Genomic DNA, 288,358 nt, shown 5'->3' with positions numbered 1-288,358 from the left:
CCAACTGGTTTCAGGAGGAAAGGGACGTTTCTGCATTGTGGCTCTTGCAAAATATTATTGTTTTGTCAATGTGGCTCCTGAGCATAGGGCAAGGTTGACCACTAAACACTTTATACAATGTACATTCTAAAGGATTTCACATTTTCCAAAATTATAACACTGAATTAGGCCTAATTTAGTTATTAAAATTATATTTCTTTCTTATTTAGCAGATTATAAAATGTGTTATCTCTTTTAAAAAGCATACTAATGTTAGTAATAGTGCAAAATAAATTCTGAAGGGAGCAACATTTGATTGCCGCCGAACAGTTTTTTTTCTAATGTTGGCCGTTTGAAGCCAGATTTAGAGCAATATCTCATTTTAAATTAGCATTAGGATTAGACTGTTGTCATGTCATTATTCAGTTTTAGCCATCAATAGTTGCTCCTTTTCTGATTAGGGTAAATAAATACTGTATATTTATTGAAAGATTTTTTTGTCAATTATTTGTGCTGTTACAGTATATTATTATCTTAGCCACTCACTTCTACACTAGCTTCTACACTGCTGCCACTTTTCTTGAAATATAGCTATATTAAATGAAGCTAAATATTGCTTCACCCTTTCTCCCTTTTATATAATTCCTAAGCTTGGCCGCTGCGTGGCCTCGCCCGCCCTGCAGCTCGACCGCTGTGTGGGCTCGCACATGCAGCTCAGCCACTGATGACATCACAATTGCTCTCATGACATCACGCAGCAGCCGAGCTGCGGGCGAGGCCGAGCTGAACAAAGTTGAACAATTGTGTGCTGAGTGACATCACTCGAGCACTCCATGATGTGATCAGTGATGGTCACTCGAACAATTGTGATGTCATCAGTGATGCAAAGTTGAGCAAATGTGTGCTGCGCGGGCGCAGGCGCTGCAGGGCGGGCAAGCCCGCGCAGTGGGCGGGCCTAGGAATCGAGGATGCGTAGCCGTAGCGTGCTCAATTTCTAGCATATATATATACATACATACATAATATACATGCATGCATACATACATACATACATACATACATACATACATACATACATACATACACAAACACACACACACGCACGCACACACACACACACACACACACACACACACACACACACACACACACACACACACACTAAAAACTGAGACAAAGGGAAAAAAGTCACCTGCAAGTTTATGGTGTCTGAGTTTCCCCTGGTGTTCGAACCTGTGAACAGACAATACAAAGGTTGTGTGTGTGTGTGTGTGTGTGTGTGTGTGTCTGTCTGTCTGTCTGTCTGTCTGTCTGTCTGTCTGTCTGTCTGTCTGCGTAGGAGTAAATACTGGAAGTGAGATAGATAGAGTGAGTGAATGCGTGGGTGGGTGGGTGACAGGGTGTGAAGGTAGCTCACCATCACTGTCCCTCTGTGTCTTGCATTTGTAGAGCAGCAGCAGACTGACAGCCAGCATCCCAATAACAATGACCACAGTCACACATACAGGTACAACTACAACCAGAACATCTCCTGGGTGAGAGAGAGAGGCTGTAGAGGGACAGTGGGGAAGAGGGGAGAGAGAGAGATTTATAATATTATAAATGAGAAAAATCATCCTAAATAATTTGGTCAGATCAACTCAAGGGAAACAAACAGGAAATCGTGGTGAGATGAGCAGACGTTGGCTGACTTAACTACATTCATCAATAGCTCATACCTCATGTGATTTAAGAATCCCCCCTCACTCACACACACACACACACACACACACACACACACACACGTCTGTGTTGTTCCTGAGGAGAAGTGGCACAATTGTAACACTTTTTTTGTTTACGCTAAATTACTCAGAGACTGTCGCTTTCAGACATAAAACAATAAGTTACACCGAAAATGAGGGTCTCCCACAGTGGGCTCTGAGTTGAAATAAAGGCTTGAAATGAAAATGGAATTAAAAATTGATCTTCCGTCTGAAAACGTGACAAACAAACAAAAGAAATGTAACCACGGGCCTTTTAGGATTGACAAACTACAGGCGACTAAACATCTTGTAGTCTCGCTAGCCAGACTATCTCCGTTTCACGCTGTACCAGTGCAGGAGAGAGTCTGGCTCCTCCTACCCTAACTCTGAAGCGGGGAAAAAGGTTGCCGTTATCTTTACAGCCATCCACTGAAAGTACCAAGCAGGCCTGCTTTATTACACAATCCAAATCTTCATCAAAACTTGTCATTTTCAGCATGTAGGTTGGTTGCTCGTGGAGCAGAAGGAGATTTCCCTTCGCTCTGACTGAAATGGTCGGAGCCAATGGCAGAGCTTATCCCCGCAGCCTGCTTCCAGTAAGTCACACTACTAAACATCCAGTAGCCTACTGGAAAGCTCTATAGTCTATAGTGAACCATGCAATGGTGTTTACTATGAACCTTTATGATTAAAATGTCATATAGGCCTAGTGTGGATGTAATTCAACGTGGTTGCTAAGAGTTGCATGTTGAGCAATTTCCGTAATTAGCATAATGATCTAATTGCTAAAACACAGGAAATGCTATAATTGTGCTTCTTCTAATTAACTTATAAATGTGATATAAGAGTCTATTGTGATGAGGTCAAAATCAGGAAATGGCATTTTTAGTAAACTTAGATAGATGCTCTTAGAGTCTCTTAGATTATTAGAATCTAAATCTGTTTTGATGTCCAGAAATTCATCTCTTGCAATAACCAAACTAATGTAACATTTCTTCATTAGCATAATTTGCATAAATTAGGTAATACCACAAATACCCAATTAGGATACAAATAGAAATATAAAATCAACTGAACAAAAGTTATAGCTTTATTCATTCCAATGATCATGAATGCATGTTATTTTATCATAAAACAAACTCACCACGTTTGGTTATATTGATTGCATCACTGTCCTGTGTGAAGAAAACCGGGTCTCCTCTCCCTCCTCTGCACCTGTAGAGTCCTCCGTCTGAGACTCTGATAGCTCTGTTTAGGTTGGGTGCACCATTCTCCAGGATCCGTGTGTGAGAGTCTGTGGTTAGTCTGTGCCAGTAGTACTTCCAGACAGAAGAGCCCTCCACAGAGCAGGTCAGCATCACACTGCCCCCTACTGGTATTGTTGTTGCGTCAGCACTCATTGTGGCCTTTGGTTTAACTGCTGTTTGGTTTAGAAGGAACACATTTTAAAGTAAAGTCACCATATGAAGACAAACACAGCTATACAGTATGCACACACTGTACAAGTTGAATTCTGCCGACAGCTCCAAACTCAGTGATGGGAACTTAAGTTTTTGACTTGCAAATCCAGTCACACGTACAATTGACTTCAGAGTCAGACTCACCTCAAAATCTTAAAATTGTACGTAGTCCGAATGAATGATTAATTGCATGAAGTCAGTTAATGATTTTTTGTAACGATTTGAACATTTTCTAAATCTATGTGTGACATTTGGAGGGGGTGGGCTGTGGCATTTACAACAATTTACAGTACTTTAGTTTGGGTATTGTATGTTCTAGTATTCGTTCTGCATTGTGATTTTAAAAAGATGCGCTCGATTCCTGCGTTGGAGACTCTGGAGATGATGCGCCATGGCTGCAGTTATGGAAATTGCCCTCACCACGGGCTCCCAAAATTGTGATTGACAGACAGACAGACAGACACCGCCCACCCATCTAGGCTACATCGTGTAACTGTGCGCCATCGGCTCACAGTTGCTCGAGTGACATCACTGATGACATCACATCTGCCTGAGTGACATCACAGTTGCACAATCACAGTTGCTCAAGTCAAGTCAAGTCAAGTCAAATTTTATTTATATAGCACCTTTCATACACAAGGCAATTCAAGGTGCTTCAAGTGACATCATTCACCTCGGAATGAGATGTTTGGAGCGGGGGAGTCTGGTGCAGCGCACAGGTCCTAGACCTAGTGAGATGAAGGAGGAGCCCGGCCGGGTGGCAACCCACAGAGCCCGGTCCCTCTACGTACCAGAGCCCCCCCCCCCCCCCCCCCCCTTCCGCAATTCACTTCATCGTTCATCTTGAAAGGCACACGATCGGAAGAGGATTCACCACAAAAAGCAGCATTAACTCGTCTTCTCTCTCTCTCTCTCTCTCTCTCTCTATGTCTCTCTCTTTGTCTTATCCCTCATGGTTGTGTGTGATGGTGAGTTCCTTACACCAAAGAATATGACGTTGGATCACACCATCTGCTTAGCTTTAGACCTACAGTACTAAACACACATTTTCAGTTGGGAAGTTACAGCTTGCTACTCTGGTCAACTTCTAAGAGGTATGAAACTAAATGTTGTTACACTTTAAGTTTAAAATCATAATTCCATTTATACCTTACAAAGCACAGTACCAAACAGGGTTATTATCGTATCTCCATGGGTTGAACAACATCCTTAATGAGTGATAAAGAATTGCTATAGGTGATGGTAAACAATATGGTAATAAGTGCATTGACTTACCTGATACAGTCAGAGTGACTTTATTGCTCTGTTTTGTATAGTTTGTGTCATGTTTGAGGTAACCAAGACACTGGTATTCACCACTGTGGCCTGTTACTAGAGATGGGTATGTGAAGCGTTTAGACTCGCTATCTCCATCAAATTCGTGACCATCATGGATTAATCTGTACCACCAGTCAGACTCCTCTCCTTCCTTCATGTCACATATGAATGTAACAGACTCTCCAGTAAATAGATGGACCCGGTTGGGTTCAAGGGTCAGCACAGCATCTGTTCTCCCAACACAAAACACATACAGCACTACACAGTTAGAAGGAACAACTAAAGCTTTGTTTTGAGCAATATACAATTTGACAAACTTAGTCATAAGTTGTGCAGAAACATACAGTAAAATGATATGTATGGAAAACTGTAGAGATAGTAAGATGAAGCAATAAAGTATAGGTGGAGATTAATCTTCCCTGAATGAATAGATAAAGAGAATAGAGAACATTCTGTCATCACCTTGAGCGTGTCCATGGTCCAGGAGACTCAGCACTAAAATAAAGATGGAGAGCTCATCAGACACTATCAAACAACATGACAATCAACAAAGGCAAACAACATTATACTTGAAGGCAAAACAGCTGGGTTTCATCAGTAGATTGAAACATATTGATTATACACACAAGACTCTGTTCTATTCAAACTGTCAGTGACAAAGACATTAGACAAAACACTGATGCTCTGTTCTTCTCATTATTCTGTAGCATTGGAAGACAGGGAGTCAGTGTTGTACTCACAGAATAACAGCAGCACACAGAGCCAGGTGCACCCCATCATCCTCATGTCAGCTCAGCTCAGCCACTCTGTCTCTCTGCTTCTGACAGAGTGACCTCACAAGCTGCAGCGCAGGAAGAGAGACAGAGAACAGCGGGGAGAAAGAAACCACATTTCGTGCGAGTATGAGTTTGTCAAACCTCTTCTGAATTATGAGGTTAGACCATCGCTGCTTCCTTCCCCTTTATTGGACGAGCTCACAAAACACATAGTTTGACCTCAACTAGACATATTTTTATATGTAGCATGCACCTTGCATCAGTCATCCAAATCTAAGTATACAAAAGTTAATCACATCCTTGAAGTCTGATTGCATTTGATATTTCTACCTTCATGGCAGCATTGCACAGCAGCCTAAGTGGAACATTAATTGAAGCAGATAGCAGTGTGACGTCAAGATGGTGGTCCAGTGAAGATGCAGTGAAGTTGCTTTGTATTATCTTGACCTCTGGTGTTCCTAGACTGAAGGCTGAACAAATGAAGGAGGTGCAAAAGAGGAGGGAGACACGGTGAGAAAGGAGTAAAGCAGAGCAGGATGAGTTGACAGGAAGTGGATAAGGAGGAAGAGAGGAGACGACTTTGACTGATGTCAGATCAGATCATGGAGGGTCAGAGAACAAGGTGCAGACAGGAATAGTCTCTTCACACATTTTGAGTGGTGAGCTTCAAGTGGAGCGCTTTAAGGGGAAGTGCAGGGGCACCATTTCCCCTCAAAGCGCTCACCTCAAGCTAACAGTGTTATTTCCAAATATGGTATTTCTCCCTTAGATTTGAACATTGTAAAAAAAAAAAAAACACACACACAGTCATGCACATTAACATATGGACCTGCCCAGTAGATGAATGGACCGTTGTTGGCCTCTGAACTGAACAGGTTTATTGGAGTAATGCAGGCATTATGTGTCTTGCTCAAGGTTCACAGTGGTTGTTGGCGCAGAGGAGACGATCACGGAGTTCAAACCTTCCATTCACATCATACAGTATATCTGAAATGACTGGCGTACTTACCTTTATAAGCCAGCTGATGGCTTATAGGTTACTGCTGCTGTCCTGAATTTCAGTGCAGGCACATTGGAAGATCACTTTTCAATCTAACATTTCTCTTAAACAGAGATGATCACACATTGACTTACACAATCGAAATGACTCGTTTAGTTGGTTTTATCAATTTAAGAAACCACTTCAATGAACAAGTTTATTATTGGACATTTTATCATTTTATGCACCAGACAGCAAATGGCAGAGAAATTGGAATCTATTAGGTTCATAGGACATAAAGCTTGAACAATCCTTGAATTGAACTGAAACCATCACCTCAAATTCAAGTACAGACGCGATGTGCAAAATGATTGTGCTATCTCCAAGGATGTATCCTCTACTTAGAATAGTGAATATTATTATTTGTTTTCATGCCCTCTTAGACCAGTCGCTAACAGTGTTGGGCAAGTTACTTTCAAAATGTAATATAGGCTACTACATATTACTGTTACTCTCATTTGGAAGTAATAAGTTACTTTACAATATTACTGTCTGTGTAGAGTAGTCTCGCTGGCCAGCCTCCTCTCCCTTCCGTCCGAGGAGTCTGGCGCCGCAGGTCTCCATAACTGGGATAAACCCTCCCTTGCTCTACTCTGCTCTCCCATTGGAGGCGTCGGTTTCAGACGCTGCCGGATTTCCGCTCCCTGCTTAAGAAGCTCTGTCATTGGCTCTGACCATGTCAATCAGAGTGGCTTCCGCTCCCTCCTCCCTGTGTGTTGCTGTAAATAGTCCCCTGCCGCCTCAGGGAATACTACAATGCTAACTAGCTAGCAAGCTAACGGCAGAAACCTACACGCTAGCTCGTTGCTACACGCTGAAAACGGCAAGTTGGATTGTTTGAAACTATTTTTCAAGGGCACTGCCGCTAAGCGCCGCCCATCGCAATCCCACTATGGAGACTTGTGGCGCCAGACTCCTCGGATGGAAGGGAGAGGAGGCTGGCCAGCGAGACTAGTGTAGAGTAACTCATTACTTATGACACTTTTGCATTACTTTCACCAAACGAACAGCAGTAGCAGAATGACATCGCCGTCCCGGAACCATCCCGACAAATAATTTCAACCGTCTTGAAGTCAGTGTAAGCCGTCCAAAATTCTAAATGTTATCCTTTTCCTTTGTTATTGCCATCTATAGTGGTTATTTGCATAAAAATACATAATTTTATTAGGAAATGATTGGATCTTTATTTAAATATGTGCTTTGATTAAAAAGAAAAAGTAACTCAATTTGTAACTTGTGTTACTTGACAAAGTAACTGGTATAATATTTCTGAAATCCTATTGGTAAGAAGTTATATTACTGAGTTACTGCTAAAAGTAATATATTACATTATGTTACTTTTGGATGGGTTATTGGGTTACTCCCAACACTGGTGGCTAAAGAGGGCACTGTATTGCTGATGCCAAACCCAGTGCTGTAATATCATGTTTTGCAAAATATGTGAAGTTTTGAAAAAGAAAAGAAAAAAAAGTCCCTTTACAACTGGTTTGTCACGTATCATTATGAATTCTGAAGATGTTTTGTCACTCTTAAGGTACAGGCCGTGTGTGTGTGTGTGTGTGTGTGTGTGTGTGTGTGTGTGTGTGTGTGTGTGTGTGTGTGTGTGTGTGTGTGTGTGTGTGTGTGTGTGTGTGTGTGTGTGTGTGTGTGCGCGTGCGTGCGTGCGTGCGCGTGCGTGCGTGTTTGAGAGAGCGAGAGATATATATAATAGATTAAGTTATATTGGCTTTATGTCATAATCAATAGCCATGAAGCAGTTACAACATTTGAAGAGTATGTGAAACAATGTCAAGGACATGCCCGCCTCAATACAAACTGCCTGATCCTCATCCTATGTCTCCTCCAAAACACGCAAAAACAACTGAGAAAATGTCAGTTATATTGTCTTTATTTCATAATCAATAACCATAAAGCAGTTACATCTTCATTGAAGTTACACATCGATATTCAGATAAAGTGTAGCCTACTTTTGCAGCTCCTTTCTATCTCAAACCGTGCCCTGTCACGGTCACATGTCCTCTGCTCCTATAGTCCTAACATGCTGTGTTGTTCTCTGATATAAGAACTTGGACTCTCTGTTAAGTCCTTACTACACTCCTTGGAATCATGTGTATTATGAGAGAGGGAGAGAGAGAGAGAGAGACTTCACAGTTAAAAACAAATAAACAAACAAACAAAAGACAATAACTAAACCAAAGAGTTAGAAATTCAGTTTGTTCACTTCAATTCAGTTCTTAAATCTGTTCAGAGTATAAAACCTCTTCCCAAACAAATCAATAAAGGATCTCTCAAAAAAAGAAAATTAACCAAGCGCAGGATAGTTAGTTAGTTTAAGTTAAGTTAGTTAGGTTAAGTTAACTACATACAAGTGACTGGGCAGCGAGCAGGCAGCAATATTTGACAATGTAGCTGGAGGTCAGTCAAACTATTTTTTACACCCTATCGCGGGCTGCATCTGCCCCCCGGGCCACAAGTTGAGTATCATTGGTGTCCTATTGGACAGAGAGAAGCTTGTTCCCGCTGCAGACCGTGGAGGCGCTCTTCAGCAGGTTAGATGCAGCGGTGTTTCTTCACAGTCTGTGAGTGTCTGAACAGTTTCTTACAGCGGACACAATAGTAGGGTTTGGCTCCAGTGTGGATGCGTTTATGTGTTGTTAGGGCACCTAACCGACTGAACCTGCTCCCACATTGGTCACAGCTGTAGGGTTTAACTCCAGTGTGAATGTGTTTATGTCTTGTTAGGCTACCTAACTCACTGAACCTGCTCCCACATTGGTCACAGCTGTAGGGTTTAACTCCCGTGTGCATGTGTTTATGTGTTGTTAGGTTACCTAACTCACTGAACCTGCTCCCACATTGGTCACAGCTGTAGGGTTTAACTCCAGTGTGGATGCGTTTATGTCTTGTTAGGGCACCTAACTGACTGAACCTGCTCCCACATTGGTCACAACTGTAGGGTTTAACTCCAGTGTGGATGCGTTTATGTCTTGTTAGGTGACCTAACTCACTGAACCTGCTCCCACATTGGTCACAGCTGTAGGGTTTAACTCCAGTGTGGATGCGTTTATGTGCTGTTAGGTGACCTAACTGACTGAACCTGCTTCCACATTGGTCACAGCTGTAGGGTTTAACTCCAGTGTGCATGCGTTTATGTGTTGTTAGGGAACCTAAATGACTGAACCTGCTCCCACATTGGTCACAGTAGTGGGGCTTCTCTCCAGTGTGGATGCGTTTATGTCTTGTTAGGGTACCTAACTCACTGAACCTGCTCCCACATTGGTCACAGCTGTAGGGTTTAACTCCAGTGTGGATGCGTTTATGTGTTGTTAGGTGACCTAACCGACTGAACCTGCTCCCACATTGGTCACAGCTGTAGGGTTTGACTCCAGTGTGCATGCGTTTATGTGTTGTTAGGGTAGCTAATTCACTGAACCTGCTCCCACATTGGTCACAGTAGTGGGGCTTCTCTCCAGTGTGAATGCGTTGGTGTCTTCTTAGGTTACTTGACTGACTGAAACAGCTCCCACACTCCTGACAGGAGTAAGGCTTCTCCCCTGAGTGAACTCTCTGATGTTGCTTTAACAGGTGAGGTCTTGTGAATGTTTTGTCACACTGATCACAGCCGTGACGTCTGGGTCCGCTGGTGACTCTCTGTTTCCATAAAAAAAAATATATAAAGAAAGAATCAGGACAGATTCAGTGTGTGTGTGTGTGTGTGTGTGTGTGTCAGTGATACAACAGTGATATTTTTCCGCACCTCTTCTGAAGAATTCATCCTGACGGCGTTCCTCTCCTCCTCTGCCAGATGTCTCTCTTCCCGCCAGTCAGCTCTGACATCATCAAACAGAGACAGAAGGTCAGTCAGCTCTGACATCATCAAACAGAGACAGAAGGTAAGACAGCCAGGAAACATCCACAAAAACAATAATAAAACTAGAAAAGTGCACTCGGTGCAGTGCAGATCTCCGCCAGGACCGCATTTTCCCCCAAGCTGATCCATAGACCATGTGTGTGACAAGACATTGTCTGAATGCAATGTGGTAGTGAGTGTTGTCATACTGAGATGGTATTGTAGATCATATATTGTTATTGTCTGCTTTTATTTTAGTGTTTTGGTGATGTATTTGTTATGATGGGTTTATTGTATGTGTTGTAACGCATGTAATGTATTTGTGTTTTTGTCAAGTTTGTGTTAGAATAATTGTGGTTTAGTTTTTTTGATTAGGGGATGAGGTTATGCGTAGAAGGGTGCATCTGGGTCCGAGCAGCGCACTCCCCAAGTTTGAAGTCAATCGAACTGCTTTTTGTGTTGGCAGTAGGTGGCGATATGCCGAATTGCATGGAATTCAGCTCCCTGCACTCCGTTGCGTCCCCCTAAGTGCACTCCCGGAGTTTGAAGTTGATGGGACAAGCGGTTCTCAAGATAAACCACCTTTTGTGTTGCCAGTCTATGGCGCTGTGCCGAATTGCACGGAATTGGGCTCTGCACTGTGTGGAGTTCCCATCAGCGGACTCCCCAAATTTGAAGTCGATGGGACGAACGGTTGTTGAGATCAGTTGTTGAGATCAAAAAAATAAATTGCCAGTAGGTGGCGCTATGTGGAATTGCCTGGAATTCAGCTCCTTGTTGGTTCCCCCTAAGCGCACTCCCCAAGTTTGAAGTTTGAAGTTGAAGTTGCACGCACACACATTGCCAGTACGTGGCGCTATGCCGAATTGGACAAAAACAGGTCACTGTACTCCGTCACGTACTCCTTAGTACACTCCCAAAGTTTGAAGTAGATCCGACCCACGGTTCTTGAGATACGGGAGGAACACACAAGGAACACACAGAAACACACAGAACACTGACAGCGACAATCTCATAATCTGCTGGCGGAGATAATAATAACAACAATAATAGCATACTAATAATGAGAATAATCCAGCTTCAAGCAGTGATTATAGGATCTAATCAGTTCTCTGAAGAGACTAAAACCCGCTGAACAAATATGAAGGTTTCATTAATGTGAATGGAAAAACAGTAAAAGTGCTGCTGTCCAACAGACAGCAGCTCATATAATTCATAAAAAAAACTAGGGGGCACTCTCTTGGATATAAATCACGTAAGGTTCCATGGCACTAATCCGACACCTCACTAGTCCCACACACCTCAATAGTCCGAAAAATGACGCATTGGACAGACGTCTCATTCGTCCAACAGCTCGTTAACCTGAGAATGAAAATCCGACAGCTCGTTAGTCTGAAAATAATTAGCTCTCACTGTCCTGCAGTGCGAGATTCAATGCTCTGATTCAGGCCCTGTTTACACGGCGACGCTCCCCGCATAAAACGGCTTTTTTAGCGTTAGTGCCTTCCTTTTACACAGTGACAGCGTTATTGGGGAGTGAAAACGCCAAAATCTGAAAACAGGTCCCAGAGTGGAATTCTTGAAAACGCTGCCCCTTACTGTCGCCGTGTGATGACAGGTGATGTCAGGTGATGACACAGCCTCCCTTTGCCATGTTAGACAATGGTAGGCAATAGGAACATTGAACTAGCCCAATACAGCCTTATGGCACAGGCATGAGTCGCATTGACATTCAGCAACCGTTTTCTGATAAACTACTGATGTTGTAATGATACAAAGCTGGTTGAAAATCACCAGGGTTTATTTCAGATGATTTTTACCAGCGGTATCTGCTCTATCAGCAGACACACAACTCTCCAATTAATCAAATCAAAAATAATGTCATTGAAAGATCAACTCTTATTTACACTGATGGCATCTTCTGCCTTAAACCGCAGGCTTTTTTTTAAGGCATATGAAACGGTTTAAGGTAGCCTATGTGATTTATATGTAGGCTAAGTAAAGATAATACAGGAACGTCGTAGGCCTACCTTGTGTCACAGATGTGGGTATAGGGCCTGGAACAGATGTGGGTATAGGGCCTGGAACAGATGTGGGTATAGGGCCTGGAACAGATGTGGGTATAGGGCCTGGAACAGATGTGGGTATAGGGCCTGGAACAGATGTGGGTATAGGGCCTGGAACAGATGTGGGTATAGGGCCTGGAACAGATGTGGGTATAGGGCCTGGAACAGATGTGGGTATAGGGCCTGGAACAGGACGACTCACAGGGTTCTTTTCCAGTCTTTCTTTTCTCCTGCAGAAGACAATACAACACACATGAGCTGCCTTCTGCTCTGCAAGGCAAAATGTCAGAATTGACACCCACATGGGCAGCCTGCTGTGGTTCTTAACGTTAGAAAGTGACAAAGCCTAAAATGAAAACGTCAAGAAAACTTATTTTTGAACGATGTCAACACAGCTGTGTAATGTAACAGTATTAGCCTAACAGTAAAACAGCTGGGTAATATAAGAGTAAACAGCTGGGTAATGTAACAGTATTAGCCTAACAGTAAACAGCTGGGTCATGTAACAGTATTAGCCTAACAGTACACAGCTGGGTCATGTAACAGTATTAGCCTAACAGTACACAGCTGGGTAATGTAACAGTATTAGCCTAACATTAAACAGCTGGGTAATGTAACAGTATTAGCCTAACAGTAAACACCTGGGTAATGTAACAGTATTAGCCTAACAGTAAACAGTTGGGTAATGTAATAGTATTAGCCTAACAGTAAACAGCTGGTTCATGTAACAGTATTAGCCCAACATTAAACACGATGTATAAAGGTTACAACATAGAACAATGAAAGAATGCAGCAGTATGTTTCCACACAACTCACCCTCAGCGATGCAAGACGGCTCTGAGGAGCGTTATTATGGAGAGCATCACATTTCTTCTCAAGACCCGCCCTCTGCCTCTGATTGGCTAACCCCGATAGAAAAAAATCACTCCATGAGTGGAAATCGCAGCACTCCAAAAATTAAAATGCAAGACTTTGCTCAGATGTCCATGTTGTATTCAAGGCTAACACGTTTCAGCATGTGCCTTCATCAGAGCATCATACAGAATGATGCTATCAGCCTCTTTTTATAATGCAGGTAACACAAAATGAATCATCCTCACCTGTGTAGGGGGCGGTACTTGTTTAAAGTTAATACAAAACATCATGGAAATATAGCACTTAATAGAAATAAAGTACATGTTCATAACAGTGACTTCATGAAAAGTTGCATAAAGACAGTACATTTTAATAATAGTGAGATGAGGCTATATTCTAGGAAAATATCACATTTCACAAGAGCTCTTTAAATTCAGGGACACTTGAGTCAGACATCAAGACATAACAGACAGCAAGGAACTGTAGACAATACTATAAATCAAGGACAATGTGCTCAGACCCAGGAATTGTTGAGAAAACAAAAATATATCTGAAAAGACGCATCTCTGAACACAAAACAGCTGCACAGGAAATGTAGATTATGCTATGGCAAATCACCCTTTTTACCCCCTACCCCTCAAAAGGCTGTGCCTTCTGCCAGGTCGCCATTTTATAAGAATTTGTTCTTAATGACTTACCTGGTTAAATAAAGGTTAAATAAAAAATAAAATAACACTGTGCAAATCACACCAGACCCCTACACACTGTGCAGCAGGGTCATTCCACACCAGACCCCTATACACTGTGTAAAACACACCAGACCCCTATACACTGTGCAAATCACATCAGACCCCTGTACACTGTATAAAACACATCAGACCCCTATACACTGTGAATCACACCAGACACCTACACACTGTATAAAACACACCAGACCCCTATACACTGTGTAAATCACATCAGACCCCTATACACTGTGTAAATCACACCAGACCCCTATACACTGTGCAGCACCAGACCCCTATACACTGTGTAAAACACACCAGACCCCTATACACTGTGTAAATCACACCAGACCCCTATACACTGTGCAGCACCAGACCCCTATACACTGTGTAAAACACACCAGACCCCTATACACTGTGTAAAACACACCAGACCCCTATACACTGTGTAAAACACACCAGACCCCTATACACTGTGTAAAACACACCAGACCCCTATACACTGTGTAAAACACACCAGACCCCTATACACTGTGTAAATCACATCAGACCCCTATACACTGTGTAAATCACATCAGACCCCTGTACACTGTATAAAACACATCAGACCCCTCTATACACTGTGAATCACACCAGACACCTACACACTGTAAACGTTTTTCACAAACTCTTTTTGTGGGCACCCACTTTTTTAATAGGCAAAACCAAGACCCAATTCACAACAACTTATCTATAAATGGTGAGAAGAGTGAATGTGGGAATATGTGAACGTCCCTGATCATTTTTAATGCCATTTCAGCTTAATACTATTACTGTAGGCCTAAATCATCACTTTGTTTTATGTATGTTATTGAAAACGTATACATGTCAAATAGTTTATAAATGAGACCAAATAAATGCATTTAGGTGGAGTTAAGCCGTCTCATTCAATGTTTTTATTTTAAGACAAAATGAAAAGACACTCATGATATCTCATTCTGGGAGAAATCTGCCTCTATTGCCATGCACAAAGAAGACCATGGGAGTCAACACTGTCTTCTGGACAAAGAGAAGACGAAACCATCTCTTCAGACGTAAACATTATACCCAAACCCAGCCTCCACGTGACCTTTATCTTCTTTTTGCCAAAACAAGGGAGCAGATGGAAAACTGGGCACAGAGGCCGATAGCTTTTACTCATGTTTATGCATTCTTGTATTCAACAATCTCCAGGCGAGGTCACAGCAACCTGCTGTCTGTTGCCTTACATCCTCGCCAGTACTTTTCCATAGATGTGACGTCTCCACTGCAAACTCCGACCTTCAGCACTGTCGATGCTTGGAGGCCCTAAGAGTCCCTGAACCCCACCTTCTGCTAACATATTCAAATGGCAGTATTTAATACGAGTATAATGTTAGGATGTTGTGTGGAGAGCAGCAGGTGTTGTTGTAGCCTAGAGGCTAAACTACTGCAGTACAGCAGGTTGAGAAATAGAAGGCCCACATTCGTCATTTTAGTCGTGTTTGTTTCATTACATTTACTTTGTAATAATGACATTTTTACATTGTTGTTTACATTCTAGAAATCCAATGCCAAGATTTATCGCTGAGAAATAAACATACTTCTGCACAGCCAGACTTTGCTGTCACTGAACTTTTATTTCTTACATGTTTGGTTGGACAGTAGCGTTGAACAGAACAAATAATTGAAAGTAAATCAAAATCACAAAGTGAACTTACAATTACAATTTCAATGTTACAATTTCACTTAGCAGACGCTTTTATCCAAAGCGACGTACATCTGAGCTTTATACAACACAAGCAATGATCTAGTCAGAAGACAACAACATGAGTAAGTGCCATGAGGCCAAGCTTGAGTCCGAATGGACCCAGGTGGCACCAGGCAGCACAGAGTGCAGAGGATTTGTTTTATCATTCATACCCCTCATTCATCATCTTTCATGCAATTAACATTCAACTTCTATTTCCAAATCAGAAGCTGCAACACATTTCTTCACAGTTTGATCCAAACTGGATTTAAGAACAAAGAGAGGCCCTTTACACCTGGCATTAACATGCGTTTTCTGCGATCAGATTGTGCTTGACCACTTGAAAGTACAGGTATAAGCGTCCCTACACATTGAAGACGGATTGAAATCTGATCCGCCAAATGACCTCTGGAGGTGGTCAGGGATGCATTCTGTACACATTGAACACAAGTGTAAATGCAATGTGTCCTCTCAATCTGGATACACCAACTGTATGCGGATTGAGAGGACACCCATTTTGGGTGATCAAATTGCCATCCGATTGCAATCTGATCACGCAAAACGCATGTTAACGCCAGGTGTAAATGAAATCAGGCTAATGTGGTCAAGCACAATCTGATTACAATCGGATGGCAGAAAACAGATGTTAATGCCAGGTGTAAATGGCCTCAGAGCTTCTGAGTTACAGGTAATCTTTGGTCGATCCATCAAAAACATTTAAAGGGCTAGTTCGCATTTTTTAACCCCGAGCCCTATTTGCTACTTACCAATGATGATGTTGATTGGTCGCGTTCTTCCTCACTAAATCCCTGTTCCTCATAGTAGCTCTGGAAAGTTGGGGGGAAATGAATGCAACGTCAATGGGGACACGCTCCTGTATATGAGGCTCACTGAAATGTACTTTGTGTGTGCTGTGGATGAAGTCAGTCACTTTATACATACAGGAGCGTGACCCCATTCACCTCGCATTCATTTTCCCCCAACTTTCCAGAGAGACTATGAGGAACAGCATGGATTGTGCTGAGAAAGAACTCTACCAATCAACATCATCATTGTTAAGGAGCAAATAGAGCTCGACTTCAAAACCCTGGAGAGAAAAAACACACTTGCTGTTAAAAAGGACCAGTGCACCCAAAAAATAAATGACTACAAACCAGATAATATCTCTGAAGATGGAAATATTGTTCTTGTATTATTATGAATGTGAAACAGGCGACACTCGATAGATTGGCTGAAAGCCTGTAAGCAAGACATAAGGTCTGAAATGAGTATTACAGGAAAAATGTCCTCCTGAGGAGCAGGCCCCCAGACTCCAGTAGTCAAATGCAGGAAATGTGTTCAACAGTAATCCAAAAGTAATGACAAGTAATCAGTTCCATTACTTTTATGTTGTGATACTGGGATTATTTGACTGATTACAATTTTTAACAGGTAATTACTAATTGTATCAGATTACATTTTTAAAATAACCCAACCGTGTGTAGAATATGTCAGGCATACTCAACTTGCTTTGCCTGGGGGCCACTTTTGCAAAATGACAGGAGGCCAGGGGCCAGTTAATATACAAACATTCATACAATACATTTTTCGGGAGCAGATTGTGGGTTTTTGGGCTGCCAGCCGGAGTTTAGTCTGACAATTTGAATGTTGAAGCTTTTGACACTCTGGCATGAACCCACAGAGCATCAATCTGATCCACCCAGCAGAGTACAAACAAATAATCAAAGCAATAATCAGGGCAACAATGCAAACACAGGGAAGCTCAATATAAATCAGTGTGGAGGTGAAAACCAGTCAAAAGAAAAATTTATTTTATGGGCAAGTCCAAATAATCAACAAAACTACATATTATTCACCAAAAATAGAGTTCACAGTTAAAAACAAATAAACAAACAAACAAAACACAATAACAATAAACAAAAGAGTTAGAAATTCAGTTTGTTCACTTCAATTCAGTTCTTAAATCTGTTCAGAGTATAAAACCTCTTCCCAAACAAATCAATAAAGGATCTCTCCAAAAAGAAAATTAACCAAGCACAGGATAGTTAGTTAGGTTAAGTTAACTACATAGAAGTGACTGGGCAGCGAGCAGATGGCAATATTTGACAATCATTTTAGCTGGAGGTCAGTCAAACTTTATTTAACGAAAATGGTCGGGGGGCCATTCATTCTGCACCCTATCGCGGGCTGCATCTGCCCCCCGGGCCACAAGTTGAGTATCATTGGTGTCCTATTTGACAGAGAGAAGCTTGTTCCATCTGCAGACAGTGGAGGCGCTCTTCAGCAGGTTAGATGCAGCGGTGTTTCTTCACAGTCTGTGAGTGTCTGAACAGTTTCTTACAGCGGACACAGTAGTAGGGTTTGGCTCCAGTGTGGATGCGTTTATGTGTTGTTAGGGCACTTAAGTGATTGAACCTGCTCCCACATTGGTCACAGCTGTAGGGTTTGGCTCCAGTGTGGATGCGTTTATGTGTTGTTAGGTTACCTAACTGACTGAACCTGCTCCCACATTGGTCACAGCTGTAGGGTTTAACTCCAGTGTGGATGCGTTTATGTGTTGTGAGGGTAGCTAATTCACTGAACCTGCTCCCACATTGGTCACAGCTGTAGGGTTTAACTCCAGTATGAATGCGTTTATGTGTTTTTAGGGTACCTAACTGACTGAACCTGCTCCCACATTGGTCACAGCAGTAGGGTTTAACTCCAGTGTGGATGTGTTTATGTGTTTTTAGGCTACCTAACTGACTGAACCTGCTCCCACATTGGTCACAGCTGTAGGGTTTAGCTCCAGTGTGGATGCGTTTATGTGTTTTTAGGCTACCTAACTGACTGAACCTGCTCCCACATTGGTCACAGCTGTAGGGTTTAACTCCAGTGTGAATGTGTTTATGTCTTGTTAGGGTAGCTAATTCACTGAACCTGCTCCCACATTGGTCACAGTAGTGGGGCTTCTCTCCAGTGTGAATGCGTTGGTGTCTTCTTAGGTTACTTAGTTGACTGAAACAGCTCCCACACTCCTGACAGGAGTAAGGCTTCTCCCCTGAGTGAACTCTCTGATGTTGCTTTAACAGGTGAGGTGTTGTGAATGTTTTGTCACACTGATCACAGCCGTGACGTCTGGGTCCGCTGGTGACTCTCTGTTTCCATAAAAATATATATATAAAGAAAGAATCAGGACAGATTTACTGTGTGTGTGTGTGTGTGTGTGTGTGTGTGTGTGTGTGTGTGTGTGTGTGTGTGTGTGTGTGTGTGTATATGCGTGCGTGTGCGTGTGCGTGTGTGCCCCTGTGTGTGTGTGTGTGTGTGTGTGTGTGTGTCAGTGATACAACAGTGATATTTTTCCGCACCTCTTCTGAAGAATTCATCTTGATGGCGTTCCTCTCCTCCTCTGCCAGATGTCTCTCTTCCCGCCAGTCAGCTCTGACATCATCAAACAGAGACAGAAGGTCAGTCAGCTCTGACATCATCAAACAGAGACAGAAGGTGTGAGTGCAAAATTATTGATTGATTGCTTATTAATTGGTCATTGATCATTATTGACTCTGTTCAATACCTGATCTGTGGCTCTCTCTCTTTCTGACATGTCTCTGCATCTGCGGAGCATTCCTAAAGATAGATAACATGTATTTTGTCTTGTGACCAGACCAAGGTTGTATTGTCTCTTATGAAACATCAAGGTTGAGCTTGTGCAGCTTGGGGAAATGTCCTGGGCCTGATGGAACTTCTGCGATGCAGTGGAAATTTACTGGCTTCCCTAAGTGGGGGGCTGGTGCTCACAGAGATGGGCAGTATTTTAAATACATGTATTTCAAATACATTTGTGTATTTTGTCATTTGTATTTGGCTGGACCGAGAACAATAAGATGCAATTTGTATCAAAATACTTTCAGACCTTGTATTTTGTGTATTTTAAATACACAAAGTGGCAGTGATTGCCAGCCAGCTCACGGTCCCTGATTGGGCGCATCCTGCGAGGTGTCAATATAAATACTTGCCTGATTTTGCTTGTACTCCATTTTACCTGATGAAGGTCTGAGTGACCGAAACGTTGTAATAAAGTTTGCCAGTAACTGGATAGTGTGCGGGAATTCTTTCTTCTTTCTTGTGTATTTTAAATACATAAAATACATTTTTTAATGTCATTTAACATGCACACGCATGCACGCACGCACGCGCGCACACACACACACACACACACACACACAGAGTGTATCATCCTTATTCCAGGAACGGACGCACACGCACACGCATGCACGCACGCGCGCACACACACACACACACACACACACACACACACACACACACACACACACACACACACACACACACACACACACACACACACACACACACGCAGAGTGTATCATCATTAATCCAGGAATCAATGAGATGCTGTGGTGAACATTTTAAGTTCAATGTAAACCAATAACATGGTGAAGGTTTGTCAGTGTAAATTTAGTTTAATTTAATTCCATCAGAATTAGTTTAACACAAAGGAACAACCAGCTTCAACCAGCAGTTATTGAGAGTTGATTTGAGTTCAGGTGTGGACCACTGATGTCATTCATGCACAAATGATATCACTGGTCCACAACTTAACTCAAATCAACTCTCAATGGCTGAGTTTCCCAACAAAGAAGCTTCTTAAGAGTTAAGAAGCTTCTTAACTCCTTAAGAAGCTTCTTAAGGAGTTAAGAAGGCTCCAAAGAAGTGTTTCCCAAACGCCTTCTTAACAGTCGAGAAAAATAAAAAAAATAGAAGGCTCTTAAGAAGCATCTTAACTGGAGCGGCTCACTTGATGGCACTCTGAGCCCAGCAGTGGGCCACGACTCAGTGGTTGAGAAACACTGTTAACACCTAATCATGGTCATGTTAAACTTTATTAAACATTATTTATTTCAGACATGGACTGCAGTTCAAATTGCTTTATATACACAGCATACAACAAAACAGAGAAACACTACAGAATTTAAGCGACCTTGGGTTCTGTGAAAGGTGCTATATAAATCCACAACATTATAAAAGTAATCCATTCTGATTAGAGGAATATCGCCTACGGTAAAACATTTAAAACACAAGTAACCATACATACAGGGGAGATTTTCAAGTGTTCCCTAATTTTAAACACTAAAGGGTACATGAAAGAAAGGAAAAAGGGAAAAACACAAGAGGAACAGTGGACACAAGTATCTCCTTTTGCCTGACGCGGCTGGATCTGCCAGTGTTTTGTCATTAAGAAGGTGTTAAGAAGGCTCCAGACCCTTCTTACAAAACCTTCTTAACGAAAGATCATCTTAGCGCTAAGAAGCTTTTGGGAAACGCAGCCTTCTTAACGGAGGATAATTGGAAGATAATTTTAGGCTAAGAAGCAATCGGGAAACGCGTTGGCTTCGTTGGCTTCTTACGGGAGCCTTAAGAAGGGTCAAAGAAGCTTCTTAGCGCTAAGAAGCTTTTGGGAAACGCATGCCTTCGTAAAGAAGCAATTGGGAAACGCGTTTGCTTCTTAAGGGGGCCTTAAGAAGGGTTGAATTAGCTTCTTAGCGCAAAGAAGCTTTTGGGAAACCCAGCCAATAACTGTCAAATGAATGCCTGCAAAACTGTTTACAGTTTTCTGATAAACTACTTATGTTGTAATGATACAAAGCTGGTTGAAAATCGCCAGGGTTTCTTTAAGATGATTTGGACCAGCGCTATCTGCTCTATCAGCAGACACACAACTCTCCAATTAATCAAATCAAAATAATGTCATTGAAAGATCAACTCTTTTTTACACTGATGGCATCTTCTGCCTTAAACCGCATGCTTTTGGCTGATGGACCAAAGCTGAACGCTTTTTTTAAGGCATAGCCTATGAAACGGTTTAAGGAAGCCTATGTGATTTATATGTAGGCTAAGTAAAGATAATACAGGAATGTCGTAGGCCTACCTTGTGTCACAGATGTGGGTATAGGGCCTGGAACAGATGTGGGTATAGGGCCTGGAACAGATGTGGGTATAGGGCCTGGAACAGATGTGGGTATAGGGCCTGGAACAGATGTGGGTATAGGGCCTGGAACAGATGTGGGTATAGGGCCTGGAACAGGACGACTCACAGGGTTCTTTTCCAGTCTTTCCTTTCTCCTGCAGAAGACAATACAACACACATGAGCTGCCTTCTGCTCTGCAAGGAAAAATGTCAGAATTGACACGACACCCCCGCCGCACATGGGCAGCCTGCTGTGGTTCTTAACATTAGAAAGTGACAAAGCCTAAAATTAAAACATCAACAAAACTTTTGTAACTATTTCAAAACAGCTGGGTAATAACAGTATTAGCCTGACAGTAAACAGTTGGGTAATGTAACAGTATTAGCCCAACAGTAAACAGCTGTGTAATGTAACAGTATTAGCATAACAGTAAACAGTTGGGTAATGTAACAGTATTAGCCCAACAGTAAACAGCTGTGTAATGTAACAGTATTAGCATAACAGTAAAACAGCTGGGTAATGTAAGAGTATTAGCCTAACATTAAACAGCTGGGTCATGTAACAGTATTCGCCTAACATTAAACAGCTGGGTCATGTAACAGTATTAGCCTAACATTAAACAGTTGGGTAATGTAACAGTATTTGCCTAACATTAAACAGCTGGGTCATGTACTGTAACAGTATTAGCCTAACATTAAACAGTTGGGTAATGTAAGAGTATTAGCCTAACATTAAACAGCTGGGTCATGTAACAGTATTCGCCTAACATTAAACAGCTGGGTCATGTAACAGTATTAGCCTAACATTAAACAGCTGGGTAATGTAAGAGTATTAGCCTAACATTAAACAGCTGGGTCATGTAACAGTATTCGCCTAACATTAAACAGCTGGCTAATGTAACAGTATTAGCCTAACATTAAACAGCTGGGTAATGTAACAGTATTAGCCTAACAGTAAACAGCTGGGTCATGTAACAGTATTAGCCTAACATTAAACAGTTAGGTAATGTAACAGTATTTGCCTAACAGTAAACAGCTGGGTAATGTAACAGGCTATTAGCCTAACAGTAAACAGCTGCGTCATGTAACAGTAGCCTAACATTAAACACTGTGTATAAAGGTTACAACATAGAACAATGAAAGAATGCAGCAGTATGTTTCCACACAACTCACCCTCAGCGATGCAAGATGACTGTGGAGCATTATTATGGAGAGCATCACATTTCTTCTCAAGACCCGCCCTACTCTGCCTCTGATTGGCTAACCCTGATAGAAAAAAAATCACTCCATGAGTGGAAATAGCAGCACTCCAAAAATTAAAATGCAAGACTCAGATGTCCATTTTCCCATTTCCATCATCCAGAATGATGCTTTCAGCCTCTTTTTATAATGCAGGTAAAAAAAATCATACCCACCTGTGTAGGGGGCGGTACTTCTTTCAAATCAATAAAAAACATCATAGAAATATAGCACATAATAGAAAACAAGGCTAGGTCGAAACCTAGCATATGCCAGCGCAGAAAAGCGTCGACAAGTCTGTTGGTTGTAGCAGGCAGCGATATTGTTAAAGTGGGGGGCTGTCGGTGGCAAAAGTATGAAGGATATAATGGAAAATCAGTAAGGTAAGAAAGCCCTAGAAAATAATTATTTAATGATGTAGTTGCATTTAAAGCAGCTACGAGCAAGATTTTCGATTGTTATTAAACAGTCTAAATTGAATATCGATGCCTCACATCTTACCTCAGATAGTAGACGAGACCAACGCTGAGTAGTCTCGCTTGAACGCTTGTATACTTGTGTATTAGCTAGCTCTCTTCCCTTGCTGCACTTGTCATTAGAGATAAGATGTTTTTTTAATCCTGTATATTTGCACCATGTTCTTTTTCCCTATCAGGACACAAGCCCTCTACCTTCATGGCAGGGGGACTAACAATGCGGAAATCAGTCTTGTGACTGCAATTGTTCGTGCATTTACATTTTTCTAAAATGTTCATTAATGTACATTTGTCCCCTATCGAACAAATAAATTGAATTGAATTGAATTGAATTGAATGATTAGTCTATCAGCGGGCCGGCAGATCAGGAAGTGAAATGAAACTGTTTAGGCTACATCTCTCGTTATATTGTAACAGTTTGTTTGAAAGTAATTTTGTAATTTTGTGGTTATGGCCGAAGTGGCTGCCGCAAACCGTTTCATTTCACTTCCTGATCTGCCGGCCCGCTGACAGACTAATCATCAAGACAACACTGGCCGATTCACTCAGCGTTCAAGCGAGACTACTCGGCGTTGGTCTCGTCTACTATCTGAGGTAAGATGTGAGGCATCAATATTAAATTTAGACTGTTTAATAACAATCGAAAATCTTGCTCATAGTTGCTTTAATTACCCCATTTGGTAACACTTTACAATAACGTACACAAATACTATAGTAGTTACTAGTAAACTAACCATTAACTAATAGCCAGTTAATGAGTAGCTAATGAAAAATTTGGCATTAGTCAATCACTAGTTAATCATAGTTAATGAGTAGGTAGTCATTAGTTAATGATTAGTATCTCATTTCCTGAGTAGAGTAGTTAATCATTACCTAATGATTACTAAATGTCAGCTCGTGAATAGAGTAGTTAATCATTACTTAATGATTCCAAAATGTCAGTGCGTGAATGTATTAGTTAATCATTAGTTAATCATTAGTCAAGGTCACATTGTGAGTATAGTAGTTAATCATTAGTTCATGATTAGTTGTTAGTTCCTTAGTAGATTAATTACTCATTAGTTAATGGTTAGTCAATGGTCAGTTTGGGAGTATATAGTTAATTGTTAGTTATTCATTACTTAATTACTTAATTATTACCTGTCCATTAGTTACTCTTTTTGGGTACCCTATTGTAAAGTGGTGCATCATACTCAGTAGTTTATGAATACTGAATCATTACTTAATTATTATCTGTCTATTAGTTAGTATTTTTGTGTACCCTATTGTAAAGTGGTGCATTATACTCAGTAGTTTATGAATACTGAATCATTACTTAATTATTACCTGTCCATTAGTTACTCTTTTTGTGTACCCTATTGTAAAGTGGTGCATCATACTCTGTAGTTTATGAGTACTGAATCATTACCTGTCCATTTGTTACTCTTTTTGCACCCTAATATAAAGTGAAAGATATCCTTATCAAATAAACACTCCCTCCAGGTGAGATTCAAACCCTGAACCCCAAGATTGTTAAATTGTAAGTCTGGTTCTCTACCATCTGAGCTAACCAGCCTGTTGCTTGTTAGAGCCATACTATCGAATGTAGAGCCGGAGACCAAGTATTATAGTTTAAAGGTATATTCCACCCAAATACTACTTTCTGTCCAAGTACTTACAAGTACTTAGACATAAGTAGTATTTGGCTGAAACATACCTAAGTTCTTGGACATGAAGTAGTATTTGGATGGAATATACCTTTAAAACTATAAGTATTTGGAGAGAAGGTAGTATTTGCTATTTGGGTGGAATATATCTTAAAAACTATAAGTACTTGAACAGAAAGTAGTATGTGGATAGGACATAATACTTAGTCTCTGACTCTACAGACCTATAGTATGGCTCTACCAAATAACAGGCTGGTTAGCTCAGATGGTAGAGAACCAGACTTACAATTTAACAATCTTGGGGTTCAGGGTTCGAATCTCACCTGGAGGGAGTGTTTATTTGATAAGGATATCTTTCACTTTATATTAGGGTGCGAAAAGAGTAACAAATGGACAGGTAATGATTCAGTACTCATAAACTACAGAGTATGATGCACCACTTTACAATAGGGTACACGAAAAGAGTAACTAATGGACAGGTAATAATTAAGTAATGATTCAGTATTCATTAACTACTGAGTATGATGCACCACTTTACAATAGGGTACACAAAAAGACTAACTAATAGACAGATAATAATTAAGTAATGATTCAGTATTCATAAACTACTGAGTATGATGCACCACTTTACAATAGGGTACACAAAAAGAGTAACTAATGGACAGGTAATAATTAAGTAATTAAGTAATGAATAACTAACAATTAACTATATACTCCCAAACTGACCATTGGCTAACCATTAACTAATGAGTAATTACTCTACTAAGGAACTAACAACTAATCATGAACTAATGATTAACTACTATACTCACAATGTGACCTTGACTAATGATTAACTAATGATTAACTAATACATTCACGCACTGACATTTTGGAATCATTAAGTAATGATTAACTACTCTATTCACGAGCTGACATTTAGTAATCATTAGGTAATGATTAACTACTCTACTCAGGAAATTAGATACTAATCATTAACTAATGACTACCTACTCATTAACTAATGTGGTAACCCGCACTTTAGGATGCACCTTTTAAGAGTTTGTAAATGCACCTGGTAAGAATTTCCAGTATGACAACGCCACCTTCTGTTTAAAGAGCGGAAGGAGCTCGACCCAATGACAAAGAGGATAAATGACCGTTTGTTCAAATGGAATCACCACTGAGGCATGGACTTGTATTTTATAACAATCATCAGTTTTATTACAAAGTTTAAATAAAAGTGCCTATCCTAAAAGTACAGTTGCCTGTAGCCATCCAGTTTGGCCAACCACCTCTACCGTCTCCGCCCGAAAACCCCCGGGGTGCCTGAGCGCGCTCCCACGCCCCGCCGCAGCCCACCGACCGGAACACCTAGTGAGAAGGAGAGAAGGAGGGAAAACAGCACTACAAGCCAGCATGCAAAGACCACTACAAAAAGGGGAAGCATGCACTCCCCTGTTGTCCCACTACAAACAACAGACTACACGCCAACCCTGTGCACACTTAAGACTAAAACGTATCACTATACCACCTCACGTGGAAGGATGAAGAAAAGCTTCCCCCCACCAGTGCCCCACACCGGCAGCTGCGACGAAGGTGGAGGCGGACACCCGACAGCCCACCCAGAGTCAGGACGCGCTGGCCCGGCCCAGCTGCGAGTCAGTGGTCGACCAAAAAGGAGTACAAAGGTTGACAATGTTTAGGTCACAACTACAGCACTGGTGTTGTGCAAACAATGGTCTAATCACCATGTAGAAATCACAGAGTATTTTGTAACAATGGAAATATTCAACCCAACAATAAAAGCCCTAGGAAACAGTGGCTGATCGCCCCACACTGAGATATGTCTGTCCGTCTGGTTGGAAGAGAAACACACACACCATTAGAATGGCATATATAACAAAATAAATCAAATAAACCAAAAACAACCAAAACACATACTTGTTACATGCCACGAATGGGCCAAATGGATAAGTCTCTGCCCGGTCCTCCTATACTTTCTGCAGGCATAGAGATAGATAAAATTAAAACAAATTAGCACACACACACAACAGTGTAAATTTCAACTTCCATTACGGCATACCAGTCAGAGCACTGAGTGAAAGCCAAATATACAGCCGGCATCAAGCTCTCCAGTTTCCTTCTGTGGGCACAGAGAGCAAATTTAAAACACAGCCACACATAACAGCATTAAAACCTCAGCTATCAGAGCATAGCCTACCAGTTTACAGGAATGAGCAATGCAGTCAAGAGTCCCTGTCGTGCCTTGTGTGGGAGAGACACGACGTACAACCAGACAGGTGAGCGTCTCCTTCTGTCTATGGAGACAAGCAAGCCAGACCTACCCTAATGATGCCTTCACCCCTGGTGTGGTGATTATGCAGCTGTGGAGACTTAGTGCTTAATTGAATGATTGGCCCTATTGGGCCTCCACTGAGTGTCCCAGGACACCACATTCGTCCCCCCCAAGTTGAATCGTCACCCGACGATTAAGTCAACACCAGGGCCTAAAGGGGGCGGGGCCAGAAGGCAAATTCGAAGAGGCAGACGCACCTATCGTTTCAGTTCTTGCTATGGCCGATCTAGGTAGATTATGAGGGTTTTCATTCCTCCCTGCTGTGGCTCTGGTTGTGCGGCGGGGGCCAACATCTTCAGGGTCCACCTCCTCCAATGCTCCCGCTGGACTCCCGGTCGCACGTGGTGTATGGTGCTCTGGTGCGTTGTCAGTCAGCGCTGCGCCCGGCTCCACGGGGGTGTCCATCAATGACGTACCATCTGATAGTTGTTCCTCCTGGCATACCAAGGTCAAGGGCCCTTCCCAGTGGTTGGACTGGGGAGGTGGGACAGGCAGTGGTGGAGTCTGTGGCACCGGGTCTGGGGTAGCCTTTTCACGACTTTGCCTAGGGGGAGATTGGTGGTGAGTAGCACATCGTATTTCAGTTCGATGGACCCTTCGCACTGCCCCCCCTTCGTGAGGAATCACTCCATACACCACCCCCCCTATGTTTGGGGCTTCTGCCACTGTATACAGCTCCGGGGCCCAAACATCTTGAATTTTGTTCCTCCCCCGAACTTTGTGGTTCTTAAGGTAGACATACTGTCCTATCCTCAGGGGTGTGTCATTTATGTGTTCGTTGTGTACCTTCCTCCGGTAGTCCGCTGCTTTCTCCAAGTTCCTTTGGGCTGTAGCATGCGCAGTTTGGAGTCTCTCCTGATGTTCCTGTATCCAATCATCGACAGTCAGCTCCGGCCCAGCTCCCATTTCTGCTCCCAGGAGGAAATCTATCGGCAGTTGGGGTTGAACACCAAACATGAGCACATGTGGGCACTGACCTGTAGAGCGATGGGCAGTTGTGTTGTACGCCCACACAAGCTGGGGCAGGTACTCCGGCCAGCGGCGTTTCTTCTCTGGTGGTAGGCTGCGCAAAAGGTCGTGTAGGGTGCGATTGAAGCGCTCGCATTGGCCGTTTCCCTGAGGATGGTAGGCGGTAGTTCTGGATTTTAAAATTCCATACATCTTGCACAGCTGATCAACGAGAGCACTTTCGAAATTTCTCCCCTGATCCGAATGGATCCTTGTGGGGATTCCAAATATATTGAACCAGTTGTTGATGAGAACCTTGGCTACTGACCTTGCAGTTTGATCACGAGTTGGTATGGCCTGGGTATATTTTGAAAAAACATCCGTCAGAACCAAGACATTCTCCCTCCCATCAGTAGCTGGCTCTAAAACAGTAAAGTCAATGGCCAAAATCTCAAGTGGCCGTGTGGCCACCACTGTGCCCATGTATGTCTTTACAGCAGGTTTCTCTGCTTTGGCCAGCGTGCATCGTTCACAGTTCTTACAGTAGCCTTCGATATCTATCCCCATTCTAGGCCAGTAACAGCGTTGCCGAATCAGTTCCATAGTGCGTCTTATGCCTTGATGGCCATGTTGATCATGCAAACTCTCCAGTACCTCCTTCCTCAGTTGTTGTGGTAGCAGCAGTTGGTACACGTCTCCCCCATCACTGGCATGGGACAGCCGGTATAGAAGCCCATCTCGTTCATGAATCCGGTCCCACTGACGAATGAGGTCAATCACGTCCGGTCTCAGACGGTTCCTCTCCACATGGTTTGGCCTGGCCCCCCGCTGCCAAAATGGTCGAAATGCCTTGATGGCTGGATCGGCCTGCTGCAGGGTCCCCAAGTCACTGCGGGACCTGGAGGGTAGTACACTCACAGTGTTAACTGGGAGGGGCTGTGGATGGGGGGATGCCAACTGCAGATCCAGTGGCACGGAGGTCCCTGGCCGGATGTTCTCCAACTCCCCCGGCTTAGACTCTGTATATTGGCGAGAAAGTGCATCAGCATTACCGTTATTTCGGCCAGGCCGGTAACGTACCTCAAAGTCGAACGCTGCCAGCTGGGCGGCCCACCTTTGCTCTACGGCCCCCAACTTGGCGGTCTGGAAATGACTCAGTGGGTTATTATCAGTATAAATGATACATCTATGCCCCAATAGATATTCACGGAATTTGTCGGAGAGAGCCCACTTTAAAGCTAAGAACTCCAACTTCATAGAGCTATAATTGTCCATGTTCTTCTCAGACTTTCTGAGAGCTCGGCTGGCAAACGCTATGGGCCTCAGCTTCCCATCATGCTCCTGTGACAAAACCGCCCCCAACCCCAGATGGCTCGCATCAACCTCCACAACAAAATCCTTTTTGAAATCTGCGAAGGCGAGTATAGGGGCACTCACCAGGCCTGATTTCAACTGAGTGAAACTTTTCTCACACTCTGTGGTCCAGTGCTCAGGGGTGATGGTAGGGGTCCGGCGGCTAGTGGGAGCCTTGGCCAGAGTTGCAGCCAGCTGATGGAGCGGCGTCGCCAGCTTTGCAAACCCCTGTACGAATCTGCGGTAATAACTGGTGAAACCCAGAAAGGACCGTACCTCGGTGAGGTTACGAGGTTGCTGCCAGTTGGCCACGGCGGATACCTTTTCTGGGTCCGTTGACACCCCCTCCTTTGACACCAGGTGACCCAGGTATTTTACCTCTTCTTGGAAAAAGTGGCACTTGCTAAGTTTAGCCTTCAGCCCTGTCTGCTCCAGCCGCCGCAGGACCATCTCCAACCGCTGTAGGTGTTGTGGGACAGAGTTGGAGAACACAATGACATCATCAAGATACAGTAGCAGAGATGTGAAGCTTTGATCACCAAAGATCCGTTCCATCAAGCGCTGGAAGGTTCCAGGGGCATTACATAAGCCGAATGGCATACGATTGAATTCAAACAATCCAAAAGGTGTGCAGAATGCAGTCTTAGCTTTGTCCTTGTTGGCCATAGGAACCTGGTTATAGCCACTGGCCAGGTCGATGGTGGAAAACCACTGGGCCCCACCCAGGGCATCAAGGGACTCCTCGATACGAGGTAGGGGATACGCATCCTTCCTCGTTTTGGCATTCAGGCCCCTATAATCGACACACAACCGAATCTCTCCATCTTTCTTGCGTACAATCACGATAGGGGAAGCGAAAGGGCTACAACTCTCTTGAATAACCTGATTGTTTAGCAGTTGTTTAATGTGCTCCTTGACGGCTTCATATTGGGAAGGTGGAAGACGCCTGTAGCGTTGTCTAACCGGGGCCTCGTCTAGCAAATGAATTTCGTGTTCAATCAAATCTGTGCAACCAACATCACCCTCCCCCTGTGCAAAAACATGGCTGTATTTCTGCAGTAGGTCTCGGGCATGCTTTTGCTCTTCTGCACTTAATTGTGGCCACTGAAGATTTGACAACTCCTCATTTATCATGTCGGGGCCAGCTGACTGAAGAGATATGGTGGCACACTGCTCTTGTTCATCTTCCCCCTCTATGAACTCCACCCCTTTTTCCACCCCGGTTACTAGCTGGAACTTCCCCAACAGCTGCCTGGGCCTGAGGGTAGCCCCTGTAGTTCCCACATTGACCACTGGGATCATTGCCCTCCCCCCCTCTATCACCACCAAGGATGGAGACAATATTAGACCATGGCCCAGGTTGGACCCACCTGGCTCTAATAAAGCTGTCCTACGTGCTTTGCACCTATCCTGGGAGCTGATCACAGAGATAAATTTCATGCTACCTGCTGGTATGTAGACTGCAGACTTGCTACCCACACGAACTTTACTCTCCCTGGTAGCGGGGTGGGCCTCTACTCTATGACACTGGGGAGTCACCCCCAGTAGAGATGCTGCTTTTGATAAGGAGGGAACACCTCCTGCCTGCCAGAGTGAGTCATCAAAACATTTATCAAGGACATTCATGCCCAATAATCCAGGCACTGGGTCTGCCCCTGGAGGATTTAAGTTTGGTGGGTCCCGTATAACGAGCACTCCACGCCTGGGTACCGCCCGCCCCATGACCTCAATGTCCACCTCAAAATACCCCACATAGGGGATTCCCAACCCGTTAGCCGCTTTCAGCTTAAGCCACCTACACTCCCTTAGCTTGTGGGGACCCCATGGCCTGAACTGTTTTTCAAAGAAAGACTCTGTGATGGTTGTTACCATAGAGCCAGTGTCGACTACACAAGACACAGGTACACCTCCCATTAAAACTTCCTTAATGGAGCATTTCCCAATTAGCTGCTCAACTACCTTTGGACAAACTGCATCAGAAAAGACATTATCCAGGATAGAAGACTGTGTGGCAGTTAGAGGGGGATTCATACCCGGCCTGCGTGCATCTCCGTGGGGTAGACTGTCAGCCCTTGGACGTTGGCCTTGGCGGCACTGCCTTTTCATGTGGCCGGGATGATGACATTGCAGGCAGATCGGGACCCCATCATCCGTAAATGGGAGGTTGGACCTGTAGGGCTTGTTAGATTCAGCAGGAGGAATGTTCATCTGCTTACATAGCATGTCGATCTGAGCCTGTTGTTTCAAAAGAAGTTCCATGACACTAGCAAGATCAGGGTTACTAGACATCTTAGCAGGGTTATTAGGCATTTTAACAGCATTGCAGTCAACTACTTCTATCGCAGCGGAACAATCGGCTGATACAGAGCGTGAATGCCTAGAGAGCTTCTCTCGGCCGCCCACCCAGGTGAGTGCTTCCTTTCTAAACTCACGTAGGGAAATAGTGGGATTTTGGCTTACAATACGTTTAAGCTCTTGTTGAATGACTGTGTCACGGGCATGTTCCACCAGCAAATCCCTAACCACCTGCTCAGACCTAGTGACGGCAGATGGATCAATACGAAGAATCTCCTCCATAGCTGTCATAATGGCATGAGTAAACTGAGTAAATGATTCACCTTCTTTCTGTCTCCGTGCATACAGCTTCTCTGTTAGCTCTACCACTGAGCTAGGTGGGCTATAATGTTGCACTAGTGTTTGAAATATAATCTCTGGGTCATTCCTTTCTTGTGGAGATAGAAAACGTATTTCAGTTTGTGCAATTCCCTCCAAGTGATCAAAAAGAAATAAAGCTTGTTCTGATCTGGACCGATGACCAGCTCCTATACAGGCACGGGCCTCTTCAATCCACTGATGTACTGATGGCTCTGAGGGCTTACCAGAGCCTGAAAACATGGGGCATCGTCTCTCTCTGGGGGCATAAAGGACTCTCTCCACCACTCTCCTCTCTCCAACCTCAGATCCACTCTGTGTACTGCTCTGCCCTGCTTCTGGAGGATTCTGAGCTTCCCGTTGCTCCTTCTCTGTCCTCAACCTTCGGACTTCCTCCCTAAGGGCTTCAATCTCCTGTTGACTCATCTTTGAAACAGGAGACTGTACACTAATTCACAGTGGACTGAAGATGACTTGGAGTCTTGAGGGTCCGTCGTCTTGCCACCCAATGCTGGAGTTTGTCCGACGTCTTCTGGATCAACCACTGTTTCCTATTACAAGGCTACACAAAACTGATTACAAGATTGAACAAAACAAACATGCCTCAAATGGTGATCCTGCCGACACTACGCCAAATGTGGTAACCCGCACTTTAGGATGCACCTTTTAAGAGTTTGTAAATGCACCTGGTAAGAATTTCCAGTATGACAACGCCACCTTCTGTTTAAAGAGCGGAAGGAGCTCGACCCAATGACAAAGAGGATAAATGACCGTTTGTTCAAATGGAATCACCACTGAGGCATGGACTTGTATTTTATAACAATCATCAGTTTTATTACAAAGTTTAAATAAAAGTGCCTATCCTAAAAGTACAGTTGCCTGTAGCCATCCAGTTTGGCCAACCACCTCTACCGTCTCCGCCCGAAAACCCCCGGGGTGCCTGAGCGCGCTCCCACGCCCCGCCGCAGCCCACCGACCGGAACACCTAGTGAGAAGGAGAGAAGGAGGGAAAACAGCACTACAAGCCAGCATGCAAAGACCACTACAAAAAGGGGAAGCATGCACTCCCCTGTTGTCCCACTACAAACAACAGACTACACGCCAACCCTGTGCACACTTAAGACTAAAACGTATCACTATACCACCTCACGTGGAAGGATGAAGAAAAGCTTCCCCCCACCAGTGCCCCACACCGGCAGCTGCGACGAAGGTGGAGGCGGACACCCGACAGCCCACCCAGAGTCAGGACGCGCTGGCCCGGCCCAGCTGCGAGTCAGTGGTCGACCAAAAAGGAGTACAAAGGTTGACAATGTTTAGGTCACAACTACAGCACTGGTGTTGTGCAAACAATGGTCTAATCACCATGTAGAAATCACAGAGTATTTTGTAACAATGGAAATATTCAACCCAACAATAAAAGCCCTAGGAAACAGTGGCTGATCGCCCCACACTGAGATATGTCTGTCCGTCTGGTTGGAAGAGAAACACACACACCATTAGAATGGCATATATAACAAAATAAATCAAATAAACCAAAAACAACCAAAACACATACTTGTTACATGCCACGAATGGGCCAAATGGATAAGTCTCTGCCCGGTCCTCCTATACTTTCTGCAGGCATAGAGATAGATAAAATTAAAACAAATTAGCACACACACACAACAGTGTAAATTTCAACTTCCATTACGGCATACCAGTCAGAGCACTGAGTGAAAGCCAAATATACAGCCGGCATCAAGCTCTCCAGTTTCCTTCTGTGGGCACAGAGAGCAAATTTAAAACACAGCCACACATAACAGCATTAAAACCTCAGCTATCAGAGCATAGCCTACCAGTTTACAGGAATGAGCAATGCAGTCAAGAGTCCCTGTCGTGCCTTGTGTGGGAGAGACACGACGTACAACCAGACAGGTGAGCGTCTCCTTCTGTCTATGGAGACAAGCAAGCCAGACCTACCCTAATGATGCCTTCACCCCTGGTGTGGTGATTATGCAGCTGTGGAGACTTAGTGCTTAATTGAATGATTGGCCCTATTGGGCCTCCACTGAGTGTCCCAGGACACCACACTATGATTAACTAGTGATTGACGAATGCCAAATTTTTCATTAGCTACTCATTAACTGGCTATTAGTTAATGATTAGTTTACTAGTAACTACTATAGTATTTGTGTACGTTATTGTAAAGTGTTACCAAACAGGGTATTATAATACATTTGTGTGTGTGTGTGTGTGTGTGTGAGTGTGTGTGTGTGTGTGTGTGTGTGTGTGTGTGTGTGTGTGTGCGTGTGTGTGCGCGTGCGTGCGTGCGTGCGTGCGTGTGTGTGTGCGTAGTGCCACCTAGTGGTCAACAAGTGTAATTTTTCCGCTCCTTAGTAATTAAAAGGTGACTCTGTGAACCTCCCTACCAAGTTCGGTAGCGGCAGGTCTTATGGTTTCTAAGTAAGACCAAATCGGCTTCCAAATCGGCTTGCAAATTGGGTGGACAAACCCTGTTAAAGGGCCTGCGCCACTGCGTGCGCTGGCCAAAAGTACATTTTCAGTGACTTCATAAAAAGTTGCATAAAGACAGTAGGCCTACATTTTCATAATAGTGAGATTAGGCTATATTCTAGGAAAATATCACGTTTCACAAGAGTCCTGGAGTTCAGGGACACTTGAGTCAGACATCAAGACAAGGAACTGTAGACAATAGGCCTACTATAAACCAAGGACAATGTGCCACCCCCCGCCCTATCTAAACAAGAGTCCCTGGCAAGCATTTTGTTCTCGTGCCAAATACAATGCACTTTGTCTTAACATTCAAGATCACATCATTTTCCTCTACCCAATCAGACACAGATTTGAATTCCTTGCACATTACAACACTTCAGTTACTTCTTTACAGGTTGACACACAGCACAAAACATGGTTGAGTCGTCTCCATACATTACTATATTTGCTTGATTCCGGACACAGGGCAGACCATTGGTAAAAAGAGAGAGAGAGAGAGAGAGAGAGAGAGAGAGAGAGAGAGAGAGAGAGAGAGAAAAGAAACAAAAAGAAAAGTGGACCCAGGCTCTCCACTTTAAGCTCACCACTCAAGAGGTGTCAGACTTTCATAAACAACAATATAGTTATGAGGAAGTTGGAAACCCTCATTAGTGTTTTGCTTGCGCCTGTGTTTAACCTGCCTTTTCGACACAAAATTACCCCTGTGAAATGGGTGTGGCAATAGAAGCAGCAGGAGTTATTCTTGGGAACCAGTAGGTGGTGGTAGCGGGATGCTAGTCACGAGTTTTCTGTAAATGACCAGTGGAGGGCAGTGGTACGCCTAGAAGCTTACAAACTGCCGCTAATTCACAAGAAGAAGAGAAGCAGCAGGCAGCTGCAGAGAGGACGCCTGTGTTTTAAAAGTAAATAACTGATAGCCTATAATTCAACTGTGTGTTTTACACGTTGTTTATGGAATGCAAGCAGCTTCAAATGGCCAGATGTTTGAATGGAGTTCAGCGTGAAGCTTTCTACATACAAAAGATAATATAACGTGTTGTTGGGGGCTTTCTGTAGCTCTAGGCACTAACGACTTGTCTTGTTTTGTTGTGTTTCCTGCATCCTGGAAGAAGCGATGGAACAGGTAAGAAGTGTGTGGTTATGTTTTACTAGAGCAGTGGTTCTCAACGTGGGGTCCAGGGACACCCAGGGGTCCCCAGCAAATAGGGGAGTACTTTATTTTCACTATCCATAAGTAACACAATGACAATGACTTTTTGGTCATGGGTTTCATACTCTTAGCTGTAATAAAACAAAAGCAAAAATCGTATAGGCTATCAGATGGGGGACCCTGGGACCAATGGGTCTGTGGTCTAATGTGTCAGTTTAAGGGTCCTTGGCGTGAAAAGGTTTGAGAACCACGGCGACTGTACTAGAGTGTGTGAAAGAGATAGAGGGAGGGGCATCTGTCCTTCATTGGCAGTTGAAGCTCTCCTCAGAAGGGGGGCTGTAGTAACTTGATAATCATGTGGACTGAATCCAGCTCACTCAGGGAAGACACCAAGGGTGACAGCTGTACTAAAAAAAGGCAGCAAGCCACCTAACTGTGTTTTTTATTTATTTATTTATTTAATTAACAATCAGTCGAACAATGTTTCTTTAGAGTAGATAACTTAGTGTTTTGTTGAGCCGAGGACATTCAAGAGTGGAGATGAACAGCACGAGTGTACATTCGTACATACACTCAAGAAACAAGACATATGTTTATCTGTGGACCTGCAGGCAATTTCAGGTAGAGCTAACGGGTGTCTGTTGTCTTTTCCTCGTATCCACACTGAAGGCTCTGCATGGTATTGTATAATTGATTGCTATTTGAACTTTTCCCCCCTGGCCTGTGTTGTATTTTGTGTGCGTTGCAGCAGGAGCAGACTGAGTGGGACAGTGTGAATAAACTTCTCCAGCACAATGGATTTAAGCCAGTGTACTTTGCTGATCCTGTGGAGAATAAGACCCTTTCAGGTAGGGGTGCACAGTTACTAACTCCATTCAGACTTTCAATTGATTTGGTATGTGAAGGATATATATATATATATATATATATATATATATATATATATATATTCTTAGATTAAGTCTGTCTATAACTGATATTTTGCGCAGAAAGTAATTTATTTATTTATTACCATTTTCATGTCAAAATATTATAAGTATTCAGTGTTTCCCCCAGTAGTTTTTTCTGGTCAAGGTGGAAAAGCCTTTGCATTGAAACGGAGGATAGCAGAACATCTCCTACTACCACTTGTACTAATACTAATGATTACATTCATGCATATACCTATGTATTATTTTTCGATTGAGCCATCCAATATTCTCAATCAAAATGATATATCTTAACATTCAACCATTTTCATGCAAAAAAAAAATAATAAGATGAAATTACCGGTAAGCTTTAACTTATATCTTCAAAAGTCTTAAATTTGGCCTCCAGAAACCCATAGATATACCCTGTTGTTGGAGATGTATGGTTGGTCATTATGAATTCTCCGTATGCCCTTAGATTTGGTTCTGCTGGACAAGAAGTCGGCCGGTGAGATCAGGGCGACGCTGAGGACGATGCTCGCAGACTCGGAGAGGAGACAAGCCCTCATCCAGGAGCTCATCCAGTCAAACAACCAGCTCAAGTAAAGCAATCTGCCAACCAGTGAATCTCACTACAACTTTATTTTTTATTTTTTATCTCAAGTCGTTTGTTATATTTGTTGTAGATTTTCACATGCTTAGTCTGTAGACCTTTCACAGAAAAATTGAATTAATTGACAACTCAATTTCCTTTGTGAAAGAAGAACCAATCTGGTCAACTTGAACCCCAAACTGAGATCAGACGCAGCTCACCTCTGGTTCAATTGGGACTTTTCTTCTGTCTTGCAGCCATGCTGTATTGTTATTGTTCAAGCACATCAATTGCCAATTGCGGATGTTACGTATGATGCATGATGGTACAGTTACAAGGCACGGAGCAGATTTGAGAGATCTCTCATCCATTAATATTACAGGGATATTTTTCTTATTCGCGTAGAATAGATAACTCGCTAAACGTAGACATGATGCCACGTCGAGAAAGTGTTTCAGTGATCCAAGACGACATTCTGGACAATGTATGGAATAGTAATCAGAAGTTAGATGAAGCAAGTTGAGAGAAAAGTAAGTAAGTAGTCCTCTCCCTTCCGTGAGAGCCGTCTGGCTGCACGGAAACAGGCTACTGGGATAAGCCCTCCCCTGCTCTACAGCTGCTCCCCATTGGAGCGACTGTTTCAGTCGTGGCCGGATGTCCGCTCCCGGCTTATTACAAGCTCTGTGATTGGCTCTGACCATGTCAATCAGAGCGGCCTCCGCTCCCTCCTCCCTGTGTGTCACTGTAAACGGTGCCCTGCCACCTCAGTGAAAACAACAACCCTAACTAGCTAGTAAGCTAACGACAGAAACCTACACACTAGATCTTTACTGCATGCTGAAAATGGCAAGTTGGATTGTTGGAAACTATTTTCCAAGGGCACTGCCGCCAAGCGCCGCCCATCGCAATCCCACAATGGAGACCTGCACCGCCAGACTCTTCTCACGGTAAGGAGGGGAGGCTGGCCAGCCAGACTAGTAAGTAAGTAAAACTTTATTTATATAGCGCCCTTCACAGCACAAATGCACAGAGTGCTTTACATCGGTAAGAAAAAGCAATACAGTGCAATAAAACAATAGATAAAAAAACCAACGAGGTACAATAAAAGCATGGGATAAAACGACAAATAAAAAGATACACCACAAAAGTAAATTCCAGCACCTAATGGCAAAATAACTCCTGGAATGTATCATCACAGACTGTTGACGTCTAACAGGGCTACTGTCAGCTTTTTTTGTTTAATAATGCACGCGCCGCATCCTGCCGACCACCTGTCCTCCTGTCATCCAATCTGGTGGGCATCAGATGAGTATCATAGTGATACGGCCCCTCCTGCCTTCACTGCTCAGTGCAGGTATGAGGTGTGCTCCTGCCTTTACTGCTCAGTGCAGGTATGAGGTGTGAGCCTGAGGCTGGGTTTCACCCAGCTGATGGAATGGTGAGGGGGGAACCATCTGTCAGCGGCACCAGCCCTATAGAGCTGAACAGTCACGTGACATTTCTTGCCCCGGAAGAGAGTTCCCCATTCATTTCTCCATAGACATGTTGAAAAATCCTTATATAACGAGTTTTAAGGCTGGAACCAAGACAACCCCGTGAACTACTGAATCGTGAGTGATCATTTAATTAAATTTTCGATCCCCCCACTTATTTTCACGGGTCACGGGTTGGCTTGGATACCTCCTTAAAACTCGTCAAATAATAAAGATGGGTTTGTCCGTCCGGTTGAATCTTTCATCTTATTATGCATCCTTGCGTCGTTTGTCATTAGGCTCATTAGCAGAGGTACAAATGAGCTGTGTCTGTGTTCAGAGCGGAGGCTGAGGAGCAGGTGAGCCGGGCAGCCCGTCAGGCCCAGAGGAGCACAGAGCTGGAGGAGCTTCTGGACGGGGTGAAGGCCAAAGTCCAGGAGCTGGAGGACCGCTGCCTCAGCAAGGCCGCAAAGCAGCACAGCCAGACACAGCAGCTGCAGCACGACAAGCAAGACGCGCAAGTATGTCAAGGCTTTGCATTCATGACATCCACATCCTGTTTGCATTCTGGCAAACCACTGGAATACTTTTGGGGAATTTCTTGGCATGAATATATAGTCAAACTTAAAGTTGGCTACTGCTTCAAAAAACAAACAAACAAACAAAGCTGTGACCATGCGAATTCTGAAAATGTAGGCTGGCAGGGGCAGCTCACCCTACTCTGCCTCTGTCACCCTGCATTTTGAAATCCCCGCCCCCTCCCTCACACACACACACACACACACACACACACACACACACACACACTTGACCTCCACGCCAAATTTCAGCCTCCTAGGGCGAAAACTGTAGCCGCCAAAGGGTGAACTTTGGTGAACTTTTTGTGGACCAACCAACCAGAGCTGCTGGTCACAGCCAAAAACATCTCAGTCTAAAAAAAACATATTGGCACGTCATTTGGAATTATTTTCAAGGCAGTCATTTTTATATTTAAAGGGTAAGTACACCCCAAAATGAAAATGCAGTCGTTATCTAGTATCTACTTACCCCCATGCCGATGGAAGAAAGAGTGAAGAAAGGTTTTCAGTCCACAAAACATTTGTGGAGTTCCACAGCAAAACACTAACCTAAACAAGTGAACTGAATGGTGACCGCAAATGTTTTGTGGCCTAAAAGTAACTTAACCCGTCCTTGCATCGGCATGGGGGGGGGCGTGAGTAGATATTTTTTGAAGTATATTTGTATTGAGTTGTGTTTGCTGTTGGTGTGTGCAGAAGCGCTGCCAGGGCCTGGAGCAGGAGCTGTGTGAGCAGAGGGAGGCGCTGTCTCAGCTCCAGAGGAAACTCTACTTCACCATCAAGGAAGAGGAGAGGCGCCTGGCTCGGCACCGCAAGACCTTCCAGCACATCTACCACACAGCCCACCAGCACAGCCCCTCAGCGGACCTGCAGAGCCCCTCAGCAGATCTGCAGTAAGTGTAGCCCTTCTCAGGATGCTGGTAGTATATGAATCCAGCGTCCTTTATTATGAGACAAGCACCCGGGGTTCACGATTAATTCTCAAGCTACAAAGAGGTCGTCCGCGTTGGACTTTACAAGTGTCGCACCGAAATGTCAAACTCATCCTCTGTTACCGGCCTATGGTTTATCCTATCATGCTAAAGGAGCTAAGTCAGGAAGCATTTCCTTAGTGTTAAGAGAATTCAAACTGCTCTTATCATGGCTGCCACTGATGTACTTCGGGTCATTTCAGTCAGTTAGGAACCTTCTTCTGCAAAAAAGACAATTTGAACACAGTCAATGACTGATTGTACCCGTGACTGAATATTCATACAGTGTATTTAGTCTGGTTTGTGGTCAGATCATTGGCTCAGATATTGAAGTCTTGTTCTTGTATGTGCAGAGTGTTGGATGTGATCGACTTCTATGAGACTCAGATGATTCAGCTGATGGATGAGCTCAGGTAAGATACGCCTCCCACACTTCTCTTTCATCTTCAATGCTGATGTGCTTTTTTTGCTTTTTATTATACACTTGGTATTTGTCTACTTGGAGTTTTTGCTGTGTATTTTTATAGCCATAAATGGACGTAGTGTGCGTGATGTTACCCATTGGTTTGTGGATTCCCGTTTCGAAGCCTCTAGTTTGGCATTTTTGCCGCTGCCATCTTGGTTTACTCGTAGCTTGCGTGAGACCAGGTGTTTCGCACAGAGCCGCCTGCTATTGGTCCGTGATCGGTGAGCTACGTTATCACTGGACAGGCGACCTGTCAATCACGCAGATTCACGCCCAAAACATTCTTTTTTTTATCATCTATTTTACTAGAAATGGGTGAGTTATATAAAAATTCACCCCCCGTACAGTTGTCATGAAAGGTGAAGTTAGCTATTCAGACCAAGACCGTTGTTTGAACCAGGCTAGAAACTGCCGTTTTTGGCACTTCTGCATTAGCCTCATTTTTAACAACCGACCCCTCCCCCCTCCTCAATCATTGTACATATTTAGTTCTTTGTTATGTTATGATGCCCTCATAATCTGCTAATGTTGCCCTGTAACGCCATATAATTTAGTGTTAGATGGGTACCTTTTAGTAGGAATCAGGTGTTGGCCAGGCCCATCGACATATAAATGATATATTATAATATTTATTTATCTCAATAGCCAGGCCAGGCAGGGTCGTCCACCTCTGATATGATGAATATGATTCACTTTGATTAAACATTTTATTGTGGAATTGATCAATATGACACTGGTCGGCTGACCCTTCTCCTGATTCTCCCAGCTCTTCTGTCCTTTGCATGAACCCAAATAATATGATCCTGTCTTTTAGTTACTTAGGAGAGCGAGTAAACTAAATGCAAACCAGTAAAGTAATCATCATTTTTTAAACAACAACAATGTAGCATTATAATTATAGACCCACTCTTGTTCCCAGATCCTTGAAAGGAGAACCAGTAGGATCCCGACCGTCTGATCAAAGTATTAGGAAGGTGCATGGCGATGTTACTCCTACCTTCAAGACCATTCTAAAGGTAACCTGACGACAAACTTCCATTGATTTTGAGGAATGTTTGACATAAGCAGTAGATATTAGAGATAATACCTTTTCATTCCTCCCAAGTCTTACCAGGAACAGCAAACAGAGAGCGAAGGGCAAAAGGAAGAGTTAAGGAGGGAAGTTGAGCGCTTGAAGCAAGAGTTGGAGAAAAGGTTTGTGTTTGAATGTGTGGACGTCCGATTTGAGAGAAAAACAAAGGTCTTTGCTGCATCAACTTCTTCTGGCTGATTCCTCTGTGCAGGCCGACCGTTAAACAACTGAAGTGCTACAAATACCAGCTCCGCCGTGCGAACGCTGGATTACCATTACTGAACATACTGGACGCTAAAAGGTTAGCATGCACACTGCAGACAGAGCTATGTCTACCAGAGAGGTTTTGGTGCCGACATTAGTCATTTAAGAGTTTATGTCAAAGAAGTTTCTCTTCCACAATCTTCAAATGCTCCAGAGACAGTCTGTACGTCTGCCCGTTAAAATTTGGCCAGAGGCAGACCGGAAGGAACTTCAATGGTATTCGACCAATCATGACGCATGTCAACATAACCGCGGCAGGTGATTGGGGAAATGAGCGGATGTCCCGCCTTGTTTGACCAACTTTCCCCTCCAGGAAGTACAGACGTAGTTGTTGGGAGCATTTGCAAATTGCGGGAGCCAACACGTCTCTTTCAGAGAGTGATGTTAAAGTATCCTGGTATTGACTGACTGCTATACCTATTTCCCCTGTGTGTACCAATTATCTCCCGCTCACCTTTGCAGATTGCCTAAAGAAAACAACCCAGCTGAGATACGCAAGTTGGAATCAGGAAACTGTGCTCAGTATCGCCATGTAAGCATGTTGTTTGATTCCACAAGATCTCGTTCGAGTAAATTACTTAGAACTTATTCCAGTGGATACTTCCCTTCATTTCAGAGTTTTCGGAAGGCAGAAACTGATATTTTTGGGTTGAAACTGCTGATAGTGAATATGCTCATATTAAATACATAAGTGATGTGATTTTCCTCTCCTATATTTCAGTTACTGAATGAGATCAGCACCGTTTTGACCAATCCCAAAGCTCCGCTGCGGCTGCACAGACAGAAGCACGACAGTGTTGGTTTGGAGCTGGCTGAGTTTCAGGCTCTCCTGCCCACACTGGAGTCCTGGGCCCAGCAGCTGGACTCACTGAAGGTGAGGATCGACCTCAGGTGGGCTAGCTCATCAAAAGGGCCTTTCTGTGTGGAGTTTGCATGTTCTCAACCGTGCTCCCCTGAGGATTCCTTGAGATAAGAACCCCCTGCAGAAAAAATAAAAATAATAGCAATTACATCCTTTACCTTAACACATTGAGTGCCAAGGACGTCTCTGGACGTCCTAAAAAAAAGTAACGAGGAGTGCCAAGGACGTCTGTGGACGTCCTAAAATCATAATTCATATTATTCCATAATTCTGCTGTTTAAGGTCGTACCCAGCCAGTGAGCATGAATCCCTTCAAGGGATCACACGGCGCCACCTTAAACATCGAGACGGGAGCTGCGCCACCCACCTCAGATCCTTCACTTTGTGCAGGAGAAAACGGAGAACGCCGTGATCAGAGAGACACCGACGCATGCTGCAGCCAGCCAGAGCCACACAGATTGCTCTGTCCGCAGCCACAGTTGGCTGCGATCCGAGCCCACAACTGAGCTCCTCCGCCGCTGTCTATCCGCCTGCACACAGCCCCTCCACACGACCACCCGCCAGAAAGGCAGCCCGAAGCCGAACGGCTAAACCTTCTCCCTCAGTCCCGCCTGCCATTTCCTCGTTGCACTGAAATCCGCCCGGGGCAAAAACTGAGGCTGCGAAGACAGTGTGGGGAGGAGCCCGCAGCTCCGGGGTGGTGGGGGGGGGGGGGGGGGGGGGGGGGGGGCACGCAGGCTGCACACAGGCTGCACACAGGCTGCACACAGAACCACACCATGTCACTACATCAGAAAACACCAGCCAGAGTCAGTGAATGCGCTTGAAATTAGAGTATTCATAAAAGTGACTTTATTTCGAAAAGTAAAAAAAGACAGCAGAAAACCCTTGAAAGTGCGCTTTTTTCAGAGGCTGTCATTTCATAATGGAACTGTCTAGAAACAAAATTTCTTCTTTGAAAGAAGTAGGAGTGTCCAATGTTTCATTAGAGTCCAACCCTTTTCATATAGCCCTAATAGAAAAAATTCTATAGCTGTTTTCAACTGAATGGAAGTGAATCTGGCACAGGCTCCAGACAATTTTACTGAAGCGCTGTGGCACTCAATGTGTTAAGTTATAAGTTATCCTTTATTTATCCACGTGGGGAAATTGTTCCTCTGCATTTGACCCATCCTCTACTAGGAACCTTCCTAGAACTAGGAGCAGTGGACAGCCGTAGTGCAGCGCCCGGGGACCAACTCCAGTTCTTTTGCCAGTGCCTTGGTCAGGGGTACTGGCAGGAGTATTAACCCTGACATACATGTCTTTGATGGCGGGAGGAAACCGGAGCACCCGGAGAAAACCCACACAAACACGGGGAGAACATGCAAACTCCACACAGAAAGGACCTGGGACGGACCGGGGTTCGAACCCGGGACCTTCTTGCTGTGAGGCAACAGTGTTAACCACTGAGCCACCGTGCCGTCCAAATGTATTAAATCTATTGCCTCGTATTCCCTCATGTAGATGCATGCTGCAGTACCTTGAACTGAGTTGAGTTTCTTTGTGCATGTGGTTAGGAGCTGCACCGTGGTCTGAATATGTTGACTGACAGACTGATGCCGTGGCAGCCGTCACACGATAGCCATAATGCTGCAGAGGCCGTGAAGGTGGAGGAGCTGATGTTGCTGGTGGACACCATGCTGGAGAACACCGCCACTGATGACGAGAAGGTATAACAGCACTACAGACACCATGCTGGAGAACACCGCCACTGATGACGAGAAGGTATAACAGCACTACAGACACCATGCTGGAGAACACTGCCACTGATGACGAGAAGGTATAACAGCACTACAGACACGATGCTGGAGAACACTGCCACTGATGACGAGAAGGTATAACAGCACTACAGACACCATGCTGGAGAACACCGCCACTGATGACGAGAAGGTATAACAGCACTACAGACACCATGCTGGAGAACACTGCCACTGATGACGAGAAGGTATAACAGCACTACAGACACGATGCTGGAGAACACTGCCACTGATGACGAGAAGGTATAACAGCACTACAGACACCATGCTGGAGAACACCGCCACTGATGACGAGAAGGTATAACAGCACTACAGACACCATGCTGGAGAACACTGCCACTGATGACGAGAAGGTATAACAGCACTACAGACACGATGCTGGAGAACACTGCCACTGATGACGAGAAGGTATAACAGCACTACAGACACCATGCTGGAGAACACCGCCACTGATGACGAGAAGGTATAACAGCACTACAGACACCATGCTGGAGAACACTGCCACTGATGACGAGAAGGTATAACAGCACTACAGACACGATGCTGGAGAACACTGCCACTGATGACGAGAAGGTATAACAGCACTACAGACAGCATTAATGCCTGTTGCCTGGATAGTGCAGCGGTAGATTTTCTCACTCACTAGAGGAGGGTTGCTCTGTACAGGTTCATGCCCCCGTGTTGGGCGTCCATAAAGCCATAATTGGTCGTGTCTGCGGGTGGGAAGCCAGATTAAGGGTATGTCTCCTGGTCGCTGCACTGACTAGTGCCTCCTCTGGTCGGTCGGTGGACCCGTTCGGGGGAGGGGAACTGGGGGAATAATGTGATCCTCCCACATGATACGTCCTGCCGGTGAAACCCCTTGCTGTCAGGTGAAAATAAGCAACTGGCGACTTCATATGTGTCCAAGGAAGCATTCAATCATTTTGTTGCTTGATGTTGGTAGTAGTAATAGTAGTGAGGCTAGTAGGAGTTGTATTGGTGGTGGTATCACAATGATTAGTCCAAAGTTCTCTTGTAATAAAACAAAGCGCTATGGTGAACCAGCATGTGAATACAAAATGTCTCCATAATCAAACACAGCCATTGTGGTGGATTGCACAGTCTTTTCTTTCTGTGGTGTTCCTCTGGCTTGCTAGGTGCTCAGAAGCCCCACCAGATACACTCTGGAGTCCATGGTGTCCCACTTCCAGAAGCTGTTTGACGTGGGCTCCATCAGCGGAGTCTACCCGCGCATGAACGAGGTGTACACCAGGCTGGGGGAGATGACCAACGCCATGAGAAACCTCCGAGACGCCCTGCAGCTAGGTATTACCGTATATCATCTCCTTGGCTCAGTTTAGGACATCTGTACGGTGGTCTGGTGGAGTGTAAGTTAAGTTACGTTAACGCACAACAGATAAGACCTGCCCTTATGTAGCGTGTTTAGGGAATGATTCATTTCGAAATCAATATTTTCCAAATCATGAATATTTTTAAGATTTCCAAGTTTTTCCCATTGCAAATACAGAATGAAAATGCCTTACTACTAGGATTACACCAATATGTTGGATTGACTCTTTGCCTTTTATTAAAAATCACAGTCACGGTCCAGTCAGTGTTGTCTACCTCTGATCTGGATATGATGCAGTTTGATTGATTACATATTTACTGTATAATTGTTCAATACGACACAGGTTGTATGCGAGAAGACCTTAACCTGAATTGATTCTAATGTTGATCATTCAAGCCAAAAAACATCGCTATCATGAATCCATATTGGTTGAACCCACATTGTTCAGCCTACCTAAACGTCCTTGTTGATGGTTTCTTGGTGTTTGTGGTTGTGTGTCAGATGACAGAGCTCCTCCTACTGAGGTGGTGAACCGCGTGGCTCGACTGGCTTCCTCCTCTGAAGACACGGTTGGATCGCAGCTCCACAAACTGCTGGGAGACGCCGACATCGACAGGTGCAGATACACAGCACTATCTAATGCTGAGGGACGTCTGGGTAGGAGGCATACAGTAACGGTTATAATTATTGATCATTACAAACAGACAAATTGGCCTCTCAAAAGCTGACTTAACACTGAAGTCTCATTTTGGTTCCCCTGTTTACTAAATTTGAGAGTAGTGAGAATTAGTGCTGTTTACTTTAGTGCAAATTATAGGTCCCTTATTAGTTTGCAATCACCACACATAGTCAACCCCATATTTTTATTATATTTACATGTGTTGTGTAGAATGTGTGATACACGGTCGATCTAGATGAAAGTGAAAGAGAAATTGAACAAAGGCAGTTGTGCTGTAGGCCTACCTTTACACATAGTGCTATACAGTTTCCAGATACACCAGATCGGCAATACGTCATTTTGTAGGTGGCACATGTTTCCGCCCCCTTTTAGGGGGGAAACACAGGCCTCTCCCCGTTGACCTCAATGTAAATTAGCACTACCAAAAAACATAAAAATAACAGAATCAATCTTGTTTATTAATGACCACAAAACACAATATATTACAACTCGGCCGGCCGCACAATGCACAAGATACATCGGAAATATGACTTTGAGCCATCTAAAATCATGTGACTCATGACCCGTCTCTGACCTAGTTCCTGTGTCCGCCTGTTGCTAATTTAGTCTTCCGGCATTAAATGCTGTTGTAGTGGATGGAGCCCAGCGTCGTTGTAGGCTACTTGGCTCGAGGCTGTAATGTAAATATGTGACATGAGTCACATGATTTTAGATGGGTCAAAGTAATATTTGCGGTGTATCTTGCCCATTCTACGGCCAGACGAGTTGTAATATATTGTCATGTCATGGTGTTTTGGGGGCATTAATAAGCGAGATTGTTATTTTTCTATAATGTTTGGGGGGGTAGTGCTATTTTACATTGAATTCAACGAGGAGAGGCTTGTGTTTTCCCCCTAAAAGGAGGCGGGGCCTAATTGCTGATGTATTGGGCCTTGAACATTCCCCCCCCCGTTTTTTTTCCCCTTTCAGTATCATCACCAAGGTGAAGCAGCACGAGGAATTCTTCCCTGCTTTCCACTCTCTGGTCATGGAGCTGTTACAGACTCTGGGTAAATACGCCATGAAGAAGTAAACCAGGACAAATACAGTGTGCTGCTTGTAGGGTTGAAAGTGGCTTGGATTTCTGTGACAGAGCGTGATCCACTTGTTCAGATTCTGTCGTGACTTTTCGGGTCCCTGAAAATGATGCAGTACTTTATCTCATTGCTTTCTTTCTTCCAGGAGTCAGTCATCTGGATGACATTGTTCCAGCTCTGAGGTCCTTGACGTTACAGGCGCACTGACGTAGCCACTTTCCCATTGAGTTGTGTGCTGTGCATTTTTATGAATGATTGTGGAGTGTTATGATATTTTTTAAGTCAACTTTGATTATTATATTATGAATGAGCTGTAATGGGTAAAGCTACCGTGTGTACCTATCAGTGTGGGAGAGTAAAGAACAAGTCAAAGAGGTTCATATTGCAAAGTCATGCTTTTTTTTTTATTGTGAATAAAAACCATATAAAGAAACCTACCTGTATCTGTCTACTCCAAGTACAAATACAGTATAAGATTATAGTCAAAATACTGAATACAATTTCTTCAACATTGTTATAAAATATAAATGGCAGTAAGAGAACTCGTGTAACAGCCACGTGAGGAATGTTTTGTATCATTTGATTCTTGACATTAGTGTTACTTTAACACTATTATTACACATGCATACATCTTAAGTGGGATGTTAACACACACATAGATAAAACAGACTTGTGGCACCACACGTGTAAAAAGGCACTTAAGAGAAGTAAGGAAAAAACATGATTGTCTCACTCAAAACAAAGTGCAGATAATGGCTGGAATAGAGCAAGTGTTGGGAGAACAATAGAACTGAATAGTGACCGTGGAACCAAACCAACCAGCTATGAAATGAATCGTGACCACAAGATATTTAAATAGGAGCAACAACAAAATAGAGACGGGGAAAAAGGTTAAAAAAATCTAATAAAAATACGACTTTTCCCCCCCAATTTCTAATTTTTATTTGCGCCGAATCAAATGTTTTATGGTCATGATTAATCTGCTAGCTTGTCGGCTTGTTTCCTGCCTTAAAACTTCAGGGTTTTCTGAAACGCCAATGGAGAAATGAATGGGAAATTCACTTCCTGGAACAGGAGACGCAAGAAAGTGGGTGGTCACTGGTCACTGATTAACTCTATAGTGGAAGAGGATTAGTGAAATGAGTGCTAAATTGATTTGGTGAACACAAACATGAGAAATACAACATTTATAATTAAAGCTGAAAATATTACATGCATACAACTGAAAGAAAAACATATACATCGATTATGCTGCCCCCAAACCCACATCATCGTACCTATTTGGCTGTTACAAGCTTAACACCGTGTTCACCTGAAATAATTAGAAGCCTAATACAGAACTCTGCTGAAAATCCAACTTCAGCTAGTGGGAAATATCCAAGTGGGAATGCTGATCTGAAGTCACTTACAAATCAGATTTATAGACAGCTTAAGACCATAACTGATCCCATATCAGCATTCGTTCCTTAAAAACGCTTTGAATCAGATCTCAGATCCTGAACCTTTGGTCTCCTCTAGCTGTAGCAGCAAAATGTATACAGTACACAGGGTTCGATCAAAGACTTCCATTAATGTTTAAATGCACATTTAAAATATAGCTGCAGCCTACAAAATCTTAATAGTTGAATCATGATTTATATGCTACAGTATACAATGATTCTTATGGGCTAGACCCCACCCACTTTAACTAAATCATAACCAAACTTAATATGTCTAGTAGCCTACATAGGCCCTAAAGCAGTGGTTCCAAAACTGGAGTATGCGTACCCCTAGGGGTACGTGGAGGTACTTGAGAGAAAGGGGGAAATGGAAAAAACATTTGAATTAGGAATAAATCATGAAGATAAATGAAACGTTAAAATAAATCTGCTCAGGAGGCACTAATTGCACCTCTTTCACTCCCAATTCTTATTTTGTAAAGTTATATTCTTCAAAAGGTCAGATGTATAGTTTTCTAAGCAAAATGTAGTCGGGTAAAGGGGTTACTTGGATTCAGAAATCAGGGAAAGGGGGTACTGAAGCAAATCAATTCTGAGACCCACTGTCCTAGAACATGTGAAATGCAAATTCAGGTAAATACCGTATCAATGAGCGGATTAGGAAATACATTTTAGTTGTGCTCCTTAAGGGCCCTATTCAGAATGCAGCCATACTTGCTGGCCTCTCTTTGACACTATAGCAAGCTTTGTGTTCATTGTTGCACAACACTGGTTACAGCCAGTTTAGTGTTAGACTACTGTTCAGTGTTCACTGGTTGAAGGCGGCCATATTAGTGTATTTCCATCCATTCTTTTAATTATAGCACCACCATCAGGATTGGGGTTAAAAAAAAAAAAAAATCACATAAGCCAGCACCAATATCTATAATTTTGCCAAATGTTATATCTTTGGTATATATCTCACAGGAAAACCAGCAAAGCCCTAAATATATAGAGAAGCATCTCATATATTACAATTACCATACAGACACTGTATAACCACTGCTCCAGTGAAGGGGGTGATTGCATATTTAAGTCTCATTGGACAGTGGCGTTTTGGTCCTCTTCATTCCGTCACATGAATCCAGAACTAGGGAAAGGAATACATAAAATCAATATGATTTCAAGAAAGAAATGCACGAGTACATTTCCTACAACTACTCAAAAAGGCAGAAAGAATAAAGACAGTTGCAGTTACATCAAAGCTGCATGGTTTTCAATCCAATCTTCAGCCTGTATCTAACAGTCAGATCAATTTACAAGTAATGATGCATGCATCGTTTTAAGTTACAGTTGCAATAGTCACCTGTGCAGCGCAGCACAAAAGTTTAAATTTGTAATACAAGACAATGTGTTGTTAGACATGTTTGGGGGATTTAAAAGGTATGTAAAGGTGTGTGTGTGTGTGTGTGTGTGTGTGTGTGTGTGTGTGTGTGTGTGTGTGTGTGTGTGTGTGTGTGTGTGTGTGTGTGTGTGTCTGCGCGCGCGAGGGTGTGCGTGTCTTACTTCTTGCGGTCTTTGTCCTTCTTGATGTTGGAGCTGTTGCTGTTGAAGCTCTGGCCTTGCAGCAGCTCGGCGGCTGCCTTCTTCTTGCTGAAGATGCTGAGCTCGTCCTCCTGCAGACGCCTCTTCTCCTCCAGCTTGGCCTTCTCCTCCTGGTGCATCCTCTTCAGCTGCTCAAACCTGCTCTGCAGCTGGGAGGGAAGGACAGGACAGGAAGTCTGTTTTAAGACCTGGAACCAACCTGAAACCAAACCTGACTTCCCCATCAATGCAGGAAACGCAGGATCAAGCTACTTGCTAGTTGCAACGTACAGCTGTTCCTACATAATCTCAAGACTTAAGACCTTTCCACACCCAGAGCGATTTTATTCATGCAATTCTTTCGCACCTCAATAATATTTTTCAAACATACAGTATGTCCAGTCAATGCACCCGTGCATATCAACGGTAACATGAACAGATCTACATAGATAGACATAGACAAAGTAACCCAGTGATTCCCAACCTTTTTTGTCTTATGTACCCCTTGAGCTGTTTTGCCATGCCAACACAACTGATTATTAAATGAATGAACCAACAATTCTGACAGGTTATGATTGAAAAAGTTGTCCGTATTACCAAGACTTCCTGAGTGTTGTTTTTTTCCACAGGAAATAAACTGTAATCTTTCCAAGTATCCCCTGCCAGCTGCTCAACCTGCTTTTCCCTGGTTGGGAAAATAGGTTGGTTATATGATGGTCTCGACCTAGTTTCAAGATGAAGACCAGTCACGCTGCCCCACGCCACACGTAATCTAGAGACACGGCACCTTAGCATCACACGTAATCCTAGCGTGACGACAAGCGCAGTAATCCCAGCGTGACATCGTTAATGTCGTCAGTGCAGTAGTGACGCACTTGCCTAGATGACGGCGTTAATGTCGTCAGTACCGAGGCCATGACGTGGCAGTATTTATAGCCACGCCGGGCGCCCCACGGTCCTTGTTCCCTGTCCTCCAGCGCCGCACTAAGCTGATCGAATTCCTTCTCTGGAAGCCGCGTTTCACCTCTCAAGCTGCCCATTCCTCCAGATCCTGCTATCAGCCATCCGCATTCATACCAGCCATCCGCACTAACGAGACCACTCACCGTTCGCTCCTGCACCATGTCGGGCCGTGAAAACGAAGACTTCGAAGCGCAGTACCAGTTCGAGCTCGAGGCATCCAGCTCCGACGAGGACTTGCCCGTCGAACCATCCACGCCCGGGCACGGGCTGCAACAGGCAAGCGCACGGCAGCAGGCTTCGGCAGCACCAAACGCAGCTCAGACGGGGGACCTCATCGCCAGGGGAAGACAAGCGGGGCCGGCGCGCAGAGGAGGTAGAGTGCGCGGCCGAGGAAAGAAAGCAAACGGTGCCAAGTTAAGCTTGTGGCATACTCTTCGCGCCCAGCCAAGCGCATAGGGCGCACGGCGATTATGACGACATCGCACGGGGCGTGTCGGGGGGCGAGGCCTGAGCGCAGCGCGGCGCGTCCATGGAGATTTTTCTATCAGCGCGTCGGTTTTGCTGCCTGTGCCTGTGAGATCTCCGTGGTAGGCTATCAGCGGATATCTGCTGTGATTGAGTCCTCACCGTGGTAAAGTCGCCTTCAAAGCATGATGTTCGATTATAACGAACTAGTTGTGTGGCTTAGCCTTCCCAAATGTGGAGGGGTCGTTTTTTATAATTTAATACATAGAATTGGGAACGTTACATTCAATTTCATTCAGACTGCCTGGAGCCTGGAGCTGCGCACTGAGTATGCCCTCCTCGGAGCCCCGCCTCCAGCGCGTGCGCGAAGAGTATGCCAGAAGCTTCACGAGGACAAGCAACAACTCGCAGTCGCGCAAGAGTCGAAGCGGAGAGCGCTCCGGGCCCGGGCACGAGCACTCGGGGGCGCGGAGGGAAGCAAACGCGCGCCCCCGCGAGGAGCGCAGCAGCGCCGGCCAAAGCATACGGCAGGCCATTAGGGCCAAAAATCGTCGCGAAAATCAATAACGCCGCTCAAATCAATAACGCCGCTCAAATTCCCGCGAGGAGCTCAGCCGCCCCGCCTGAGGCACATGGCAGGCCAACAGCTCCGCAAATCCCCTCAGGCTTCCCACCCGCCGCGGCAGGCCCCCCGGCCCCGCCCAGGCGGCAGGAGGGGGAGCTGGCCGCAGCCATGCGTTCTATAGCAGAGACCCTTAGCGGGTTCCAGGCTAGCCTGGATGCCATGCGCCCAGCGCAGCCACCAGTCCAGCAGGCGGTGCCCATACAACCAGCAGTGCCCGCAGACCCAACCCCCATGCCTTACCCAACCCCCATGCCTTATCCACCGGCGGCAGCAGTAGCGGAACCCAGCATGCTCCTCGCCCCTCCCACTCACCCATTCTTTCCCAGGCAACCAGCGGCGGGCGCAGCGCAGCCCAGCACGCTGCCTGCCCTACCCGCCACACCGTACCCATTTTGGCCCTTCCAACCGGCGGCGGCCTCAGCACAGCCCAGCGCGCCACCCGCTCCTCCCGCCCAGACGTGGACCTTCCAACCGGCGGTGGCCTCAGCCCAGCCCAGCGCGCCACCTGCTCAGATGTGGCCCTTCCAACCGGCGCGGCCTCAGCCCAGCCCAGCGCGCCACCGGCTCCTCCCGCCCAGATGTATTCCCTGGCTTCAGCGCTGCCCGAGTTTACTTTCGGTAAGCGTTACATTCCCCAGTCGGCCGGCATCTCTCCCAAGCTAAAGTCCAAAATCCTGCAGGGCCAGGACGTCAATCTAGTCAGCATTCTCCTGCCCTCACCGGAATGCAGCAAGAAAATCACGAGCGCGGACACCAGCGTTCTAAGTTCGTCCGACCCCCGCCTACACAGGGACCTCACCATAACGGAGTTCACGAGCGCGTTCGGAGTTTTCCGAGACGTAATTTGTACAGCGTACCCCGAACGCCGAGCCGAGCTGGACAGATATCTGGCATTAATAACGGATCTCGCCTTGAGGTTCGGGAGGGGCGTCTTCTACCAATACCACAAAGCGTTCTCCCGCAAGGCCGCCCTGAGCATTTCCGAAGCTAACTCCCGGGTAGACTGGTCCATCCTGGACGGTGACCTAATGACGATGCTGGGAGGGGCAGGGCAGGTGATCACGTGCTTCTCCTGCGGCGAACCAGGGCACACGGCGCCTCTCTGCCCAAAAGCGGCCTTCCAGCCTCCCGCCAGCCGCGACAGCGCTCCCCACTCGACCTGCACGGCTCAGGTCCCCAACGGGTCCGTCTCGAGCCATCAGGTGGGTGTCCCAGACTACCCGCCAATATGCAGAAATTTCAACGAGAAATCGTGTAACTACGCTAACTGTTCGTTCCTACACGTGTGCTCCGACTGCGGGGACGCCCACCCCCGCTCCCTCTGCCCCCGAAGGTTCCGCCCCCAGAGGCAGGACCCCAACACCAAGAGGGACAAAACGGGCTTTCAACGGCCCTAAAATGCCACCCGTCCACGCCCATCGACGTCCCGGCCCTAGCCCAGGAACTCTCCCAGCACCCCAATCGCGTATTCGTCGATTACTTACTGACCGGCCTCTCTCAGGGCCCCAAGGTCGGGGGGGCTGGCCAGCTCCACTGCCAGAGCTTACGACGGCGCCTGGCGGTCGTTCGCTTTCTTCTGTGCCTCGCTCAATCTCCCCGTTGTCCCAATCCCGATCCCCAACGTATGTGCCTTCATAACGTTCCGCGTATCCGTCCGCCACCTCCGTCCCCCCTACGTCCGTAGCATGGTGGCGGGGATCCAATTCCACGCCAGGCGCTACGACCCCGAATTTCCCAGTCTATTTTCTGTCCCCGTTATAAAAGCTCTGCTAAAGGGCATCGCCAAAGCCTTCCCGACCGCCCCCGACTCCAGGCGTCCCATAACCCTCCCCGTGCTACGGCAGCTTCTAGGGCGCACGAGAGACGGCTGTTTCTCTCCCCTGCAAGATTCACTCCTAGAGTGCGTGTTCCTGCTAGCCTTCTATGGGTTCCTCCGCGTCGGCGAGTTCACATGCCCGGCGTCGTTCGACCCCTCCCGGGACGTGACCCGGTCCGACCTAAGCTTCCACCCCGATCATTATAGTCTCTCCCTTAAGCACACCAAGGCGGGCAGAGCCTGCTCCATTACCATCGCCCGCAACGATTCCCCCTTCTGCCCCTTTGCCTCCATGGCCCGCTACATAGAGATTCGACCCCAAACCGGCCCACCCGCCCCCTGTTCCTCATCTCGCCCCACCATCTCACGACAAGAACCTGGTTCACTCTCCACCTCAAGCGGATCCTCCAGACGTGCAACCTCCCAGCGGAGCACTATTCCGGCCACTCCTTCAGGATCGGCGCGGCCACATCAGCCGCCGCGCAAGGGGTGTCCTCCGCCTCCCTGCAACAGATGGGCCGCTGGTCCTCGTCAGCCTACGCGGCCTACATCCGACCAGAGCTGGCCACCACATTGTCCGCCCAAAGATCTCTCCTCCCCTAGGCGTCACATGGTAAGCATGGCATCCATTCCTGCATTCCCCGCAATAGCCGTCACTTCGCATTTCATTGGTGGTGGACTCCCCGAATCAGTGTTCTAGGTGCCGAGCAGCCTGCAAGTGTTCCAGGTGCCGAGCAGCCTGCAGCCACACCACTAATCCAGACCCCAGCAGACCACTCAAAGTGTTCCACGTGTCGAGCAGCCTGTTTGGGGGGGTTCGGGCTCGAGGGGGGCTCGAGCCAACCGGTCGGCGACAAGCGTCGCCCAAGCCACCCGGTCGGCGACAAGCGTCGCCTTCTCGAGCCAACCGGTCGGCGACAAGCGTCGCCTTCCGCCCAGCGGGGTTCGAGCCAACCGTTCGCGGGGGGGAGGCGGGTTCGAGGGGGGCTCGAGCCAACCGGTCGGCGACAAGCGTCGCCTTCTCGAGCCAACCGGTCGGCGACAAGCGTCGCCTTCCGCCCAGCGGGGTTCGAGCCAACCGTTTGCGGGGGGGGGGGGCGGGTTCGAGGGGGGCTCGAGCCAACCGGTCGGCGACAAGCGTCGCCCGAGCCAACCAGTCGGCGACAAGCGTCGCCTTCTCGAGCCAACCGGTCGGCGACAAGCGTCGCCGTCCGCCCAGCGGGGTTCGAGCCAACCGTTCGGCGACAAGCGGGTTCGAGGGGGGTTCGAGCCAACCGGTCGGCGACAAGCGTCGCCCGAGCCAACCGGTCGGCGACAAGCGTCGCCTTCTCGAGCCAACCGGTCGGCGACAAGCGTCGCCTTCCGCCCAGCGGGGTTCGAGCCAACCATTCGGCGACAAGCGTCGCCTTCTCAAGCCAACAGGCCGGCGACAAGCGTCGCCTTCCGCCCAGCGCCCGCCGTATCGCGAGGCGAGCTGACCGGTCGGCCTCTCAGGTTCTCTCTTTTGGGGGGTTCTCCGAGCGGATGCCCTCCCGCCTCGAGAAGAGAGGCATCCTGCCTCAGAGTCACTACGCCAAAGAGTCAGTTGCCATGCTGCCACGCCATCAGAATTAATGCCGTACTGCTTCAGGCCATGAATCCTATCGCCATGCCATACTCCAATAAAGCTTGCTGATTAACCTTGCCCTCTGGTCTCTCATGATTGAAATACATAACTATGTAACTATACATAACGAGCTATATACATGGTTATATTTTTCTGTGCATATAGGACTTATAGAACACAGGTCGCACCTACAAACTTCATCGGGGAAATCAATAATGTCTCAATTATGAAATGACACCAGGTGATTCACTCTTCAGTTGTCAAACGCTTATTAGCTACATTATCCAACCCCCGACACACATTTTGAAACAACCGGCACTCAGCTCGCCAAATGCACACTGCTGGCACTGTGTTCAAACTGGACTTATTCCAGTTATGACTTCTGATACACGGCTAGCCTCAAACTGTCCCGCAGACATTCTGAAGTAGGTCCGAAAGCAGCTGTGGTATCAGCTCCTCTACCAAGCAGAGGAACTCAACCGCAAAATCGCATCGCATTTGGTGTGAATATAATTTGGTGCAAATTGTCCCAGCATTTCTTGGCGTGGCTCTTGAGTAAAGGCCTGTACAGAACATAACAGAGCAGAGAGTTTGTGTGGCAGATTCTACCTGTCTCTCCTTCTCCTTCAGCTCCATCTCTTTCTCTTTGACGCGCTGGACGAACGACTGCCTCATCTCCTCCTCCTTCCGCTGGAGCTCCACCTGAAACTCCTGACGCTTGCACTCATAGGTTTCCTGGAGGCTGGTGACGGACAGAGAGACACACAGACACATAAGTAATGTACGCAGGGGTAGGTCAAGAGGGAATTTAAGAAAATAAAATCCTGGCTTACAGATAACAAACTTTCCCTTCATATGGCCAAAACAGAATATGTTATTTTCGGTTCTAAACCCAGGTTACGCCTACTATTGTCCTTGAGGGCCAGTCCTTTGAGGCAAAGCCTCAGTCAGCTATTTAGGTTGCCACCTAGACAGTAGCTTAGGAGGCGATACCATGGCCCTAAAAACAATTAGTAAGGTGATTGGCCGAACCAAGTTTCTGGCCAGAAAAGCCCCTTTTCTAGACCAGGCCAGTCTTTTTCTGTTACCAAACTCTCTTGTTTCCTCTTGCTTTGATTATGCCATCTCTTCCTGGTACGGAGGTCTGACCAAGGTTTTAAAGGAGAAACTGCAGGTTTCCCAGAACCGATTAGTAAGGCTAACTCTAGGTCTAGCCCCTAGAGACCATGTGGGAAAAGAACTCTTGCAGAAGTTAGGCTGGCTCCCCGTGGATGCTATGTTCAGCTCCAACTTAACATAGTCCATAACATCTATAACAACAGGGCCCCTGACTATCTCAGCAGTCACTTTCAGAGGAGTGGAGATACACACTCTCACAACACTAGAGCCAGTACTGCTGACTTGCGTCTACCTGGCTTTAAAACAAACTTAGGTAAGTGCTCCTTTAAATTTATCGGGGCTAAAAATTGGAACATGTTGCCCCTCCACTTAAAGTGTACAAGCAGCCAAGGTGTTTTTAAGAATAAGGTCAAATTGTGGCTTTTTGATAAAGTCCATGCCTAGGCTCTGTAATCTTATTGCCTCTCACTGCATAATTGTACTGTGTGAATGTGACTGTTAATTCTTTCATGATTGTATTGCTTTTTTGTTCCGTTTAAGACCGAGGACCACAATGGAAATAAGTCTTGACTTTATTGTGCTTTATCCTTAATGTTATTCCTTGAGATTTGTGTCTGTACTTTGCTTAGTACATTGTATTTCAATTTGTAACGGTCAAATAAAATAAAATAAAATAAAATCAGGGCAAGGAGCAAGATTGTGCAATAATTGCCAATGTCTGAGTCGACATTGGGGTTGTGAGCTGAAGCCCCAACCTTCAGTTCTGACAAATTAAGCCAACGCGGAAGTACCAAACACTGCAGTTCCTCAAATGGCCACTTGAGGCTGGCTCAAAATCGAGTAAATCCCCATATACCCCCATGTTAAAATGCCCAACTTTACAGCAGAAATAAACGTTTACAGCCAGGTACGAAAAACGGTTTTGGCCTCTATAGCCAATTTTAAGATTCAAGATAATTTTATTTGTCCAGAGGGAAATGTGTCTTGGACGTACAGGCTGCCACATAATAGATAGTACAACAGTAAGTTAGTGCAATAATAATAAGAGAAAAACAAGTGCCTATAGCACAAAAGTGCAAACACACAGCTTGATGAGTACAGCCGGTACCTGACTGGTTTGCTCTCGGGGTCTGTGTCTCGGAAGCCCATCTCTTCCAGCTTGCAGCGGCGGTAGAGTTCGTAGTGTCGCGTGTGCGTTTGCTCCCGCAGGTCCTCCATGTTGACGCAGATCAGCATCTCCCTCAGCTTCACAAAGTCACAGTGGTTCTCGTTCTCCACTGAGAGAGGAAATAACAACAGCACCACCCGGTGTTGGAGTCGATTCGAGTCGGACTTTACAGGACTCATGACTCGACTTGGACCTGAGCACTGAGAACTTGGACTCCAGCATTCATGTAATAACAGGCCCTAATCATTTGGCATAAGATATTGATAGCTATATTAATAGTGTGACATTATTCAATTGTGCAAGGGCAGGCACGTGTGTTCCACAAACACGTGGATTCACACTCGAGACTCGAGACTCAACTTAGACTTTTGATATAGTAACTTGATGACAACACTGGCACCTCCTTTCATGTTGTACGCCTAAGGGCCTTTACACACCAAGAGCGGCGTGAATAAACGTTCTGAATAATTCACAGGTGAGGTAGTGTAGCGGTAGATTCCCTGCCTCCATACAGGCACGATTGGCTGTGCCCTGCGGGTGGGAAGCCCGATAATGTGTCCTGGTCGCTGCACTAGCGCCTCCACTGGTCGGTCGGGGCGCCTGTTCAGGGCGGAAGGGAACTGGTGGGAATAGCGCGATCCTCCCCCGTGCTACGGGCTGCCGGTGAAGCTCCCCACTGTCAGGTGAACAGAAGCGGCTGGCAACTGTGCATGTGTTGGAGGAAGCATGGTGCTAGTCTACGGCTCTCCCCAGATCGGTAGAGGGGATGCAGCAGTATAATAATAATAATTCACAGGTGGATTATTCGCACAAATATATGCACACCAAATGCGATGCGATTTTGCGATTGAATTAAATAGGTTCTAAACAAACCACCGTGGCATAAAAATACATCAGGAGCCAGGAGTGGGATAATTGAGCCAATAGAATTTTATAACTGAAGAGTGAATCACTTGGTGTAATTTCATAATTGAGACATTATTGATTTCCTTGGTCGAGTTTGCCGGTGTGACCTGCCTCTTATAGGTCCTATGGTTACCAATAAACACAGACAAATATAACCAGCTTATTTAGCCGCCTGTCCGGTCGTCACTCCACCACGGTATCGTTGCCTACAGGTTACTTTGTCTTTGTCTATCTAAAGTATGTAGAACTGACCTTGATCCGAAAATATATGTGGCGCAATTTCGCTCAATGAAATTTCGCCGTTGGATACGAGTTTGAAAAATATCATTGAGGTGCGAATAAATCGCCTGAATAAATCGTCTCTTGGTGTGTAAGGGCCTTAAGATGGTAGAGCGGGAGATGGAGGGAGTTTTTGATAGGGTGAATGAACAGCTAGTAATATGCATATCCACGACTGCACATTCTGTACATGTTATGTCAACTGACTGAATATGTGATGATGTGAATGTTTTATTAAAACCAGTCTACAAGCCTGGACACTTTCTGTACATTTAGACGACCTTCATCTGCATATGAATATGAATCACCTTTTGCACTGTATGTGATCAGCTGATAAGCTGATCGATAGCTGATTGATAAGCTGTGAATTCACACTATTTGTTGAGAATTTTATATTGTGTGCCAGAGGTCAAATTTGGCAGGGAATCTGCTGGATTGCCATTGGCACGAGATAGAGAGGCTACCAATTGTCTCCACTATGGTGCGAATGGTTTACAATATTTATACCGAGGTATCACAATTACTTTGACAATCATATTGCTGTTTAAAAAGTGTTACATCTTCAATAAGTAAGATGTAAAAACGTTACCTTGCACCACGCCCCAAGGGTACTGGCGTGCTTTCACCATCTTATTGCCAATCTTCACCTCCTCTGTGCTGCCGACAACAGCAAAGGGCAGGAGACCCTGAGAGGTGAGAGAGGAGAGAGGAAGTTCAGGGAGGATGAAATACTCTGAGACACTTTCCAACAACATCTCCGCCTCAGGTTCATCTCTCCATCACCCGGTCAGTCAGGAAGCCCAGGCATACTACATCTCTCAGAGAACAGGCCATACATAATGACACAAAACTCATACACAAAACTATCCTCAAAACTATCCTCACGGACTTAATTTGCTCCATTTTTCTATTTGGTCAGTAAAAGGTGAAAATCTTTGCACGTGTGCACATCATGTATAAAGTAAGCCGTATACTTCTACATATTTGCCCTTGTCCCACTATCAGACTGCATACATTTCTTTTTTGTTACATAATTTTTGTCATTTTAATTTGTTTTTCTTTATTGTGCACAACCTCAAAATGCTGTATGAAAATATATAATAATTCTTGAAATGCTGCCTACAATTGTTACCACCCCATTTGCTCTATTCTTATTCATGTACGATAATTCTTTGCTGTATCCTATTACTGCTGCTGCAACAAGGCCATCTTCCCAGGCCCCCAGCCAGGGTGATCATTAAAGTTGAATGAAATGTTTTGGATGACTTGAGGCACATCATGATGACGCTGGCAGAGCTTCAAACAGCTTGGTTGTAATTGGTACTCACGTTCATGGCGGAGTTGATGCTGGACACCGTCTCGTCGTCTGTGGGGAACTGGTAGATCTGGACGCCGTTGCTGACCAGCTCGCTCATGATCTTTAGCTTGAATTTGTGCAGCTCGCTCTTGGAGATTGTGTCGGCTTTGGCGATGACCGGTATGATGTTGACCTGCGGTGCAATCAAGGAGCGACAGTCAGTCGTCTGCTCATTTTTGCTTAGTGTGAATAAAATAAAATAAAACTCCAGAGTGTAAAGAAAAAATAAATAGAAGTAAATAAAATTAGTACATTATTTTCAGTGGTGTAATGTAACTAAGTATAAATACAGTACTGTACTTAAGTATTTTTTCTGAGTATCTGTACTTTACTTGAGTATTTATATTTCTGTCAACTTTCACTTTTACTCCACTACATTTCTCAAATAAAATGGATACTTTTACTCCACTACATTTCCCCCAAGCATCTTAGTTACAAAGTAAAATCAGAAGAAATTGCGTAGCCTGCAAGCAATCAGGTTTGGCAAATCAGTGCTCCTAGTTTGCAAGTTGCGTTAATCACGATCCACACGCCATTCCATTTGGTGGCTGTAATGCAACATAACGTTGTTTGCCAGGGGCTATAAAAGTCAAGAAGAAGAAATAGACTTCCACTCAAGCCCAGGCATGTCTTTTGCTTGATTTTTTTTTGCAGCATTTACTTGTACTTTTTACTTTCAATACTTAAGTACATTTAATATCAGAAAATTCCTTTTGATACTTAAGTACAGAAAATATCAAGTACTTTAAGACTTTTACTCAAGTAATATTCTAATGAGTGACTTTGACTTTTACCAAAGTCTTTTTCTGGGAAGATATCTTTACTTTTACTTAGTATGGTTTTCGAGTACTTTACACACCACTGATTATTTTACAAATACACTATTTTTGTTGTTTTGGGTGAAACGTTGATAACGTACTATCAGGCCTTTCTAACATTGCCTTTGCCTCCCTCCAATGGTGCAAAACATTATCAGTATTTCTACTCTATTTTTTGCACATTTTTAGCAGGGGGTTCTTATCTGGAGGAAACCCCAGGGGAGCACGGGGAGAACATGCAAATTCCACACAGAAAGCCCCTTTGACGAGATAGTCCACCTGGGCAGAAGTCCCTGAGGACATGGGAATGGGGACACAACCTCAGTGCCCGCAGCGTCCCAGGTGGGAATCGAACCCAGGACCTACTAGCTGTGAGGCGACAGCGCTACCACTGTGCCCCCATTCTTGTATTTTGTTGCCAAAATAGGTAATTTGACAAATGAGCTGCAGTGTGAACCAAACTTAGAAATACTGTTTGTTGATGTGGGCCTAGACTGTAAAAAAGATGTGTCACGTCCCCCATAGGTTACTGCAGGGCTGTTTTGAAGCAACAATTATTTTTTACAACCTGTCAATCATCACAGGTGCTGTTAAAAAGGTATTTCAAGAGTATGTCCAGGAGGTGGAGTGTGTGTCTACCCAAAAGACTACCGTAAATTCCGGACTATAAGCCGCGGCTTTTTCCCCGTTTTTTGGCCCTGCGGCTTATATAACGGTGCGGCTTATCTATGGATTTTTTCAGAAAAAAAAAAAAAAAAAAAAAAAAAATCTCTCTTCTTTAGCACTCTTTCTAACTATAAATCCACTTCTGTTTTAATTTCCTCTCTTGCCCTCTTTTCACCACACCGCGGACACTGTGTGCACTGTAAAAAAAAACAAAGGTGGTGTTGTGTTATGTTGTTTTGTTGAAATGTTAATACGGTAAATGGGAGCTTCCTCAAACAGCCATCTCTTTCCCGACAATCCCCTCTGTGCATGAACCCTTACATATGGTAATTACGGTAAGCAAACGGCCACTCGGCCACACGGCCACAGCTTCATCTGCACATTTTATGTGCATTGCTTTGCTGCTTGTTTTTTCGATTATTTTTTTGTAAAGCACCTTGAATTGCCTTTGTGTATGAAAGGTGCTATATAAATAAAATTTGACTTGACTTGACATCATTTGGCGGAAATCAACCGGTTACTCCTACCGGTTCAAAGTTCATTATAGTAGCAGACCGGAATCACAACAAGAGGAGCAGTAGCAGCAAAGGGTCGTGCACTACCGGTAACTCTCTCTCACTCACCATGGGGAAGAAACGCAGAAATTCACACGACGCAGCTTTCAAGTTGAAAGCAGTCAATCTCGCATTAAAAGACGGAAATCGAGCAGCAGCACGAAACCTAGGCATCAACGAGTCAATGGTGAGGCGTTGGAAGGGGCAGCAGGAGGAACTGTCTCAGTGCAAAAAGACCAAAAAGTCCTTCAGAGGTCATAAAAGCAGATGGCCCGAACTTGAAGATTGCCTTGAAGATTGGGTGTTGACCCAGAGAGCAGACGGCCGAGGTGTTTCCACCGTTCAGATCCGACTGAAGGCCAAAACAGTCGCCACCGAAATGAAAATTGAACATTTCAGAGGTGGCCCATCTTGGTGCTTCCGATTCATGAGACGAAAGGGACTGTCCGTCAGGGCGAGGACTACTGCAGTGTGCCAGCAACTCCCTCCCGACTACCAGGAGAAAATCACAAACTTCGGCGAATTCACACAAAGGAAGATCACGGAATATTATAGGAGTGTGAAAACATCCACAATCACCAACGGGTTCCGAAAGGCTGGACTGCTGCGGGATGAAGAGGATGACGCCGCCACAGCTGGCGCTGAGGGCCGTCAGAGGCTTCAGAGGCTGTTCGATGCCGACACCGACAGTGACGAAGAGGAGTTCGTTGGTTTTGAGAGTGACAATTAAGGAGAGAGGAGAGTGGTTGACGAAGCCACCCTGAACCTGTTCGTTTCCGACACTGAAGATGAGGACTTTGGTGGTTTCAGTACGCAGGAAGAAGAGGAAGACGAGGATTAGTGACTTGACTTCTCTGGTTACAGCCGTTTGCTGCACCTTCACCTAAAAGATGAAGACAAGGATTAATGACTTTTCTGGTAGGCTCACTACTGTTGACTGATTGTTTTATTATTGTTTTACAGTTATTTTGTTTACAGCCGTGACTGCACGTGTGTGATATAGCCTATTGTTGTGTGATTTTGTCTGGGGATTAGTGACCTGACTTTTGTTTTGTTTTGTTTTGTTGAAATGTTAATAAATGGGAGCTTCCCCAAACAGCCATCTCTTTCCCGACAATCCCCTCTGTGCACGAACCCTTACATATGGTAATTAAACATTAAAACACAATAAAAAAAAATAAAAAAAAACCATTAAAACACCCGCAGCTTATAGACCGGTGCGGCTTATATATGTAACAAACAGGCAATTTTGCTGCTGTGGCTTATACACCGGTGCGCCTTATGGTCCGGAATTTACGGTATATAGCAACAATGTCCTTTTTTTGCACTACCACTAGGAGTCAGCAAAATCAAGGAATTTCAAATTGGGCTGGGTGATATGATTGAAATCAATATCATGATAATCACAAAGATTCATTTGTGAATCGATATATACTGTATACATCACTATATGGCTCAAATATGCAAAATCATGTTATATCCAATTTTAATGAATGGTACTGTTAGGTGTCATGTATGATGTCAAACAAAATTAAAATATTGCAAAAATATTCCTTAACACATTGAGTGCCAGCCGTTTTTTCAATCCTGTAGGTAAGTTGTGCCAGGGTTTTTTTTGAGGATTCTGGCTCATTTTACAACAGCCGAGGATTCTTTTCTGTTAAGACTTCGTGAACACCAATCATCTAAAAATAACTAATAGAATGTGTGCTTTCTCTGTCTAAAAGAGTTAGTTTGCAGAGTTAGTAGTTATGTATTAGCCGTTGAGTACAGCATGGTTTTAGCGTATGAGACAGGAAGCTGAGATAATCGCAGTTTTGTGAAATTCAATCAAACAGCAGAACAGTCACCTGCCTGTGATTACAGCCCCCACAGCGTGTCTGTCTCCCACTCTGTGTGCTCTCTCTCTCTCTCTCTCTCTCTCCTCTCTCTCTCTCTCTCTCTCTCTCTCTCTCTCTCTCGGGACTAGAGAGAGAGAGAGAGAGAGTGTGTGTGTGTCTCCAAACTCCTCCCTCCGTCTGTGCTGCTGAGGGAGGATTCTCCGCGGCCGTCTGGACTGTAAAACTGTTTCTTGAGGTGTCGGCTGAGAGCATGGAATAAGCTTTTGCGATTCTGGTCTTATTTATGCGCAAAGGTACTCGAGTGTGTGTGTGTGCACGCGCGCGCGCGTGCGTGTGTGTGTGTGTGTGTGTGTGTGTGTGTGTGTGTGAAATCGAAAGAGTTTTCGCCCAGCTACTTCCTTGAAAATTACACTGGCTTTCTCCAGCGCGCTGGCTGGCTGTGGCTCTGGCTGTGGCTGGCTGTGGCTTCTCTCTGTCTTGGGAGAGAACTGTCGCCACTTAGTGGTCGGTAAAATAGATTATACACATTCTCTTCCTCCCAATATTGATATAGAAGACGTAAAAGGGGTTGATTGATGTCCCACCGTCAAAAAAAAAAAATGTTTATGTAAGACGAGATAGCTCGTCTATGGCACTCAACCGTTGGATTATGTAAGACGAGATATCTCGGCTATGGCACTCAACGTGTTAAAAATGTTTTATACTTCATTTTGTCAAGTAAAGTAAAGTGCGTAAAATTAGCTTATCATCAATTTAGACAGCACAACTGTGTCACAATATTCCAAAATCACCATATCATCACGATATGATTCCACTGAAAGACAATAAAAGATCATATTGAATTATCGCCCAGCCCTACTTTCAAATCTTACATACCCAACTCCCATTATATAAAGTGTGTCTGAAATTGGACACCCCTCTGTTGTCATATTTAGCTTCTTTTAACACTGACTTTGAAAAAGAGTCTGATAAAAAAAAGTGCAGGCTGGCAGAATTTAGGAATGTACCAGACACAATGACAGTGATACTCAAGTTGCGGCCCGGGGGCCACATGCGGCCCGCGTTAGGGTGCAGAGTGGCCCTCCAACCATTTTCTAATTCACAATGAAAACTCAGCTCAGTCAAACTTTAAGGCTTACAGTTTGACTGAGCTCCAGCTAAATTGTCAAATGTCGCCACTTCCTCGCCACCCCATGCACTCATATGTACTTAACACATTGAGTGCCAGCCGTTTTTTCAATCCTGTAGGTAAGTTGTGCCAGGTTTTTTTTTGAGGATTCTGGCTCATTTTACAACAGCCGAGGATTCTTTTCTGTTAAGACTTCGTGAACACCAATCATCTAAAAATAACTAATAGAATGTGTGCTTTCTCTGTCTAAAAGAGTTAGTTTGCAGAGTTAGTAGTTATGTAGATATTAGCCGTTGAGTACAGCATGGTTTTAGCGTATGAGACAGGAAGCTGAGATAATCGCAGTTTTGTGAAATTCAATCAAACAGCAGAACAGTCACCTGCCTGTGATTACAGCCCCCACAGCGTGTCTGTCTCCCACTCTGTGTGCTCTCTCTCTCTCTCTCTCTCTCTCTCTCTCTCTCTCTCTCTCTCTCTCTCTCTCTCTCTCTCTCTCTCTCGGGACTAGAGAGAGAGAGAGAGAGAGTGTGTGTGTGTCTCCAAACTCCTCCCTCCGTCTGTGCTGCTGAGGGAGGATTCTCCGCGGCCGTCTGGACTGTAAAACTGTTTCTTGAGGTGTCGGCTGAGAGCATGGAATAAGCTTTTGCGATTCTGGTCTTATTTATGCGCAAAGGTACTCGAGTGTGTGTGTGTGCGCGCGCGCGCGTGTGTGTGTGTGTGTGTGTGTGTGTGTGTGTGTGTGTGTGTGTGTGAAATCGAAAGAGTTTTCGCCCAGCTACTTCCTTGAAAATTACACTGGCTTTCTCCAGCGCGCTGGCTGGCTGTGGCTCTGGCTGTGGCTGGCTGTGGCTTCTCTCTGTCTTGGGAGAGAACTGTCGCCACTTAGTGGTCGGTAAAATAGATTATACACATTCTCTTCCTCCCAATATTGATATAGAAGACGTAAAAGGGGTTGATTGATGTCCCACCGTCAAAAAAAAAAAATGTTTATGTAAGACGAGATAGCTCGTCTATGGCACTCAACCGTTGGATTATGTAAGACGAGATATCTCGGCTATGGCACTCAACGTGTTAACTAACTTAACTAACTATCCTGTGTGTGCACACAGTCATGTTACTTTTCTTTATTGATTTGTTTATTGATTTCTTTACTGATTGATTTCTTGATTGATTTGAAGAGGATTTACTCTGAACAGATTTAAGAACTGAATTGATTGAACAAACAGAATTGAGAAGTTTGTTGTTTATGGTTAACTGTTTTTTGTTTGTTTGGTTTTACTCTGAACTCTATTTTGGTTTTTTATTTGGACTTGCCTGTAAAGGAAATTTATCTTTTGTGAGTGGTTTTCATTGTACCACCAATACACTGATTTATATTGAACGTCCCTTTGTTTACATTGTCACTCTGATTATTGCTTTCTTTGATCATTTGTTTGCATTCTGCTTGGTGGTTCAGATTTGTGCTTTGTCGGTTCATGGCGGAGTGTAAAAATCTCAAATGTTAAAATTGTCATAATAAACTCTGGCTGTCCCCCAAAACCTACAATCCAATAGAAAAAAAAAAATATATATATATATATATATATATATATATATATATATATATATATATATATATATATATATATATATATATAATAAAAAAAATCTACATTATTAATGTTTGCTTATTAATTCGCCCCTGCCCTCCTGTCATTTCGCAAAAGTAGCCCCCCGGGCAAAGCAAGTTGAGCATCCCTGGCAGCGGCTCAAAAGTTAATTTCCCACGCTGCTGGTGACAGAATCCCTCCCAGCCTCGTCTTCCTGTGAAAAAGGCAGTGAAACATCAAACCAACAGTCTGGGAGGGACCGCTCTAGTTGTTAGGCTGCTGTGCTGACTCAGCCCACTGCTATGTCAGACCTGTTTAGGCCTGTTTCTCCTCATGACTACATAGCAGCCAGTCCCCCTGTTCTACTGCCACACAGCTCTACAGAAGGATTCACCAATAATCAATCAATCAATCAAATCAACAATTATGATAGTTTATTTCCATCATGGTTGTTCCTAGGTAATGAAATGTTTCTCGCAGTTCATATTTACTCATTGATGCTAAACTGAGTTCGGTCAACAGGTGGCATCGCTGCAAAGCTAAATTGACAGTGCTGTCATTGCAGTCTTCCTTTCTGTCCGATGTATAGACCACTTTTGTGTTTGCAAACAACAATTACGTATTTTCGTGGGCGGAGCCGAACTGGTTGCAGAAAGTGAACCGTACTCACTGTGGGGATGGTCTAGGATCCAAATAAATGGCCAAAGAGGCAGTGCCAGACATCGTCATATACCCAGTGGGAAAGTTCAGTGTCTATACGGCGGATACATTTTTTTTCCCCTTATTCCGGGAATCTCGACAGCTTGTGTTCTACTTGCAGAGAGTATTGAAGGCAAGAGTTGAATGGTGTTTGACAACAGCGCTGCCGCCATTTTGGCCTGAAAAAAAGCCTCAATGGCCAATGGGACAACAGCACAGAACCATGACAGCCAATCAGAGGTGTCTCTTTCAGGCCAAATTTGCGGATTTGCTGTGCGTCGATGTTGCAATGGGACAACCTATCTGTTCTTATCAATGTAAGTTTCCTGCAACCACTGACGTAACCAACCCTGTGACGTCCACTCCAAATTGGTCTATTAAACCAAATACTAAAATAGGGTTAATCTTTTTTTCAGGGCCAATCAGCATTCTAGCAGGGAGTCACTCCACTCGCTCCAAAAAGAGGTCTGATTGTGTGGAAGTCAATGGGAAAATGACCCTACTTCTCACTTGATTTATGACCTTTCCTAATGAGGAGTTGATCTCAATCACTAGTTTTAAGTCTTCTTCAATACAGTTTGATGTTATTATCGTCCCATTTAGAGTATGTGGCGTGATTGACAGGTCGCCTGTCCAGTGATCGCACAGCTTGCCGATCGCGGACCAATAGCAGACCGCACTGCGGCTCTTGTCCAAATTTCATTGTCACTTCTGGCTCCAAATAACCAAGATGGCGACGGTCAAAACGCCAAAGTTGAAGCTTCAAAATGGGACGTCCACAAACCAATGGGTGACATCACGGTAGCTACGTCCATATTTATCATATCGTCTATTCAATAAAATGGCCCGATAAAACTCTATCGGGCCAATGCAGATATATTTAGATTGACCTGCTAAAAACATCCCCAAAAATTCTAATCGTTCCTCGAGTCTTAGGCCTCGAGTACCTGGCCTCGAGTACCTGGGAGTCAACATCCACCAGGACCTGACATGGGCCGGTCACACCGCCACTGTTGTCAAAAAGGCCCAACAGCGACTACACGGACTCAGGCGCCTGAAGAAATTTGGGCTAAGGCCAGAAATCCTTAGAGACTTCTACAGAGGCACCATTGAAAGCCTGCTGACTGGCTGCTTCACCAACTGGTACGGGAACTGTACCACCATGGACCGCAGGGCGCTACGAAGAGTGAGACGCGCGGCCCAGCACGTAACAGGATGTGAGCTGCCAGAACTGCAGGAACTATATAACCAGCGGTGCCTCAGGAGGTCCCTGAAGATCATCAAAGACACAAACCATCCCCACAACAGCCTGTTCTCCCTGTTACCCTCAGGGAGGAGATACAGGGTCCCAAAAGCACGCACAAATCGCTTGAGGAACAGTTTTCTCCCGCAGGCCAGGAGACTCCTTAACATACACAAATAGTGTAGCAGCTGTGCTGTACCGTACTGTAGCTGCTACCATTATGTATGTCTAATGTTTAATTGTATGTTTAATTAGGTATATGCTATTAGCACCTGTACGTCATATACGTCGAATTTAAAATGTTTAAGCACGTCTAAAGTATGCACATGACATGTGCACCTATGTGCGGTGGATATGCCACTGTCTCTGACTTGTCTTATCACTCTACTGCCTTATTGCTTGTTGTGTCTCTTGTTGTTTTTGCACTCATATGCCCTGTTATATTTGTACTATGTTGTAAACGGAGTCCACAGCACAAGAATTTCACACGTGATACTTGTACTACGGAGTGACAATACAAATCTTGAATCTTGAGGTCTTGTTCTTCTTAGTGCCGACATGTTCCAGCGCAATTTAGACATAATAACAGATCACACTAAAACTCCCCATTGAAATGCAGCAGAATATACTGTAGGTGGCAGTAGAGTAGAAATGTTTGCACAGGCAAGATGGCCGCAGTGTGCGCATGTTTTCGGCTCGTTTTCCTTTGTCTCTACATCACATTCCTCTTTCCCCTGCTCGTGTCCAAGATGAATCAGTTTGAGGCTAGAATGGTTAAAGTTGTGAGAGGATATGTGCACTTATATGACCCGCACAAGCAGGGAATATCACACCTAAGATAGAAGATTTTGTGCGACTGGCAGGAGAGAAAAAAGCAACATTTTATAAATGGTAGGCAGTAAGAAAAGAAAAAGGCTGTGGGGGAAAAGTGTGAGTTTTGATACGTCGACCATCTCACCTTGCTGTCCAGTTTCTTCATGGTCACCAGGTCCAGAGATTTGAGGGCGTGTCCCGAGGGCGAGATGAAGTACAGACACACGTGGATGCGTGAGTCGTGGTAGTTGTGTAGGGAGCGCTTGATCTTCAGCTCCTCTTGCAGATAGGATTCGAACTGCGTGTCGATGTAGTCCACAATGTGCTGGTAACTGGACACACCACATTCAAATAGAAAAGTTACCTACATAGCTACTAATTAGGGTTAGTTAGTTACTAATTAGGTCATTAGGGCCAACTAGATGGGCAAAAATGGCTAACTAGTGGCCAAAATGAGTGAACACAGGTCAGCACCATGGAGAGCTCCATTCATTAGCTACTGATGGAGCTCACCTGAGTGGAGAAGCACACCTGAGTAGAGTTGGAATCAGCCAGGAAAGTGGACTATGAAAACCCTCTGGGAAAAGAGAGGAGAGGGTGCATGCCAACTCTGTGAGCCAGGCCTGACTAAATGGCCAGCATGAGTGTGTGCTCCAACGGGTATCAGAATCAGAACTATAAGAAGAATGCAAAGTCTGTGTGTGTGTGTGTGTGTGTGTGTGTGTGTGTGTGTGTGTGTGTGTGTGTGTGTGTGTGTGTGTGTGTGTGTGTGTGTGTGTGTGTGTGTGTGAGTGAGTGAGCTACAGTAACAATGGCTGCACAGCCCGATACACTGCAAGCGTATTCCACTAGTAGTTGTGTTGACTAGCCTTGAATTGTACATTCATCTATTTTTATACTAATTACATTACGTCATTTGGCAGACGCTTTTATCCAAAGCGACTTACAATAACACATTTTTTGTCAGCAATAGAGCAATCAACTATGGAGCACAGTCTATGACAACTACAACTTCTGAAGGAACAGTGGTACAAGTTTAGGTTAGTGGTACAAGGTTATTTTATTTTATTTTTTTAGTTTTTTTTTTTAATAAGGAAAGAGAGAGAACGAAGTTAGATCAAGAAGGGCCCAGATGGAGCCTGAAAAGGTGTGTCTTTAGTCTTTTCCGAAAGATCGGCAGTGATTGAGCTGTCCTGACCGAAGGTGGAAGCTCGTTCCACCATTGAGGTGCCAGGGACGAGAAGAGTCGAGATCGGGATGAGCGACTTTTGAGCCCCCGTAGCGAAGGAGGGGCGAGGCGACCTGCACTGGTGGAGGAGCGAAGGGAGCGCTGAGAGGTTTGGAACCTAATTAAAATGTATGTAATTTAATGTTTATAACATGTAATTTCATGAATGTATTTTTATATTAATAAAAATGTATGTAATTTAATGTTTATCATGTAATTTATGTGCACAAGTGTGGACCCCGGGAAGACTAGCTGATTGCCATGGCATCAGCTAATGGGGAGCCTTTTAATAAACAATAAGAAAAGGCTTGGTATCAGCAAAAAAACATCTCCTCACACACCTCTCCTGCTTGTTCATCTGATCTCCAAAGCCCACCGTGTTGACGATGGTGAGCTTGAGGCGGACGTTGCCCTCCTGCAGGTCGTAGGTCTTCGCCGAAAGCTTCACGTTGGGTTCAAAGTGGGACGACTCAAGGTTCTCGAAGTTGGTGTTGAACAGCGTGTTCATCAGAGTCGACTTGCCGATACCGGTTTCACCTACGAGTCAGAGCAGGAGTGGAATTAAAGGGGATTCTATTTTGTATGTGTGGAAGGAATGCCACGCCAAATTCCATTCAAAAATCTACACATTTAATGTAGCTTTGCTCATAGGCAAAGGGCACATGCCACATAGAATATGACTCACACTCACTTTGCTTTAAAGGTCCCATATTTGACACTTTCCAGTGTTTTATTTTGTCTTGAGGTCCACTAAAAGCTTAATCTACCCAAGCATCACTTCAGTACATCTCATTCACCACCTGTAGGCTAGTTGATTAGTCTAAACCAGAGGTTCTCAAATGTTTTTCAGCCAAGGAGCCCTTACAAGATAGAAAATATACCGGGGACCCCCTCATTCTGATTTGTGATTTTGGGCTCAGCTTAATTGTTTCCACGGTAACGTGCTTGACTTTTAAATTGATAGGTTTGTTAGATTAGAATGTAATCCAAGAACCATTTTAGATTTAAAGCATAACATATTTTCGTTGAACTATGAAGCTTTTGCAACAACAACAAATATATATATTTTCCTGAAAACTTTTGGTGGACCCCCTGGCAAACCCCTGGGGGTCCCCGGACCCCCATTTGAGAAGCACTGCTCTAAACATGACAGCAAACCATGCTGATGCTCACCTATACAGAGGATGTTGAAGCAGAAGCCCTGACATGTTGATTTGTTGACCAGTTGGTGCGGGAGACTGTCGAAGCCAACATGACCGGAGAGGGAGAGGGGGCGGGCGGCTGTGTCCTGTACCCAGACAATATATCTGTATGAAGTACAGCAAATATATACAGACATATACTCTATCTATACTGTGTCCTGTACCCAGACAATATATCTGTATGAAGTACAGCAAATATATACTGAAATATAGGCTACTATATCTATACTGTGTCCTGTACCCAGACAATATATCTGTATAAAGTAGCTACTGTACAGCAAATATATACAGAAATATACTCCATCTATATTGTGTCCTCCTACCCAGACAATATATCTGTATGACGTACAGCAAATATATACAGAAATATACTCTATCTATACTGTGTCCTGTACCCAGACAACATATCTGTATGAAGTAGCTACAGCAAATATATACAGAAATATACTCTATCTATACTGTGTCCTGTACCCAGACAAGTTCTGTATGAAGTAGCTACAGCAAATTTACATAAATATACTCTATGCTGTGTCCTGTAGGCTACCCAGACAAGTTATGATCGAAGTACACCAAATATATACAGAAATAGACTATAATTACTGTGTCCTGTACCCAGACAACCTATATCTGTATGAAGTACAGTGAATAATACAGAAATATACTCTATAGTGTGTCATGTACCCAGACTGTATTCTGTATGATGAAGTACAGTGAATAATACAGAACTATACTCTTATCTAGATGCTGTGTCCTGTAGCCAGACAAGATGATCTGTATGAGGTACTACCTCATACTACCTGAGAGGTAGTACATCAAATGTATAACTGCTACAGAAACTCTATAAGTGTCCTGTGGAGCTGGGTTGGTTGTTCACACTTCATACTACAAAATAAAGGCTATGTCTAACGTTATGAACCTTTCAAAAAGAATGTTGCTTCAGTTTACCGGTGGTGGAAATGCTAACGACGTGGGATCCTGTCCCACTAACGTTAGTTTGCTAGACTAGGCGAAAAGCAATGGAATATTCTCAGCAACTAAAAGTCAAATAGTTACCGTTACCCCTTGTCCCTGCGGAGTCTCTGGTGGATTCATTCCCGTTAATTGCTAGACAGATGTTTGTCAACAACTAGCTTCTGTCTGTAGAGTTGAAACAAACTTTTCTTCTTCTTCTTCTTCTTCTTCTTCTTCTTCTTCTTCTTCTTCTTCTTCTTCTTCTTCTTCTTCTTCTTCTTCTTCTTCTTCTTCTTCTTCTTCTTCTTCTTCTTCTTCTTCTTCTTCTTCTTCTTCTTCTTCTTCTTCTTCTTCTTCTTCTTCTTCTTCTTCTTCTTCTTCTTCTTCTTCTTCTTCTTCTTCTTCTTCAGGCGTTTCAAGGCACATTACCGCCCTCCAGCGGTCAGTCACATACAAAAATTATTGCACGTGATGAGAGGAGAGCTGGCTTTGGGAGGGGCTAAGACAAAAATACTAATTCTTAGAGAAGAATAATTTATACATTCCTTTCAAAGTTGCGTATAGATACACATTTACAATTACGCATTACTCAAAACAGATCTGAAATCCGCAAGTACTTTGTAATGTCAGGCAGAAAATGCACGTTTTCAATCCCGCACCACCCCCATACAATAATGGCACGGTCCGTTTTGGGGGCTGAAACTGGCACCATTTTGGCTCCGAGATGCGGCTTTCTCCCTAATGCAAGTAGGTCTGACTTGGATCCAAAATGGCGTCTGAAGTGTCACAGTTTCACGAGCTTTAGGTTGCTAGGCGGCAGAGAACGCCTAAACGCTAGAAACAACGCAGGGGAAGGTTATCACTCGCACTTGTCCTCGTCTGCATCATAAACGCTTCTGCCGCATGCATTTCTGCCTGTTTATAGGCAACATTATTATGTTAACGTTGTCCTAAAGTTAGAAGAGTGTCACGTTATTTAGTGCTAACATAGATGCTTTTATATTGATTGAAATGGCCACCAACTGCACCCAAGAAGCGATCCTGGACTTTCTAACGGAGAGAGGGGGCAGAGTGAAAAACACGGATTTAATTGAGCACTTTAAAGCCCTGTTCACACCGGACGACCCGGGGAGGAAGGCAGTTAACCGGGAGAAATTTAAGAGCTGTGTTGACAACGTTGCCTTCGTCAAAGCGGATGAGAGTGGAGTTAAATATGTCTGCCTGAAGAAAAAGTTTCGGGTGAAGAAGTCTGAACTGGAGCCCGACAGACAAAACGCTAGTGTCGGCACTGAGCCAGCAATGTTGCCAGGTCCCATGAGAGAAACAAGCCACCTCGTTGAAGGCAGTGCGGCAGCTGCAGGCGGTGAAGTGCAACAAGAAATATCACCTGGCTCAGGTTACGGAAATGACAGCAAGGTGAGGCTGCCGCCGCCACTGCCGCATGTTTACCCCTCAGACGAGAAAAGTAACTATCATGCGTTTGTTTGTGTAGTTGAGGAAGTTGCAGATAGCTCAAGAAGTGAGATGGGGAACAGACTCTTTCATGGTGGGGAGAGTGAATCCGATGAGCAGTGCATTCAGACACCACCACAGCCTGCTGCGATACCGCAGATTGCAGTGATCGAAGCGTCGCCTCTCCCAGCAGCTGAAGATGGGTCCATGTTCGCCATGCCTGGACCTCGACAAACTGGTCCTTCAAGACAGGTCGACACATGTTTGGGACTAAGCGGCACAGTCTCAGCTGTTGAGAGTGAGTCTGCCTCGTCAGCGTCACTAGAGGTGTCACGTTTGCTGCCCGGCGGCCAGCCGGAGTCTTCGGATGACGGGGGCGACGACGACGAGTCGGACTGGCACAGTCTGTCCGGGAGCGAGGGCAACGGCACCCCTAAAGGCAGCCGCAAGCATTTCCTCGACTCCATGATGAACAGCTCGTCCCAGGTGAGGCGCAGCATAGTGTTGCGCAACTCCGTCTATCTGTCCTCCAGGTGCCAAGACTCGAGAAGCGACAGCGACTCGGCCTCCGTGGTGTCCTCCAACCCGGAGGAGGACGGGGCCTCGGTGACCCTGGACCCGCTGGAGCACGAGTGGATGATGTGCGCCTCTGACGGGGCGTGGGACAGCCTGTGCCCCCTCCTGACCACGGAGCCCGGCCTGGTGCTGAAGAAGGACTTCGTCACGGGCTTCACCTGCCTGCACTGGGCCGCCAAGCACGGTAACCCCGAGCTGCTGGCGCTCATCATCAATTTCGCCAAGCAGCACGGCGTGCCCGTCGACGTGGACGTTCGCTCCAACACCGGCTACACGCCCCTGCACCTGGCCGCCATGCACAACCACATGGAGGTTAGTGGAGCAGATAAGCTCGTGTGTATTGAAGGTGTTGTCTTATAGACCTGAGTAGAAGGGGGCACTCTGAACCGATCTACCCAGTTTGGGAACTGTAGCGCTAACCGTGCGCTCGCACCAAGGCGGGGGAAAAAAGCTTCACTCTCCCAAATTATTCACAAAAGTTGGAAAAGTTCAACTCGAGCGAACGGGCGATTAGGTGAAAATCGCGCCCGGGGCAAAAATCACATCTACTTCGCGCGTCTGCATTGTATCTAATCTCATTGCACGAATTTGCGAAAATCGTGAACGCCCCCCCCCCCTCCCCCCGATATGGTTTCTGAGCTACTCTTATGCAAAATCCTGCAAAGACCAGTGTAAGTGAAAGGGGCAAAAACTGCATTTGTTTGCCGTTTTCCTAGTGCCAGAGGTCAAATCTGAAATGCCTCCATGTCTGAAAATAAACTTCATGGTGTCTAAAAACACTGGAGAAAGTGTCAAGCTTTAGTCATGAAATGCACAATTGCTTTGCCTATATCTGCCCCATTATAGGTGGTGAAGCTCCTGGTGGGCGCCTACGACGCCGACGTGGAGATCCGGGACTATGGCGGGAAGAAGGCCGGGCAGTATCTCACCAACAGCGCCACGGTGGACATACGGGACATCATCGGGGCGTACGACGAGTCCTCGGGATCGGACCTCCCGGATGCCAGGGATGCAGGGGCTCGTTGGAGGTTCTCCAAGGTCCTCCAGTCTAACCGGATGCTCCTCCGGCGCCTCAGCCACAGCCACAGCGAGGGCGACTGGGCGGAGGGGGAGGGCCACCCCAGACACAAACCCCTCAGGAGGAAGTCCTCACTCAGCCGCATGAAGCAGAAGATCCGCTTCAGGACGTCGCAGATCGTGCACAGCGTGTCGTTCCGGGACACGGACGAGCTGGAGGCGCGCTCTTTGAAAAGCTCGTTTAAGGGCAGACCCACCTCAAGTTTTTTTGGGTGAGGTAGAGAAGAGGAATGATAGTGGTAACTGGTAAGAGCCTATCTCACAGAATACACTGAGAAACACTGAGCCAATATCACTACCGTTTGGAGCCAGGGTTCGACTGACATGAGTTTCTGACGGCCAAGACCATTACAGTAGATGCTATCTTTTTTGGAATGAAGCTGCTGATGGCTGAGATTTTGTGTAGATGTAAAGTATTCTTTTGACCATATTCATGCCAAGAAAATCCCCATTAGGGCTGAACTAACAATCGTTTTCATTATCTCAACTAACTTACTAACGTTGTCGTTTGGTCAACATGTGACAAAATGGTGAATTTTTATTTTATTTTGTCCTGACCAGTTTACTGTCATAGCAGACTACAGAAATCAAAAAATATTCACATTCAAAGAAGCTGAAACAAGAGAATTGTAGTGTTATTATTTTTTCTTCAAAATTAGTCTAAAGAATACATTTTGAATCTATTATAAAATAGTTGGCGATTAATTTTCTAATCGATTAATTGACTAATCGTTGCAGCTCTACATATTTAAAAGTATTCAGTATTTTCCCGCAGAACGATATTGTGGACAGGGTGGAAAAGCCTTGGAAACAGCATTTAAAGATGGAACAATAATACTCGTCATTGAAACGCAGGATGGTAATAATAATTAACCATTTTCATGTGAAGTATGCTTGTGTTGAACCCAATCAAAATATCCCTTTAGAATCAATTCAGGTTAAGGGGTTCCCATCAAAAACGGCTGGAATATGTCATCAAAACAACGGTTGATGAAACTGGCCTTTTTTCCCCTTTTTTTATGTAAGGCCAATGTTTGCTGTGAACACACAAGAAGTAGTTACTGCTGTTTGCCTTTTGTAGTGCAGAATGAGCCCAACATAGCCTCTTAACTCCCCATCCAACAACCTTCAGTGTCATATTTACAGTAAGACCTTAACTTAAAGGTACTGTGTGTAAGAATCAGACATTTTGCTCTCATTAATGACACTGTTAGCGTAAGCACTTAATGAGTGAGAAGGGATTTCTGATTCTTACACAGTGCCAGTAGGTGTGCCTGTGCAACACAAGAAGATACTCGTCTATTAGAGAAAAGGTTATAGATGATGATGTCAATGTTTAGAAGAGTGAAAGGGCCATAAACATTGTCTAAATACTTCATATATTAATATCATATATATTCATATATTCAAAATATAAAATATGAATTCATACTTGATATACTCTAAACAGTTAAATGCAGTTTTGCCCCTTTTGCACCTGATTTTATCTAGGGGTTTCTTTTGGATTCTCATTTTTATTTTTATTTTGTTTGTCACTACAAATGTTTTCTTCTTTGACCATACCAGATGTATAATATCCAATGATATGTAACAGTGGTTCTCAAAGTGGGGTCGGGAGACCCCCAGGGGTCCCTGAGGGGGTTCCAGGGGGTCCTCAGCAAAAAGGGAAATAGTGTCTCTTCACTATAATTCCATCCATAAGTAACACAATGACAGAATGTATGAGCTATTTTGGTCACATGTTTCATACACTTTCTGTAATAAAACATCTAAAAGCAAAGATCTTATATCTGATGGGGGACCCTGGGACTAAATCTTATCTAATCGGGTTCCATGGTCTAATTTGTGGGTCCTTGACGTGGAAAAACTTTGACAACCACTGATAACTCCTTTTACAAAATTCAATGTATGCTCCTTTGGCACCAAACCTTTGTGATGTTAGTAGCAGTATGAGCTAGCTGCTAGCTGCTAGTTTGAGAAAATAAGCCAGATTAGATGTCGACAATGTGGATGGTAACATTCCTTCTCCCTCTATCAGTCCATGACAGACGCTAAAGCCTCGTCCTTGAGTCTGTAATCTCGATCACACTGTCTGCAGAGTTCTGTCACAAGGTTGTAGGAGAGCAAGCAAATAGCATTTAGAGCAGGGTTCCCACTGGTCTCACAATGTAAAATCATGACAACTTTTGAGAGTCCAGACAGGGGAAGTTAAGGGGGTTGATGATCAATTCTCTCTCCAGACAGCAGTAGTATTACCAGGGGACTTCTGGTCATTGGTAATTTTTTACTTTACAGGACCCAGGAATTTGATCCCGTCCAGAAAAAACTATTTTGTGAGAATAGCTTTCCAATTGGCTCACCTGGGACCTGGATTACAAGAGCCGTATAACCAGTATTTCAGTTTACAAGCATACAGAGGCACTTGAAAAATGTTCTTGTTTTTCTATATTGTGTGTGTGTGGTGGTATGCCATATCCATGTCGTAACTCTACCGTCCAGAGGGCTGACTGAAATGACCAATGTGCACGGCTACAACCACATTACAGACCTTTCCTGCTAATAGTAATGCTTTCTATGAGGGCTGGAGCCGAAGTCAGGGAAGCAATTTTACAAATGGGTCACTTTATTTTGAATTTTACATCAAGGCCATGGTAGGAACCCTGTGCTACATTCGCGTTATGATATACACACATACTGTAATGTAACACATGTGCAAATTCTTCAATCAACATGTTTGCGTCTTGTCATTAAGATTTGATTCACTGGAACCAGCGAGGGAGGGAGGGGTTGTTTACTTTATCGATGGTAATTTCCCATTTTCTGACTTTTTTATGTACAAATTTGTATCAACTCTGGCTCTTGTTTAGCCAGTGCTGCTGGACGAGTTGTTGGGAACTTTTCACAGTGGATCATCTCGCTCGCTCAACTCTGTCAAGTGTTTCCATATAAAGAAGGCCAGACTGCTGCCCTGTCATTAAGGTACCCAGCTGAGTGAGCTCATCGCTTTGCAACCTCAAGTTTTAAACCTCAACCATAAGGCCAAGCAACGTTGTTTCATGTTTGCTATTATTTGCTCTACATTTTTTTAATCGTACACTTATAATACTCTAAAGATACACTAATATCCTTTAATTCACCTTAATGAATTAGCTGAACACTTTGAACACGTTCTGATACTGGTTTGTTAGTGGAACTGGGTTGGACAGACCTAAAGCACCTTTTCATTGTAGGCTGGGTAGCGCTTAAAGAACATATCATTAGTTGTCAGCCTGAACTTGCTGCATATTATTGTAGGTTAAAATCAGTCTTAACAGTCAAATGCATGTTTACGTGTATTTACATTATGTGTAATGTGGTACTTTTTATGTAGTCTATCTGTATGTTTCTTCCCCCATTGCTATGTGTCAATGACTTATTTGCCATAGAATACAATGCACAATGTACTATACCTTAACCAAAATAGCTGTTAGAATTGTAGTTACACATTATACTCTGTTACATAATATGAATCTGCACTTTTAAGGGTTGGAACCAATTGTAAATATGAGATTTTCTTTGGTACCTGGGTGTTCGGGAGGGAGGTACGGTACATTGTAATGGTGTTTTCTTTATAAACTGTGGCTTATACAGGGATAGGCTTCATAACATACTGTATTAAATAAACAATGCCATCATTGCACTTATATAAGTTACGATGTCTGATTTCTGTCTTGTAGCTGCATGAGAATATGTTGTATCCTAAAACTAAAACTAAAAATCTTCGTTCTCTAAATCTTTTACCGTCATCATTGTGAACCTTGGAACCTCCAGAGCACATTCACCATATTGTGCAATTGTTGGCTGATCAGCTAGATCCACAGCTTCAGCTTATGCAATCCAGCTAGGACAAGCACCGGCACAGAGCTGAATCAAAAGGAGCAGATCAGAACAATGCTACTTTTGTCCAAGAACCTCATGAGCGCTAATAACATAAGAGGCTTTTCATATTTTCAACGTTTTTTCATTGTTAGATACGATCTAGTAGCAGAGCACAGTTGCGTGAGATCAGTGAAACTCAAATACTTATTACATTTTCTCATTGTGCTAATAAGATTGAATAAAAGGCTGTAGCAATCATTAATATGACTGCCAAATAGCTACTTGTCAAAATGTACATCAAAATAGTTTAAAACTGTATTTTAATACCATAAGAAATGGACATTATATTGTTACATTAACCGGCATTTATGATATAAGGATGTATTTATGATGTAATGATAATAAAAACAACTTTAGTTACATTCGTCTTATTCTGATGAGTTGTTGCATTCCTTGTTCCAGGAGTTCCAGGGGTCCATAAAATGAGGAAAAGCTTAATTTCACTACAATTCACTAGAAATCATCACAGTCAGAGAATGCATAAGCACTGCACAAATATTCTTAGTTGCAGGTTTCAGTCTCACAATTATTATTTCTCCATATACAGTGTATATAACAAGTGCATGATTCAACAGTAAATCATCAGCAAAAAGAGCCTATATGGGTCTCTAGGACTAAATCACATCGCTTATTTGAGGGGTCTGTGACATGGCAATGTTTGTTTTGAGGACCCCTGCCCTGACATAATCAGTTTGAATGTGAGAGCCAGAGAAAGGCCAAAGAGCCATCACAGTTGGCTACAGTTCAATCAGTGCAGACTCACCCACAGAGCACTGAAGAAGTGCCTCATCAGACTGAGAAACACATGATGGAGACGGGTTAGTTAAAGATGGATGGCGCCACCTAGAGGCCAGACAGAACTCCGTCACCCTGGTATAGAGGCACAAAACCCCCTGCAGGCTGACTGACACAATGTGTTGCAGAAGCCGAGACACGTCCCTTCATTTTCAGGAGACTGAAAGAATTGATTGATCATTTACCAACTCTATGAAATAGTTTGAATGTCTTTGCCATTTTCTTACTCTGCACCAGAGATCACCAAAGCTGTCTGATGCATAAACCGATGAAATGTCCAAAAATAAACTCATTCATTAAAGTGGTTTCTTTAATTGATTAAAAAAAGAATCTGTTATTTCCATTGTGTACATGTGTCATTTTGTGATCGTCTCTGTGTGGAGGGAAAAAAGATCTTTCAATCCACCTGCACTGAAAATGCATGGCAGCATCAGTAACCTATAAGCTATCAGCTGGTCTATATAAACAATTACTCCAGTCATTTCAGATGTATGTGGATGGAAGGTTTGAACTCCATGGGATCCTCTCCTCTGCTCTAACGACTTCTGTGAACCTTGAGCAATAATAATCCCCAATTACTCCACTATACCTGCTCAGTTCAGAGGCCAGCAGCGGTCCTTTCATCTACTGGGCAGGCAGGTCCATAACATATATTGTTAATGTTATGGCGTTGTGTCTGTGAAGCTGCTACTGAAGGAAACCATAGGGTAAAAAGTAGGGGTGTGCCGATTAATCGTTTTTTAGATGCATCGCGATGAGTCACGTGACGATTAAAATCGATTCACAATGTTCGATTATCGATTTGCAAAAAATTGCATTTTTTTTTTGCTTTTTTTTTGTTGCTTTATTTGCAAAAAATACGGTATTTCGCCCGGAAAGCAGTTCCTTAACTGTAAAACGAGACCAAAACCGAAGTACTGGAAACTGGAATCACTGAAGAAAGCATGCAGGGTGGCTGTAACATGTGATGCGTGGACTTCAGTCGCAACTGAAGATAATGGAGGTACATTTGTTTGTTTACTTTAATTAATGGATACTGACAAATATACCTTGCTTAAAAAAAATCCTGTTTGGTGAAAAAGATGCATCGAAAATCGTGATTAATCGTAATAATCGTTTAATAATCGAATCAAAGCACCCTTAATCGTAATCGAATCGAATCGTGAGGTGCCTAAGGTGGCACACCCCTAGTAAAAAGCCCCCCCACACACACACCTTTTCCCACTTTTTCTTTAGATAATATGCAAATAATCAAAGGGAGAATAATCTATTTGTGTGAACAGAAAGTAACACTAGTTGTTGTTGTACTATTATGAAAGTCAGATACCTCCTGAGTGGTGAGCTTACAGTAAGTAGAGAGCTTTGAGGGGAATTGGTGCCCACTTCCTCCGCCTCTTCTAACCATCTTCAACGTCACACTGCTATCTACCGCAATTACCCTTCCACTTACTGTACAATGCTGCCATAACAAAGGCCAAATACCATAAGACTTAAAGATTAAGCCTCTGACTAATTCCCCCCCCCCCCCCCTTCCCCAAACATGGTAGACTTCACAGGCGCACAGAAGACTATCAAATATCCATGGCATGTATCAATTTTCTGTATGCAAACACATACAATTGCTATTCGGTATACACCCAATAATTGATATATGAGCATAGGCTACATACATACATACATACATACATACGTACATACGTACATACATACATACATACATACATACATACATACATACATACATACATATACATTAGGGGTGTCACAATATATCGTCCCACGAAATTTCGCGATAGTAAAACGTCACGATATGTATCGTTGAGATGAAATCTCATATCGTGATTTTTTTTTTTTTTTTTTTTTTTTTTTTTTTTTCAAAAGTAGACAAAGAAACGTCTTTGTTTGTTGAAGTTCAATGTGTGGAAAGTAGTTCAGTTGAACAAGTCTCTGAAGAGACACATGAGAAGTTATACAGGAGAGAAACCATTCAATTGAGTTTCTGGCAAAACTGTTTACTTGACAGGAAAAACTGAAGATGCATAAAAAATAGACTAAGAAAAGTCTTGTTGTTTGAGTTTGAAGAAAAACTGAAGATGCATAATGAGAATTTATACTGCTGAGAAACCTTTTAGTTCAAAGTAAATCTAAGTGACGGTGTAACTCATTCTATTTCAAGATAAGCCTTATCTCCAATCTCATGTTTTTTCTAGTTGTTATTGTAATAACAATTTCCCACAACAGCATGTTTTGTATTTGTGCATTTCAAATAAAATACTACTTTTCCAGTCATATATTGTCATTATTCAAGTTTAAAAAAATATTGTTAAAATCGTATCGTATCGTATCGTTATCGTGAACCCAGTATCGTGATACGTATCGTATCGTGAACTGAGTGTATCGTGACACCCCTAATATACATACATACATACATACATACATATACATACATACATACGTACACACGCACACACACATACACACATACATACATACATACATACATACACACACACACACACACACACACACACACACACACACACACACACACACACACACACACACACACACACATACATACATACATACATACAGTACATACATACATACATACATACATACATACATACACACATACATACACACATACATACATACATACATACACACACACACACACACACACACACATACATACATACATACATACATACATACACACACACACACACACACACACACACACACACACACACACACACACACACACACACACACATACATACATACATACATACATACATACACATTTGATATCAAATTCAGTATAGTGTAATGTATCATACAGTACACACATACACAGGGTGGAGATTTCATCCTTTTAGGGGCAAGACCATTTAGCCTTCAGCATCACAATTTTTAGGGCACAAGGCCACATGCCAGGGCACAAACATTGCTCTATTGACATCATGAAGAGCGATCTTTCTGAAATGTGTGTTAAAATGAGCCAATGACACATCCTCTGCATAGGGCAGACTACATTAAACTGAGACCACTGATGTGTTTAAAGCAACTGACAGTAGCAGGCTGGTAGCAGGGCACTGCCAAGGTGGCCTTAGAGACCTCAGGGCATCATGGCCAGAGGGAGGGGCAACGGAGGCCATCGTGTACTGTAATTCCCACCCTGCACATACATAAACATTCATTCACAGTTATGCACACTATTGCATGTATGTGTGTGCACAAGTAAACACGTGTGTAGTGTACACTCCCATCGCTCATGTACAATAATTAACCATTTCTGTAAAGCCAATCCATGTTATAAATCAAAGTATATGAACCGATTCACTTTGAATAGTTTACACTATGCCACTGCTTCACCCAAAATCCTCTCACTCCATATTCACTTCATTTGAAACACTGTTGCAAGAATCCAATATCTTTTGGATCTGTGATAATTACATGTATTTTCTGTGCCTGCGATCATACGGAAAAAAATAATAATAATAATGAATAGGTCAACAAAACATTTTTGTGAGCTCGTCCAACAAAGAGGAAGGAAGCAGCGATGGTCTAACCTCATAATACAGAAGAAGTTTGACAAACGTATACTGGCACGAGATGTGGTTTCTTTCTCCCCTCAGCTGTCTGTGTCTCTCTTCCTGCACACAGACAACGTTTTAAGCTCACTCTGTATAAAGGGGAAAGGTGTCAGAAGCAGAGAGACAGAGTGGCTGAGCTGAGCTGACGTGAGGATGATGGGGTGCACCTGGCTCTGTGTGCTGCTGTTATACTGTGAGTACAACACTGACTCCCTGTCTTCAAATGCTACAGAATGATGAAAAGAACAGAGCATCAGTGGTTTGTCTAATGTCTTTGTCACTGACAGTTTGAATCAGAGTGGATGTTAGTCAATATGTTTCATTATATTGATGAACGTCAGGCTCTTCTGCCGATTGCCTTTGTTGATTGTCATGTTGACAGTTTGATCGTGTCTGATGAGGTCTCCATCTTTCTTTTAGTGCTGAGTCTCCTGGACCATGGACACGCTCAAGGTGATGACAGAATGTTCTCTATTCTCTTTATCTATTCATTCAGGGAAGATGAATCTCCACCTATTATTTATAGCTTCATCTTACTATCTCATGCATATCATTTTACTGTATGTTTCTGCACAACTTATGACTAAGTTTGTCAAATTGTATATTGCTCAAAACAAAGCTTGAGTTGTTCCTTCTAACTGTGTAGTGCTGTATGTGTTTGTGTTGGGAGAACAGATGCTGTGCTGACCCTTGAACCCAACCGGCCCCATGTATTTACTGGAGAGTCTGTTACATTCATATGTGACATGAGGGAAGGAGAGGAGACTGACTGGTGGTACAAATTAATCCATGATGGTCACGAATTTGAGGATTATAGAGAGTCTAAACGCATCACACAACCATCTCTAGAAACACTCCACAGTGGTGAATACCAGTGTGCTGGTCATCACAAACGTACAAGCTATATAAAAAAAAGCAATAAAGCCACTCTGACTGTATCAGGTAAGTCAATGCACTTATTTTATCACTACCATATTGTTGACCACCTAGCAATTATTTATTACTCATTAAGGATGTTGTTCCTCCCATGGAGATATATGATAATAACCTTGTTTGGTACTGTGCTTGTATGATGTATAAATGTAATTAGGATTTTAAACTTTGCATTATAAGAACTTTTTAGGTTCAGCCTTCTTAAATGTTGACTGAAAAAGCTAAGCAGGTGGTGTAATCCAACATTATATTATTTGGTGTAAAGAACTAACCATCCAACACACACACACACACACACACACACACACACACACACACACACACACACACACACACACACACACACACACACACACACACACACACACACACACACACACACACACACACAATCATGAGGGATACGATAACAAAAATGATAAGAAGGGCAGAGTTAATTCCTCACAATCAAGAGGTTCAGATATTTATAATAAACTATGTGATGCAGTCTTCTTTTCTGTGAACTGTAAGAGGACATTAAGTTAATTAACTTAGCCTATTTATGTGGCTCATTATTAATTTGTAGGAAATTATAAAGAGGGTGAATCTGTATAATCCTATAATTAACCAAATAAATTTGAATGTCAATGTGGAATTTAAAATGTCCTGATTGTATTATATTTAGCAGTGATATGCTGCTACAACACTTGCTCAACATAATATTATATTATGCAGTATGTGATCTTGTGACTGAGCTGATACTGAAACAGGCTCTTCTGTTGCATAGATAGTGATGTCATCCTTTACAGTCCTGCTTCTGCCTTTGTGGCAGAGCCAGTGAATATAGGCATCATACTCAGGGAAATGGAAACTGATAGTTTATACAAAGATGGATCATAGTTATAATGGACACAAACCACCATTCACTCAAGTCAAGTCAATTTTATTTATGCTCCTGATAGATGGAACAAGATTCAGGACTCTCAAATTGGACCGACTGGTCTCTATAGAGTCATTCAAAGCCCTACTTGATCGCATAGGAATTAAGTTATTTTCTAGATAACCCTGATTGGTTGCTTTGGAACCTTTAATGAGGCAGAAAGAGGGGAAGCCATTTTAAGGATTTTAACAAGATAATTTAACTTTTTTTGTGCAACCAGACACAATTATTCAAAGTAGAGTATTTTATATACATCTTAAAACATGACTTTAGGGGGTCTTTCAATCATGAAAATATGTATTAACTAACTTCATGCAATGAATTATATGTTCGGACAGTGTCGTTTTAAAGTTTTAAGATTTTGGAGTCTGACAGTTTGTACGTGCGACTTCAAGCAAGCTTGAATGCAAGTCAAAAACCTGAGTTCCCATCACTTTGTAGCTGTCAGCATGGCATAATTCAACTTGTACAGTGTGTGCATACTGTATAGCTGTGTTTGCCTTCATGTGGTGACTTTACTTGTAAAATGTGTTCCTTCTAAAACCAAACAGCAGTTAAACCAAAGGCCACACTGAGTGCTGACACAACAGCCATACCAGTAGGGGGCAGTGTGATGCTGACCTGCTCTGTGGAGGGCTCTTCTGTCTGGAGGTACTACTGGAACAGACTAACCACAGACTCTGACACACGGATCCTGGAGAATGGTGCACCCAACCGCAACAGATCTATCAGAGTCTCAGAAGCAGGACTCTACAGGTGCAGAGGAGGGAGAGGAGACCCGGTTTTCTTCACACAGGAAAGTGATGCAATCAATATAACCAAACGTGGTGAGTTTGCTTTGGAATAAAACTACATGTATACATGATCTTTAGAATTAATAATGCTATTACATTTGTTCTGTTGAATTTATATTTATTTGTATCCTAATTGGGTATTTTTCTACTAGTTGCAAACAAGCCTGTTGTGATCCAGCCATGTGAGACTGGGTTGTACGTGCAAGGTGTACCGGTCTCCCTATTATTGAAGCATCAACTGAAGTATCAACTGCATGCAAAATTTGACTTTGGCGTACAGATTGCATGTGTTTTCAAAGTGTAAAACCAGTGTTATTTGTACACCATTGGATGTCTACAATGAAAATAGGAGTGAATTCTTAGAATTGTATTTACTCAGAGTAGTAGTACAGATTTTAGTAGTATAAAAGGAACAAATCTACACAAATAAAGTCACCGGGGTAATTTTAATAACGTAATATTCGTGTGTTCAATGTTAGTCAAATGTAGACTTGACAAAGAGCTTCTACGAGTTTAATCAAAACTCTGTGTGTGTGTGTGTGTGTGTGTGTGTGTGTGTGTGTGTGTGTGTGTGTGTGTGTGTGTGTGTGTGTGTGTGTGTGCGTGCGTGCGTGTGCGTGTGTGTGCGTGTGTGCGCGCTTTAATAGTACCTCTCGTAGCAGAGCCTGCAAGCTCTTCATTTCTTGTGGGTTTGATCAGTGGACTGGTCATTTTACTGGTCATACTCCTGGTGGTGCTGCTGCTGCTGCTGTGGCTAAGCAGAACGTTCAAAGGTGAGACCTTTTCCTTAGATGATTACTCAAAATCCGATCTGATCATTCAAATTCGCTGAGCAACTATCTCTTATGGCATGATACTGAATAGCAGAGGAACAATTTGTAAAGCAAGACTAAAACAACAAATCTTTTTCACAGATCTATGTTGTGGCAGGTAAGTACAGCACCGCACCAGTTCTCTCATCTTGATCATAACAGTGGTAACTTCCATGTTATTTACTACATTTACTACATTTATTAGGCCCATCCAGTCTCAGAGCTCCAACCAGGGCTCCACTACAGCCCAGAGAGAAGATCAAGAGAATGGACAGACTGTTCTCCATGGTCAGCCTTCAAACCAATAATGATTGCTTTTCAAAACTAATAAAACACTAACATTTATAACAATCACTTTCTAATCAAGAGCTGTTTTTTTAAGAATCCTTAAGATTAGAAGTTTTTGTTGATTTATAGTTAAATCTAGCACTGAATATTTTTTTTAATATAAACTGTTGTTGTGACACAGCATTGTACCTCGCAGATGGTAAACATAATAATCAAACACTGTTTCACACTGAACCAAACCAAGCCAGTACTTTCTAATGTTGGCTCTACAGTATGAAACTATTAATGCCTTTTCTTACACCTGGGTCCTGACTAACCAAAACTTATAGTAGCCTACCATCTTAGTTTTAGAGCCGCTGATTGTTTTAATCAACGCCTCTAAAACTAATCAAAATTGTATAGATATCTATCTCTAAAATGACATTGCCTTTATTTTTACTGATGTGTAGGTGATGTGCATGTCTATGGAAATATCAAAGACTCTGAAGACACTGAAAATGGTACAGTACTTTATGATTAACAAGGATCAGTTAGAAATGCTAGAATCACAGAAATAACAGAAGTAACTGAAATAGGGGGGGGGGGGGGGGGGGTATCTACATTCAGGCGTCCTGAATGAAAGCCATTCATTTGACCTTGTCTTTATTTCTACTTATAGCTGTAGGTGATGCTCATGTCTATGAAACGATCAAAGGCTCTGAAGACACTGTTAATGGTACAGTATTAACTTTATGATTAACATGGAGCAGTTGGAAATGCTAGAATCACTGAAATCACTGAAGTAAATGATTTTCAGGCGGCCCTGCAGGTGAATCCAGTAACACCACCTATTCTTTGATTGAACTCAAACACTTTCACAAGAAAGGTGAGTACAAAAATGATTTACGTGAAATGAATACAGCAATGCCGACATATACAAATAAAATAAAACACTTTTTTAAAATACATTTATCTGATTTAAGCTGATCCAGCGGAGAGCTCTGCCTATTCTGATGTGAACATAGGATCAGCCGCAGGTAAAAATAATTTATTCATAATCCTCACTAATACTTCACCCACAAGATAATTTACACACACTCCACTGAAACTATCACAGCATCATTATGTAGGCTACTAATTTTACCAGGTGTAATCCTCGGTCCGGATTCAGTTCAAATCACCTCAGTTACTTTGGCTGTTTGCTTTGGGTCATCAATGCCCAGATATTTCTAATGAGACAATTAAAATATTTCCAATGTGACAGATGGAAATGCAAATGCTAGAATCACTGAAATCACTGAAGTAAATGATTGTTTGAAATTCCAATAAGCAGAAAAAAAAATCTACATTTCAGGCGGCCCTGCAGGTGAATCCAGTGACGCCACCTATTCTAAGATTGAACTCAAAAACTTTCACAAGAAAGGTGAGTACAACAATTATTTACATGAGATGAATACAGAATAGCCAGCAATGCTGAAATATAAAAAGAAAAAAAGGTAGGGTTAGGGTTATTAATTTTACCAGAAGTAATCCTGGGTCAGGATTCAGTTCAAATCACCTCAGTTATTTTGGCTGTTTGCTTTGGGTCATCAAATTCCCAGATAATTCTAATAATGATACAATTCAAAATATTTCCAATGTGTCAGATAAGTTCCAGATAATCGCTGGAGTATAAATAAAGTGTTTTAAATACATTTGTATCCATATTATATCCATGAGTGTCATGTCCATTCAAATCAAGGGGCATGTGCCATCTCCAGTACTTTCATATCCTGCCGTGCCATCTGACATGTTTGTATAGCTTTTCTTGTAGTCTAGCCATGATGTTTCAGATTCACTTCCTCAGTTTCTTACACAAACAAGCTGATCTGTGTTTCAAAATGCTGTGTTTCAAAACGCAATCTATTGGTAACAGTGAGTGTTGGGCAAGTTACTTTCAAAATGTAATATACTACATATGACTAGTTACTTTCATTTGAAAGTAATACGTTACTTTACACTACTTTTGCATTACTTTCACCAAAATAACTGCACTAGCTGAATGACATTGCCGGCCCGGAACCATCCCGAAAAATAATTTAAACCCTCTTGAAGTCAGTGTAAACCGTCGAAAATTCAAAAATGTTATCCTTTTCCTTTGTTATTTTCATCATACATTTTCACAATTCAATTAGGAAATGATTGTATCTTTATTTAAATATGTGCTTTGATCCCAAAAAATTTACTCAATTTGTAACTTGTGTTACTTGACCTAGTAAATATTACTGAAATGGTATAATATTACTGAAATCATATTGGTAATAAGTTATATTACTGAGTTAATGCTAAAAGTAATATATTACATGTAATATGTTACATTTGTGATGAGTTACCCCCAACACTGGTAACAATAGCTGTGTACAGTGTACTGGTTCTATTTCATAATATTCACTCTGTGTTTCGCTTATGCGAAGCATCTCATGCGCCCCTAGCAGAAAGCCCTATTTCACTACACCAATCCTGATTGGCCGGTAGACCAATCCTCTGCCCGTAACTGATCCAGAGCAAACTAAGAGGAGAGGAGACTTTGTCAGTGAGGGTGTGATGCCCAGGCCCAGGCCTGGGCCCAGGGCCAGGGCCAGGGGCCCAAGAGCTCAGGGGGCCCAAAACCCTCATAATTTACATTAACAATACAAGCTCAACACACACATAACTACAGACAATTTAAGACAATATAGCTACCAAACAACAAATTACTTCATACCATAGATTGACTTGAGCCTAGCAATGCCATGTTAGGCTTTACATACAGAAATACTGTATTACATTTGAATGCAACTCATATCAAAGACTCCTTGCTAAAATTCATTGTTTACTCCAATTCATTGTTTCCATCATATTTTTTCAAAGGCCTGCCTGAATGGAGACTAAAGCTGCCTTCACAATATAAGCAATATTCTCTTACAGCGAGGTAGAGCAGAGACAGGTCATATAGGTCAAAGTTTAAACAATTTGAAACTTTAAGTTGTGAAAACGATCTCTCACCCTTAAGGCCCAATTATACTCTACGTTAAAGACGGAGAGGGACAGAGCCTTCTGTCTGTACTCTGCGTTCATTTCGTGCATTTTCTGTCCGTCCTCTGAAAGCTTACGGATACGCATGAAACGCAGCAAAGCCACATACACACTCATACTCATACTCATATTTGACTCTCTACTGCCCACTGGTGAATGTATTGCTTAACATGATACCAACGTGAAAGACGCATGGAAGTATGTGTGGGCAGGGACGATAATAACGTTTGAAACAGACGCATCTATTTACGTATGAAAATGGAGTATATGAGCCGTTAGTTTTGATTTATTTATCTTTTTCATTACTTTGTGCACTTTACTGGCCATTTGTGCACTTTATTCTACTACCTCACTTTACCGGTCGCTGCGTGTCTGCACTTTACTGATCGCTGTGCACTTTACTGATCGCTGTGCACTTTACGGATCGCTGTGCACTTTACGGATCGCTGTGCACTTTACTGATCACTGTGCACTTCACTGATCGCTGTGCACTTTACTGATCGCTGTGCACTTTACTGATCGCTGTGCACTTTAATGCTACCTTGCACATTTATCGGTCATTGTGTGTCACAAACAAGGTCCTTGATGTTTTATTTAGCCTTTTATTTATTCTAACTACATGCATGTAACATGTTTAACATGCTACTTTGTGTTGTTCTTGTCTGTGTTCTTATCTGTATGTCTATCTGCTGCAACTCAATTTGCCCTTTGGGACACTAATAAACTTGAACTTGAACTTGAACTTAGTCTACAGTTAGTAACAGGGTGAGAGATCTTTAAATTGTGAAGATCTCTCACCCGCAGTTACCAGGCAGGATTAAGAAAAGCCTGACTGTGGTGAGCACACTTGGGGAAGTCGTTTTCAGCCGACCTTTTCTTAGCAGTTCTTCCAGTGAACAGGTTTTCTCTGACCGCACAAAATGCTTGAACTGGTATATTATTTTAGTGTTAAAGATTAATTTGAGGCCTAATGTATAAAGAAAATATGGCAAAGCTTATAAATAATTTAATTTGAATGTGTGGTGCCGTCCCCAACAAGGCACTCGCCCGATGTGATATGGATAATCCTTAATTGTGTGCATGTGCACTGTGAGGGGGAGGCCTCTATGCATCCAGGCCCAGCGGCCCGTCATGTCATAATCCGCCTATGCATGCAGTTTTCTCCAAAGTAGTATACAGTATATGGAGAAAACTATTCCAAGACAGTACAGTATACATGCATTTGTAACTGTTGTAGGTACAGTACGAGTACTTTGGGAATTTTGATCATAGTGTTTTCACCAGTTCAGTACATTGTCATTGCAAAAGTTGAGCCTACTGGCAGCGGCAATCTTATTTGGAGGAGAATCAAAATACTCTGGTCTACGTGCATCTAAAATGTAAATTGAACTAATGCTTTGTGGTCCACAGAATTATCAGCTGCCGCTGAAATTCAAGATACTGATTCTGAAGTCAACGCGGGAACAACTCTTGGTAATATTGATTTTCTTTTTTATCATACTTAGAGCTAATGCTGCCATATCCTATACATATTTTGTCTTCTTTTTATGCTGCATTCGACAGATAAATGGGTTACAAGAAAAACTAAAATGACAGACAGCACTCATACATCTTCAACTGTAGGCTTTATCTCTGTGGCTCTGTGAGTTTTTAAGTTGTTTGCTGTGTTTTTTCTTCAGATCCCTAAAGAGAAGTGCATCAGCAACCAAAGTGAGAGAGACAACATGGACCACAAGAAAATGTGAAAAAGAGAATACATTCTTGCTTACCTGAGGCACTGTATCATTTATACAACCACACAGTAACTGCACATTCACATGCGAATTCAAGCACATGCCTTTTAAACTGTATCGCCTTTCTGAGCACCTATACAAGTTTATTATATGCCTATATTCCAGCCTTATAGTCTGTATGGGTCACAGGGGGGGGGGGCACACACTATAATTGTACGCACCTCTCAAGTATCACACTTGCAATCTATATATAGGTCTGTAAAGTACTTGAAAGTGCTTGCATTTAGCCTATATAGCTCAACAGTGACCACCCACTTTTTCTAGAAGAGAATTATTCCTCATTGCACAATAATGTATGATATTTATGTTAATATAAGGAGCTCCATCTGGGCCCTTCTTGATCTAACTTCGTTCTCTCTCTTTCCTTATTAAAAAAAAAAAAAAAAAAACTAACCTAAACTTGTACCACTGTTCCTTCAGAAGTTGTAGTTGTCATAGACTGTGCTGCATAGTTGATTGCTCTATTGCTGACAAAAAGTGTGTTATTGTAAGTCGCTTTGGATAAAAGCATCTGCCAAATGACGTAATGTAATGAGCTGAATGTGTGACTGCTCTTTTGCTTGTTCGATTTTATTCATTATGAGAGCTGGAAAAATATCTTATTAAAGTTTCTTAAAATAAGATGTGCAGAGATCTACTGATTATTTCCCATTGATTTTATTATGTAAACACAGACTTGATGACACTGCTTATTCAGCTTCCAAAAGACTGTACTGTATCTCTCTGCTGCTGCTGCGGTGATGCTGCGGCGGAGTGGCCGGGCAAAATGAGTAAGAGCTGGTATGCCCTATAGGTGATAGGGTGATAATTCAGTATAATTTGTCATCTTTCAGTGGTATCATGATGACATTTGACAGGTAATTATATTCTAACTAGTGGAATACGCGTCCCTGTGGGACTGACCATTTGAGTCAGGCCTCGCTCACAGAGTTGGCTCTCTCTTCCCAGAGGGTTTTCATAGTCCACTTGTCACCTGTGCTGCTCCGGAGCTCCTCCACTCTGGAGCTCTCCAGGGTGCTGAACCTGTCTTGAGTAATTTTGGCCACTAATTAGCCATGTTTGTCTGTCTGTCTGTCTGTCTGTGTGTGTGTGTGTGTGTGTGTGTGTGTGTGTGTGTGTGTGTGTGTGTGTGTGTGTGTGTGTGTGTGTGTGTGTGTGTGTGTGTGTGTGTGTGTGTGTGTGTGTGTGTGTAATTAGAGAATAATATAATGACTGCTTTGATGGTTCTTCTGTTGTCTCTCTACCTGATGTGGACTAAATGAGGGCTCCTTGATTATATGAAACAAGGCCAGGTCGAAACCTGGCATAGCCCCGGTGCATGGTATCGTCACGCATTTTTTCCAAAGGTGGGTTGTATCATTTTAGATAGTTATTGTCATGCTAATGCCAGTGCAAGTGGTCATTTTTCTGATCAGTTTGTTTTTAAGTACTTATTTGACATATAAAAAGGGATGATTGACAGCTGTGGCAGCCAGTCTCAAGCCATCATCTACAGGCTACAGGCTCTTCACCTTATAGATCTGTTTTAGATAGAGAAGACACTGCTTGGTAAAACAAAAGGAAGACACTGCTTGATCTGTCTACCAGACTGTATATCGATGGACCGCAATAAAAAGGACATTGTTTTGAGAAAGCTGCGCGAAGTTGGTTGGGGACTTAAGTAAGTTCAGAAAATAATGTGTTTTATTAGTTACTCCAGCTACGTTATCGTTTATTTTAATACACAATGGTTTTAATGGAAGCAGACTAGCATTAACCGCTTGTCTGTTTTGCCGGTTTTTGTCGGCTTCATATTACTCTAACCTAACAACCGATAACGATAGCTGGAATAACACAATAATAGACACATATTTTCAGAACTTACCAGGTTTTCCAACTACCTGCATATGCCAGGAAATGTGTTTTATAATGTTAACTCCCGGGTCTAACCATAACATGGGGCCTACACAAGTGTACACAACAACCAGCCAATAGCTAATCGCTAACGCGTTAGCGTTAGCTTACAGACACTGGAGGTTTTATTTTTGGTATTAAAGCAATAAACGTTTTTATATAGATATCTCAGGGAAGTGCTTTGACTGTGGGGATGTTCGTTCAATCTTCACAAGCTCCTCTCTTAGCTGGATATACAGAGAAGAGACCAGGCAGGCTGGCTAACATTGTGTAAAACAGAAGGAACACACTGCTTTATCTGTCTACCAGACTGTATATCGATGGACCGCGTTAGCTAGCTAATTAGCCATGTTAGCTGCCTCAGTAGGTAACGTTAGCCTATAGAGAGTATTGATCTGACGTTTATGTTAGCTACTCCTCAAACCTGCGGGTGATAATGGTTTATGCGATGCGATGTATGTTGAAGCAAGACAACGTTTTAATGTACCTTGAATTTGACAAATTACGACGGGTCGTGCTCACGCAGATCTAAGCCCTGGCCATCCTAGGCTCAACGCGAGACTCATCAGTCATTCGGATGAGTCTTGCATTGAGGCTATGGCCATCTGTATTTTTACAAACGCCGAAATATTCCCATACAGCCAACGTTTTTAGATGGGGGAAAGTTCAGGGGGGTCCTTGCGTTCTCCTGCTTTATCACACACATGATTGTAAACACACAGGGACAGCACAGCTCCTCACAGCTCCTCTCTACTGTGCGTCTGGCATGCAGCAAGGGGGAGGGGCGCGTAAGCTGCATTCTGCAAAGCGACCTGGGCACGTTTGTCTGATACCGTGAGGAAGGTATGACGGCAAATCTTAGTGGGGCAGCGGCGCCCTCTAGTGGCCGGCCGCCATTTAGTCGCCTAAAAAGGTGCATAATAGTCTTGGCGACATGCGGGAATGTAAGGCCCCTGGTGCATTACCAGCACCGGGGCCAAAAAGGTTGAGGATCACTGGCCTACATAGATCTCTCTCTCTCTCTCTCTCTCTCTCTCTCTCTCTCTCTCTCTCTCTCTCTCTCTCTCTCTCTCTCTCTCTCTCTCTCTCTCTCTCTCTCTCTCTCTCTCTCTCTCGCTCTCTCTCTCGCTCTCTCTCTCTCTCTGTGCTGTGACTTCCATGACGCTACACACTGCGGTGCAGCAGGTGGCAGTATGCACCTTTGATGTGTGGGTTTGTGACTGCGACCTGAGAGAAGAAGAATGACGTCACGCATTTCAGCCGGACTGACAGCTGCACACTAGTGCCGCGTCTCTGTTTCAGCAGAGTATTATTTTTATTGTGCAAAAGACCTGAGACCAGTTAAAATAGGTTCTCAACAGGCCACCGGGGAGCAGATCCACGCGCTGCAGAGAATGCTGGCTACAGGAGCAGTAAGTTGCACAGTGTCATTCACTTCTGCGTACAGTAACAGGCTAGGTAGCTAACGTTATGCTAACGACGTTGAAAACTGCATTAAAAAATCACTCAATTCAATAGTGTAAAATGAATAAGTACTCTTTTACTTATATTTATGTCCACTCTTGAATTCGGCATACATCCAATACACCTTGCAGCTCTACAAGTAATAGTTTTAGATGTGGTTCATAAGTTCTGCTTGTGGTGCATTTTGTTAGGTCACTCAGTGGTGTATCTTAGGTGAACCAGTTGTAGGTAAATGTTGTATTTACCAGAGTGCCTTATTGATTCATACAAGGTAAAAAGGGGTTTTCTAGGTGCGTATGTGTAGGCTAGTAGGCTACGTTTGCTGATGAGCAAGACATAAATTGACATCTTTTTTGAATGGAGTCTGGCTCCACGGTTGTCACCTTAAAAGAAAGAATGGCAGGTATGGTCTGGGAGAAACCCTTTCTGTGTTGTTTTCAGGCTGTTAAACCACAGCGCTCTGTTGTTTTCAGGCTGTATTAACCACAGCGCTCTGTGTTGCTTTCAGGCTGTTAAACCACAGCGCTCTATGTTGTTTTCAGGCTGTTAAACCACAGCACTCTGTGTTGCTTTCAAGCTGTATTAACCACAGCACTCTGTGTTGTTTTCAGGCTGTAACCACAGCGCTCTGTGTTGCTTTCAGGCTGTTAAACCACAGCGCTCTGTGTTGCTTTCAGGCTGTATTAACCACAGTGCTCTGTGTTGTTTTCAGGCTGTTAAACCACAGCGCTCTGTGTTGTTTTCAGGCTGTTAAACCACAGCGCTCTGTGTTGCTTTCAGGCTGTAACCACAGTGCTCTGTGTTGTTTTCAGGCTGTTAAACCACAGCGCTCTGTGTTGCTTTCAGGCTGTTAAACCACAGCGCTCTGTGTTGCTTTCAGGCTGTAACCACAGCGCTCTGTGTTGCTTTCAGGCTGTAACCACAGCGCTCTGTGTTGCTTTCGCTTTCAGGCTGTTAAACCACAGCGCTCTGTGTTGCTTTCAGGCTGTATTAACCACAGCGCTCTGTGTTGCTTTCGCTTTCAGGCTGTTAAACCACAGCGCTCTGTGTTGCTTTCGCTTTCAGGCTGTTAAACCACAGCGCTCTGTGTTGCTTTCAGGCTGTATTAACCACAGCGCTCTGTGTTGCTTTCAGGCTGTAACCACAGCGCTCTGTGTTGTTTTCAGGCTGTTAAACCACAGCGCTCTGTGTTGCTTTCAGGCTGTAACCACAGCGCTCTGTGTTGCTTTCAGGCTGTATTAACCACAGCGCTCTGTGTTGTTTTCAGGCTGTATTAACCACAGCGCTCTGTGTTGTTTTCAGGCTGTATTAACCACAGCGCTCTGTGTTGTTTTCAGGCTGTTAAACCACAGCGCTCTGTGTTGCTTTCAGGCTGTATTAACCACAGCGCTCTGTGTTGTTTTCAGGCTGTAACCACAGTGCTCTGTGTTGCTTTCAGGCTGTATTAACCACAGCGCTCTGTGTTGCTTTCAGGCTGTATTAACCACAGCGCTCTGTGTTGCTTTCAGGCTGTAACCACAGCACTCTGTGTTGCTTTCAGGCTGTAACCACAGTGTTGCTTTCAGGCTGTATTGACCACAGCACTCTGTGTTGCTTTCAGGCTGTATTAACCACAGCGCTCTGTGTTGCTTTCAGGCTGTAACCACAGCACTCTGTGTTGCTTTCAGGCTGTAACCACAGCCCTGGCACAAGTGGATAGAGAGAAGATCTACCAGTGGATCAATGAGCTGTCCAGTCCAGACACCAGGGAGAACGCGCTCCTGGAGCTCAGCAAGAAACGCGAGTCGGTACCAGACCTGGCGCCCATGCTGTGGCACTCCTGTGGCACCATAGCTGCCCTGCTGCAGGTGAGCCGCTGCAGTGTTTTTCCCACAGGTCGTCAGTAGGTCACGTGATGTAGAGGTAGTCTCTGAGCTATGAACCGCTGGCTCTTGAAAAGTATTAAAAGTTGATCAATCAATTTAGGGAAAATTAAGGCCCATTAAAAAGTGTTGATCACCATTTCAGAGACGAGGAATGGAGACTGGGTGGAGACTCTGGAGATGATGCGCCACTTGTCCTCTTCTCCATACTTATACTCCCACCAGGATTCCTGCATGTATGAGGTCTGCCAGCAAGTGGCTGGCACAATTTCCCATAGACGGGAGTGAGACCAACCAGAGACGGTTCAGATTGAAAGTTGTTGTCACGTTGCTGCTATCTCGTTCTCAACACCTTTGGTGAGGTCTGGTGGATAACTGCTTCTCCATGGCAAGACTAGTCTGGGGCCATTTCCTCTGCAGTTGCGGATCAGTGGTGAGGGAGCACACGAGGAACTTCCTGACTGACTTTCTTCCCCTGCATCTCTTTCAATGCTAGGAAATTGTCAACATCTACCCATCAATCAACCCCCCTACGCTGACGGCGCACCAGTCCAACAGAGTCTGCAACGCCCTCGCGCTCCTCCAGTGTGTGGCCTCCCATCCAGAGACCAGGTAGCAGACAAACACGTCCAGAACACACCTTCATATTTATTCAACTGATCAAAATTGCGCTGAATGTCATGGAATCCTATAATAAGAAAGCAAAGTGTCTGTCTGTGAGCGAGTGAGCGAGCAAAATTGTGTTCGGCCACAGTAGCCTCACGGTGTTCCAGCACACTTCACACAGTATTATCCCTATACTGGATATCAATGTGCGGATCGCTAAGTCTGATTAGTGTATCTGTCTCTATAGCTAATTTCCCCCTTCATAACAACTGTAGGGGGGGTATATAACTCACCCATTTACACAGTCCATAGCTGGGAAAATGACCCGACTTCTCACTTGGCTTATGCCCTCAGTAAACACTTTCCTAATGAGTTCATGATCTCAAACGCTATTTTTTTTTCTTCTTCAATACAGTATGATGTTCATTTGTTAAATTATCGTCCCATTTTGAGTAAAATAGACAGGAAAGCAGACTATGTTTTGGGGCGTGATTGACAGGTCGCCTGTCCAGTGATCGCGCAGCTCGCCGATCAATAGCAGGCGGCACTGTGGCTCTCTAAAAAAGAAAAGAAAAGAAAAGATGGTGACGGTCAAAATGCCAAGCCCACAAACCAATGGGTGACATCACGATGGCTACGTCCATATTATATACAGTCTATAGTTAACCAAGGTTCCTGACGTTCACTTAGCCTCTTATTCTGTGACGGATCAACTACATGTATGTAACATGTAAACATGTCACCTTATTGTTCTTCTTGTCTGTGTCTTTATCTGTATGCCTTTATCTGCTGCAACTCAATTTGCCCTTTGGGACACTAATAAACTTGAACTTGAACTTGAACTTGAACTCTTACACTGTTGTGTTTTGTTCCTCACAGATCTGCCTTCCTGGCTGCACACATCCCACTCTTCCTTTACCCGTTCTTACATACTGTGAGCAAAACACGGCCGTTTGAGTACCTCCGCCTCACCAGCTTAGGGGTCATAGGTAAGCAAACTGAGTTCCATTGATCTTTTAACACTAAGTGAAAACAATTCTTGGGTCGCACGTCTGCAAACCTCAATTTTTATTCTCACGGTTATCGTTGACCTGCATCCAATGACTTTTGATGTGGGTACATTTTTTTCTACCCTTCTAATTGGGGTTTGACCAATATGGTGTGGTGGAAAAAATCCACTGCAATGCCTTGCCGATTCATCAATAATTAGATATCCGTTTTAAATGTTCATAGGAGGTTTTCTTTATTTCCACAATCATCTCTCCGTGCACGGAGGTCTCCTCTTGTCTACATTTGACAATGCAAGAGCCCCGCATTATTGTTTACTTCACATCATATACTGAAACTATCGCCCGCCCTCTTCTGGATCCGTTCATTCAACCTCCCTCCAACTCAGTACTTCTCCATGACGTCCATAGTTAATCTGATGTTCACTAGAATACATAACAAATCCAGTCTATAGTCACAACAAGACACAGGTTCCCACAGGAACCTCTATTCCCATAGACACTTCCCAAAACAAGACATATGTTCTCACAGAAACTATTCTGTACAGCAATCTCCTGCAATGACTGAAGAACACAGTTCACTAAATACAGCATGGAATTGCCATAGCCAATAACTAATCAATCAATACACACTTGATCAATAATTTGCCATTACAATGGGTTTATGAAGGCTCAATAAATTCAATCAATATATTTGAATGGAAGTGGTCAACAGATTTCCACGCAAAGAATTACAAATATGCAGTGTTTCCCCCCAGAATTCATGTTTTGTCAAGGTGGGAAATCCTCTCAAACAGCATTTACAAAACTAAAACAATTTTAATTAGGGATGTTCGATATTGGCTTTTTTACCGATATCCGATATCCGATAATGTCCAACTCTTAATTTCCGATACCGATATCAACCGATATCAACCGATACCGATATAAGCGGGCTTTTTTTCCACCAAAATTTCACGTAACAAGTTACATAATGTAGCTTATAATGTAGCTGAAGAGTTTAATATATAATATGCATGTTGTGTTAAAGTTGTAAGTGTTAGAGAAGCGAGCTTGTGACCAGAAGGTCGTCGGTTCAATCCCCGGGACCGGCAGGATAAATCTGGGTGGGGAAAGTGAAAAGGCAGCGCTTGCCCCTCCCTCATTACCACCACTGAGGTGCCCTTGAGCAAGGCCCTTAACCCCAACCGCTCCAGTGGAGCTGCTCAGTGGCCAACAGATCAGACTGTGGTTGTACTGGTCAGCTTCCAGGTATGAATGTGTGTGTGAATGTGAACAGGGCACTCCTGAAAAAGAGAGCATTGCTCTCAGTGAGACTCCCCCTGTATTTAAAAAAAAAAAAAAAAAAAACGGCATGAAAACCGATACCGATATTTTCCGATATCGATTTTTTTATGCTAATATCGGCCGATAATATCGGTAGGCCAATAATATCGGACATCCCTAATTTGAATGTTTTTGTCCCATTGGTTGGCGTCTATAGGTGCTTTGGTGAAAACAGACGAGCAGGAGGTGATCAACTTCCTGCTGACCACGGAGATCATCCCCCTGTGCCTTCGCATCATGGAGTCTGGCAGTGAACTGTCTAAAACGGTACCCTGACGTTATCAATGAGCCGTATTACTGTAGCCAGCCAGCTAGTTTTCCACTACAGCGGGTATGATTTTAAACCACTACAAATTCAAATACAAGAATACAAGTGATGTTTAAAACCAGAAGCCAGACACTGATACAGATACTGTAAAACTAAAGAAATACAGACTCAACTCATCTCATCCACCACCGATGTGTAGCACCCACCTGGGTGATGCAGCTAGGTGGCCATGATGGGGGAATTTAGCCACAGCACCGGGGGTTACACCCCTGTTTTCAAATATATGATCCCACTCTCTTTTTCTATGATATCAATGTTCAAATCTGCTGTCCAAGTTCACATCATAGCATAGGATACCTTAACTGTCTGCTGGAAAACCATTGCATAATAGATAGCCGCCTCATGTCCCAGACCAGGGGGGGTGAGTACTTATTTAAAAGAGAGATTCTGTATTTTACTCTTTACAGGGGTGTCGAACTCAATTTCATCCCGGGCCACATCAGCATTATGGTTGTCCACAAAGGGCCGGTTGTAAATCTAACGCAATATAAATGTATCTAGACTACGTGTTATAATATTTCATATTGCCTCTGATTCGATTAATATTGTTCTTTACTAATAACTTAATTAATGAATAACTTAAATGAATAACTTAACTAGCTCTGAAAGCAGAATTATAGGGAAAACAATGGCAAACAGACAACTAGTAGCCTAAAACTTTTATTCGATTTAACAATAGCTATTTTAGCCGCATTGCGGAGAATTGTATTGTGCAAATTGTATTCTTTGCCAGCTCTCGCGGGCCACATAAAATGAGGTGCCGGGCCGGATTTGGCTTGAGTTTGACACATGTGCTTTAACACCACAAATGCTTGTTTTCCTTCTTAGGTTGCAACCTTTATACTGCAGAAAATCCTCCTGGACGACACGGGGTTGGCATACATCTGTCAAACCTACGAGCGCTTCTCCCATGTCGCTATGATTCTTGTAAGTTCCTCATGCCTTAATTATTATGTAATACTTATGTATGTACTTATGTATTTTAGGGATGTCGACGGTTAACCGTTAACCGGTTAACCGCCGAGAACGTCTTTGGTCGGTTAAGCATGTCGGTTAAACGGTCAATTTCCATGTTAATTTGCATATAACAGTGTTGCCAATGTGGCGATTCCCCCCCCTCCTTCGTGGTCAGCAATGTAACATAAGTATATTAAACGATGGGGCAAGTATTAATCAAGCTAGATTTGGAAATAAACACATGGTTCATGTTGATTTTATCTACCTGATGTCTGATCAAACGCATTCCGCAGCGAAGCACACACACAGCTGAACACCTGCTGCAGCCACACAGAGTCATAGTGAAGTGAGCGCACTGACTGCCACGCCCCTCTGCTGCTCCTGTCTGAGCACACAGCTCAGATGTGCTCTGTGACCATTTCAGAATGATGAACACACCCAGCGAAACAATCAGCTCATACATGTTCTATAGTTTTGTTAACTCCGTGTGTGCTGTCATTAGCCTACTTTTTCTTCACTGTCTCATTCGGTCTAACGGCCGGGACACACATCTTGCATGTGCGTGTGCGTGGCGTGCTTGCTGCGGCTGGCAACTCTCTCCCTCCCTCTCTTCAGTGCATGTTCATCATGCACACGCATGCATACGCTCGCACTCAATGATGAAACAGTAGTTTTTACCGTGTTACAAAAAATGACATGAAGCGGTCGAATTGACGATTGAAAAGTATCAATTAACGTTAACGTTACTGTCCAACACATGGCAGTTCGGATAAATTGTTTCACAAGATACTGCGTGCGGAGTGCTGACTCGTTTTTATAATGTTGTGGAGCCCTGCCAGGCACAGAGAGCACAGCCCTCGCCGCGTGTGTGAAGAGAGAGAGCGAACGGGTGAGACAGAAGCAAACTATTTTTTGCAGATCTCAAAAGCAGGTAAACCACTGTGGGATTAGTGAGACTATTGCTAAAAGAGAAGATACTGTAGTGATGCTGCGCACTTTGTCAGTGCGCCCTCGCCTGCAGCCTGGGCTGTCGTCCGCTCAAACAGTACTTCACGGGGCGGCTGCGTGTCAATTGACGTGTCCTTAATATGCAATGCGTGCAGCTCTAAGCAGTATAGCCTATCGGAGGAATGTTTTTGTTTAGATGGCTGGAGGGTTCAACTTGTCTTCTCGTTTTGTTAATGTGTTTTTTTCTGCTTGTAGATGTAAAAATAAACGCTTTCTACTGAAAAAAAATCAAGCATTTGGTAGCCTAATGGTTTAATGGGGCACAGACAGTAAAATAGCGCATTTTAATCTTCTCGGTTAACCGACAGTTGTCGGCTAATGAGTGTCGGTTGTCGGTCAAGAAAAATTATGATTTTCGACATCCCTAATGTATTTGTATGCCTCCGTCGGCGATAGCCAGGCCGGAGGCATTATGATTTTGGGTTGTCCGTCCGTCTGTTGCTTAAAACGTCCACTTGGACTCAAGGATGAACTGATTGGATTTTGGTGGTCAAAGTTCAAAGTCACTGTGTCCTCACGAACGCCATTTCCAAGCTCGTTAACGTGATATCTCAGGAGCACCTTGACGGAATTTCATCAAATTTGCCTCAAATGTCCACTTGGACTCAAGGATGAACTGATTAGATTTTGGTGGTCAAAGTTCAAGGTCACTGTGACCTGACGACCGCCATTTTCTAGCTCGTTAACTCATTGAGTGCCAAGGACGAGTATGTTCGTCAATTCGTTTAGTAACGTAGAGTGCCAAGGACGAGTATGTTCGTCACTTGCGTTTTTTGACGGTGGGACGTGGATCAAAGCCAGATCCATCTCCTGTGAAAGTATGGTGGATGTTGAATGTGTAAAAGCTATTTTAGGGACCCATTAGGTGGCGACAGTGCTCTCCAGATTAGAGAAAGGCGAGGAAAAAAGAGAGAAGAAGTCATGGGGAAACGGAAATCGCATCGATATGCATGAAGCATAACGTTAGCTGTGCCTGTGAACAGCAGTCAATCTGCTGCCACAATTGAGCCCCTCCATCTCCGCTGCGATAGCCCCTCCATATGATTTAGTTGCCGACACCAGCGTCTTTCTGAAAAGTTACATTATTCTCAGCTGGGGGCCGGCGACAGGCTGTGAAAAAGCGGGGTGCAGCGCACTTTTCAGTGCAGAGCAAACGCAGAGCAAACACAGCAGAGCCCCAGAGACACTCCCACGGAGGAGGAGGAGGGGGGTGGGGCACGCAGGGCACTACAGCATACAACCATTGACAGTAAACACAGACCCAGACAGCAGGCTCAAGCACAGAGACAGGCAAACAAGCTAGAATATCTGATGCCCACCAGCAGTAAATCAAGACCAGCAAGAAGGTGTAGGGTCTGCGCACGCAGGGGCCAGCGCTGCTGGTTGCAGCTAAAAAATATTATTTGGCCAAACAAAATTCCTTTGTTTTCACTGTTTTATTGAAGGAAATTATTTTTGAGGTGTCATTACATCAGAAAATATTAGCTTCAGAGTCAATGATGTGCTTGAAATGCTTAATTTCACAAAAGGCTGAATATCTCAGATTCTAAATTGAAACGTGTGTTTTTGCTGAAATCAACCTATCTTCTCCGGCTGATAACTAAAGAACGGAAAATGATATCAATAAACTTTTTTTTGCAGATGATAGAAGAGAGTCTCATCGTTCTTTGTGCGTGTTCGGTGTTTACATAGTAATATCACACAATATTCTGTGGGCCTCGAGAAATCACTGAAAACGCTCTGAAACTCTGGCACTGGGAGCGTCCGTTCTCCAAAAGTGGCTGGCACTCAGAATCAGAATCAGAATCAGATATCATTTATTCGCCATTATGTTATGTAACATATAGGAACTTGTTTTGGCATTAACACTTTCAGTGCCACGGCCCTTGGGCAAAAGGTTGCTTGCTGTGCCACATAGGCCGCAATGCATTTTAAAACAGTCATATAATTTCTTTAATAATTACTATGTAAACACTGAACACGCACAAATAACGATGAGACTCTCTTCTATCACCTGCAAAAAAAAGTTTATTGATCCCATTTTCCGTTCTTTAGTTATGAGCCGGAGAAGATAGCTTGATTGAACGAAAAAAAGAGCTTTTTTTCTACGAGCTGAGATAATGAGCCTTTTGTGAAATTAAACATTTCAAGCACATCACTGACTCTGAAGCTAATTTTCTGATGTAGTCACACCTCAAAAATAATTTCCTTCAATAAAACAGTGAAGGCAAGGGAATTTTGTTTGGAAGAATAATATTTTTAGCTGAAACCAGCAGCGCTGGCGCCTGCATGCGCTGCTGGTTGCAGCTTCTTGCTGATCTTTTGCTGCTGGTGGGCATCGGATATTCTGGCTTGCGTTTGCCAACCCTGTCCTGCTGTCTGGGTCTGTGTTGTGTACTTGGCTCTGCGTGCCCACCTCCCCCCCTCCTCCTCCCCCCCCCCCCCCCCCCGTTGTGGGAGGAGTGTCTCTCTGCTCTGCTGTTTTCTCGTTTTCTCTGCCTGTGCTCAGCACTGAAAAAGTCCGCTAGATCCTGCTTTTTTACAGCCGCGTGTACCAGCTCCCATGCTTCGAGTTGAGAATAATAACAAATCCACGGCTGATCATGTGTTGCAGCGGACACGGAGGCTGTTGCAGCGGACATCGAGGTGCTCAATTGTGATAGCAGATTGGCTGCTGCAGGGGCACAGCTAAACGTTGCTTCAATGAAGCCGCTGCATACGGACGGATGCGATGCGATTTCCTTCCCCCCAATGACTTCTTCTGTGTGTTTCACTCCACGTTCTCTCATCTGGAGAGCGCTGTCGCCACCTAAGGGTTCTGTAAAATAGGTTAGACACATTCAATACCTCTGAATATTGTAAGAGGCGATGTAAGAGGCATAGATCGACACCCCCCCGTCAAAAAAAAAAAATCGAGTTATGACGCCATTTGGCGTCGCTGGCACTGTACGGTAAATTTCTAATGACGCCATATGGCGTCGCTGGCACTGAATGTGTTAAGGTGCATTAATCTTTCCATTAATCACTCAATGAGTTAATACCATATCTCAGGAACACCTTGATTGAATTTCTTGGAATTTGACTCAAACGTCCACTTGGACGCAAGGATGAACTGATTACATTGTGGTGGTCAAAGGTCAAGGTCACTGTGATCTCACAAATGCCATTTCTAAGCTCATTAATGCAATATCTCATTAACGCCTTGACGGAATTTCTTCACATTCTTCACATTTCTCAGACAAAAGTCTTGACAGACATGGGTATCAACTACTCACTTGTTGGCGGAGGCATATATCCGCGGTGCGGTCGTTCTAGTTCTGTCAATGTAGTGGTGGTCTTCAACAGTTATTGAGGGTGTGTTCACAATATAGTATAGATTTCGACTTCAAATATAATGCAAATACGAGTAATATTATGATTGTCAGAAGTAGAGAGGACAGAAAATGTGTATTTCCTGATTTCTTCCTGTCTGGCATTTCCTTTCATGTGTTTAATAAGGCTAAATAGTTAGGCCATAAAGATCTATTTGCTATATGGACATTTACAGTGTCGAAAGTTGTACGCATACATGTAAGCAGCAAACATGTTGGCTCGTACATTTAGTTTAGTGGCTGTGAAGACTTTTGTAGCCCACTATATATATATATACACTATATATACACTACTATACTATACACTATATGCTGCCCACCTGTGGCGTTACTACAGAAAAGGCAGCATGCGTAGACTCACAGTGGCCTATAATGACAGTATGAGGATACTGCTTAAAGCTTCAAGAAGCTGCAGCGTAAATCAAATGGACCCATGAGGTGTGCCCTGAATACAATCAGAATTAAATTGAAGTGTACATTCTTTCATCTTGGCCTTATGTCTTCCCTCCTTCTATTTCAGGGCAAAATGGTTCTCCAGCTTTCCAAAGAGCCCTCAGCCCGCCTGCTGAAGCATGTGGTGCGCTGCTACCTACGCCTGTCCGACAACTCCAGGTACCATCACCAAATTAACTCCAGGTACTATCACCAAATTAACTCCAGGTACTATCACCAAATTAACTCCAGGTACCATCACCAAATTAACTCCAGGTACCATCACCAAATTAACTCCAGGTACCATCACCAAATTAACTCCAGGTACTATCACCAAATTAACTCCAGGTACTATCACCAAATTAACTCCAGGTACTATCACCAAATTAACTCCAGGTACCATCACCAACTTAACTCCAGGTACCATCACCAAATTAACTCCAGGTACCATCACCAACTTAACTCCAGGTACCATCACCAAATTAACTCCAGGTACCATCACCAACTTAACTCCAGGTACCATCACCAAATTAACTCTAGGTACTATCACCAAATTAACTCCAGGTACCATCACCAAATTAACTCTAGGTACTATCACCAAATTAACTCCAGGTACCATCACCAAATTAACTCCAGGTACCATCACCAAATTAACTCCAGGTACCATCACCAAATTAACTCCAGGTACCATCACCAACTTAACTCCAGGTACCATCACCAAATTAACTCTAGGTACTATCACCAAATTAACTCCAGGTACCATCACCAAATTAACTCCAGGTACTATCACTAAATTAACTCCAGGTACCTAGGGATGCAGCGGTTTCCGGTTTGAAGGTATACTGCGGTTTGAAAAAGCCACGGTATCAAAACCACTAAATTTTGCCGTCATACCTTCTCCACGGTATCAGCTGTTTCCCTGAGAGAAAGTGCCCAGGTCCCTTGCAGAGACAGAGTGCAGTTACGCGGCCCCTCCCCCTGCTGCATGTGTGTGTAGAGCAATCAGTAGCTGGCAGGCCGCAGCTGCGTCATCATCATCAACGAGTCATCATTGTTGTGTGAGTGGCGTGCCGCATGACAATGGCTGCCAGAGAGGTGAAGAACCCCCCGAACTTTTTCCCCAGTCAAAAAAGGACAAAATCGGTAGTGTGGGACTATTTTGGTTATCAGAAAAATGGATGGCCAGGGCTTACAGGAGGAAGGACAGCCAACATGCAAGACATGCAGGCGAAGAGTGGCTGCACTAGGAGGCAATAGCCTACCTCAAACATGATAGCCCATCAACACCAGTCGTCCTCATTTGCAAAATTCAAGGTACTTAACGTTGTCTTGCTTCATCATGCATCACATCGGACATAACGCTAAACCATTTCCACCGGCAGGTTTGAGGAGTAGCTAACATTAACGTAAGATAAACACTCATGACTCATCATAGGCTATCGTTAACTTGGCTAATTAGCATCAGCTGACTAACGTTAACGTAACGTTACTTCTTGACTGAGTGATCACGTCTTGTGTAGGCCAGGCTGGCCAGCGCCTCGTTATCAAAAACATATTGCACTGAAGAGAGAGAAGTAACGTTCAATAATGTAGAAACTAAGACTCCTCCAGCCTGCCAGTGAATTGAGGCACAAACAGTGTGTGTGTGTGTGAGAGAGAGAGAGGGGGAAAAGACAAGCGCTCAGCACAGGGGCAGAGGCATGTGTGAGACAGAGGGAGAGGGGGGTGTGTGAGTGGGGGTGTGCGCCATCAACGTGAAACAATCATTTGTGTCCAGTGCAGTCAGTGTCCATCCGATTTTTACAAAAGATAAGCATCTATTTGATATTATGTGTTTTAGTTTTACATAAAATTAGATTAAATAAATCGTCATTTATGATAAGTAAGAATAGTACTGTACTGTTATATATCCAAGCACACACACATTCGCAACAGTTAACTGTCATTACAGATGTAGGTTACATTAACATTTTTTCTTCTTTTTTTAGGCTAGCAGTAGTACTGGCACCAGCGGAGGGGTATCCACATCAACAGCTGCAGAGACCAGCCAACAATTCAACATGCATTTGCCTATGCACCCAAATCCAAACATGCCAAATAATTAAATGATGCTGTGGCATACTTCATTGCCAAAGATATTTTTGTCATCATGGTCCCCATTCAACTATCATTTTGTTCATGGTAAAAAAAAAATGTTTTTTTTGTGCCATATTTGACAAGAATACATAAAGGTCCGCGATACCGTGATACCGTGAAACCGTGGTAATTTTCTCCAAGGTTATCATACCGTCAAAAAATCATACCGCTGCATCTCTACAGGTACCATCACCAAATTAACTCCAGGTACTATCACCAAATTAACTCCAGGTACCATCACCAAATTAACTCCAGGTACCATCACCAACTTAACTCCAGGTACCATCACCAAATTAACTCTAGGTACTATCACCAAATTAACTCCAGGTACCATCACCAAATTAACTCTAGGTACTATCACCAAATTAACTCTAGGTACTATCACCAAATTAACTCTAGGTACTATCACCAAATTAACTCCAGGTACCATCACCAAATTAACTCCAGGTACTATCACCAAATTAACTCCAGGTACTATCACCAAATTAACTCCAGGTACTATCACCAAATTAACTCCAGGTACTATCACCAAATTAACTCCAGGTACTATCACCAAATTAAGTCCAGGGCCCCGTTCCAATACCCATACTTCCATACTATTTAGTAGGCAAAAAAAGATTTAGTATGTCCCAATACATAGAATGTCAGATGCAGTATGCCAAGAGTACCAGGATGTTGTACTACATCAGCTCCTATTTCGGAGTATGCATCGATGCATGCTGCTTCAGCCAAACTTCCCCACAATCCTTTGCGCAGCAGGAAGTTATGTCTTCTTCTTCTTCTTCTAATGTTTTATGGCGGTTGGCAAACAACTTTTTGTGCATTACCGCCACCTACTGGAGTTACGTCGCACTGACTGAGCTGCATGTTCATGAATGAGATAATTACCTTTAAGAAAGCCTTGAAATATGTTAAAACCAAACAAGCATGGTGTGTACCAAAACATGCATATCTTGATTCCTGTTTAGATCTCTGACTTAATGTTTTTGCTTTATTTATTTTATTTTGTTTATTTGATTGTCTGTTCCAATTTTGTAAATGTTTAGTCTGAATTTTTTGTATAATGTACTGTTTGTTACTGCCAGACTTTGTTTATTGAAAAAAAAAAAAAAAACTCAAATGTGGCGCTGCGGACGTCGGCGGAAGTGAGCAAGAGGTCGGAGTTCAGGAAGCTCACGTGACGACAGATGTAGTGTGTCCCAATAGTATGCATTTTGCATGCATGCTGCACACTACAATCCATACTTTGTGAGGGCAGCGGCAGTACATACTACAAGAAAGAAGTACAAGTATGGGTATTGGAACGGGGCCCGGGTACCATCACCAAATTAACTCCAGGTACTATCACCAAATTAACTCCAGGTACCATCACCAAATTAACTCCAGGTACTATCACCAAATTAACTCCAGGTACTATCACCACATTAACTCACACACACTATAGGAATATTATAGGAATACTATAGGAATATTGTATGAGTACTATAGGAATACTAGATCCTTATTGCCAAATACAATTTTATTGTATCTCCTACTAGACAGGACATGACTAGGCAGGGCACACTTTGCAAGTGAAATTTATTTTTGTACAACAATAAAATTCACACGCACACTTGACGCGCGTGCTTCACCCCCGCTGCTACAACTCCATCCTAGAGGAAACACTGCACAAGGTGAAAAGAATAGCAGCCATCACTGTCGTGGCTGGTGCTTAAGTTGAGGCCAGACGGTGCAGTTGTTATGTTTGTGCTCTGTGTTTGTTGTGGGGTGTACAGAGCCAGAGAAGCCCTCCGGCAGTGCCTCCCGGACCAGCTGAAAGACACCACCTTCGCCCAGGTCCTGAAGGACGACACCACCACCAAGCGCTGGCTGGCCCAGCTGGTGAAGAACCTGCAGGAGGGCCAGGTCACCGACGCGCGGGGCATCCCTCTCCCCCCGCAGTGACTCCCTGCTCCAAGATCCCAGGCCACGACGACACCGGGGGCATCCCTCTCCCCCCGCAATGACTCCCCGCTCCCAGGCCCTGATGTGGCCCGGGGCATCCCTCTCCCCCCGCAATGCCTCCCCGCTCCCAGGCCCTGATGTGGCCCGGGGCATCCCTCTCCCCCCACATTGACTCCCTGCTCCCAGGCCCTGATGTGGCCCGCGGCATCCCTTTTCCCCCACAGTGACTCCCCGCTCCCAGGCCCTAATGTGGCCTGCGGCATCCCTTTTCCCCCACAGTGACTCCCCGCTCCCAGGCCCTGATGTGGCCCGGGGCATCCCTCTCCCCCCACAGTGACTCCCCGCTCCCAGTCCCTGATGTGGCCCGGGGCATCCCTCTCCCCCCACAGTGGCTCCCCGCTCCCAGGCCCTGATGTGGCCCGGGGCATCCCTCTCCCCCCACAGTGACTCCCCGCTCCCAGGCCCTGATGTGGCCCGGGGCATCCCTCTCCCCCCACAGTGGCTCCCCGCTCCCAGGCCCTGATGTGGCCCGGGGCATCCCTCTCCCCCCACAGTGGCTCCCCGCTCCCAGGCCCTGATGTGGCCCGGGGCATCCCTCTTCCCCCACAGTGACTCCCCGCTCCCAAGCCCTGTTGTGGCCCGGGGCATCCCTCTCCCCCCACAGTGACTCCCCGCTCCCAGGTCTCAGGCCATGACGATGCCCGGGGCATCCCCCTCCTCCCCCCACAGTGACTCCCAGGCCCTGATGCCGCCCGGGGCATCACTCTCCCCATGCAGTGACTCTCTGCTCCGAGGCCCCAGGCCCTGACGAACACCAGAGGGGTATTCCAGAAAGACGGATGACTAGAATGACTTGAGTGAGCTAGACATAGCGGGAATTTCTATATATATATAGAATAGAATATATTTATATTTTGCTCTGATTATAGCAATATGTTGAATTCAACAGCTATTTTGCAAATTAAATTAGCTAGTCAGTGTTTGTTAAAGCTATACTATGCAACTATAAAAACTAATTGATCTGGGAAGGAGCTCTATTTCCTGGTTTCGTCCGCGCTGACTTCGCTCTGCTGAGGGATTTCTCTCAGAACATCTTAGCGATGCTATTGGCTGGCCATTGCATGTGAGCGATGTTATTGGCTGGGCATTATACAGCCCCACGTGGACCTCTACACATTGTATCCGCCCAAATACATACACAGCCAAACAATATGTAAACGGCCCCAAAATCAGGCAGGGGCAGCGTCTGGCCACAAACACACTGCCACCATATTTAGTGGGTTAAAATTGATGTTTTTGAGGGGAAACTTTTCTATAAGGATAAAAACATGTTTTTTAATTAAATAGTTGCATAGTATACCTTTAATGAACGTTAGCTATCTATCCATTGACGTTAGCTGTTTATGTTTTTAACACAGAGTTGAAAACAGCGTTAACGCAATGATGTCGGAGGTCGGAAATCTCGAGTTGAAACTTGCAAGTTCCGATTTGTCTTGAACGCAGCATCATCCTGATCTCAGTTTTTGGGACAGAAAATCCCAAATTTCCGTGAATTCTGAGTTAACAGCTCTAGATAATTTAGCAATCCTGCTTTCTGGAATACCCCCCAGCTGCTAGATTCAATCACAGACACAAACGGCACTTGTTTTCTAGGTTTCGGAAAGATTTTGTGAAGGGAAAGGCTGGTGCCTGTCTATTTTTGTGTGCAGATACGCAGGCAAACTGCTCAAGCTTATGTTTTGCGATCAAGTGGTGACAAGTTTGGTCTCTGGTGCCATTTGGTTCCCATGGCTTCAAGGTTTCAAGGACATTCACATTTGTTGCCTCGCCATGTGTTCTTAGCTACAAACTGTTTAATAAATTGTTGCACAACATTAAAGTAGCATACTCATTCTGTTGCTATAACACTGTGTTGACTGAATTGCCTTTACGGGCTAATAAACCGGTAATGCCTTCCACATCAAAGGCATGTGGTTCACACAGGGTTCCCACGGATCCTTGAAACCCTTGAAAGTTTGTGAATTTGAGAGGAGGGGAGGGGGAATAAAGGGCTTGAAAGTTTCTGAAAATAGACAAATAAACATGGGTCATTGAAAGTACTTGAATTTACATATTTTGTGCTAGAATAGAAATTGATGTTATTTTGTTTTTGTTTTTTACATGTAACAACAGGGTGTTTTAATTGTGAACTTCTGTAAAGCTGCCTAGTTCTCATTATAAAAAATGTCAGTGTTCTAACGGTAATTAACCTTGATCCAGGTCTCAGACTATGTTGGGTCCTTGAATTTGGGGGAATTGGACCTGGAAAATCCTTGAAAAGTTCTTGAATTTGATGTTTAAGAAGGTGTGGGAACCCTGTTTACAAAACATGTTTCAAAGGAATGTTCTAAATTATTTTTGTATGATAATATTCTGCAGAATAAAATTTGCCAATGGAAGGTGATGCATATTGTGATGTCATCAGTGATGCGAAGTTTAGCAATTGTGCGTTGCACATGCCAATAGAGCAGGTGAGGCCACGCAGCAGCCGAGCTGCGGGTGAGGACGCACAGTGGCCGAGTTGCATAATGCGAGCTGCAGGGTCAGCTCGCCGAGCTGCAGGGCAGGTGAGGCCGTGCAGCGGGCAAGCCTATGAAGCGCGAGATGCCTAGTATAATTCAGAATTGCCTAAGTGCACGGGCGGTGTTAGTCACGATTTTGTGGGCTGTCTGTTAGTCACGATTTGTGACATCATCAGTGATGTCATACATCAGTGAATTGTGATGTCATCAGTGATGTCGTGAGCAATTGTGATGTCATCAGTGATGTCACTTGAGCAATTGTGATGTCATCAGTGATGTCACTCGAGCAATTGTGATGTCATCAGTGATGTCATAAATCTTCCTGGCTGAGGCTATATAAGTGGTGGAAGACTTCTGGTAACACTCATTTCAGCCGGACAGCAACTGCACTAGTACCCACTTGCGTCTGTTTCAGCAGAGTATTTCTATTGTCCAGAAGGCCTGAGACTTGTTAAAATAGGTTCTCAACAGGCGGAGCAGATCCACCCGCTGCAGAGAATGCTGGCTACAGGAGCAGTAAGTGTCATTCACTTCTGTACAGTAACAGGCTAGGTAGCTAACATTATGCTCACGGCGTTGACATCATGAACCACATCCACAGCTGCACGAGTTACAGTTAGGGTGTTAAGCTAAGCGAGTTGTTCTCATGACCGAGAGTATAAGAGGTTTACAGAACTGCATTAAACAAAATCACTAAATTTAATAAAGTGTTTTGCTTATCGGCAGACACGCACATGTGGAAAATAAATAAGTACCCCTTTACTTATTTGTGTCCACTCTTTAATTTGGCATGCATCCAATACAAGTTATATTTTTTACATGTGGTTCATGCCTTCTGCTTCTCAACTCATTGTGAGTCAGTCCATTTTGTATGTGGTAGGTGAACCAGTTGTAGGCAGGTACTGGTCTGGCCTGGGAGAAACCCCTTTCTGTGTTGATTTCAGGCTGTAACCACAGCCCTGGCACAAGTGGATAGAGTGAAGATCTACCAGTGGATCAATGAGCTGTCCAGTCCAGACACCAGGGAGAACGCGCTCCTGGAGCTCAGCAAGAAACGCGAGTCGGTACCAGACCTGGCGCCCATGCTGTGGCACTCCTGTGGCACCATAGCTGTCCTGCTGCAGGTGAGCCGCTGCAGTGTTTTTTCCACAGGTCGTCAGTAGGTCACGTGATGTAGAGGTAGTCTCTGATGGTATGAACCACAGGGTCCTGAAAAGTATTGAAAGTTGATGATTGATCAACTTTCAATACTAACCCTAACTCTAACCCTAACCCATTTATGGAAAATGAAGGCTGTTAAAAAGTGTTAATCACCATTTGAGAGATACTACATTTGGTAGCTATTGTGCTGATGGTCCATATACTGTAATATCGTATCGGGATGAAACTTGTGATTTACACCCCTATCGCTGATGTGACGAAAAAGACGTTGAGGTCTTAAAATATATTGGAGAAAGTCTTAAAAAGGTCTTCAAAGGTTTTGAATTTAACTTCAGGATTCCTGCATATGTACAGTATGAGGTCTGCCAGCAAGTGGCTGGCACAATTTCCCATAGACGAGACCAGAGACGGTTCAGATTGAAAGTTGTTGTCACATTGCTGCTATCTCGTTCTCAACACCTTTGGTGAGGTCTGGCAGTCAAAATAACTGCTTCTCCATGCCAAGACTAGTCTGGGGCCATTTTCTCTGCATTTGCGGATCAGTGGTAAGAGAGCACACGAGGAACTTCCTGACTGACTTTCCTCCCCTGCATCTCTTTCATTGCTAGGAAATTGTCAACATCTACCCATCAATCAACCCCCCTACGCTGATGGCGCACCAGTCCAACGGAGTCTGCAACGTTCTCGCACTCCTCCAGTCTGTGGCCTCCCATCCAGAGACCAGGTGATAATAAATAAGGAATTAAACTTATCAGAATTGCAATCGCTAGTCTCGTCAAATACAACATGATGTTCATGTATTAAATTATTGTCCCATCCTTCCTTATATAAAAGAAAGTGGGTTCTGCGATTTTGGTCACGTTTTTGGTTACGCTCGAGCAATCGTGATGTTACTGATGACATTGTTGTCTATGACATCAACAGTGATGTCACTTGAGCAATTGTGGTTTTTGGTTACACTCGGGCAAATGTGACATCACTGATGATGTCACAATGTCTATGACATCATCAGTGATGATCACAATATCTATGACGCGAAGTTGAGCAATTGTGCGCTGCGCATGCCAATAGGGCAGGTGAGCTGCGTATGCGAGCCTGCACAGCGGGCGAGCCTAGGAATCGATGCCTAGTTTTGAGTAAAATAGACAATAAATTAGACAATGTTTTCGGGCATGATTGACAGGTCGCCTGTCCAGTGATCGCGCGCAGCTCGCCGCTCACAGAGCAATAGCAGGCGGCGCTGCGGCTTTTAAAAAAAAGAAAAGAAAAGATGGCGACGGTCAAAATGCCAAATTCAAGGCTTAAAAACGGCAGCCCACAAACCGATGGGTGACATCATCCCGCGGTGCAGGGCCGCGGGAAGTAGGGGTGCTGCAGGTGCTGCAGCACCCCCTAGATTTTTTCCTTTTTTTTTTTTTTTTTTTACAAATGTAATTAAAAATATTTTGCAGTGCACTATGTTCCTTTCTTGTTTAAGAATGTTTCGGGAAATGAAAATGTAGCCTATTTAAATAGAATGATCAACAATAACAATCAAGGAAGTTACATGCTTGTAGGCTAGAGAAGAAGAAGAAGCGCGCATGCACGCACATGTTGTGTTGAACCAACCAACAACCAATACGAATTGTTTAATCTGGCAATAAAGAAATGTGAACTTGACATGCTATTTTAATAGCCTACTCAAAAATGCACCTCCCTCTATACAGCAAAGAGAGGAGTCAATGTTTCTTGATATATGCCATTCAGATCAGAATAATGAGTCTAGTCATTAAGTTTGCTGATAATATTTCTATCATGTTAAGTCTGTGTCATGTTAACTGGTGTATTCAGAGCAAATAGGGAGATATAGAGCATTATCATCATGCTATATATCTCCCTTTTTGCTCTGAATGAGTGAGAAAAGGAGAAAATACTGAATAATTATAGCTGCTGCGCAGCAATGGGTCGTGGCCGGGCAAGTCTCAAGGCTTTGAGCTAGAGGTCTTCGGGTATGCCCGACCCCCCGAATACCCGAGGTTCCGACCCGGACCCGGCCGGGTCTGGGTCCATTCAAAAGAAGTGCCTCCGGGTCTGGGCCGGTTCCGGTAGCGATTGTCACGAAATGCCGGGTCCAATAAGACCCGAGTGGACCCGGCGATCAGCGCTGATCATGAGAGAAACGCATCAAAACAGCACACGTGAGGCTTGTTGTCACAAACTGCAAGTAAATCCATAGAGAAAATAACTAGCAAAGAGCGTTCCCATCTGCAATGAAAATTACTTCCTCGTTTACATGAGGCGCATGTGACCACCACATGCGTACACATGCGCACACATGCGCCTCAGGCAAACGAGGAAGTGATTTTCGTTGCAGAGAGGTAACCCTCTTGCTGGCTCCTCTCGCTATGGATTTAATTGAAGATGACTGTTTCCCGTACTTTTGGATTATTATTCGATGATCGCATGGTGAGTACACAAGTCACAACATGTATGTGATTGTTTCTAGCGCTGTTGTGTGTGTTTTTGGGCGAAGGAACGGCGGTAGCATAGAGAGACTGCCACTGTACTATCTAACTAGCGTTAGGCAGCATCAACCAGGTGAGAATGCTATAACGTTAAGATGCACAAAGTTTCATTTGATATACAACTTGTAGCAGTTAACAAGCAACTTTGACGTCGACACCACTAGTCTCTGCCTCGGTATTTCTCGGATCTGTACGGGGCCGGGTCTCAGATTTGTAATAATAGACGGGTCCACTCCGGGTCCGGGTCCGACATTTATCGGTTCTGAACGGGGCCGGGTCTCAGATGTCTAATAATAGACGGGTCCATTACAGGTTTCGGGCACAAATTCCCCGGGTCCTTTAGGGTCCGGGTCCGTGATTTTGGACCCGTGAAGACCTCTACTTTGAGCTATTATGACATCACAATTGCTCGAGTGACATCAGTGATGGCATCACAATTGCTTGACTGACTGATGACATCACAAATACAACCTAATTGCCATAGGTAATTAAGGCAATTAGGCTATACACGGGGCCAGAATTCAACGTTTTGATGCACTGTGGCTCAATTTTTGACCGATCGAAAATCTGTTTTGATACTTTTGTGTAGGACAGTCTAACGATGCAGATGCTGAAGTTTGGTGTCGTTTGAAGAAAGAATGTGGGAGGAGTAGGGTTTAAATCGTTTTTGCAGTTTTTGCAGTTTTGCGGTCTTTAGACTTCATAATTGGCCATAGGTTGCATTGTACAAAAGTTTCTCCTCATTTGGGCGCACATTTCGGTGAAAGTTGCAAAGCCGTAGCACGTATGCCTGATTTTTTATTAATTTTCAAAGTTTTAAACTTTAGACGGTCGCTGTAGTGCCAGCGTTAGGACTATTGGCCCCAAATTTGTGTCAAAGACGTTTGGCATGGGACTGGACCTTTGTGCAAAGTTTGGTTAGTTTTCATCCATGGGAAGTCGAACTTCCCGGGAGAAGAAAAATAATACAGGCAAATACAATAAGTGGCCCTGCCGCTTCGCTGGCCCGGCCACTAATTACATCACAACAGTATCCTAATGTTAATTTAAAATGAGATATTCCTCTAAATATGGCAAAAAAATGTAAAAAAAAAACGGCAATTTCTTTTTTCACCGAGAGTCCCTTGCGGGCCCCACCGAGAGTCCCTTCCTCCCAGCACCCCCTGCTTAAAGTGACTTCCAGCGGCCCTGTCACGGTGGCTACGTCCATATCATATACAGTCTATAGTTAACTCTTACACTGCTGTGTTTTGTCCCTTCCAGATCTGCCTTCCTGGCTGCACACATCCCGTTCTTCCTTTACCCCTTCTTACAAACTCTGAAAAAAACACAGTCGTTTGAGAACCTCCGCCTCACCAGCCTAGGGGTCATAGGTAAGCAAACTGAGTTCCATTGATCTCTTAACACTAAGGTCGCTTTCACATATAAGCTGGTGGACTCGGTGCGATTCGGGGGGGTGAAGTTGCAACATTCTTGCGATTTTCATTTGGTCTGGTTCGCTTTCACACATGCAATTTGTCACAAGCGCACCTGTCACGTGGTCGAAACAGTCACTCGTCTATTGGACAGAATAGAGAAGGGAAATCTCTCCTCTCTTCACCAGGATTCTTGCCTGGCTGAGGGCTGACTGAACAACACAAGTGAATCCGCAACACACAAACCATGGAGCAACACCACCTGCGATATTGGGATTTCTGGTTTTACTTTGATGTTACTATCAAATAAATATTTGACAAGAATGTGCCCGATATGAGCAGCAGATGAGGCAGAAAGCTGTTGAACATTTCATTCTGGAGATGAAACAAGTAGCCTACGTACCGAAGGAGATAGCCAAGCCAGCCAGCTGTTGAGAAACGATGTTGTTATGATGACGTATGTCACGACGCGGCGCGCAGGTACTGTACACGTGTGCATCCGCAGCCGCAGTGTTTGTTTTGCTCCCTTCTACCATCTACTACTCATGATGCACTGCATGAGTGCATCAGATGCACTGGCGCTCTTGTGTTTAGTCCGGGTTGCTTTCACACAACAAACGAACCGCGCCAGGGTTCACTTGGAAGCGAACCGAGACCCACGTTTTCAAGCGTGCCAGAGTTCGTTTGTTCCGCAACAGAGTTCGTTTGCGCTTTCACACCATCCCAAACGAACCGCACTATCCGAGGAAACAAACTCTGGCGCGGTTAAAGCGGACTAAACAGCTTATTCACACCTATCTCGTTTGGAGCAGTTGTTCTGAAACACAGAGGTCTCTATCGTTGCATCGGCCTATGAACTGCGCCCATGCCAGACGCAGCGCAGATTAGTGGGTGTGGACCAGTGCACTCGATATTTTGGTGTCAGCGCTACAGGCGGCCTTAAGCATTATAACCACGCCTTTTAAGCGTAAAATTATGCACAATCTGCTCATTGGAGAAGTGCAGTAAACAAGCTTCCCTTTTAAGCTCCAATTCCACGGAGCGATCCAGTCCGGTCAGAAAAGCCAAGCGCTCTGAGCTCCCCCCCTCCCTTTCTGTCCCAGTCTGTCTCCAATATATTATTCCATACTATTATGCTTCTCAAACCTATCTAACTGCAGTTTAAATACTGCAAGCATGTAAATATGCTACACTATAGCAAGATCGAAGTGAAAAGAATGTTCTAAACGCATTGGCTAGAAAGATATAGCCTATCCCTATGTGGCCTATGTCATGATGAGATTAGATTGGTGAAAGTTAAATTTGTCCAGATTAGAATGATATCATTTTCTCTCGCTACCTTTTCTTCTCAGTGCTGCAGATGATGCACATAAATATAGCCTACATTATGTAAAGTCATTGCATAAATGTGTTTTTATTGTAAAAGTAAATGTGAATTAAGCCAAGTCTTATTGGAGCGGAGCGGACATCACAGTAGAACCGTGTTATGGCTGTCTCTCATCTAAATCACGTTATATCTGCGAGGAATATTCGGTTGCATATATGTTTCACATAAGGTTGTGTTTGGATTTCTATGTTTTATTTTGGCCAATATTGAAATGTTGAAGAATTGCATGTTGTGTGAACAGAAACATTATTTCTATCTACCACTTTAGGCAATTCAGGCTGATTTGGTTGATATTTCTTCTCGAAATGTATTAGACTCAATGCATGCTGGGAGATTTGAGGGAGTGAGAGAGGGGGAGAGAATAGCTTTTTTTTTCCATCGGTCTTTGTGCTGCGCGAGAGAGGGAGTGAGAGAGAGAGAGAGGGGGAGAGAAGAGCCTCTTAATGACGGGCTCAAAACTACAATGTAACTACTTTTTTTCCATCGCGCGAGAGAGAGGGAGGGAGGGAGAGAGAGAGAGAGAGAGGGGGGGAGAGAGTGTGAGATCGGCAGAGGAGAGCTGTGCGTAAATACCCACAATATCCGCGGCGCACTGAATAAGACCTGGTTTTGAAAAGCGCTAAGTGCTAAATTAACGCCAGGGTTGAAGATATCGTTAGGCTGGTATTTAAGGCCGAAACGCCTATTCTGGCACTGCGCCACGCCTCTTTGGCGTAAAACGCATTTCGGTGCCTAAAACCATGTTGCTATCTTCCCGAGGCAGGCGCAAGGCAGGTTTTTTTTGCGTTTAACGCCAGTTTTTGCGCCTAAGGCCTGTGGGAAGATAGGGCCCAGAGTGTTTTCCCCCTTGGTGCGGTTCGTTTGGGGGAGTGTGAACACCGCAATCGCACTCGGATGCGGGACAAAACAAGCGGACCGAGATCGCCAAGAAAGGGTGGTCTCGGTCCGCTATCTCGTTTGGAGCAGTTGTTCCGAAACGTAGAGCATTTTCCCCCTTGGTGCGGTTCGTTTGGGGGAGTGTGAACACAGCAATCGCACTCGGATGCGGGACAAACAAGCGGACCGAGATCGCCAAGAAAGGGTGGTCTCGGTCCGCTTCCAAACGAACTCTGGTGCGGTTCGTTTGTGGTGAGAACGTGAGCCGACCTCGATCCGCCACAACAGCAGTAAACGGTGCGCATTTTTGGATAAACCAGCTGCCGTAGTCAGCTGCGCTGTGCGTAATGGCCTGAAGAACGAACATTTTTATCGTTTAAAAACAAGGGGTCATCCCAACATCTTTCAGAACCTGTTTTGGCGACTTGTGACTTGCATCGATAAACTTTGGGGGATTTTTGGATCATCAAATCAGCAGTTTGAACTCAATCAACTTACCTCGGACCATGGGAAGCAACGTTAATGTGTTGAATCTCTACGGATGTTGCCTGTAAATTGTGCGCGCGCCCTCTCTCTCCCTCTCTCTGGTCTCCATTCAATAAATGAAAACAAATCGTGGTAATCAGAGCCAGCCTTCTTTGTGATAAGATTGTCTGGTTCAATCAGACAATCAGACTGATTGCATGTCTTCCTCGAAATGTCCGTTATTATTAAATTATTTATTAATATTTTATTCCTGACAGGACAGGTGTTCATATAGCCTATGTCTCGGCTAATCCTCATCTCCGTGATAGCCTAATAGCAGAATTTGCGAGGGTCTTTGATCTTCTATCTCCAAATTCCCAATAGCCTAAATAAATAGGCTTACCTCTCTCTCTCTCTCTCTCTCTCTCTCTCTCTCTCTCTCTCTCTCTCTCTCTCTCTCTCTCTCTCTCTCTCTCTCTCTCTCTCTCTCCTCGCACAGCGGACGCCCGACATAGCCTAAAATGTAGGTCTAACAAAACGCATTTTTATAATCATATATAGGAAAATCTCTGGGAATTATTTTGTCCATCCCGAGAGGCTATTAGCCTATCAGCGTGTCTGCTGGCCAATCCAGGAAGTTTGACAATACTATTTGGACCGTTTCATTTGTGGCTGTGTGAACACAAACGAACCAAGGCACAAATGCAACAATTGTATCAATTAAGTACCTGAATCGGAACAAAGCAAACGACCTACAGGTGTGAATACACCCTTCTGGTGCGGTTCATTTGTGGTGACAACGTGATCCGATCTCGATCCGCCACAACTGCAGGAAACTGTGCCATTTTTGGATAAACCAGCTGCCGTAGTCAGTCAGCTGCGCTGTGCGTAATGGCCTGAAGAATGAGCATTTTTATCGTTTAAAAACAACATCTTCATTCAGATCCTGTTTTGGCGACTTGTGACTTGCATGGATAAACTTTGGGGGATTTTTGGATCATCACATCAGCAGTTTGAACTCAATCAACTTACCTCTGGTCTCCATTCAATAAATGAAAACAAGTCGTGGTAATCAGAGCCAGGCTTCTTTGTGATAAGATTGTCTGGTTCAATCAGACAATCAGACTGATTGCATGTCTTCCTCGAAATGTCCGTAGGCTATTAGTAAATTATTTATTAATATTTTATTCCTGACAGGACAGGTGTTCATATAGCCTAATGTGTAGGCTAATCTTCTGAAGTCTCTGTGATAGTAATAGCAGATCAAAGTTGCGAGGGTCTTTGATCTTCTACCTCCAAATTCCCGAAATAAATATAGGCTTACATAGGCTACATAGCCTACATAAATACATAAATAAATAACTTTCTCCCTCTCCCTCTCTCTCTCTCTCCCGATCCCTCCCTCTTTCTTCCTCTCTCTCTCTCTCTCCTCGCACGGGGCACACCCGACGTAGCGTACAATGTAGGTCTAACAAAACGCATTCTTATAATCATATAGGAAAATCTCTGGGAATTATTTTTTCCATCCCGAGAGGCTATTAGCCTACCGGAGTGTCTCCTTGCCAATCCAGGAGGCTTGGCAATACTATTTGGACCGTTTGATTTGTGGCTGTGTGAACACAAACGAACCAAGGCACAAATGCAACAATTGTATCAATTAAGTACCTGAATCGGAACAAAGCAAACGACCTACAGGTGTGAATACACCCATGTGAAAGCGACCTAAGTGAAAATAATTCTTGGGTCGCACGTCTGCAACCCTCACGGTTATCGTTGGCCTGCATCCAATGACTTCTGATGTGGCTAAATTTTTGTAATTGGAGCAATATGGGTTTATGAAGGCTCAATCAATTCAATCAATATATTTGAATAGAAGTGATCAACAGATTTTCATGCAAAGAATTACAAATATGCAGTGTTTCCCCCCAGAATTCATGTTTTGTCAAGGTGGGAAATCCTCTCAAACAGCATTTACGAAACTAAAACTATTTTAATGTTTTCGTCCGATTGGTTGGTGTCTAGGTGCTTTGGTGAAAGCAGATGAGGAGGAGGTGATCAACTTCCTGGTGACCACGGAGTTCGTCCCCCTGTGCCTTTGCAGCATGGAGTCCGGCAGTGAACTGTCTAAAACGGTACTCTCACCTGACGTTATCAATGGGCTGTATTACTGTTGCCAGCCAGCTAGTTTTCAAAGTCATGTTTAAAGCCAGAAGCCAGACACTGATACAGATAAAACTCAAAAATACAGACAAAATAGACACAGACAACAGTTACCTGCACAGTTACATGCAATACACCGATATACGAACACCTTTTTTATGCCCCCGCTAGCCCTCCGATAGCAGGCCGGAGGCATTCTGGATTTGGGTTGTCCGTCCGTCCGTATGTACGTCCATCCGTCCGATGTTCGTTAACGCAATATCTGAGGAATGCCTTCATGGAATTTCATCAAATTTGCCTCAAACGTCAACTTGGACTCAAGGATGAACTGATTAGATTTTGGTGGTCAAAGTGTAAGGTCACTGTGACCTCACGAACATCATTCCAAAGTTCGTTAACGCGATATCTCAAGAACGCCTTGACGAAATCTCTTACGATTTGGCTCAAATGTCGACTTGCATGCAAGGATGAACTGATTAGATTTTGGTGGTCAAAGGTCAAGGTCACTGTGACCTCTCGAATGCCATTTTCAAGCTCGTTAATGCAATATCTCAGGAATGCCTTAATGGAATTTCTTAGAATTTGCCTCAAACGTCCACTTGGACTCAAGGATGAACGGGATGAACTGATTCGATTTTGGTGGTCAAAGGTCAAATTTCAAGGTCACTGTGACCTCACGACCACTCGTTTTATGCTCGTTAACATGATATCTCAGGAACGCCTTGACGGAATTTCATCAAATTTGCCTCAAACCTCCACTTGGACTCAAGGATGAACTGATTCGATTTTGGTGGTTAAAGGTCAAAATTCAAGGTCACTGTGACCTCATGAACCTCATTCCATTCCCAAGCTCTTTAACGTGATATATCAGGAACGCCTTGACGGAATTTATTCTAATTTGGCTCAAACGTCGACTTGGACTCAAGGATGAACTGATTAGATTTAGGTGGTTAAAGGTCAAAGTTCAAGGTCCCTATGACCTCACGAGCCCCATTCCCAATCGCTTTAACGTGATATATCAGGAACGCCTTGACGGAATTTCTTCTAATTTGGCTCAAACGTCCACTTGGACTCAAGGATGAACTGATTCGATTTTGGTGTTCAAAGTTCAAGGTTACTGTGACATCACGACTGCTCGTTTCATGCTCATTAACGTGATATCTCAGGAACGCCTTGACAGAACTTCATCTAATTTGCCTTAAACGTCCACTTGGACTCAAGGATGAACTGATTACATTTTGGTGGTCAAAGGTCAAGGTCACTGTGACCTCACAAACGCCATTTTCAAGCTCGGTAACGCCATATCTCAATAACACCTTGATGGAATTTCTTCACATTTGGCTCAAACGTCAAAGTCTGGATAGACATGGATGTCCACTGCTCACTTGTTGGCGAAGGCATATATCCGCGGTGCGGTCGTTCTAGTTTACATCAAAATTACCGCTCTCTTTTTCTTTAACACGGGTGAACAGCATGTGGTAAATGCCATTGACACTTTCACATCTCCACCCAACCCGTTCAGCTACACAACAACCAATAATAATAATAATAATAATAATAATAATAATAATAATAATAATAGATTTATATAGCCCATTTCTAGTTACTTAAAGCACTTCACAACCCTGGGGGGGCGGGGGCTCAACTCATCCAACACTGATGTGTAGCAGCCAGTTTGCACCAGAATGCTCACCACACATCAGCTATTACAGTGGAGAGTTGAGGACTGAATGTGCTAATTAAGTTACGAGGGATGATTAGGTGACCATGATGGAAGGAAGACCTGTGTGGGAATTCAGCCACAGCACACCCCTGTTTTCAAATATAGCATCTCACTCTTTCTCTAGTCTATGACATCAATGTTCAAATCTGCTGTCCAAGCTAACATCATAGCATAGGATACCTTAACTGTCTGCTGGAAAACCATTGCATAATAGATAGCGGCCTCATGTCCCAGACCAGGGGGGTGAGTACTTATTTAAAAGAGAGATTGTGTATTTTATTCTTTAACACCACACATGCCTGTTTTCCTTCTTAGATTGCAACCTTTATACTGCAGAAAATTCTCCTGGATGACACGGGGTTGGCATACATCTGTCAAACCTACGAGCGCTTCTACCATGTTGCTATCGTTCTTGTAAGTTCCTCATGTCTTAATTATGATGTCATACTTATGTATGTCCGAGTGTATTTTCCTGTCCATGTAGTGGGGCTCTTCAATAGTTATTGAGGGTATGTTCACAATATGGTATAGATTTCGACTTCAAATATAATGCAAATATGATTAATATTATGATTGTCAGAAGTAGAGAGGAGAGAAAATGAGTATTTCCTGATTTCTTCCTGTCTGGTATTTCCCTTAATGAGGCTAAATATTTAGACCATTAAGATCTAATTGCTCTATGGACATTTACAGTGTTGAAAGTTGAACGCATAAGCAGCAAACATGTTGTCTCGTAAATTTTGTTTCTTGGCTAAAAAAAATCTTATATAGAGAGGCAAAGTGAACGTCACTTCCTGCTTCAGCACTGTACCAGATTTTCTTCCGCAATTTATTTTCCCATAGACATTGAGTAAATTGCTGATAAAAAATATCGTTTTACTCGGTCAAACCAAACGGTTCAGCTATATTTAGAATCAGGAGAGACCATAGAACGTTTCACTCGGACCAAAACTAAAACAGAAAACATAGAAAAAAAATCTTTAAACCCGCATTCTTTTTGCGTTTTCGTCTGAGTGAAATGTTATGCGATCTCTCCTGTTTCTAAATATATCTGAACCGTTTGGTTTAAACAAGTAAACCTTTTTATAAGCATTTTAAGAAATGTCTATGGGAAAATAAATGGCGGATGACAATCTCTGGTACAGTGCTAAAGCAGGAAGGGACATTCAACTTTGGCTCTCTATATAATGACGTATCTGTAGATCTGTCTGATTCTACAAGCGGTGTTATTTTAGCCTTAACCAACCCTGAACTGAGCTCCGCCAGGTTGTCGTCGAGAATGGAATCATTCAGCCTCTTGTTTGTGTTTTGTTTTTATAAATGTTTCTCTCCTGTGTATTGTATTGTGCTATATGGACTTCTCATGAGCTGTGTCCTGAATATGAATAAAGTCTGAATTAAATTGAAGTGTACATTCTTTCATCTTGGCCTTATGTCTTCCCTCCTTTATTTCAGGGCAACATTGTTCTCCAGCTTTCCAAAGAGCCCTCAGTCCGCCTGATGAAGCACATGGTGCGCTGCTACCTACGCCTGTCCGACAACTACAGGTACTATCACCAAATTAACTCCAGGCACTATCACCAAATTAACTCCAGGTACTATCACCAAATTAACTCCAGGTACCATCACCAAATTAACTCCAGGTACTATCACCAAATTAACTCCAGGTACTATCACCAAATTAACTCCAGGTACTATCACCAAATTAACTCTAGGTACTATCACCAAATTAACTCCAGGTACCATCACCAAATTAACTCTAGGTACCATCACCAAATTAACTCTAGGTACCATCACCAAATTAACTCCAGGTACCATCACCAAATTAACTCCAGGTACTATCACCAAATTAACTCCAGGTACTATCACCAAATTAACTCCAGGTACTATCACCAAATTAACTCCAGGTACCATCACCAAATTAACTCCAGGTACTATCACCAAATTAACTCCAGGTACCATCACCAAATTAACTCCAGGTACCATCACCAAATTAACTCCAGGTACCATCACCAAATTAACTCCAGGTACTATCACCAAATTAACTCCAGGTACTATCACCAAATTAACTCCAGGTACTATCACCAAATTAACTCCAGGTACTATCACCAAATTAACTCCAGGCACTATCACCAAATTAACTCCAGGTACTATCACCAAATTAACTCCAGGTACTATCACCAAATGAACTCTAGGTCCATCACCAAATTAACTCCAGGTACTATCACCAAATTAACTCCAGGTACTATCACCAAATTAACTCCAGGTACTATCACCAAATTAACTCCAGGTACTATCACCAAATTAACTCCAGGTACCATCACCAAATTAACTCCAGGTACTATCACCAAATTAACTCCAGGTACGATCACCAAATTAACTCTAGGTCCATCACCAAATTAACTCCAGGTACTATCACCAAATTAACTCCAGGTACTATCACCAAATTAACTCCAGGTACTATCACCAAATTAACTCCAGGTACTATCACCAAATTAACTCCAGGCACTATCACCAAATTAACTCCAGGTACTATCACCAAATTAACTCCAGGTACTATCACCAAATTAACTCTAGGTCCATCACCAAATTAACTCCAGGTACTATCACCAAATTAACTCCAGGTACCATCACCAAATTAACTCCAGGTACCATCACCAAATTAACTCCAGGTACTATCACCAAATTAACTCCAGGTACCATCACCAAATTAACTCCAGGTACTATCACCAAATTAACTCCAGGTACCATCACCAAATTAACTCTAGGTCCATCACCAAATTAACTCCAGGTACTATCACCAAATTAACTCCAGGTACTATCACCAAATTAGCTCCAGGTACCATCACCAAATTAACTCTAGGTACCATCACCAAATTAACTCTAGGTCCATCACCAAATTAACTCCAGGTACTATCACCAAATTAACTCCAGGTACCATCACCAAATTAACTCTAGGTACCATCACCAAATTAACTCTAGGTCTATCACCAAATGAACTCCAGGTACTATCACCAAATTAACTCCAGGTACTATCACCAAATTAACTCTAGGTACTATCACCAAATTAACTCCAGGCACTATCACCAAATTAACTCCAGGTACTATCACCAAATGAACTCCAGGTACTATCACCAAATTAACTCTAGGTTCATCACCAAATTAACTCCAGGTACTATCACCAAATTAACTCCAGGTACCATCACCAAATTAACTCTAGGTCCATCACCAAATTAACTCCAGGTACTATCACCAAATTAGCTCCAGGTACCATCACCAAATTAACTCTAGGTACCATCACCAAATTAACTCTAGGTCCATCACCAAATTAACTCCAGGTGCTATCACCAAATTAACTCCAGGTACCATCACCAAATTAACTCTAGGTACCATCACCAAATTAACTCTAGGTCCATCACCAAATTAACTCCAGGTACTATCACCAAATTAACTCCAGGTACTATCACCAAATTAACTCTAGGTACCATCACCAAATTAACTCTAGGTACCATCACCAAATTAACTCTAGGTACCATCACCAAATTAACTCTAGGTCCATCACCAAATTAACTCCAGGTACTATCACCAAATTAACTCCAGGTACTATCACCAAATTAGCTCCAGGTACCATCACCAAATTAACTCTAGGTCCATCACCAAATTAACTCCAGGTACTATCACCAAATTAACTCCAGGTACCATCACCAAATTAACTCTAGGTACCATCACCAAATTAACTCTAGGTCCATCACCAAATTAACTCCAGGTACTATCACCAAATTAACTCCAGGTACTATCACCAAATTAGCTCCAGGTACTATCACCAAATTAACTCCAGGTACCATCACCAAATTAACTCCAGGTACTATCACCAAATTAACTCCAGGTACCATCACCAAATTAACTCTAGGCACTATCACCAAATTAACTCCAGGTACCATCACCAAATTAACTCTAGGTACCATCACCAAATTAACTCCAGGTACTATCACCAAATTAACTTCAGGTACCATCACCAAATTAACTCTAGGTACCATCACCAAATTAACTCTAGGTCCATCACCAAATTAACTCCAGGTACTATCACCAAATTAACTCCAGGTACCATCACCAAATTAACTCTAGGTACCATCACCAAATTAACTCTAGGTCCATCACCAAATTAACTCCAGGTACTATCACCAAATTAACTCCAGGTACCATCACCAAATTAACTCCAGGTACTATCACCAAATTAACTCCAGGTACTATCACCAAATTAGCTCCAGGTACTATCACCAAATTAACTCCAGGTACCATCACCAAATTAACTCCAGGTACCATCACCAAATTAACTCCAGGTACTATCACCAAATTAACTCCAGGTACTATCACCAAATTAACTCCAGGTACTATCACCAAATTAACTCCAGGTACTATCACCAAATTAACTCCAGGCACTATCACCAAATTAACTCCAGGTACTATCACCAAATTAACTCCAGGTACTATCACCAAATGAACTCTAGGTCCATCACCAAATTAACTCCAGGTACTATCACCAAATTAACTCCAGGTACTATCACCAAATTAACTCCAGGTACTATCACCAAATTAACTCCAGGTACTATCACCAAATTAACTCCAGGTACCATCACCAAATTAACTCCAGGTACTATCACCAAATTAACTCCAGGTACGATCACCAAATTAACTCTAGGTCCATCACCAAATTAACTCCAGGTACTATCACCAAATTAACTCCAGGTACTATCACCAAATTAACTCCAGGTACTATCACCAAATTAACTCCAGGTACTATCACCAAATTAACTCCAGGCACTATCACCAAATTAACTCCAGGTACTATCACCAAATTAACTCCAGGTACTATCACCAAATTAACTCAAGGTCCATCACCAAATTAACTCCAGGTACTATCACCAAATTAACTCCAGGTACCATCACCAAATTAACTCCAGGTACCATCACCAAATTAACTCCAGGTACTATCACCAAATTAACTCCAGGTACCATCACCAAATTAACTCCAGGTACTATCACCAAATTAACTCCAGGTACCATCACCAAATTAACTCTAGGTCCATCACCAAATTAACTCCAGGTACTATCACCAAATTAACTCCAGGTACTATCACCAAATTAGCTCCAGGTACCATCACCAAATTAACTCTAGGTACCATCACCAAATTAACTCTAGGTCCATCACCAAATTAACTCCAGGTACTATCACCAAATTAACTCCAGGTACCATCACCAAATTAACTCTAGGTACCATCACCAAATTAACTCTAGGTCTATCACCAAATGAACTCCAGGTACTATCACCAAATTAACTCCAGGTACTATCACCAAATTAACTCTAGGTACTATCACCAAATTAACTCCAGGCACTATCACCAAATTAACTCCAGGTACTATCACCAAATGAACTCCAGGTACTATCACCAAATTAACTCTAGGTTCATCACCAAATTAACTCCAGGTACTATCACCAAATTAACTCCAGGTACCATCACCAAATTAACTCTAGGTCCATCACCAAATTAACTCCAGGTACTATCACCAAATTAGCTCCAGGTACCATCACCAAATTAACTCTAGGTACCATCACCAAATTAACTCTAGGTCCATCACCAAATTAACTCCAGGTGCTATCACCAAATTAACTCCAGGTACCATCACCAAATTAACTCTAGGTACCATCACCAAATTAACTCTAGGTCCATCACCAAATTAACTCCAGGTACTATCACCAAATTAACTCCAGGTACTATCACCAAATTAACTCTAGGTACCATCACCAAATTAACTCTAGGTACCATCACCAAATTAACTCTAGGTACCATCACCAAATTAACTCTAGGTCCATCACCAAATTAACTCCAGGTACTATCACCAAATTAACTCCAGGTACTATCACCAAATTAGCTCCAGGTACCATCACCAAATTAACTCTAGGTCCATCACCAAATTAACTCCAGGTACTATCACCAAATTAACTCCAGGTACCATCACCAAATTAACTCTAGGTACCATCACCAAATTAACTCTAGGTCCATCACCAAATTAACTCCAGGTACTATCACCAAATTAACTCCAGGTACTATCACCAAATTAGCTCCAGGTACTATCACCAAATTAACTCCAGGTACCGTCACCAAATTAACTCCAGGTACTATCACCAAATTAACTCCAGGTACCATCACCAAATTAACTCTAGGCACTATCACCAAATTAACTCCAGGTACCATCACCAAATTAACTCTAGGTACCATCACCAAATTAACTCCAGGTACTATCACCAAATTAACTTCAGGTACCATCACCAAATTAACTCTAGGTACCATCACCAAATTAACTCTAGGTCCATCACCAAATTAACTCCAGGTACTATCACCAAATTAACTCCAGGTACCATCACCAAATTAACTCTAGGTACCATCACCAAATTAACTCTAGGTCCATCACCAAATTAACTCCAGGTACTATCACCAAATTAACTCCAGGTACCATCACCAAATTAACTCCAGGTACTATCACCAAATTAACTCCAGGTACTATCACCAAATTAGCTCCAGGTACTATCACCAAATTAACTCCAGGTACCATCACCAAATTAACTCCAGGTACCATCACCAACTTAAGTCCAGGTACTATCACCAAATTAACTCCAGGTACCATCACCAACTTATGTCCAGGTACTATCACCAAATTAGCTCCAGGTACTATCACCAAATTGAACAAAGAAGTGTAGTTCTTAAAGGGATACTACAGTATGTGGCAGAGCCCCGCTCAACTGGCATGCACACTGTAGGAATAGTATAGGAATATTATAGGAATACTAGATCCTTATTCAAATACAATGTTATTGACTCTATCTCTTATTAGACAGGACATGACTAGTCAGGGCCCACTTTGCAAGTGAATTTTTTTTTTGTACAAAAATAAAATTCACATGCACACTTGATGCGCGTGCTTCACCCCCGCTGCTACAACTCCATCCTAGAGGAAACACTGCACAAGGTGAAAAGAATAGCGGCCATCACTGTCGTGGCTGGTGCTTAACTCATTCACCGCCAAAGACTGAATTGACTGAATATCAGCAATGGCCTTCCCCGCCAAGGACGTGTTTGACGTGTTTTTGTTTTTATTGGTGCAGCGCCTGCAGCAAACACTTGCCCAGCCTGTGACACAGACACAGGTCCCTGCCTTCAAAGGGTAGCCGACAGCACGCGATCAAACACATACCGCAGCTGTTGTTTTGAAATTGAGCAAGAGGAAAAGCAGAGAACGGGTAACGCTTCCTTGTGCAGACAGGAGAAACGCCATTGAAACGCCCTCGGCGCGCTGCACGAGCTGGAGTCGCCTTCCTCTGTGCCAGCCAGGAGAAAACGGGAGAAAGTAATCAAGAGATGTGTTTGATCATCGGAGGAATGAGGAAATGATCGATCAGTTTGCGAGGGCGGTGAGGACGTGTTGAATAGCCGAGGGGAAAACGGGAACGATCAAATAGCAGAGTTGATATGACAGGGAGACATGGACGAGGACGGGTGTACCAGAACAAATCAAAAATAAACACAGGAACAGCTAGGCAGCAGCGGGCAGAAGGCACTCACAGCAGCCCGCTGTCCTTCTCAAGAGCTCTTCAGTTGGTTCATGAAATCGCTGGGCTGCGTGCCCTCCAGTGTTGCTCCTGGCCAATCCCAGCGCCACAGGGCGTGGTTATTGCTTATCCTATGTTGGGTTAGAAATCTAAAAGGGGGATCGTGTGTGTGTGTGTGTGTGTGTGTGTGTGTGTGTGTCTGTCTGTCTGTCTGTCTGTCGGTGTGTCTGTCTGTCTGTCTGTCTGTCTGTCTGCACACTCACACCGAGTAAACTGTATTGTTGAATGTAAAAAAAAAGCACTTCATGTGTATATATATATATATATATATATATATATTTTGTCATTTGTGTCCTAACGAATAATATTTACATGTCTGATGTCAATACAGTTCAAAATAAAAGAATTGAGAGTGAGTTATGCCTGAGATTGTGCCCTTTTACAAAAATGCTTTTTTCTCCCTTTTCTCTTCCCAGACAGGCTTTTTTGGTGAACATGGGGTGTATAAAAAGGGTTATAAGTAGAGTACAGAACATGCTAAAAGCTAACTTTCTTTTTGGGGGTGAAAGTAGAGACTTAGATCTTCATTTCGAGGTATTGGACATCACTGTAGTCCTAGTACAGAATTTACTGTGGGTCTTGAAAGATGACCAAACATTATGGAAATACTTGGCCTGTGCCAAAAATGCCAGTCAGATATTGGCAGTGAATGAGTTAACTTGAGCCCAGACGGTGCAATTGTTATGTTTGTGCTATGTGTTTGTTGTGGGGTGTACAGAGCCAGAGAAGCCCTCCGGCAATGCCTCCCAGACCAGCTGAAAGACACCACCTTCGCCCAGGTCCTGAAGGATGACACCACCACCAAGCGCCTGCTGACCCAGCTGGTGAAGAACCTGCAGGAGGGCCAGGTCACCGATGCCCAGGGCATCCCTCTCCCCCCACAGTGACCCCTGCTCAGAGGCCCCAGGCCATGACGGCGCCCCGGGGCATCCCCCTCCTCCCGCACTGACTCCCTGCTCAGAGGCCCCAGGCCCTGAGGACGCCGAGGCATCCCCCTCCTCCCGCAGTGACTCCCCGCTCCGAAGCCCCAGGCCATGACAATGCCTGGGGCATCCCCCTCCCCCCGCAGTGACTCCCCGCTCCGAAGCCCCAGGCCATGACGACGCCCCGGGGTTATCCCCCTCCTCCCGCACTGACTCCCTGCTCCGGGGCCCCAGGCCATGACTACGCCCGGGGCATCCCTCTCCCCCCCGCAGTGACTCCGCACTCCTAGGCCCTGGCGACACCCAGGGCATCCCTCTGCTCTGCCCCCGCTCTGACCCCCTGCTCCCAGGTCCCAGGCCCTGATGACCACTTTTTTCTAGGTTTTGGAAGGATTTGTGAAGGAAAAGGCCGGTGTTGCCTCTCCAAGTGTTCTTAGCTACAAACTGTTTAATAAATTGTTGCATAACATTAAAGTAGCATACTCATTCTGTTGCTATAACACTGTGTTGACTGAATTGCCTTTACGGGCTAATAAACCGGTAATGCCTTCCACATCAAAGGCATGTGGTTTACACAGGGTTCCCACGGGTCCTTGAAACCCTTGAAAGTTTGTGAATTTGAGAGGAGGGGGGGAATCAAGGGCTTGAAAGTTTCTGAAAATAGATAAATAGACATGGGTCATTGAAAGTCTCAGACTATGTTGGGTCCTTGAATTTTAGGGGGAATTGGGCCTGGAAAATCTATATATATATAGACCAGTGATTCTCAACCTTTTTCATATAAGGGACGCCTAATTTAGTCCACATTATGGCCATGGACCTCCCTTTGCAGAGAGTTCATTTTGCAGACCCAAATCGGAGAATATTTTGTAATGTTAGATATGATTTTGTCCAGAATTCCATGACTATAGGCTATGTATTGTGGGTAGAGAGATAACAGAAAATGTGATTAAAAAAAGAGTCATTCTGCTACATTATCTAATTGGGTCAACATTAAGTTTAACAGTTCATCAATTTGTGGGCGACTACCTGGAACCCCCAAGGACCCCTGGTGGTCCTTGGACCCGATATTTAGAACCACCGATATAGATGACAACACTACACTGTACTATATATTATAGTGCTGTTTGATGCATTGTCCGATCGTTCGCTAAACTAGCCGCCGTAAACTGACTTGACATCGGGCCATGTATTGTACAGGTTGCTTTATGGGTAGTGTAGTTCGTCGATTTCTCCAGAGGAGCCCATTTTAGTTTTGGCTCCGTCTGTGAAATCCGAACCACGAAGCCGAGCCGCCGCCGTGGATTATTAATGCCTGGAAACCTGAGCAGGGGGACGTAGATGAAGAGAAAGAAGAATATTAATGTTCAAAACTCCACGCTTGAACTCACACCTGTTATTTCTCCATGCCTCTGTCTCTGCGCTCTCGGGAGCATAACCGATCTCAGTAATGGCTCCGTGTCATTAGCGCGGAGCATTTTGTTAATTTGATGGCTAAGCTCTCCCTCCCCGGCCCTGCCCTCATGCCCCGCAGCAGGCAGCTAAACTGGCCTGATCAAAGTTTCATGGCCGAGGCTTAGTAACATTAGACGGGACAGTCTCCAAGCGAACAGCGCGGCCTGCCGTGTTGTGCCTACGCCGGCCCCGGCCCTACACGTAGCCCGCTGGTCCTGGGCCCAAGAGTTGGGGTAACGGGCCGGGTCTAACGCTTTGCCGATGACGCTATCTTGTGTGTGAAAAGAGGGGCTGCCCGATTCCGTGTCTGAAAACCACCATTCCAACGTGGCCGTTGAATTAGATCGCGTAGGTCCGCTTGCTAATCGTTTGATTCTATAGCTGCCTCACTTGGGTTTCATTACAGCAGCCTACTTGTGTGTACGAGGGTTTTTGTAAGTGTTCTCTCGTATAACGTAACAGTGCACAAGCCAATAATCCAGTTTCTAAAGAGTTTTAAGTGTGGATTATTTTCAGTGACAATTTCAGACCATGGAATTATAAGGTTCTACCTGACTTTGTAATCGGAAGTGACAGCTCAATTTGGATACTGATTGACCTTGCTGTTTACTGCAGTTACCGTAATTCTGGTTTCCTTTTGAATCGCTGAAAACAAAGTATGATTATATTCTTTTTCAACAATCCTTGAGCTCCATTCTTCAGTGCCCAGATGTATGCACAATATCACGTTTCTATTTTAATTAGCACGTCTTATATATCCTATCCTGAACTCTGACCTGCAGTTGGTAGCCTACATAAACAAAAAAATATGATTTCAGAAAATAAAGCACAAATTGACCCTTCTTTTATTCTCAACTCGCTCATGCAATGTCATTATGAATTTACATAATAATGTAGGTCAGCCTGAGAAGGTAAATGGTTTAATTGGGGGGTTTACCCCGCACTACGCTCCTGATCCAGTTACACGACTTGCTGTAATGGAGAATTTGCAACTGTGCCATTAAAATACAAGCCTTGGAAGAGTTCACCAAACACAAAGCGGAGCCAGACAGGTGATCAAGCAATGGGACAAAAGGGGATGGAGAGATAGAGAGAGAGAGAGGAGAGGGCGGGGAGGAGGGGCGGATGAGTGTCTCTGGCTGTGTTGACTGACTGCGGCTTTAGTTGTTGCTGGCGTGCAGCATAGCGGCGAGGCATGCATAGGGACAGCTTCAGCTCCCTGGCCATCCGATCTGTCGTTCGAGCTCTGTCGCGAACCGGCCCGCAGCGTCGACCGAGACTCAGGGACGACCATGCGACAGGTGAGGGGGATACTCTGTAGATGCTCGGCAAAAATGTGTGGCTCCATTTTGGTAGAAGCTAAGAAAAATAACTTTCCTTTCCTCCTCTTGCCTGCTTTCCTTGACCTTGTAAAAGTTTGATGAGGGAGTGAGGGAAGCCATTGGAAAGAAACAACATGTATAAAGAGAAGATCTTCGAGCGGTGGTTCTCAACGTGGGATTCGGGGACGATCAGGGGTCCTTGAGGGGTCTCCTAATTGATGAATTGTCTTAATTGAGAAGTGAAAACAGTTAGAGAAATTTAGAAGAATGAGTGTCAGTGTTCTCTCTCTACAGTACAATACAGACATGGAGTCATGCAATTCTAGACACATTTTCAGATTTGGGTCCAAGATACAAAATGTCATTATATGGGGGCCTGTGCCGAGGCACCAATGTGGACTAAATTAGGGGTCCTCGATATGAAAAAGGTTGAGAAGCTCAGAGCATTCAAACACAGTCTTAAGCTCTATGGATTTGATATTCCAAAGTGAAGCGAAGAATCTAATAGTGAAGTCATAGCCTTGCTGTAACAGTGGGACACTTAGATATTTGACAGGCAGCATGTTAGGGAGAGAATGATGCCGTCTGTGGCTCCAACAAACTATCAGTCAAACTCATCTTTTTCTAAATGCAAATTAAACTTCTGCATAATGAGAGCACTGAATGAGAGCTTATACTGCAATGGGATTACGAAAACAATTTAGCTTTCAAAATGATATGCTGCCAGTTATCCAGTTGGAGAGATAATATGGAAATGGTTTGGAAAGTAGCGTTCTGGCTTGTCACGCTGAAAGATTAGATTCTTAACACATAGACCGTATAATCTCAATGTCTGGTCCTTGGCTCAATAGAGTTGTTGAACTATTTACACAAAGCACATGTCAGAAAAAAGAGAGTAGAAACAGATCATGCAACTGGCTTATACTTTTGTATACTTTATTTGCCCTTTTACCGACTTCCATATTTTGTCTGTGTTTATTGCATCATGTCGGTTGCTTTATTGTTTAAAAGGTTCATTCTGTAATTCTGCCACTAAGTTAGTGACCCTTTACTAACACCTGAAATCCCAATTGTTTGTTCGAACATGAATTGGGTCGTGCTCGGGTCATGAGTGAAAGGGAGATTTGGGGAGCTTAGTTGGCTCAGTGAAACTAAGCAGGGCAGGACAAAAAAGTCCAGTGAAAACATGCGGCACCAGAGCGCGGCCCAGCAAAAACACAGTCCAGACGGGCTTACCGAGCTGCTTGGCTGCTACACCATAGAACAGGAGGAGCGGGAATGCTGTGGGTGCCGGACTTACTGCCAACATCAGACTGTCTAAATCAGAATCAAAATCCAGTGGGGTTTCGGGATGCACGATTATATCGGCACATCATCGATAGACTATAAAGTGTAATATTGAACATCGGACCGACACGAACATTTCTGCCGATATATGACAGGCCGATAAAACGACACTTAACGACACACAATTATGCTCAACATTACATTATTTATTTGTTTTGCAAACTTGTGAAATAGGTTAAAATTGTCTCTGGTTGTGGTGTCAGGATTGTCTCAGGGAGAGCATCATCCAAGCCTGTTTAAATAAGTAGGATGAATCTTATAGTTTTATTTGAATGAAAATGTTACATAAATAAAATGATGGCATGTTTTACATAAGCTAAGTTGAAGTATGTTTCTTATTTTCGTCGCCTAATGAACGTCTTCCATTCGGGGCATGCTTGCCTAGAAGAGACCTTCTGGTCAGAAAAGGCGACGAATAAGTTCAAGTCTATTTCTTATTCAGGGTTTTCCCTACATTAAAGATGAATTACAGTTTATTTAGATCAGTGTAGTAAAGTAGTAACATTTCAGGAATGAATTTGATGTTGAATTTCTTTCTTTAGATTGTGAAAAAGGCGACTTGAAATGGTAGTTAGAGCCCTGAAAAGGGTGCAGTGGATCAGGGGTTTTCAAAGTCTGAGACTGTGGGCCTCCCCCCAGACAAAGCTTGGAATAAGGCGCTGCCGCCCCCCTTTCTCAACTCCTGGATGCCTATATTGGACCCTGATTATGTTATTTGATCCCATAAACACTCAACAGTTGAGCCAAGATAGCCTGATATTGCTGTTTGACATACTTCAGACCACACCAAATACATAGATGCATGTCAAAGTACTGTATCTCTTAACCAAATCACACACATTTAGGCTATTCTATGTGATCTCATTTTGATAACAAATAACTAATCTAATTTGTTTAACTTCCATTCACTGAGCCTCCCCTGAAACTGCTTGGAGGACCCCTGGGGGTCCCACTTTGAAAACCTCTGGTCTTGACATTTCCATTAGTATATACCTGATAACACTAATGCATTGTGAGCACATTCATAAGACATTATAAGGCTTTATAAAACTCTTTATAAATGTTTATAATCATGCATGTTAAGTTATAAGAAGGTTTATAACGTATTATAAGAGGTGGACATAATGTATTACGTTTAGCATTCATGATGCTTATACCACACCATGCCAACGTGACAACAGTGTTTGAAAGAATAATCGTGTTTGTTTACACTTTACTTGCAGCTACTGTTGCAAATACTGTTCATAAGTCCTCATAACTGTGTTATAGTGTCATACGATATCTAATAACCTTATAGCGTTGTCACTTTACTTAAAGCTCACAAAGTCGTGCAATAGCGTATTATTGATGTTTATTATAATACGGTATGTCCACCACTTATAATACTTTATAAACCTTGTTATAAGTTGCCGTGCATGATTATAAACATGTATAAAGAGCATGCATTATAATGTCTTATGAATGTGCTCATATGATCATTAGACATGACCTTCATACATGGTGGTTTGAACAATATTAACTTGTCTTATTATTAGCTCAACCTAGTGTCCTCTAGAGAGAGAGTGGCGTCAGCGGAGGACCAAAATGCGAGACTCATTAGCCAATGAACAGCCAGGAATGGGTCTCGCGCTACTTTTGCACGCTAAAATAAAGCTGGTAATGTACAATTTGATTCAAGGGATGAAAAACCCTTTCAGAGTACAACACAAACTGTCTATTTTGCTGCAACTCGACAGTGCTGCTTAATCCAGGACCTTACTTCCTGGAACTCTTGAGAGTAAAAAAACTGGTCCATTGGAGTGAATGGAGATGTCGGGACTCTTCTATCTACACGGCTCTGGCTCAACCTAATGAAACGGCAGCATGTTTTTCAAGTATGACTTTGACTTTGTGTTCCGTTTTGTTTTCAGATGGCAGAAGCGTGAGAAGACAACAAATGGATTCTACAGGGAGTGGCCTCCGTAAGTCTCTTATCGTGTGCGGCGGCGTGTGGTTTTAGGCTGAGCAAACAAACCATCAGGCCGGACAGTGTACAGTACATTAGGCTGATAATGGCCCTTTATTAAAAATCACATCTGCTCCACCTCTGATGTGATGCCTCCCTCCCTGACCACGGCAAGTGCTTTTATATTGGGTGTCCTGCTGTGCACAGCACTGCTGCTCATCCAGGGTGCCCTGTGCACAGTGCTGCTGCTCATCCAGGGTGCCCTGCTGTGCACAGCCCTGCTCCTCATCCAGGGTGCCCTGTGCACAGCCCTGCTGCTCATCCAGGGTGCCCTGCTGTGCACAGCCCTGCTGCTCATCCAGGGTGCCCTGCTGTGCACAGCCCTGCTGCTCATCCAGGGTGCCCTGCTGTGCACAGCCCTGCTGCTCATCCAGGGTGCCCTGCTGTGCACAGCTCTGCTGCTCATCCAGGGTGCCCTGCTGTGCACAGCCCTGCTGCTCATCCAGGGTGCCCTGCTGTGCACAGCCCTGCTGCTCATCCAGGGTGCCCTGTGCAGTGTGCACAGCCCTGAGGCTCATCCAGGGTGCCCTGTGCACAGCCCTGCTGCTCATCCAGGGTGCCCTGTGCAGTGTGCACAGCCCTGCTGCTCATCCAGGGTGCAGCTAGAGCAGGAACAATGCAACATTCAAGATCAATGTAATCCGGCACGCACCAGGAGTGTTCATATCCACTTTTTAGTTTAATTCATATAAAATATTGGGGCAAACAATTAACAAATTTACCACGAGAGGAAGGGGGTTGTGGCCCCATTTACCACTGGTACAGGGTTGTGGCACGAGGCGAAGCCGAGTGCTATAAACCCTGTACCAGTGGTAAATGTGGTCACAAACCCCGACCTCGAGTGGTAAATTTGTTTTCTACAACAGCTACCAAATAATATAAAAAATACACAATTGTAACATCCAATTCATTTATTTACAATCATTACTGGTTTCAGAATACATTTATCCTTCCGCCACAGAATATAGTTCCATACACAAGATCAATGATTGCACTAAACATTTAGTTGCCTTTGAGCCAAAAAACAACTAACCTATTCCTTAACGGGATTCACAGTTATTGATACATTGCCTGTAAAAGTACAGTTATTTAAACAGTTATCTAAAGCAGCCCGTTTTGGTGGTGGTGTGTTGATATCTGGTGACGGCAGAGGGCGTTTGTTTGTTTGACAGTCCCAGGTTCGGGGTCCGGGCGCTAGTCCGACCTCCCGCTAGTCCGACCTCCCGCTAGTCCGAACTCGTGACAGCTCAAGCTCAGCCAGTTCTCTCTCCCCAATTTCACCATGTCGTTCTTTGTTCACTTCACCTTCATCTTCATCTAACCACTGCTCAAAACTCAATCCACCCAGTAAATCAAACATTACTACGAAATCGGACATTTCCTTGTTAGAGATCGGCCATTTCCTTGTTAGAGATTTGTCGACTGACAGGCTAACAGTGGGCGGAGTCAGCACAGGGAGCGGAGTCAGCATCAGGGAGCGGAGTGATACTGCGGTTGGAGCCGAACTGTAGATTGTTGGCCTATTTACCACTGTTGCTAGCCAATCAGAATCCAGTATTCACTCATGCTGTTGTAGAATCTCTGATCTTGAATGTTTTTATTGTTGTTACCAGCAGCACCGCATGTGCTGGCATGTGTGCGCTCATGCGTGTGATCATAGCAAAATGTCATCCTGACCTGGAGACACCTATTGTAGTGGGAAGTACCAGAAGCCGTTTTGAGTGCTTTGCCACATGTCTGTCTGTCTGTCTGTCTGTCTGTCTGTCTGTCTGTCTGTCTGTCTGTCTGTCTATTGCAAGATGATCTCTGGTCATTTTTATACCAGATGTCTGATTTTACTCAAGAATAATGCTCTGGGGGAACCATTGAACGTTTGTCCATTTCCTGGGGATAAAAAATGGCTTTCAAATACATATTTCTATCTATCATGTGTCTGTCTGTCTCTCTCTCTCTCTCTCTCTCTCTCTCTCTTGCTCTCTTTCTCTCTCTCCAGGCATCCAGGGGGATGACAACCTTCAATCCATGCTGGTGGGGACGGTGATGAGGAAAATCAAGTCTCGCACCTGGAAGAAGCAGCGCTACTTCAAGCTGCAGGATGACTGCATGACCATCTGGTACAAGTCCAAGAAGGCCGGCAACGCCCACTCCACATGTAAATAGCATGTGATTGACTGATGTGTAACTGATCAACCTCCACTCCACATGTAGCCTACGTAGCACGTGATTGAATGATGTGTAACTGATTGGCTCGACTCCACTAGGCCAGTGATTCTCACCTTTTGTCATATGGAGGACCCTAAGTTAGTCCAGACCAAAGCCATGGACCACCAGATTTAGTCTCTCAGACCCAAATCTGATATTTATTTAATATTATTGTTAGATATGATTTGGTCCAGGATTCCATGACTATCTGCATTGTATAACAGCTAAACTATGATCAAAACAGTCATTCCTCTAATGGTTTCAATGAAATAATGCTAAAGTTGAAATATCCATCAATTTGCTAGGGACCCCCTGCAACACCCCCGAGGACCCCTGGTGGTCCACGGACCCCACATTGAGAACCACAGCTATAGGCTATTACCTGCATTTGTATCCATAAAGAAAAACATTGCAACCTGAAATCCATGCTCTTTGTGCTCAGTCTCTGTGGGTGATGTGGAGGCAGTGCGAGAGGGTCACCAGTCCGAGGTGCTGCTCAGCATCGCCGACGAGTTCCCGGCCGACCGGTGCTTCACGCTGGTCTTCCGTGGCCGCAGGGGCAACCTGGACCTGGTCGCCGAGTCATCCGAGGAAGCTCAGTCCTGGATTCGAGGCATGAGGAAACTGATTGAGAACCTGGAGAACATGGGCGAGAGGGAGAAGCTTGACCAGTATCCTTCACACAATGGCTTTTGGGGCAGTGGTCTTCAACCATGTGCCTATCTATGCCCAAGAGTCCAACCAAACACTACAGCAGCCAATTTCACTCATTAAGTTCCCTCCTCCCTGGATTAAGTTATGCTAATCAATTGAGTTAGCTGGTGCTTGGTGATTGGTTGGAGTGAACAGTTACAGACTCTTGGGTTACAATGGCACATGGTTGATGACACATGTCTTATGGTGGAGTCATACTAGTGAGGAAGAGCTTATCTGCAACGGGTTTCAACGCTGAATTGGCTTCCCAGCCATTTGGCTTAGACACACACAATTGGGTGTTTCATTCTCATTGAATGTAGTCTGGGGGCATTAGCTTAGCAGTTGCACATCCGGTCTATAGCGGATACGGAAACAGGAAATGGCAACGGAAACGCCTCTTTCGTCGATTACATTTCTGATACAAAGCTTCTGTGGTGGCTTCAAAGATGTAATATTATGGATACAGCAAGATTATACAGCAAGTATTTTTTGGATATGATATGTCCATGTTTTATTAACTAACTAACTTGTAGTAACTCAAAACCGGATACAAATGACCAGATACAGGCATTGAAACTGAAAAGTGATAGAAACCAGGCTTTCCACAGAGTCTATGGAGAGCCTGGTAGTTTACATTGAATGCGACATTCTCCTTAAATGGCATACAGATGGATTGGTGACTGGTTCAAGAAGGCGGACAAGAACAAAGATGGCCGGATGAACTTCAAGGAAGTGCGAGACCTGCTGAAGATGATGAACGTGGACATGAACGAGCACCACGCTCACCGTCTCTTCACGGTGAGAGCCTTCGAACCGCAGGTCTTTGGAGCGCAAGTTAGCCCCTTTCGGGACATGTGTCATGTTAGTCTCGCTTGCTAGACTCTCATAAATGTGAAAGGCAAAGAAGGAACTCTTACATCTTGTCTTTTTCACTTAGCTTCAGTCTAACATTACTTGGCCAGAAAAACTGTGGTTCTTTGGAGGTTTAACTCGTTTAACTTATTTCTGCCTCCAGACCCTCTGAGTTTTGCTACATCTGTCCATAGACTCATGATCCTTGTCTCTTCTCAGATGGCTGACAAGTCTCAGTCGGGTACACTCGAGGACGACGAGTTTGTGCTGTTCTACAAGATGTTGACCCAGCGGGAGGATGTTCTGAGGGTTTTCCAGGACTACTCTAGCGACGGCCAGAAGCTGTCCCTGAAAGACCTGCAGGAGTTTGTGAGAGAGGAGCAGCTAGAGGGGGGCGACGCCCAACAGTTTGCCAAGCAGCTCATCGAGCGCTACGAGCCCTCCGACACAGGTACACAGGGCAGGCTAGATTAGCTTTACACCAATATGATTGACTGTATATTGACTTCCACCTGTTGCAACCAAAGAGCTGTGGCACAGTGTTTTTGTAGCTAAGAGTATCGCTGCTACTTCCTGGTATCTGGACTTCTACCTGGTCTACACTGTATTCCGCTTAGTGCAGGGCTCTTGGGACTCTGCACTGCCTGCAGTAAATAGTGCATAACCTACTACCCAATTTTGGGGAATTTGCTTTGCTTGAAAATTGTCAAATTGAGAGGTATTGAATATTGCCACAAAAGATCAGTATTGGCCTTCAGAAACCCACACCTACACAAATCCTAGCATATCATAGGTTCAAATATTTTGATACTGCTAAAATATTTAAAAAAAAATGTTTTTGGGTGCTTAGTTAAGTGATACTATATATTTTTTTAAACCTTCAAAGCACAAGATTCACAACCTCACCCTCACCCCAAAATTAAACAATATTCAGAATAGCTGTTGTGCCCCATGGAAACGTTAGATTTTGCTTTATGCTGTTTTACCAAATTTGTGCTCAACAAATCAATACACCGTTGAACACTTTGTGAAATCTAATGTAAGGATTGCATGAATTGTGCCATACAGCTGATATGAAGTGATTGTTATAGTTTTATGAATGTGTTATAAACCAGAGGCCGTATGATATATTAGGCTGCTGGTACCTTGGTACCTTTTTGCAGTCTTTCTTTGAATGAAGCCACATTATTATTCACTATACGCAGCCTTGCAGGTGCAGCTAACAAACTGATTACAATTCAGTTCATCTTGTATTGAATTGTCTTTAAAGCGCTTATTTACCAACCTTGTATTATATATATCACTCATTGCCCGTTAGCCTTCACTATTAGGGGTGGCAGTACAGTACCTCAGGCAGTAGCTCAGGAGGTAGAGCTGTCACCTGGGGGAATCGAAAGGTTCCTGGTTCGAGGCTTGCCCCTCCCGGTAGCGTGTCAAGGTGTCCTTGGGCAAGATACTGAACCCCTAACTGCTCCCAACAAGCTGGTTGGCTCTTGCATGGTTGCCACCGTTACTGTGTGAATGTGCAGTCTGCTTGCCAGAATAAAATGTCGCCATTGTACATTTGTGCAATTCACAGATATCAACATTTCTGATGTGTTGTGTTGCATATCACATTTCTAGATATGTGATATCAATGTTATACCCATCATAGAGTCTGATACTGAAATAGCGCGGAGGTGAATAAGGGTGTTGTGAATGTAAAATTACACATTTTATTTTTTGTTTCAAATGTATGTTCGGATTGCACATATCTGTGGATTGCAAAAACCTACAGTGCCGACATTTTATTGTGGTGATGATTGGATTGCATTCAGGTAGACTTTAGCATTTGTATGACGTGTAAAATCTGGCAATGGAAGAGTTATGTTCTGACGCTACCTTGATGGTTTTCCAGCCAAGCTGCTGAACGCCATGACATTTGACGGTTTCTTGATGTACCTGGGCTCGGCCCAGGGCTCCATCTTCAACCCACGGCGGAAGGGCATCTTCCAGGACATGAGCCAGCCGCTGTGCCATTACTTCATCTCGTCCTCACACAACACCTACCTGATGGAGGACCAGCTCCGAGGACACAGCAGCGTGGAGGGCTACATCAGGTAGCATTGTTCTTACCTGGCGTGTCAGAAACCAACGCTGTAGCGATCTATCAATCAACCAATCAATCAATCAGTCAATCAACTTTAGTTATATAGCACTACACAGTTGAACCAAAGTGCTTTATAACACACAGAGAAAAAAACAAAGCAAAAGCAAGAATCAAACGAAATAGATCGAGAAGAAAAAAGTCAGTGTTAAGAGAATAATGATAATGAAAATAACTACAGTAATAACGATAGTAGAATTAGAGGCACATGTTCACACAGAGTCCAAAGTGACAACATAGGCCTACAGAGGGTTCAGGGGAAATACCTGAGCTGCTTACAGGGTTCACAAACATTACAAAAATGAAATTCAGCTTAGGGACAGTTAAAAAGCTATTCTGAAGAAGTGTGTTTTAAGATGACTCTTGAAGGTCTCAATAGTGGGGGAGGAACGGATGGTGGGAGCCAGGAAGCAAATTCCAAAGTTTTGGGGCAGCGATAGAGAAAGCCCCCTTTCTCATAACACTTAGTCCTGGATCTCAGTTCTCTGAGATCTATCAAACTTCCAAATGCAACCAATGGAATAACAAAAAAGTATCCCTGCACTAGGGGTGCACCGCATCTATCATTTGGGTTACATAATGTGTTGTTTGTTTGTTTCATAATTACAGTATAGTATGATTGAATTTGTGCTCATTCAAAGATAGTGTGATGAAGGGCTCGAAATACTATAAAACAGGCCAGTTATTTGTTTATAATGATTTATTTGTTTCCGTGTCAAAAAAGGCCTAAAAAAACAAATCAGTATGGGCTATCGACCAAATTGTTATTTTAAGTATTGGTACCCGGTATTTATTTATTTATTTATTTGGATTGACTGTAATCGTCTTGTATCACACCTATATCGTCTGTGTAAAATTTTCAGGGTTCCCTCAGTGGAAATCAAAAAATCCAAAGCCATCCACTTCTGCCTAATGCTTGTTCTCCCATGCTGCATTGAGCATCTAAGGAGTAATAGAAAGACATTTATTGACACAAGTTAATTAAATGAGTGTCCTGACCTTGTGCTATTTTGAACTGAATACTTCTGTCACATACATTTTGTTAATCTTGAATACAATCAAATAATTAAATAAACAGTTGCAATAGGGACTGATGGCATTAACAAATGAAATTATCCTGGGATAGACTCCAGCCCCTGTGACTCTGGATTAGAATTAACGGGCAAATAAAAACAATGAATGAATGAATGAATGAATGAATGAATGAATGAATGAATAGAACCAATCAGCATGTTTGTAAACATACATATTGGCTATACTTCCGGGTGCAATGGCTGTTAATTTTAAACTGCAGTTCATGGTGAAACCATGCCCTCTTTGAATGCTAACTGCTCCTTCATACTTTGAGCTAGACACTCCATTTAAACTTTAAACGAGTGGCCACTTTTAGGACTCTATCTCCTTACTTCAGTCTTTATTTATCTGGTGTACTGTTTGAGAAATCACAGTTTATGTTTTCTACTTTTTCAAACATTTATAACGGGACCCTATGGAGCCAGCCTTAAGTGTGTCTCACTCTAGCAGGCTGTACCTTTTACTAAATTCACACATTTTAAAATGCAACAGTTCACACAACATTAACACTACATACAGTGTACATATATTACACATCAGGCCCTTGAGCTACTTCTGCTTTCACTCACAATGTCAAAATCTAAGCGATGTGATGTATAGTTTTTGATTAACGTGTGTGTTTGGCACAGCTTTTCAGCATATTTCATACTCTGCTGCAGTGCCACCCGGAAGCACTTTTTGTTGTTGTTGTGATCGTCACGCTGATTCCTCCTATTAAACTTCTGCTTGCTGTTCAGGGCTCTGAATCGTGGCTGCCGGTGTGTGGAGGTGGACTGCTGGGATGGTGCCAATGGAGAGCCCATCGTCTACCACGGACACACTTTCACCTCCAAGATACTCTTCAAGGATGTGGTCCACGCACTGGGCAACTACGCTTTTAAGGTAGCATCACTTTGCGAATTACTGCCATTCTGGATCCAAATATGCAAACCCGAAGGGTTTGGTTAAAGACCCCCTAAAGTCAAAAATACGTTACCCTTCACAGCACTGCTAGGTAAAGTTGCCATTGCTCAAAGAGTGTTCAAGGACTTTGCACCATGTGGCGTGACAAGAGCAAAGAGTGCAGAGAAATTCAGATGGCGCTGTGCAAAGCTCGAGCCTAAAAGGGTCGGTCAGTAGTCTCCTAAAACAGATGTGTTGGCTCCCGCAAGTTGCAAATGCTTCCACCTGCCCGTCCAGATTCTGGAAATTTTTTAATGAGGAAGGAGTATACATTTTTGTGTGTGTGTGTGGGAAAAATATATCAGACACAAATTACCGGTATTCAAAGTAGCATGTTTTACATACATCTTAAAACATGAGGGGGATCTTTAAAAAAAAATAGACCTTTGGCAAATAACATTCCCTCTTACAAAACAATTGTTTTTCCAAAATAGATATCGTGTTTTTGGAACCTATAGCTCTTCAAATATTTGTAGCCCTCTTGGAAAGACGACCATGTTGGTTTCAACGTAGCGTTTTCAAACGGATCAAATGAGTAGAACGTTCTGCCATGTTTTGTAATCCCTTCATGCCTTGTGACATTGCAATTGTCCTTGCTCTCATTGTTGCCCTGTAATGCTGTATCAACACACCGCTCAGCACCTCATTGTATATTTATAAGTGGGAGTACGACCGTGCGATGATATCCAAGACATATCTGAAAGGCCGATGAAGCCAAGCAGCCAGGAGCCCCAGCCTCGTGTCAATAACACAAGCTACAGCTTGCAGGTTCACGCACGTGTCAGGGCCAGGCGCGTATGAGCGTCTGTCCGCAACCGAATATTGTGGCCCCTTGACCCCATGTCCATCCATCCGTCGGCCTGTCAGCCTAGCTAGGAGCCGCAGGTGTATAAGCAGGTGGATTAGCTTTCCCCTATGATAATGCTCTTCAGTGTTAGATTACGGCCTCTCTGACTCCCTCCGCCTCCTCCTCCTGTCTCCCTCTGACTCCAGGTATCGGAGTACCCGGTCATCCTCTCCCTGGAGAACCACTGCAACGTCGAGCAGCAGAGGGTCATGGCCCGACACCTCAACCACATCCTGGGCGACAAGCTGCTGAAAAGCACCTTGGACGGCAAGGCCCCCATCAGGCTGCCGTCTCCTGAGGTGAGGCAGATAGCTGGCCTCTATAACTAACTCTATAGCTTTAATCAAACTGCATCAAACATCATCAGGATAACACCGACTGGACCAGGCTATCCCTTTTTTTCTGATCCCCCCCCATTTTCTCCCCAATTGTACTTGGCCAATTCCCCCTGCTGCCCCGAGTCGCTGCCCCACCCCCTCTGCCGATCTGGGGAGAGCCGTTAGACACACGCATGCTTCCTCCGATGCATGTGCAGTTGCCAGCCGCTTCTTTTCACCTCACAGCGGGGAGCTTCACCGGGCAGGACGTAGCACGCTGGGAGGATCACGCTATTCCCACCAGTTCCCTTCCGCCCCGAGCAGGTTCCCCCGACCGACCAGAGGAGGCGCTAGTGCAGCGACCAGGACACCTTATACCCTCATTCCGGCTTCCCACCCGCACAGCCAATCGTGCCTGTACGGATAACCCGACCAAGCCGGAGGTAACACGGGAGCGCGAACCTGCGACCCTCGTGTTGGTAGGCAGGGAATCTACCGCTACACTACCCGGACGCCCCAGGCTATCCCATTTTTAATCAAAGTGTGATATTGGCACGATACATTGGTCTAACTCTAACTAACCAAAAGGTCAACCATGAGTAGCCTCTCAATGTGTTGTCACGAGCTTGGCTCTGACCACTGTGAATCCAGGCTATCTTCTGCTTGGTGAGGCAGCCTGATCCCTTAGGGCAGGGGTGCCCAAATTCTTTCCCATGAAGGGCCAAAACTCAATCTGGGTGGAGGGCCGAGGGCCAAAAATAAACGTTGTGGAATTACATTAAAATGTTTTGTGTTTTATAGAAAATTTACATTCTTTGGTTGTATATAATTAATTGGTTATATATATTTAAAAAAACATCTGCATTTGTGGGGAGCTTAAACATTTAATCAGTAAACACCCAGTTAAAAACAGTTGTATTTTCCACCTTTGTAATCAAGAGAGAAATTTGACTTAATTCACAACTTGAAAAATCCTCAAGGTACTTTGAACATCAGCTTTATTGTCCATCTTTTGTAAACAATTTGCCATGACAATTTGCAGGGATGCAATCTCAGGAGTGAACACAGTATCCGCAGCCACATTCAGACACTGTTTCACAAAGTCACCACATGAAAAAGCTCGTCCACCCTTTGCAATCAGCGCAGATATCTGATAACTTGCCCGAGTTGCATTCTGGATAAAAAATCGGGGGGGAAAAAAAAAAAAAAAAAAAAAACCCAAATCCATGGCGGGCCAAAACAAACAGAGCGCGGGCCAAACTTGGCCCGCGGGCCCCAAATTGGTCAGCACTGCCTTAGGGCGACACACAGTGACCCAGAGGGCACCTTCACTTTCTCCTCAAAGCCTGTCAGAGCCTCCTGCCTCCTGCCTCCTGCCTCCTGCCTCCTGCCTCCTGCCTCCTGCCTCCTGCCTCCTGCCTCCTGCCTCCTGCCTCCTGCCTCCTGCCTCCAGCCATAATGATCTGTGTCTACAGGCAACGCTGCCACCCGCAATTATTTACACACAATATTGTTCCCCTCCTGCAGTGCTGGACAGTATGACAGGCCTCTGGTCACCCTGCATTTCCTTTGAGTCTAATACACTATTTCTATATCACCATTTCAGAAAATATGTAATAAGTTCTGCAACAACAACAACAACAACAACAACAAAAGAAAAAATCAGTATTAGAGTACCTGTCCTTCAGTTTAATCCATTGCAGTCTCACAGCAAATTGTGTAATAGCAACGTAGTTGGTCCACAGGGCAAAACATGTTATATTCATGTTATATTATATTATATTGTCGGACCCAGAATGACTATCTACTACAATCTAGGGGTGTCACGATACACTCAGTTCACGATACGATACGATACACGATACTGGGTTCACGATAACGATACGATACGATATTTTAACAATATTTTTTTGCGATCGATTTGTAAGTTGAGGGGGCATCCTCCACGCTAATTTGAGTAATTTCACCATTTTCATCCTCTGCGTCTGTAACGTGCAAGCAATGAAAAGGAGAGCGAGCATGCAATCAGATGTAGATCAGTGCCACCATGTTCAGCTTATTTTTCTCACGATATGAGATTTCATCTCAACGATACATAGGCTATTGTCACGTTTTGATATCGCGATATATTGTGGGGACGATATATTGTGACATCCCTACTAAAATCACATGGCGAGATGTGCCCTTGTTTACTTTCATCAAGTTCAGTTATCCCTGGTTTCTTTGAAGAACAGCTGTATTCCCTGAGTGTGAAACTGTGCATCAAGTGTGACGCCGTCTCTGACCCCTCTGTCAGGATCTTAAGGGGAAGATTCTGCTGAAGGCGAAGAAGATGGGCGGCCTGGAGGAGAGTTTTAACGGGATGGTGGGGGACTCTCTCACCGGCGAGGTCAGCGACGAAGACGAGGCGGCCGAAATCGACGAGGACCACCTCCACCGCGACAGCGTCCGCTGCAAGCCCAAGGTGGGTGGGTGGGTGTGCTAACCTGTACACCGGTCAGCCTGGTCGCCAGAATAAAATGTACGCTTCTCCACGGATACGTAGAATATCACCTTTTCCCCCCGGGGAGAACATGCATGACTCCACACAGAAAGGCCCTTTTGATGACCCCACCTTGGCAGTGGTAGGCACTGAGGACATGGGGATGGGGACACACTCTCAGCGTCCCAGCCGTGAATCGAACCCAGGACCTTCTTGCTGTGAGGCGACAGCGGTACCACTGCGCCACCGTGCCAATACCGCGTTTCTGAACCAAAAATACATTGCATATCGCGTTTCTAGATATGTGTATATCAACGTTATACACGTTGGTATATGTGTACCGTGTTCGATTCCCAGGGTGTCCAAACTAAAGTCTCCATTTCAACCATCAGTCACATTTAAAGTTTGTGTTATTTACTGTAAGCCTAACGCAAAGCCAAACCTTAACCAAGTTGTTTTATTCGCCTAAACACAACCAAAGTTGTTAGAGTTTATTTTATTTTCATTTTACCGTCAGAAAGGCGGCACGCTTTTCAAATTAACCACCCTTTTGTCTCACATTTACGTTGAGATTGTAGGTTTGCAGAAACGTAAACATAGTTTTAGAAACATAAAAGGCAGACTTTTGTTTCATATTGACTTTTTAGAGTGTCCGTATCCGCCATGGATTGCAGAAAGTTATAATGCCCTCATTTTATTCTCAGAAGCAGACACCTCAGGCTGGTGAGCCACACGGACACCGTAACATGGTCCTTCTACGCTCAGCTCACCAGACATTGGTCCACATCCAGTCAATCCAGGAAGTGGATTTGAATTTGTGTTTGGAACACTTCTCAGATTAAGCTGACATCATTAAAAATGAAGGCACTCACTCCGTATGATTAAATAAACCTTGTTTATGAGCAAGGGGCAGTTCTGACAAATGAAGCCAATGCAGAAGTGCCTTAAATCTGCATTCTTTCGAATGGCCTGCAGGGGACAACTCCACTGTCTCCAAAAAAATAAGTCTGATTGTGTGGAAGTCAATAGGAAAATGACCCTACTTCTCACTTGATTTATGACCTCAGTAAACATGTTCGTAATGCGTTTATGGACTCAATCACTAGTTTGTCTTCTTCAATACAGCCTGATGTTCATTTTGTAAATTGTGGTCCCATTTAGAGTCAAATAGATGATAAATCAGACTATGTTTTGGAGCATGATTGACAGGTCGCTTGTCCAATGTCCAGTGATCGCACAGCTCGCCGATCGCGGACCAATAGCAGGCGGAGGTGTGGCTCTGTGGGAAACCCGGGGTCTCACACTAGCTGCAGTTCCGTTGTGACGCGTTGTGACGTAAAACTCACAACGGGGCGCTTTGCCAGAGGAGGAAATGGGAGCTCTCCATGTGGAAAACAGAGAGAGAAGGTAAACACTGCCCATGTGCTTATATTACCCAGATGATTCATGATACAAAGTGGGTTGATTATCAGTAAAGCCATCCTTTAACTACACACATGGACACAATATTTTAGCAGTGCTTGGAGTTCTGAACGTGGAAGAACCACATAGCACACAAAAGCATCCATGATTTAGTTTGCCTGTTTTTATGCACATGGCATTGTCGCCTTATAATGCTTCTCCTCTTAGTACGAAATGCACTATTACAGCCAAAACCAAAGAACCCCAATATATGATACCCCAAGTGTGTGGAGTTTGATTCAGTGAGAGTTTGGTTGCCTGCTTGTGTGACGGCGTTGTGTAGATGGTACTTGCAGCAACCCATGTTAAGGGCTTGGCCCAGGGGTGGATACGAACCGCCGACCTTCGGCTCGGGAGTCAAAGACACTAACCACTGCACCAAGAGAGCTAGCTCCCTTGGCGGAGCTGATTAACATGCCTTTATACCTGGGGGGTGAGTTTAACCAACCTACTCGCTACCACACTGGACTCACGAGGAATCAACGCTGATTCACCTCGGTTACACTTGCTATTAGGCCGCCTGCACAAGTGACTGGAAATCTGGTCACCTTTTTATCCAGTGGAAAAGGATATAGCATAAACCTCTGTCATCCCTCATGAAACATACATGGGACTGAAGGCCAGGGAGCAGACACTGGGTGTTAGATAAGCTGATCTACTTACACTGTGATAGGGGATAGAAGGACAGGGGCAGACAGGGAAAGACAGGAAACGAGAGTATTAAGCCCATGGCACACCAATCAAACATTTTCCACCAATGCAGTTGTTGGATAATGTTTGATTGTTGTGCCACGGGCTTTAGACAGCATATTATGATTGGTGTGCCACGGGCTTTAGACAGCATATTATGATTGGTGTGCCACGGGCTTTAGACAGAATATTATGATTGGTGTGCCACGGGCTTTAGACAGAATATTATGATTGGTGTGCCACGGGCTTTAGACAGAATATTATGATTGGTGTGACATGGGCTTTAGACAGAATATGATGATTGGTGTGACATGGGCTTTAGACAGAATATGATGATTGGTGTGCCACGGGCTTTAGACAGCATATTATGATTGGTGTGCCACAGGCTTTAGACAGAATATTATGATTGGTGTGCCATGGGCTTTAAACATACTATTATTAGCTGCTCGGGTACCTCTACAAGAGCAGTGTTAAAAGATGGCGTTTTTAAACTCTATTTAGTCGGGAATCCTGAAAAACACACCATTTCATGCCTTGCGTCCTGTGTGTCTGATACATGTTCTTGTCGGCTCGCATTGGGTCGTCTCCTCACTTCTTGATGACTTTACGACAGCCGTGACCGTAACCTAACCCTAACCATAACCTCACTGAACCATGCCTACACCCATCCACCTCCTCTGAGGTGAAACGGTGAGTCCCCTGTAGACAGTCACTCCAATCATGCGTGATTACTAGAATAGTTTAATTGAATTGTTGCTGAATATTTGTTATATTAGTGCTGATAACACTGATTTTTTTTCTCCAATTACTACTAGTCTTTAATTACCACTTGTCATCTCGACTTGGACTTGGCTTTTTGGGATTTTGGCCCATTGGGTTACTTATCCAATATGTGATGAGAGGATTGGTACTCAAGTCTTTTGTGTCTCTGGTAGTTCTGTCAGTTGCGCGTGCCAACGCTTTAGCACCTACAATATGTTACATAAGAGTGAGAAAAGGAGAACTTGGAGCAGCTCTAAGGTTGGATGGTTAGTTAATTTTAATGAGCGTTTAAACCAGTGGTTCTCAACTGGTCTAGCCTCACGACCCACATTTCTCCTTTGTCATTGTCGCGACCCAAATTAAAAAAAATTGTTTTAGGCCTGCAGGTATATGTTTTTTAACCAAGTTTAGTTTGCTCTTTTCTGAATGCCCTAGGTCTCTAGTTTGTGGTTGCCAAGTTTCATGAGGCTGTCATTATCCTAGAGCAGGGGTTTTCAAAGTGTGGGGGAGTGAGCCATCCTTCCTTTTTCAAGTATCTTCTTTTAAACATTTTAAACATCTTTATCCACTCTGAAGGACTTTTAATCGTTTTTTATTTATGTTGGCAGGTCTGACATTATCATGTGACTTCTAACGACCTTCTAAGGAGCCAATAGCTACTTTCCTTGGGAAAGAGTTGACAACACTACAGTATATATACAGTACTGTAGTAGCTGGTTTCACCTTGTTGAACTGAGTTGGATAGAACTGAACTGACAGATTGAGATGAATGGAAAAAAGAGGCGAGATGACAGCGATGCATTTTGAATCTACAAGTAGACAAGAGTGGAGAAACATAATAAGATGAGGAAAGAGAGGACAGTATCTCGTGCTGGCCATCCTGACATTGTGCCACGTGAGAAGATAGATAAGGCAGGCTGGGTGAAGGTTGCATCCTGACATTGTGCCATCTGAGAGGGCAGACTACGCCAGGCAGGGTACATAAGGTGAAGGTGCCATGTGAGAGGGCAGACTTAAGCTTAATTTATACTTATTATAAAGTGTCGCTCAGCACATGGTCGCAGACGAAAAAGAAAGTGTCGCTCATGGTGTTGCATTTATACTTCAGAGGACGTTCGCCTCGGTTCAACGGTCACGTGACACCCGAACGCTATAGTGCAGACAGCCAAGCGAAGAGAGGGAATGGAATGCACGGTGAAACCACCTCGGAGGCAAGATGTAACGTACTTGGCTGCAGCCGCATATAAACAGCACAACTCACCTCCTCTCTCTCTGGGAAATTGGTCACTACGTTCTTTGTGATTTTCACGAAGTCATACATCAAGGACAGGCTGATAAAAATAGCGGGGACACATTCATTCATTTCAATCGAGTGAAAACTAGCGGGTGGACCCCAACCAAAACAAAAAAGTCAAGCGCGTGCCGTCTATATAGCCAATCAGACTTGCGCGATACTATGACGTAGTCAGCGACACTAGACATTTCACCAGGTAGCAGACACTGCTCGCCGACACTTGAAAGTGTCGACTCAAGTCCTCATTTCTGTCGGCGACCGTTTCAAAAGTGTCGGCAGACAAAGCATAAATTGAGCTTAAGCCAGGCTGGGTACATAAGGTGAAGGTGCCATGTGAGAGGGCATGCTAAGCGAGGCCGGGTACATAAGGCGAAGGTGCCATGTGAGAGGGCATGCTAAGCCAGGCTGGGTACATAAGGTGAAGGTGCCATGTGAGAGGGCATGCTAAGCGAGGCTGGGTACATAAGGTGAAGGTGCCATGTGAGAGGGCATGCTAAGCCAGGCTGGGTACATAAGGTGAAGGTGCCATGTGAGAGGGCATGCTAAGCGAGGCTGGGTACATAAGGTGAAGGTGCCATGTGAGAGGGCAGGTTAAGCCAGGCTGGGTACATAAGGTGAAGGTGCCATGTGAGAGGGCATGCTAAGCCAGGCTGGGTACATAAGGTGAAGGTGCCATGTGAGAGGGCATGCTAAGCCAGGCTGGGTACATAAGGTGAAGGTGCCATGTGAGAGGGCAGGCTAAGCGAGGCTGGGTACATAAGTTGAAGGTGCCATGTGAGAGGGCAGGTTAAGCCAGGCCGGGTACATAAGTTGAAGGTGCCATGTGAGAGGGCAGGTTAAGCCAGGCTGGGTACATAAGTTGAAGGTGCCATGTGAGAGGGCATGCTAAGCGAGGCTGGGTACATAAGGTGAAGGTGCCATGTGAGAGGGCAGGTTAAGCCAGGCCGGGTACATAAGTTGAAGGTGCCATGTGCGAGGGCAGGTTAAGCCAGGCTGGGTACATAAGGTGAAGGTGCCATGTGAGAGGGCAGGTTAAGCGAGGCTGGGTACATAAGGTGAAGGTGCCATGTGAGAGGGCATGCTAAGCCAGGTGAAGGTGCCATGTCAGAGGGCATGCTATAAGCCAGGCTGGGTACATAAGATGAAGGTGCCATGTGAGAGGGCATGCTAAGCCAAGCGGGGTACATAAGGTGAAGGTGCCACGTGAGAGGGCAGGTTAAGCGAGGCTGGGTACATAAGGTGCCATGTGAGAGGGCATGCTAAGCCAGGCTGGGTACATAAGGTGAAGGTGCCATGTGAGAGGGCATGCTAAGCCAGGCTGGGTACATAAGGTGAAGGTGCCATGTGAGAGGGCATGCTAAGCGAGGCTGGGTACATAAGGTGAAGGTGCCATGTGAGAGGGCATGCTAAGCCAGGCTGGGTACATAAGGTGAAGGTGCCATGTGAGAGGGCATGCTAAGCCAGGCTGGGTACATAAGGTGAAGGTGCCATGTGAGAGGGCATGCTAAGCCAGGCTGGGTACATAAGGTGAAGGTGCCATGTGAGAGGGCATGCTAAGCCAGGCTGGGTACATAAGGTGAAGGTGCCATGTGAGAGGGCATGCTAAGCCAGGCTGGGTACATAAGGTGAAGGTGCCATGTGAGAGGGCAGGTTAAGCGAGGCTGGGTACATAAGGTGAAGGTGCCATGTGAGAGGGCAGGTTAAGCGAGGCTGGGTACATAACGTTGTCGGCAGTGTTCTCTAAAATGGGACACCTGATCTGCTCAACGGCACTATTAGCAGTCAGGAATCACCTCAGTTACGAAACACTGTAACACCTCTGACTGTCGGCATCCTCCCAGTCGCGGTTATCTTCACCTGAAGATGAGCTAGAATAGACTATCGCTTAATATCAAGGGTATCAAAGGCATGAGTTGTAGTTACTCTTCTTGCTTTTTCTGGATGTATTAAGTATTTTAAGTGAGTAGTTTTACTGGAAACACTTTATTTATTTAGTAGTGCATTGTGAAGCATTAGGGCAGATTATAAGAGCATTAGAAATAGATCCACCTTTCTTACAACCCAAACAACAGAAAATGACATCCAGTTTAATAGGATCATTTAATTAACTGTAGTCTACAGATGTTCCTTAAAGTATTCAACCCTTTTAATTTTTTTCCATAAAATGTCCACATATAATGATCTGATTCTATTAACTGTCAAGCACTCGCTATGCGCTTATAATACGTGTATACTTTGACACGTAGCGCCTTATTTTGAGCGCCGCTTTAACGCACGACCAGTGGTGCTGGAAGTAGTTTTAGGTAGGGGGTGCTATAAGGAAGGGACGCTCGATGCTGCCCGCAAGACGTTTTTTGGACTTTCATCCATATTTAGAAGAATATTTAATTTTAAATTAACATTAGGATTATACTGTTGTGATGTCATTATTCAGTATCTTCTCCTTTTCTCACTCACTTTCATGTAAGCACCTGCTCTCCCTTTAGTCGTTTTACACTACAACAGACAGCAACACAGGCATAAACACTGAACTTATTATTATTATTATGGAAAACCAGATTATGATGAAAATCAAACACTTTTGAAGAGAGAGCGTATGAAATAAGATTAGAGCTGGGAAGCACAAACTGTTTTTTAATGCATTTTGTTGGTGGTATAAACACAAGACAGCCAAATCCAACAATTTCGAAAATCCCATCTCTTGCCACCAGGGGGTGCTGCAGCACCCTCAGCACCCACCTTCCAGCTCCCTTGCGCACGACTATGTCTCGTACAGCAAACTAGGTGTGTAAAGAACTTCAGTCAGCAGTTAGAGCCATGTTTATTGATAAGCATCTGAGAAGGACGAGAGGCCACACTGGGCCTTGGGTCAACGCGGTCATCGGAGGTGAGGCCGGCGTCGGGTTTGGCAGTGACGCGAGCTCCGTGCTGCCCTCTGCCCGTGGTGCGAGTGCAGGCTTGGGAGGGGGTTCATTTAAAAATGTAATCCGATACAATTAAAAAATTGCCTGTTAAAAATTCTTATCAGTAACATAATCCAAGTATCACAATTATGAAAGTAATGTAACTGATTACTTTCCGTTATTTTACTTATTTTCATGACTTTTGAACAAATTTGCTGCATTTGACTACTGGAGTCCGGGGGCATGCTCCTCGGGAGGACATCAAATACAAATCTCTTTCAGACCTTCTGTGTGGGTTACAGCAGGAGGCTTTCAGCCAATCGAGCTCATGCCACCTGTTCCTCATTAATATTAATACAAAGTGTGCTGCAACTGGCTGCATACTATTATTTCAGGTGAGACCGGGTTGGACCAGAGTGTTGTTGTGAGAGGCAAGTGTTGTAATGTGTGTGCATCGTTCTTTATTTTAAAATGGATTTTAAAATTGTAATCCTGCTAGTAATCCCAGTTTTTACTAAATGTAACTGTATTATTACGTTATAATAACGTTCAGTCGTAAGTCATTTATAAGCCTTTAGTTAATGATGAACTAACCATTTACAAAACATGAGTATACATTTGTAGATGATTAATATGTTAACGTATACAAATGTGTTGTAAGTCATCTATAAACCCTTAGTAAATGAAGTGTTGCTCACCTGTTGTAAATGATGTGTAAATAATTTACAATTCATTGACAAGGCTTTCTGCATCCCCTAATCTAAAGTGTAGACAATTCATGACACATACGTGTGTTACATACAAGGAGGTAGCTCTGTTTGTCCAAATTGAAGCCAATGCGGAAGTGTCCTCTTTGCCTGCAGGGGGCGACCCATTGGTTTGTTGACTTCTGTTTTGAAGCCTTTAAGTATGGCTTCAGTAAACACTTTCTTAATGAGTTTATGTCTCAATCGCTAGTTTCAGACTATGTTGTAGTTGCAGACTATGTTTTGGGGCGTGATTGACACGTCGCTTGTCCACTGATCACACAGCTTGCTGATCACGGACCAGTAGCAGGCTGTGCTCTGTGGGAAACCCCTGGACTTGTGTCGAGATCCAAGATGGCAATGGCCAAAATGCCATACATGAGGCGTCAAAAAACAGAAGTCCACAGACCAATGGGTCGCCCCCTGCAGGCCATTCAAAAGAATGCAGGTTTAAGTGCACTTCCACATTGGCTTCAATTCTGAGAGCTACCCCCTTGTATGTAACACATTTATGTGTGATTAATGGTTTACACTTTAGATTAGGGGATGCAGAAAGCCTTGTAAATTATTTGTAAATGATTTACACATCATTTATAACAGGTGAGGAACACTTCATTTACTAAAAGTTTATAGATGACTTACAACACATTTGTGATATGTTAACATAGCATTTATTCATCATCTACAAATATTCATGTTTTGTAAGTGATTAGTTCATCATTAACTAAAGGCTTATAAATGACTTACGGCTGAACGTTATTATAAAGTGTTACCGTATTACATATTGTTTTTCTAATCTGATTACATAATCCTGTTACGTGTAATCCATTACTCCCCAAACCTGCTTAAGTGACCCCAGAGATGGCGGTCTTGTTTTTGTAGACCAATGGGAGATCATCTTTCATGAGGAATCAGGCAGGCGTGCAGCGGAGGAGCCCCGGAGGTTTCGCTATCAATCTGGCGTTTTGGGCCCCCGCACACCTCTTGAACTTTGCAGTCATGGAAGCCACCCTGGCGACAGACCTGCTTTTGGTTGGCATGGCGGCTGGCTGAGTATCGGTATCGCTTACACCATGCAAGGGCGGGGGGCGCTCGGGGTGCTTCCACCCATGACAGGATTCCTTCGCATCAGAAGGGTTTGCCCTGCAACCCAATCGCCAAAATAAAATGTCTGCATTGTACGTTAAATCCACGGCTATGTACAATCTGAACCTACAAATTTTGGAACAAAGCGTTTTACGTTTCTAAGGTGGTTAGATGCGCTCCCACCCGAGCAGGAAGTAAAAAAGAAGAAAAATAGTCAAGTCAAGTCGGCTTTATTGATAGAGCACATTTACAACGACAAAAAGCCGACCAAAGTGCTTCACGGATAAAAACACTAAAATATAGAAAACACAACAAGTAAAATAAACACTGCTACAGAGCAAGGTGCAATAGTAGTAGTAGTAGTAGTAGTAGTAGTACCGTAGTTTATTTGTCATTGCATAAGAATTTACACAACGAAATTCCAGGCTCCCCATCGTGCAACCATTCAGTACAATACAATACAATCACCAATTAAATAACAATTCACCAAAACAATTCACCAGGCGCCACAGTATATAGACACAGACTAGTAATAATAGCAGCAGTATGATAAATAGTATATAGTAATAATAAAGTCTGTGATAAATGGCAATAGTATAATAATTATAGTATGGCATACATAATTATTTAATAATTATTTAGAATAGAATGCAGCAAATACAAGTAGAAATCAACCAAAACAACAAATTAGGTTGCCAGGGGGCAGGCTCAACTCAGGTCGAAAGCCAGGGAGAAAAGGTGCGTCTTGAGCAGGGATTTAAAAGCCTCGAGGCTCCTGGGCTGATCTAATACGGAGGGGGAGGCTATTCGAGAGCCTGGGGGCTGCTGTCGCGAAGGCTCTGTCTCCTCTAGTCTTAAGCCTGGTCCTGGGCACCACCAGGAGCAGCTGGTCAACTGACCTTAAGGCTCTGGATGGGGTATGGTGGCGCAGGAGCTCGGCGAGGTACGGTGGTGCCAGCCCGTTTAGTGCTTTCAAAACATTCAACAGTAGTTTAAAATCAATACGGAAACGGACGGGGTGCCAGTGAAGTGAGGCCAGGATTGGTGTCATGGTGTAATGCCAAGAACTGAATAGTTAGTGTAAGGATGGCGAGCAGGAGAAGAGGCAGAGGCAGGCTTCAGGTTCACCACAGGTGTTTATTTTGTGGAAACCAGGCGTTTTCTTGGTGGGTAGTTGCAAAACAAGTGAGGTCTCCAGACCATATTTCAAGCAGAAGGCCACTCATGCATAATCCAATCATCCCCTGACGTCAGTCAAGTTCTAGCATAACGTGGTCAGTCAAAGTCCTATGACGTCAAATATGACGTCAGTTAATCCTCATATATATAGCAAGGGTTCTATGCCACCTCTCTCTCTGGCCGATCATAGCAGCAGCTAGCTTCACGGCAGTCCATCTCCCTTGAAGCCGTCCTCCGAAGCGTTGTTTTGCACCATATCTGCAGACCGAATCAGCACCCCCAAGTCCTCTTTACCCGTGGATAATCCCCGCGGATCTCTCAACGCTCCCCACTCCTGGTATGTCGGATCCCGAGCCAGAACAGTCCATGGGCAGCGACGACAGCTCAAACAACGATACCCTGTTCCGGATCGGCACGGAGCGCATTGGCCTTCCGAGACGGCCGGGCCGCAGGCTGCCAACGCGGGGCGCTCCACTGCGAGGGCCGTGGGAGGAGAGCAGAAGCGCGCGAGCGAGCCGGAGGGAGAGGCCGCGGACGAAGACCAGAAGAGGAAGCTGCCCCGAGAGCTGGGAGTCGTCGGGGTATAATGCAGGCCGTGGGGCTGCCGTGAGACGCCATGTTCTACGTTGTCTTGCACGTCGTCAATCTTTTCCTTGCTATCTCCATTCACGGAGTAAATCGGCTCAAGCAAAGCGGCCATTTCCCTCCAGCCAGGAGTCCGCCCCAAGTCAACAACAGACTTCAGACTGACAATCAGTGACTAACATTTTCGTTCAGCAAGCAGCATGCATGCAGCCCCACTATTCTTCATCGGACGGGTGTCCAGGCGTCCAAGCATTCAGGCTGCCAAAGTATTTGCCATGCATGCCGATTGCTAAATAAAGTTTGTCAAATCCTACCAACTGGCCTCTCATGATTGAAATAAAAAAATACTCAAAAAAAGGCCTTAAATGAAATAAGGCTAATGAATCAAAAAGAACTAGACAAAAGAAATAACAGAACTAAACTGAAATCCTACACCTAGGCTAATCCCATTAATAACTTGGGGTCCTAGTTAAACAGGCCAGCAGTCCTGTGGCCCTATCTATCTATTACAGCATGCCTCACGCAAACTGTATTACAGGGACTGCAAGACGGGAATCTGGTTTGATTGCTGTAACGCCCAGGCAAAACTCGGCATAACACCTGGACAATAGCGCAAGGCAGACTGCAATCTTCCCTGCCTTAAGGCACGTTCAAACAGGTGCGCAAGCGCAAATAGGGGATATCGCCTGTACCAAGATAGGGCCCCGGGTCTCACATCTAGGGTGAACAGAGTGAGCACCTACACAAGGTTGAGAGCTAGCTAAATACTCTAGCCCCTCCCCCAACACAGAGCAGACAATCAGCATCAATTAACTGGTCAAACAGATCAAGGGTTTCATTCAACAATCATTGGTACATTGGCATCACTGAATCACTGGATCCAATCCCATATTGTAATTTCCCGATCATCCTAATACACTCACAATAGATTTATATGATTTATATTTCTAAGTTTGAATCCTCTCCACTCAACACACCTGGCCCCAACGAGGAGACTGCCAGGTGCAGCAGGGAAACAAACAGTCACCCTCAATCAACATTGATGCCATGACTAAATCTATAACAGACATGAACAGTTCAATCTGGTCATATTTAGCATGTAGGCTAGAGGTCATGCGGGCTTTCCCATGACAGTTAGCATGAGCAGCGATGGATCATTAGGTTGAATGACTATTGTATGTTATTTATTTTACAGACATTTATTTACATGGAAAAGTTGCAGATTATTACTAGAAAAAACACCTGTGTGTATTGGCTTCTGTCTTCATCGGGTGGCACAGTGGTAGTGCTGTCGCCTCACAGCTAGAAGGTCCTGGGTACAAGTCCCACCTGGGACGCTGGTGGGCACTGAGGGTGTGTCTTCAGTATTTTGTGAAAAGGCCTTTCTGTGTGGAGTTTGCATGTTCTCCCCGTGCTCCCCTCCTGGGGTTCCTCCATACGACATCGGTATGGACCCCCACTAAAAACATGCAGAAGATCGTCACCTCACCAGCGACGACTACAATAGAAGTTGGTCCCCGGGCGCTGTACTGAAAAAATCTGCCCACTGCTCCTGACTGCCCCCCGGAGGAAGGACATGCCATCATGTCTGGGTCAAAATGGGCAGAGGCTGTATTTCACCGGCCACCGTCGGCATGAGTGTGTGTGTGTGTGTGTGTGTGTGTGTGCGTGTGCGTGTGCGTGTGTGTGCGTGTGTGTGTGTGTGTGGCCCTGCATGCATGTGTTGTAGCGGGTGTCGGGTGACAAATAAAGACAGGTTTGATCGTCTTCTTCTTCTCAGCTTCATTATCCTTTTGTCTTCTCGTTCCAGAAGTCAAAGCAGCGGCTGTCCAAGGAGCTGTCAGACTGCGTCGTTTACTGCAAGAGTGTCCACTTCAGCAGCTTCAAACACTCCCGCATCCACTCCAAGTTCTATGAGGTGTCCTCTTTCACTGAGCACAAAGCCCGCAAACACCTGAGAGAGGCTGGTGAGTCCGGCCGTCCGTCACACGTCTTTGACTTCAATAGTCCTCAAAACATCTGGCCGCACTTTATTTTACGCTACACTATTAAGACGTAATAAAGGCATTTGTATCAAATTAGACCAAAACTAGAAAATTGTGTTCTTTATTCTGGCCCTGAAAGCAACTATCCTTTTATATACAGTATATATGTATATATATATATATATATATATATATTTAAAAAAAGTGAGCAAGTGGGCAATATCTGTCTGCTGTCTGTCTATCTGTTTCAATTTTTGTCCCACTGATGATGTCACAATGCCTATGACATCATCAGTGCCTATGACATAATCAGTGATGTCATAAGATGATTTTGGTCAATAATGATGTCACAATGTATGACATCATCAGTGATGTCATCAGTGACATTATTGAAATCATCTTATGACATCACTGATTATGTCATAGGCACTGATGATGTCATAGGCATTGTGACATCATCAGTGATGTCATAGGCATTGTAATTACAGGTAGGAAATTCGGTTATCATTTCAGAGATCCGGTTTGTCCGAGTTGATGAGCTGAATATGTGTTTATATTTTTTAGATTTTGCTCCGATTATAGCAATATGTTGAATTCAACAGCGATTTTACCAATGACATTAGCTAGCCGTGTTTTTGTAACTCCGACCGTCTCCGTGTTAACAACAGTGTGAACGCAACTATTCCGGGGGTCGGAAAATCTGAATTGAAAGTTCCGCGGTCTGAGTTGTCTTGAATGTAGGATAATTCCGTGGGCTCGGTATCAGCCTTAAAGCCCACCACAGTCAAACCCTACTTGTAATGTTGGTCTGTCTCTCTGTCTGATGGAGTGTCTCCGTTTCAGGGGCGGAGTTGGTCTGTCTGATGGAGTATCTCTGTTTCAGGGGCGGAGTTTGTGCATCACAATTCACGTCAGCTGACCAGGGTCTATCCTAGTGGCTTACGAACCGACTCCTCCAATTTCAACCCTCAGGAAATGTGGAATGCTGGGTGCCAAATCGGTGAGTGCAATTCAAAGATGTTTAAACTTTGACTGTATTTCCAGGCAGCAGGCGCCTGGACCTCCTTTTTCAAATCACTTGCATTTTTTGCAACCTTTTTTCTAATATTAAAGCTGCACTAGGCTAGATTTTTTGTTGGACAGCATGGTGGCCAAATCTAGAACCCAGAATGTCCCTGAGTGAGTGAGTGATGAAGTTACACGATTGGTCAGCCGTGGCACACCCATTCATGGTGTGAGTCGGCGCATGCGCAGTCTCCAGACTGGGCAGTGCAGGACTCAGTTAGCTGGCCAGCTCAGACAGTCCTGCCTGCGTGTAGCCTGCAGCTACTGTAGCTAGCTAGCTGGCTGGCTAACAAGCAATGACACAAGTGACATAAACAAATGGGATTCAAATGTGTCAGACGATGGTTTTGTATGCTGGAGACAAAGCTACATTCAACAGCAGACAAGGGTTTTGGGCCAAAACGTTTGGCTAGCGTTAGCATCGCTGCTAGCTGCTAGCGCAAGCTTCTAGCGGTTAACTACAGATCGCTAGCTGACAGGAGTCTCCACACACACACACACACACACACACACACGCGCGCATACACACACACACACACACACACACGCGCTTTTCATCGAAAGAAATGTTACACCGCACGGTGGCAGCAAAATGACATGTGGGACCGAGTACAGTATTACTGCTGCCTGCTGTAGCAGTGTCAAGCTAGCTAGAGTTATAGGACGAGACAGGAAGTGGGGCGGTTTTGCCTTCAGATTTAAAGTGTACATTTTGAGGATAATTGGACAATAATGCTGTCATGGGCTGTGGAGAGCAACATAAATGGTTCGAGAAGTACAATAGTATAATAGTATAACCACATCACAAAGCATCCAGCTACAGTATATTCTAGGTTCCACCTAGTCTTGTTATGTAAAAATATGTCCTTCTCTCTGTGATGGACTGCCGACCTGTTGAGGGTGTTTCCCTGCCTCCCCCTCAATGCATGCTGTGATCATGTGACCCTGAATACAAATGACTGGCTAGGGAAAATGAAAGAAGGAATCTTCTTGTCTTCTTGACCTTCCGATGTTAAACGCAAGTAAGGCTGCTTTCTCACTGGCGCCCCGGTACCGTTCCCGAGCACACTTGTCCCCAAATTGACCCCAGTTTCGGAACATTTGACGAGTGTGAACGTTGCGTTCCGTTCCGTTCCGGCACGGAACACTTGCGAGTGTGAAAGCCAACCGTTCCGAACCACATAGACAACACATGGGCGAGGATAAACTCCAGGCATAGTTGATGGCGCAAGTGCACTCTGTTCCATTTCCGAGCGCGGAAGAAATATTGTAACGTGAAAGCTGACCAGTGGGGGAGAGGGGAGGGGGGGCATTCGTTCTCGGGTGCGGAACGGAATGAAAGCAATCATTCCCAGTGAGAAAGCAGCCTAAAACAACTTTGGTTATGTTAAGGCAAGTAAAATAACTTGGTTATGGTTTGGGTTAAGCATAGAAGACAAAAATGTTAAATGTGACTCACGGTTGAAATGTAGACGTTGGAAACACTGTGACCATGACTGGGGATCGAACATGGCCCTGCGGTGTGGAAAGCAAGTGTTTACACCCTCCATCCACCCTGACCACAACACCCTGACTGACCACCTCGCTATTTCCATAGCAGACTCTGTGATGTGTATAACATTGATATACACACACCTAGAGACGTGATATGCAATGCATTTTATTCTGGCGACCAGACCAGTTCTCAATATAAAGCTCACGCATGAGGTTGAAATGAGAGGAGAAAAAAATAAACCGTCTTTCTCTTCCTTTCCACTCAGTTGCGTTGAATTTCCAGACGGCCGGGGAAGCGATGGACCTGAACGACGGGCTGTTTGGTCAGAATGGATGCTGCGGCTACGTCCTGAAGCCCGCCTTCATGAGACAAGCCGACAGACGCTTTGACCCAGAGATGCCCAAACCCCGGGACGGCTGCCAATCCCTGGTCCTCACCATACAGGTAAACAAGCTGGGACAGAACAGTGTGAACAGCACAAATCACATGGAATCTGATCTTTTCAATTCTGATTTGGTCCACTTTCATAATGTGCCTCTACATCAGATACAGGTCTGATTTTTTTGCAATGCGACCTCAGTCTAAACAGTCATATCAGAATTGATGCGACTTCTATGTTAGTCTAGATCAGGGATGGGCAACTGGCGGCATGTCACATATCTGCCAACACTCCCGATTTCCGTGGATATCGCCATTTTTAACCGTTTCTCCCGCTGTGCTCCCAATTGGTAATTTCTCTCGTTAATCTCCTGATTTCATAGTGATACAAATCAAAGGGCTGAGTGAAGTTTCTGGGATCATATGAAAGTAGAACTGACCATGTAATGCTAGCTAGTCAGGAAAGGGGCTAAATAATGTTCTAAAGTTAGGCAAAATTTTGGCGAGAAAAAAAACTGGCATGGCCATTTTCAAAGGGGTCCCTTGAACTCGCACCTCAAGATATCTGAATGAGAATGGGTTCTATACAGGTAGGTACCCACGAGTCTCCCCTTTACAAATAAGGTAGCAGCACCCTTACTAAATGCATTTGAATATGAAAAATAGATATGTTGGTATAACAAACGTTGAGGTAGTCAGTGAAGGGACAGTGAGGTGTTAGACCTCAGAAGTGTTTGGGGTGACACTTCTGTACAAGCATGAGGGGGTCATACGGTAACCGGTCTGTGTTTGAAAGGTCTCTTTCTCTTTCTCCATGACCAGTTCACACTGGAATCTGATATTGGCCACATTTAAAAAAAAATCGGATCTGAGCAATAAATCCGAATCGAGCACTAACGGCAGTGATCCACAGGGGCATAATTTCACACGTGAGATCGCCCCGCTTCCCAGTATTGTTCCTTGCTGCACCTGATTGGACGAACACTGTCGTTCGTCCAATCAGGGCCGTATGTGGCCCTGATCGCGCTGCACGCACCTCAATTGCATAAAGTAGATCGAGACATACTTTAACGCCCCGCCCCACTACCAGAAGGCATTGGACGCTGCCTAATGCCTACACTGACAATGAATGGTCTGATGGACCACCACCTTAACGCTTGCAGTGTGAACGTAGCCTGAAATACTCCACGTAGCCATTTCTTAATCCATGAAGCTCCCACTGATAACCAAGTCTGAATGTGTGTGTTTGTGTGTTGAAGGTGATCAGCGGCCAGCAGCTGCCCAAAGTGAACATCAAAGAGGGATCGATAGTGGATCCGCTGGTCAGAGTGGAGATCCATGGAGTTCCCGTGGACCAAGCCAAGCAGGAGACCAGATATATTGAGAACAATGGTACAGTGAAGGCCAGGCCACTGCTCTTACAGCCACTGACATGGAAGAATGAACAAGCCCTCTGCAGTTTTAGGTTGATTATAGCCATTGAAAATATGTCTACATGGTTCATAGACACCTAGGCTACATTTTGGTTACATGGGGGTGAAAGTCTAGTACCTATGCTGCATTCCAGACAACTCGGAGGTGAGAATCTGCCAGTTGAAAAGTCCCACCTCCGTCCATCACAGCGTTCCAGCTGCACAACACTGTTGTGTGTTGGGTGACGTCAGACAACTGATTCCCAGTGAAGTCAGGGTAGATTCCCTTCCCTTTACAAGTCAGAACTCCAACTTGGAGTGGCGTTCCAGTGTACTTTTTCTAGTAGGGGGTCAGAAGATCCCAGCGTCCGAGTTGTCTGGAATGCAGCACTAGACCTACTGTACACCTAGACCTTATTATCATGTAATTTCGATGACTATTTATGTTTAAATGACATTCAGTCGACAGCTAAGATATGATGTAGATTACTAAACGTTCTTTTTTCAACCCTATTTTTGCCCAGGTTTTAGTCTAGACATTTAACCAGTGTATTTTCAACACTTAAAGGAGAACTTCACCGAAAAACAATGCTGATTTATTTTGCACATAATCTCACACATATCCAAAAACTGTAAACAGTTTTGCAGGCATTAATTTAGTTTAACAGTTATTGAGAGTTGACTTGATTAAAGTTATAGACCAGTGATGTCATTCATGCACAAATGAATGATGACGACACTGGTCCCCAACTTAACATAGCCAAAAGATCCAGAGCTACTGTATATGAGAGCTAAAGCAGAGACACAATGTTCAAATGTTTAACGCTCAGTGGGAATGAACAGATTTTTTGTTTGAAAAATTCGGTGACCGAAACGTCACAAATTAAATTCTTTATTGCAAGTTTGGACGGTGTGCGGGACTCCCTTTTTACATTTAATGAACAGATGAACAAATGAACGAATAAATGAACCAACAGATCATGGATGGATGAGTTTGGATATTTCAGATCTGTCTAGTTTCACAGTGAATTGTGACTCGTCACTTTACAAGAATGCATTTTCACTTCATAAAACGCTGTGTATGAGTCCAGACTGAACACGACGTGCTTATATTTACAGGGTTCAACCCTGTGTGGTACGACACGCTGCGCTTCACCATCCACGCTGCTGAACTGGCCCTGGTGCGCTTTGTGGTGGAAGACTATGACAAGACATCCAAAAATGACTTTGTCGGGCAGTATACACTGCCTCTCACCTGCATTCAGCAAGGTACGCTTGATAAAGCTGAGCTGGAGTGTTACAGCATCTTATACTGCAGCACACTTTGATTGCATTGTGCCCATGCTGTCATAAAAATGGCCTCTTTTGGGACATAAAGATAAAAGTATTAGTCTGTGGTAACTATTTTTCTTATATGGATCAATAACCGACTGAGCTAGATTTCTTAGCGCAGAGGCAAAATTATTTTTCCATTGCAAAGTGCCTTGCTGGTTGAGAAACAGAATCAATAAACCTGCAATAATTTCAGACCCTGACTTGTAGCTCCTCCTGACCCATTCAGTAACTTTTCATTTTTTTAAACTAGCTTGTCTCCCTCCTCCCTCATCGTTTAGTGGTGAAGAAATGATAGTCCAGTGGTTTTGCTGTGCCAAAACACTTTAAAGGGCCGTGTCCACAGGGTTAATTGAGCTGCCATCATCTTTCTGCAATTCTTTCTCGATGGTAAGGACACGCTAGCAGCGCTGCTCTTCCCACCACCGCACCTGGCATAGCGCTCTCGACGGCTAGTGATTTTGGCCGGAGCAACAAATAAACACTGTGTCTGTGTGCGTTGGAAGCGCTCTGGACATGATTTCCGAAGAATTCTGACCTGAAGAAAACACTTCCTGTCGACACGGCCCCTAAAACACCGTTAAAAGAAAACAGCTATTTTTCTGGGTCCATTTTGGTTTGCTGCATCTTCTTATTCCCATGGATAACTACTACGTCACACTGAAATATTTTGATTGCAGCTATGATGCCGTTTGATGGCTGCAAATGTCTAAAACATCCTCCTTATTTATAATGGAGCAAGTGGGCAATATCTGTCTGTCTGTTTCAGCTTTTGTCCCACTGATGATGTCATAATGTCTATGACATCATCAGTGATGTCATCATCAGTGACATCATTATTGACCAAAATCATCTTATGACATCACTGATGATGTCATAGCCACTGATGATGTCACAGGCATTGTGACATCATCAGTGATGTCATAGGCATTGTGACATCTTCAGTGACAGTGATGTCATCACTGAGGCGAAGTTTGGCAATTGTGCACTGTGCATGCCAATAGAGCAGGCGATGCAGCTGCGGGCAAGGCCGTGCAGTGGCCGTGCTGTGTGCAGCGGGCAAGCCTAGGGTATATTACTATAGATGGGTCACTGCAGGCTCCGCCAATTCTAACAAATGGTAGCAGCAAGTCTCCTAAATGGGCGGTGGTCAACCATTGACTCAAACCTGCCAAAAGTCTCCAAAGTGGGCGTGTCCATGCAAAACCATGGGCAAAACCCACGTGACAAAATTACAGGAAGTGAGTTGAAGTTGGGCCGTCTTGCTTGAATCCCATCATCTTTGGTTTCCGCTCCGAAGGGGCCAATACCCTAGTCCCTTCAAATTGAAGAGAAAGGGGTCTCTTTGTAGAGCCACCATTTTGTACCAATGTTCCAATTTGATAGATGTTACAACTTACAAGAGGCAGCAGAGATACCAAGTTCTCCACCAACAGTAGCATCAATTGACCAGAATATATGGTGTTTTGAATAAGGGGCTCACTCCCCAATTGCTATGACTCTCTCCACCCACGTAAAACATTCAGGCATGTTCTTTGGTTGGTGCTAGAATGGATCGGCTGGAGGGACGACTCTGCCTCTAATTGGTTTGGCCTGATATTTTATCCTAACCTTAACCAATGGTCACTCCTCATGCCCAAACCCAACCTCCTCCAGCCGATCCATTCTAGCTCCGACCGTCTTCTTTGGGGGTTTGTCGAAACTGGCATTCTGGGAAATGTAGGAAATAACAAACTGAAGTATAAGTTGGTGAGGCAGGTTGAGGGAAATTGAAGGGGGTGTGGGGTGAAGTATGTTCTTTTGTTAAGTTCTTTTGATATATTTTTTAGTTGACATATAGGTTTAAACGTTACATTCAAGCATCTCTCTCTTTTTCATTGTTGTCTATGAGCTTCTATAAAAAATAATAATAAACGTAACAGTAATGAACCTTGATCCGTGTCTCAAACTATGCCGTGTTGGGTCCTTGAAGTTGAGGGTATTTGGCCTGGAAGGTCCTTGAATTTGATGTTTAAGAAGGTGTGGGCAGTGAACCCTGTACAGCTAATCATTCTTCTTTTGTTTCCTGTCCCCAGGGTATCGTCACATCCACCTTTTGTCCAAAGATGGAACCAGTATTCCTCCATCCTCCTTATTTGTGCACATCAGGATCACAGAGCTGGAATGACCCGGGCTTCACCTTCTGCGCTGGTCTGGAGTCAGTTCATAATGGTGACATCAGTCACGACGAGTAGAATCATTCAGAACGATAGAAAATATTCACATTTCCTCAAAATAGTATTCAATATTGTTTTATTTGATGTGAGGAAAATACTACGCCAAATGTTTCCGTAGGTCTTAGCCCAGTAGACGTATATTAGACAGTGAGTGGTTTTGGTTCTGTGTGCAACCTGTTCCTGTGCTGATGATGCATTAGTGATGAACCTGTGTGATTGGCATTACTTGAACTCTGCTGCTGTCTGGTGTCCTATACGTCTGTAGGGCACATTATTTGATGCTGTCGTCATACAATTGTGTTGTATTTGAGAGAAGAACGTGCCACCGACCTATGTAGATCAGGCTATATGTATTCTGTCAGTATTTTCCATAAACAAAGCATAGCACTTCATGGACGGTGTTTTTGAGGACACTGTCTGGCCACTTGCAATCCTTTGCTTTCACAAGATGGAAAGCTTGAAATGCATTTCTATACACAGATGCACAATATCATTGCTAGTTGTCAACTCGTAGAATTGGCCTGTTAAACCCAAAAGTGTCTCCGAAAGAGGATACCGGCGATGCGGAGTCATGGATTCTTATTTTTTAACCTATTTATCCAGGGAAGGTTTACTGAGCTTCTGTGCTCTTTTCCAGCAACACCCTGCCTCACATTCATACAGTTAACACACGTTCACACTGCGAGCTGCTCAGTACTACCACCACAGTCTTCTACTGCCCTTACAAAAAACAAACAAACAAAAATGTGTGAATTCACAGCACATGCTTTTTCGACACAGGTTGATTTAGGAGTGAAACTTCCTGTCGATATTTTGACTTTTCTCTTTGCATTTGGAATGAAGTTAGAAAATATATTTGACATACATGTACAATATATAATTTCAAAGTAGATTGGCCACTTATAGCCTATTTTAGTAAATATATTGTAAATGTATTACTAATTAATTTGAAATGCATTTCTAGTATATTTGGTATTATAAAAACTTTACAAATGACTCAAAAATAATATATTTTAAATGTATTATCAATTCATTTGAAATAAATTTACAGTACCAAGAAAATATTAGAAATGCTTTTCAAATGAATTGGTAATGCATTTAAAATATATTTATAAAATATAAGAAGTGGCCATTTTTATTGTATTATTATTTTTACATGGCATATCTCAAATAAATGTTTAATCTATTATGTATGTCAAATATATTTTCTTTCTGTATGGGACACGTGAAACAAATATTGACGTAGCCTATCTAATGGCAGTAGAAAAGAATGGGGGAAAAAAACATTTCATCTAGAAATTAAAAACTGTCACATAACGTCAGAATAGAACACGAGAAAGTTGTTCATATGTGCAAAACCAACATGTGTCCAGAAAGCGCAGGTGCTTTGAATTCACATGTGGGTTTTCACATGTGACAGTATTGTGTGTGTGGAGGCCCACTGTGCAGCTTCACCTGAACAGCCCACTCTTCCACCTTTTACATCATCACCAATTTCTTTCGCTTTTTGTAATTGTAGCAAAGCACTCTTAATTTGCACGGATAACATGGTCCCAAGGTAAAGTCAAGGTAAAGAGCAACAGGGTGAAATCTGAATTATAGTACTTACAGGTAGTCTTGTGTCATCTGATGTTTTTGTTGTATGTAAATATTCCCCACTTGTGTAAATGTTGTGTTTTGATATTTGTATATTTTTGTATACACTGTTACAGATTCATATTATGTATAGCTCATGGTAATATTATAATATCTATTTTGCTTGTTTTATATTGATGTAGAAGACCACATTATCTGCAAATACATATGATTTTCATTTAACACTTTGACTATTTTATTTGTCATTTTGTTGGTGAGCGTGAGCGACGAGCATAAATAACAATAACAACAATATTAATAGCGGTGAGGGTAGCCCAAGATATTTTGTAGGCCTATTTAGTGTACATTACATTACATTACATCATTTGGCAGACACTTTTATCCAAAGCGACTTACAGTAACACATTTTGACAACAATAGAGAAATTAACTATGAAACATAATATGACAGCTACAACTTCTGAAGAAATAGAGTGATAAAGTTTTTTTTTTTTTTTTTTTTTGAAAGATTCAAGAAGGGGCGAGGTGGAGCCTGAAAGTTTAATTACTGTAATTAGTTTAGTGTAATTACTAGTTTAGTTAAAACCGCAATGAACCGGATAGTGGAACCATGTGGACAAAAAAAGCATGCGGAACGTTTAATCTTTTCCTGCTGCTTTTCACGGACCTACTAAACCGAGACACCAGTCACGCTTGTTGTTGGTTGTCAATTATCCAGAATAAAACATGTTACTTCCGGTATTAATGTTCAGAGTAAAATCTTTATTGACGCATGATCTATTGCGATTATTGCAAACTGTTTCTGTTGAATAATATAAACGTCCAACAATTCAAATAGCCTATATTATGTCAGTAAGAATCTTTAGTAAATTATAAAGCATTTTCTCCCAAATGTCCTTGTCACAGTAAGTCAAACAAAGCTTACAAAAGTATTGCAGTAGCAAAAGTAAACGTAGTCATAGAATGGCAATTTCATCATGTCATTGGACTATATAATAATGCATTTGATGTGTTCATCACGTTAATATTGCAGCTGGTAAAGGAGTTAATTTTAGTTGATTTATTTGTATAAAAAATCTGACTGCAAACTAAAGTAACTAGTAGCCTAGTAAAGCTGTCAAATAAATGTAGTGGGAGTAAGAGGTACAATATTTCCCTCTGAAATGTAGACTACGGTAGTCGAGTAGAAGTAGTATGCACTTCGATTACAGTAGCTACTGTTCCTATGAAAGAAAGGAAGCCCCAGTACCAAAAGTGAGCAATATGCGTTGTTTTTATTTTGAAAACTAAAGCGTCTTACTTCCGGTATTTGTTTGTCTAACTCAGGCTGACTTGACGCACTTCACACGCGACAAACAGGGGGAGCATCACTAATAATGTGTTGACTTGTCTTGTATTTAATAGCAAACGTTTCCAGCTTAGTTGTTGAATATTAACATGGTGGGAAAGATCAAACATGTCCGTCAGAAGCTGCACCAGGAGGCGGTGAAGCTTGACAGGCCCAGATTGTTAGCGCACACCCAGGAACAGGCACCCAAACCTGCCTTGGATCTAAACAAAATAAGTCGCTTTCCACCGCTACAAAGTAAGCAGAATGACGACTCAAAGGATCATAAACAGGTAGGTTATGTGTGCTGAGAAAATCTCTCAACGTGATTAACTTTGACCATTCCACAGCCTGTCACAATAAACGACTCTTGTATGGAGAGAACCTCATGCCGAAACTGATTGAGGAAAAACAAATGTGCCAATTAACGTTAGCTAATGTGGCCAACAACGTTACACATTCGATAATTATTTTACAATAAAATTACTTTTTCTCTCACACTGCCCTCCCTGATCTTTTCTGGTGAGGTAACGGGCACATTAAAGTTGAAATGTTAATTGGAAGTGAGTTCTGATTGGTGGATTAATGCATGCTGAACATAAAAGAACATCCAAATCAACAACTGTGGAGTGGGCGTGGCTTTGACAGTTTAGTTTAGTTTTTGGATCACCATTATCCATTACACAAAGGTCTGGAGTCAGGGTAGCAGTGCTGCACTAAATTGACAGATTTCTGACATCATACCAATAAGTGTGGAGTGACATCATACCGGTAAGTGTGGAGTGACATTATCTCTTGACAATCATCTTGACTCCACTGAGAGTTGAGTTTTGGCTTCTTTGTAACGAGTTGACACTTCAGTCTGATATCAGGCTATCTCTTGATATGAGAGCAGGGATACCCCCCCCCCCCCCCACACACACACACACACACAAATATGACATTTTGAGTCTTATTGCAGACACGTCATTTTTTTGTTAATATGTGCAACGTTTGCAATGTAGCGACTCTTTAGTGAGTGATTCCTTTGAATTATCTCCTCCCCGCAGGAAGGAGGGAGAACAGGCTGTTGTACGGGTGAGTTGGGTCCTTGAAGGTCCCTGAGAATGATCAAGAGCTATACACCCAGCAGTGCCTCAGGAGATCCCTGAGGATCATCAAGGACCCAACTCACCCACACAATATAGCATGTTCACCCTCCGGCCCTCAGGGAGGAGATACAGGTCCCCCAAAACACACACCAGCCGCCTGAGGAATACCTTCTTTCCACAGTCCATAAGACTCCTCAACACACACACACACGCACACACACACACACACACACACACACACACACACACACACACACACACACACACACACACACACACACACACACACACAGACATTACGTTGTGAAAGTTTGGAGCAATATGACTGACTGATAGTCATTTTTTAACATATCGGCATCGGTCCGATGTTGCAATGTTAATATCGGTTATCGGTATGAGCCAACATTTTCACATTGAGGAAACAATGTGGTAAATCTCAGATTTTTGGGCTTTGGAAATAAAGAAATGCATTACTTTTTCAAATTCACAGTGTTTACATGTGTTTTTCAGTATCTACAACATTTTATTATTATAAAAATTTGTTTTTTATACAGATCATATCGACATCGGTAAATATGGGTTATCGGTATCGGCCAAAATTGTCATATCGGTGCATCCCTACTGATTGAAATATGATGATGCATAAAAAAATGACATCTCGCCCCTTCAGCTCATCGCACCTTACACTGCCATTGCTAGTGTTCTTCATTGTTGTTTTCCTCTTCTCATATTTATATTACTAGGGATCTCGCGCGATACGCGCGCTGCGCGGCCTTGCCCGCAACTCGGCTGCCGTGTGGCAATGAGACCAGCGTCACTGATGATGTCAGATTTATGACATTGACATCACTGATGATGTCGTCAGTGGGATTTATTATGACACACTGATGGTGTCACAGTGGGATTTAAAATGACACACTGATGATGTCACAGTGGGATTTATAGGAAATCAATGAAAGTGTGGACCCAAGCAGCTCAAAAGGCAAAAGTATTCAAATTGAAAAAACGGTGGAGCTACTAGGAGTATTTTTATATAGCAATATTTAATGCGAAGTAATATATCTGTGTACAGGCAGTTACAAATCAGAATATATCTTCAAAGTTATACGGGCAGACAAAACGCAACGCGTTTCAACCAACCACGTAGGTCTTCCTCAGGCAATTGTTAGCTGGGCGTCGGCCGCCGCACCTGCGTATATAAAGCAAAATACGTGGCAACAGTCAGTGGGATTTATGACACCATGGATGATGTCACACAGTGAGATTTATGACATCACAGTGGGACAATCACAGTGGGACAGAGAAACAAACAAACAGACAGATCCCCAGCTCCCATTTATATACTGATCATTGCTGCTTTTTATTGTTTGTCGTTTCTCTCTTTTCAATTTATATTATTATTGTTCTTGTGTGTCTGTGATCTTATGCTATGTCGTCTTGTTGCCTTTTCTCATACAGTGTATTTATGTCCTGCGGAGCCTCCTGGTCTAAGAATCTCACAGGAGTGTACAGTACTTGTGCAACCGGAGTGACAAGCATCTTGAATGAAATGGCCTGTTAATCTATTGGGTCTGTTTATAATAATATTAGCCATGTGATGGAATGGGATACAACATGTACTTTGACTTACTCATATTTTCTATACAGACACAGGCAGCAAGTTCCTTTCCCACTGGGATCTTTGCCGGCACTAAAATCACTCCGGAGGCCCTGGTGCAAACACTGAAGTTCGAGGACCCTCCAGATGTGCTGGTCCAGATACCTGCAAAGAAAGGTAACCGTAAGGAGGTACGGTGGTGCAGTGGTAAGCACTATCGCCTCACAGCTCGAAGGTCGTGGGTTCGATTCCCACCTGGACCGATGTGAACACTGAAGGAATGCGTGCCCGTCCGCATGTCCTCGAGTGCCCACCGCCCGGGTGGGGTCGGCAAAATGGCCTTTCTGTGTGGAGTTTGCATGTTCTCCCCGTGCCTCCTGGGGGTCTCCTTCATATAGGAACCCCCTTCACAAAAACATGCAACATCCTGGTTGCTTATATGGTTCCTCCTCTGATCGTTAAGGGCGCCTGTTCAGAGGGAGGGGAACTGGTTGGAATAGCGTGAACCTCCCACGTGCTATGTCCTACCGGTGAAGCTCCCTCGGGCAGGTGAAAAGAAGCGGCTGACTTGACTGCCCATGTCTCGGAGGATGCATGGAATCAGTCTCGGCTCTCCCCAGATCGGCAGAGGATGGAGTAGCAACCAGGATTGAGTAATCAAATGAGCACTAAACGGGGGATAAAATGGGATAAAAAACTCGGGAAAAAAAACATAAAAAAAAAAAAAAAAAAAGAAAGGTAACCGTTCACTCTGTATGGAGGGAACATCATGCCAAATCTCTTAAAATTCTTTCTTCCTTATCCGCAAACGTACATAGCTGGTAACATGACTTAAGATGTTTTATGAATTATTATAAGTTACTGCAAAATGCATGCTATACTGTACACATTTTAAGGAAAATACTTGCTACCTAAAATTCGTCAGGCAATATTTGAAAAACATAAATGTCCCTGTCCTGAAAAAAAATGAACTACTTTGTATGTAAATGTCTTAGAGGAACGCATTGCCATTGTTTTTAACCTTATGATCTCCATATGTTGGTCCTCGCTAACACGTGCTATGAGACTGCGCCATGTCTGTCTACTTGCTCTGTGTCCCGGAGACGAACTGTGGAAAGTCTCAAAATCCACCCAGCGTTGAGGTCAACGGCGGGTATTTCCCAACTTGGGTTCGGCATTTTTTATGACGTAAAAAAAAATCAATCAATCAAGTGATTCATCGGATTAAATGTGAGCCAGTCTTTTTGTTAATTAACTCTGCAGTGAACATTACACATTACAAATATTGTGTAGGATGGTCTCTGGTTTTCTCAATCAACCATGCATGTACAGTACATTAAAGATCTGGTAGGTTGTTCATTCAATCATCACCATTCACAATATATGCAGGTTATGGGAACAATTCAAGATAAACACAATCACTCACAAGTAGGGCTGTGAATCTTTACTGGCCTCACAATTCGATTCGATTACGATTCATCTGTCAACGATTCGATTCGATTCCACGATGCATCTCGATACAGTTCAAAGTATTGCATTTCGAAGTATCAAATCCTCAATTTTCTGTATTATTACTGCACATGGCTACTTTTTCATCAATGAATACAAGCAGTCAGATAAATATCAAGTCCCTTTTTTACTTAGAAAGTGCTTTAAAATCTGAATGTCAACAGAAATTTAAACATCAACAATTCAACGATTCATCCGTCAACGATTCGATCCGATTCGATTCACACGTCCGCATCGCGATGCATCGATTATACGATTCATTTTGACACCCCTGCTCACAAGCCACACACTAACAGAAGGATACTGCAGAGTGACTGCACTGAACTTGGCACTGGCAACCATCTTAGTATACCAGACATAGTCAGTCAACTGTCTTCCACTTGGACTCACTTTTAATGGTCTGTCTACTTTGCTCAGTATGGGGCTCATAAAGTGGTAATATCACATATTATTGATAGAAATTGTTAAACTATTGGAGGAAAACCGATAGTTAATGTGTTTTCTAATCGGAAAGCGTTACTCCGTTTTCCAGCATAATTAACTAATCATCAATCAATAATCAATCTACCTCTAATAACTGCTGCTGTCATGTGTCTAGATCTGAATATTAGTCCATCTATGACTAGTCTCTTAAAACAGACTGTCTCATCTACATCCGGCAAATGCAGCTATACACAGTCTGTACGTTACACCCCCAGAACATGCACAAGGAAGTTGGGAAAAAAACCTTCAGACAGGAAAGAAGTTCGACGGAATCCGACCAATCACGACACGTGTGTCCACGAAAAATGCGGCATATTGGATTCTGATTGGACTAATGAGCGGAAAACCCGCCTTTCTACTTCCCATTCCGGTTGGTGCATGATTCTCCCCCACGAAGTACAGACGGTATGGTGGAAGTATTTGAAAATTGAGGAAGCCAACTCGTCTGTTCTAAGAGACTAATCTATGACAGGTACTGTGTCGTTGCATTCATTGTATGCTCTCTGGCCACTAGATGGCATGTAAGGCTCACAAATCTCCTCACGCATGCTACAGCAGCGCCAGTAGACCAGTGTTTCTCAACCTTCTTCATATCACGGACCCTTTATTTTGTCCACATTATGGCCCCTGACCCCCGTTTGACGACATTTTGTCTCTCAGACCCAAATCTGAAAATATTTTATTTTGTTAGATAATGATTTTGTCCAGAAATGATGTTGTCCACCCGTAGATAACAGTGAAACAGAAACTGTCTCTCTAGTTGTGTTCACTTGGTGTAAATTCATCCATTTTCTGGGGGACCCCCTGGAACCCCCTCAAGGACTCCTGGAGGTCCCTGGACCCCATGTTGAGAACCACTGCAGTGCAGTAGACAACAGTACAGGTTGCTTTGGGATTTCTGTGTCGCTAATTAAGGCTACTGCAGCATCCCATTCCAGCTTTGAAATGGCAGCTTAAAAGGGCTGGCATAGAAATCTGACAACTGGAGGGGGAAAAAAGAATCCAGTGGACGAAGGCCAGTGGTAGCGTCTCTCCTCCCTGTGACGGGGGATCTGTGTGTGTGTGACTGGGGATCTGTGTGTGTGTGACGGGGGATCTGTGTGTGTGTGAGTGAGTGATGGCTCTCTCTGTGACGGGGGATCTGTGTGTGTGTGAGTGAGTGATGGCTCTCTCTGTGACGGGTGATCTGTGTGTGTGTGAGGGAGTGATGGCTCTCTCTGTGACGGGTGATCTGTGTGTGTGTGTGTGTGTGTGTGAGGGAGTGATGGCTCTCTCTGTGACGGGGGATCTGTGTGTGTGTGTGTGTGTGTGTGTGAGGGAGTGATGGCTCTCTCTGTGACGGGGGATCTGTGTGTGTGAGGGAGTCATGGCTCTCTCTGTGACGGGGGATCTGTGTGTGTGAGGGAGTGACGGCTCTCTCTGTGATGGGGGATCTGTGTGTGTGTGTGAGGGAGTGACGGCTCTCTCTGTGACGGGGGATCTGTGTGTGAGGGAGTGACGGCTCTCTCTGTGACGGGGGATCTGTGTGTGTGAGTGTGTGTGTGAGGGAGTGATGGCTCTCTCTGTGACGGGGCATCTGTGTGTGTGTGTGTGAGGGAGTGATGGCTCTCTCTGTGACAGGGGATCTGTGTGTGTGTGTGTGAGGGAGTGATGGCTCTCTCTGTGACGGGTGATCTGTGTGTGTGTGTGTGTGAGGGAGTGATGGCTCTCTCTGTGACGGGGGATCTGTGTGTGTGTGTGTGTGTGTGTGTGAGGGAGTAACGGCTCTCCCTGTGACGGGGGATCTGTGTGTGTGTGTGTGTGTGTGTGTGGGGGGAGTGATGGCTCTCTCTGTGACAGGGGATCTGTGTGTGTGTGTGTGTGTGTGTGAGGGAGTGATGGCTCTCTCTGTGACGGGTGATCTGTGTGTGTGTGTGAGGGAGTGACGGCTCTCCCTGTGATGGGGGATCTGTGTGTGTGTGAGGGAGTGATGGCTCTCTCTCTCTGTGACGGGGGATCTGTGTGTGTGAGGGAGTGATGGCTCTCTCTGTGACGGGGGATCTGTGTATGTGTGAGGGAGTGATGGCTCTCTCTGTGACGGGTGATCTGTGTGTGTGTGAGGGAGTGACGGCTCTCTCTGTGACGGGTGATCTGTGTGTGTGTGAGGGAGTGATGGCTCTCTCTGTGACGGGTGATCTGTGTGTGTGTGTGAGGGAGTGATGGCTCTCTCTGTGACGGGTGATCTGTGTGTGTGAGGGAGTGATGGCTCTCTCTCTCTGTGACGGGTGATCTGTGTGTGTGTGAGGGAGTGATGGCTCTCTCTGTGACGGGTGATCTGTGTGTGTGTGAGGGAGTGATGGCTCTCTCTCTCTGTGACGGGTGATCTGTGTGTGTGTGAGGGAGTGATGGCTCTGTGCTTAGTTGCTAAGCGTGCTGTGCCGCATCGAAGCCTTTGCCAGACAAGGGCCCGGCCAGAGCGCTATTTATAGCCCAGGCACGGTCTAATTTTAGCTTATGCATGAAATCAAGGTTTAGCCCCATCACCGTTTCCTCACTTCAACTCGCTCTTGGCTGATGCCAACGCCGGTGTGCTTTCAGTAGGGCTGTGCAATGTATCAATATTATATCTTTCAGTAGGGCTGTGCAATGTATCAATATTATATCTTTCAGTAGGGCTGTGCAATGTATCAATATTATATCTTTCAGTAGGGCTGTGCAATGTATCAATATTATATCTTTCAGTAGGGCTGTGCAATGTATCAATATTATATCTTTCAGTAGGGCTGTGCAATGTATCAATATTATATCGATATCGCGATCTAATGAGACAAGATGTCCTCTTAGATTTTGGATATCATAATATTGTGAAATGGCATACATGTTGTCTTTTCCTGGTTTTAAATCAAAGCGTTTGTGACATCTCACGCTTTGACTGACAACTGAACATTTGGCCCACTTCATAGAAAATACCAAGATATAGATTGAGTATTTCCATTCAGCCTAAAAAGAGAGAGATATGATATTTGGTCCATATCACCCAGCCCTAGTGTTCAGCAGTGTTTGTCCCAAAAAGACACCTGTTTTTGTGAGGATGTTTGTTTGTTTGTCTGTCTATCTATCTATCTATCTATCTATCTATCTATCTATCTATCTATCTATCTATCTATCTATCTATCTATCTATCTATCTACTGTATCTATCTATATACAGTATCTATCTATCTATCTATCTATCTATCTACTGTATCTATCTATCTACTGTATCTATCTATATACAGTATCTATCTATCTATCTATCTATCTATCTATCTATCTATCTACTGTATCTATCTATATACAATATCTATCTATCTATCTATCTATCTATCTATCTATCTATCTATCTACTGTATCTATCTATATACAGTATCTATCTATCTATCTATCTATCTATCTATCTATCGTGTCCTCATTATGGTGGATAAAACAATGTACTACTTTGACAATATGTGATCAATATTGGCCTTTTATAAAGTATTGGCTAGTAAATATTGTTAATATTTAAATGCTGTTTCAGAGGCTTTTCCATAATTCTGGGGGCGAGCACTGATTACTTACATTATTATTATCATCATTATCATTAACATTATTATTACTATTATTTATTATTATCATTATTTGCCATGGACATGGTCAAATTGAAAGATATTGAATATGGGCAGCTTCATTAAAGCAATACTGCGTTGGTATCAGTATTTTTGTTTTAAAAACCCTTCTCAACCCTGTGTAATGGTGGAGTGGATGCCAGTGATTAGTCTGCCTTCAGCACAGTGCAGGACAGAACAGAAGTAGCTGTGCTGTCTCGGCTTTAAAGTCACACTGTGAAGTGACGTTTTGGAGACACCTTACCTCTGTAATTTGCCATATCTCCAGTTGAGACAGGATGCTGGAGCGGGACGTCTGAAGTGAAGACGGTGTAAACCGCTGGGATAGCATAGCAGTAGCTGTTATATGAGGCGGAGGTGTGGGAATTGTGCAGAAATCTGGGATGGTAATAATGAGTAGGGCCGGGCAATATATATCATTATTATATAAATATTGTGGTATTAAGACTCGATATCGTCTTAGATTTTGAATATGGTGATATGGCATAAGTGTCCTCTTTTCCTGGTTTTGAAGGCAGCATTACAGTAAAGTGATGTCATGTTCTGAACGTACCAGACTGTTTGAGCTGTTCTGTTATTTGCCTTTACCCACTTAGTCATTATATCCACATTTATTTTAGGGATGCACCGATCCACATTTTTTCACTTTCGATCCGATTCCGATACCTGAATTTGGATATCTGGCGATACCGATATTATGCCGATACCAATATTTTTCTTGAATATACGGTATAGGCAAAGATTTGGCCAATTAAAGATTTTCTTTTTTTAAATATACCTTGCAAAAAGCAGACAAAATTAAGAAAATATACAAGGCAAAGAAGGATACTATTATACATGGGGAAATTACGGCCAGCGCCCGCCCCCTGTGCGGCCCGCGCTGGAATTGCAAAATAAAAAAAAAAAAAAAATCTGATTCCGATCCGATTCGTGAATTGGTGCCAATATCGGCACCCGATACCGATATTGGATCGGATCGGCCCCATCCCTAATTTATTTATCAATAAATCTCATTGCGTAAATATTTAGTTAAAGCACCAATAGTCATATGGTCGCAATATCCATATTGAGGTATTTGGTCAAGAAAAGAAAAGAAAAAAAGAAAAAGAAAAAAGTGTGATATTTGATTTTGTTCATATCACCCAACCACCCAAAGTGTTTGTGACATCTCACATGTAGCTTTGACTTACAACTGAACATTTAGCCCACTTTGTAGAAAATACCGACATATGTATGTATATTATGTATCGCCATTTAGCCTAAAAATACAGAGATACGATTTTTAGTCCATATCACCCAGCCCTAATAATAAATAATGGGATTTTCTTATAAAAATTGAAGAAGAAGAAACACATGTCTGAAGGGCTATATCTGCCTCAGCTGTCTCTTCTCTGCTCCAGTATTGTATATAGGAGGTAGCAGGCTCTCCATCTGCTTCATTCGTATCCACTTAAACTCACAATGAACCCCCCTTCCTTTTTCTTTTCCTTTTTTTTTTTTTAACCCGCAGCTTGCAGCAGCAGCGTGCGTCGAGTGCTCGTAAAGCAGCTCCTGAAAGAGGCTATCGCTGCAGCGACTGGTCAGCGGCACTAAACTGCCTTCAGTGCAATTAGGCCAATCAATTCAGCTCGAGATCAGGGCAGTGTCTTCTCCCCCAGATCGGGCCGCTGTGTGCGGTGAAGTATGAACGGTTTGCAGCCATCAGCAAACACGCCACGGGGGAAGCACTGCACAGATTTGCCGAAGCTCCATTCCAGCGCTTAAATTCCCTGCAGAGAGAGAGAGAGAGAGGGAGGAGGGGGGGGAGGGAGAAAGAGAGAGGGAGGAGGGGGGAAGGGAGAAAGAGAGAGAGTGGCCTCCTTTCTAGATGGCCTGCCACCACAGGGCATTGACTCACATTCACTTTGCTGTCATTAAAGAAATATTTTTTCTTACAAACTACTTGGGACAAAAATTAGCGGACCTCCTGCAGTACCTGTGCAGACCCCCTAGGGGTGACGGACCCCCTGATGAAAGACCACGGTTTAATTAATCTGACGATTATTTTTTTCAGATTGATTAGTTGTTTGGTCTATATACAATTTAGAAAATGGGCGGGGAAATGTTGATCTGTTTTGACCAAAGCCCAATATATACGTCCTCAAATGTCTTGTTTTGTTCACAACCTGAAGATATTCCGTTTGCTGTCATAAGAGTAAAGAAACTAGAAAATATTAACGTTTAAGAAGCTGGAATCAGAGAATTTTGACCTTTTTCTTTTCTTAAAAAATGACTCCAACTGATTAAACAGCAGAATTATGGAATAATATGAATTATGATTTTAGGACGTCCACAGACGTCCTTGGCACTTCTCGTTACTTTTTTTTAGGACGTCCACAGACGTCCTTGGCACTCAATGTGTTAATCGATTATGAAAATAGTTGGCGATGAATTCAGTGGTTGACAACTACTCGAATAATCGTTGCAGCTCTAAGATGAATACAGGACAGAGTTCATCCAATATGACAAACTCGATGGAGGTCATCATGACCCTGAACCTTTTGTTTTCTTTCTTATACTGCTTATTTACATTCAGACCTTTCACTAGTTCTGTTCAATAGGAGATACGCTGTATTCGTGGTTAAATTGGTCTCAAATTTAATTTTTTGGTATCATAAAAAAATCCTACAGATGGAAGAATCAATGACCCTGCACCCTGCAGTATATAGAAATCCATAAGAAATGGGGCGTTGCTGATGAATACACTGCAGGGGTCATTTATTCTTCCATCTGTAGGATTTTGTTTATGCTTTTTTATGCTACATAAAAACAATCAGATTGCTGGGTCGGAACTACCGGTAAATAGACAATATTCACAACTTGTGAATATTGTCTATTTAGTTGCGACCCTGGTCTTTTTTTTTCCAGGAAGATCAGTTTTTTGTTGTTGCAAAAGCTTCATAGTTCAACGAAAATAGTTTATGCTTTAAATCTAAAATGGTTCATGGATTACATTCTAGTCTAACAAACCTATCCATTTAAAAGTCAAGTGGGCTATGTTATGTGGAAACAATTATGCTTAGCCCAAAATCACAAATCAGAACGAGGGGGGTCCCCGGTATATTTTCTATCTTCTAAGGGGTCCTTGGCTGAAACACATTTGAGAACCTCTGATGTAATGGACCAATCTGGAGCAGTTTATCACCATTCGTGACCTCTGTGTCACTCTACCAAAGCTAAATCAATCCCGTGTCACTCTACCAAAGCTAAATCAATCCTGTTAGAAATAGAGAGGCAAAGTGACCGCCTACTTCCTGCTTCAGCACTGTACCACAGATTTTCATCCGCCATTTATTTTCCCACAGACATTTCGTAATATGCTTATAAAAATTGTTTTACTTCGTCAAACCAAACGGTTCAGCTATATTTAGAATCGAGAGAGACCATAGAACATTTCACTCGGACCAAAAATGTAAAGAACTACCGGTACATAGAAAAAATATTTTCTTTAAATCTGCAATTCTTTTACGTTTTGGTCCGAGTTAAATGTTTTGTGGTCTCTCCTGTTTGACGTCAAATCAGCAGACACGCCCCTCCGCAAGGCTCCGTGCGGGCGGTTTTCGCCTGGCCGTGCGCACCCCGAATTTTGTAACTACGCGGACGCGGCTGGGTGGACAAAGTGGAGTTTTCAAGACTTGCGCTCAATTCCGCGAGCAGAAACCCACACAGAGTATAAAAGCTCCACACGTTTCCTCGTCAGATTCCGTGTCTCTCATTTCCGTGCGGCCGGCCAAAGCGTCAAGCATAATCCAGGCTTAACTCATTCATGGCCAAAGACGTCTTTGACGTGTTATCAGGAATAGCCCTCCCAGCCAATGACGTGTTTGACGTGTTTTTGTTTTTATTAGTGCAGCGCGTAGTTCAAAGACTTCCCCAGCCTGTGACATGTTATCAGGTCCCTAGCCTCAAAGGCAAGCCGACAACACGCGATCAAACACATACCGCAGCTGTTGTTTTGAAATGAGCAGGAGGAAAAACAGAAAACAGAGAAACGCGCTTCCTTGTGCAGAGGAGAAACGCCATTGAAACGCCCCTCGGCGCGCTGCACGAGCTGGTCGGCTTGCTGCAGGGCAGCGGACATCGATCAGTTGTTCGCGGTAGTCAAACCCGTGACCAACATGATCGATCCTGGTCCCTGGACCCCGTTCCTGTGTCCCAGCCCGAAAGAGACGAGACGGAGTCACAACTTTGTGAGCAGGAGGAGAACAGCAGCCTCGCCACAGAAATGGCTTTCACACAGAGCCAAGCAGCACGGCCACTTTCCTGTCGAGGGCGAGGAAGACTGGACTCCAATGCGACAGGACCCGGATGATCTCGCGGTAAGGAGTGTGTGTGTGTGTGTGTGTGTGTGTGTGTGTGTGTGTGTGTGTGTGTGAGAGGGACTACACTGATCTCTGCATTCTATTCTATGATCACACTCACTCACACTGAGTAAACTGTATTGTTGAATGTAAAAAAAGCACTTCATGTATATATATACAGTATATATATATATATATATATATATATATATATATATATATATATATTTGTCATTTGTGTCAACGAATAATATTTACATGTCTGATGTCAATACAGTTCAAAATAAAAGAATTGAGAATGAGTTCTGCCTGAGATTGTGTGCTTTACAGAAATGCCATTTTCTGCAATTTCTCTTCTCAGAGAGACCTTTTTGGTGAAAACAGGGTATATATAAATGGCTATAAGTAGAGTACAGAACATGCTAAAAGCTCACTTTTTTTCCCCTGGTGAACCCAGAGACGTACATCTTCATTTTGAGGTATTGCAAATCACTTTGGTGCTAATAGATAATTTACTGTGGGTCTTGAAAGATGACCAACAATTATGAAAATCTTTGGCCTGTGCTAAATATTGGCAGTCCTAAACTGGCCATGAATGAGTTAATAGACACATCTGCCCCTAGTTGCCACACTGTAAAAATGTGAACTTAAATTCCCAGAAATCATGTAATATTATATCAGTAAGCTGCACATGATTACCAACTTGGCTGCTCACTGATGCTATACTAAATAGAAGCTACAGGGGGAAGAATTATCTTACATTAGTGAGTCCAGGGCTGCGTTCCATTACCCATACTTGTACTTCTTTCTTTTAGTATGTACTGCCGCTGCCCTCACAAAGTATGGATTGTAGTGTGCAGCATGCATGCAAAATGCATACTATTGGGACACACTACATCTGTCGTCACGTGAGCTTCCTGAACTCCGACCTCTTGCTCCCTTCCGCCGACGTCCGCAGCTTGCTGCGTCTGCTGTGAGCGCCACGAGTGTTCTGTTGTCTTCCGTGTCGGCGTCATGGAGGTGGGCGTGGATTATACACGCAGCTCAGTCAGTGCGACGTAACTTCCGCTGCGCAAAGGATTGTGGGGCAGATTGGCTGGCGCAGCATGCATCGATCCATACTGCGAAATACGAGCTGATGTAGTACAACATCCTGGTACTCTTGGCATACTGCATCTGACATACTATGTATTGGGACATACTAATTATTTTTTTTGCCTACTAAATAGCATGGAAGTATGGGTAATGGAACGCAACTCAGGTTTGATTTGTCACCCCCTGTACGTGGAGAGGTGTACGTACATACTTGACACCAGAATTTCATTTGGGCAAATAAAGTGACTCTACAGGGTTTCTACTCCTGCCCTGTGTGATTGAAGCTGATGAGACAGTTGTATTTTTACAGCGTGGCCACTAGGAGCTGAGGCGTCAATACGAGGGATCAGTGTTGGTAAACAAACGGCAGCTTATAATGGGACCCTATGAGCCAGCCTTGAGTGTCTCGCTCTAGCAGGTTGTGCTTATTACTAAATTCTCTTCATTTTAAAAACTGCGACAGTTGACACAACTTTAACACGACATACATACTGTAATACATGATCAGACCCATGAGCGACTACTCTCACTCAGAATGTCAAAATATAAGCGATGTGATGTATAGCTTTTGAGATATTAACGTTTGTTGGCAGAACTGCTGCGATTCCGGGATTCGTCCTGTAAGATGTCTGTCTGTCTGTCCCCATGAAAGTAGACCAAGCACAGCTCACACTGCTATGACATCTCTGATGAAGTCATAAATCACTGATGATGTCATACCGTTGTAGACTCCACCTGGTTGCCAGGTCACTACTATTCACCTTATGTAGAAGAGAAGTTCTGATTGTGTTTACACTTCCTGTGACTCATAAACCTAGTCTGACTCATATGTGAGTCAAACTAGGTTTGACCAGGTGAGTCAGACTAGTTTGAGCAGGTAAAACAGACGGCGTTTTGAACAGAAAGTTATGACACAATGGGTCAAGTGGGCGGGGCTACATAAGGTGAATAGTGATGTCCTATATCACTATGTCATCAATCACTGATGATGTCCCAGACAGTGATGAGGTCTAAAATCACCAATTATGTCATACAGTTCTAGACGGCTTAGCCTGGTGGTCAGATCACTACTATAGTGATGTCATAAATCACTGATGATGTCACAGACAGTGATGAGGTCATAAATCACAGATGATCATACAGTTCTAGATGGCTCGTCCTGGTGGGCAGGTCAATAGTGATTTCATATCACTGATGAAGTCATAAATCACTGATGATGTCATACCGTTGTAGACTCCACCTGGTTGCCAGGTCACTACTATTCACCTTATGTAGAAGAGAAGTTCTGATTGTGTTTACACTTCCTGTGACTCATAAACCTAGTCTGACTCATATGTGAGTCAAACTAGGTTTGACCAGGTGAGTCAGACTAGTTTGAGCAGGTAAAACAGACGGCGTTTTGAACAGAAAGTCATGACACAATGGGTCAAGTGGGCGGGGCTACATAAGGTGAATAGTGATGTCCTATATCACTATGTCATCAATCACTGATGATGTCCCAGACAGTGATGAGGTCTAAAATCACCAATTATGTCATACAGTTCTAGACGGCTTAGCCTGGTGGTCAGATCACTACTATAGTGATGTCATAAATCACTGATGATGTCACAGACAGTGATGAGGTCATAAATCACAGATGATCATACAGTTCTAGATGGCTCGTCCTGGTGGGCAGGTCAATAGTGATTTCATATCACTGATGATGTCATAAATGGCTGATGATGTCATACAGTCATACTCGAGCAATCGTGATGTCATCAGTGAGTGATGCCATCAGCGAGTGATGTCATCAGTGATGTCACGTGAACAATTGTGACATCAGTGATGTCATCGGTGAGTGAAGCAATTGTGTCCAGCTCCCAGGGGCCTTCAGCCTTGAAGCAAATTGAACTTGATGGCCAAGCTCAGTACTGCTTTTTGCAGGTCACGTGACGCCCCATGGCCATCCACTTACATGTGGAAAGAAGCAGCTGTAAAACTCAGGGAAACAAATTCTGCCTGTCACTCAAAGTCAAAAACCAACGGATGATCAAGTTTTACATTATGGGTCAATTTTTTCTTCAAAAGCCACCAAGAGCCACTTTCTGGAGCTCCCTGTCCCTCTATGGCTGTTATGATACGCCTGTAGGTTCTGTTAGGATGGAGATCTTAGAGCAGGGGCTCACTGACGTCACACACGTGGAATGGTTGTCTCTTGGATATATGGTAGTTTGGTCTCTTGGTAAGATGACCAGCAGAGACTCACAGAGGGGGAAGCAGTGTGGGCTGATTGCTACAACCAGTGGCACGCATGGTGATGGTCAGTCGGGAAAGCTCATGATGGCCAGTAGGCAATGGCTGTTGAAAGACTTTGACGGACACAAATCTACTGGGGCCAGTTGCACCAACTGGTCTTACAACTGGTCTTAAGCTAAGTTGGTCGTAACTTTACGACCTAACAGCTACGCCGGTTGCGCCAACAGGGCGTAAGCCTTTTTCTCACTAAGACCGGTCGTAAATATTACGCCTAGTCCAGAGCAGGCGTAAGGTGCAGTATAGACGGTTTTCACTGTGTGTTGCGCAATAGCTACAACCCCTCAGCACTCTGGCTCTATTCAGACCCGAGTTATAAACTGGAAACCGGAGTACGTTATAAACGGTATAAATATAGTCATGTTATAAACAACTAACCAATGCTGGGGGGTCCGTATGGAAAGTGGAAATCGAAATGGTTAAAAGTTAAATCAATTTGGTCATTCAGTGACATTTTACTGCCATTTAAAGTAACGACAAGTAACAGTTAGCCGCTAACATTAGCCACACTACAGCCGATTACCCATCAGCGCAGCGTCATTTGACGTCAGCACACTCTTCTAAACAGGTCGCGTGCCGCATTCCAGTGGGCATTCCCATGCTTTCACATGGACGCGCATTGCTACGACCGACGTAGGAGTTACGACCAGGCATAGGTAAGACCAGTTGGTGCAACTGGCCCCTGGAGACATCAGCCAAGAAGACAAGCCACCACTACAACATCACCCATGCACTTCACATCACTCCAATGACCCGTAACGCATGAGCTGCTCCAAGCCCAGACCGGGAAGTCGACGAGACCAGGGGACGCCTCAAAACGCCGAGTCCAGGTCCGGGGGGGAGGGACCTGCTAACCTCAAGACGTCTCAGAAAGTACTAGACGACGTGGTACATAGCCAAGTGAGCAATACAAGTTAAATGCATCACTTGAGGGAGATATTGCATGTTAAACCCAGTGATTAGGCATAACTTAATAATCATACTAGTAACGAGCTGTGGTGGTCACCGTTGTTTTGAAACGCTCTGCCCACTATAACGCCGTTCATGTGGGCGGGAAAACACATGACCGTGGGCAGCACATCACAGAAGTAAAGCCAGAAGAAGAACGCCTTCAAAGTGCTTCAGTTCATTTGTTGTTCTAGCCCCTTATCACAAAAGCATGCCTCAAAGGGCTTTCTCTACATGAACTGGTGAGCGAGCGGCTTACATTCCAATGAGTGGGCGTCCATTTTCCGATCTTATCCAATGACATCATCCAGTCACCGGTGGCCACCACTTCGAGCATGCCCAGTTGACATGGTCAGTGGGCATGTTATGACATCAGTCAACACTGGCCGCAGTCGGTGGCGTTTGCGTGCTCCGCTGACGGATTGTGTTGTTGTGCGTCGGCGTGCTTTGCCCCCCCGCCGCCCTTTAATACATCCATGATGGCGACTAAAACTAAGCGAGTAAACATGGCACTTGCACTTGAGAGGTTCTCCGGAATGGTCACCTCATACTCCACCACCAGGTCACCACGACGCTCAGGCACGACCACCGGCCAAAAGCGCTGGCTTTTGCTTTTGGCTAAAGGCAGCCCCTCGCCGTTAATGCACATCTTCATCCCTGTCCGCACTTCATCCTTGGTTGTCAAGGTTACGGTCCTGCCGTCCAACGTGGGCACGTTGACCGTGCAGCCGCACAAGGCGTCTCTGAGGGAGACCTTGGCTAGGTAAATGATGTCGGAGCCGTTGCACCGGAATACCGGATGCGGCTTGTACTTCAGAACAAAGACCACATCGGCGGGGATGTTGGTGGGGGTCTCGTCTCCCTCCTTGTGAAACGTGATTGTGGTGCCCTCCTTCCACCCCCTCTTTATCGGCACCTCCAGGATCTTATCCTCTGTTCTTGTGGTCCGCCCGTCGGGGTTCAGCTTTTTGTGCGAGAGCTTCATCTTCTTGATGCAACCGGAGAACACCTCCTCCAAGGTCACCCGTAGGTTGTGGACCACAGGGAGATCCTGCTTCCTCATGAAATTGCCGCTGTGACTGCCAGGACCCTCATTCCTTCTTCGCCGAAAGAACTCGGCAAACTCTGCGAAGGTGTAGCTGAACGTGCCAGAGGGGGCGCCACCTTGCAGACCTTTTTCACCGAAACGATCGTATTTATGTTTTTTCTTCAGGTCGCTCAAAGCGTCATAGGCTTCCCGTATATCTTTGAATTTGTCCTCGGCCCCCGGAGACTTGTTTTTGTCGGGATGGTAGAGCAGCGCCTGCTTCCGATAGGCTTTCTTTATATCAACTTGCGTAGCGTCTTTCTTAATGCCCAAAATGCCATAGTAGTCTTTGCCCATTTTGCCCATGTCTGTTGTGTGAAGCTTAGCTTGGCAGTTAGCTAGATTGCTCCGCAGACAGTGCTTATACAAATTCTACCGCCCCTACTTAGCCTTGCAGGGAGGGATTTGTGACATCACTTGGTGATGATGTCATCAGTAAGTGACGCCATCAGCAATGTTCGAAGTGCAGTACCATCACTCACTGATGGCAGCGCTCACTGATGACATCAGAATTGCTTGAGTGCATCAATCACTGATGACATCACAATTGCACTATAGTAGTGGACAGGTCGTCCACTAGGCCGAGCCGTCTAGAACTGTATGACATCAGTGATTTCTGACACTGAACATGTTAATGATGATGTCACAATGTCTATGCATAAGTGACATGTTCCAGTTGGAAATTAGTTCACTGGACATTGTGACATCTTCAGTGTTATGACATGACTGATGATGTCACTGATGATGATGTCACATTGCGACATCATTAGCGATTTATGAGGTGGTCGGAGGGAGGAACACTGAGGAGGGGGCGTGGCTGTCACAATACACAGAAACGCCTGAACGAGTGGTTGGATCGACAGTGTTTTGAGCATCAGCACACATGATGCATATCCAATACCATCTCAAGTTGCAGCAACTAGATTGTGTGACTGGGTTTCCATCCAAATGTATCGCAACTTTTAATCGACTTTTCAGAAAGTCGGCAAAATAAAATGCGAAACAATGTGCGTTTCCATCCACTGCTATTTTGCGAATTATAGAGCTGTCAATCACCTCGTGTTTGAGGCTGTCTGAGCTGCTGATCAGCTGCTAGACCCGATATACAGCTCTGTTAAACACATCTAACGTTATTAATTTAAAGTTTCTTGATGATCTACAAGTAGACAAAGGTACCATAACGCCATTTCTGGATTAGGAGCGACTCGGCAAACTAACGTTATAATCCCAACCCGATCTCCCAAAAAACTGTAAAATAGCAAATACCAACCCTTACCCAACGTTGCTATGTTACAATTTCGGCTCCGAAATTGTAAAATGGTAATCCGCGGAGCAGATAGTAAGTGCATACAATTTCATTCAAGTCTAGAAGTGAGTCGCCTTAAAGTTAATATCCCAGTCTTCTGTTTACCACGGCGTGTATTGTGCTGCGTATTTACCATGATTTACCGTGTGTAGCCCCATAGTGTGGGGGCTACACACGGCCTGTCATGTTTTGCAGTGATCAAGGCAAACTGTGTTGTTTTTGAATGGAGAGACACCTAACGTTAGTCTGGCTGACTGTGACAGAGGAGAGGACTGTAACCTACTGTAACGTTAGTCTGGCTGACTGAGAGAGGAGAGGACTGTAACCTAACGTTAGTCTGACTGTGGGAGAGGGGAGTACTGTCACTGTAACCTAACGTTAGTCTGACTAACTGTGACAGAGGAGAGGACTGTAGCCTAACGTTAGTCTGACTAACTGTGACAGAGGAGAGGACTGTAGCCTAACGTTAGTCTGACTGACTGTGACAGAGGAGAGGACTGTAACCTAACGTTAGTCTGGCTGACGCTTCGGAGCTTTTGAGATTGTTCATCGCGTTGCCGTCCACCGCCATTGATTCCTCAAAATACGCTATAATCCTGCCTGTAGTTGCGTTCGGCCATTTACACATATTATCTTCCCATGTGTCCACTGTCAACGGGTGTGGGATAGACACTCTTTCGTTAGACAGGAGACTCGGAGAATGATCCCAAGTTTGCATTTTTTCGGCGGTCGCTATGGCTACTACGCTAGTACGTTGCGCTTCTCTGACTGTATTCAGAAACACCGGAAGAGGCAGACATATCGCAGCCGAGTCCGGAAGCAAACCGGAAGTGCCCAGGAAACTTGTCTATAGTGCTTGGTTTTCTCTTTTCACCGCCAGCGTTTTAATTTGAAAGTAGAGTTGTTGTGTAGTTGTTGTCGCTAGCTTGACGCTACAGCATGAGTGAGCAGTGCAGCCAGAACGCCGAGAAAGTTTCTTCCTCCATAACGGACCAGAATCTGTTCAACGACAAACCTTTTCCAACTCCTGCTCTTGAAAGAGGAGCATTAGCAGAGAGGGGAAGAGCGTGGTTCAGTTATAGCATTACCGTCTGTGTTCACCACCCTGTAAGAGCCAGCTCTCTGTCGGGGGGGGGGGGGGGAGAAGGCAGGTGGAGTGCCCGGCTCATTGTACTGGTGTGAGGACACGCTTTGCAGAGTAATTTTAACTCCTTATTTTACGATCTCAATTGCCCCTTCTAATTTCCGACACTGGTATGACATCACAAGTGATTTATCACATCACTGTCATCATGATTTATGACATCACTGATGACATCACAATTGGGTCTATGGCATCATCGATGTCACAGTGTCTACTATGACATCACTGATGATGTCACAATTTCTGGGTATGACATCATCAGTGGGCATTTCTGCTATGACATCGTCAGTCACCACTGGCCACCGGGCTGGGCATGCTCTGGCCACCACTTGACGATTGTGGGGCATGCATGACATCATCAGTGGGTGTGACATCAGTCACCACTGGCCACCACTCAACGTTCTGTGCATGCTCAGTTGACATCATCAGTGGGTATGACATCAGTCACTACTGGCCACCACTTGGCGATGATGACAATGATGTGATCGGTCTGGCCACCACTCGACTATTGTGGGGAATTACATCATCAGTGAGTATGACATCACTTGACCATTGTGGACATCCGTGAAATGAGCACACGAAGAAATAAGCATGCAAAGTTTCTATTTCTAGTTTAGTTTATATAATTGGAGTGTCTGTGTGTGAAGTTTGTCTGGAGTTGCAAGGCGCACTGTTGCACCGATCGCCTCCAAACATTTCAGGGGTCTGGCATGAATCTGGTGCGGGGGGTGGAAGTTGGCAAGAGTTTGGTCACACCCCAAAAGAAAGTGCGCCCCAGGCGCCTCGTCTCCAGAGTCCATCCTAGAAAAAGCGCAAATTTGCTAAACTAGAAATTCGGCAGCTCGCCGATCACGGAGCAGGTTAGAAAGTTTTTTTTGGTAGTTTCACAGCGGTTATGTTATAAACGCACAAATAAACACACACATACCTCCAAACCATGGAGATATTAACAGCTCGCAGAATGTTCTGGGAAGGTGCCTGTGAGAGCATAATTTTGCTCTCACATGCCGCACTTCCTTGTTGTAGTCCGCACTCACCCCGCTGTGCTGAGCTGATGCCTCTGAGAACATCTTAGCGATGCTATTGGCTGGGCTGCCCTGAACTGAGCGATGTTATTGGCTGGCTGCCACACGCACATGTGGGACTCTGAACATGCCCACCACGCCCAGAAGAGTCCCGACCAGCCAAAACAATGTTAAAGCATGAAAATACAAGCAGGGGGCAGCACCTCTCCACACAAACACACAGCCATACTATTACACACTATGTGCCAGAAGTGATGGTTTTGAGGGGAAACTTTTGTATAAGTAATATTTTTTGATGAAATTGTTGCATAGTATACCTAAATTATGCGCAATAAATACCCGCAATCCCACGGCAAATTTTAAAACCATAATGACTCAAAATGCCTTGGGATTTATTCAAACACCTGGGGCATAATGCCAGACAAATCCTTGACAGATATGATTGCTTCCAGTGGGTTTCAATGTTTGGTGAAATTAGTTGAAATTCCCAAAGCTCAAGTTCCTCACCCTCTTCCATACATACTCCTCTGCCCCTCCCCTTTCCTCTATCACCTTACCCAGCTTCAGTGCCCACCACACCCTTTAACTACAAGCCAAGGCTATTTGCATCTTTCACTAGTTTTTGCTATTTTCTTTCTTATGAATTTTTGTTTTTAATTTCAGTTTTACGTTTTTAAAGTGGGTCTGCTAGTTTATTTTTGAAAATGCTTAGATTTACTTTACCTTTTATTAGTTTCAGTGTTAGTCGTCTTTTTTTGTAATATATGGGGTATTTTATTTATCAGGGGGGCGAGATTCAAAAAGGTCAGAAAAAGTGCTGTGTAAAAAACTCAGCAAAACATCATTAGGATAGAAGAACAACCATCAAATACAACTATAAAAATCATGTGTCAGTCAGTGTGTTTGTGTCATTAACCAGAATCCACCCAAAATACTACTGTAGGCTTACCGTATGTATGAAATAAATACTACTGTAGGCTTACCGTATGTATGAAATAAATACTACTGTAGGCTTACCGTATGTATGAAATAAATACTACTGTAGGCTTACCGTATGTATGAAATAAATACTACTGTAGGCTTACCGTATGTATGAAATAAATACTACTGTAGGCTTACCATTTGTATGAAATAAATACTACTGTAGGCTTACCATTTGTATGAAATAAATACTACTGTAGGCTTACCATATGTATGAAATAAATACTACTGTAGGCTTACCATATGTATGAAATACATTTACGTAGACGGAAACTAAATACATTTTCTCTATAACTAGTGGAATGCCCATCCCTGTGTGAGTGTTCATTTAGTCAGGGCTCGCTCACAGAGTTGGCATGCGGCCTCTCCTCTCTCTCTCTCCCCAGAGGGTTTTCATAGTCCACTTCACTGATTATAACTCAGCTCATCTGTGTGCTGCTCCACTCTGTAGCTCTCCATGGTGCTGAACCTGTCTGGAGTCATTTCATTTGGCCACTAATTAGCCATTTTTGCCCATTTAGTCAGCCCTATTTACCTAATTCAAAAATCCTGCTCTTTAGACTTCACTTATATTAAAATGGCATAGCTGTGGCCGAACACAATGTTGTTCACTCACTCACTCACTCACTCACTCACTCCCAGATAGACACTTCACATTCTTATTATTCACCTTATGTAGCCACGCCCATTTGACCCGGTTGTGTGGTCGTGTGACGACTTCCGGCAAAAAAGAAAGAAAAAGAAAATAGCTGGCTGCTCCAATATAATCTAACTCTGAATTAACTAATAATTTAGCCAATTGTATGTAACATACCAAAGAAAAGCAAACGGCAATGTCTAAGAATGCAACGCCATGTAACTGGCTCGTTAAGTCTCGCATTCCAGGGAATTACGTTAACGTCTGCGGGTCTTATAGATGAGCGCTCGGAGGAGAGAAAACTATCTGAAGCTCTCTTTGTTGGAGTCCAGGTATGTTTTACAAGAAAGTGCTCGTCATTGTCGACGATAACGTTATCTGACCTGGCTAACAGTGGATACTCGCTTGCTTGCTGTGTACCGAGCTCAAAGTAGTAGGCTACATTCTTTATTTTATACCCTGCACTGTCCGCTCCAAAAACAACTCTCTTATTTTCCGCCGTGACCGCCGGAAGTGTTAACAGGACCCGGAAGAATTTGGCCCACTGTAAGGTCTGAACATAAGGTGAATAGGATTTTATGTTTATTTTAGTTAGTTGTGTAAACCCACAACACAGTTTCAGTTAGTTATCATTTTTGTTGTTGTAAAGCCTCCGTTTTCTTTTTATTTCAGTTAACAAAAGTTGTTCTCTCCTCGCGGCCCACACACACCTAGTTTTCGTTATTTTGTTCAGTTTTTGTTCATAAGTAGTAATAGGTCATTAACGACAATAACCTTGGTACAAACTAACCCATCCTTAAAGTAGAGTAGAGGAAGGCGAAGAGGCTGAACAGGATGCAGGGAGGGGGGCGGGCGAGCCATCCGTAATCACAGCTATCCATTTCACCTCACAGCCAGAAGACGATGCTCCCGCTGGGAACGCAGTGGTGGTAAAGCACCCCCCTCCCCCTCCCCCCCCTACAGAAACACTATAGCACCCCGCACCCCTCCGAGCTCCCCCCCGCCCCCCCCCCGCCCACCCACAAGTGATTGGGTTTCCCCACTTCTACCCGCGTTTGTAGTGGGCAGCAGATGCCTATCTTTTATCTTTGCCTGTTCTCTGGCTGCAAACAGCAGCACAAACACATTTGTTGCGGAGCGCTGCGGTGACAGATAAAGGCCTGCCAGGATGTCCGGAGTGCGCGGACTCTCTGGAGATGCTACGCCTGTCTTGAGCATCTGACACTGAGGGGCCTTCATATACGCCCGCTACGCTTTTGTATTTATACAGCGCCACATCATAACCAAAGACAAAGAAAGCTTTTCTTTTTACTTGTTTTTGTTTTTGTTTGTTTTGTGAAATTAGTGAGATGTGGTCGCACTCCCTCCTGATTCTAGATCTAAATCGCTTGGTTTGACCAAGTAAAACTATTTGCCTTCAACAACTTAAAGCAGCTACGAGCAACTTTTTCGATTGTTATTAAACAGTATAAATTTAATATCAATGCATCCCATCTTACCTCTAATAGTCGACGAGACCAACGCAGAGTAGTCTCGCTTGAGCCCCGAGTGAATCGGCCAGTGTTAGTCTGTCTGTGGCCAGGGAAGATCAGGAAGTGAAATTAAACGGTTTGCAGCAGCCACTTCGGCCATAACCACAAAATAACTTCCAAAAAACTTGTTAGAATATAACGAAAGATGTTCGCGAGAGTATGCGTGGCGTTCACATTGTTTATGTTATGTTGCTAGGCAGCGCAAACGGCGAGGCAGGCAGCTGCGTTTCACTTCCGGGTTTCACTTCCGCGTTTCACTTCCGGGTAGCCGGGCCGGCGGTAGGAGAGAGAGAGCCCCCTGTTGACGCGAGTTTAGACAGACACAGACTAATAATCACCTAAGGGAGCAATCTCAGATACACACGGCTTTGGTCTCAGCTACTATTATAGGTAAGATGTGATGCATCAATATTGTAATTATACTGTTTAATAACAATCGAAAAAGTTGCTCGTAGCTGCTTTAATGAGGGGTTTTCCAACTTCCAATCAATTGAGGTTTGATTGAGGCCCTCTTTAATGTTTTGGTTGCACCTGTGTTACCTCCTGCCTTTTAGACACAAAATGGCTACAGTGAAGAATGCTTATAGTCCCCACGCCTGACATGGGGTTAGAGGAGATCAATAGGGCAACAGACAGTGATTGAGGTCCTGCTGTTTACACAGGACAGAGCCGACCGCATCAGATCATCTGTGGTCTGCTGCCTCTGACCTTTCAACTCTACAGAGCCGGAGCTGTTGGCGATCAATGGACAGAAAGGAAAGGAGGGCAACACACAACATTTTGTACAGCCGCTTAGTTTCTCTTGGCATTGCGCTAATGAGGTAACCTAACTCTGCCAGATGGGGGCGGTATTGTTGTGAAAACAATACCGCCCCCATCTGGCAGAGTCAGGTTACTAATAAGGTACATTTAATGGAAATATCCACGCTAAAACAGCCAAAACCCCTCCCCTTCCGGGCGGACCCTATGTACACCAGCGTCTTAAAAAAAATATGAATGGTGATGAACGGTACTTTTTTTTTATCCCGTTTGAATATGATGTTTGTCAATTTAAAAGATAACTTTGCAAGTCAAGAAAGTCTCAGTTTGTGGTAAAACTGTGACACTAAGTTATAAATCAGAAAGACTACGCACAACCAGTCGCGTAAGTGACATCTCTCCCGCTAGGCCATGTTGGTGTCGGTGTGACGTATATTGTGCCAGACGAGAGATGGAGTTGATTAAGCGATTTCATACAAAACTAAACGTTAAGTTTCAGTTTCACGACAAACCGTGACTTTCTTGACATCCATAGTTATGTTTTAAATTGGCAAAACTTACATGTGGACTCTGGACCTCATGACACAATTCAAACGGAATCTAAAAAACTCATCTCTTGCCGTTCACCACCATTCATAAAGTTTTAGGACCTTGGTTGGTACGCATGGTGAGGCAGGAGGTGACGTCTACTTTGGCTCTATTGGCCAAACAACGTGATGTCATGTCAAGATATTTTCACTGCAGCTACAATTTGATCGAAAGCTGAAAATGTCAGGCTGTGGTGTCAGCTCCTCTCTTGCTGTTAGTATCACTATCAGTTCCATTATTGAATCATTATTGATTATAAGATTATTGATTAAAAAACCAATGGTTCGATGCAACTAGTCCCGGCGTTCTTTGTAGAATGTTAAAAGGCATTCTGGGATATGTAATGATAATCACTAACTGCACTTAGTTACAACAGAAATTAAATTACAAATTACAACACATCACTAATTAACTCCCGGAATGTATTAGTTTCTCCCGCAATTTACAAATGCTCCCGCCTACCCGTCTGTACTTCGAGGGTCTCAAAGGTGGTCAAAAAATAAGGCAGGATATATGGTCAAAATAATCCGCTCATTCCCCAACTTGTGATTGGTCGAACACCATCGAACTTCCTTCCGGACTGAAACGTTGGTTTCTTTTTTCTTTGGAAGATGACAACTTCCTCTGTTCAGATGTTAATGGCCGGAGGTACAGACTGTCTCTGGAGTATTCGAAGATTGTGGAAGAGATAGACCAGCTTGATAGACTAGTAATGTATTGAACATCACAGATTGATGAGATGCAATCGTTTAAAAGCCCTTTCACATCTAGATTAGAACAATAAAGATAAGTGTAACTGTAAATCAAGTCAATTTAAGATCTGTGTTCCTGACACTCGGGTTTATAGACACAAGAATGCAGTGTAGCAGTGATCAAAGTTCAAAAACTAGTTGGCTAGCTTAGTAGCTACAGTAGCTATATTTATATGCCCAAACACCCACCTTTGACTGAAAGCAATATATTCTTGCCCCTTCTCCCTTCTCACGGGGGCCATTTTGTGTTGAAAAGGCAGAATAAACACAGGTGCAAGCAAAACACTAACGAGGGTTTCCAAATTCCAATCATGTAAGTTGGAAACCCTCAACCCTCATTAGTGTTTTGCTTGCACCTGTGTTTACCCTGCCTTTTCAACACAAAATGGCCCCCGTGAGAAGGGTCTATTGCAATGCTCTCACAAAGAAAGTGCTGGGATGCATTGAACATTACAGAAGATTGATACGTGACATAGGGCTGGGTATCGGCAAGGACCTCACGATACGATATGTATCACGATACATGGGTCACGATACGATTGTATCACGATACATTGCGATACAATATATATGGCAATACTCTACATAATTTACTGAAAATTAATGTGTACATCACTTTATATTGATAACTTAGTGGACAAATTGAGTCCAAACTACTGAGTGTTGAGTGTGTTACTGAACGTGCTGAAATAAAAAAGTATTCTCATTGTGTCACTGAACACACGGCGGTTCAAAAAAATCGATATGGCGATATATCACGATATTTTTCTGAAATATCGATACAGTATTGTGGAAAAAAGTATCGCGATATATTGCTGTATCGATTTTATTGCACAGCCCTAACGTGACAATGTAGGAGTATCTGAGGATGGATGTGTCTTTTCTTGTTTTGTCTTCTCTCCTTTTTTTTTTATAGTGTAGCAGCAATGGATTCCTGTGGTCCACCATAGTTTCAAACAGACCAGTGCATGCCATCAATTAGACCAAGTCCCAGGAAAGTGATTGCTGCAGTGTAGGCCCTACATGTGATTGATCCATGCAAAGAACTTCATCATGCTTTCTCTTAGGGCTGCTGGAAGCTTTCTAAAGAGCCATTTGTGACCAACACGGCACTCTAGCCAAGCAATCTCCAGCTGTAAGAGTACACATAGCCCCGCACCCTCATGCTCACATCGTTTAGCTGTAACAGTATGCTTAGCCCCGCCCCCTCATGCTCACATAGTTCAGCTGTAACAGTATGCATAGCCCCGCCCCCTCATTCTCACATAGTTCAGCTGTAACTGTATGCATAGCCCCGCCCCCTCATGCTCACATCGTTTAGCTGTAACTGTATGCATAGCCCTGCCCCCTCATGCTCACATCGTTTAGCTGTAACAGTATGCGTAGCCCCGCCCCCTCATGCTCACATCGTTTAGCTGTAACTGTATGCATAGCCCCGCCCCCTCATGCTCACATCGTTTAGCTGTAACTGTATGCATAGCCCCGCCCCCTCATGCTCACATCGTTCAGCTGTAACAGTATGCGTAGCCCCGCCCCCTTGTGCTCACATCGTTTAGCTGTAACTGTATGCATAGCCCCGCCCCCTCGTGCTCACATCGTTTAGCTGTAACAGTATGCATAGCCCCGCCCCCTCGTGCTCACATCGTTTAGCTGTAACAGTATGCATAGCCCCGCCCCCTCATGCTTACATCGTTTAGCTGTAACTGTATGCGTAGCCCCGCCCCCTCGTGCTCACATCGTTCAGCTGTAACAGTATGCATAGCCCCGCCCCCTCATGCTCACATCGTTCAGCTGTAACAGTATGCATAGCCCCGCCCCCTCATGCTCACATTGTTTAGCTGTAACAGTATGCATAGCCCCGCCCCCTCATGCTTACATCGTTTAGCTGTAACTGTATGCGTAGCCCCGCCCCCTCGTGCTCACATAGTTCAGCTGTAACAGTATGCATAGCCCCGCCCCCTCTTGCTCACATCGTTCAGCTGTAACAGTATGCATAGCCCCGCCCCCTCATGCTCACATTGTTTAGCTGTAACAGTATGCATAGCCCCGCCCCCCGTGCTCACATCGTTTAGCTGTAACAGTATGCATAGCCCCGCCCCCTCATGCTCACATCGTTTAGCTGTAACAGTATGCATAGCCCCGCCCCCTCATGCTCACATCGTTCAGCTGTAACAGTATGCATAGCCCCGCCCCCTCATGCTCACATCGTTTAGCTGTAACAGTGATATGGGAATAATGGCAGCGCTAATGTAATGGGATCCACCTCCTCGTTTGGAGGGAAAAAATAATGAAAGACTGGATGGAGAAAAGTGCCAAATATTTTTGTGCCAATTTGTGCCATTTTCATAAAAATGCATTTATTTTGTATTGTATTCATTGTCTGAGCCTCTGGTATGAGTTCTGAAAGTTTAGCACATGTTTTACATTACTTTTGGGTCTGGAGAACGTTTGTTTGCTTGTGTTATGTTTGCAAATGTTAAAATACAGAGAATGATGTGTCAGGAACGTTTCAAAGAAAGCATATTTCCATCCACAAGTCAAAGGCTTTTGGAACATTTTGACGGAATATTCTTACATATTTGTGTGGAATTTGTTCAATATGTCGTATTACCATCAATTCAGGTTCTTCCGTTCCCACTTCCCATAGACCACCAGTGTAGTATTGATCAATTCTACCATAAATATGTAATCAATCAATCCATGACATCATATCAGAGGTGGGCCATACTGGCTGACCGATACATATTTCTTAATAAAGGGACAATATCGGCCCCATGTATCGCCAAACCTATATTTCAGTTGAATCCGCATTCCGACAACAGTCACTTCACCCCCTGCTGCCCGTCCCTGGATTTGGCAGTCAAGGTCTTTACTGCATGGCTAATTACAAAGGCAGTGCCATCGAGCCACTAAAAATAGCCCAGTGCAATACTGCCACTTCATTCAGGGAGGCGCCCATCGATCCTGCTCGCGTCCACGCCAACACAGAGCCGATGGCTGGCGGCGATCGTCTCGCGGTCAGTGGTCTGTTTCATAATCGAAGCCCTCGGATGAACCAGATGAGAGCATTTCAAAACAATACAGACACCGTATGTACAGTTAAGCCATGTCACTTGGAAGGTGAATGCACACAACACTACCTGAAGGGCAAAACATCCTCTCTGTTACTGTCAAATGTACAGAACAATCAAATGTGGAATCATTTTAGATGAGATTTGAATGCAGTAAACATCTCAACGTTAAAGTTTACATTTTAAAAGACCTGTGAGATTCTTGTTTTTCCTCGATTTTTGACCATCTGTGGATTTTGTCATCGTTTTGGGGAAAACTGTTGCATGTATGACTTTCATGACGAAGGATTGGAACTCAAGGACCCTAAAAAAGAAGGATAAGACATTACTCACGTCACAGCGTGTAAGGGTAAGTCCCTCTATAAACCATCATATCTGTGTCGTTTCAACTTGAATTGAAAACTGCTTCCACCAGATTAAAGAAAGCACACTATGTGATGTTGACTGATGCCCTGTTCGGTCATGTATCATGATGTAGTTACTGTAGCTAATCCAGCTCTATTTTGGACCAAACGGTCTTGAGTTGAGCTACATGCAGCTGCTGCACAGAGCCATGATCTGTTTGGAGACCAATAATAAGGAAAACAAACGCGCACATTTACATTAAAAAAACACATCAGTCAACATCATGTAATGTCTTTTCTTTCATCTGGTGGAAGCATTTGTCAATCAGAGGTGAAACGACCCAGACATGATGGTTTATAGTGGGACTTAACCTGCCCGCCCTCATTCACTTCAATACAATTGGCCCCAATGCAAAATTGTGTGACGTGAGCCGTCTTTTTTTCCGGGTTCTTGCTGGAACTACATTACATGGTACGTTACATGGTAACATGCTTTTGTTGGTGTGGTGGTTTTCCTCTGTCTCTCTCTCGATCTCCCTCTCTCTCTCTTCCCTCTATCCCTCTCTCTCTCTGTCTGTCTCTCTCTCTGTCTCTCTCTTCCCTCTATCCCTCTCTCTCTCTCTCTCTGTCTCTCTGTCTCTCTGTCTCTCTCTCTCTCTCTCTCTCGCTCTCCCTCTCTCTTCCCTCTATCCCTCTCTCTCTCTCTCTCTCTCTGTCTCTCTGTCTCTCTCTCTCTCGCTCTCCCTCTCTCTTCCCTCTATCCCTCTCTGTCTCTCTCTCTCGATCTCTCTCGATCTCTCTCTCTCTCTCTCTCTCTCTCTCTGTCTCTCTCCCTCTCTCTCTCTGTCTCTCTCTCTCTCTCTCTCTGCCTGTCTTTAATAGCTGGTTCTCCTCAATGTGCACCCCATGTGTCTGTCTATATTGTTATTTAAAGGGCCAATCTGTATGTATGGGGTAAAGTGCAATAAACAGAGGTGGAAAGACTACTGGCAAATCCTACTCAAGTACAAGTACTGTTACTTTAGTGAAAATGACCTCAAGTACAAGTAAAACTACTAGTCCAGTTAATTATCTTGAATCTGGTGGAAGCATTTGTCAATCAAAGGTGAAACGACACAGATATGATGGTTTATAGTGGGACTTAACCTGCCCGCCCTCATTCACTTCAATAATATTGGCCCCAATGCAAAATTGGGTGACGTGAGCCGTCTCTTTTTTCCGGGTTCTTGCTGGAACTACATTACATGGTACGTTACATGATAACATGCTTTTGTTGGTGTGGTGGTTTTCCATTTTCCCTGACGTCATGGACTGATCCCCCCCCCCCCCCCCCCCCACACACACACACACACCTCCAGCTTGTTTGCCTGGGCCTCTGAGGAAGAACCATGTGGCTTTTGTCACGCCATGTCGTACGTTAACTCGTCTGCCTGTCATGAAGGGCACGGATCCAAACAGACATTGGCTCAGGGTATCTAGCGTGACGTCGCCCATTGGTTTTTGCGCTCCCGTTTTGAAGCCTAGTGTGGCCGCCGCCATCTTGGGGTTCTTGCGCAGCTCGTGCGAGACGGGGGAGTTCCCAGAGCCGCAGCTCCGCCTGCTTTTGGTCCATGATCTTCAGTCCGACTTTTTTCAATTCAAGCCAAGGCAAGCCCAGGGGCCCGGTTGCACGAAACACCTTGAGTTAAGATTTTCCTTCAAGTCCGAGTTAAGGTTCCCATAAAATAAAATCGGTGGAACAAAACACCTTTACGTCTTATCCCTAAGGTTAAACGTTTGAAGAAGACTTGGGTGTTTTGTGCAACCGGTTTCATGTTATGCTAACCCTAACTCAAGGGGTTTTGTGCAACTACTTCTTTCAAGTATTTTCGTTTTAGGCCTTTTTCCTGAGACTTTAGGTTGAAGGCATTTTGTATTTCTTTCCACAGATTTGGAGCAGGAAAGTTTAGAAGTTTACTTTTTGCTTTCTCTCTTTCACACACACACACACACACACACACACACACACACACACACACACACACACACACACACACACACACACACACACACACACACACACGCAGTATCTAGCTCTCTGTCTGCCACCCGGGCCCCACTTGTCCCTGAGGATGTCCTGACCACAGGGAGCCTCAAGGTGGCTGTGCTGATAAAATAACGATAAAAACGCAGGCAAGAATAAAACCAGTTTCCATCCAAGCCCAGGATGTTTTTCCCCACAAGGGGTGGAAATAGTCTCTCTCGCTCTCTCTCTCTCTGTCTCTCTCTCTCTCTCTCTCTCTCTCGATCTCCCTCTCTCTCTCTTCCCTCTATCCCTCTCTCTCTCTCTCTGTCTCTCTCTGTCTCTCTCGATCTCTCTCTCTTCCCTCTATCCCTCTCTCGCTCTCCCTCTCTCTTCCCTCTCTCTCTCTGTCTCTCTCTCTCTCTGCCTGTCTTTAATAGCTGGTTCTCCTCAATGTGCACCCCATGTGTCTGTCTATATTGTTATTTAAAGGGCCAATCTGTATGTATGGGGTAAAGTGCAATAAACAGAGGTGGAAAGACTACTGGCAAATCCTACTCAAGTACAAGTACTGTTACTTTAGTGAAAATCACCTCAAGTACAAGTAAAACTACTAGTCCAGTTAATTATTCGAGTAACAGTAAAAAAAAAAAAAAAAAGCAGCCGATTTAAAAGTAAAAGTACATTTGTGTTACTTTAAAAAATGTTTTATATTTTAATTATTTGCTATAATAATTACATTACACACATCCAGCACGTTACTAAGCTGTCCCTGTCTTTGTCAGTTCATTCGGATCAGGCCAGGGACGCTCATTTTGGCGATTTTCTCCTTTGCCAGACGAGCTACATTTAGAGCTGCTAGTAGCAGCAGCAATATCACAATCACATGGATCCATTCTGCCACGGCCATCAGCAGTGTGACAAACTAAGATTCTCAACTCATGTGACAAAAGGAGATCATTAGAATTTTGCGGATCGTCTACAGTGTCGACTTAAATAATTAGCCAGTCTTGAGCGCAATTGAATTGAATTGACCACTGCACTAACGAACCAGTTTGGCTGCCCTAAATGCGGAAGTGATTCTGGACCTGTTAGCGAGCAGTCCCAATGCTGCTGTGCTGTTTTCATAGTGCGGTGTGCAAAACAAATATCTGAATTTACTCAGTGTACATTTAAAAGTGCTCAAATAGAATATCTATCATTTAAATAACTCGAGTTAAGAGTCAAAGTATAGCATTGTAAATGTAGGAATCCTCCAAAAAAAAACTCAAGAATGTCCCAAAATAGCATATTTCCACCTGTACACTGCCAGCTCTTCGGCAGCATATGGAAATATACCTGTGGTTCAGCTGATAGTTGGATATCCATATCACATTTTGATGCCAAAAATATCCAGTGTTTCCCCCACTTATTGCTATCAGGAAAAGCCCCTTAAACGGATTTTAGACCATCATGGAACAATAAGAGCACATTTACACCCGGTATTAAAATGGCAGTTAACTTTTATTAGCGGACACATAGTCCATAAAAAAACAAACACATACAGCAATTAAAAACACGGCCAAAAACACAATGTGATCTGTATCTGAATAAGTTATCCGGATAATGAAAAAGGCATGTTAATGCAAAGTGTAAACGTGTTGTGTGATCAGAACCGCCTGACCACATCTGGAGGTAGTCTGCGTCTCATTGTGTTCAGATCTTAGCTAGGTGAAAACGCAATCCGTACAACATGCTCGCATCCCAAATATAGGGGATGGGATTTGTGATGACTCACTCCAGATGAATTTCCAGAGATAGGGGGGGGGGGGGGGAGACGGTTCACTCACTAGCTACTTCCGCCGTCATTGACGATAAAAACTAAAAATAAGTACCGGTAGACCTTGGTGCCTATTGCCTAAAGTGATTTTTTCCCCCTCTATACCAATGTACATGAGGTTTATTTAGCATTTTAACATATAACATTTAACATAGGCTATTTAGTTTTCAGATCTGCTTTGGGCAGCATTAAACACATCTCTTATACTATTCATTTTGACCGGAGTGACACCTCTTCTCGTTCACCACTGACAGCTATTATGTGAGATCTGATCTCGATGAGGATAACGAGAATGCATTTAAAATACCAGGTGTAAATGTAAAGGCAAGATTGGATCTTATAACGGGTCCGGATACAGATCGCATTTTAATACCAACTTCAGTGCCTAGCTGTCACAGACCACAAAATGTAATCACCCCCTCGGCTGTATGGGAAATGTAGTTAACCAATCTACTAACAGTCGTGTGATGTAGTGTAAACACATCGGTTAAATCACAGTTAATTATAATGTATAATTATAATTCATAATAATCGTGAAACCGTGACTTTTTTTATCAAATCGTTGCATTCCTACTTCTCACTTGATTTATGACCTCAGTAAACACTTTCCTAATGAGTTTATGGTCTCAATAGCTGTGTTTCCATTACAGTTTTTCACAAAATAATTGCGATATTTCTACAACTTCGACAATGTACAATTGCGACTTGTAGGCGTTTCCATTGAAGTTGAGTTTGGACTGACGGCGCACACACCTGAACGCAATTCCCCGTTGCAGCAGCTGCCACAGTGATTACGCACAGTGATCTGCCCCAAATCCCGTCCCCTGCATGCTCAAATCCAACCAATGGTCAATGCAAATCACAACATGAAGTTACAACGCATATAAACGTTAATGTAAATTATCAATTCAAAAGAAAATGAGTGTCAACATGTTGCTGGCTGCGGCGAATGCAGTGAGCGCGACAGGCAGAGGAAAAAAGGTAGCCTACTGTGCGCACACAGACAGGCAGCCTGTCACCATGGACCGATTTCTGTCATTAAACATTATCTATTTTCCCCAGCTCCGCTTTTTGCACAACACTCGTCTTTCTGCTAGGTAGCGTTGCTTCAAAGTTTTCCACTTGCTGCGAAGGTTTTGCCACGGCTTATCGAACCCTTTTCTCCCTCATTTCCTTTCATTTTCCGCTCCTTTTCCAAAGGAGAAGATGGGTCACATCTAGGGGTGTCACAATATATCGTCCCACGAAATTTCGCGATAGTAAAACGTCACGATATGTATCGTTGAGATGAAATCTCATATCGTGAAAAAAAAAAAAAAAAAAAAAAAAAAATTCAAAAGTAGACAAAGAAACGTCTTTGTTTGTTGAAGTTCAATGTGTGGAAAGTAGTTCAGTTGAACAAGTCTCTGAAGAGACACATGAGAAGTTATACAGGAGAGAAACCATTCAATTGAGTTTCTGGCAAAACTGTTTACTTGACAGGAAAAACTGAAGATGCATAAAAAATAGACTAAGAAAAGTCTTGTTGTTTGAGTTTGAAGAAAAACTGAAGATGCACAATGAGAATTTATACTGCTGAGAAACCTTTTAGTTCAAAGTAAATCTAAGTGACGGTGTAACTCATTCTATTTCAAGATAAGCCTTATCTCCAATCTCATGTTTTTTCTAGTTGTTATTGTAATAACAATTTCCCACAACAGCATGTTTTGTATTTGTGCATTTCAAATAAAATACTACTTTTCCAGTCATATATTGTCATTATTCAAGTTTAAAAAAATATTGTTAAAATCGTATCGTTATCGTGAACCCAGTATCGTGATACGTATCGTATCGTGAACTGAGTGTATCGTGACACCCCTAGTCACATCACATGACATGCAAATGCGGAAAATGTGTTTCCATTACACTTTTGCGATAAACTGCTATATCGACACGTCTGAAAAACCACCTCATGAGAGCGCAAAAACTTTTTGCGATATTTGGGAGGTTTTTCGAAATTTACGTGTTTCCATTACCCACTTTCTATTGCGATATTTAGATTTTGCGCATTTCTGAGGGTAATGGAAACACGACTAATCGCTAGTTTCAAGTCTTCTTCAATACAGCCTGATGTTCATTTAATAAATTATGGTAAATGAGATATGCTTTGGGGCGTGATTGACAGGTCTCCTGTCCAGTGATTGTGCAGCTCGCCGATCACGACCCAATAGGCTCTGTGCAGGGGCGGAGCGACCCTATCAGCCCAGAGGGGGCGAAGCTCTTAGGGGGGCCCCATCAAAAAAATTTTTTTTTTTTTTTTTTTTTTTTTTTTGAAGGCCAGGCCAGGCCGCAGGGCCGGTTCCAGAACAAGATGACTAGGGGTGCATCCTAGATAGGAAGGGGTGCAGATGCCCGGCCAAAGGCCGGGCCCACTCGGGTGGCCCGGCCTAAATTTGACATGTTATTTTACTAAAAATAATGCATTTGACCATCATTTCAAGTAGAATGATACCACCCAAGCAAGAATATTTCAAGTGTTTCAAGTGCTTTACTGAAATATTTGGACCATATAATGATAATACAATTATCTCAACCTTAAAAGGTTACATATAGGTGCCAAAAAGCCATAAAATCACATCAAAGAACAAAGAAAAACAACAACTATAATTCAAGTTTAAACAGTAAGTGTGCAGCTGTAGCATTTATAAAAAAAAAATTTTTTTTTTTTTTTTTTTACTTTTCAACTGAGCATGCAGACAAATAAGGGTGCAATGCATGCTTTTGCACCCCCGTAGAACCGGGCCTGCCAGGCCGCGAAGAAAAATGTGCCTTTTTTGCATGTTTGAATCGGTTTTAGCCATATTTAGTGGAATATCTCATTTTAAACACACCAATGTTATTGTCTATTGATTGAATTCCTCTCAGACTCACACCACTGACTTTATTAAATAAAGTCATTTTAAGTCACAACTGTAAAATAGCTGATAGCCCCTATATCCGAAAACACAATTTGTCACTCATTGAGCCAAGTAATATTATGTCCAAGAAAGACTACAGTGAAGCCACTTTACAGACAAGCTTGTTCTGAAGAAGAAAAATAAAAACACAGGTTGCCAGCCAGGTGGCCTGGCCTGCAAAAAAAAAAAAATTTTTTTTTTTTTTTTTTGATGGGCCCCCCTGACGAGTGGGCCCGTGGCGGCCGCACCCTCTGCCCCGGCGTACGCTCCGCTACTGGCTCTGTGGGAAGCCCCTGGTCTCGCCGCGCTAGCTGCTTCTGGCTCCAAATAACCAAGATGGCGACGGTCAAAATGCCAAACTCACGCCTTCAAAACGGGAGTCGACAAACCAATGGGTGACATCATCACGCCGGGCTACGTCCATATTTTTTACACAGTCTCTACGGGACTGACCGTAAAATCTAGCCAACAACACGTAGATTGTCCAGTAAAAGTCTGATTGGGCCATAAACAGGCCCTGGCGTATGTTGTGATCCGGTGTGAAGTGTGTCATTGAGCTGGGTCGGGTCGGGGGCAGCTGGGGACACAGATAAAGACATTCCCTCAACGCCTTTCATGTCTCTTTAACGCATTTAGGAATCTGCCTCTATTCATGTTTAATTAGCAGGCCAGAGCCGAGATGGGTTTGATGTGTGCCGTCACGTAACACTGTGTGTGTGTGTGTGTTTGTGTCTGTCTGTCTGTGTGTGTGTGCGTGTGTGCCTGTGTGTGTGTGTGTGTGTGTGTGTGTGTGTGCCTGTGTGTGTGCCTGTGTGTGTGTGTGTGTGTGTGTGTGTGTGTGTGTGTGTGTGTGTGTGTGTGTGTGTTTTGACAGGCCCAGAGGAGAAGAAAGTCAAGTCAAAGAAAGAGAAGATGAAGGAGAGGAGGGAGCGCTGGCTCAACAGTAAGTGTGTCACAGGGTTTTCTTTCCATAAGCGCCAGCTGTCAGCCAAATGGCATGAAAACATTTCCAGCCGGCTGCTTTGTTATTGTCACAATGTCCGCAATATTGCAATAGCGTGCTATAGACAAAGCAAACCGCGGTGGATGGCAAGTAACCGCCACAACCGTGCCGTGTTACTGTGTGGAATTCAGAGGTGTCGCTTCGTGAGATGGCCCTCTAGTTTCCTGGGTGGGCGGTGTTCGGACCTTCAGGCCAATCACCGTGCTTAAGCATGGCAAAAAAGTGTCGAATCACATCACAGCGCTTCCCATACACAGCGCAGCCCCCCTCCCTCCCCTGTGAGGGGGCGGGGCTCTTCTAGGTTCAGAGGATATGAGGTTCATCATCACACTAGCTTTAAGAGATGAGCCCCCACAGCCTCTGAAAGACAGTAATATCCACCAGATTTTTTTTTTTTTTTTTTGTCAAATCCATGGTGGGCCAAAACAAACCGGGCCCGCAGGCCCCAAATTGGTCAGCCATGATTGAGTCAGCAGGGGTGGCCAAACTACGGCCCGCGGGCCAACTGTGGCCCGCTACCCGTTTTTAAGTAGCCCGCCATGTATTCTGCACCGAAAAAAGAGAGCATTTTTTCATTTGTCTGTTTTCGTTTCTTTGTCTTTCCGTTTTTCATTGCCTAATTGGCACATTCAGTCCTCAATTCTCCACCATGATAGCTGATGGTGGGTGGTGTGGTGAGCGTTCTGGCGCAAACTGGCTGCCGTGCATCTCCCAGGTAGGTGCGACACATCGGTGGTGGATGAGTTGAGTTCCCTCCCCCTCCCTCCCCTGATATGTGAAGCACTTTGAGTGTCTAGAAAGGCGCTATATAAATCCAATCAATTATTAATTATTATTAAAATGAGAAAATGGGATTTTTTCCCCCATTTAAAATCACTGGTTTTGAACATTTTTAATACTGAATTTGGGTGAAATGATCTCTGTCTTAACCGGTTTGCACGGGGGGGGGGGGATAAAACATACAGAAATACCCATTGTAATAGATGAGCACATCAATCAACTGTGTCATAATATTTATTTGGGTAGAAATAAATTTGATGGCACAGGGGTGTTCTGGTCTAAAAAAAAATATATTCTTTCAGTCTAAACGGGTTGAAAACTGCTGCGCGACTCCTTATATTTTTCTGTATCCCATAAACAAAAAGGTTTGGCCACCCTTGGTTTAGTGCAGGGCTCTTCAAATGGCGGCTCGGCCCACGAGCGCCCCCTGTGTGGACCGCGCTGGAATTGCATTTTTTTTTTTTTTTTTTTTACAGTGCACCTGAACGCAACATGCAAGATACTCGCTGAATAAGTGTCCAAATGTTCATGTCATTCTGGCCAATACTCCACTTCTGTTATAACATTTCAGTCTGGAATATGGAATATCTTTCAATAATCTTTATGACTAAAAGGCTAAAAGTGATCTCATGTGTAAGAAATTATATTGAAGTAAAAATGTAAATAATTAGTTTTTTTGGTTTTGGTTGGTTTGGTTTTATTTCGCTTCAAGAGTGCATTTTTGTTCTTGTGTGGCCCTCAACAGGCTTTGAGAATCCCCGGCGACCACTTACTGACTTATGCTTAAATTAACCCACTCATATTCTGGTTTATTTCAAGAAAAACATTTCGGCTAGTGGAAATTCTAATTGGCTGGTAACTTTAAAATCTAGCAGCCATATTGGCAGGTGGTGAAAAAAGTTAATTTCAAGCCCTGCAGGGAGAGCAGGTGGTGACATAGGAGTGAGAAAAGGATCAAATATTGGTGGTTAAGACTGAATAATGGCATCACAACTGTTCATTTAAAATGAGTTATTCCTCTAAACCTGCCTTCAAATGCTCAAAAATGTTCTTGGTGCCGGCGCCGTTCGGCCCTCAGCAAATTGTGGCCCTTGGTGAAAAGTAATTGAAGACCCCTGGTTTAGTGTATGTCGACATCATCGACTCCATCCTACTGATTCATAACAAGCCTTTGTCATGTGTTAACCTTTGCCAGTAAGCAAGGCAACATGAAACTGCCCACATTTTCGGCGCTGTGTGCATAAATGTGTATAAATTCACACTTTAAAGTTGAAGGTGTCAAACCTAGCATGCAATTATCTTCTTCTTCTGATTATAATTATTATTACAGTATTGTTATTCCAAACCCAATTATCTTCTTCTTCTGATTATAATTATTATTACAGTATTGTTATTCCAAACCCAATGATCTTCTTCTTCTCATTATAATTATTATTACAATATATATTAACATTACAGTATTGTTATTCCAAGATGCTCATATCCCAAAGACCCTCAAGAGCCATTGCGCCTACATGACTCAGAATGAAATGTACACGTTTGTCTCACATCACATGGGACAAAGAAATGCCATTGGCAGAAGCCTTTAATAAAACAGATATAAAAATCACACCGATTATACATGAAAAGAATTATGACTTAGACAGAGAATATGACAAATAGTGCAGATTGCCCTTTGAGAGTGTTTATCGTTGTGACGATGACAAGGGACTACAGCTGAGGCCAGTGCTCCTCCAAAGACTTCACTGAACTCTGAATTCTGGAGTTGCAACAATTACCGTAAATTCCGGACTATAAGCCGCGGCTTTTTCCCCGTTTTTTGGCCCCTGCGGCTTATATAACGGTGCGGCTTATCTATGGATTTTTTCAGCAAACGGCCACTCGGTGACTTCCAAAATCGATGGATTTTACAGGTTACACAGCTTCATCTGCACATTTTATGTGCATTGCTTTGCTGCTTGTTTCTTCGATTATTTTTTTGTAAAGCACCTTGAATTGCCTTTGTGTATGAAAGGTGCTATATAAATAAAATTTGACTTGACTTGACTTGACATAATTTGGCGGAAATCAACCGGCATCACGGTGAACATGGCGCTCAGCTAGACAGCTGCTACACCAGACCAAACAATATGTTTTAGCGATCTGATCTAAAATGAATAAGGTGACCAGAACCAACTGAATAACTTTAAAGAGTGGGGCGAATGTCTGCTGGAAGAAGCACAAGACTGAAAACCAGTAAGCAGAAAGAAAAGAGACGAAGCAATCACCGCCATGAATGAGGAAATGACTCACCTGCTGGAGGCTGGAGATACACGGCTTGGGCTTAACTTTTACTCCGTGAAACACTATCGATTAAGTCCGACATCGCTCAGAGGTTTTGAGCAGCTTGAAAACAAGTTTGAAAACGTGCAGAAGTCCATCCACTCACTCACTAAAGAAAATAAGGCAACCGTGAACAGAGTTTCTAATGCGGAAAAGCGCATCAGCGCACTGGAGGACAAAAACAACACAGTGAGTCCGAAAATGGATAAAATGGTCAATAGTACTGTGAGTAACTAAAATAAAAAAATAAAAAACGGAATTCTCTCTTCTTTAGCACTCTTTCTAACTATAAATCCACTTCTGTTTTAATTTCCTCTCTTGCCCTCTTTTCACCACGCCGCGGACACTGTGTGCACTGTAAAAAAAACACAGGTGGTGTTGTGTTATGTTGTTTTGTTGAAATGTTAATAAATGGGAGCTTCCTCAAACAGCCATCTCTTTCCCGACAATCCCCTCTGTGCACGAACCCTTACATATGGTAATTAAACATTAAAACACAATAAAAAAAAAAAAAAAAAAAACATTAAAACACCTGCGGCTTATAGTCCGGTGCGGCTTATATATGTAACAAACAGGCAATTTTGCTGCTGCGGCTTATACTCCGGTGCGCCTTATAGTCCGGAATTTACGGTAGTCAATTAATTGATTAGTCGATCGACATAAAATTAATTGTCTTTTTTTTTTTTTTTTTTTCATACAATCAATTTATCATTTGGGGGAAACTTTTAAGCAAAAAATACAAAAATTCCAGCTTCTTAAATGTGAATATGTTCTGGTTTCTTTAGTCTTTAGTCTTCTAACTCATTATCTTTGGGTTGGGAGGAGTGTTGATCACAACAAAAGAAGACATTTGAAGATGTTATCTTGGGCTTTGGGCAAAAAGGGGTCGACATTTTTCACCATTTTGTGACATTTTAGAGACCAAAGCACTAATTGAGTGTTCAAGAAGATAATCGACAGATCAATCAATAATGAAAATATTAATCATCGTTAGTTGCAGTCCTGGTGAATTCATATAGAGAGCTGACATAAAAGTGTTGAATGCTTTATGAGCCCGGATGCTGTTCTGATGGGAGGAGGAGGAGGAGGAGGAGAAGGAGAAGGAGAAGGAGGAGGAGACACTGTTGGGGTGAAGGTTGGCCTTTGTCTCCGTGTAATTATAACTCCTCTCACCGTCACCATCATCAGGCTGGTAACTCGATCTATCTGCTGAGCCAATCAATGCCTGGGTAACACTACACGTATCCTCTTCATGCATATAATTAGCTACTAATGGCTGTGCCACTCGCTCTTACTGAAACCAGACACAGGCTCCTCCAACTGACACGTTTCACAAATTAGGAGGAAAGAAATGGAGATTTGTTTTTCTCGCCATAGGTCCAGAATTGGGGGAAGTAGAGTTTGATCTGGGTTTTGAAGGCCGATCAGTGAAAAGAGGTTGAGCGCTGCACACTTACTCCAAGTCATGTAGTTTATTGAGAACAAAAGACAACGTTTCGATCCTACATTGGATCTTCGTCAAGGTCAGAAATGTTTGGATGGATGATGAACACACCCATATACAGATCCTTTCCAAAAAATTAGATCATGGAAAGTTAGTTTTTTTCCATAATTCCTTTCAAAAAGTGAAACTTTCATAGATTATAGATTCATTACACACAAAGTGAAATATTTCTAGCCTTTATGTGTTCCATTTTTCATAATTTTGGCCTACAGCTCCAGAAAACCCCCAATACAGTATTTCAAGAAATTAGAATAGTGTGAAGAAAATCAGCAGTTACTTCTCAGTTATGACTCAGTCCACTCCCTCTGAATCTCTGCCAAATTTTCTAATCGTCTTTGCTTGACAATCCGCTGAAGTCCACGGTTATCCATGTTATTTCCATGATATTCAAATGTTTTGGAAAGGATCTGTATATAACATTGCAACCATAGGTTGATAGGCCGCCAACCCGCCAACATAGTATGTTGGCGGGTGTAGTTAAAACAATCAGCGCCTCCCAGAGTGGAGCGCATCCTAAACATAATTGATACAAATTGAAAACGCATCGCACAGCCCAAGAGAAAAACCTATCAATCACAGTTTGGTTCGGGAACTGTTCAGCTGAGGAGGACAGAGGGGAGCTGAACAAGGTCGTGAAAACAGCATCAAAAACCATCGGTAAAGATCTGCCCAGCATCTGTGACATCTATGGTGTCCGCATTTTAAAGCTGGGACTGAAGATAACTAAATACCCCTCCCACCCAGCCAATACTCTTTCTGCCCCCCCTTCCTTCAGGAGAAAGGATACGCAGCATCAAGAGCAGAACCACTCGTCTGCGTAACAGCTCGTGCCCTGAAGCTGTTAGGGCCCTTAACTCCTCAGCTGTTCAGTTCACAACCCCAATTTAAATATAGTAGTCAATATAATATAGTAGTAAATATAATATAGTAGTAAAGCTGAGCTCAGCTGTTCAGTTCACGACCCCAATTTAAATATAGTTGTAAATATAATAGAGTAGTAGTAGGGTCTTTTAATGCACCAAAAAGTACAAAAAGGCATGCACATCCAGTGAGGGGTTAAAACCAGGTGCAGATAAGTAATAAAAATAGAGTCTGCACACTGGCAGCTGCTCCCAAATATTTATTTGACTACAAAAAAGTGACGTTTCGGGCAAGGCCCTTTCTCCTCTTTTAATGCAGCAGACACTTTTTATGCACCTCAATTTTGCGTTTCTACTATTGCTTGCGTGCCTTTCTCTGCAGAGTTCTTTTTTGCTCTGTAAAAACATACTGTATGCTGTACTGTAAAACTTACTGTATGCTGTACTGTACTGTAAAAGAGTTGTATACCGTACTGCATGCTGTATTGCATACTGCTTTGCACTTAACCGTTCTGAATGTATTTCTTTTGTATACATTTTTACAGAAGTGTAGTAGTTATATTGCCCTGTGGATGTGTGATTGTTATTGTTTGTCATTGTTTGTTTTGTTTGCCTCATTGCCTGTAATGAGCACACGCCAAAACAAATTCCAGTAAATGTTAATTGATATGGCAATAAACTATTGAATCTTGAATCTAATTACATAGAAAAAGTTTAAAAGATCAAAACATGGGCAAAACAAAGAACATTGTTAAAATTATCTGAACATACATAGGCCATATTAGGCTGTGTATAACCCAAGCATGGTATCAGATACAATACATAAATTGGAATCCATATAAATACTGTGCTATAATATAAATATATAAATTATTTGTAAAATTGGGGAAAGGTTTACATTCATAAAATTGGGTAATTAGCCCCCTTATTTCATATCCAAATGGTTAAAAATCACCAGAAAAAAACATAATCACTAGAAAAAGACCAGTAGAAAAACTGATAGGTAAGAAGACGCTCATATAATTAATTAAGCACATTTACAAGTAGCCTTATTGTTCAGAGGACACCCACAAGTTCAGCCTTTTATAATTGTATAGCCGCCACAATTTTAGTTTGTTTGAAATAAAACCGCAATATTAACTTTTCATCACCCGACCGTCATATCTGGTGAGATATAGTGAGAGCCATTGGATTGAAATTGTATTCCTCCTATGCGGGCAGCAACGTTTCATGTGATTTCAGTTGTTATAGAAAATATAGCCTATGCACGGCATATATTGATTTGGTTCTTGTTATATAATTATGATTTAATGAGACGCACAGCAGCTCTACTGTAGCTACATGGACAGATATCACTGATCATATGGTGCCATTTTAATACATTTAATGTCAATCAGAAGATACAGGTGACATAGGCTTTAGCTGATGATATTGATCTAATGTTGACGTTTTTCCATTAGGTGACCGCAAGCTTCTGTTTAACCTACGCAAAATTATGAGAACGATATTCTTCAAAGACCTAATATGCGCAGAAAGGAATGTACTGTATGTGCGGGTTTTGTTTTCATATTATGCATATATTCTATCATCACATCATCATTTGATTGTGTAGTCAGTCAGTCAGTCATAGTCATAGTTGACTAATGTAGCTATAATGTAAACTTGCCACTATGTTTCCATAACCTTTGAAACGAGCCACAACTTAACCGTGCATGTGCACGCTTGCTCACATCATAGGTGCACTCCAGTATAACCAGTAGCGCTACACCTCGGCCAATACGAGAAAGGAGCCGACGGGAGTAATCCGTGTGGGTAGGCTATTGTGGATGGATATCCTCCAGAGTCCAGGCAAGTGTGTCTCTTCGGCTGCAACCAGCAGGAGACCAAAGTTTGACCAAATAGGGAGAAACCATTTGCGTGGGGGTGGGTGGATATAAAACATAGGCTACAGTGAAATGCAATGCAAACTAATGCAAAACAGAAAGGATAAAACTATATGCCCTCCCCCTCCTACAATTTGCCCTCCCCAGTACTCAAAATAAAATCAAAACACACCCCTCCCTCCTCTTTTTTTTTACCCCCCACCATCACCCCACCTAAATATTGGACAGTCCCTTAGGATAAAGTGATACATGAACACAGACTTCAGTGTTGTATGAATTTAAAGATATAAAACGAGTCAACAACAATGGAGTCAACTCATCACATCAGAGACAGAGAGCCCACATGAGATTACATCTGTTGTGGCTTCCATTCTGAAGGCTCCAGGGATGAGCTGAATAACAAGACCACAGCTGCCTGGGCCAGAGTGTGTCGTCTGTGTTGCCTGATGTGTCTACTACAGCATTTATCTGTGTGTGTGTAATTATGATTAATAACTATAATAACTGTCTGCTTTATGGCTATTGATTATGTAAATAAAACTAATGCAACTTAAATTTTCTACATCACACTGTCATCATCAGTGATTTATGACATCACCGATGATGATGTCACTTATGCATAGACAGACATTGTGACTTCTTCTAATGGCTTTCCGGCGGACTGGATGCCTTGCGGCACATTGCTGCCTCTCACAGTTGGATGGTCTCACTCTAGACCTGGTTCTTCTTCTCCTTTCAAGTTCACAGGCTGTTTCTCACACCTCCTCAATCTTGGCTGTTGCGCCTCGACTCATGTTCCTCTCCGCTCCTCATCCCTCCTGAGCAACGCGCCTTCACCTTCGTGAAGGGCTCCTCCATTAATAGGGACTTCAGCCCAGGGGATTCAAAAACCATCTCCTCTGACCTCCCCCCCCCCCCCCCCTCTAGACATTGTGACATAATCAGTGATGTTATAAATCCTTCCTTGCTGAGGTAGGACTGTGTCACAACTGATTAAGTCATAAACATTGTGACATCATCAGTGATGTCAGAAATCCCTCCCTGCAGAAGCTTTAAGTAGGACTGTCTCACGACTGATCGTGTCAGACAGCCGTCTCTGGAGCGATATGAGCTACTATAAGCGACTGAAGCAGGATTACCTCTTTATCAAAAGAGACCCTGTGCCTTATATCTGTGCAGAACCTCTCCCCCACAACCTGTTGGAATGGCACTATGTTGTTAGAGGGCCTGAGAAGACCCCATATGAAGGAGGATGTTACCACGGAAAACTCATATTCCCCACGGAATACCCCTTTAAACCACCCAGTATCTACATGATCACACCAAACGGGAGGTTCAAGTGTGACACGCGGTTGTGTCTGTCCATCTCAGACTACCATCCAGACACATGGTGCCCCACATGGTCTGTATCCACCATCCTCGCAGGCCTGCTCAGCTTCATGGTGGAGAAAGCGCCGACCCACGGCAGCATGGAGACCTCTGACGACACAAAGAGAGAGCTGTCAGCCGAAAGCTTGGCCTTCAACCTCAAGGACCAAGTGTTCTGTGAGCTGTTTCCCGACTTAGTCGACGAGATGAAGCAGAAACAGAGGACCAAGTGTCCTCTGAGCTGTTTCCTGACGTAGTCGATGAGATGAAGCAGAAACAGAGAACCAAGTGTTCTGTCAGCTGTTTCCTGACGTAGTCGATAAGATGAAGCAGAACAGAGGACCAAGTGTCCTCTGAGCTGTTTCCTGACGTAGTCGATGAGATGAAGCAGAAACAGAGAACCAAGTGTTCTGTCAGCTGTTTCCTGACGTAGTCGATGAGATGAAGCAGAACAGAGGACCAAGTGTCCTCTGAGCTGTTTCCTGACGTAGTCGATGAGATGAAGCAGAACAGAGGACCAAGTGTTCTGTCAGATGTTTCCTGACGTAGTCGACATGAAGCTGAAACAGAGGACCAAGTGTTCTGTCAGATGTTTCCTGACGTAGTCGATGAGATGAAGCAGAAACAGAGGACCAAGTGTTCTGTCAGCTGTTTCCTGACGTAGTCGATGAGATGAAGCAGAACAGAGGACCAAGTGTCCTCTGAGCTGTTTCCTGACGTAGTCGATGAGATGAAGCAGAAACAGAGGACCAAGTGTTCTGTCAGATGTTTCCTGACGTAGTCGACATGAAGCTGAAACAGAGGACCAAGTGTTCTGTCAGATGTTTCCTGACGTAGTTGATGAGATGAAGCAGAAACAGAGGACCAAGTGTCCTCTGAGCTGTTTCCTGACGTAGTCGATGAGATGAAGCAGAAACAGAGGACCAAGTGTCCTCTGAGCTGTTTCCTGACGTAGTCGATGAGATGAAGCAGAACAGAGGACCAAGTGTTGCGCAAACTGTCCTTACTTAGTCAATAAGATGATGCAGAAACAGGACCAACTGTTCTGTGAGCTGTTTCCTGACGTAGTTGATGAGATGAAGCAGAAACAGAGGACCAAGTGTTCTGTGTGTTCCTGATTGGTCGAATTGCGAGGAATGACGGTGCACTGTCTCGTGTCCTGAGCATCGCACCCGCCAAGTTTGAAGTCGATCGGATGAACGGTTCTCGAGATACGTGAAGGCCGTGTTCTGATTGATCAACTTGCAAGAAATTTAGACGCTGCACTTTATCGGGTCCCCCGGGTTTGAAGTCGATTGGATGAATGCTTCTAGAGATAAACCACTTTTAATATTACCAGTAGGTGGTGCTATGACTATGCACGTCTGAATTGCACGAAATTCGGCGAGGGACAGAAAGGTCATAGAGGTCACCGGCGCGAATTAATGTACCTTTATTGTAAAGTGTTACCATACAAATGAATGAAACAAAGCGGAACTCGACTAACCTTGCTCCTGACCTGTCCTGTGTTTTGTATCTGCGTCTCCTTTCAGAGATCAGCTCCATACAGCAGGCGCGGGAGCAGCAGGTGCAGCAGGCCCGCAGGCAGGCCATGCCGGTGGTGGGCGACATGAGGCCGCTGGCCGACGCCCTGCCCGAGCTCTCCCAGCTCATCGCCCCCGGCAGCACCTCCGCCACACGCCGCCGCCGCAACAACAGGAAGAACACAGCGTGAGTCTGGCAAGCAAGGTTATTATAGTTCACTGAATGTAAGCTCAAAAGTAAAACTAGGCGTGGGGAAAAAAAACATTTTACTTCACTGAAATAAAAACGAAAACACAAAATCTAACAAACGAGATATTGTGTGCTTCTGAAACGAACTAAAATAAAATATAAAATATAAGAAAATGTCTTTAGTTTTAGTCCAATTTGGTCAGATTCGTCAACACAACAAGCATGAGGAGGCATTGGTGCATTATGTTAATTGAGACTGGGATGTTTACATGACTGTGAGTCAGTTGCCTTCACAAACAGTGTAGTGGTAAATACAGAGGTGGGTAAACTACAGTATCCAATGTGAGTAGTTTGCCCACCTTGTTTCCCCTCATTGATTCATACGGTTGATCTGAAAATAGGCGAGTAAACATTCTGCCTCATTTCAAAGAGGAGGGTAAACTGCGTTTACTTGCGTTGTTTACCCTCCACTACACCCCTGTTCACAGTGTTGCGTTTGCATTGTAATACATATTCTGAACTTCTTCAATCTTGCCAAGGACAAATACCCCCCATATGATAATAAAATAACAAAAGAAAATAACAATCAATTCTAACTAATACTCAAACTAAACATAACAAAACCAAATAAAAACGAATGAAAAAAACTTTTAAAAACTCTGGTGTCAAGGTGACTGCTGCACGGGCGTCAAGTGTCATCGTGACAGCTCCTGTCTGTTTTCAGGAGTGCCGGCCCATATTCATCGAATGTCTCGGGTCACAAGCGCTGATCGGTTTCCGCCCTTCAAATTGTGATGGTCAAGAAGGCGAGGAATCTTATCCCAGATCAGCACACTTGAAAAAAATAAACACCACAGCACAGATAGAGACACTGCGTAACACGTCATCATTCAGAAGCCACGCCCAAGACGGGGGAAAACAGAAACACCCCCTCCAATCCTGGCATTCTCCTATGTCGCGTGCATGGTTGCGTGTTGCACAAAAAGATTGTATATACGGAAGATGAACACTCCAACTTACCGTAAATTCCGGACTATAAGCCGCGGCTTTTTTCCCGTTTTTTGGCCCCTGCGGCTTATATAACGGTGCATCTTATCTATGGATTTTTTCAGAAAAAAAAAAAAAAATACAAATAAAATCTCTCTTTTTTAGCACTCTTTCTAACTATAAATCCACTTCTGTTTTAATTTCCTCTCTTGCCCTCTTTTCACCACACCGCGGACACTGTGTGCACTGTAAAAATAAACAACGGTGGTGTTGTGTTATGTTGTTTTGTTGAAATGTTACGGTAATACGGTAAATGGGAGCTTCCTCAAACAGCCATCTCTTTCCCGACAATCCCCTCTGTGCGTGACCACTTACATATGGTAATTACGGTAAGCAAACGGCCACTCGGCCATCAACTCCCTCCCCCGACTACCAGGAGAAAATCACAAACTTCGGCGAATTCACACAAAGGAAGATCAAGGAATATTCCATCGAACCGGAGCAGATCATAAATATGGATGAAGTGCCTTTGACGTTCGACCTGCCACTCACTCGGACTGTTAACAAGAAGCGCCCTGGAGGATTCTTTCACCAAAAAAAAGCTTTGCTCGTTCTCGACAGCATGAGAACGAGCAGTAGAAGCAACACTCTCACTTACCATGGGGAAGGTACGCAGAAATTCACACGACGCAGCTTTCAAGTTGAAAGCAGTCAATCTCGCATTAAAAGAGGGAAACAGAGCAGCCGCGCGTAACCTGGGCATCGATGAGTCAATGGTGAGGCGTTGGACGGTGCAGCAGGAGGAACTGTCTCAGCACGGAATATTATAGGAGTGTGAAAACATCCACAATCACCAACGGGTTCCAAAACGCTGGACTGCTGCGGGATGAAGAGGATGACGCCGCCACAGCTGGCGCTGAGGGCCGTCAGAGGCTTCAGAGGCTGTTCGATGCCGACAGTGATGAAGAGGAGTTCGTTGGTTTTGAGTGACAATGAAGGAGAGAGGAGAGTGGTTGACGAAGCCACCCTGAACCTGTTCGTTTCCGACACTGAAGATGAGGACTTTGGTGGTTTCAGTACGCAGGAAGAAGAGGAAGACGAGGATTAGTGACTTGACTTCTCTGGTTACAGGTTTGCTGCACATATAGCCTATTGTTGTGTGATTTTGTCTGGGGATTAGTGACCTGACTTTTGTTTTGTTTTGTTGAAATGTTAATAAATGGGAGCTTCCCCAAACAGCCATCGCTTTCCCGACATTCCTCTCTGTGCACGAACCCTTTCATATGGTAATTAAACATCAAAACACCCGCGGCTTATAGACCGGTGCGGCTTATAGAAGAAAAAAATAGTCAATTTTGGTCCCGCGGCTTATAGACCGGTGCGTCTTATAGTCCGGAATTTACGGTACTTCTTTGACAGCTAGATCCACATTTTTCTTCTCGCCAATTCTCAATGGCTTCCTTGTTTTGCTCAGGAGTACAAAAAAACATTTAACTGGCGATTTTTTACATTTGTTGTCTGCGCAGCCCCACCACACAAAAGCTTTTAGCTATGTTTAATTCAAGGAAAATAACGCTGGTGTGGGGAAATTAACACATTGAGTGCCAGCGACGCCATATGGCGTCATTAGAAATTTACCGTAGGCTGCCAGCGACGCCAAATGGCGTCAGTAACTCGAAATTGTTTTTTTGACGGGGGGGGTGTCGATCTATGCCTCTTACATCGCCTCTTACAATATGATAGCTATTGAATGTGTCTAACCTATTTTACAGAACCCTTAGGTGGCGACAGCGCACTCCAGATGAGAGAAAGTGGAGTAAAACCATAGAGTAAAACACACAGAAGAAGTCGTTTGGGAAGAGGAAATCGCATCGCATCCGTCCGTATGCAGCTGCTTCATTGAAGCATAACGTAGCTGTGCCCCTGCAGCAGCCAATCTGCTGTCACAATTGAGCACCTCGTGTCCGCTGCATTCGCATGATCAGCCGTGGAGTTCTCAACTGGAAGCATGGTGACATACACGCGGGTGTAAAAAAAGCTGGACTAGCGGACTTTTCACTGCTGAGCAGCACACGCAGAGCAAACGCACTCACAGCAGAGCAGAGCAGAGAGATACTCCTCCCACAACGGGGGGGGGGGGAGGAGGAGGGGGGGAGGTGGGGCACGCAGGACACTACAGCATACAACAGACCCAGGGAGCTGCAGCATTACATCAGAAAATATTAGCAATGAGTCAATGATGTGCTTGAAATGCTTCCTTTCACAAAACGGTCATTATCTCAGCTCGTAGAAAAAAAGGGCTGTTTTTGGTCTAATCAAGCTATCTTCTCCGGCTCATAACTAAAGAACGGAAACTGGGATCAATAAACTTTTTTTTGCAGGTGATAGAAGAGAGTCTCATCGTTATTTGTGCATGTTCAGTGTTTACATAGTAATTATTAAAGAAATTATATGACTGTTTTAAAATGCATTGCGGCCTATGTGGCACAGTACAGCACCTTTTGCCCAAGGGCCGTGGCACTCAAAGTGTTAACGGAGCTTTTCCCCCGTGATGGCCATATGCCGATATTTTCCAACTCTTTTGGATGATTGTTGATATATGCAACATTTTCCACCTGATTTCAGAGAACATCCAGTCTGTCTCTCCTGTAGTGGAATTAACACATTATTATTATGCCTACTCCCAGCATGACGGCCCACTGGCAGATGCAGACATAAATAAAATGCATTTCGAAATGTACACATTCACTGAGCAAAATAAGAAAAAAACTACTTCAACTGAGGTCATGTCAAACATGCAGTATTTTGTATTTATGTAACATTTTCTTTCCAACAAAACTGTTCAGACTCATCATATTTATCAGGCTTGAATGAGGTAGTGAGAGAGAGATAGGGAGACATGGGAGAGAGAGAGAGAGGGGCAAAGGACCGCGGGTCGGATTCGAACCCGGGTCACTGTGGGAAGGGACGGGAAAATTTGAAGTTGTTTTGGGGGCATCTGTGGGTAGTGTAGAGTTAAAAGCACTTGCCTACCACCGCAGAGACCCGTGTTCAATTCCCGGCAGCGGTACTTCCAGCTTGGTCAGACGTTCCTACAGACAATTGGCCGTGTCTGCGGGTGGGAAGCCGGTGGGGTATGAGTCCTATTCGGGCGGGGAGGGCAACTTGGCGGAATAGCGTGATCCTCCCACGCACTACGTCCTGCCGGTGAAAGTCCTCGCTGTCAGGTGAAGAGAAGCGGCTGGCGACTGCACATGTATCGGAGGAAGCATGTGCTCGTCTACAACTCTCCCCAGATTGGCAGAGGGGGTGGAGGAACGACCGGGACATCAGGGGGGATTGGTCAAGTACAATTGGGCAGATTTTTTTTTAAATAAAATAAAAAAACATTGGATTTGAGAAAAACGATGGTGTCGATGGAAGTAATGGAATGAAGTAATGTATTCGGTGTATTGCCGACCACTATGTAACACCGACTACCGTGGCAAGCCCAGACTAGAGGGCAAGTTTGTCTCACCTCCAGACATGTGGCTGCATATCAGCTACGGCTTCATCCAACCTGACTCTGTCCCAGTGTTTTTGTCCCTTCCCACCATCCATAAGCGTACTCCTTACTTAGCGCGGCCAGACATTTTCCATGGCCCGTGTTCCTCAACACTCTCGTCAGTCAACTGTCAGAATCGGTCATTCAATACCCTCTTCTCTAGAAGATGCGTGTGGATTTTCACTAGTTGAGCAGGGGCCCGGGGGTAATGAACCATGCTAGGAAGGCTCATGTTCGCCAGGGTCTGGCTGCATGCCGGGCTCCATCTTCTCTGCCTGGACTATCGGCTTGAGCCCACCATCCTATCAAGCCTCACAGTGTTGGAGTATAGATTTGCAAAAAATAATAAATTAATAATAATAATAAATTAATAATAATGATGATGATGCTAATAATAATAAATAATAAAGCAATAATCATGTATTTAAAAATTATTGATTACATTCAGGTCAAGCGGTACGTCTCTGCGTACAGTTTCTAATGGCTTTTTGAAAACAATGAACTCTGCAAACATTGAAGAAGGAGGGAGACACGCACATCCAAAACCCAAAGTTGGGGCAGGTGCTGAGCTGAACTAGAACAGTGAGACAAAAAGAATAAAAACTACTCGCACACCGCAGAGCTCCTTTTCTCCAGATTTATTTGTTGTTGTAACGCGTTTCGAGCTACATGCTCTTCATCAGACAAGACAGTACAGGACGCCATCATAGATATAGTGGTCAAGTGTCACATGATACAGTCACATGATGAAATCAGGTGGGATGACAGACACATGTGTAATTGAGAGAAGGAAAATGCATATACACACCAGGTGTAGAGAAAACTGCAACAAATCCCATCTGCCATTAACCATTAACAATGGAAATATAGAAATGAATCACTAAAATTACTCTAAGAGAAAAAGTCTAAACATGTCAAAACATCTAAACATGTCAACCTGAGCCACCAATCATAGTGGAAAGAAACCATTTTAAATCTTAAAAACATACAAAACCATTTATCCAAAGGGACAAAATGGAAAAGGGGTAAATACATTTAAAGGATGGGTTTACCGATGGGGAATATGAATATATATTAATTCTTAAAAAATCTTAAATTTCGAATCCGTTGAAATTTTTGAAATTGCTTGTTCACAGCCAGAGAAAAAAAAAAATGAAAAAAAAAAAAAAAAAAAAAAAAATTGGGCCAGGTGACGCGTTTCGCGTCGAAACGCGTCACCTGGCCCATTTTTTTTTTTTTTTTCATTTTTTTTTTTCTCTGGCTGTGAACAAGCAATTTCAAAAATTGCAAAAAAATGAAAAAAAAAAAAAAAAAAAAAAAAAAATGGGCCAGGTGACGCGTTTCGACGCGAAACGCGTCACCTGGCCCAATTTTTTTTTTTTTTTTTTTTTTTTTTTTTCTCTGGCTGTGAACAAGCAATTTCAAAAATTTCAACGGATTCGAAATTTAAGATTTTTTAAGAATTAATATATATTCATATTCCCCATCGGTAAACCCATCCTTTAAAGATGGTCTAAAATAGACCAAATGTTCCCCAGCACAGTCAGGACAGGTAAGGGGGGACCTGCCAAAGGCATCTTGATAGTCTAGGTGGCAATACCAGTTAAGGGCAAAAAAATAAATAAATTACATTTTAACTCATTGAGTGCCAGCCACTTTTGGAGAACGGACGCTCCCAGTGCCAGAGTTTCAGAGCGTTTTCAGTGATTTCTCGAGGCCCACAGAATATTGTGTGATATTACTATGTAAACACCAAACACGCACAAAGAACGAGGAGACTCTATTGTATCATCAGCAAAAAAAAGTTTATTGATACCATTTTCCGTTCTTTAGTTCTTTAGGAGAAGATAGGTTGTTTTCAGCAAAAACAGACGTTTCAAATTAGAAGCTGAGATATTCAGCCTTTTGTGAAATGAAGCATTTCAAGCACATTCACTGACTCTGAAGCTAATATTTTCTGATGTAGTGACGTGGTGTAGTTGTGTGGTGCCCTGCGTGCCCCACCCCCCTCTCCCCCCCCTCAGCTGCAAACTCCTCCCCACACTAACACACAGCCTCACGCACCCAGCGTCTATTTTCGAAGCGCTCCGTTTTTGTGCGCCGGCTCCCAGCGCGACACCGAAAAGCCAAACCGGACTGCTGAGAATGGTTTGGCCCTTCGGCGTCGGGTGCTGCTTTTCTGGCGGCTAATCGCGTGGAGAAACTATGCAGCAGAGACAGAGGGGCTCAGTTGTGGGCGCGGATTGACTGCTGTTCGCAGCTAACGTTAGCTCCTGCCAGAGCAATCTATATGGCTCTGGCTGCAGCATGCATCGGTTTCTCTTTCATCACGGCTTTTTCCTGCTGTTTTCCTGACCTTTCTCTAATCTGGAGAGCACTGTCGCCACCTAATGGGTCCGTAAAATAGGTTATACACCTTCAATAGCTACAATATTTGTACAGGAGATGCATGAGGCTTTGATCCACGTCCCACCGTCAAAAAACGCATTTGACGCCGATCGACGTCATTGGCACTCAATGAGTTAAAGAGGACATTAAAGAGGGCAAATTCAAACTTGCTTCTTTGCCCTCTTTAATGTCCTCTTTAAAATGTAAAATGTTTTTTTTTTTTTGCCCTTAACTGGTATTGCCACCTAGACTATCAAGACGCCTTTGGTAGGTCCCCAGTCACTTAAGGCGCTGACAAGGTTCGACTTGGAGCCTTGCCGCCGCCGAGCAGCGACAGCGAGACTGTGCATACTCGAACGTAACTCGTCCAAAACACGTCCAAAACGTTATCGTGTCGTTTACCAAGAACTTGCAATCATGTTGGTGGGGGGACATTTTATTGTCCCTCCATTTCAAAACTCATTCCGGTGAGCCTGCAGAAGGCTTTGCTAGATGAGGGCCAAGCACTGTTAAATGAGGAAATGGCATTTCCTCATTCCTCACAACAACGAGTTGACGCCGCGGAGTCACATTCTCGAGGAGCTGCACGCCCCCTCCGCCGAGCTGCGCCGATAGGACGCCCAGCTGCGGCGACGCCCTCGGCGCAGTTAGCGCCGGCGATTTCGCTCGAGCATAATTTGCGCTTTAGGCGACAGTGCATGTTGTCTTTCTGATATATAACTTCTAGTGCGACAGTTTGGCGACAAACTGCGACTTTCTTGACATGCAAAACAGGCAGCACTTGAGGAAACCGTGAGTTTGCTCGTTTAATTCGTTGATATAAGCGATTGCCCGAATGATTATTAATTAATAGGCTACGTGAACGTTAGCGGGTACTTTAGCCTATGCAGTAGGCTAAGTAGTAGGCTATCATCTCCTTGTTGCATTTCTAAACTGGCAGATGGGGAAGAAAGAAACGATTCAATTTGTACTTGTTTACTCACCTAATTTGGCTCTCTTCCAAATAATCCAGCCACGTAACTAACACTACGTCCATTCATGAAATGATTAAATAGCACAGGGACATTCATGGTTTGTCAAGTGCCATTTAACCACCCGCCCACTCAGACATACATGATCCAGAACATGAGCTGCTGGTGTTAAACAACAGCCGTTTTGCCAATAATGCGGATCCTGTACTAGGGTCTCAGATCAGGTCATGATCCGCACTCGCGGGAGTGCGCATAAGGCGGATAATTGTTTCTAAACATGCAGGCCGACCGGCTAGCAGCTGGTCATAATCCGGATTTCACTGCATGTTTAGAAGGAGCTTTAGATACATACTCCCCATTTTTACTGGATTATACAGTATACATCGCGATACTACACAAACACAGCATGTCTTTGGACTGTGGGAGGAAATCCACGCAAACACGGTGACGGGAAGAACATACAAACTCCACACAGAAAGGACCGGGGTGGAGATATGAACCTTCTTGCCGTGAGGCGACAGTGCTAACCAATGAGCCACATTTTTGTCAAACAACTCGCAATAGACTACTTGCACAACTCCACTACTTCCTGAAATGAGTAGGGCAGTTTGGTTTCCTGTCCTACATTTGATTGATTGATATCTTTATTGATTCAATAAATGCAGAATTGTGCAAGACAATACAACAAAACAATATTGATCAAAAGGAGTAAAACACAATAAAGCCCAAGGGCTTGTTTCCATTGTGGTCCTTTGTATGGGACAAGTGGAGTGAATGTAAGTGTGCATGTGTGAGCGCGTGTGTGCGTGGGCAACATAAACAACAAAAACATTAAACAAGACGGCCATACACTCAATGACTGATCAGTCATTGAATGAATGGTTATTAAACAACAACAAAAATGCACCAATCAATAAATAAAAAAAGAGACCAGCTCATATAATAAATCAAAGACCTACCATGGGTTCAAATGCTGCAAGCATACAGGAGACAGAAGAAAATAAAAGGTTAGGAACCCATTTGGGAACCAACCAGCCATTTTTTCAAGGCGAGCTTAAAAGAAAACCTGGAATTAAGGGTCTTTATACTCTCAGGGAGTTTGTTCCATAAAATAGCTGCTGAATAAGAGAAGGTACATTTACCCTTTAAAGATTTAAATTTGTACATATTGGATACATATTGCAATACACTATTGGATGAACTGATTAATGTCAGGTGTGCCTGATCACTGTTGTTGTGACTGCAGCAGTCAGGCACACCTGACATTAATCAGTTCATCCAATAGTGTAGGACAGGAAACCAAGATGCCCTACTCATTTCAGGAAGTAGTGGAGTTGTGCAAGTAGTCTATTAGTTTAGATAAACGGGCCGGGCTCAGACAGAACGGGCTGGGGTAGGCATTGATCTAAGCCCAATAAAATCCACACCTTCCCTTCACAGGAACAAGCCGCCCTAAATCACGTCAGGTTCGGCCTTATCCTGTTTTGAATTTTTTCAATTAGCCGCCCACTCTTTACATGATGCCTTCAAGCTCGTTTGAGTTGGCCTCCATCTATTTGATGCAATAATCCAGCTCTGCCGGGGCCGGGGGCACAGCTTATAGCGATGGGGCAGTTATTCACTGGGTCATAAATGTCCAGCTGAGTTCACAGCTCGCAGCAAAGGCCTAAAACTCTCATCTCATCCACTTCTGCACTAATGAGACATGAGCTGAGCAGACTACAAGACTGCGGCTGTGTCACAACTTGTCTTTTCAGTGCAATTTTTTTGTATGTATTTATTTTCTGTCTCCCTTACTTATTCACGCTGTTCTGTCTATATCTTTACATTACAGCAGTGCTTCAGTACCCCCCTTTCCCTGATTTCTCAATCCAAGTACCCCCCTTTACCCGACTACAACATTTTGCTTCAAGGATGCGAATGCGCGCTTGATCACCCGGCGGCCCTTATTTCCCATCATGCCTGCTGGCTAGAGTAGTAAAACTTTGAAATATTTTCATAAGTATAGTTCTAGTTCACACTTTAACTCATTCACTGCCAACAACGTATGAACACGTTTTCAGAATCCAGCTGTTCCCTGCCAACAACGTGTTTACACGTTTTTGGCATCGATTTTTTTTTTTTGACGGTGGGTTGTGCATCTAAGCCTTTTACATCTCTTATATAATTATTGGAGCCACCGAACGTTTACAACCCATTCCACCGACCCACTAAGTGGCAACAGTGCTCTCCTTGCTAGAGGAAGGAAAGCATTTTTTTTAACTTGTCAAGCCATTCTCAGCCCAGCCATTCTCCTTTTCGCGCTGATTGCTGGCGATGCGGGATTGCAAATTTACATAATAGATTCAGCCGATCTACTATGATCGGGTGATAGATTACAGGTGCAGGAACACACTTTGAAACACGCAGCATAAATATGACCAGAATCGCAAAAGCTTCTCTCAACCAAAACTCCAAACGAGCGAGTCCCTCCCGACTTCCTCAAACAGCGGCCCAGACATGCAGGCACAGCAAAGCACTGACTGGTGACAAGCTTGTCCGCCCACGGAGGGCGGAGTTGAAGCAACTCGAGAGGGAGGGAGAGAGAGAGAGAGAGAGAGAGAGAGAGAGAGAGGGAGGGAGAGCGAGAGGGAGGGAGAGAGAGAGAGAGAACGAGAGGGGGAGGGAGAGAGAGAGAGAGAGAGCCAAAAATGAATGGTTAAAGTGACCCTTCCATCCAATTTCACAAAAAGCCGTTTATCTCTGAATATTATTTTTCACGCTAAAACCATGCTGTATTCAACTGCTAATGCTTACATAACTACTAACTCTACAAACTAACTCTTTTAGACAGAGAAAGTACACATTCTATTAGTACTTTTGAGATATTGTATGTTCACAAACTCCAAGCTGAAACGAATCCTCGGCTCTTATAAAATGAGCCATAATCCTCAAAAAACGGCTTGGCAGAAGCTAACTACAGCAAAGAAAAACGTCTGGCAGTCAATGTGTTAAATTGTAATATTATCTAAAAAGATATATTAAAAAAAAAATCATGATTTATTCTTACGTTTTTCCATTTTGCCCTTTCTCTCAAGTGCCCCCTGTAGTACCTCCACGTACCCCTAGGGATAGGCATACCATACCCCCATTTGAGAAACACTCGGAATCCGATTCCTAGGGTGGAGACTCTGGAGACTGACCGCCACAGACAGACAGACACCACCCCCACAGAGCCCATTAGCCAACAACAACAAAAAGACAGTTGCTTGAGTGACATCGCTGATGACATCACAATTGCTCAAGTAACATCACTGATGACATCACAATTGCTCAAGTGGCATCACTGATGACATCATGACATCACAATCGTGACACACACCACCACACACACCACTTAGCCAATTTTAACTAAGAGAGATAAGATGCCATTACACCAGTGTTCAACTTGAAGAACTCTCCCATATCAACTGCATTGTGTCGTTTATTTGACACCTGAATAGTATTTTTTTATGCAGGTGTGTAATAGATGGATATGTGGATTCTTTGGGCCGGTATCATGTACATGGATACATTGTACAGTTCTAGACCAAGACAATATTGTATGTCTTTCTGTTTGAAAAATCCCAGTAAGTTCACAGTGAATATCCTAGGTAATAATATAATATATAGGTAATATATATTATTTTGCTACTAGGTAATAGCACTCTCTAACTGGTCGCTGGGCGATGTAGCCACGGAATGAGCAGCAGTTGTATTTAAATCAAAAGGTGCTCTAGGTTACAGTCTCTGAAATTCAGCTCCGTGGCTCAACAGGGCTATTTCAGGATATGACAGATGTTGCCTAGCTGGAGAGGTACTTCCAGCAGTCATTTTCACATTATCCATATTTTCCCCACCACGAAAAGAAAAACTGACTGCGTTTCTACATTCTCTGACTGTAATATCCATATTTCCATCAAATGTGTTCGGCAACAACAATAGGAAATTCAAACGGAAAGCTACAAGCGGCAAAATACATAGAAACATCTGGAAAGAGGTGTACTGTATTGTGTGCCGCCTTGTAGTAGTGATAAAAAAACAAAAAAAAAATTCTCTCTTTCTATACTGTCAAAGGCTTCTTTCCCTGGTCAGAAACAAGAGGCTCTGTCACATCTGTATTAGAGACTAGTCGTGAATGTACTGCTGTGGTTGTAAGAGACGTGGACGTCACCGGAAAGCTGTATGCCAACGCATGACGTCGCCTCGGTGTCTTCAACCGGATCTCTTGCGTCTGCTCTTGAAATAGCATCTCGAGGCCAGCAGGAGCATTTCCTTGTATCTATGCAGACTGTGTGTGGGTGTGCGTACGCGTGTGTGTGTGTGGGTGTGCGTACGCGTGTGTGTGTGGGTGTGCGTACGCGTGGGTGTGCGTACGCGTGTGTGTGTGGGTGTGCGTACGCGTGGGTGTGCGTACGCGTGTGTGTGTGGGTGTGCGTATGCGCGTGTGTGTAGTGTAGCTAACGCCTGCTTTCTTACACCCCACACACACATTCCACAGCTTCTGGAGGAAGCTGCGGGACTCACTCAGCTTGGTAGCTATCATAGAGCGTATATAAATATCACTGGACAGGCGACCTGTCAATCACAAAGCAGAATCTGCTTTATTGTCTATTTGACTCTAATTGGGGACCATCATTGACTAAATGAACATCAGGCTGTATTGAAGACGACTTGAAACTAGTGATTGAGACAGTAAACTCAATAGGAAAGTGTTTACTGAGGCACTAAATCAAGTGAGAATTAGGGTCATTGCCATTGACGTCTACTCACCTTATTCACCACGCCCACTTTTTCTCTCTTCCGCGTTACCCGCAATTGTATTTGTTCTTCCGGTTCAGCGCTAGTTGGCGGCCAATTTCAAAACAAAACGTCACTATGATTGTGAATGAAGGCAACATTCAGAAGCTACACTGCGGCCAACTTCAGTTACATGTTCGTAGCGTTACTGCTGCGAGGAGCCGATGGCTGTACCCGGTCGGCGTTTAACGTTAGTTACAAAAGCACGTCGACAGTGTTTTCTCACTGCCAGTAAGCCTACAGTAGGGTGTGACAGATAGCTAGTCCGACCGGTCAGCACAGTCAGCGCTCCCAGTCCTCGCTGCTCGCTCCTCGCTACTGAGCCAGGAAAAACCTTCATTTGCCAACATCAAGCTCTGTGTCTTGTCCTTCTGTGTTGTTATGGGCAGCGTTTATATTTGTGGTGTGTAATTTCTCAATCTTTCCTCAGCCGAACTCCCCGAGCCCAGTGTGTCCTCTGTGTCCTCTGTGAACCTCTGTGTCTTCTGTGAACCTCTGTGTCCTCTGTGAACCTCTGTGTCCTCTGTGTCTTCTGTGAACCTCTATGTCCTCTGTGTCTTCTGTGAACCTCTGTGTCCTCTGTGTCTTCTGTGAACCTCTGTGAACCTCTGTGTCTTCTGTGAACCTCTGTGTCTTCTGTGAACCTCTGTGTCTTCTGTGAACCTCTGTGTCTTCTGCGAACCTCTGTGTCCTCTGTGAACCTCTGTGTCCTCTGTGTCTTCTATGTCTTCTGTGAACCTCTGTGAACCTCTGTGTCCTCTGTGAACCTCTGTGTCCTCTGTGAACCTCTGTGTCTTCTGTGAACCTCTGTGTCCTCTGTGAACCTCTATGTCTTCTGTGAACCTCTGTGTCCTCTGTGAACCTCTGTGTCCTCTGTGTCTTCTGTGAACCTCTGTGTCCTTTGTGAACCTCTGTGTCCTCTGTGTCTTCTGTGAACCTCTGTGTCCTCTGTGAACCTCTGTGTCCTCTGTGTCCTCTGTGAACCTCTGTGTCCTCTGTGGTCCTCTGTGTCCTCTGTGAACCTCTGTGTCCTCTGTGAACCTCTGTGTCCTCTGTGAACCTCTGTGTCCTCTGTGAACCTCTGGAAATGTTTGCAGTCCTGTGCCACGTTTTGGGTTCACCTTAAGCAGCAGTTCCCATGACTTTTTTGTGACCAATTACCAGTGCAGTGGTTTTTGTCAGAGTAGGCCTGTGTTTTTGTTTTTGTGTCTCATCATGGTCTAAATGCTGTTTCAAAGGCATCCTGGGGGAAACACTGAGCTTCTTTTTTCTATATATATATTGGAGTGTCAAAAATAATCTATTATAAGATGCATCGCGATGCGGACGTGCACGATTCTGCATCGATTCACAAATGTCAAAAATCGATTATTAAAATAATAATAATAATAATAATCGAATAAAATATAATGGAAGTACGTTGTTTATTTGGATCATAATACAATGCAATTCCAAATGCACTTTTATTTCAAAAGTAGCCACACAGTGAGAAAAAAGAAAGTGAGAAAAAATGAATCATGTATTGGGGAAAAAAGTGATACATCGATTGAAGATGCATCGAGATGCATCGATAATCGGAATCGAATCGAATCGTAGCCCTCTGAATCGTAATCGAATCGTGAGGCCAGTGAAGATTCACAGCTCTAATATATATATATATATATATATGTGTGATTTATGTGATGTGTGATTGGCCCCTGAGCAGGTATAACCCATACAGTCTGTGGTGGCAAAGTCGAGCGCCAAGTAACCTAGTGTTTATTGATTCTTGATTTGTATTTGTTCTTGTTTTTGCCGTTTTGATGTACTGTATGTGTGTGGCATGGTGTCGACTTGGTCTATTGTATTTACTCTTGCTGCGGCCCCTTGGCCAGGTCAACGTTGTAAATGAGAATTTGTTCTCAACTTTATTTTACCTGGTTAAATAAAGGTCAAATAAATAAATAAATGAATAAAGAAAAAAGGGGATAATTTGTTTTCACTATAATTCCATCCATAAGTAACACAATGACAGAATGTATGACTGTATTCTGTAGGGGTCCTTGATGTGGAAAAAGTTTTGAGAATCAATGCTCTATATTGGTATCGGTATCACTTTAAGGGTAGTGGTATGGTACTGTCTGGTATCATCATTTGTTAAAGGATACCCAGCCGTAATCGGCACCCTCATTCTAAAAACATTGGGATGTGCCTACAAATGTCCATATTGGTCAAACCCTGCTGATCACTATTGACTAGACTACACGCTCATGTTTCCTTATGTAACAACGGCCGTCCCTCTTTCTCCTCTGTTTCTCCTTGCAGGCCGGTGAAGAAGAGGGCGGAGCCGACCGATTTCAGCCTGATGAAACTGTCACAGAAACGCAAACTCCTGTAAGAGGCCTGTTTGTCCCCCTCTTTTGTTTTCTACCTGATACTGACCAAGACACAACTACTGCAGCTGGTTAGATTCAGTACGCTGCTGGTTGGCTTGCTTTCGAAATCCTTGCTGCATAAATTTGGATATTAATGAGGAAAAACACTTTTCCTTATTACTACCGTATAATTAAGCAATATAGCATGAGAGCCAGTGTGTTGTGGCAAATATATCCCGCTGATCAGCTGTTATCCCACGAGGCCGCAGGCCGAGTGGGATAACTGCTGATCAGCGGGATATATGCCACAACACACGCAGCTCGAGTGCTATATTGCTTTTATAAAACGGTTTCCAAGTATGATAATATAATAATAATAATAATACTATAAGTCCGACTGGCATGGCATTCTGATAGAGTCAGTTGAAACACTACTGTAAGGCGGGACCTCTAGCAAGAAGATAGACGTGCGGGTGATTTGATTGGATCGTTCTGGAGACTGAAGTTGACATTGGCCAATCCTGGCGCTTGCTGAGAAGCTGAGAGCTTTCTGCAAAGCCCGACACCAACTAACGTTACGTCTTATTTAGAAATGCGGGGTTAACAGCCTTTTTTTTGCAAAGAAGACATTAGCCCGCGTCTATTCTTGTACAAAACATAATTTTCTGCGAAGTATTAGTAAAGTTATAAGCGAAGATTGATTCACAAGGATCTGACAGCTGTCTCGGCCATTTTTTTTTTCTACATTGTCATTTGAGGTAACCAAAGCCTTTTAGTAAGAGAGTTGAGTCTCATAACCCATGGCCATGGGTTATGAGAGTGGTATACGGTATTTATACCATGGCTGTGAACCAATCAGATTGCTTGATTTGAGAGAGCCGTTTTATAACTCTCCGTAAAGGTCCCATTTTATGCTATTTTAGCTGTTTAAGACATGTCTCAGTCATGGGTCTTTCAAATAAGAATTCTGTAGATTTCTTCCCTTATTCTTCGAATCCTGCAGCCTCTGTGGGGCTTCTCTATCCGCTCTCTCTCTCTCTCCCCTCATTAATTATGCGCTGTTTTGAGGGGGCGGGGCCTCTGATAAGATGATCTGTTAAGGGCTCATTATACTTGAGCAAGCTCCTTGGGGGTGGAGCTCCGCGAGTCACCGTGCGGACCTCGCGCTGGGGCAGATGCTATTATACTCAGAAGTGATCAGCCAAGTGATCAGCATGTATGTATTGTACAATGGTAAATAGTGAGAACAGCCCGTGAAAAGTCGCAATGAAACGCTATTATGTGCAGTACTGAGTGTGCTTTCACTCTCAAACGACCGTACATCAGCACATGAATGAATCACCAAACTTGTTTTTACTGAAAGCCATTTTAGTTCTCAGCCCTGATTGCCTACTCTGTGCTGCTTTTAATCTCTCTCAATCATGCTCTCAACACAACACATTTACTTGGTGAAATGACTAAAAACGAACAGTTGCAAATCAAAGTTTATAGCCTACCACGTGGGTCAAGAAATGTGGCGAAAACACAGCTCAGTGTTCAGGGCTCAGCGGCTTGAAAGCGGCCATGTTTGGAGAGAAGCCGTGCGGAGGTCGCGCTGTGAGAGAAAAAAATCAGGCACACGGTGGGCGCCTTACGGAGGTAGCGAATAACCACGCCCAACAAATTTACGTCATTTGAAGCGCCCGGCCCTCGCTCCACCCCCACACCCTTCACGGCGTGGTGAGCATAAAGCAGCCTTTAGTTTTGAGGGGGCGGGGCCTCTGATAAGATGATCTGTTAGCTTTGAGGGGGCGGGGCCTCTGATAAGATGATTTGTTAGGCTGATAGACCATCTTTGCTGCAGTTGATTTCTGTAAATGTTTCGATTCTACACAGCTACAGACAAGGTTTGGTCTTCCACATTCAGTTGGCGGGGCGGCGCTGTAAGCGGGCAAATTAAATAAGTGTTACTTTGTGTCACAAAGTCACAGAGGTAAAAAGGTATCTTTTTTCCTTACATGGCTGGTGTGGCTTTATCTGGGAACCATGTGTTTTGGTTTGTTTTACATCAAATTTAACCTTTAATAGGGAGATATATGCACAACTTCAGACCTCTTTGTTGATTACAACATAATAACTGTAAACACAACTGGTTATGTTTTATATATCATGATGGTGAATTAGGAAGCGCAAGTCTCTCTTTCATTCATTTACATCAGACCTCAAAACCACACCATTTTACTTATGAAGGAAAAACTGCTCACCCTTGATTTACATGCTAATCAGGAATGTTCTGGAGGGTAAAACCACCTAAACTCAATTTACCAACCTTTTTATTTCAGGAATAGAATTAACCACCTTTTTAGGCTGCGGTCAATGTTCATGATGAAAATACAACGTATACATTATAGTAGTATACAGCAGAAGAGGGAAGTACCGCATGGATCTGATGGCTCATCCGACAGGTGCTCATTAGTGGGGCAGGTAATAGGTAATAGTATTAGACAAACAGAATCCAGGTGGTCTTGCTTGATGTCAGCCCCCAGGTTTTGATGCAGACTACCATGGAATAAAACTAAGGCACTCCGTCTTCAAGTAGAAATATATATTTAATCGAGCACAAGACAAATAGACAGACCAACGCGTATCGACCTGCTAGGTCTTCACGAAGACCTCCTGGATTCTGTTTGTCTATAAATGATAGTATGTAGAATCAAACATTGTTATTATATGATGATAAAGACAAGTGTAAATATAATTGATTAGTATATTGTGGTGGTTTTCCTTATGAGCATATAATATAATAACATATGTATAAAAAAAAAAAGCTCAGAAAAAGCTTCCATACAGCTCACCTGGCGTAATCCAAGTCTCCACAAGCCCTGAGATGCCAAGTTGTCTCGAATCATTTCCACCCTGTTTTTAGCTGAAATATAGCCACAACATGTACAGTATGTGCAACTGGATCGTGCCCGATTTCTTCCTCGAGCACCTGGCTCCAGTGCAGATTTCAGCCAAAAACAGGGTGTAAATGACATATTTTCAAGTCAACTTGTCATCTCAGGGCTTGTGGAGACTTGGATTATGCTAGGTGAGTAGTATGGAAGCATTTTATGTTTTTTTTCCTGGTGTTTTTTTTTGTTTTTGTTATTTTTTTACATTTTTGCTCATGGCCCCCTTCACACTCAGCAGACAGCTCTACTTGGCTGACGCGGCCGGTCTTCATTTCTCCAAACTGGGACCGCGCTGGCTGGTAGTACCTCATACTACCCCACATAAAAAAAAATCACATCTATCCCTTTAATATAAATCATATTCTTCAATTTAAAGTCATTTGTGAACCGCAAAATAAATGAACACTTATAAACATTATTTGAAGTCCCCACAGACAAAAAGGCTGAAATTAAGAATTCAACTTTGCTCAATTAAGATGCTCGAGCAAATAAATCGTCCCCCCCCTTACTTCATCCCCATAGTAACAAAGACACAAGCCCTCTATCAACGTAAGCGTCCTGCACAGTTAGATGCTGAATGTGCAGATTGAGCAGCACTCCTCACTGCCGTGTGTTTCTGCTGCGGTTGCAGGGAGACGGAGACCAGCCGGTTCGGCGAGGCGGTGAAGAGCCTCGCCGCCAAGACCAACCCTCTGGCCGACATCGGCGAGCAGCTGAGGAAGAGGATGAGGCAGGAGGAAGAGCACGGCCCCAGCTAACATCACCAGCGGAACACTGTGAGACCCAACAGCTCCAAGAGACTTCACCAAGTCCCCATCCACACCCACCCAGCCCTCCGTTTGGAAGGGGAAAACGCCGCCCCAGTCTACCCTCGCATTTAAACGGGAGGGACCTGATACCCTTTTGCACCAGTTCCCACACCTCTCAACCTGCCAAAGTGGCACCGTTGGTTTGAAGGGTGTTGTTCACTTGACAGAGACACTATGAGGGGCCTTTTCAAAGCATCACGGATATGCAGGGGCTGGTTTTTTGTAGCATGAAGTATAATGTCTACCAAGGAGATCCTTTCGGTTTTCTTGTCCACATTTCCTAATTAGTAATAAATTGTGCTGCATTCAAAACTCGTAATTTTTTGTGAATTTTCTGTATTCCTCGGCTGCATTCGAATGATGACGATGCGTCTGTGATAGCCTAGTCTCGCTGGCCAGCCTCCTCTCCCTTCCGTCCGAGGAGTCTGGCGCCACGGAAACAGGCAACTGGGATAAACCCTCCCCTGCTCTACAGCTGCTCTCCCATTGGAGCGACTGTTTCGGTGGCAGCCGGGATGTCCGCTCCCGGCTTATTACAAACTCTGTCATTGGCTCCGACCATGTCAATCAGAGCGGCTTCCGCTCCCTCCTCCCTGTGTGTCGCTGTAAATAGTGCCCTGCCGCCTCAGTGAAAACAACAGCGCTAACTAGCTACTAGCTAGCAAGCTAACGGCAGAAACCTACACGCTAGCTCGTTGCTACACGCTGAAAACGGCAAATTGGATTGTTGGAAACTATTTTCCAAGGGCACTGCCGCTAAGCGCCGCCCATCGCAATCCCACTATGGAGACCTGCGGCGCCAGACTCCTCGGACGGAAGGGAGAGGAGGCTGGCCAGCGAGACTACTGTTAGCCAGAGATGGGGAGTAACTAAATACAAATACTTTGTTACTGTACTTTAGTAGGATTTCCAGGTATTTGTACTTTACTGAGTATTTATTTTTCTGACAACTTTTTGCTTATTACTCCCCTATCTTAACACAAATATCTTTCTACTCACATTTTCAAAACAGGGTATTAGGTTTTAATGCACGACAGACAAAAACAATGTAACATTTGTCTGTGTCTCGCGTTCTCCCAGCTTTAACGCATCATGTGCACCTTTTTTGTGAGAAAACCATATCACAAAATATTTATCAAAGACTTTATACATCTTAAAACATGTTTGGAGAGGATATTTTCAGTTTAATAGTATTTGGATTATATTAATATCACGTGAATTTCAATTAGCTTTGCACAGAAACAGCCGGTGGTAATACTTTATTACATTTCAGAGCATGTACCTTTTTTTATGCCTCCGCCGGCGAAGCCAGGCCGAAGGCATTATGGATCCGGGTTGTCCGTCCGTACGTACGGATGTCTGTCCGTCCGTCCGTCCGTACGGATGTTTGTTAACGCCATATCTGAGGAACGCCTTGACGGAATTTCATCAGATTCGCCTTAAACATTCACTTAGGCTCAAGGATGATCTGATTAGATTTTGGTGGTCAAAGGTCAAAGGTCAAGGTCACTGTGACCTCTCGAATGCCATTTTCAAGCTTGTTAACGCGATATCTGAGGAACGCCTGGACGGAATTTCATCAGATTCGCCTTAAACATTCACTTAGGCTCAAGGATGATCTGATTAGATTTTGGTGGTCAAAGGTCAAAGGTCAAGGTCACTGTGACCTCTCGAACGCCATTTTCAAGCTTGTTAACGCGATATCTGAGGAACGCCTGGACGGAATTTCATCAGATTCGCCTTAAACATTCACTTAGGCTCAAGGATGATCTGATTAGATTTTGGTGGTCAAAGGTCAAAGGTCAAGGTCACTGTGACCTCTCGAACGCCATTTTCAAGCTTGTTAACGCGATATCTGAGGAACGCCTGGATGGAATTTCATCAGATTCGCCTTAAACATTCACTTAGGCTCAAGGATGATCTGATTAGATTTTGGTGGTCAAAGGTCAAAGGTCAAGGTCACTGTGACCTCTCGAACGCCATTTTCAAGCTTGTTAACGCGATATCTGAGGAACGCCTGGACGGAATTTCATCAGATTCGCCTTAAACATTCACTTAGGCTCAAGGATGATCTGATTAGATTTTGGTGGTCAAAGGTCAAAGGTCAAGGTCACTGTGACCTCTCCAACGCCATTTTCAAGCTTGTTAACGCGATATCTGAGGAACGCCTGGACGGAATTTCATCAGATTCGCCTTAAACATTCACTTAGGCTCAAGGATGATCTGATTAGATTTTGGTGGTCAAAGGTCAAAGGTCAAGGTCACTGTGACCTCTCGAACGCCATTTTCAAGCTTGTTAACGCGATATCTGAGGAACGCCTGGACGGAATTTCATCAGATTCGCCTTAAACATTCACTTAGGCTCAAGGATGATCTGATTAGATTTTGGTGGTCAAAGGTCAAGGTCACTGTGACCTCTCGAACGCCATTTTCAAGCTTGTTAACGCCATATCTGAGGAACGCCTGGACGGAATTTCATCAGATTCACCTTAAACATTCACTTAGGCTCAAGGATGATCTGATTAGATTTTGGTGGTCAAAGGTCAAAGGTCAAGGTCACTGTGACCTCTCAAACGCCATTTTCAAGCTTGTTAACGCCATATCTGAGGAACGCCTGGACGGAATTTCATCAGATTCGCCTTAAACATTCACTTAGGCTCAAGGATGAACTGATTCCATTTTGGTTATCAAAGGTCAAAGGTCAAGGTCACAGTGACCTAACAAATGCCATTTTCAAGCTCGGTAACGCCATATCTCAGTAACACATTGACTAAATGTCTTCACATTTGGCTCAAATATCCAATTCTGCACAGAAACGCCTTGATGCAATTTCTTCCAATTTGGCTCCAACATCCACTTGGACTCAAGAATGAACTAATGGTGGAGGCATAAGTCCGCGTTGCGGTCGTTCTAGTTTTTACTTGTACTTGAGTGAACAAGTTGAATCAGCTATTCTTTTACACAAGTAACTGTACTTCTACTAAGTATATAATGTGTGTACTTTTCCCATCTGTGGTGAAAGCCAGCAGACACTCAGACTGCATCACACTGTTTGATTGACCGGTGATCTCTTGTAGTGCAGAAACACCACAGCAATGAGCTCAACAAAGATGGAGACAGCAGAGGATGACCCGTGTTGAAGTCACATGACAAAAGGCCAAAAGTTGGCCTAAACACCCACCTCATCTCGTCTCGTTCTCTCCACTCCTCTTGTCTCCTCTCTCCTCCCCTCTCCTCATCTCCTCCCCCTCCCCTCTCTCCTCACCTCTCCACTCCTCTCATCTCCTCTCTCCTCCCCTCCCCTCCTCTAATCTCCTCTCTCCTCCCCTCTCCTCATCTCCTCCCCTCTCTCCTCACCTCTCCACTCCTCTCTCCTCCCCTTCTCTCATCTCCTCTCTCCCCTCCTCTCATCTCCTCCCCTCTCCTCATCTCCTCCCCTCTCTCCTCCCCTTCTCTAATCTCCTCTCTCCTCCCCTCTCATCTCCTCTCTCCTCCCCTTCTCTCATCTCCTCTCTCCTCTCCTCACCTCTCCACTCCTCTTGTCTCCTCTCTCCTCCCCTCCTCTCATCTCCTCTTTCCTCCCCTCTCCAATCCTCTCTTCTCACCTCTCCACTCCTCTCATCTCCTCCACTCCTCACCTCTCCACTCCTCTCATCTCCTCCACTCCTCATCTCTCCACTCCTCACCACTCCTCTCCTCTCATCTCCTCCCCTCCTCACCTCTCCACTCCTCTCATCTCCTCCTCTCTCCTCCTCACCTCTCCTCTCACCCCCCCCCCCCCCATGCAGCCCTCACTCTGATTAGATTTGAGGTAAGAAAATCCTAATCAATAGAAGATGCAGTACTGGCTCGGGCCATTAGGATTCATTAATAATGGATACTGAGGGAGGAATACAGTGTCAAATTAAAGTAATCAGAGCTCATTGTTGGCTGCCTGCTATATTGTATGTGTAGACAGGCAAACAATGAAAGTAGATGCAAAATGTACAGTAACTGGAGGGAGACTATGTAACCTCTGAAAAGTACAAAGAGAGGAATAGTCCTCTGGAGGGAGACAATGTAACCTCTGAAAAGTACAAAGAGAGGAATAGTCATCTGGAGGGAGACAATGTAACCTCTGAAAAGTACAAAGAGAGGAAGAGTCATCTGGAGGGAGACAATGTAACCTCTGAAAAGTACAAAGAGAGGAAGAGTCTTCTGGAGGGAGACAATGTAACCTCTGAAAAGTACAAAGAGAGGAAGAGTCATCTGGAGGGAGACAATGTAACCTCTGAAAAGTACAAAGAGAGGAATAGTCCTCTGGAGGGAGACAATGTAACCTCTGAAAAGTACAAAGAGAGGAAGAGTCATCTGGAGGGAGACAATGTAACCTCTGAAAAGTACAAAGAGAGGAAGAGTCTTCTGGAGGGAGACAATGTAACATCTGAAAAGTACAAAGAGGAATAGTCCTCTGGAGGGAGACAATGTAACCTCTGAAAAGTACAAAGAGAGGAATAGTCCTCTGGAGGGAGACAATGTAACCTCTGAAAAGTACAAAGAGAGGAATAGTCTTCTGGAGGGAGACTATGTAACCTCTGAAAAGTACAAAGAGAGGAATAGTCCTCTGGAGGGAGACAATGTAACCTCTGAAAAGTACAAAGAGAGGAATAGTCTTCTGGAGGGAGACTAACCTCTGAAAAGTACAAAGAGAGGAATAGTTCTCTGGAGGGAGACAATGTAACCTCTGAAAAGTACAAAGAGGAATAGTCTTCTGGAGGGAGACAATGTAACCTCTGAAAAGTACAAAGAGGAATAGTCCTCTGGAGGGAGACAATGTAACCTCTGAAAAGTACAAAGAGGAATAGTGCTCTGGAGGGAGACTATGTAACCTCTGAAAAGTACAAAGAGAGGAATAGTCCTTTGGAGGGAGACAATGTAACCTCTGAAAAGTACAAAGAGGAATAGTCCTCTGGAGGGAGACAATGTAACTTCTGAAAAGTACAAAGAGGAATAGTACTTTCTGGAGGGAGACAATGTAACCTCTGAAAAGTACAAAGAGGAATAGTCCTCTGGAGGGAGACGATGTAACTTCTGAAAAGTACAAAGAGGAATAGTCCTCTGGAGGGAGACAATGTAACTTCTGAAAAGTACAAAGAGGAATAGTCCTTTCTGGAGGGAGACAATGTAACTTCTGAAAAGTACAAAGAGGAATAGTCCTCTGGAGGGAGACAATGCAACCTCTGAAAAGTACAAAGAGAGGAAGAGTCCTGCATGTGTTTACCTCCTTCAATGGACTTGGTGGCCTGGAGGTTTGTTTTTGCCCCTGGAGGTTTGACTGTCTGACTGTTTCTCTGCATTATCTCAAAAAGTTGTGAACAGATTTGACACTTGGTAGTAAAGCAGGTCATGGGCCAGCTTAGAAGTGAACTGATCAACTTTCCCACACCCACTGGCCAACAGGGGGCGTGGTCAAACACAACAAGTCAACTAACTTCCAAACGGCGTCACTCACGTGACACGACAACACTTTGTAGAAAGGTTTGGCGGGGGTATGCACTCTACCGAGTAAGTGCCTTCTAGTTTGCCTTTGTTTTGATGGCGAACTGAAGACTGTGCACTTTGCAACTTAAATATTTCTCTCAATGCAGGAACGTCAAACAACGAGATTTGACTTCCATGTATGACTTGTAGTTGTCAGCACAGGTACGGACATTCTTTGGTTTCTTTATTCTCTTGAATGGCTGTGTTGTAATTTAACTGTCCTGTCCCACATTCCTGCGCTGTCAAATGGTTGCATTCAAGAGGGGCTTGACAGAGACACTCGTCTCCAGGTGACAACAGATGACGAGATGGTTCAAACCACACAGGAGATACGAAGGAACAGGATTAAAGAGCCAAGCTGGAACAAGTCTCCAGACAAGCAGAAGACCTCATCCAACTCGTGTTGAAGCCTGCGATTTCTAAAGAGTGTCAAAAACACACTGACTGACATAGAGGGGGTTAGGAACTCTGCAAACATGGGACATGAAAAAGGACTGAATCTCGATTACAAAGGCAGATACACAGGCGTCCGGGTAGTGTAGAGGTAGATTCCCTGCCTACCAACACGATTGTCGCAGGTTCGCGCCCCCCGCGTTACCTCCGGTTTGGCCGGGCGTCCTTACAGGCACGATTGGCCGTGTCTGCGGGTGGGAAGCCGGATTAGAGGTATATTGTGTCCTGGTCGCTGCACTAGCTAGCGCCTGTTCGGGGCGGAAGGGAACTGGTGGGAATAGTGTGATCCTCCCACGTGCTACGTCCTGCCGGTGAAGCTCCTCCGCTGTCAGGTGAAAAGAAGCGGCAACTGCGCATGTGTCGGAGGAAGCATGGTGCTAGTCTACGGCTCTCCCCAGATCGGCAGAGGGTGGAGCAGCGACCGGGGCAGCAGGGGGAAAATTGGGCAAGTACAAAAAATAATTTAAAAGAGGCAGATACACCTGTGAATCATATTAACTTGAATACCAATTAGCAGTACAGTATGTTATATTTAAAGTGATAGTAGGCTCCCCTGCTAGCACTTTAGCATGCACTATGTTTTGAGTGAGCTCCATAACATTTACACTATGTTGAGTGATAGTCGATTCCATGCTACCTAAGTCAAGTTTATTTGTATATTTATTTGTCTAGCTACATCTAGGTCAGCACAATCAATAAACAGAATTGAACAACTTATATAAAGCATATAAAAAACAAGCATAGGAGAAGAGAGGGAGGGGAAGAAAGCAGATGGAGAAAGGAGAAAACAAACAATGGAGAGAGAAGAAGGGGAGAAGAGACTGAAGGGGGAGGGACGGAGGGAGATGAGAGTGGAGAAAGTTGGAAAAGGGAACAGAACAAGAAGACATAGTACTGTAGACAACTACTCCAACCTTAACCTGAACTAGCAACCAAAGAATCTAGCTAATTAAAAACGCCGTCTTTATTTGTCACAAACACCATTTGGCATGCACACGCGTGCACGGCAGCCAGTACACACACATGCTTGGGAGGCGCCGTGAAATTTGTCCTCCGCGTCTGACCCATCCTGGCTTGTCCTCCATGGTTCAGGCCAGGAGTGGTGGGCAGCTGCAGTGAAGCGCCCGGGGACCAACTTCTTCCAACCCCCGCTGGTCAGATGACGACCTGCATGTTTTTAGTGGGGGGTGGGGGGAGGAGGGTTTTATATATGGAGGAACCACCCTTTTGATGAGATAGCCCACCTGGGCCAGAGGCACTGAAGACATGTGGGGAACACACCCTCAGCATCCCAGGCAGGAATCAAACCCATGACCTAGCTGTGAGGCAAAAGCGCTACCACAGTGAGAAATGTGTTGGGCTGTCGGCACTGCAGGTGGTTGGCATAGCGGGTGGACCCCACCCTATTATGCTAACCTACTAGTGACCTACCCTAACCTTAGCCTGAACTACGTAGTAGCAACCAAAGAATATAGCTAATCTACAGCCTATAAGCTAGACTAACCTGTTAAGATTGTTTGTAGATACAATAAACCTTATTCGAATCTTGGTATCAGACACAGCACGCTGATTCAGTTCCCAGTGTGTGTTTATTGGTCCCCCGTGCAACAACATAGGATGATGGTTCCTATCTGACGTATGTGTTGTGAACCCATCACTGCATAGTTTCAGCTTCTTTCCAAACGTGCTGCACGCTACTCCCGAGCTGCCAGGCATGCAGTCAATGCAATTTGGGAGGGGGGGAGGAGGGGCCGGAGCAGCAGCTTCGACCCCGCCTCTGAGGCGTCCGATCACTGACTGGTTAGTGCACGTTCACACAATAGGCAGAGCATAGGCAGAACTGAAGCTTGAGGCAGGCTCAAGCTGACCTGACGCTTAACCGTTCACACAAGAAGCCTTCTCTTTTCCTCTCAGCGCCTCCTCGGCGCGCCTTGAACTCCCATTGAATTCATGCCTGGCAGCTTCAAGCTTCACGCGTCACACCTGGAAAATAGGACTGAATCCTGAACGATCGCTTCAGCGTGGCTTCAGCGTGGCGTGGCGTGGCGTGCGGCTGGTGTGAACGTTCTCACCTGTTAATGCCGAAATGAAACTGCGTGGCTTCAGCGTGGCTTTGGCTTGGCTTTGGCGTATGGGGTGTGAACGGCCACTAACCCTGCTGGTCCACAGCATGGACAATCTGTGCGGCTGCACATCGCGACCTGACCAAAAACCAGCCTATCTCTGTAAAAAAAAGAGGAACCTTGTGAGGAGGGCATATGCAAATAGAGATTGGTTCTAGGGACCGTGAGGTACTTGCAGTCCTGCGAGGGGAGAGCACAGGTCAGAATATACAGTAAGGGGTGATGAGCTCTGATAAATGAGGGTGGAAGCCCATGTCATGATTTATAGATTAAGGCTTAAAGATTAGATTAACACTTACCTGGTGATGGTGGGCTGCATGCTACAGTAGCACTTTAGCATACGCTATTTAGTTGTATTTTTTTTCTATCTTTAGTCTCCCTCACTGTCCATCTTATGGAGACGGCACTCATGTTGTTATTGGTGCTTTGGGCAAGTTTTATTTGGTAGTAGTCGTCAGTAATGATAGTAAATTAATGGCCAGAGTGTCTTTCAGAGTTCCTCTTTGCTTTCAGTTTATCCTCAACTTTCAGTCAACACTAATGGACCAACAAACAGGCTGCCTCTTTACAGACGAGACTGCAAAAGAACCTTGTCAAATTTGGTTTATTCCCATCAGTGTGTCTCACGGGAGAAAACATTTTTTCAGAAGATCCTTTCTTCAATAAGCACAAGGAGAAAATAATTGGGGTGAAAGAGCACCTTTTTTGGTTTTGTACCACTGATGTGAGTGTACAATTCTCAGCACACGGTCTGCCTCTCTGATTTGGTCTGTCTCAAGATGAGCAGTGCCTATTTCTTTTCTCTCTCTTTTTCATCAACATGGTTCGTACAAAGTCTTGAAAGTTTGGAAAATGCTTAATTTTAACCGGTATGTTTTCAAAGTTAGAGAGATATGCTTTAATTTGATTATGCTCTTGATTTTTTCAACATAATCTGGTGTTCAGGCTCTGCCCTGATGACCGGAAGAACTACTTTATCTCTACGACAGTGAAACGCAGTGGGGTGGTGTAAGAAGCAAATCCCTCCGCCTCTGGGCATAGGGGGCGTGGCCCCCAATATGTGCTTGAGGCTCTGGGATTAGGCTTCAGATTTTGACAAGCTCTTTTCCCCAACCGCCCGGTCAAGAAAGGGTAGTCTGGTGAGTATTCCCCTCACCTTGTTATAAAACCGGGGTTATGTTCATAACATTGAGTTTTTATCCGCAAGGCTTCAGGGAATTCTCACGATGGGGATATCATATCTCCCGTAGTGACCAGACTGCTTATTGCACCCATCCCAAGAGGAGGTGATGGGTTCCTCACTGGAGTCCCAAAACCGCTCGTGCCAGGCATGGGGCTGAGACGTCCAGTCTATAGAAGTGGACAAAGGAGAGAGGCGAGGTCCAGCTCGCCACCCTGCAGATGTCCTCGGACACACTGAGACAGTCCTCTAAAGATGGCCGAGGATGAAGACATCCCACGAGTAGAGTGCAAGTGAGGCTGTGCGCCTTGGCTCATGTACCCCAATTTCATAGCCTCCACAATCCAATGTGAGAGGCCATCGTTAGGGATGAGCTTGCCCAGACAAGGATAGACCAAGGAGACGAACGGCTGATCGCCCTTTCTGAGCCCCCTAGTTTTGGCCATATACAGTAAGTATGCAGGGCACGGACAGGGCATAAACACTGAGCCTGCTGTTCTCCAGAACACGTGCGTGTTTTTGCCAGATTGGATGCGTTGGCCATCTATTAACATGGGCGAGTGTTCCGGCAGCCGTACGGGAGCCGCACAGAGCCGTACCGCAGCTGGTCACCATTGGGCTTGACTCAGCCTCATAGTACACACGCACTGTTATTCCTGTTATTTTCAACCCATGGGCCAGCCAGGGACTGTCTGTAAGATAGGGAGCGCTTGTAAAAAATAAAAAGCACTTTGCCCGCCCGTGCCAGTTTTGGCATGCACGGGCAAATACTTCTCTCCCCCATAAAAGATTTACTGGTTAGTAACTTGGTGTTGAAATGTCTGAAATTATATGGGACAGGAGTCTCTGTCTGTGGTCCAACTCTGCTCAATCAACACCAGACACCAGCTGATCCAGTTTAAAGTCACTCACCGACTTCACTATTCCAAGTCTAGGTTGCACAGGATCTACCCTTCTGTCTCACCACTATGTGATAGGTGTCAAGGGTCAGAGGGTACACAGTCACACGCTTTTTGGTTTTGCTCTTCTCTATCCGGATTCTGGGCCAAGATATTTGACTGGTACTCTAAGGCTTATAAAATAACCCTTCAACTAGAGGCGGAACTTGCCATCTTCGGCTGTTCTGAATCGTTTCTGCTCCTCCCTACGGCTGTGCAGCAATCTCTGACGCAGGGGACAACTGTCGCAAAGAGACTAATTTTGAAGGAATGGCAGTCCCACTCTCCACCTTCTTTTCAGGTGTGGCTGGCGGACATGGTTTCGGTTGTGTGTATGGAGAGACTCAGGTTCCTGAGGACTAACTCACTTAGGAAGTTCTCAATTATTTGGGACCCGTTCCTGGCCTACTTTGATGAGGTTAGAAACGACAAATAACTCGCCCCGCTAACCTCTCATGGACTCCTTGCACAGGATTTTATGTACAGCATCCCCTTTTTTTGTATGTTTATGTCTGAGTTTGTTTTGTTTTTGTTTGTTCTGAAAATTGAAAAATAAAATATTGGGGAAAAAAATTAACTGGTTAGTTACCGTAATGGGTTTCGGCTAATCGAAAGCAAAATTAACCGAAACTGACATCCCTACTCCCAAGTCTTTGAGTCTCTGTTTGAGGCTGTGGATGTTCTGGTCCTGGTCTGTTAGCAGCATCAGCAGGCCCTCCGACAGGCTCCCTGCATCCTCCTGGAGTCTGCCTGTCGTCTTTGCTGCAAGCCTGCTCTCTAGTTCTGCCAACTTGGCTGTGTCTGTTGATCCTTCACTGCCGGGGGCCGCAACCAAGGACCCAGCTTCAGCTCTCGTGAGCAGTTCTTGTCTCTCTGTCTGCAGTCGGTTTATCTCTGTCAACTGGGACCGGACCTGACTTCTCAGTGCCTCCAGCTCCTTCAGTAGTTCTGTGTTGTCCGACCCTCCTGCTGTACCTTCTGCTGTCGGCGCTGCCTCCGAACCCAGGGTGTTGATGTCTTTGTCACCGAGCAGCGTCTGGACGAGTGTGTGTTGCTTGCGCAGCTCCTCCACCTCCTCTCGAAGCTGTGTGAACTCCTCTGTCTGAAGCTCATTTACACGGGTGTTGTTGACCTGACTCTGGTTATCCTTACCTAATCTCAGCTTGAGGATGTTGTACTGGTCTTTGTGCTGCTGGATCTGGGCCAGCTGCTGGGTGATTGTGCTCTGCATCTGTTCATTCTGCTCTTTCAGCTCCTGGATCTGAGCTTTGTACTGAGTCACAATGCTGCCATGCTGCGCCAACGTCTTCTTCACCTCCTCCTCCTCCTTCTCCTCCTCGTTGGACTTGTGTACCGCTTCCATTATCGCACCCTCCAGCTGTTTGACCAGCTTGGTGAACTCGTGGTCGAAGAGCATGTGCTCTGGAGAGGGGGAGACGGGCTGCGGTTTATGGGCGGCGCGGGAGTACAGCTCGTGCTTGGTGATGAACCCTAACTTCTCTGCAAAGTTCTCCTTCCCAATGCGCTTCTCAATCAGCTGCTTCAGCTTCTCTTTGGTGTAGTTCTCCACTGAGTTGTCATTGTAGTAGAGGCAGATGCCGAGGAGCAGGGCACACAGGCCCTGCACCATTCGCTCATCCTCTCCCAGGTTCTCTGAGACCTGACCTGTCAGGAAAGGAATGTTGTCCTGATTATGTAGAAAGTGTGTGACAGCAATAGGACACTTGCTGATCCATGTACACAGCAGGATGAGGAGGCCCACCCTGGTCTGCACTTTGCTGCTCTGGGAGAGGATGTTGGTGCATTGTTGCAGCAGAGACACGGGGGGCTTCCCCAGGCAGGTGGCCAGCTGCACCTTCAACAGCTGCTCCTTCTGGGTGAGGTTGTCCTGCAGGGTGTGCGCCAAGGCCATAGCGGCACACCAGTTGGACAGGGAGTCTGCCGAGAACAGGCAGACCCCGCACAGCAGCTGGCCCACAGAACTCTGCTGGTCTGTCTCCTCTGGCATTAATCGGTGACTCCTGCCTCCATATGTCGCAGCGTCATCTGGTCCATTTGAGGAGCTTGCCGTTGAAAAGGTCAGCATTTCGATATTTGCCATAATCGAAAAACCATCGATGGTGGAGGGCAGCAGTGTAGCCATTATCTCCGCCTGGCCTTTCTGGTTCTTGTAGAGGAAACACTGGAAGCAGTAGAGAACTGCACAGCGAAGCACAAATGGTTGGCTCTCATTGACCATGGACATGAGCAGCACCATGATGGCTGGTCTCAGCTTGTATGTTGTCGCTCTACTCCAATTTAAGGGATTCTCTGAACAACTTGGGGGATTTGAAGGTGCATTGACAGAAGCATAGTAGTCCTGATTGACCTGTGAGCCACGGATAACCTCTGATACAGTGTTGATGCTCTCAGTGAGGATGTCAGCAGGCATGCCAGTAGCCATGAGGATGGTACATAGCTGCTGCAGCAAGCCACATTGGTACATGGACTTCTGACAGCTGGAGGTGGCTCCAGGAGAATTCACTGGGGAGACCATGACTCGCATCAACTGCAGCATGAGGTACAGGTTGGTGACCTTCTGGGCGGACCAGCCAGAGTTACCATCACCAACCTTGAACCAGGGCTTCATTCTCTGGATGTAGGAGCCCTCATTGAAGAAGTTCTGGTTGGAGCTGTTGTTCTTCAGCAGGTTGAGCAGCAGCAGCAGGCAGTCCTCCACCACAATACTTCCTTCAGTGCTGCCCTCTTCTGTGATGATATCTAGGATACGCTCGAATGCATTATCAAATGCCACAACTTTCTGAATGGTTGCATTGCCTTTGGTCAGCTGCTGCAGCAACAGCAAGCCGTCATTGCGAATTACTTCTCTAGAGTCTGCCAATAGGTCCATCAGCTTGGATACACCCATAGGGCTGACTAGAATGACACCCTGGACATGGGCACAATGGTTCTTCAGGAGGGCAGTCAACAACTTCACAGCAGGCCACCGCACATGGAAGTCAAGCTCCTCCAACAGAGTGAGCAGCAGCGTCACATTTTCTGAGTCCTGGACGAACTTGTCTCTAAACTGGCCACCCAGGTCATCTGCTTGCTTCTCGGGATTCTCATCTTGCTCTTCCTCCTCCTCGTTGCAGATGATGTTGTACAGTGTGTCCAAGGTGTAGCCGACGATTTCAGAGTCAGACCTGTCAGTTTGCAATATGGTAAGCAAGTGATCCATTGCCTGTGTGCCAACTTCGATACGATATTTCTTAGAGAGGGACTTGAGAGCCCGGACAGCGTCCCTGCGGTCCTCCAGTAGTGTAGAAGAGGCCACCCGGTTACACAACTTCTGGATCGTCTCCGCTCCGGACGTCTGTGGCCCGGCCGGCTGCCCACCCATCACTACTCTGAAGATGTTCATGTATCTAGTTGTCCTATTGATGCCGTATTCAAAATTGGTCTCGTCCTAAAGATTGCTTCAGACTCCCCTGTTGCTGTGTGGTGAATGTGGAAAATGAAAAACGGTGTGCAATATTGATTTGTACAATGTATACAACCTCCCCGAAACGTACCCGGAACTTCACGATTGTGAGGGCATGAACTCAGTGAGTGAGTAAATGAGCGATACACTAACGTTAGTATATATAAGTGGTGGGAGGTCAAAATATTCTGAAGGGACTGTAAAAGACTAGGTTAATTCGTTGTTATTTAGCTGGCGTTCACGCCCCTTTGATCTTCAGCCTCTGAGGGAGTACCCAACCTCCCACCACTATCCCCAACCGGGCAGGGTTTATGACATCATTGATGATGTCACAATGTCCATGAACTCATTAGCATAGCAGGTCTATGACATCATCAGTGATGGTTATGACATCACTGATGATGCACTGTTCACAACAGCACCAAGGACCATCACAGTTCACAGTGACCATTCTACAATTACCCAATACTAATAAACGTAACTTGAACCTTTCTAACATTCCCCATTGATCCCCATGCTAAGATGCCCAATTTTACAGCAGAAAATAAACATGTTTTACAGCCTGGTTCAATACGGACCAAGGCATCTAAGAGTCTGTAATGTATGTCTGTCTTTATGTACGTCCCCCCGAAAGTAGACCAACACGCTGCAGTGATTATGTCATAAATCACTGATGATGTCATACAGTTCTATTGCTGCATTCCAGACAACACAGACATTGAGTTTTGTCTGACCTACTCACATGTACTAGAAAAAGTGCACTGGAACGTCACTCAAAGTCGGAGTTCCCACTTGTAAACTCTGGGGAAGAAATCTATCCAGACTTCACAGAGAATGAGTTGTCTGACGTCACCCAACACACAACAGCCTTGTGCAGCTGGCAGGCTTTGGGGGGCGGACGTGGGACTTTTCAACTGGCAAATTCTCACCTCCGAGTTGTCTGGAATGCAGCGTCCCCACAAAAGAAAGAACAAAAGTGTCCAGGTCACTGATGATGTCATACAGTTTTAGATGACTCGGCCTGGTGGCCAGGTCACTATTATGTGATGTCATAGATCATTGGTTCCCAAACTGTGGTCCGCGGACCACTGGTGGTCTGTCTGACTGACTGACTGACTCACAACCCTGAGCAAGTATTCAATGATGTCACCATCATCAGAGATCAGAGACCAAAACATCAATGATGTCATAAGTCCTACATCCATTTCATGAGTAGTGATGTCATAAATCCCACTCTACTCAAGCTATAAGTAGTATAACACATGCTGCCTGGCATACTACTATAGGGTTTGCCTAGTTTTTAGGCGGTGCAGCTGCTTCTATAACTGACTTTGTGCCCTTCCGTTATGGCACGGACCATCCTTCCGTCCGTTATGGCACGGACCGTCCTTCCGTCCGTTATGGCATGGACTGTCTCTCCTGTGGGCCTCAGCCCCACAATGTCCTGTGGGGCCCCTTAAAGCACCGTCTGTATGTATGTGTGTCCTGTGGGTGACTGGTGTCATGCCCCAGCCTCAAGCGTTGATTGGTGCCCATTGCGATGACATCATTGTCATCATTGTCGAGTGTTGGTTGGTCAGTGGTGACTGATGTCCAAGGTTAGGGAGTAACTGAATGTATTCAGAATGCAGTATTCAAAATACAAAATATGAGTAACTGTATTCCAATAGTTACAATTTAAATTGGTGGTATTCTGAATACAGTTACTTTCTTTTAAAATATAATACTTGAAGGGAATGCTTTCATTTGTTTGTTTTGTTTTATTTGCTTTAAAATTCATATGAAGTATGCAAGCTATGCACGCGCAGTGCCTCCTGACATGTAATGTACATGTACAAGCCTAATGCTTTAATCTAAAACAAGCAAGCAAACAAACAAACAAACAAACAAACAAACAGAAAAACACCTATGTCTGGGACTGGGAGCCGTAAAAAGAGTCTTCAGATAATATTTTGCCATCTTTATCTTCAGATTGAGTTTGTGTTGTGGTGAAGCGTAAATCTACTTTGCTATATTTTAATGTTTGTGTCTTTTACTCAATTTTTTTTTACATCAACTTGATGCTGTTTTCTGTGGTTACCTGCTGTGGAAATTAAAGGGGTAAAGCAAAACTAAAGGTTTTGTTCTCTGGTGGATTCCAAAAGTATTCGGAATAGGTTATTTATTATTCTAATGGAATACATTTTAGGGCATGTATTGTATTCTGTAGTCGTGGAATACATTTTAAAAGTAACCCTCCTAACACTGCTGTCATATTAGTAAACAAACACAATCCATCAACTGAGCATGCAAACGCCCCCGACTTATGATGCCATACCTACTGGTGATGTCATGCCCACAAATAACGCGTTCATGACAACTCAGACCGCTGGAAAAAATGGGTTCCGACTTGTAAAAAGTGAATTGAACGGTCGTCCAGGTCGGAATTACACATTGGAAATTCGGGTATCATCCAGCGCTCTGCTTTGTCCGAGTTGACATCACATGGAAATGGTGACTTGTATCGTTAATGGTAATCACAGAATTATTATAAAGACGTTTGTTGACATTTCAACACAAAATTTGACGTCTTAATTATGTAATGTTAACATTATTGTGTTTGTGTCATCTATGTTTCGTTCTGATTAGAGCAATATGTGAAATTCAGCATGTTTGGTTAGCATAGTTTTATTAGCTTTTAGATAGCTACAATGCTAACTGAACACTGGTTGCTTTAGCAACCTATAGCCTGTGTTTGGTTTTTCCCCCGAGCGGGAAGTGCAGCGTGAACACAAATATGTTGGGGCGGAGGCAAGGGAGCTGGAAGGTGGGTGCTGAGGGCGCTGCAGTACCCCCTGGTGGCAAGAGATGGGATTTTTGAAATTGTTGGATTTGGCTGTCTTGTGTTTATAACAGCAACAAAATGCATTAAAAACAGTTTGTGCTTCCCAGCTCTAATCTTATTTCATACGCTCTCTCTTCAAAAGTGTTTGATTTTCATCATAATCTGGTTTTCCATAATAATAATAATAAGTTCAGTGTTTATGCCTGTGTTGCTGTCTGTTGTGGTGTAAAACGACTAAAGGGAGAGCAGGTGCTTACATGAAAGTGAGTGAGAAAAGGAGAAGATACTGAATAATGGTATCACAACAGTATAATCCTAATGTTAATTTAAAATTAAATATTCTTCTAAATATGGATGAAAGTCCAAAAAACGTCAAATTTTCTTCGCCGCTGTGCAGCACCGAGAGTCCATTCCTTACAGCACCCCCTACCTAACAGCACTTCCAGCACCACTGGGCGGAGGTTGCGTCTTGCGTGTTTAAACTTACACCCGAACGAAAGAACAAAAGAAATCACTGATGATGTCCCAGACAGTGAGGTCATGAACCATGATGTCATCGGGGATGATGTCATGACTACCCCGAACGAAAGAACAAAAGAAATCACTGATGATGTCCCAGACAGTAGTGAGGTCATAAACCATGACCATGGACACGAGCAGCACCACAATGGCCATTTTCAGATTGTATTTTGTTGCTCTCCTCCTATTTAAGGGATTCTCTGAACAACTTGGTGGGTTTGCATTGACAGAAGCAAAGTAGTCCTGATTGCCCTGTGAGCCACGGATAACCTCTGATACAGTGTTGATGGTCTCCGCGCCAGTGGCTGTGAGGATGGTACATAGCTGCTGCAGCGAGCCACACTGGTACATGGACTTCTGACAGCTGGCTCCAGAATTAACTGGGGAGACCATGACTCGCACCAACTGCAGCATGAGGTACAGGTTGATGACCTTCTGGGCGGACCATTCGGGGTTATCGTTGCCAACCTCGAACCAGGGCTTCATTCTCTGGATGTAGGAGCCCTCCTTGAATAAGTTCTGGTTGGACCTGTTGTTCTTGAGTAGGTTGAGCAGCAGCAGCAGACAGTCCTCCACCACAATACCTCCGTCACTGCTGCCCTCTTCTGTGATGATATCTAGGATATGCTCAAATGCATTATCAAATGCCACAACTTTCTGAATGGTTGCATTGCCTTTGGTCAGCTGCTGCAGCAACAGCAAGCCATCATTGCGAATTACTTCTCTAGAGTCTGCCAATAGGTCCTTCAGCTTGGATACAGCCATAGGGCTGACTAGAATGACACCCTGGAAATGGGCACACTGGTTCTTCAGGAGGGCAGTCAACAACTTCATAGCAGGCCACCGCACATGGAAGTCAAACTCATCCATCAGAGTGAGCAGCAGCGTCACATTCTCAGAGTCCTGGACGAACTTGTCTGTAAACTGCGCAACCAGGTTATCTGCTTGCATCTGGGCGTTCTCATCTTCCTCCTCGTCATTGCAGATGATGTTGTACAGTGTGTACAAAGCGTAGCTGAGGATTTCAGAGTCAGACCTGTCAGTTTGCAATATGGTAAGCAAGTGATCCGTTGCCTGTGTGCCAACTTCAATACGATATTTCTTAGAGAGGGACTTGAGAGCCCAGACAGCGTCCCTGCGGTCCTCCAGTAGTGTAGAAGAGGCCACCCGGTTACACAACTTCTGGATCGTCTCCGCTCCGGACGTCTGTGGCCAGGCTGGCTGCCCACCCATCACTATTCTGAAGATGTTCATGTATCTAGTTGTCCTACTCATGCCGTATTCAAAATGTCTCTAATCCTAAATAGAGCTTCAGAATCCCCTGTTGCTGTGTCTGTGCTTCCCAACCTGCTACCCTTTTTATATATATATCCCGAGCCGGGGAGGGTTTATGACATCACTGATGATGTCACAATGTATATGCCAGCATCAGCAGATATAAGGTCTATGATGAAGGCCACCCTAGAGAGGGACCAGGACAGAATGTAGGGAAACAGTGGATGGAGGAGGCGGTAATGTAACATAAAGGATGCCAACTGCCAAAAAACACCACAGAAGAAGGGACCTTCACAGTTCACAGTGACCATTCTATAAGTTTGAGATGGTGATAAGATCACACAAAATGTAGGGAAACTGGATGGATAATCGTGCGTTCCTTTATCGCAAAATAACTGGGGTGTGGAGGCTAAATGACGTCACATCCGTTTTGTTAGCATTCCATTTGCAGAAAAGTTGAGCTGGGAAGTTCACTGTTCACTGGTCAGATCCACTCGCTAGCCAGGCTAGCCATTGTTAGCAATAACAGTTGATAACAAGGCTTTTCGTGGCATTTTGCGCATACAAACACTGCAGCCTCATGTCCACACAGATAGAAGTAGGCCGTGCTGTGTGTACAGCTGATTTAATGAGACACAAACAAGACAGAAGTGCTAAATAGCATTTATATGATTATAACTACTATTGTTGCGCGGAGCAGCCATCTTGGATTTTTGAGGTGAACTTTGAACCGTAAGATTACCAGTTACCAGTTATAAAGGAATGCACGATAAATCCAGAAGGAGGCGGTAATGCAACATAAAGGATGCCAACTGCCATAAAACATCACAGAAGACTACATTTCTACCTTCTACATTCTACCGCGTTCATGACAACTCGGAACGCAGGAAAAAATGGGCTCCGACCTGTAAAAAATGAATTGAACGGTCACTGAGATCGAATTACAGGTCGGAAATTCGGATATAATTTTGAGCTCCGATTTGACATCATCAAAGTGTTTGTTGACCTAATTTGAGGTGTAATTATGCAATATGTAATTATATTGTTTAGATTTCGCTCTGATTATAGTGTTGAATTCAACAGCTACTTTACAAATGAAATTAGCTAGCTGTGTATGTTTTTGTAACTCCGACGGTCTCTGAGTTAAAAACGGCGTGAACGCAACTATTCCGGGGGTCAGAAAAAATGTCTTGAATGTGATATAAATGGGAGCTCCTTCTTCTAATGGCTTTCCGGCAGAGTGGATGCCTTGCGGCACATTGCTGCCTCTCACAGTTGGGGAATATTCTTCTTCTCACTCAGACCCACGTCACTCTGGCGAATATTCTTCTTCTTTGAATCTCTCCTGCTTCTGATGACTGTACACCCTGCAGCACACCGCTAACTCTCAGGTCAGGAATATCACTGTTCATGGTGTTTATACATCCACAGCAGGCCCGGTTTTACAGGGGTGCAAAAGCACGCATTGCACCCTTATTTTAATTATCTGCATGCTCAGTTGAAAAGAGTGGTAATTTTTTTTTCTTTTAATAAATGCTGCAGCTGCACACTTACTGTTTAAACTTGAATTATAATTGTTGTTTTTCTTTGTTCTTTGATGTGAATTTATGGCTTTTTGGCACCTACATGTAACCTTTTAAGGTTGAGATAATTGTATTATCATTATATGGTCCAAATATTTCAGTAAAGCACTTGAAACACTTGAAGTATTCTTGCTTTAGCTGGTATCGTTCTACTTGAAATGATGGTAAAATGCATTATTTTTAGTAAAATAACGTGTCAAATTTTTCGGTCGGCCCGTGCATGTGCACCCCTTCCTATCTAGGATGCATCCCTAGTCATCTTGTTCTGGAACCGGCCCTGATCCACAGGCGTAGTAACCCTGTGGCGGCGAAAAATTCCAGGACTGCTTTCACAGTCTTTGCCTGATTCTCGGTGGGGGAGGTCCTTGGTGTGCAGATCCTTCTTTTCTCCACTCATCGTACTACACTACTGATGATGTCATCAATAGGTGACATCACTAATGACATCATTGCTCCCTAATGTTGTCCCTAGTAGAGATAGAGTTGCGTCATCTCCATTCATCCAATGGATTTCTTTTTTTTTAACCTCGCAATAGTTCCCGAAAGTAAGGTTCTGGATTAAATAGCGCTGTAGAGTTGCAGAATGGAACGTTTGTGATGTACTTTGAAAGGCTAAGACGTTTAAAGAATCAAATTGAATAGCATCAGCTTTATTTTATGCATTCAAACATACGTACTTCCTCGAACATACTCCCCGGCACACACTGATAGCTATGTGAATCATCCACTGTTGGCGCCACTCTCTTTAAGTCACTCTGGTCCTTAGGAGGTATGACATCATCAGTGCTCTTTGATGATTGGTGATGATGTCACTAATGCAGAAACTCTGACCTAGTTTCTGAAGTCGGAGTTGATTGATTTTTGTGGACCAACATTTTTTTGTAGAGCGACCGATCGACCGACCGACCAACCAACCAACCAACAAACAGAGTGACTTATAGAGCTGCTGCCCAGCCATGGCAGAGTACCATCGGTCACTACCATGAATATCCTAAATAACATGCCGTGCAAATGCAAATGGATGTGAAGTAGGTGAATTGGCAAGCAACATTTCTACAAAAAATCTCAATTGCGTATTTATTGCTACTGTGTGCTGTCATGGCACCCGTGTCTTAGGGTTGCTGACGCTTATAGACTATACTGTATAGTGTAATACTTTTTTTAAAGAATATTTTGTATTGCAAATCAAGGTACAGTTGTACATTGGTAAACAGTAAAGCAATCATATTTTCATTTTTCCACAAGAACAACGATAACATGCAATTTGGAATGTACAGCTCTCCTTTCGCCCTTCTCCTTGTATTAGTGTAATACTGACTGTCTTTGCAAAGTTTGTATAGTTTTGTGACTTTTCTCCTGTTGTGTGACTAATTGTAACAAGTTTGCCGATTGATAAACTTGTTAACCACATACCTTATTTCAGAACTTTGAGACGAGGGAACCAGAAGTGCGCTGACTTCTGGGTTGGCCTACGAAATACATCATCCCTGCGGTCCCTGCAGTGGTTCCCAACCTTTTTTGTCTTATGTACCCCTTGAGCTGTTTTGCCATGCCAATAGTGCCCGATCACTCATGCCTGTTGATGTGTTCTATAACTTTTAGTGTAATATATGCAGACGTACAAGAAAATCCATACAAAATATATTTCTCACTGAACTGCCGGTGTGTGGGCACTGGGCTTGGCCTCCTTTTTCCTTTTGTCACCAGGCTCCCCTAAACCTAAACCTGGTGCGACAGCAACTGGACGTTTTGATCATTTATTATATCAGTCATGTAACAGTTGACACCTATCGGGGAGAACTAGTTGCGGCGTGCAAGTGCAATTTTAACAACGGGCTTATGAAATGACTTGGGGAAAAAAATCTTCATTTTGGAAATAAATTGCAATACTAAATCTTTCCAAGTACCCCGGGCAAGCTGCTCCTATGGGTACACATACCCCTGGTTGGGAATCACTGTAAGAAGGAAAGGACTTCCTTCTAACGACTCCTCTTTCTTTCTGACAACAAGCTCCCTTTGCTGCACTCCATACTCCATCTCTCCTCTCCTCCTTTCTCTCCTCTCCTCTCTGTCACTTCTCCCTTCCCTTCCTCTCCTCCTCTCCCTCCCTGAATTCGCCCCTCCCCCCTCCAAAAAAAGAAACATCTTGGTGACGCACGTGCCGTAGACGTAGCAGCAGCCCTGCATAGCTTGCATAAATCCAAGCACTTTCAATGACCCGTGTTTGTTTATGTCTATTTTCAAAAACTATCGAGGCCTTGATTTTTCTCTCTCTCTCTCAAATTCACAAACTTTCGAGGTTTTCAAGGACCCATGGAACCCTGTACAGGGTGTATAATGCTACACCATTACCCTACATCCATTCCTCTCATACTTTCACTCATATATGTGTTGAAACGGTCACATACAAACATAATTATCTCCGTCTATTCTAGTTTACTTTGCACTGTCTTATACCTTGTTTGTGATTTTATTAGGTACAAACTAGCACCGTTTTATATTTAGCCCAGACTTCCTCAAAAACATTGTAACACACACACGGTAGGCTATTTTGAATTAAACTGCTTTTACAATATAAAAAATAACAATAAAAAACCCCGCACTGACTGTTGCAATTTGCGAGCACATAGCCCCTCAATTCACACAATTTGAGAAACCTGTGAAGCAGAACCGCTGGACTCCAGATCCCTCACATCTGGAATTACTACCAGTTATTAACATTCCTCCCTTTTCTGGAACCATAAATGTAGGACTTTGAGGAAACTCATTACAATTTAATAGTTCAGACATTCCACATAAACATCATTTAGGAAACTGAGTGCTCGGGGTGGATTTACATGCCAGGATTACGGGTGGTGCCGAGATGAGGTTTGGGCATCACACTGGAAAGAGCCTATAACCTGCCTTTTATCCAGGTCAAGGTGGATTTTCTTTTGTCTTTTTTTAAAGGGACAGCTCATCTAGAAATTAAAAATAGCCTACATCAACCGGCGACAATGCTTCAAAAGTGGCCCAATTCCGCGGGAAAACCATGGACCTGGCAACCCTGTTCCTGGCTGCTCTAAAAGCTGCCTTTCTTATTGGACGGGAGGGAAAAGGTGGACGCACATTGGCAGCGACAGACAGGCAGCGTGATTGTGACCATGCAGTTGGGCAAGTTACTGAAAATTTGTAATTTGACAGTTACTAGTTACTTGTCTCATAAAGTAATTTAATTACTTCACAAATTACTGCATAATAAAAGTAATTATTTACTAGGGAAATACATTTTGTGTTACTTTTAATGTGTCGATTGTTTTATTAATGCACATGCACAATATTTTACCGGTCAAATTGTATCTATCATTGTACCTGCATGGGGTACATTACATTTGTTATTGGGGTACTGCAGTGGCTTATAGCCTACTCAAGGTCATTAGCCAGTGGGGCTTATAATTTACTCAAGGTCATTAGCCTCTGGGGCTTATAGCCTACTCAAGGTAATTTGCCTCTGTGGCTTATAGCCTACTCAAGGTCAGTAGCCTCTGGGGCTTATAGCCTATACTCAAGGTCATAAACCTCTGGGGCTTATAGCCAACTCAAGGTCAGTAGCCTCTTGGGCTTATAGCTTACTCAAGCTCATTAGCCTCTGGGGATTATAGCCTACTCAAGGTCAGTAGCCTCTGGGGCTTATAGCTTACTCAAAGTCAGTAGCCTCTGGGGCTTATAGCTTACTCGAGGTCATAGCCTCTGGGGTGTATAGCCTACTCAAGGTCATTAGCCTCTGGGGTTTATAGCCTACTCAAGGTCAGTAGCATCTTAGGCTTATAGCTTACTCAAGGTCATAGCCTCTGGGGCTTATAGTCTACTCAAGGTTATTAGCCTCTGAGGCTTATAGCCTACTCAAGGTCATTAGCCTCTGGGGCCTATATCCTACTCAAGGTCATTAGCCTCTGGGGCTTATAGCCTACTCAAGGTATTTTTGATTGATTGAATACTTTATTGACACAAGGTAAATACATCAAGGAATGCCTTACGATTTGGTCAAATGGATAAAACACAAGAAAGCCAAAGGCTTGTTTCCATTGTGGTCCATTATACATAGAACATAAAAAGGCAGACCGGTTATTTAAAACGAATAACATGTACAAAGACAAGACAACCTAAGTGCACATAGAAAACACCTAACCTAAAAACACATAAAAACAACTCATGATAAGAGAAATAAAAACCAAATTAAGACCAATTCGAGTTGCTGTTGAGCCATGATTTTAGGGCGGATTTAAATTTGAGAGGGGAGTTTAAAAGTTTAAGGGCTGTTGGCAGGGCATTCCACATTACAGTTGCAGAGTAAATAATGCATTCTTACCCACATGTCCTGAATTTCGGGGGGACCAGGTCTGAGGGGCTCCCTCTTGTGGAGTACTTGTGGACATCACTTACTTTATTAAAATAATTTAACAGGTCATTAGGGACTTATAGCCTACTCAAGGTCATTAGCCTCTGGGACTTATAGCCTACTCAAGGTCATTAGCCTCTGGGGCCTATAGCCTACTCAAGGTCATTAGCCTCTGGGGCCTATAGCCTACTCAAGGTCATTAGCCTCCGGGGCTTATAGCCTACTAAAGGTCATTAGCCTCTGGGGCTTATAGCCTACTCAAGGTCATTAGCCTCTGGGGCTTATAGCCTACTCAAGGTCATTAGCCTCCGGGGCTTATAGCCTACTCAAGGTCATTAGCCTTTGTGGCTTATAGCCTACTCAGGATCATTAGCCTCTGGGGCTTATAGCCTACTCAAGGTCACTAGCCTCTCGGGCTCTGGCTGCAGTTGTGGCATGTGGAGCATTTTTGCCAGGCAGGCGGAGTCTCTCCCTGGACTAGGTGTGATGATCATAAACCAGATAATCCTCTGAGGTTGTCTGCTATTCCTGACAAGTAACTAGTGACTTGCCCATTTAAATTTCAGTAATTGTAATCGAGTTACTAAATTCGAAAAAGTCATTAGATTACTAGTTACTGCAAAAAAGTAGTTTAATTACAGTACCTAGTTACTTCCCAACACTGATTGTGACACAATTGCCTTAAAGGATGACTTATACCGGTAATCAACCCACTTTGTATCATATATAATCTCGGTAATATAAGCACATGCATGGGCAGTGTTTTTGCCTTCTCTCTGTTTACCTCGTGGAGAATTATGCTCCTGCTCCTGTCTGCAGAAACTCCTACCCTGCCACCTGCAAGTCATTAAGGCTTGTTAAGGCCCTCCATGCATTCTCCACAATGTGCTCATACTTAAAAAACAAAAACAAAACAATAACAGCTGCCCTCTGAGCAGATTCCACGTCTCCAGCAGAACTTCCGCAGCTCCGTTGTGACGTAAAACGCGTCAGAACGGAATGTTTTGCCACAGGAGGAAATGGGAGATCTCCATGAGGAAAACACAGAGAGGTAAAACACTGCATACGTTGGATCAGGGGTTTTCAAAGTGTGAGACTGTGGGCCTCCCCACAGACAAAGCTTGGAAATAGGCGCCCCCCTTGCTCAATTCCTGCATGCCTATGGGATCATGATTATGTTATTTGATCCCATATGCACTCAAGAATTGAGCTAAGATAGCCTGATATTGCTGACACACTTCAGACTACACCAAAATACATGAAATGTCTGTCTGAAGGCATTTCCTTTTTTCTGACTCCGGGAAAGTGGGGAAAACTGTCAAATTCCCCAAAACTACTGTATCTTTGAACTATCTTTAATTCAATCACATACATTTAGGCTATTCTATGAGATCTCATTTTAATGTAATGTTTTTTTCACTTCCATTCACTGAGCCTCCCCTGAAACTCTTTGGCGTTTCCCTGGGGAGGCCTGCCTCCCACTTTGAAAACCTCTGCATTACATTATAGCTGCTTCTCTTACCAGAATATTTTATTCTATTCTTTTACATTTGATATTATTCTCTTTAACTTACATTGTGCACATTTTGGATTGTAAATTCCTATTTATCACTAAGGACCTTCTAAATCATGCGTACTGTATATTGTATATGCCTATATTGGACCTTTATATATATTTGTCTTCTAACTGTTGATGTGACCACTATGCTGCATACTTCTTCTTTTTTTAATATAGAATATTTTTTTAATTTTTGAATAACAAACGAACATCATACAATACATTACAATGTGCAGCATACCCCACAACCCTCCCCTGTATTTGCGAAAGTGTTTTCTCCCACAGAGGTGGAACTGGGTTACTGTGGGGGCCACCCCCTCCCTCAGAGCCACTCACCGCAGAGTGAGAGTCAGTGCTAGGTGTATGCTTTTTATATGTATGTATGATACCAGGGGCGGACTGGGATCATAATTCAGGCCGGGCATTAGATACCAAGCAGGCCAGGCCGATACGGGCCGACGTGCGTGCCGGCGTCCGAAGGGTGGCGGCGAAAAATTTGGGGCGTTTGAAGCTCAATTTGGGGCGTTTGAAGCCCAATTTGGGCCGTTTGAAGCCAGATCTGGGCCGTTTGAAGCCCTATTTGGGTCGTTTAAAGCCAGATTTGGGCCGTTTGAAGCCCGATTTGGGCCGTTTGAAGCCCAATTTGGGCCAAGTCCAATTTTACAATGGAATGCACCCACTTTAAACCTGAATAAAGTAATAAAACCACTAGTAAACCAGTAGGCGGCGCCTGGCCTGCTGTTCAGTGAGTGGCCTGGCCTGGCCTGCAATTTTTTTTTTTTTTTTTTTTTTTTTTTTTTGGCAGGCCAGGCCAGGCTAGGCCACCGGGCATTTGCCCGACGTGCACGATTATGCAGTCCGCCACTGTATGATACCCTCAGGCAGGTGGGACAAGATAACGAAACAGGACAAACAAGACAATGCAACTTAAACAAACACGGTAGACAAACAATGCTAGGGTTGTAACTACAGATATATATGTGCATATATACATACATGTACACACACACACATACACATACGTATATCCACATATATGCATACACATACTACATACATACATGCTGCATACTTCTAAGACAGGGGTGGTCAACTGGCGGGCCGGCCCGCGGGCCGCATGCGGCCCCCGACCTCACTCAGTGTGACCACGGGGTAATTTTTTATTTATTTTTATTTATTTTTTACAAGGCAGACGTTTTCGGTTGGGTTAGCTTAGACCACCAAGATCTGTTTTTACTTTACTGTACAACCCAGAACAGGGCGCTAATGGCGTTAGCATTGTCCATCCACATACTGTTTAACATTAGCATTTGAGCCAATGCTATTGTAACAAACTATATCCAGGATGCACATTGCACATGCAACATTACTAATCTGATTAATATCACATATTTGGGTGATGTACCCCATCAAATTGCTGTAGCGGACTGTTTTAAAGCTAGAGCAACGTTTCTGGTGTCATCTGAATGGAAGAATGACTCAATTTGAATATGAAAAATATAAATGTTTGTATAATAAACTTGGATTACCAATTCCTTTTCATCAAATTAGTAGCTATAATTGGGAGTGATGGTGTTACAGTAGGCTACTGTTGGAAGTGCACGGTCACAATCTGGCCCTCTGGTAGCGAGGATTTTTGTGTGTGGCCCTCTCTATCATCAAAGTTGCCCATCCCTGTTCTAAGACCTTGTATGTAATCGGATTAGGCTACCTACTGTGTTAATAAAAGTGATTCTCATTACAAAAAAGGTTGAGAACCACTGGTCTACACACCACAGAGAGCTATTACATTGTATTTATGATAATATAGCCTACTACAACTATGGCCATTTTAGGACCTATAGGTGAAATTAAAACCATTTTTAATAACATTTATGGTTGTTTGCTACTTTGTAGATATTCCAATACATGTATTGCCAATGATAGTAAGTTCTGGTATTGGGCTGGTTTTGATTGAACATTGTGCTGTTTTTGTCACACTGACCTGGCAACCCTGGCCAGGAAAGACCTTTCAGTTGCCAGGCTGATATTTGCCTGTCAGTGGTTTTGGTGCGTGCGTGCGTGCGCGTGCGCGCGTGCGTGCGTGTGTTTTGTTCCTCCCTCACCCCGCATAGCTTATTTACTCAGCAGCAGCACCATAGTGTTATGCCGTCCATTGGGTACAGCGGAGTTTGAGGCGTTTTCCCCGACCGCAGCATCACCTGTGTGGGCTTTTAGGAGAGACGTCAGCCCTCTACCCGCTCTGACTCAAGCACCTTTTGCACGGGAGCTCACCGTAAGTAAGTACCCCCACAATGGCTTGCTTTCATCTTTTTGTTTGCTTGAATTCACACGTCAGCCTGCACTCGGACGCCTTGATGGAGAGACCTCTATTCCGAATGTGGCGATTTAAACGTGTCTTGCTTGTCGCCAAAATCACAGACACCATAAAACACAAGACGATGCGTTTTTCTAATCAGTAAATGCCACTGTTAAATTCGGCATACACATGAGACACGGGAGTTTTACCAATGTAAACTTTTAGAACAGAATATACGCTACTCGCTGCTGCCAAGCACTGTAACGTGATACGATTATCGATCTGGGAACAACAGGCGAAGCAATTGTAAAAGTTGACATTTTTACTGACATAAAGTGTTGCCTGGGTTATTGTTTGTATGCCGAATTGAGGAGTGGGTCCGACTGAGCTAGAAAGGATAGCGATTCGTATTTTCTACGCTATGGACATTTGTCGATAAGCAAGGTTACTTTACATTGCCAGATTATTGAATGGAGTTCGGTTGCAACTCGAAAGCTCACTGATGCATTCTTGATTCTGAGGATCCTGCGATCACGACTCTATGTACGTAGTAGGGCTATAATTTGGACAGTTAGTTCATTGTAGCCTTTTCATGGTGTGGGATAGTCCATTTGCCATTATTTACACAAAACTAATTGATTCTACCATTATGCCATCACGATGTCAGACCGGGTAGCCCCGATATATAGTGTCTATGAAGGAAAAAGTCACGCCGAACTCTATTAAATATTTGGAAATGTAGTGTGTTCCTTTACTTACGTCAGCAAACGTAGGCTACTGCAGAGTGCAGACCTACATGATTTGAGACCTTAACACCACTCGTAAATTCGCCATAGCCTAGCTACCATAATACACCAGGCAGCACGTGACTTCAATACAATCTCAAGTTGGCTCGCATTATATCTCGCAAGTCGCAACCGCCCACGACAGACTGCATTTTGGCTGAAGAAGTTTGTGGGAATAACGAGCAAACCAGTTTAAGACAAGTTGCGAGCGAACCAGTTTCTCTCTCTCTCTCTCTCTCTCTCTCTCTCTCCCTCCCTCTCTCCCCCTCTCCCTCCCTCTCTCTCTCTCTCTCTCTCTCTCCTTCTCTCTCTCCCTCCCTCTCTCTCTCTCTCTCTCCCTCTCTCTCTCTCTCTCTCTCCCTCCCTCTCCCTCCCTCTCTCTCTCTCTCTCTCTCTCTCTTTCTCTCTCTGTGTCTCTAGTTTGTTGGTATATCACAGTTGGAGTGTTCTGGCTTTATAGGAGCAAAAATGTGTTACAATCAAAATGAAGATTACACAATGGAGGAAATATTCTGGAATGGCTTTCATGGATCATTTCTGGCAGTAATCCTCTAGGCTCTAACAAAGCAGACATTTCAAATGACAACAAGCAGTGGTAATACTGTTAAGACGAGTATTATGAGAGCATTGGTTATTTCATTTCCCCCCTAGATTCAGTACAGTCAAGCTCATTCATTCCAAATGACTATAATGTCCCTCACTCATGGGAGACTAATCAAAACCACAGTGTAAAAGCTGAGTCCTGGTTAGTCAATATGGAAAAACGACAACAATCAAAAATCATCAAAATAGTAGGACTCTTAACTTTGAGATTGTGCAAATTAATAATCCTAATTATTATAATAATAATCATGACGTTTTTCTTTTTCTGGAAAACGTGCATTAATTATGCACAACATATTAATAGCCTATTGTCGTGTGAAGAATGGTTAATCATGCTATTCCCATAGGAGGGGAGCTGCCGTTGGCTACTTCAGAAGGCCTGTTTGGCAGCAGATTCATTTGTGCTGCAGCAGTTACTTTTAGGCTCTGCGTGGCTTGGCTCAACTTGCCGCAGGCGTTTGCTCTTGTCCTCCACTTACTTAGCCCACATGCACCGAAATAGAACTAAAAAGGCAGATGATGACAGAAGGCGTGTTACACTTGCACGCATGTCTGTTCAAAAACATCTCATTGGCTACGGCGGCTAGAGAGACTTGACTCATCATCCCTATCTTCACATCAGTCATCAGAGAGAGAGCTTAGCAAAGTTTGCATTTGCCTCCTGTGGAGAGGAGAAGCACTTCCCTGATGCTGTGAATGTGGTACTACTGTAATGGAAGGAGGTATAGGGCGGCTGGTATACCCAGTACCAACTAGTAGTAGTATCGAAACATCTCCAGTCAAACAATACCTGTCCATTCAATTCTTTACCCAATTTGTATGGTTTTGCTCACAGCCAATCACCGCAAGCGTTCTTCAGTTTAATGTGATGTGTGATTGGCCCACTAGTGCAGCAGCTACAACCCACACAGTCTGTGGCGCTGAAGTCGAGTGCGGCGTACTGTATGTGATGGAGTTAGCAATTCAGCGTGCCGAGATGCTACCTAAATGTTCAAAATGATGGCTTAAAAAAAGGTCTCTAATTAAGTACTCTATAATTTGGTATCGGTAATAGTATCACTTGGTACTGGTACCAGTACCGGTGTATCGTAATTTTTTTGAACGGTACAGTACCAGCCCTAGAAGGAGAACACATTGGCGAAAGGATGTGATGAAAGAGAGGATTTGCATCCTTTTAATTCTGTCCTTAAAGAGACTTTGACATTTTGAATCCCACGCGTTTGTGTTTTTTCATCAGGCACGTCTCTTGAAAATACATTGCACTTTATGAAGGGTTCCCACGGGCACCTGAAAGTACCCGTTAAACATAAACAGACACCGCTCATTGAAAGTGCTTGAATTTATATATCGTGCAAAAATAGAAATTGAAGTTTGTTTGGTATTTCTTTTACCCAACGTGTAACCCAGTTGAGAAGTCTTCACACATTCAAGCCTCTCTCTCTCTCTCTCTCTTTTTAATTGTTGTCTGTGAGCTTCTGTTGTGGGACAGGGAGCCAGTGGAGGTTCTGAAGGACAGGGTGATGTTGTCAAGGGTGTGGGTCAGCAGGCGAGCAGCAGAGTTCTGAGTGTCCTGACGTTTATTGAGGACTTTGGATGATGAACCGTAAAGAACGCTATTGCAGTTGTCAATTCATGAAGGCATGGATTAGAGTTTTGGCAGCAGGGAAGGAGAGTGATGGGCGGAGACGAGCTATGTTGACAGATATTTCCTTATTAACATTTGTATTGGCTTAATTGATTCCCTCATTAGCATAACTGATTGAATTCATGGTGATTATGGCAGGACATTACAGCCCGAACACACCATACGCCAATCCTGCACTGAAGCAACGCTCTTTGCCTCGCCACGCCACGCCGAAACAATGCTGCAAGCGTGCTGCAGCGATAGTTTAAGCTTCTGGTCTATTTTTCAAGCGTGCGCCGCACGCGAGCAGCCTCCTGGCATGAAGTCAATGCAAGTTGTGAGCGGGGGCATGGGAGCGCCGGGCAAAACAGAGCGAGGCGTGGAGCAGTGGGGCCCAATGGTTAGAGAAGCGAGCTTGTGACCGGAAGGTCGTCGGTTCAATCCCCGGGACCGGCAGGATAAATCTTGGTGGGGAAAGTGAAAAGGCAGCGCTTGCCCCTCCCTCATTACCACCACTGAGGTGCCCTTGAGCAAGGCCCTTAACCCCAACTGCTCCAGTGGAGCTGCTCAGTGGCCAACAGATCAGACTGTGGTTGTACTGGTCAGCTTCCAGGTATGAATGGGTGTGTGAATGTGAACAGGGCACTCCTGAAAAAGAGAGCATTGCTCTCAGTGAGACTTCCCCTGTATAAATAAAGGTAAAAAACAAAAACAAAAAAAAACAGAGTGCTTCCGGTGTGAAGCTGCTGGAAGCTTCCATGAAGTGCTGCTTCAGCGCGGCTTCTGAGATGCTTGTGGTGTAAACCAAGGGTTTACGCTTGGTTACCTCAGTACACACACATGCTTTGGAGGCGCTGTGAAATGTGTCCATCTCGTTTGATGGCTCATCCTCCTCCATGGTTCAGGCCAGGAACGGTGGGCAGCTGCAGTGGAAGCGCCCGGGGACCAACTTCTTCCAACCACCGCTGGTCAGACGACGATCTTCTGCATGTTTTAGTGGGGTTCCATTGATGTTATATGGAGGAAACCACAGGGGAGCACGGGGAGAACATGCAAACTCCAGGCCCTTTTCACCAGATAATAACCCACTTGGGCGCCAGGCACCGAAGGCATGTTGGGGAGATATACCCCCAGTGCCAACAGCGTCCCAGGCGGGGATCAAACCCAGGACGTTCTTGCTGTGAGGCGAGAACACTACCACTGTGCCACCGTGCCCCCTAATCGCATGGAAAAAGTCAGATGTGGGCATCAAGTCCTGTAGTGTAAATGCAGCCTTTGTGACTTCATAATACGCCTCTGAACTTGAGAGGCAGCGAGAAAGGGGATATAACGGCGCGCCTCTTTGATCCTAATGACAGCCTTGTCCCAGGGGGCGACGTCAGGACAGAAAGGAAGTGCCCTTCTCTCAGAGAGAGGCCAGACAAGAGGGTAGTACTGTACACGCTAAACATCCTCCCCTTCACAGCACTGCTAGGTCAAGTTGCCACTGCTCAAAGAGTGTTCAAGGACTTTGTACCATGTGGCGTTCTTTTGTCTTTTTTTTATTTATTTACTGTTTGATTTTCTTTTTGTTGGCGATTTGTTTTTATTGTTTCCCTCTTGTTTCTGTTTTATTTTATATTTTGTACGGATTATTGATGGTTTTCTGAGACCCATAATAAGGGTTCAGGGTTTAGCTAGCTGCACTTTACTTTCTTGTTTGCATTTTTCATCCGTTTTATATTCATGTGTGCAAATAAATGAATAAATAAACGAATAATATATATACAGACATATATATAGATATAGATATAGATATATATACACACACACACACACATATATATATATATATATATATATATATATATATCTATATAGATATAGATATATATACACACACATATATATATTATTCGTTTATTTATTCATTAGCTGTTCTATTATTTGCCTTTACCCACTTAGTCATTATAGTCACATGACTGATGATTATTTATCAAAAATATAATTTTTTGTGAAAGCACCAATAGTCATCCCTACAATATTGTCGCAATATTTATATCAAAGTATTTGGTCAAAAATATTGTGATATTTGATTTTGTCCATATCGCCCAGCCCTAGTGCCGAGCCTTGTGCGAAACTTGAGCCTAAAACAGTCGGTCAGTGGAATACAAAGAAGGCGAAAGTTCAACTAATATTAGATCTGCTTAGTTTGAGTCTAGCACCAAGGCTAATATTAGATCTGCTTAGTTTGAGTCTAGCACCAAGGCTAATATTAGATCTGCTTAGTTTGAGTCTAGCACCAAGGCTAATATTAGATCTGCTTAGTTTGAGTCTAGCACCAAGGCTAATATTAGCTCTGCTTAGTTTGAGTCTAGCACCCAGGCTAATATTAGATCTGCTTAGTTTGAGTCTAGCACCAAGGCTAATATTAGCTCTGCTTACTTTGAGTCTAGCACCAAGGCTAATATTAGCTCTGCTTAGTTTGAGTCTAGCACCAAGACTAATATTAGATCTGCTTAGTTTGAGTCTAGCACCAAGGCTAATATTGGATCTGCTTAGTTTGAGTCTAGCACCAAGGCTAATATTAGATCTGCTTACTTTGAGTCTAGCACCAAGGCTAATATTAGATCTGCTTAGTTTGAGTCTAGCACCAAGGCTAATATTAGCTCTGCTTAGTTTGAGTCTAGCACCAATGCTAATATTAGATCTGCTTAGTTTGAGTCTAGCACCAAGGCTAATATTAGATCTGCTTACTTTGAGTCTAGCACCAAGGCTAATATTAGCTCTGCTTACTTTGAGTCTAGCACCAAGGCTAATATTAGCTCTGCTTAGTTTGAGTCTAGCACCAAGGCTAATATTAGCTCTGCTTACTTTGAGTCTAGCACCAAGACTAATGGTCTGCTTAGTTTGAGTCTAGCACCAAGGCTAATATTAGATCTGCTTACTTTGAGTCTAGCACCAAGGCTAATATTAGATCTGCTTAGTTTGAGTCTAGCACCAAGGCTAATATTAGCTCTGCTTAGTTTGAGTCTAGCACCAATGCTAATATTAGATCTGCTTAGTTTGAGTCTAGCACCAAGGCTAATATTAGATCTGCTTACTTTGAGTCTAGCACCAAGGCTAATATTAGCTCTGCTTACTTTGAGTCTAGCACCAAGGCTAATATTAGCTCTGCTTAGTTTGAGTCTAGCACCAAGGCTAATATTAGCTCTGCTTACTTTGAGTCTAGCACCAAGACTAATGGTCTGCTTAGTTTGAGTCTAGCACCAAGGCTAATATTAGCTCTGCTTAGTTTGAGTCTAGCACCAAGGCTAATATTAGATCTGCTTAGTTTGAGTCTAGCACCAAGGCTAATATTAGCTCTGCTTAGTTTGAGTCTAGCACCAAGGCTAATATTAGCTCTGCTTAGTTTGAGTCTAGCACCAAGGCTAATATTAGATCTGCTTAGTTTGAGTCTAGCACCAAGGCTAATATTATCTCTGCTTAGTTTGAGTCTAGCACCAAGGCTAATATTAGCTCTGCTTAGTTTGAGTCTAGCACCAAGGCTAATATTAGCTCTGCTTAGTTTGAGTCTAGCACCAAGGCTAATATTAGATCTGCTTAGTTTGAGTCTAGCACCAAGGCTAATATTAGATCTGCTTAGTTTGAGTCTAGCACCAAGGCTAATATTAGCTCTGCTTAGTTTGAGTCTAGCACCCAGGCTAATATTAGATCTGCTTAGTTTGAGTCTAGCACCAAGGCTAATATTAGCTCTGCTTACTTTGAGTCTAGCACCAAGGCTAATATTAGCTCTGCTTAGTTTGAGTCTAGCACCAAGACTAATATTAGATCTGCTTAGTTTGAGTCTAGCACCAAGGCTAATATTGGATCTGCTTAGTTTGAGTCTAGCACCAAGGCTAATATTAGATCTGCTTACTTTGAGTCTAGCACCAAGGCTAATATTAGATCTGCTTAGTTTGAGTCTAGCACCAAGGCTAATATTAGCTCTGCTTAGTTTGAGTCTAGCACCAATGCTAATATTAGATCTGCTTAGTTTGAGTCTAGCACCAAGGCTAATATTAGATCTGCTTACTTTGAGTCTAGCACCAAGGCTAATATTAGCTCTGCTTACTTTGAGTCTAGCACCAAGGCTAATATTAGCTCTGCTTAGTTTGAGTCTAGCACCAAGGCTAATATTAGCTCTGCTTACTTTGAGTCTAGCACCAAGACTAATGGTCTGCTTAGTTTGAGTCTAGCACCAAGGCTAATATTAGATCTGCTTACTTTGAGTCTAGCACCAAGGCTAATATTAGATCTGCTTAGTTTGAGTCTAGCACCAAGGCTAATATTAGCTCTGCTTAGTTTGAGTCTAGCACCAATGCTAATATTAGATCTGCTTAGTTTGAGTCTAGCACCAAGGCTAATATTAGATCTGCTTACTTTGAGTCTAGCACCAAGGCTAATATTAGCTCTGCTTACTTTGAGTCTAGCACCAAGGCTAATATTAGCTCTGCTTAGTTTGAGTCTAGCACCAAGGCTAATATTAGCTCTGCTTACTTTGAGTCTAGCACCAAGACTAATGGTCTGCTTAGTTTGAGTCTAGCACCAAGGCTAATATTAGCTCTGCTTAGTTTGAGTCTAGCACCAAGGCTAATATTAGATCTGCTTAGTTTGAGTCTAGCACCAAGGCTAATATTAGCTCTGCTTAGTTTGAGTCTAGCACCAAGGCTAATATTAGCTCTGCTTAGTTTGAGTCTAGCACCAAGGCTAATATTAGATCTGCTTAGTTTGAGTCTAGCACCAAGGCTAATATTATCTCTGCTTAGTTTGAGTCTAGCACCAAGGCTAATATTAGCTCTGCTTAGTTTGAGTCTAGCACCAAGGCTAATATTAGCTCTGCTTAGTTTGAGTCTAGCACCAAGGCTAATATTAGATCTGCTTAGTTTGAGTCTAGCACCAAGGCTAATATTAGCTCTGCTTAGTTTGAGTCTAGCACCAAGGCTACTATTAGGTCTGCTTAGTTTGAATCTAGCACCAAGGCTAATATTAGCTCTGCTTAGTTTGAGTCTAGCACCAAGGCTAATATTAGCTCTGCTTAGTTTGAGTCTAGCACCAAGGCTAATATTAGCTCTGCTTAGTTTGAGTCTAGCACCAAGGCTAATATTAGCTCTGCTTAGTTTGAGTCTAGCACCAAGACTAATGGTCTGCTTAGTTTGAGTCTAGCACCAAGGCTAATATTAGCTCTGCTTAGTTTGAGTCTAGCACCAAGGCTAATATTAGCTCTGCTTATTTTGAGTCTAGCACCAAGACTAATATTAGCTCTGCTTAGTTTGAGTCTAGCACCAAGGCTAATATTAGCTCTGCTTAGTTTGAGTCTAGCACCAAGGCTAATATTAGCTCTGCTTATTTTGAGTCTAGCACCAAGACTAATATTAGCTCTGCTTAGTTTGAGTCTAGCACCAAGGCTAATATTAGCTCTGCTTAGTTTGAGTCTAGCACCAAGGCTAATATTAGATCTGCTTAGTTTGAGTCTAGCACCAAGGCTAATATTAGCTCTGCTTAGTTTGAGTCTAGCACCAAGGCTAATATTAGCTCTGCTTAGTTTGAGTCTAGCACCAAGGCTAATATTAGCTCTGCTTAGTTTGAGTCTAGCACCAAGGCTAATATTAGATCTGCTTAGTTTGAGTCTAGCACCAAGGCTAATATTAGATCTGCTTAGTTTGAGTCTAGCACCAAGGCTAATATTAGATCTGCTTAGTTTGAGTCTAGCACCAAGTAGGGATGGGCATCGAATTTCGAATTTTCGAATAATCGTTGTTATTATCAAGGTCGACTTTTATTATTGAAATTCGAAATTCGAAAAAAAAAAATTTTTTTTTTTTTTTTTTTTTGAGTGAAATGTTGCATTGTCTCCCCCGATTCTAAGTATAGTCAAATCGCTTGGTTTGAGCAAGTAAAACAATTTTTATAAGCATTTTAAGCAAGGTTTATGGAAAAATGAATGGCGGATGAAATCCCATGAAGAGGGAGAGGGGGTGACTTTGGCACCCCTTTGGCACTCAGACCTGAGCCTACTAAATATTTAATGAACCACTCATGATTGTCAAAACTGTTTTTTATTTTCGAAAATGTCAATGTCATGTAACATGTTCTTTACTTCAGTGGTGCAATGCTTGTTTGAGCTAAAAATCCACAGCAGAAGCTTTTTATATTAATTAATAAAGCCGTAGACTTAGAATCAGGGGAGACAATGCAACATTTCACTCACAAAAAAACAAAAAAACAAAAAAAAATACATAAAAAAAAAAAAAAAAAAACATTTTTTTTTTTTTTACATTTTTATTTTTATTTTCGAATTTCGAATTAAATTCGAATTTGAATTCGAATTTGGCCAGCGAATTTCGAATAGTGTTTTTGCTAGAAATGCCCATCCCTAGCACCAAGGCTAATATTAGCTCTGCTTAGTTTGAGTCTAGCACCAAGGCTAATATTAGCTCTGCTTAGTTTGAGTCTAGCACCAAGGCTAATATTAGATCTGCTTACTTTGAGTCTAGCACCAAGACTAATATTAGCTCTGCTTAGTTTGAGTCTAGCACCAAGGCTAATATTAGATCTATCTGCTTACTTTGAGTCTAGCACCAAGACTAATATTAGCTCTGCTTAGTTTGAGTCTAGCACCAAGGCTAATATTAGCTCTGCTTAGTTTGAGTCTAGCACCAAGGCTAATATTAGCTCTGCTTAGTTTGAGTCTAGCACCAAGGCTAATATTAGATCTGCTTAGTTTGAGTCTAGCACCAAGACTAATATTAGATCTGCTTACTTTGAGTCTAGCACCAAGACTAATATTAGCTCTGCTTAGTTTGAGTCTAGCACCAAGGCTAATATTAGATCTGCTTACTTTGAGTCTAGCACCAAGACTAATATTAGCTCTGCTTAGTTTGAGTCTAGCACCAAGGCTAATATTAGATCTATCTGCTTACTTTGAGTCTAGCACCAAGACTAATATTAGCTCTGCTTAGTTTGAGTCTAGCACCAAGGCTAATATTAGCTCTGCTTAGTTTGAGTCTAGCACCAAGGCTAATATTAGCTCTGCTTAGTTTGAGTCTAGCACCAAGGCTAATATTAGCTCTGCTTAGTAAGTCAGAGGGGAAACCGGGCTGAGACGGCCCCGGGGGCGCAATGCTGATCTCATTCTGAACTTCACAGACGGCTTGGCAGATGGGTTTTTAACAATGGTGTAATTTCACACGGTTAAAGGTGGGCCTGTGTTGTGTGGTTTGCAAATATACTTTTAAGTTGTTTAGCTTAGAGGCAGTTAAGTCTCGGGTAGCATTCACAGCAAGACGTGAGGAGATGTCTGTGTGTGTTTTAACAAGCTCTCCGCATTCTCTTGCCAAGCAAAGTAAGGAAGGAGCCACTGTTGTAGTCCTCATGTTCAGGACTCGTGAAGGAGCCACTGTTGTAGTCATGTTCAGGACTCATGTTCAGGACTCGTGACTCTGTTGTAGTCATGTTCAGGACTCGTGACTCTGTTGTAGTCATGTTCAGGACTCATGTTCAGGACTCGTGACTCTGTTGTAGTCATGTTCAGGACTCATGTTCAGGACTCGTGACTCTGTTGTAGTCATGTTCAGGACTCGTGACTCTGTTGTAGTCATGTTCAGGAATCAGGACTCATGTTCAGGACTTGTGACTCTGTTGTAGTCATGTTCAGGACTCATGTTCAGGACTCGTGACTCTGTTGTAGTCATGTTCATGACTCGTGACTCGACTTGGACTTGAGCATTGATGACTTGGACTTGGACTCGAGCATTCTTACTCGTAATGTTGAAGACGAGGACTCAGACTTGTTCATTGATAAATACCTTTTTTTGTTCATTTTTGTACATGTTCCACCTACGCAGATTCACGCTCATGCTCAGTAACTCCACCTACATGCAGATTCACACTCATGCTCAGTAACTCCACCTACATGTAGATTCACGCTCATGCTCAGTAACTCCACCTACATGTAGATTCACGCTCATGCTCAGTAACTCCACCTACATGCAGATTCACGCTCATGCTCAGTAACTCCACCTACATGTAGATTCACGCTCATGCTCAGTAACTCCACCTACATGCAGATTCACGCTCATGCTCAGTAACTCCACCTACATGCAGATTCACACTCATGCTCAGTAACTCCACCTACATGTAGATTCACGCTCATGCTCAGTAACTCCACCTACATGCAGATTCACGCTCATGCTCAGTAACTCCACCTACATGTAGATTCACACTCATGATCAGTAACTCCACCTACATGTAGATTCACGCTCATGCTCAGTAACTCCACCTACATGCAGATTCACACTCATGACCAGTAACTCCACCTACATGCAGATTCACGCTCATGCTCAGTAACTCCACCTACATGCAGATTCACGCTCATGCTCAGTAACTCCACCTACATGTAGATTCACGCTCATGCTCAGTAACTCCACCTACATGTAGATTCACGCTCATGCTCAGTAACTCCACCTACATGCAGATTCACGCTCATGCTCAGTAACTCCACCTACATGCAGATTCACGCTCATGCTCAGTAACTCCACCTACATGTAGATTCACGCTCATGCTCAGTAACTCCACCTACATGCAGATTCACGCTCATGCTCAGTAACTCCACCTACATGCAGATTCACGCTCATGCTCAGTAACTCCACCTACATGCAGATTCACACTCATGCTCAGTAACTCCACCTACATGTAGATTCACGCTCATGCTCAGTAACTCCACCTACATGTAGATTCACGCTCATGCTCAGTAACTCCACCTACATGCAGATTCACGCTCATGCTCAGTAACTCCACCTACATGTAGATTCACGCTCATGCTCAGTAACTCCACCTACATGCAGATTCACACTCATGCTCAGTAACTCCACCTACATGTAGATTCACGCTTATGCTCAGTAACTCCACCTACATGCAGATTCACGCTCATGCTCAGTAACTCCACCTACATGTAGATTCACGCTCATGCTCAGTAACTCCACCTACATGCAGATTCACGCTCATGCTCAGTAACTCCACCTACATGTAGATTCACGCTCATGCTCAGTAACTCCACCTACATGTAGATTCACGCTCATGCTCAGTAACTCCACCTACATGCAGATTCACGCTCATGCTCAGTAACTCCACCTACATGCAGATTCACGCTCATGCTCAGTAACTCCACCTACATGTAGATTCACGCTCATGCTCAGTAACTCCACCTACATGCAGATTCACACTCATGCTCAGTAACTCCACCTACATGTAGATTTACGCTCATGCTCAGTAACTCCACCTACATGCAGATTCACGCTCATGCTCAGTAACTCCACCTACATGTAGATTCACACTCATGCTCAGTAACTCCACCTACATGCAGATTCACGCTCATGCTCAGTAACTCCACCTACATGTAGATTCACGCTCATGCTCAGTAACTCCACCTACATGCAGATTCACACTCATGCTCAGTAACTCCACCTACATGTAGATTCACGCTCATGATCAGTAACTCCACCTACATGCAGATTCACACTCATGCTCAGTAACTCCACCTACATGTAGATTCACGCTCATGCTCAGTAACTCCACCTACATGCAGATTCACGCTCATGCTCAGTAACTCCACCTACATGCAGATTCACGCTCATGCTCAGTAACTCGGACTCAGGTCATGGAGACTCAACTCAGACTCTTCTTTGGTGACTCGGACGTTGGTGACTTGAACACTGGGGACTCGAGACTCGACTTGGACTCGAGATATAGTGACTTGATTACAACACTGGAAGGAACTACATAGTAGAACAACTGGGTTCTAACAACAGGGGCAAAGGTGCAGCCACAAAGAAATTGTCTTACATCAGTGAATCAGAACCTTTTTGATATCAAGGCCCCCAAATTGAGTCCATGCTGGGGCCATGGAACCTCATTTACCTCATTTGGTCTGTTTCTCAGACCAAATCTTCTTAGTTAAAATTGTCTAAGTGGGTGGTGTCTGTGGGCTCGGTGTGGCGGTGTGGTTCAGTCTCGATTGTGATGTCATCAGCGATGATGTCATCAGTGATGCCATCAGTGATGTCACTTGACAATTGTGATGTCATCAGTGATGTCATCAGTGATGTCACTCGAGCAATTGTGATGTCATCAGTGATGTCATCAGTGATGTCACTCGAGCAATTGTGATGTCATCAGTGATATCAATTGAGCAATTGTGATGTCATCAGTGATGTCGATGGCTCAACTGTGATGTCACTCAGGCAGTTGTGATGTCATCAGTGATGTCACTCGAGCAACTGTGATGTAGTATGAGCTGATGGTGCACAGTTGCACGATGGCGCGTGGGTGGGTGGTGTCTGTCTGTCTGTTTGTCATGATTTTGAGAGCCCGTGGACCAGGCGATTTCCATAACTGCAGCCATGGCGCATCATCTCCAGAGTCTCCACCCTAGGAGTCGTACAGTAGAGAGATAACCCTGAGAGTACATTCTCTAATTGTTTTAACTTATTCACAATTAAATAATAGTGAAGTTTTAGCCTGATATCAGACTGAATTGTCAACTCGTTACACTCCATTCCATGAGGGGAGTCCCCCAGGGAAATTCAATTTTTCCTAACCAATCACTAGAGACCAACGTCTCTGCCTGAATATAACATGGTCAGGAGAACACACAAAAAACATCTCCCCTATGAATAAATGTCTTCAAAGCAGAGAGCTGTTCAGATTGCAGAGTAAGTGGTACTTTCAATCGATTTAAAACAGCCTCGATAGCAGTATCTATCTGGTCTTTGTGGTCGCCATTGTTGTTAGGTCTGGCGCAACTTGACAACAGCATTAGTCCCGCCCGTTGCGCTGTTTATTGACACTGATTGGCTAATAGTTAGTCCCCCTCATGCTGATTCGCTAATCATTCTTTCAACTGAGGAAATTGCATCATATTATGTCATAATGCCGGAGCGCAAGCAGCCAAAACTCAACTCAGTGGAGCGGGCGGATTCAATCACTCTATTCTATATCTATATAGCGCCAAATCATAACTCAAGGTGCTTTGAAGGTCTGGAGCCAGGCAAGTGAAGTTGAACAATTCATCACTTTGCTGGGGACCCCCTGGAACTCCCTCAAGGACCCCTGGTGGTCCCCGGACTCCACGTTGAGAACCACTGGTGCAGAAATACAAATCTGTGGGCGTCACATCTCTCCATTAAAGGAATGGAAATGACAAGTTTCAGCTCTCATCAGGCGGCGACCACAAAAGGCAAAATCCTAAAAATTCCCTCTAGACTTGGATATGTCCAAGACTGAAGATTTGAGTCCAATATCGCCTACAGTTTATTATAGTACTTTTAAAATGAGATGTTCAAACAGACTGTGAACATAGAAAACATTTCACAATAAGTATTGCCAATGGCTGTTAGAAGTATTGTTTCCTTGTCTATCTCAGAGAGTTCCTCCAGATTTGTCCAGATTCCAGGCGTGGAAATCAAATATTTCTACGTGGAAAGACACGAGGAGCGCTTCAGATATTCCCAAACAACCACCAGTGCTCTCAGAGGCCGGCCAGGCAGGCATTGAACTGGAAATGAAGAAAGGAAACATGACGACCACAAATATGTTCTCGCGGCATTGAGAAAAAATCCAAAACAGCCTTCAATTGAAGAGGCAGAAAAATAAAAACATTATTTAATGTCTTTGCCCTCTCTAGTTGAAGGCTCTTTTTTTTTTTTTACTTTCAAACCCACATGAGTTTCCTGCATTTGTATGTTTATGCCCTTAGAACATATTTGTGGTCATAAATCTTTCCTTTATTTCCTTTCAAGTAATGTGGTGTAGTGAAATACCGTTGGCAGTTTGCAACTCGATCAGGAGACAAGAGACCCGGACCGTAAAGGGACAGTTCACCCCTAAATTAAAAATTGCTGAGTTGCTGAGTTTTGGATATATCGCCCACAGAGATGTCTGCCTTCTCTCCAAAATACAATGGAACTGGATGGCACTCGGCTTGTGGTGCACAAAGTGCCAGAAAAATATTCAACAGTAATGTCTCCAGAAATCATGACCCGGTTACTCAAGATAATCCACAGGCCTTGTTGTGAGCCGTTTCATGTACAGTAGGAACTATTTTTGCTAGCAGCTAGCGGGTGTAGTTCGGTCAAAAGAAGAAGAAAAACACACACACACCCAGGTGTTGACGTAAGTAGTGCACTGTGCATGTGTGTGTGGCATGCGTGCGTGTGTGTGTGTGTGTGTGTGCGTGGGTGGGTGCGTGCATGTTTCACCGAGCCGCGGCACTTTCTGTCTCCACTGCGCTAAAATCTCGAGGCTAAATCTCGTCCACACACATCTCGTGCTCGCATCCCGTGCTCAATCACACATAGTCAGTTATAGAAGTGGCTGCACCGCTTAAAAACTATCTAGATGGATTCCAGTGTTTCCCCTAGAAACATTTTCAGGCCTCGAGGGATTTCGAAAACGTACCGCAACCGTAACGGTGGGGTTTGGGGCCCTCGCTGGTGACGCTAAACTTTTAGCTAACCTGTTCGCATCTATGTTCGCAAAGGCATCCCAAGTATCATCATACTATTATGGGATGCGATGCGAACAGTTGTATTATGGGATGTGCGTTTCCCAGGCAACGACACACGTTGACACGTTTTGGAACAACGGTGCACGCTGGCACAATACTCCTAAAAGCAAAATGCTTATTGTTTTGAATGATTTGGCATCTTCTATTACTGTCAACACTGTCAAAACCACTACTGATGTATTGTAATAATATGCCATAAAGGTTTATTAAAATTTTGGGGAGAGCAGGATTTTTTATTTTATTTTTTGCAAAAAAAAATCTGGCCTGGCTGGGGCGTCGTTGGGCTGGCGGGCCCACCAGGCCTGTAGAATGGTAGGGGAAACACTGCTGGATAAAAAAGCACTGATGTGTCCCTTTAACTCCTTTCACACTAAAGATTAGCTTTGTTGACTATTTGCGCCGACTCCTCCGAAAATAAGCTATTTACAGGATGTAAATACACGCATTACTATTCCTGGTTTCCAGGCTGCTAAAATTATGGTGCATCCAGTTAAAAAAATTTTTTTGAGGGAGAGTTAAAAATCACAATTAAAGCTAGAAATCAAATTGGAATTCTCCTTTAGCATTTAGAAGAAGCGGGCTCTCAGAAAGGTTTAGTTACCTTGAGACACAGGTCCAATAATTAGCAGCCCTAGGGGTTACGTCAGTGTAGATTGTACCTTGGGGAACAGAAATGGACTCCTACTGTACCCCTCTTTCTGACAGTGTGTCTTTGTGTCAATACTCGGCTTCTCGGGCCGTTCCTGCTGCCTCAGTTTCTGAGACGCTGACGCGAGCGTTCCCCACACCGCTCCGAGTCAGCGATATTGCTGCTCCTTTTCCCGTCTGTGTCTTGCAGATTTTTTTTACCTGGCTTCTTGAAACCCATGAAAGTTTGTGAATTTGGTAAAAAATCAAGGCATTAAAAGTTTTTGAAAATAGACATGGGGCATTGAAAGTGCTTGCGTTTATATATTTTGAATGAATGAAATAAACGAGGAGTTAGCTCTTCAACTTGTACAGTAAATAAGTCTGTCTCTGACTATCGCTCAACCTACACAAGACAGTATATTGTTTTGCTGTGCTGTGCTACAGATGGCAGGAGACCACATAGTCTGCCATCAATACATGTTCACACATTCCAGGCTCCCTCTTTAATGGTCTGTGAGCTTCTGTGAAGCC

At 43.9% G+C, this 288,358-nt stretch overlaps 9 protein-coding genes and 3 pseudogenes across 14 annotated transcripts in view; 8 read left to right on the top strand and 4 right to left on the bottom strand.

Annotated features, from left to right (window-relative positions):
• Nucleotides 1–3,121, bottom strand: part of LOC310772966 (uncharacterized protein) — a gene marked incomplete at its 5' end in the record, with an annotated part of 5,684 nt that extends 2,563 nt beyond the window's left edge. The window contains 3 exons of the mRNA XM_083632917.1: nucleotides 1,172–1,212; nucleotides 1,397–1,510; nucleotides 2,866–3,121. Coding sequence (XP_083489043.1) covers nucleotides 1,172–1,212; nucleotides 1,397–1,510; nucleotides 2,866–3,121 — 411 coding nt within the window. The remainder of the gene's footprint in view (nucleotides 1–1,171; nucleotides 1,213–1,396; nucleotides 1,511–2,865) is intronic.
• Nucleotides 3,122–35,540: 32,419 nt separating this feature from the next.
• Nucleotides 35,541–48,236, top strand: cep70 (centrosomal protein 70). 2 transcript variants are annotated; one of them, XM_083633572.1, is made up of 17 exons: nucleotides 35,541–35,568; nucleotides 35,776–35,789; nucleotides 36,565–36,664; nucleotides 37,203–37,326; nucleotides 39,129–39,309; nucleotides 40,063–40,259; nucleotides 40,691–40,750; nucleotides 41,723–41,819; nucleotides 41,909–41,997; nucleotides 42,087–42,176; nucleotides 42,602–42,671; nucleotides 42,861–43,013; nucleotides 44,561–44,713; nucleotides 45,940–46,108; nucleotides 46,635–46,749; nucleotides 47,782–47,861; nucleotides 48,034–48,236. In XM_083633572.1, the coding sequence occupies exons 2-17, from the start codon at nucleotides 35,781–35,783 to the stop codon at nucleotides 48,093–48,095; spliced, it is 1,749 nt and encodes a 582-aa protein (XP_083489698.1). In that variant the 5' UTR covers nucleotides 35,541–35,568; nucleotides 35,776–35,780; the 3' UTR covers nucleotides 48,096–48,236. The 2 variants fall into 2 exon arrangements, with proteins under 2 accessions (XP_083489698.1, XP_083489697.1); XM_083633571.1 differs by having other exon boundaries at nucleotides 35,560–35,789.
• A 48-nt stretch (nucleotides 48,237–48,284) lies between these two features.
• LOC310773605 (septin-10-like) lies at nucleotides 48,285–74,189 on the bottom strand. 2 transcript variants are annotated; one of them, XM_083633526.1, is made up of 10 exons: nucleotides 74,030–74,189; nucleotides 72,948–73,062; nucleotides 72,116–72,311; nucleotides 70,692–70,878; nucleotides 61,166–61,327; nucleotides 60,427–60,523; nucleotides 58,593–58,761; nucleotides 56,975–57,107; nucleotides 50,873–51,060; nucleotides 48,285–50,456 (listed from the first exon to the last, which is right to left on the bottom strand). In XM_083633526.1, the coding sequence occupies exons 1-10, from the start codon at nucleotides 74,066–74,068 to the stop codon at nucleotides 50,441–50,443; spliced, it is 1,302 nt and encodes a 433-aa protein (XP_083489652.1). In that variant the 5' UTR covers nucleotides 74,069–74,189; the 3' UTR covers nucleotides 48,285–50,440. The 2 variants fall into 2 exon arrangements, with proteins under 2 accessions (XP_083489652.1, XP_083489653.1); XM_083633527.1 differs by having other exon boundaries at nucleotides 74,036–74,189.
• A 749-nt stretch (nucleotides 74,190–74,938) lies between these two features.
• LOC310772606 (ankyrin repeat domain-containing protein SOWAHC-like) lies at nucleotides 74,939–80,874 on the top strand (the record flags this gene model as incomplete). Its single annotated transcript, XM_083632445.1, has 2 exons — nucleotides 74,939–76,267; nucleotides 76,802–80,874. 2 exons carry the CDS (start codon nucleotides 74,939–74,941, stop codon nucleotides 77,246–77,248), a joined length of 1,776 nt encoding a protein of 591 aa, XP_083488571.1. The 3' UTR covers nucleotides 77,249–80,874.
• A 4,573-nt stretch (nucleotides 80,875–85,447) lies between these two features.
• On the top strand, nucleotides 85,448–94,071 carry LOC310774062 (uncharacterized protein). The gene is made up of 14 exons (XM_083634122.1): nucleotides 85,448–85,540; nucleotides 85,768–85,800; nucleotides 86,023–86,289; nucleotides 87,751–88,026; nucleotides 88,641–88,766; nucleotides 88,908–88,923; nucleotides 89,011–89,093; nucleotides 89,543–89,593; nucleotides 89,752–89,808; nucleotides 89,890–89,958; nucleotides 90,056–90,109; nucleotides 90,427–90,495; nucleotides 93,537–93,599; nucleotides 93,806–94,071. The coding sequence occupies exons 1-14, from the start codon at nucleotides 85,501–85,503 to the stop codon at nucleotides 93,811–93,813; spliced, it is 1,212 nt and encodes a 403-aa protein (XP_083490248.1). The 5' UTR covers nucleotides 85,448–85,500; the 3' UTR covers nucleotides 93,814–94,071.
• Nucleotides 94,072–97,173: 3,102 nt separating this feature from the next.
• Nucleotides 97,174–112,253, top strand: LOC310772615 (CCR4-NOT transcription complex subunit 9; the record flags this gene model as incomplete). The annotated part of the gene is made up of 8 exons (XM_083632461.1): nucleotides 97,174–97,224; nucleotides 98,944–99,123; nucleotides 99,635–99,750; nucleotides 100,624–100,733; nucleotides 102,235–102,344; nucleotides 103,234–103,332; nucleotides 108,262–108,353; nucleotides 112,085–112,253. The coding sequence occupies exons 1-8, from the start codon at nucleotides 97,207–97,209 to the stop codon at nucleotides 112,251–112,253; spliced, it is 894 nt and encodes a 297-aa protein (XP_083488587.1). The 5' UTR covers nucleotides 97,174–97,206.
• Nucleotides 112,254–115,312: 3,059 nt separating this feature from the next.
• Nucleotides 115,313–135,058, top strand: LOC310772605 (CCR4-NOT transcription complex subunit 9-like; the record flags this gene model as incomplete). Its single annotated transcript, XM_083632444.1, has 8 exons — nucleotides 115,313–115,330; nucleotides 115,759–115,938; nucleotides 116,584–116,699; nucleotides 119,743–119,852; nucleotides 124,645–124,754; nucleotides 126,821–126,919; nucleotides 127,961–128,052; nucleotides 134,890–135,058. 8 exons carry the CDS (start codon nucleotides 115,313–115,315, stop codon nucleotides 135,056–135,058), a joined length of 894 nt encoding a protein of 297 aa, XP_083488570.1.
• Nucleotides 135,059–141,154: 6,096 nt separating this feature from the next.
• Nucleotides 141,155–173,321, top strand: plcd4a (phospholipase C, delta 4a; the record flags this gene model as incomplete). The annotated part of the gene is made up of 15 exons (XM_083633408.1): nucleotides 141,155–141,179; nucleotides 143,217–143,375; nucleotides 143,868–144,096; nucleotides 144,790–144,919; nucleotides 145,193–145,424; nucleotides 146,871–147,072; nucleotides 148,931–149,075; nucleotides 150,129–150,281; nucleotides 152,596–152,763; nucleotides 165,298–165,454; nucleotides 166,356–166,472; nucleotides 168,298–168,476; nucleotides 169,670–169,802; nucleotides 170,942–171,091; nucleotides 173,230–173,321. 15 exons carry the CDS (start codon nucleotides 141,155–141,157, stop codon nucleotides 173,319–173,321), a joined length of 2,271 nt encoding a protein of 756 aa, XP_083489534.1.
• A 3,003-nt stretch (nucleotides 173,322–176,324) lies between these two features.
• slx9 (SLX9 ribosome biogenesis factor) lies at nucleotides 176,325–243,791 on the top strand. Its single transcript, XM_083633402.1, has 6 exons — nucleotides 176,325–176,585; nucleotides 179,031–179,157; nucleotides 214,127–214,195; nucleotides 224,505–224,682; nucleotides 239,698–239,766; nucleotides 243,312–243,791. The coding sequence occupies exons 1-6, from the start codon at nucleotides 176,403–176,405 to the stop codon at nucleotides 243,436–243,438; spliced, it is 753 nt and encodes a 250-aa protein (XP_083489528.1). The 5' UTR covers nucleotides 176,325–176,402; the 3' UTR covers nucleotides 243,439–243,791.
• Nucleotides 193,646–194,662, bottom strand: LOC310774192 (dnaJ homolog subfamily B member 1 pseudogene; annotated as a pseudogene). The gene has a single exon. The product of its transcript is annotated as a dnaJ homolog subfamily B member 1 pseudogene (transcript).
• On the top strand, nucleotides 222,711–223,229 carry LOC310774191 (ubiquitin-conjugating enzyme E2 J2 pseudogene; annotated as a pseudogene). The gene has a single exon. The product of its transcript is annotated as a ubiquitin-conjugating enzyme E2 J2 pseudogene (transcript).
• Nucleotides 243,792–253,725: 9,934 nt separating the features above from the next.
• LOC310772965 (general vesicular transport factor p115 pseudogene) lies at nucleotides 253,726–257,106 on the bottom strand (annotated as a pseudogene). The gene is made up of 3 exons: nucleotides 255,816–257,106; nucleotides 254,347–255,695; nucleotides 253,726–253,731 (listed from the first exon to the last, which is right to left on the bottom strand). The product of its transcript is annotated as a general vesicular transport factor p115 pseudogene (transcript).
• Between the last annotated feature and the right edge of the window lie 31,252 nt (nucleotides 257,107–288,358).

This window comes from Poromitra crassiceps (genome assembly GCF_964638095.1).
Source record: "Poromitra crassiceps genome assembly, chromosome: 3".
In the NCBI taxonomy this organism is placed as follows: Eukaryota; Metazoa; Chordata; class Actinopteri; order Beryciformes; family Melamphaidae; genus Poromitra; species Poromitra crassiceps.
This window is presented reverse-complemented; position numbering and strand designations above follow the sequence as displayed.

What these genes read in the sequence shown, in the direction of transcription:
- LOC310773605 (XM_083633526.1), bottom strand. Translation starts at nt 74,068, where the DNA reads ATGAATCCACCAGAGACTCCGCAGGGACAAGGGGTAACG. An exon ending in GCATCAACTCCGCCATGAAC is followed by an intron (nt 60,524 to 61,165) that starts GTGAGTACCAAT and finishes CTCACCTCTCAG; the next exon opens with GGTCTCCTGCCCTTTGCTGT. An exon ending in CCCTTGGGGCGTGGTGCAAG is followed by an intron (nt 58,762 to 60,426) that starts GTAACGTTTTTA and finishes TTCCTCTCTCAG; the next exon opens with TGGAGAACGAGAACCACTGT.
- slx9 (XM_083633402.1), top strand. Translation starts at nt 176,403, where the DNA reads ATGGTGGGAAAGATCAAACATGTCCGTCAGAAGCTGCACCAGGAGGCG. An exon ending in ACTCAAAGGATCATAAACAG is followed by an intron (nt 176,586 to 179,030) that starts GTAGGTTATGTG and finishes TTTTCTATACAG; the next exon opens with ACACAGGCAGCAAGTTCCTT. An exon ending in TCACAGAAACGCAAACTCCT is followed by an intron (nt 239,767 to 243,311) that starts GTAAGAGGCCTG and finishes CTGCGGTTGCAG; the next exon opens with GGAGACGGAGACCAGCCGGT.
- LOC310774062 (XM_083634122.1), top strand. Translation starts at nt 85,501, where the DNA reads ATGATGGGGTGCACCTGGCTCTGTGTGCTGCTGTTATACT. An exon ending in AGCCACTCTGACTGTATCAG is followed by an intron (nt 86,290 to 87,750) that starts GTAAGTCAATGC and finishes AAAACCAAACAG; the next exon opens with CAGTTAAACCAAAGGCCACA. An exon ending in TGGACAGACTGTTCTCCATG is followed by an intron (nt 89,094 to 89,542) that starts GTCAGCCTTCAA and finishes ACTGATGTGTAG; the next exon opens with GTGATGTGCATGTCTATGGA.
- cep70 (XM_083633572.1), top strand. An exon ending in AGCCCCTCAGCAGATCTGCA is followed by an intron (nt 40,260 to 40,690) that starts GTAAGTGTAGCC and finishes TTGTATGTGCAG; the next exon opens with AGTGTTGGATGTGATCGACT. An exon ending in CCGCCACTGATGACGAGAAG is followed by an intron (nt 44,714 to 45,939) that starts GTATAACAGCAC and finishes CTGGCTTGCTAG; the next exon opens with GTGCTCAGAAGCCCCACCAG.